The 288,358-nt window shown below is 31.9% G+C and overlaps 4 protein-coding genes and 1 long non-coding RNA gene across 6 annotated transcripts; 2 read left to right on the forward strand and 3 right to left on the reverse strand.

Annotated features, from left to right (window-relative positions):
- Positions 1-19,235: 19,235 nt before the first annotated feature.
- LOC129616651 (CTP synthase-like) lies at positions 19,236-22,717 on the reverse strand. The gene is made up of 2 exons (XM_055532284.1): positions 22,521-22,717; positions 19,236-20,283 (listed from the first exon to the last, which is right to left on the reverse strand). Exons 1-2 carry the CDS (start codon positions 22,715-22,717, stop codon positions 19,236-19,238), a joined length of 1,245 nt encoding a protein of 414 aa, XP_055388259.1.
- A 3,426-nt stretch (positions 22,718-26,143) lies between these two features.
- On the reverse strand, positions 26,144-108,789 carry LOC129616649 (CTP synthase-like). Of its 2 annotated transcripts, XM_055532282.1 has the most exons (4): positions 108,368-108,789; positions 101,093-101,263; positions 62,805-63,306; positions 26,144-27,267 (listed from the first exon to the last, which is right to left on the reverse strand). In XM_055532282.1, exons 1-4 carry the CDS (start codon positions 108,531-108,533, stop codon positions 26,220-26,222), a joined length of 1,887 nt encoding a protein of 628 aa, XP_055388257.1. In that variant the 5' UTR covers positions 108,534-108,789; the 3' UTR covers positions 26,144-26,219. The 2 variants fall into 2 exon arrangements, with proteins under 2 accessions (XP_055388257.1, XP_055388258.1); XM_055532283.1 differs by lacking the exon at positions 101,093-101,263.
- A 319-nt stretch (positions 108,790-109,108) lies between these two features.
- Positions 109,109-110,098, forward strand: LOC129616650 (uncharacterized). The gene is made up of 2 exons (XR_008697576.1): positions 109,109-109,451; positions 109,507-110,098. It is a non-coding gene; the product is annotated as an uncharacterized LOC129616650 (long non-coding RNA).
- A 3,158-nt stretch (positions 110,099-113,256) lies between these two features.
- Positions 113,257-117,443, forward strand: LOC129616652 (uncharacterized). The gene is made up of 2 exons (XM_055532285.1): positions 113,257-114,038; positions 114,224-117,443. The coding sequence occupies exons 1-2, from the start codon at positions 113,257-113,259 to the stop codon at positions 117,441-117,443; spliced, it is 4,002 nt and encodes a 1,333-aa protein (XP_055388260.1).
- Positions 117,444-137,785: 20,342 nt separating this feature from the next.
- Positions 137,786-151,430, reverse strand: LOC129616653 (uncharacterized). Its single transcript, XM_055532287.1, has 8 exons — positions 151,413-151,430; positions 141,630-141,806; positions 141,259-141,551; positions 141,144-141,205; positions 139,633-140,025; positions 139,330-139,575; positions 138,247-139,182; positions 137,786-138,168 (listed from the first exon to the last, which is right to left on the reverse strand). The coding sequence occupies exons 1-8, from the start codon at positions 151,428-151,430 to the stop codon at positions 137,786-137,788; spliced, it is 2,508 nt and encodes an 835-aa protein (XP_055388262.1).
- Between the last annotated feature and the right edge of the window lie 136,928 nt (positions 151,431-288,358).

Below are 288,358 nucleotides of genomic sequence, written 5' to 3' on the forward strand. Positions count from 1 at the left end.
GGATTAGAATTGAAGATTTTAAAATTTTTCGTTCCAACATATGAACGTATGTACATATGAATGTATTAGAATCGAAAATTTTGAAATTTTGTTGTTGGAAAAATTATAAATAAAATTATAAATGCAAATATACATAATTATGTATATTATAATTATGTATATAAGTATATATGAATATATGTGTGTATGGATATATGAATGGATTGGAATTTAGCATTTTTTACAGGTTTTCGCTCGAACAATAAAAATAAAATTTTAGGTAGATACATACGTACATAAATTGTGTATGTATGTATATTTTTTTAAAGCTTGCTGACGAAACATAATATTCAAAACAATAACAAATGAAGCATTAATATTCAGTTGCCACAAAACATCTGATGTCTTTTATAAAATCTGACATTTATTTAAGTTTATTTCGATTTTTCGAAATTAAAATATATGTGAGATCATTGCATTTTCAAATATTATTTATTTCTCGGTTTGTGTTTCTAATAATAAAAATAACGTAAAACGTATCATTTATTTCTTGGTTTGTGTTTCTAATTATAAAAAGTATAAAAGAAAAACGTGCTTTTGTTATACAAAAATTTTTTCAGAAAATCTTAAAATAGAGCTATTTCGGGGCTAAAAAGTTCCAATGTCAGATTTTTCTGGTACCCTAGAGGCAAAATTCTACCTAATGCCTTTTGTCCCATGTCTCTAGCCCTTCTAGAAGTACCCGTACTTTTTACCACCTGAGAAGTAGCTATATATATATAATGTAAAATATGATGGTTTTTGATGAGTTATACGATATATGAATAAAATGTAGAATTATTAAGGGAAATTCAAGGTACTGCGTAGCCTAGTGGTTAGCGTGGTAGTCTCATAGCCAGAAGGTTATTGGATCAATGCTTGCCTGGATTGTTGTATTTTTCTTTTTTTGGATTATTTTAAAAATTTTTTTTTTTATTTTGTTTAAATTTTGTGTTTTATTTTTTTTTAATATATAACTGATAAATGTTATATAAAAGTTTAAAGAAAATTTCCAAAAAAATATTCTTATAATAGTTTGGAAAAATTCGCAAAAATTTTAAGTACATAAATATGTATGTAGTATGTATATTTTTTTTAAAGCTTACTGAGTAATTTTTTTAAGCTTTCTATATGAATTTAATAATATTCAAAACTGTAGAATAAATAGAAATAAATTTTAAACGCATAATTATTATATCATGGGGGTAAACTTACAAAAATTAATTTCTCAAATAAAGAAAAGGTTTAGTCAAAAACAAAATAATAATTTATGTATGTAAAAATATGTGCATGAATGTATATATGAATATATGTGTGTATGTATGTATATATGAATGGATTAGAATTGAAGATTTTAAAATTTTTCGTTCCAACATATGAACGTATGTACATATGAATGTATTAGAATCGAAAATTTTGAAATTTTGCTGTTGGAAAAATTATAAATAAAATTATAAATGCAAATATACATAATTATGAATAGATACCTGTTTTTTTTAAACTGTGGGTAAACATATAGGATTGAATTTTAAACATAAAGAAAAGGTTTAGTCAAAAACAAAATAATAATTTATGTATGTAAAAATATGTGTATGAATGTATATATGAATATATGTGTGTATGTATGTATATATGAATGTATTGGAATTTAGCATTTTTTACAGGTTTTCGCTCGAACAATAAAAATAAAATTTTAGGTAGATACATACGTACATAAATTGTGTATGTATATTTTTTTAAAGCTTGCTGACGAAACATAATATTCAAAACAATAACAAATGAAGCATTAATATTCAGTTGCCACAAAACATCTGATGTCTTTTATAAAATCTCACATTTATTTAAGTTTATTTCGATTTTTCGAAATTAAAATATATGTGAGATCATTGCATTTTCAAATATTATTTATTTCTCGGTTTGTGTTTCTAATAATAAAAATAACGTAAAACGTATCATTTATTTCTTGGTTTGTGTTTCTAATTATAAAAAGTATAAAAGAAAAACGTGCTTTTGTTATACAAAAATTTTTTCAGAAAATCTTAAAATAGAGCTATTTCGGGGCTAAAAAGTTCCAATGTCAGATTTTTCTGGTACCCTAGAGGCAAAATTCTACCTAATGCCTTTTGTCCCATGTCTCTAGCCCTTCTAGAAGTACCCGTACTTTTTACCACCTGAGAAGTAGCTATATATATATAATGTAAAATATGATGGTTTTTGATGAGTTATACGATATATGAATAAAATATAGAATTATTAAGGGAAATTCAAGGTACTGCGTAGCCTAGTGGTTAGCGTGGTAGTCTCATAGCCAGAAGGTTATTGGATCAATGCTTGCCTGGATGTCGTCGTATTTTTATTTTTTTGCATTATTTTAAAATTTTTTTTTTTTATTTTGTTTAAATTTTGTATTTTATTTTTTTTTAATATATAACACATAAATGTTATATAAAAGTTTAAAGAAAATTTCCAAAAAAATATTCTTATAATAGTTTGGAAAAATTCGCAAAAATTTTAAGTACATAAATATGTATGTAGTATGTATATTTTTTTTAAAGCTTACTGAGTAATTTTTTTTAAGCTTTCTATATGAATTTAATAATATTCAAAACTGTAGAATAAATAGAAATAAATTTTAAACGCATAATTATTATATCATGGGGGTAAACGTACAAAAATTAATTTCTCAAATAAAGAAAAGGTTTAATCAAAAACAAAATAATAATTTATGTATGTAAAAATATATGTAAGTATGTATATATGAATACATGTGTGTATGTATGTATATATGAATGGATTAGAATTGAAGATTTTAAAATTTTTCGTTCCAACATATGAACGTATGTACATATGAATGTATTAGAATCGAAAATTTTGAAATTTTGCTGTTGGAAAAATTATAAATAAAATTATAAATGCAAATATACAGTGGACAGCAACTAATTAGCACACATAAAAAATTTTTAAATCATCTGCGTTCTGTTCGTTTCCGTTTTCTCGTGTTATATCTTATGATTAGCATAATGACTCTTTATAATATGTTGCAACAAATTTTGTTACATTTTATAAACTAGTGTCTTCAATTCTTAGAAAAAAATCACATCATTTGTTTACGTTCTTATTTTCGAGCCGCAACTAATTAGCACACTTTCCAATTTTGCAAAATCAACGTGGTTCTTAAAATTTTTAAGTGATAATTTCGACATTTTGGTTTAGTTGGATTACTACAAATCTAATTTGAGTAATAAAAACAAAAATAATTTCAAAACTTCTGTAGTTATTTGGAATGAAATGGGTAAATCGAAAAGTTGTACACTTGAGCAAAGGAAGACTATATGTAAATTAAAAGAAGAACGTTTTAATGTTTCAGAAATATCAAAAATGCTTAAGCTTTCTAGAAAAATTATTTATAATGCGATTAAACATGTTAACATACATAGTTCTTATGAAAATCAGAAGAGAAAACTGTGGCCGAAGAAAACTACTGCACTTGAAGATAGAATAATAGTGAGATATGTAAAAGGAACCCCTTTTCGCTTCGCCTCTTAAATTCAAAGAGTCTTAAAAAAGTTCTTATCGAGTTGAAATTGGGCAAGATACTACTAGATGACGATTTCATGATGGTGGAATAAAATGTTATGTTTCAAAACAAAAGACCTTTGTGTTAGAAAAGAACTGTTTAAAGAGATTAAGTTTTGCGGAGTAGCATATCGATGAAACCCTTTCATTTTGGAAGAAAGTGTTATGCGGTAAGTCGAAAGCAAGTTCAATAGAATGGGTTCAGACCGAAAAGTAGCTGTATGGCGTCCTAAGGCTTGCGAGCTTAACTCAAAATATACAGCAAAAACAATAAAGCATTGGAGTGGAAATGCTAAAGTTTGGGATTGTATGCCACGATGCGGTATAAATCCAAATGTATACATTAAATAAAATTTAACTCAATATTTGTACTTGGAAATTTTGAAAAATACGATGGTGAATCATGTAGATGAAAAAATGTCGATGTCCTGGACATTAATGCATGACAACGACAAAAAACATCCGGCAAGGTCAGTAAAAAGATGGTTAAAAGATGAAAAAATAAATACTTTGAATTAGATCCCCACAAAGTCTCGACCTCAATCTTATTGAGAATTTCTGGAATGATGTTCACAAGATTGTAAAACAGAACGAAGTAAAAAATTTACGAGAATTATTTGAAGAAGTTCAGAAAGGTTTGAAAGCAACTCCTGCTCAAATGTGTCACCGATTGGTGAAGAGCTGGTTCACTCGACTTGCCGAAGTTACAAAGGACAAGGGCTATCCTACCAAATATTTATTTGTTAATATATGAATAGCACCTCACAGTGGTTAAAAATGAGTTTCTTTTTAAGTGTGCTAATTAGCTGCGGGGTGAATATTCTTAATTATTGATATAAATGAGTTGTTATATTGAATTTTTCAAAATTTATGAAAATAATTTTCTTTTTATTAATTTAGCATCTATTGAAGTTTTTAAAAAATAAAAAAAATGGATGAAAATCCCCAATTTTCAAAGTCAAATATACGTTGTTTTACAAATTTTGCATAGTGTGCTAATTAGTTGCTGTTCACTGTACATAATTATGAATGGATACCTGTTTTTTTTAAACTGTGGGTAAACATATAGGATTGAATTTTAAACATAAAGAAAAGGTTTAGTCAAAAACAAAATAATAATTTATGTATGTAAAAATATGTGTATGAATGTATATATGAATATATGTGTGTATGTATGTATATATGAATGTATTGGAATTTAGCATTTTTTACAGGTTTTCGCTCGAACAATAAAAATAAAATTTTAGGTAGATACATACGTACATAAATTGTGTATGTATATTTTTTTAAAGCTTGCTGACGAAACATAATATTCAAAACAATAACAAATGAAGCATTAATATTCAGTTGCCACAAAACATCTGATGTCTTTTATAAAATCTGACATTTATTTAAGTTTATTTCGATTTTTCGAAATTAAAATATATGTGAGATCATTGCATTTTCAAATATTATTTATTTCTCGGTTTGTGTTTCTAATAATAAAAATAACGTAAAACGTATCATTTATTTCTTGGTTTGTGTTTCTAATTATAAAAAGTATAAAAGAAAAACGTGCTTTTGTTATACAAAAATTTTTTCAGAAAATCTTAAAATAGAGCTATTTCGAGGCTGAAAAGTTCCAATGTCAGATTTTTCTGGGACCCTGGAGGCAAAACTCTATCTAATGCCTTTTGTTCCATGTCTCTAGCCCTTCTAGAAGTACCCGTACTTTTTACCACCTGAGAAGTAGCTATATATATATAATGTAAAATATGATGGTTTTTGATGAGTTATACGATATATGAATAAAATATAGAATTATTAAGGGAAATTCAAGGTACTGCGTAGCCTAGTGGTTAGCGTGGTAGTCTCATAGCCAGAAGGTTATTGGATCAATGCTTGCCTGGATGTTGTATTTTTATTTTTTTGCATTATTTTAAAAATTTTTTTTTTTATTTTGTTTAAATTTTGTATTTTATTTTTTTTTAATATATAACACATAAATGTTATATAAAAGTTTAAAGAAAATTTCCAAAAAAATATTCTTATAATAGTTTGGAAAAATTCGCAAAAATTTTAAGTACATAAATATGTATGTAGTATGTATATTTTTTTTAAAGCTTACTGAGTAATTTTTTTTAAGCTTTCTATATGAATTTAATAATATTCAAAACTGTAGAATAAATAGAAATAAATTTTAAACGCATAATTATTATATCATGGGGGTAAACGTACAAAAATTAATTTCTCAAATAAAGAAAAGGTTTAATCAAAAACAAAATAATAATTTATGTATGTAAAAATATATGTAAGTATGTATATATGAATACATGTGTGTATGTATGTATATATGAATGGATTAGAATTGAAGATTTTAAAATTTTTCGTTCCAACATATGAACGTATGTACATATGAATGTATTAGAATCGAAAATTTTGAAATTTTGCTGTTGGAAAAATTATAAATAAAATTATAAATGCAAATATACATAATTATGAATGGATACCTGTTTTTTTTAAACTGTGGGTAAACATATAGGATTGAATTTTAAACATAAAGAAAAGGTTTAGTCAAAAACAAAATAATAATTTATGTATGTAAAAATATGTGTATGAATGTATATATGAATATATGTGTGTATGTATGTATATATGAATGTATTGGAATTTAGCATTTTTTACAGGTTTTCGCTCGAACAATAAAAATAAAATTTTAGGTAGATACATACGTACATAAATTGTGTATGTATATTTTTTTAAAGCTTGCTGACGAAACATAATATTCAAAACAATAACAAATGAAGCATTAATATTCAGTTGCCACAAAACATCTGATGTCTTTTATAAAATCTGACATTTATTTAAGTTTATTTCGATTTTTCGAAATTAAAATATATGTGAGATCATTGCATTTTCAAATATTATTTATTTCTCGGTTTGTGTTTCTAATAATAAAAATAACGTAAAACGTATCATTTATTTCTTGGTTTGTGTTTCTAATTATAAAAAGTATAAAAGAAAAACGTGCTTTTGTTATACAAAAATTTTTTCAGAAAATCTTAAAATAGAGCTATTTCGAGGCTGAAAAGTTCCAATGTCAGATTTTTCTGGGACCCTGGAGGCAAAACTCTATCTAATGCCTTTTGTTCCATGTCTCTAGCCCTTCTAGAAGTACCCGTACTTTTTACCACCTGAGAAGTAGCTATATATATATAATGTAAAATATGATGGTTTTTGATGAGTTATACGATATATGAATAAAATATAGAATTATTAAGGGAAATTCAAGGTACTGCGTAGCCTAGTGGTTAGCGTGGTAGTCTCATAGCCAGAAGGTTATTGGATCAATGCTTGCCTGGATGTCGTCGTATTTTTATTTTTTTGCATTATTTTAAAATTTTTTTTTTTTATTTTGTTTAAATTTTGTATTTTATTTTTTTTTAATATATAACACATAAATGTTATATAAAAGTTTAAAGAAAATTTCCAAAAAAATATTCTTATAATAGTTTGGAAAAATTCGCAAAAATTTTAAGTACATAAATATGTATGTAGTATGTATATTTTTTTTAAAGCTTACTGAGTAATTTTTTTTAAGCTTTCTATATGAATTTAATAATATTCAAAACTGTAGAATAAATAGAAATAAATTTTAAACGCATAATTATTATATCATGGGGGTAAACGTACAAAAATTAATTTCTCAAATAAAGAAAAGGTTTAATCAAAAACAAAATAATAATTTATGTATGTAAAAATATATGTAAGTATGTATATATGAATACATGTGTGTATGTATGTATATATGAATGGATTAGAATTGAAGATTTTAAAATTTTTCGTTCCAACATATGAACGTATGTACATATGAATGTATTAGAATCGAAAATTTTGAAATTTTGCTGTTGGAAAAATTATAAATAAAATTATAAATGCAAATATACATAATTATGAATGGATACCTGTTTTTTTTAAACTGTGGGTAAACATATAGGATTGAATTTTAAACATAAAGAAAAGGTTTAGTCAAAAACAAAATAATAATTTATGTATGTAAAAATATGTGTATGAATGTATATATGAATATATGTGTGTATGTATGTATATATGAATGTATTGGAATTTAGCATTTTTTACAGGTTTTCGCTCGAACAATAAAAATAAAATTTTAGGTAGATACATACGTACATAAATTGTGTATGTATATTTTTTTAAAGCTTGCTGACGAAACATAATATTCAAAACAATAACAAATGAAGCATTAATATTCAGTTGCCACAAAACATCTGATGTCTTTTATAAAATCTGACATTTATTTAAGTTTATTTCGATTTTTCGAAATTAAAATATATGTGAGATCATTGCATTTTCAAATATTATTTATTTCTCGGTTTGTGTTTCTAATAATAAAAATAACGTAAAACGTATCATTTATTTCTTGGTTTGTGTTTCTAATTATAAAAAGTATAAAAGAAAAACGTGCTTTTGTTATACAAAAATTTTTTCAGAAAATCTTAAAATAGAGCTATTTCGAGGCTGAAAAGTTCCAATGTCAGATTTTTCTGGGACCCTGGAGGCAAAACTCTATCTAATGCCTTTTGTTCCATGTCTCTAGCCCTTCTAGAAGTACCCGTACTTTTTACCACCTGAGAAGTAGCTATATATATATAATGTAAAATATGATGGTTTTTGATGAGTTATACGATATATGAATAAAATATAGAATTATTAAGGGAAATTCAAGGTACTGCGTAGCCTAGTGGTTAGCGTGGTAGTCTCATAGCCAGAAGGTTATTGGATCAATGCTTGCCTGGATGTTGTATTTTTATTTTTTTGCATTATTTTAAAAATTTTTTTTTTTATTTTGTTTAAATTTTGTATTTTATTTTTTTTTAATATATAACACATAAATGTTATATAAAAGTTTAAAGAAAATTTCCAAAAAAATATTCTTATAATAGTTTGGAAAAATTCGCAAAAATTTTAAGTACATAAATATGTATGTAGTATGTATATTTTTTTTAAAGCTTACTGAGTAATTTTTTTTAAGCTTTCTATATGAATTTAATAATATTCAAAACTGTAGAATAAATAGAAATAAATTTTAAACGCATAATTATTATATCATGGGGGTAAACGTACAAAAATTAATTTCTCAAATAAAGAAAAGGTTTAATCAAAAACAAAATAATAATTTATGTATGTAAAAATATATGTAAGTATGTATATATGAATACATGTGTGTATGTATGTATATATGAATGGATTAGAATTGAAGATTTTAAAATTTTTCGTTCCAACATATGAACGTATGTACATATGAATGTATTAGAATCGAAAATTTTGAAATTTTGCTGTTGGAAAAATTATAAATAAAATTATAAATGCAAATATACATAATTATGAATGGATACCTGTTTTTTTTAAACTGTGGGTAAACATATAGGATTGAATTTTAAACATAAAGAAAAGGTTTAGTCAAAAACAAAATAATAATTTATGTATGTAAAAATATGTGTATGAATGTATATATGAATATATGTGTGTATGTATGTATATATGAATGTATTGGAATTTAGCATTTTTTACAGGTTTTCGCTCGAACAATAAAAATAAAATTTTAGGTAGATACATACGTACATAAATTGTGTATGTATATTTTTTTAAAGCTTGCTGACGAAACATAATATTCAAAACAATAACAAATGAAGCATTAATATTCAGTTGCCACAAAACATCTGATGTCTTTTATAAAATCTGACATTTATTTAAGTTTATTTCGATTTTTCGAAATTAAAATATATGTGAGATCATTGCATTTTCAAATATTATTTATTTCTCGGTTTGTGTTTCTAATAATAAAAATAACGTAAAACGTATCATTTATTTCTTGGTTTGTGTTTCTAATTATAAAAAGTATAAAAGAAAAACGTGCTTTTGTTATACAAAAATTTTTTCAGAAAATCTTAAAATAGAGCTATTTCGAGGCTGAAAAGTTCCAATGTCAGATTTTTCTGGGACCCTGGAGGCAAAACTCTATCTAATGCCTTTTGTTCCATGTCTCTAGCCCTTCTAGAAGTACCCGTACTTTTTACCACCTGAGAAGTAGCTATATATATATAATGTAAAATATGATGGTTTTTGATGAGTTATACGATATATGAATAAAATATAGAATTATTAAGGGAAATTCAAGGTACTGCGTAGCCTAGTGGTTAGCGTGGTAGTCTCATAGCCAGAAGGTTATTGGATCAATGCTTGCCTGGATGTTGTATTTTTATTTTTTTGCATTATTTTAAAAATTTTTTTTTTTATTTTGTTTAAATTTTGTATTTTATTTTTTTTTAATATATAACACATAAATGTTATATAAAAGTTTAAAGAAAATTTCCAAAAAAATATTCTTATAATAGTTTGGAAAAATTCGCAAAAATTTTAAGTACATAAATATGTATGTAGTATGTATATTTTTTTTAAAGCTTACTGAGTAATTTTTTTTAAGCTTTCTATATGAATTTAATAATATTCAAAACTGTAGAATAAATAGAAATAAATTTTAAACGCATAATTATTATATCATGGGGGTAAACGTACAAAAATTAATTTCTCAAATAAAGAAAAGGTTTAATCAAAAACAAAATAATAATTTATGTATGTAAAAATATATGTAAGTATGTATATATGAATACATGTGTGTATGTATGTATATATGAATGGATTAGAATTGAAGATTTTAAAATTTTTCGTTCCAACATATGAACGTATGTACATATGAATGTATTAGAATCGAAAATTTTGAAATTTTGCTGTTGGAAAAATTATAAATAAAATTATAAATGCAAATATACATAATTATGAATGGATACCTGTTTTTTTTAAACTGTGGGTAAACATATAGGATTGAATTTTAAACATAAAGAAAAGGTTTAGTCAAAAACAAAATAATAATTTATGTATGTAAAAATATGTGTATGAATGTATATATGAATATATGTGTGTATGTATGTATATATGAATGTATTGGAATTTAGCATTTTTTACAGGTTTTCGCTCGAACAATAAAAATAAAATTTTAGGTAGATACATACGTACATAAATTGTGTATGTATATTTTTTTAAAGCTTGCTGACGAAACATAATATTCAAAACAATAACAAATGAAGCATTAATATTCAGTTGCCACAAAACATCTGATGTCTTTTATAAAATCTGACATTTATTTAAGTTTATTTCGATTTTTCGAAATTAAAATATATGTGAGATCATTGCATTTTCAAATATTATTTATTTCTCGGTTTGTGTTTCTAATAATAAAAATAACGTAAAACGTATCATTTATTTCTTGGTTTGTGTTTCTAATTATAAAAAGTATAAAAGAAAAACGTGCTTTTGTTATACAAAAATTTTTTCAGAAAATCTTAAAATAGAGCTATTTCGAGGCTGAAAAGTTCCAATGTCAGATTTTTCTGGGACCCTGGAGGCAAAACTCTATCTAATGCCTTTTGTTCCATGTCTCTAGCCCTTCTAGAAGTACCCGTACTTTTTACCACCTGAGAAGTAGCTATATATATATAATGTAAAATATGATGGTTTTTGATGAGTTATACGATATATGAATAAAATATAGAATTATTAAGGGAAATTCAAGGTACTGCGTAGCCTAGTGGTTAGCGTGGTAGTCTCATAGCCAGAAGGTTATTGGATCAATGCTTGCCTGGATGTCGTCGTATTTTTATTTTTTTGCATTATTTTAAAATTTTTTTTTTTTATTTTGTTTAAATTTTGTATTTTATTTTTTTTTAATATATAACACATAAATGTTATATAAAAGTTTAAAGAAAATTTCCAAAAAAATATTCTTATAATAGTTTGGAAAAATTCGCAAAAATTTTAAGTACATAAATATGTATGTAGTATGTATATTTTTTTTAAAGCTTACTGAGTAATTTTTTTTAAGCTTTCTATATGAATTTAATAATATTCAAAACTGTAGAATAAATAGAAATAAATTTTAAACGCATAATTATTATATCATGGGGGTAAACGTACAAAAATTAATTTCTCAAATAAAGAAAAGGTTTAATCAAAAACAAAATAATAATTTATGTATGTAAAAATATATGTAAGTATGTATATATGAATACATGTGTGTATGTATGTATATATGAATGGATTAGAATTGAAGATTTTAAAATTTTTCGTTCCAACATATGAACGTATGTACATATGAATGTATTAGAATCGAAAATTTTGAAATTTTGCTGTTGGAAAAATTATAAATAAAATTATAAATGCAAATATACATAATTATGAATGGATACCTGTTTTTTTTAAACTGTGGGTAAACATATAGGATTGAATTTTAAACATAAAGAAAAGGTTTAGTCAAAAACAAAATAATAATTTATGTATGTAAAAATATGTGTATGAATGTATATATGAATATATGTGTGTATGTATGTATATATGAATGTATTGGAATTTAGCATTTTTTACAGGTTTTCGCTCGAACAATAAAAATAAAATTTTAGGTAGATACATACGTACATAAATTGTGTATGTATATTTTTTTAAAGCTTGCTGACGAAACATAATATTCAAAACAATAACAAATGAAGCATTAATATTCAGTTGCCACAAAACATCTGATGTCTTTTATAAAATCTGACATTTATTTAAGTTTATTTCGATTTTTCGAAATTAAAATATATGTGAGATCATTGCATTTTCAAATATTATTTATTTCTCGGTTTGTGTTTCTAATAATAAAAATAACGTAAAACGTATCATTTATTTCTTGGTTTGTGTTTCTAATTATAAAAAGTATAAAAGAAAAACGTGCTTTTGTTATACAAAAATTTTTTCAGAAAATCTTAAAATAGAGCTATTTCGAGGCTGAAAAGTTCCAATGTCAGATTTTTCTGGGACCCTGGAGGCAAAACTCTATCTAATGCCTTTTGTTCCATGTCTCTAGCCCTTCTAGAAGTACCCGTACTTTTTACCACCTGAGAAGTAGCTATATATATATAATGTAAAATATGATGGTTTTTGATGAGTTATACGATATATGAATAAAATATAGAATTATTAAGGGAAATTCAAGGTACTGCGTAGCCTAGTGGTTAGCGTGGTAGTCTCATAGCCAGAAGGTTATTGGATCAATGCTTGCCTGGATGTCGTCGTATTTTTATTTTTTTGCATTATTTTAAAATTTTTTTTTTTTATTTTGTTTAAATTTTGTATTTTATTTTTTTTTAATATATAACACATAAATGTTATATAAAAGTTTAAAGAAAATTTCCAAAAAAATATTCTTATAATAGTTTGGAAAAATTCGCAAAAATTTTAAGTACATAAATATGTATGTAGTATGTATATTTTTTTTAAAGCTTACTGAGTAATTTTTTTTAAGCTTTCTATATGAATTTAATAATATTCAAAACTGTAGAATAAATAGAAATAAATTTTAAACGCATAATTATTATATCATGGGGGTAAACGTACAAAAATTAATTTCTCAAATAAAGAAAAGGTTTAATCAAAAACAAAATAATAATTTATGTATGTAAAAATATATGTAAGTATGTATATATGAATACATGTGTGTATGTATGTATATATGAATGGATTAGAATTGAAGATTTTAAAATTTTTCGTTCCAACATATGAACGTATGTACATATGAATGTATTAGAATCGAAAATTTTGAAATTTTGCTGTTGGAAAAATTATAAATAAAATTATAAATGCAAATATACATAATTATGAATGGATACCTGTTTTTTTTAAACTGTGGGTAAACATATAGGATTGAATTTTAAACATAAAGAAAAGGTTTAGTCAAAAACAAAATAATAATTTATGTATGTAAAAATATGTGTATGAATGTATATATGAATATATGTGTGTATGTATGTATATATGAATGTATTGGAATTTAGCATTTTTTACAGGTTTTCGCTCGAACAATAAAAATAAAATTTTAGGTAGATACATACGTACATAAATTGTGTATGTATATTTTTTTAAAGCTTGCTGACGAAACATAATATTCAAAACAATAACAAATGAAGCATTAATATTCAGTTGCCACAAAACATCTGATGTCTTTTATAAAATCTGACATTTATTTAAGTTTATTTCGATTTTTCGAAATTAAAATATATGTGAGATCATTGCATTTTCAAATATTATTTATTTCTCGGTTTGTGTTTCTAATAATAAAAATAACGTAAAACGTATCATTTATTTCTTGGTTTGTGTTTCTAATTATAAAAAGTATAAAAGAAAAACGTGCTTTTGTTATACAAAAATTTTTTCAGAAAATCTTAAAATAGAGCTATTTCGAGGCTGAAAAGTTCCAATGTCAGATTTTTCTGGGACCCTGGAGGCAAAACTCTATCTAATGCCTTTTGTTCCATGTCTCTAGCCCTTCTAGAAGTACCCGTACTTTTTACCACCTGAGAAGTAGCTATATATATATAATGTAAAATATGATGGTTTTTGATGAGTTATACGATATATGAATAAAATATAGAATTATTAAGGGAAATTCAAGGTACTGCGTAGCCTAGTGGTTAGCGTGGTAGTCTCATAGCCAGAAGGTTATTGGATCAATGCTTGCCTGGATGTCGTCGTATTTTTATTTTTTTGCATTATTTTAAAATTTTTTTTTTTTATTTTGTTTAAATTTTGTATTTTATTTTTTTTTAATATATAACACATAAATGTTATATAAAAGTTTAAAGAAAATTTCCAAAAAAATATTCTTATAATAGTTTGGAAAAATTCGCAAAAATTTTAAGTACATAAATATGTATGTAGTATGTATATTTTTTTTAAAGCTTACTGAGTAATTTTTTTTAAGCTTTCTATATGAATTTAATAATATTCAAAACTGTAGAATAAATAGAAATAAATTTTAAACGCATAATTATTATATCATGGGGGTAAACGTACAAAAATTAATTTCTCAAATAAAGAAAAGGTTTAATCAAAAACAAAATAATAATTTATGTATGTAAAAATATATGTAAGTATGTATATATGAATACATGTGTGTATGTATGTATATATGAATGGATTAGAATTGAAGATTTTAAAATTTTTCGTTCCAACATATGAACGTATGTACATATGAATGTATTAGAATCGAAAATTTTGAAATTTTGCTGTTGGAAAAATTATAAATAAAATTATAAATGCAAATATACATAATTATGAATGGATACCTGTTTTTTTTAAACTGTGGGTAAACATATAGGATTGAATTTTAAACATAAAGAAAAGGTTTAGTCAAAAACAAAATAATAATTTATGTATGTAAAAATATGTGTATGAATGTATATATGAATATATGTGTGTATGTATGTATATATGAATGTATTGGAATTTAGCATTTTTTACAGGTTTTCGCTCGAACAATAAAAATAAAATTTTAGGTAGATACATACGTACATAAATTGTGTATGTATATTTTTTTAAAGCTTGCTGACGAAACATAATATTCAAAACAATAACAAATGAAGCATTAATATTCAGTTGCCACAAAACATCTGATGTCTTTTATAAAATCTGACATTTATTTAAGTTTATTTCGATTTTTCGAAATTAAAATATATGTGAGATCATTGCATTTTCAAATATTATTTATTTCTCGGTTTGTGTTTCTAATAATAAAAATAACGTAAAACGTATCATTTATTTCTTGGTTTGTGTTTCTAATTATAAAAAGTATAAAAGAAAAACGTGCTTTTGTTATACAAAAATTTTTTCAGAAAATCTTAAAATAGAGCTATTTCGGGGCTAAAAAGTTCCAATGTCAGATTTTTCTGGGACCCTGGAGGCAAAACTCTATCTAATGCCTTTTGTTCCATGTCTCTAGCCCTTCTAGAAGTACCCGTACTTTTTACCACCTGAGAAGTAGCTATATATATATAATATACCTGCATATGTATGCCATAATATGTACAAATTTTTCTAAACTTATTTTAAAATTGATTGCCACAATCCTGTTTTTACAACAGATAATACTGCTTATAAGCAAACCACAGGGGCCCCTAGTATGAAATAAAATAACACTCAAAAAAGTTTTTTTTATGTTTGGTTCTACTCATTAACGTAAGTTGCCAAAAAGGTTTTTATGCATTTACATTATGTTGCATTAAAATAGAAAAATAATGTATAAATGTAATAAGGGTTTAAACATAAAGTAAATAAAAGAAAAAATACGGGCCAAGTTTACATATTTGCACATATAAAGAGAAAAAATCACCCAATTTCCGTGAAATTTAATGTTTACATTTCAGGGTGCCAACACCATGAATTTATAAATTTTTTGGAAATGTCAGGGCTCGGAAACCGAACAAGGGGATTTGTTATCATATCTATAAACTAATTGATGAAATTTCTTAAAATTAAAAGTTTGAGTTAGCGAACTAACTGACGAATTTTTCAGGGACCAAATGGGTAGCATAGAATGAGCCATGTGTTCGTATCAGATTTTTTTTCATGTAAATCCGCATAACGCTTGCAAAAAATATTATAACTTATTATGTTAGTTAATATGTTAAATTTAGGTAGAGCCTAATACGTATATTACATCTGTATGCTTAGCTTCATTTGAATATAAATTTATTCTTGCAGAGCATTACTAAATTATTCATACTAAAAATGTGACTCATGCACTTTGTACTAGTACTAGAGCCAACCGAGAGATGAACTTTGTATTTTTGTTTTGAAACTTAACTTCATGTTACATGTTCATTAAATTAAACAAAAGTTTAGAAAGATTATGATAGGATTTCAGTTTCTTTCGAGTATTAAAAATAAAGATAATTACAAATATTTTTATTCTATAAATTTCTTGTGAGGAATAATAAATTCAAACTCAAATGGTTTAAAACTTTAATTTTTTCAAATTTAAGAAGTTGCTTATAATTTAAAAGTTTTTTAAGTAAAAGTTTTAAATTTTTCTCTACGTTTTAAACTTGGTGGTTTATATAAGTAGAGACATTTTCTGGTTTAAAACTTATTACTAATTTACAAAACCCATTACATATTCTTCTTTTTAAAATTTACCATAAATACAAATAGCCATTATTATTATAACCAAAAAATATGCAATTATATATACACAAGGGAAGTGAACGAAATGAACGATTGAACGAGATTTTATAATCGGTCAGTGAAAAAAAGTAGTTCGTTGAGAACTAGTTACTGAAATGAACGATATAGCCCATGACTAGAAACTACTTTTATTATTTTTCAAAATATTTAAATTAACTTTCGGAGTTATATCGCAGCAACCTGAACTAGTGCAGTTACTACATTAAAAATTTCAGAATATATATAGAATATAATGTTTTAGTTTTTGAAATATTTAAAAAAAAAATACTTTGAGTTGTATGGCAGCTTCCCGTTGTCCGAATTCGTTCAATTACAAAAAAAGCCGTTGGTACAAAAGAAAAAACTTGTGAAAGTTTGATGCCGATTTCATTATTCGTCTTTGAAATATCGTGCGATCGGACAGACTGGCGGACGGACGGACAGGTATAAGTCAACGCAGAATTTTACGTTGAGCAAGAATATATATATATGTCCACCGAAGACGACTCCTTCAAGTGGTTACAAACTCCATACGAAAGTGAATATACCTTTCACGAAGTGCAGGGTATAAAAAATCGAAAATACTTTATTTTAATTTTTACGGATGTGATCCAATAAAATAGTTCGAAAAAAAATTCTGTGCACATTTATTCTAACAAATTCGTAATTTTTATTATTATTCTTTTTTTGCATTTTTTGAAAGAGGAAAAAAAAGTAGTTTTAAGTGAAATAAGTTAAAGCGAGGTCCGTTTTTAAAATAAAATTACCTCTTCAATTTTTAGTTATTTATAAAAGAAAATGGTTTAGCGAGTGGTTAATGATTTAATGTGAGAAAATGATAAATTTTTACCAAATATATTGAACAATAATTCTATAATATAACAATTTTTTTTTTATATGATTATTTTTCTATAATTTCACTATGTTGTTTTTTCTATGTACTACTCTGCAAAAATAAAAATAATTAACCGCAAAGCAAATATGAAATTTGCTTTGCCTTTTTTACGAAATTTTCTTTACACATTTACTTAAAGGATTTTTGGGATAATGTTTGAAAAGATAATTGAGAATAAAATACCTTTTTTATTTTTTTTGCTAATATATTTCGTGCGCTACATACGCACTTTATCAAAGCTGATTTTCTTCTTTTCTTGAAATTATACCGTGCACCTTTCGTTATTGTACAGCAATTACTCGTGTGAAACCATTATATAGAAACTTCACGGATATGTCTAACCTATAATTGGCCACCCGACTGCCAAGTTTCATGAATCTGACTTTATAATTTTTCCAAATATTTAAAACTAGCTTTTGGAGTTGTATGGCAAGTACTCGAACCTGTCAAACAATTCCACTAAAACTTCACAAATATATCTGATCTATAATTGGACACACAACTGCCAAGTCTCATGAATCTGACTTTACTATTTTTTCAAATATTTAAAATAAGCTTTTAGACTTCTATGGGAGCTACACGAACCTGTCTAGCAATTCTACCAAAACTTCAAAAATATATCTGATCTATAATTGGACACACAACTGCCGAGTTTCACGAATCTGATGTTATTATTTTTCCAAATATTTGGAATAAGCTTTTGGACTTGTATGGGAGCTACTCGAACCTGTCAAGCAATTCCACCAAAACTTCAGAAATATGTCTGACCTATAATTGGACACACGATTGCCAAGTCTCATGAATCTGACTTTACTATTTTTTCAAATATTTAAAATAAGCTTTTAGACTTCTATGGGAGCTACACGAACCTGTCTAGCAATTCAACCAAAACTTCAAAAATATATCTGACCTATAATTGGACACATTACTGCCAAATTTCATGAATCTGACTTTATTATTTTGCCGAATATAAAAAATTTGCTTTTGGAGTTGTATGGCATTACTTATACAAAATTTTATATTTATACCTTTATTAGTTTTTGAAACATTTGTCCGAATTAGTCAAATTACAATAGGGTTTGTCCTTGGTACAAAAGAGAAAACTCGTGAAATTTTGTTGTCGATTGCATTTTTCGTTTTTGAGTTTCGTTTATGTCGTGCGATCGGACGGGCGGACGGGCGGACATGTCTAAACCGACCCAGAATTTTACGCTGACCAAGAATATATATAAATGTCCATACCGCAGATGACTCCTTCAAGTAGTTACAAACTCCATACCAAAGTTCATATACTAAAAATAACATGTTGCTTTCAATCCTTTTACTAGCCCTTTCAGAAACTGTTAATTAAAAGCTCCTGTTTTTTCGGAACGGAAGTTTTAGGCAAAAAAACTTAGGTATGTTAAAATTTCACCAAATTTTCTTAAAATCCCTGTAGCTTGGAAACGGTTCCAATTTGATGGTATGTTCCGAACAAAAATTTTACCCAGTTTAGATGCGTTAACTTTTATACTGAGTTTTTAGATTTTCATAATGACCAATATAACATATTTAGAAACAGAAGGAATAGAGAAAACAAATATTTGAAACGTAAACTCATATTTACTTTATTCTAAGTACTTCTTATTTTTAAAATTTATAAGTAATTTAAGGTATTTCAGCTACTCTCTATTGTATTGTTTGGAGATGGTTCACCTTCTACATAAATTTTTTGACTTCCAAATTCTGATTGGATTTTGTTTACATTTTCACTCAAAAAAATTAGGTTATTAGATGTAACTGCACCATTTTTCTTGATTTTTGATGTTTTCACAAGACATTCGTCCTCATCGCTACTAGCGTCTGACATTTGTTTTGGAGACAGCCTGCAACCACGTTGAATAAAATTATTGAGCTTTCCAACAGATGCCAAAATCAGGCCTAGAAATGGGGGTGACGGTTTTAACGGCCTTGAAAGATATTCCGGATGGTATTGCGTTGCGCCGTAGTAGGGATGGTCTGACAGTTCTATAATTTCCATTCTTGTTTTTTCAGTGTCCATTCCCACAAATTTTAGGCCATTTTCTTGAATCATTGGAACAAATTCGGGATTTACTTCGTAACGATGCCTATGCCTCTCAGCCACTTTATTTCGATTTCCATACAGTTGTCTTATAATACTAGTTTCTGCTGTGAAAACTGTTGTACGATTGCCCAACCGCATAGTGCCACCCATTTGGCCAGGATGATGTTCTGGCATATCAATAACTACTGGATATGAAGTGGAGGAGTCAATTTCTGTTGTATTTGCGTCCTTCATGCCAAGGACATTTCTACAAAACTCTATGATGGCCGCTTGCAGACCTAAACATATACCTAAAAATGGTTTCTTCTTTTCCCGACACCAATTACATGCCGTTATCTTTCCTTCCATACCTCGTTGTCCAAAACCTCCTGGCACAATAACACCGTCCGCATTACAAAGAGTATGCCACGCTTCGTGATAAAGTGAGGGAGATACCTCGCGAGTTTGTTGCTCCAAATGACAAGCTTCTATATATTTTAAATTTAATTTGTACCCGGCAGCTATTGATGCATGCTGCAGAGATTTCGAAACTGAAGCGTATGAGTCCTCAAGTTTTGTATATTTGCCGACTAGTGCTATTGTTACTTGTTTGTGTAAACTGTCCACACGACGGGCTAAATCTTTCCATTGCTGCAAGCATCTAAAAGAAATTTTCCAATAATATTTTAAATAAATTTTATATTATCGTTTTGTTTATTATTTTTTTTAAATAAAACTAATGCATTTATAAAAACCAATAGCTATGGTAACAGGGAAAACGAGAATAAGTCACATTTAGTAAAAATATCGTAAGTCTACAATACATAGAAATCCTTCATATAACGCAATAGTTCGAACAGTGCAAATATATTTTTTTTAGTGTACGCGATAAAAATATTACAGGTATAACTATTATTACGTTTCAGGCAAAATAAATTCAGAAAATGTAATATGTAAGACGAATATTATTATTCATAAACTCAGTTAAGTTTATGTTGTTTGCCTTTTGAATAAATATATCTTAAATGTTACAAAATAAACTTTAAAAAGTTTTCACCTTCTCCTGAAAATGTATGTTTTATACTTATATATTTTTAGACTGCCTTTGAACTTATTTGCAAGATTGCCAAAATAATGTCTTAATATTTAATAAAACAGAATGATTTTCATAAATTTCACATTCAGTGGCAGCACCGCTTAAGCATAAAAAACGTCGGGAAATTTTTCGAGGCGTTCTTTGCTTGTTTCTGCGTATTCAACACGGTTTCCAAACAATTCGGAACTTTTTCTTTTATATAAAGAAAAATTAACGCAAAACAAATTTTTTTTTATGCGCCTTCGTGGCTTCCAAAACGCATTATAAAAAGTATTAATACAGTTTAAAAATCTTTTAAATATACAGATTTACAACAACGAAAAGCTTGTGAAACCGCTGCATTTTATGTAAGCTTACATTTTGTTATATAAATGTGACGATAAAAAACATTACACGACATATATATATACATATTATAGGTTGTTTTTTTTTTAAATCTTTGGTCCAAAAAATATTTTTTTTGTATTTAAAATAATTGTATTTCGTATTGATTAAAAAAATACTACTTTTGAATAAATACTCGTGTAAATAAAAAATTACAATTAAAACAATAAGAATCTTAGTAAGTAATTTGATTTTAATAATTTGTTCTTCTTTCCGTTGTCTCAACAGTCTCAAATTTTCCAACAGTCTCAATTTTTATGTACACTCTTTACGTTTTAAAGCTCTGCTTTTGTTTTACGTTTTCACTGCGTATTCAATACATTTTAGAATAGTATACAATTTCAAGAGCTTTTAATACACATTTTGGAAATACATTATACACTTTACGAAGGAAATCTTAAAGGAATATTAAAGAAAATTAATCTTAAAAAAATGGATTAAGAAACATTTCAAATTATAAATTTTTGTTTTTAATTTGGCGTTTATATTTAAAATAAATTTCTTAGTAATTGTGTTTTCAATATCTAAATCTGTCAGACCGAAACATTCTTAATGAAATAAAATATAAAATTCTGATGAAATTAATAGAGTTTATTAAAAACAAAATTGGGTAAGTCCCTAAGATTGGGTAAAAAGTAACATTTCCCTTTTCCCTTCAACAAAATGCTGCTAAAAACAATTTACATACATATTACATATTTTAAGTTACTTTTATTTATATACCAAAATATTTCCAAATATTGCATACATTTGGGACGAGACATAAAAAAATTTAAAGACGCAATAATATATTGGTCAAATTCAAAGGTTGTTCGTGACTTTAGAACAAACAGTTTGAAAAATTTGAAAAAAAACTGATTTCAGATAGGTTAATTTTAACGACTATTTTGTATTTTTAAAGTTCAAATTTTCAAAGATAACGAACCCACTACAACATTTCTGCGTTTTCAAAAAATTAAAAAATGCTTGTGGCTTCGATACAATAAATAGCAGAAAATGGTATTTTTAAAACTTTGAGGTATCAGTTTTTAAATAAAATAAATTACGTGTTTGGTCTACAACTGATTTGTTAGGAGTTGTTTTAATATTTTATATTAAATACATGCACGTACTCTATACGTAGCACATTTGATATTTAAAAAAACAACAATATTATTCAATACAAGGTGTGCACCACATTACTAAACATTAAAGGCGTTTTACATATAATCATTAACGTAATACATCTCCCCTTTTTTAAATTTATATTTACATTTATTAAATTTAAATTAACATTTAAATATCTGTTTATTTTAAAATAAAGGATGCAGTATCAGGTGTGGAAAGAATTCAGAATAGGGTTTTAAAGCAAGCTTATCGTTTAAATAGGCGTTATCTCACAAATGAATTTTTAGCAGTTGTCGCCAGGCCAATTTTGCCCGTGTGAATAGCAAAGTTCAAATAGTATTAATTTGGTTGTTACTCCGTGTAGGCTAGAAATAAGGAAACAGTGCGTGTCACATTTAGGTTTTTCACTTTTTAATTCTTTACCGAATTTTGTCATGCAGTGTGATACTTTGTCGCTTTTTAAATCCAAAGTATTAGAATGGGTAGTTGATGTTAACAAATCTAACATTTCCAATTGAAAATATATGCAAAATATTAATTAACGAACAGCTAATTTTGAACCATCATTTATAATATTCTTGGTATACCATGAGGCAGCCAAAACATGAATTAAAATTCAAATTGTAAACGTGAATTAATTATCAGACAGCAAATAGAGTATTAGAATTTTTTGAATTTATAATTATACTTTCACAGGTAGAATAATAAGCCTAGTAAGTAATAATAATCTTTTTAATTTTAATTTTGTTTTTTGTGTTAATCGATTTTAAATACATATTTTTTTGATAATAAATATTTGTTTCTTATAGATAATTGTTAATAGATAGATAAACCAACGCTCTATATTCTCTATAACTATAAGACGTTGAAGCGATACTTTTCGTATTTTAAGAATTATGTAATTTTTTAAATAAAAATAAAAATTTTTGTAAATAATAATGATAAAACAAAAAACTCATCCTTCAAAGGTTTTCTTAACATTTGCAGTATAAGTCTACAGGTATAATGCCATTTGTTAAATCAATTGAAGAATTTTTCATAAAACATCCGGTTCCCTCAAAGCTAGCATTACAATTTGCAAGTAAATTATCTATATTTTCTAAATTTAAAAAATCGGTACGCTTTATTATTTTTGATTTAGTTCTATTGATTCTACGTGGTTTGACATTTTTATTGTGTGAAAACGTATTTTAAAAATTAAAATGTAAAAAAAGTAAATATTATTAAGTTACATTATATTAAAAAGTAATACAGTTGGATCAAATCAATGGTTTATATTGTAACACTTTTCTCTTAAACAAGTTAAAATACTGCTTTTAAATACAGTGTATGTATACCTATCACACTATTAAAATTATTTTCATTCATATACGGAACTATTTCTAGAACTGCATATATATAGGATGAACGGTTTATGCAGTCCTTGAAATAAAGCAAAAATTAATTTAAGGGGGTGTTAACATAATGCTCGATTTTAACTTTTACAAGTTCAAATTTTACAAATTTCAAGAGGCGATAACTTGAGGGGGGTGGAGACGAAAAGGAATCTTATTCTTACGAAATGAACTATTTGTTAGTGCCTAAAAGCTGCTAAAATTCAGGCTCCCACAACCTGGGGTCTAGAAAACAAACGACATCAAAAATGTCGAAAAAACAGATTTTAGATAACAGTAAATTTAAACGGCTAATTTGTTCCTTTTGAAGTTTAACTATAGTATGCCGCAATAGGAGAAACAAGCTACTGCCTTTCTTCGTTTGCAAAATTCGGAAAATGTTTATGATTTCACTGCAAAAAATAGTTAAAAATGGCATTTTTAAGGTTTTGAGAGGAGGTATAATTTCTAAAGGGAGGGGGGGGGGGGCAGATAGGTAAAAATTTTGTTCTACGGAAATAAGTTTCTAATAAAGATCTATGTACATGTTAAATTTAGCTTTCTGCCTTTAAGGGTGTAGAAGTTTTGTACACATGTCCACGGACAGAGTGAAACTTTTTTCAAAAATTTTTTGGAAAAGTACTAAAAGGGAAATGTAAATTATTTAAAAAACATTTTAAAACTTTTCTTAAATTCATATGTTTAAATACTATTAAATTTATACTAAAAAGTGAATATGGCCATATTGTTCAAACAATTTTTGTGGTACCATAAATTCAAATTAAATTAAAGGGGAATTTAAAAAATTTACAACGATGGATGAAATCTATATTATATTATACAAGACAAATTCAATGGCGCAACCATAGTGTATTTTCGCTTACATATATTCTTTATTTTCGGAAGAATAGCATAGAAAAAGAAAACGGAAAGGGGAAGAATTATTCAGAATTCTCGCAACATTTTAGGTACGTATGTATATCTATATTATATTACACTTTTTTTTTAAAAAAAGCCAAATCCAATGGCGCAACCATAGAGCATTTTCGCTAAAGAATATTTCTTTATCTTCAGAAAAATAACATAGAAAAATAAAACGAAAAAAAAACAAAAAAAAAATAACTCTGAATTCTACCAACATTTCAGGTCTTTATATCATACTGCACACAGATTTGTTGCAGAAATTTTTTATTTTTGTGTTATGTTGATTTTCTCATAAATTTAATAAGCCTGTATAACACAACGCAGAAGAGATAACATTCATTTCTGTATGTGTTTTAATATTATTGTTTTGTTAATTAGTTTCTGCAAAATGAATAAAATCAGCAAAAATATATAATTCGTGCATGAATCATATTAACGCATCTATATTATATTTTACAAGATTTTTCCAGTTCATGAACAGGTATACATATAATCTAATAAATAACAAAAACAAAGAAATGAAAATAGCAAAAGAGAATACTGGGTACATACACTACTCAATTGATTATACATACTGTAAAACAAAAACAAAAAATGAAAACGAAAAGCGAAAGAGAGTAAAAAAAGAGTAGTAATATTTTTTTTGTTTTTTTGCTTTACTACCATAAACAAAAATAAAAAGCAAAAGGAAGCGAAATATTTTAAATGATTTAAGTAAGAGTAAAATAATTTTTTGTTGTTGTATTTAACATGGAATGGAATTAAAAAAAATAAAACTAAAAATTGTGAGAGATATAAGAACACGAATAACGTTACGTTACGTACTTATCTAGATAACGTTGTTTAGAAGGAAATTTTTCGTTCTTAATTGTTAACTAATTCTTAATTTGAATTTTAATCATATCTATGTAATTAACAGTGACACATATTACATCTTAAAATTTATTAAATTAAAAATATTTCCATTACTTTTATTTATCATTAGTATTCAAACCAATATGATATTTATGCATATACAAGTATATACCTGCATATGTATGCCATAATATGTACAAATTTTTCTAAACTTATTTTAAAATTGATTGCCACAATCCTGTTTTTACAACAGATAATACTGCTTATAAGCAAACCACAGGGGCCCCTAGTATGAAATAAAATAACACTCAAAAAAGTTTTTTTTATGTTTGGTTCTACTCATTAACGTAAGTTGCCAAAAAGGTTTTTATGCATTTACATTATGTTGCATTAAAATAGAAAAATAATGTATAAATGTAATAATATATATAAATGTCCATACCGCAGATGACTCCTTCAAGTAGTTACAAACTCCATACCAAAGTTCATATACTAAAAATAACATGTTGCTTTCAATCCTTTTACTAGCCCTTTCAGAAACTGTTAATTAAAAGCTCCTGTTTTTTCGGAACGGAAGTTTTAGGCAAAAAAACTTAGGTATGTTAAAATTTCACCAAATTTTCTTAAAATCCCTGTAGCTTGGAAACGGTTCCAATTTGATGGTATGTTCCGAACAAAAATTTTACCCAGTTTAGATGCGTTAACTTTTATACTGAGTTTTTAGATTTTCATAATGACCAATATAACATATTTAGAAACAGAAGGAATAGAGAAAACAAATATTTGAAACGTAAACTCATATTTACTTTATTCTAAGTACTTCTTATTTTTAAAATTTATAAGTAAATTTAAGGTATTTCAGCTACTCTCTATTGTATTGTTTGGAGATGGTTCACCTTCTACATAAATTTTTTGACTACCAAATTCTGATTGGATTTTGTTTACATTTTCACTCAAAAAAATTAGGTTATTAGATGTAACTGCACCATTTTTCTTGATTTTTGATGTTTTCACAAGACATTCGTCCTCATCGCTACTAGCGTCTGACATTTGTTTTGGAGACAGCCTGCAACCACGTTGAATAAAATTATTGAGCTTTCCAACAGATGCCAAAATCAGGCCTAGAAATGGGGGTGACGGTTTTAACGGCCTTGAAAGATATTCCGGATGGTATTGCGTTGCGACGTAGTAGGGATGGTCTGACAGTTCTATAATTTCCATTCTTGTTTTTTCAGTGTCCATTCCCACAAATTTTAGGCCATTTTCTTGAATCATTGGAACAAATTCGGGATTTACTTCGTAACGATGCCTATGCCTCTCAGCCACTTTATTTCGATTTCCATACAGTTGTCTTATAATACTAGTTTCTGCTGTGAAAACTGTTGTACGATTGCCCAACCGCATAGTGCCACCCATTTGGCCAGGATGATGTTCCGGCATATCAATAACTACTGGATATGAAGTGGAGGGGTCAATTTCTGTTGTATTTGCGTCCTTCATGCCAAGGACATTTCTACAAAACTCTATAATGGCCGCTTGCAGACCTAAACATATACCTAAAAATGGTTTCTTCTTTTCCCGACACCAATTACATGCCGTTATCTTTCCTTCCATACCTCGTTGTCCAAAACCTCCTGGCACAATAACACCGTCCGCATTACAAAGAGTATGCCACGCTTCGTGATAAAGTGAGGGAGATACCTCGCGAGTTTGTTGCTCCAAATGACAAGCTTCTATATATTTTAAATTTAATTTGTACCCGGCAGCTATTGATGCATGCTGCAGAGATTTCGAAACTGAAGCGTATGAGTCCTCAAGTTTTGTATATTTGCCGACTAGTGCTATTGTTACTTGTTTGTGTAAACTGTCCACACGACGGGCTAAATCTTTCCATTGCTGCAAGCATCTAAAAGAAATTTTCCAATAATATTTTAAATAAATTTTATATTATCGTTTTGTTTATTATTTTTTTTAAATAAAACTAATGCATTTATAAAAACCAATAGCTATGATAACAGGGAAAACGAGAATAAGTCACATTTAGTAAAAATATCGTAAGTCTACAATACATAGAAATCCTTCATATAACGCAATAGTTCGAACAGTGCAAATATATTTTTTTTAGTGTACGCGATAAAAATATTACAGGTATAACTATTATTACGTTTCAGGCAAAATAAATTCAGAAAATGTAATATGTAAGACGAATATTATTATTCATAAACTCAGTTAAGTTTATGTTGTTTGCCTTTTGAATAAATATATCTTAAATGTTACAAAATAAACTTTAAAAAGTTTTCACCTTCTCCTGAAAATGTATGTTTTATACTTATATATTTTTAGACTGCCTTTGAACTTATTTGCAAGATTGCCAAAATAATGTCTTAATATTTAATAAAACAGAATGATTTTCATAAATTTCACATTCAGTGGCAGCACCGCTTAAGCATAAAAAACGTCGGGAAATTTTTCGAGGCGTTCTTTGCTTGTTTCTGCGTATTCAACACGGTTTCCAAACAATTCGGAACTTTTTCTTTTATATAAAGAAAAATTAACGCAAAACAAATTTTTTTTTTATGCGCCTTCGTGGCTTCCAAAACGCATTATAAAAAGTATTAATACAGTTTAAAAATCTTTTAAATATACAGATTTACAACAACGAAAAGCTTGTGAAACCGCTGCATTTTATGTAAGCTTACATTTTGTTGTATAAATGTGACGATAAAAAACATTACACAACATATATATATACATATTATAGGTTGTTTTTTTTTTAAATCTTTGGTCCAAAAAATATTTTTTTTGTATTTAAAATAATTGTATTTCGTATTGATTAAAAAAATACTACTTTTGAATAAATACTCGTGTAAATAAAAAATTACAATTAAAACAATAAGAATCTTAGTAAGTAATTTGATTTTAATAATTTGTTCTTCTTTCCGTTGTCTCAACAGTCTCAAATTTTTCAACAGTCTCAATTTTTATGTACACTCTTTACGTTTTAAAGCTCTGCTTTTGTTTTACGTTTTCACTGCGTATTCAATACATTTTAGAATAGTATACAATTTCAAGAGCTTTTAATACACATTTTGGAAATACATTATACACTTTACGAAGGAAATCTTAAAGGAATATTAAAGAAAATTAATCTTAAAAAAATGGATTAAGAAACATTTCAAATTATAAATTTTTGTTTTTAATTTGGCGTTTATATTTAAAATAAATTTCTTAACATGGAATGCAGAATGAAACAAAGAAGGTTTTCTTAGTAATTGTGTTTTCAATATCTAAATCTGTCAGACCGAAACATTCTTAATGAAATAAAATATAAAATTCTGATGAAATTAATAGAGTTGATTAAAAACAAAATTGGGTAAGTCCCTAAGATTGGGTAAAAAGTAACATTTCCCTTTTCCCTTCAACAAAATGCTGCTAAAAACAATTTACATACATATTACATATTTTAAGTTACTTTTATTTATATAACAAAATATTTCCAAATATTGCATACATTTGGGACGAGACATAAAAAAATTTAAAGACGCAATAATATATTGGTCAAATTCAAAGGTTGTTCGTGACTTTAGAACAAACAGTTTGAAAAATTTGAAAAAAAAAACTGATTTTAGATAGGTTAATTTTAACGACTATTTTGTTTTCTTAAAGTTAAAATTTTCAAAGATACCGAAACCCACTACAACATTTATGCGTTTTCAAAAAATTAAAAAATGCTTGTGGCTTCGATACAATAAATAGCAGAAAATGGTATTTTTAAAACTTTGAGGTATCAGTTTTTAAATAAAATAAATTACGTGTTTGGTCTACAACTGATTTGTTAGGAGTTGTTTTAATATTTTATATTAAATACATGCACGTATTCTATACGTAGCACATTTGATATTTAAAACAAGTAAAAACGTTTCAGTCGGTATGAACCGATTGAATTATACCCTGCACCTTTCATTGTTGTATAGCAATTACTCAAACCTGTGAAACCATTCTATAGAAACTTCACGGATATGTCTGATCTATAACTGAACACACAAATTTCGTGAATCTGACTTTATTATTTTTCCAAATATTTAAAATTAGTTTTTGGAGTTGTATGGCAGGTACCCGAGCCTGCCAAGCAATTCCACTAAAACTTCGCTAATATATCTAATCTATAATTGGACACACAACTGCCAAGTTTCATGAATCTAACTTCATTACTTTTCCAAATATTTAAAATAAGCTTTTGGACTTGTATGGGAGCCACTCGAATCTGCCAAGCAATTCCACCAAAACTTCAGAAATATCTTTGAGCTATAATTGGACACACAACTGCCAAGTTTCATGAATCTGTCTTTATTATTTTTCCAAATATTTAAAATTAGCTTTTGAAGTTGTATGGCAGGTACCCGAACCTGCCAAGGAATTCCACTAAAACTTCGCAAATATATCTGATCTATAATTGGACACACAACTGCCAAGTTTCATGAATTTGACTTTATTATTTTTCCAAATATTTAAAATTAGCTTTTGGAGTTGTATGGCAGGTACTCGAACCTGCCAAGCAATTCCACTAAAACTTCGCTAATATATCTGATCTATAATTGGACACACAACTGCCAAGTCTCAAGAACCTAACTTTATTACTTTTCCAAATATTTAAAATAAGCTTTTGGACTTGTATGGGAGCCACTCGAACCTGTCAAGCAATTCCACCAAAACTTCAGAAATATCTTTGACCTATAATTGGACACACAACTGCCAAGTTTCATGAATCTGACTTTATTATTTTTCCAAATATTTAAAATAAGCTTTTGGACTTGTATGGGAGCTGCTCGAACCTGTCAAGCAATTCCACCAAAACTTCAGAAATATCTTTGACCTATAATTGGACACACGACTGCCAAGTTTCATGAATCTGACTTTATTATTTTGCCGAATATAAAAAATTTGCTTTTGGAGTTGTATGGCAGCCACCCGAACCGGTGCAGCTATCTCATTAAAATTTTTAGAGCATATGTAGAATATAATTGGACACATGTATACAAAATTTTGTATTTGTACCTTTATTAGTTTTTGAAATAATTAAAATAAACTCTTTGAGTTGTATGGCAGCTCCCCGAACCCGTTGTCCGAATTGGTCCAATAACAATAGAGTTCGTCCTTGGCACAAAAGAAAGAACTTGTGAAAGTTGGGTGTCAATTGCATTATTCGTTTGTGAGTTATCGTGCGATCGGACGGACGGACGGACGGACGGACATGTCTAAATCAACGCAGAATTTTACGCTGAGCAAGAATATATATATATGTCCATACCGCAGATGACTCCTTCAAGTAGTTACAAACTCCATACCAAAGTTAATATACCCTTCACGAAGTGCAGGGTATAAAAACAACAATATTATTTAATACAAGGTGTGCACCACATTACTAAACATTAAAGGCGTTTTACATATAATTCATTAACGTAATACATCTCCCCTTTTTTAAATTTATATTTACATTTATTAAATTTAAATTAACATTTAAATATCTGTTTATTTTAAAATAAAGGATGCAGTATCAGGTGTGTAAAGAATTCAGAATACGGTTTTAAAGCAAGCTTATCGTTTAAATAGGCGTTATCTCACAAATGAATTTTTAGCAGTTGTCGCCAGGCCAATTTTGCCCGTGTGAATAGCAAAGTTCAAATAGTATTAATTTGGTTGTTACTCCGTGTAGGCTCGAAATAAGGAAACAGTGCGTGTCACATTTAGGTTTTTCACTTTTTAATTCTTTACCGAATTTTGTCATGCAGTGTGATACTTTGTCGCTTTTTAAATCCAAAGTATTAGAATGGGTAGTTGATGTTAACAAATCTAACATTTCCAATTGAAAATATATGCAAAATATTAATTAACGAACAGCTAATTTTGAACCATCATTTATAATATTCTTGGTATACCATGAGGCAGCCAAAACATGAATTAAAATTCAAATTGTAAACGTGAATTAATTATCAGACAGCAAATAGAGTATTAGAATTTTTTGAATTTATAATTATACTTTCACAGGTAGAATAATAAGCCTAGTAAGTAATAATAATCTTTTTAATTTTAATTTTGTTTTTTGTGTTAATCGATTTTAAATACATATTTTTTTGATAATAAATATTTGTTTCTTATAGATAATTGTTAATAGATAGATAAACCAACGCTCTATATTCTCTATAACTATAAGACGTTGAAGCGATACTTTTCGTATTTTAAGAATTATGTAATTTTTTTAATAAAAATAAAAATTTTTGTAAATAATAATGATAAAACAAAAAACTCATCCTTCAAAGGTTTTCTTAACATTTGCAGTATAAGTCTACAGGTATAATGCCATTTGTTAAATCAATTGAAGAATTTTTCATAAAACATCCGGTTCCCTCAAAGCTAGCATTACAATTTGCAAGTAAATTATCTATATTTTCTAAATTTAAAAAATCGGTACGCTTTATTATTTTTGATTTAGTTCTATTGATTCTACGTGGTTTGACATTTTTATTGTGTGAAAACGTCTTCTTCTTTCTTCTTCTTCTGGCGCTACATCTCGTGGTGAGATTTGGCCTTCTTTACAATTTGCCTCCATTCTGCTCTATTTTCTGCCTCTCTCTTCCAATCGCGAACCCCTAGTGTTCGCAAATCACTTTCTATGCCGTCTATCCACCTAGCTCATGGCCTGCCCCTTCCTCTACTTAACAGTGGCTTATATTCGAAGGTTCGTTTTTGTTTGCGGTCTTCAGGCATCCGTGCTAAGTGGCCAGCCCATCTTAATCTTTGGGACTTGATGTGTTTTACAATATTTTTAGTGTGAAAACGTATTTTAAAAATTAAAATGTAAAAAAAGTAAATATTATTAAGTTACATTATATTAAAAAGTAATACAGTTGGATCAAATCAATGGTTTATATTGTAACACTTTTCTCTTAAACAAGTTAAAATACTGCTTTTAAATACAGTGTATGTATACCTATCACACTATTAAAATTATTTTCATTCATATACGGAACTATTTCTAGAACTGCATATATATAGGATGAACGGTTTATGCAGTCCTTGAAATAAAGCAAAAATTAATTTAAGGAGGTGTTAACATAATGCTCGATTTTAACTTTTACAAGTTCAAATTTTACAAATTTCAAGAGGCGATAATTTGAGGGGGTTGGAGACGAAAAGGAATCTTATTCTTACGAAATGAACTATTTGTTAGTGCCTAAAAGCTGCTAAAATTCAGGCTCCCACAACCTGGGGTCTAGAAAACAAACGACATCAAAAATGTCGGGAAAACAGATTTTAGATAACGGTAAATTTGCTAATTTGTTCCTTTTGAAGTTTAACTATAGTATGCCGCAATAGGAGAAACAAGCTACTGCCTTTCTTCGTTTGCAAAATTCGGAAAATGTTTATGATTTCACTGCAAAAAATAGTTAAAAATGGCATTTTTAAGGTTTTGTGAGGAGGTATAATTTCTAAAGGGAGGGGGGGGGGGCAGATAGGTAAAAATTTTGTTCTACGGAAATAAGTTTCTAATAAAGATCTATGTACATGTTAAATTTAGCTTTCTGCCTTTAAGGGTGTAGAAGTTTTGTACACATGTCCACGGACAGAGTGAAACTTTTTTCAAAAATTTTTTGGAAAAGTACTAAAAGGGAAATGGAAATTATTTAAAAAACATTTTAAAACTTTTCTTAAATTCATATGTTTAAATACTATTAAATTTATACTAAAAAGTGAATATGGTTTGGCCATATTGTTCAAACAATTTTTGTGGTACCATAAATTCAAATTAAATTAAAGGGGAATTTAAAAAATTTACAACGATGGATGAAATCTATATTATATTATACAAGACAAATTCAATGGCGCAACCATAGTGTATTTTCGCTTATATTCTTTATTTTCGGAAGAATAGCATAGAAAAAGAAAACGGAAAGGGGAAGAATTATTCAGAATTCTCGCAACATTTTAGGTACGTATGTATACCTATATTATATTACACTTTTTTTTTTAAAAAAGCCAAATCCAATGGCGCAACCATAGAGCATTTTCGCTAAAGAATATTTCTTTATCTTCAGAAAAATAACATAGAAAAATAAAACGAAAAAAAAACAAAAAAAAAATAACTCTGAATTCTACCAACATTTCAGGTCTTTATATCATACTGCACACAGATTTGTTGCAGAAATTTTTTATTTTTGTGTTATGTTGATTTTCTCATAAATTTAATAAGCCTGTATGTGTTTTAATATTATTGTTTTGTTAATTAGTTTCTGCAAAATGAATAAAATCAGCAAAAATATATAATTCGTGCATGAATCATATTAACGCATATGAAATAAAATAACACTCAAAAAAGTTTTTTTTATGTTTGGTTTTACTCATTAACGTAAGTAGCCAAAAAGGTTTTTATGCATTTACATTATGTTGCATTAAAATAGAAAAATAATGTATAAATGTAATAAGGGTTTAAACATAAAGTAAATAAAAGAAAAAATACGGGCCAAGTTTACATATTTGCACATATAAAGAGAAAAAATCACCCAATTTCCGTGAAATTTAATGTTTACATTTCAGGGTGCCAACACCATGAATTTATAAATTTTTTGGAAATGTCAGGGCTCGGAAACCGAACAAGGGGATTTGTTATCACATCTATAAACTAATTGATGGAATTTCTTAAAATTAAAAGTTTGAGTTAGAGAACTAACTGACGAATTTTTCAGGGACCAAATGGGTAGCATAAAATGAGCCATGTTTTCGTATCAGATTTTTTTTCATGTAAATCCGCATAACGCTTGCAAAAAATATTATAACTTATTATGTTAGTTAATATGTTAAGTTTAGGTAGAGCTTCATTTGAATATAAATTTAATCTTTCAGAGCATTACTAAATTATTCATACTAAAAATGTGACTCATGCACTTTGTACTAGTACTAGAGCCAACCGAGAGATGAACTTTGTATTTTTGTTTTGAAACTTAACTTCATGTAACTTGTTCATTTCAAATCATTACTTACTGATTTACTATTGATAATATATACGTTGAATCATTGTTGAGCATACGAATAACTAACGTAACTATAAGTAATGCAAAGATAAATTTGATTTCTACAGAAAAAAGGCAAAATTTTATATATGTCGCTCTTTTATATTTAGTTTCTCTATAAACTGTAGAATTACACCTTTGATAAGTGGCTCACAGGTGAGTATGGATTGAATGAAGCTTTTCAGATTTCCCATGGCTTACACGATGGAACTCAAAGTAACTATGTTTTATATTTTTTATATTCATGAAGCTCAATGTGTTAATTTTGTTTTACTGTTTTCAAAAAAATTTGAAATTAGTGCGCTTCGCACTAGGGGCTTCTAGTTTATGAAGTGTGATCTTGTAAAAGAAATAGTGAAACATAATATAATGTGCAACTGCATAGATTTCTAAAACCGAAAATAACAAAGAATGAGTAAATGCATGTAAAAATGAAGAATTGAAATTTGCAGACAGAAACTTGTACGCTATATTTTTGTAAAAAAGATTATTCTATAAAAAGTAATCCTTTAAATGTACCTTTGCAGAAAGTGCAATCTTAAAATTACATTTACCAAATCAAGAGAAACCTTCAACAAAGAGAAAAGAGAAAGTCGTATCACATTTATTAAAAGGCCAACAAAGGAGAGAGTAACAGAATTGTTGCAAGCGTATGTTTTTAACACCAATTAAGAAATTACTAATTCTTTAATTGATTCTCAGAATCTTGTACTATTGAAATTCATACAGAGTAAGTTTTTTAAAATTGTAAATACATCCCAAAATTTTAGAGTAAATTTGAAATGTGCACTACAATTGGTGATATTCAATTTGCAAATACAATGCGTTAATAGAAAAAGGCAAGAAACATTTGATTCAAGAAAAAAGGAAATGGCAATAGAAAAATCATTAAAATATATTTTCACTAGAGAAGAAATAGCAAAAAAGAGCTCTTTAACAAAGTTGGATGAAACCAATAGTTTTTATTGTAGCACTTTTCCCTTCAACAAGTGAAAATACTGCTTCTAAAAACAATCTAGATATATCTTCTACATAGCAAAATACTTTTGTTCATACACGAAACTATTTCATTAAGGATTGCAAATATTTAAGATGAAGTAAAAGAAAGCAAAAAAAATTAAAGAGGTGTTAACATATTGATCGATTTTAATGGTAAATTGTGTGTGTTAAGAATAATATTTTTTTTTTTAATTGCATAAGTTTTGTGCATTTATAGAAATTGAAAAAGCTTGCGGTTTCAGAAATATAAGTCGCAAAAAATTTCAAATTTAACAAATTTAAAGAGGCGATAACTTGAGAGGGGGTGTAGATACGAAAAAATTTTATTCTAACGAAATAAACTACTTATTAGTGCCTACAAGTCGTTCAGACTCCTACAACGTACGGTGTAAAAGAAAAACGGTATCAAAAATTTGGAAAAAACGAACTTCAGATAACGGTAAATTTTAGCGGCTATTTTGTTTTTTTAATGGTTTGCCACGGTAGAAAAAGAGCCACCATATATCTGCGTTTGCAAAATTTGAAAAATGTTTATAGTTTTACTGCAATAAATGGCTAAAACATGCCATTTTTAGGGTTTTAGGGGAGTATAACTTTTAGAGAGGTGGAGATATGTAAAAATTTTCTCCTACGGAAATAAGTTTCTAGTAAAGATCTATGTACGTATAAAATTTCAGCTTTCTATCTACAAGGGTGTAGAAGTTTCGTAAACATGTCCACGGACGGACGAACGGACGGACAGAGTAAAAATTCTTCATTCAAAAATTTTTTTTGGAAAAGTGCTAAAAGGCTTATAGTGATATGTAAACCAATAGAAGTGAATGAAAGAGTTAAAGTGTAAACATAGATTTTTTCTTAGTGTATTATTTCTTAGTATATTACACACACAGTTGATATATTTAGAAACAGATGATGATACAAAAAACTTTTTTTTCAATGAGTGTACTTTGTAATGTTTACATCATGTCCAACAAGTCCAAATGCTAAGAATGAAACTTGAAAACACGATCTTATTTTATTAAAGCAGGTAAAATTCAAATATCTACTAAATATAATATATTTTCATTCGTAATTATTTAATAAAAAAAAAGTCTTAAAATACATGCACAAAAAACGTAAAAGCTACATATAAGCAAAACCTCCGCTTTCAGCATTTTATGTCGTACTGAAAATATTTCATTATTTTTAAGTGAAGAACTTTTTTTCTTATAGGATAGTTAATTCAAGATATGGCAAACAATTGTAGTGTCAAATTGAAAATATGATTATTATAATATTGATATAAATAATAAGGAAGAATATGAAGAGGGAATTAAGTTAACATCTAAAATACAATTCAATATTATTTTACCAACAACCCGGCGGATTAGGCCACGAAATATCCGCAGTAAGATATGCTTTTGGTAAGTGTCCACTAAAATCCAATAGAAATCTAGACGCATTGGACTCACAAAGAGTAGCTCTCTGGTCTGCGATTGATCTCTGAGGGACGGCTGAAATCATATCTGCTGCCTTGCACGCGGGAATTATTCTCAAAAGCTAGGAGAAGAAAACTCCGAAATAAAACAAAACACAAGGATTGTATACCCCATGTGATAATCCAATAATGCTGGAAAATCAGAATTCAGAAGGAGATCGGGGGACATGCGATCACCCCCATTGGTAATTTGGTAATATTGGCCCGACGAAAAGTCTAATAACTCTGCAGAAGACAAACAAATGAAAACCCAAGAGGTTAATATGAGAAAGCATATACAAGCAAAGAATGCAAATTTAAAAAATCAAATAAAATCTGCATCAACAGAAAAGAAGAACAGACCTGCGGAAGTTATTGTATATGAAACTGACGAGGAAGAACTGGCTAGAGAAACTGACTGAATCCTAAAACAGAATAACGCAAAGAAGCGAAAAATGAATGAAAAAAAAATAATGAAACAATCCCTAAAATGAAGGCTGAAAATCCAAAAAGACACAAGCCTCCTCCGATTATATTGAGCAACATTAAAAACTACTCCCACTTAGTTAAGATATTAAAAGAAGAAAGAATAAACGTTAGGGTCAAAATGATGAATAATGACCAATTAAAAATAAATGTGGAGAATGAAAATGAATACAAATTGCTAAGAAAAGCTAAAAATATGCTAGACTGAAGTAGCACACGTATGAGAATAAACTGACAAGGCCAGTGAAAGTTATGGCTAGAAATCTTCACCAGTTGTATGAGTCCGAGGATATAAAAATGTGCTCATTAGCAAAGGCTTTACATGTCTAGATGTTGCAAATAAAATCAAAAGGAAAAAAGAAAATTAAAAATATGTTTAAGTAAAACCTTCGCTCTTTATGTTATCTTTTGAACATTCGGAAGAGATAACCAAAATCCATAAGATAGAATTCTTACAGCACATGAGAGTAAAAGTTAAAGCTCTTAAAAGCAGCAAATCCATTCCGCAATGCGAAAGATGCCAGAGATTTCAACACACACAAAAGTTTTGCCAAAGAGAGGCTAAATGTGTAAAATTTGCTGGTAATCATATGACAGTAGAGTGCAACAACAACGATAATTTTCAGCCTCAATGTGTGAACTGCAGTGTGCCACAACCTGGTAGCTATCGAGGTTGTTTGGTAGCAAAAGCATTGCGAAAAAGAAGATTAAAAAAAATAAATCCAAACAAAATCAAATTAAACTTAATGAGCAAAGAGCTTCAAAAATAGTTAGAATAAAAACACATAGCAAAGTGTTAACAGGAAAGAATAATAATGAGGAACCTGAAAACCAAACCCCACAAATGAAAAGAACTGACGAAGACATCATGCAAAGAATGCATAGCATGTTGATTAGAATTGACGAAATGTATACGGGGACACCATAAAAATTAAGAAAAGATGTACGTAGATGAAAAATGTATAATAACTTGGAGTGCTAATGTTGTTCTTGATAAAAAACATGATTTAGAGGTTTTTCCTCAAAACGAGAAATTTAGATATTTGTTTGCTGTCGGAGGCTCATTTCACATATTACACGGGCCTTAAAATGAAAGATTATGATTGCTATAAAGCGGTGCATCCCAGCAATCAGCTAAGAGAAGGTAGTGCAGTACTAATAAAAGAAAGTCTAGAACATAATAAAGAATTCAAGATAGCAAAGGCTGAAATTCAGCTTATTGCGATAAAAATTTAAGTCTACTAAAAAGGACTTCAGTGTTGGTGCCGTATACTATCCACAAAATTTCAGCATTAAGAAAAATACTTTTAAAGATCTCATGTATACAAACATGGACATAGATATCTAATAGGAGGTGATTTTAATGCCAAATATACAGATTGGGGTTCTAGAATCACCTCAACTAGAGGAAGGGAGATATGAAAAGCTATTCAAGAGATACGTGCTTACTATCACTTCACTGGAACTCCTACTTATTGGATAATTGACACAAACAGGATTCCTGTAGTTATTAACTTTTTTATAACTAAAAGAAATATCAGAAAACTTTCTAAGTCTTGACGATAATTATGATTTTAATTTAGATCACTCTGCTGTGATATTTGAACTAAGTGAAGCTAAAGCATTTTAAACCCACTTTGACAAATTGCACTACAGATTTGGCGAGCTATAAATACGAAGTAATAAACAATATTGATCCAAAATATTAATAACGTATACAAGCAAGAGAACAATTTGATCTCGAGTTAGAATAATTTATTCAAATCATACAAAAGCTGCATGGAATAATACAAAAACGGAAAAGTACAAACCAACAGCAACTAACTATCAACTAATTACGGTGCTCAAACCCGGGAAATCCGAGAGGTAAACAAAGTCTTACAGACCTATTTCACTGTTATCAATAATGTCTAAGCTTTTTGAAAAACTGCTATTAAGGAGATTGAAGACAATAACAGAAAATAGGGACCTCATACCAAACCATAAGTTAGGATTTAGAACTCATTCTACAATAGACTAGGTCCATAGAATAACGAATATTATAGCAAAAAGCTAAGAAAATAGGGAGATCTGCTCTTCTATATTTCTAGACGTAGCACAGGCATTCAATAAGGTATGGCGCAAAGGCCTTATATTTAAGTTAGGACAAATGATACCATCGCCATTTGTAGCAATTTTGGAATCATACTTAGCTATTGATATTTAAAATTAAACAAGACGTAGAATATTCTACGCTAAGAGAAATAAGAGCAGGTATGCCTCAAGGAAGTATATTGGGCCCAACGATGTACTTACTTTACATGAGTGATCTACCACAAATAGAAAATGCTACAGTAGCCACTTTTGCTGACTATACTGCAATATTGGTAGTAGGATCGAACATAGACGATTCGACAAAAAAATTACAGGAGTCAAGTAACAAAATAAGCCAGTGGACTAAAGATTGGAAAATGAAGTTGAATGAAGCAAAATCGGTTCACATAAACTTCACCAATCGAAAAATAATGAATCCACCACAAATTAACTTACATGGAACAAAAGTAGCGATTCATAGCTCAGCAAAATACCTAGGAATGCCTTTAGATGTTAGAGCATATAAAGAAGAAACACATAGAATTAGAAAATAAATATAGATAAAACTATTGGCTCCTAGGTCATAAGTCCAATTTCTAAAATAAAACTTGATACAATAATACTAAATATTATATAATACGTTATATTCGAAAATTTTTGAGAAGTTTCAAGTTTTAAAAAAAAAATTTAGATTTTAACAAGTTTTAACACAAAAACTATGGCTTGAAGCAAATTGAGTGTAGACCGAAAATAAAAAGCAATTAATTGCCTAAAAAAAGCAAGATCCCGATGATTATTCTATGTTTAACAGACTGCAGTTTTTTTACTTTTTTGTTGGAACTTGATAAAAGAATCATCCCAAAAATTACTTGCCACCGTGTGTGAACACCCTGTATAAGAATAAATGAATTATCAATAAGAGAACTGAATGTATCATTTGTACAAAATACAAAATACAATTTCTGTTCTATCATATACAATCGCAATTCAATTTCCTTTCGAAAAATCTGCAATTGGAATATTAAAAACAAACTTTTATGTTATTAAAGACAAATTAAAAGTGGCTTCACTGCTTCATCACATGGGCCCTAATTCGTTACACACTTTTAACTTACTACTACACAATTAAGTACAGCGAATTATTAAAAAAATTCGATGTTTATTATCTATCAAAAGTCAATATTAAGATGGAGGGCATTCATTTTTTAGTTGCAAGCAACTTGAAAAGCAAATAGTTGGTAAATATATTGAACTTAGTTACCTAAGTTACAAATCCGAGCCTTTTATGCGATTTTAAAAACTCTGGATGATCTTATTAGAGATATTCTTGTGCGTGGTTTGGCGCAAAATTTATCGTGCGCTAAAGAACGGTTGTTCGGTGAAGGCAACATTACCTTAGAAAAGGCAATTGAAATTTACAGAAATATGAAAATTTTCAAGCAAAGTATTAAGGAACAAAGTATAAAAGCAATAAATTAATGAAAGCACTACAAATCACACTGATTCAATTAACATCGCTGATAAAAAATTTGATGCCAATCCGTTGGTCTCGCGTCAATCACAATTCACTTACAACACAACACATCATCCAGCAATTGGAGTAAAATTTTTATTTGCAACAAAATAAATCACTTCGCCTAAATGTGCTTTTCAAAAAAAAAAAGAAACGGATCAAAAAAGTACATCAAAAATGCAGAAAGAAGAAAGTAATCACTGAGCTATAAATTCGTCACCATCAACGAAATCGTCATTAGAATTATAATTAACAATGTCATCATCATTATCAACATCACCAGTCATCATTATTAAATTCATCATTGTCATTGGCGTTGCGGTATCATCATCTTATTCTATATCATCAATCTAGTCGAAATCAAAATGTAAGTACTTTTAAAAATTTAGAATGGAATAGTGAAATAAAAATAAATTACTTTTCGAATTGATAGCTTTGCACAAACGTATATCAATTGATGTAGCAAATTTATTAAATTTAAGTAAATTAATAAAAGAATCCAAAACAAGTAATTTCACTTTTAGTGGAGAAAAATTTCCATTAGTTGGAATTTTGGATTTGAATTTTTTTTATAGAAAAATAAATTTTTTTATAGAAATGGACGAGTTTCTTTTCACGTTCTAAATGTGAAATGTAAAAACATTATAGGACTTGAAACAATTAGCATTTACAATAATAAAATTTCAGAAGAATACAGTTCCGCGCTTGAATGTTTTGGTTTATTAAAGAAAACATGTTCTCGTAATTTAAAACTAAAGTGAGATGTTACTCCAGTAATAGATCCGCCAAGAAAAATAACGTTTATTTTACATAACGAATTAAAAAAAAAACTTGATCGAATGCAATTACGTGGCACGCGTGCCAAGATTGGCACGCTTCGAAACTTTGCTGGCACGCGTGATGAAAGTATGTGAGGATAAGTATGTGAAAATAATTTTTTTTTTTTTTAAAAAGTTTTTTTTATATAATTTTGTTACTTTCCAAAACACAATTTTCTTATTTTTAATTTTTTTTTCAACAAAAATATAATTGCGCTTAAACTCAGTACAAAAAATATTATTAAAAACATAATTTCTATTTTGGTTTCAAATTTGAATTTGAATTTTGCTAAAATGTTATAATAAATTTATGTTTGAATATAAATAAAAGTAAAATAATAAATGAAATAAATAAAAATTAATATAAAATATAAGGATTCTGATTTTCAATACTACTTAATTTTATGGAATAGATTAGGCACGCCGAAATATTGGTTTGAAAAAACACATCTTTTTTGGCACGACACATAAAATCTTATTGCGACCACTGCGCTATAGTTTTAGTGAAAAAAGTTGATGGTAATCTTGGGCTATGTTTAGATCCACGTAATTTGAATAAGGTAATTTTGCGTCCACAGTTTTTGTTTCCGAATATTGATGATTCTAAACCTAAATTATCTGGTTTTAAATATTTTAGTTCATTGGATGTCAGCAGCGGGTTTTAAATGGTCCTATTTGATGACCCTCATCTAAATTATTCACTTCCAACACGCCTTTCAGTAGATTTCAGCATTTATTTCTGAGATTTTTCATGCATAAATGATTAAATTTTTTATTGATATAGAAGGCTAAAATTTATCAAAAACAAACCAAAAATTTTTCTAGAAGAAAGTAAATTTATTGATCATATATCTAATATAATGTTGTAAAGCCAGATAAAGATGAATTAGAGCGACTTCAGAAATACAATAATCGAAATCGGTTTCTGATTTAGAAAGATTTTTAAGTATGATACTGGGGTCTTTGAAATCTGGGGTCATCAATAAATAAAAATTGAAGAGTTTTATTAAAGAGAAAATGTTCCCTGCCATTAGGATCCAATTCATGAAAAACAATCTTAAAATTTAAAGGATGAATTAACTTAGCCTCCAGTTTTAAACTATTTTGACCATAATAGATGCTTTTAAATTTGTACTCGGTGTAACAATTTTGAATGATAAAAATTCAATAGCATATGCATCTGCTACCCTGATTGATACTCAAGTTAATTATGTCCAAAAAAAGAAGCAATTGTTTGCTATACTTTTTGGTTGTACTCGTTTTCATCATTACATTTACGGGCTGAAAATCATAATAGAAATGGACAAGCCATTAATTTTATTATTAACGATTTATATTTTTATATTGAACGATTTATCTGTTCAATATAAGCCGGAAAGCATCTTTATTAATTATAGTTTAATAATAATTAAACTATAAAAAAATAGTTTATATAAAAATAAATTATATATCTTAATGGAAATTTCTTCATGCAACTGCAGAACAGATGGATGACGTAATCAAAGGAACGAGTTAAAGGCAGAAAAATTCATTAAAAAAATTTTTCTTCTCGAACTGGACTCGAACCAGCGACCTATTGCTTTCTAGGCGGACGCTCTACCAACTGAGCTACAGAGGCATGAAGAAATTGCCGACGAAATGTTCTCTAGATTGCTTATACTGTAATTCACATGATTACTAAGTATTTGTTTTGTTTACATTGTTTGCTACATACAATCTACTATTGAAACACACAATAACAAGAACATATATATTTATAGGATTGTGCCTATTGCACTAATTAAATTATGAATTTTACTAATACAACATCATAGTTGCGGAATTAATAAGAATGTGCTTATTACACTACTAATTTATCTTAATGGAAATTTCTTCATGCAACTGCAGAACAGATGGATGACGTAATCAAAGGAACGAGTTAAAGGCAGAAAAATTCATTAAAATTCATTAAAACCGCCTAGAAAGCGGAAGGTCACTGGTTCGATTCCAGTTCGAGGAGAAAAATTTTTTTAATGAATTTTTCTGCCTTTAACTCGTTCGTTCGATTACGTCATCCATCTGTTCTGCAGTTGCATGAAGAAATTTCCATTAAGATAAATTAGTAGTGTAATAAGCACATTCTTATTAATTCCGCAACTATGATGTTGTATTAGTAAAATTCATAATATAAATTATATAGTTTTAACAGTTTATATAAAAAACGGTTGGCCTAAGTCTAAATAAAGTTGGGTCAAGCCAACGGTTTGTATTGTAGCACTTTTCCCTTTAACAAGGGAAAATTCTGCTTTAAAATACAGTCTACGTATACCTATCACACTATTAAAATTGTTTTAATTTATATACAAAACTATTACTAGGATTGCATATATTTAGGATGAACGATTTATGCAGCATTTCAAATAAAGCAAAAATTAATACAAAATGCGGTTAACATAATGCTCGATTTTAATGTTTAATTATGTGAGTTAAGAAAAATAATTATATTTTTTAATGTCATGGAATTTACCGTTAGCTTTTTGCGTTTATAAAAATTTGCAAGCTTGCGGTTTCGGAAATATAAGGTGTCAAAAATTCAAATTTTACAAATTTCAAGAGGCAATAACTTGAGAGGGGGTGAAGATGGAAAAAAATTTTTTTCTAACGAAATAAATTATTTGTTAGTGTCTAAAAACTACTAAAATTTCAGGCTCCCACAACCTGGGGTCTTGAAGAAAAACAACATTAAAAATTTGAAAAAAACGGATTTTATGTAACGGTAAATTTTAACGGCCATTTTGTTTTTTTAAAGTTCAAGTATAGCATGCCGCGATAGAAGAAGCAAGCCGCTGCCTTTATGCGTTTGCAACATTTCCAAAATGCTTATGGTTTCATTGCAACAAATAGTTAAAAAAGGTCATTTTTAGGTCTTTTTTTTTTTTTTATTGGTGTGAAAAGAAAACTTCCTTTTATTCGGAATAAAATACTTTTTTTTTTATATTTTTCGCTAATATATTTCGCGCGCTACATACGCACTTTATCAAAGCTGATTTTCTTCTAATTAAGACAACAAACAATAAAAATTGAAATCTATTAAAATTAGGAATATTATACCTGACTTAATATAATCTACCTGACTTAATCTAGAATTTGATTATTTATTTTTTTTTTGTTATTATTTACAAACTTAATTTATACCTGTTTTAAACCTTAAAACTGGTCAAATAATTAATTTAAAGAGCCAAGTAGTCGCGTTACCTTCGTCCGTGTTTAGTAGGCAGTCCTTGTTTGATTTGTATATCTGCATGCTTTCATGAACTTCTCTCCTGTGTTTTCCTTTTACTTCTTTTAATACCTTTAAGTTATCTTCCGTGATTGTGTGATCCGTTTCATAAATGTGTTTTGCAACCATAGAATCGAAGATCCGGTTAAATCCTACTCTCCTTGCACGTTTTATTTCACTTAAATGTTCCTTAAGTCTTGTTGTAACGGGTCTCTTCGTTTTTCCTATGTAAAATTTATCGCAATTATTACAATTGATTTTGTACACACCGCATCTTTCATGTATCTTTCATTTGAAGATAAAAGAAATTAAAAAACAATCAAATAATTATTCCAGTTGGTTTTCGTCGTAAAGTGCTTGATGATATTCATTGGGCTCATATGAGAGTTCAAGGTTGTCAGATGCGTATGGTTTCTAGGAATTATTTTAAAGAAACATGATGCTCCTAGATTATTCATGACTTAAGATTCTGAAGATATATTATATTATAGAAATTGTAAAAAAGACGGAAGAAAAATCTGTATTAGAATCTGCCATTAATAAAAACTAGGAAATTGAATCGACATTTTTGGATAAAAATTTAAATAAATTTCAAAATACAAATGAAAAATATTATGTAACACAAAATGGCAGAACTGTAACTCCGCCAAAAAGATTAACATATAAGTCATGTCCTAAAATATTTGTAAATTTTTAAATTTTCATTTATCCTAATTTACTGATATATAAAAAATCAAAATAGTTTTAATTAATATTTTCTATTTAATTATACAATATCTAAAAACAATATCTTATTTAAAAAAAAGGAAGATGTTGTAATAAAATGTAGATCATATATTACTAATGACCTAAACTGTTTTGATCAATTTTGTAAATTGTAGCAGAACATATGTATGTTCTTCTACAATTAAGTACAATTAAACATTTTAATTGTAATTAATTTAATATTAATATTAATAATTGTAATTTAATTTAATTTTTGTTGTCTTACAGTAAGCATAAAATGTGCTAATAAGCAACTTTTAACAGTTATCACCTTATGAAATAGATGATGATATTCAATTCATATTATTGAATTTTATAAACGCTTTGCTTACAAGTTGTGTAATAAATGCACAGTAAATTTAAGAGAGGGTGAAAAAGCTTTTTAACCTCTGACCACTGCATGTGGGGAAGTTCACATTTTTCTTTTATGACTTTTAAGAAAGTGTGTAGGTTATAAGGAAAAAATATTTACCGTCCTTCTTTTTAAGTACAGGTGTTAAAAATCATCCAGAGACAAAAATAGACGGATCCAAAATGCCTAAAAAGCATCTGCATGGTCATAAACATCCAAAACTAGTCAAAAATTAGTTTTTTATCTCTATCATGTTTTTGTGTGTCCACAATTCATGAAGGAAAGTAGTAGTCACGGAAGTGCTGGCACAGCACTTTAAGTTACATCGAGAGGTTTCGTTTCGCTTCAGTCTTTTTGTCTAAAACTTCTCCCCTACAAGTCCAGAGGCCTGGATATTTACATACTGTTCCAAACGCACCCTATTTCACGGCACTGTTCCACATTTTCTCACTTACTTGGGGGACACACAGATCTCTATGAATGTCACTATTGCGCACATACCTGAAATCACCTACCATGTTACAAAGGACCTTGTTTTGGAAAGTTTGTATTTGTTTGATGCGCGTTTTCTTGGCGTAACCCCATAACTGCACGACAAACGTCCATATAGGTTTTAATATTTAGTTATATATCAATATCTTATTTCATGCGCCAATATACGAGCTAGGAGCCAATAGTTTTCCCATATTTGTTTTCTAATTTTAGTCTTATTTTCTTAACATGTTCTTTCCAAAGTCATACCTACGTATGTCGCTGTGCTTTGGATTGATACTTTAGCTCCATTGAAATTCAATTGCGGTGTTTACTAAATTTTTGTTTACAGATTTATTTTCATTTAGCTTTATTTTCTATATGTTTGTCCATTTATTTATAATGTTATTTGCCTCAACTCCTTGATATTGTTGTCAACACTAGATCCCACTGCCAATATTGCTGTATCGTCAGCAAATATAAATACAGTCACACATTTTCTAATTCGGGCAAATTGCTTTTATAAGGCACGTGTGATTTAGGACTCAGAATACTGCTTTGAGGCGCACCAGCCCTAATTCCCCTAAGCGTGGAGTACTTCTCTTCCTGTCAATTCGAAAAAACTTCTCATATGAATATGATTCAAGTAACTCCACGAATTGCAAAGGCATCCATTTTTTAAGTTTAAATAATAAATCACCCTGGAAACGTTCAGAAGTATTGTCGAACATATTTGTCTTTCTTCTATCATATTTTCAACAATATTTGTTATTTTGTGCATATACTAAAGCCGAACTGATGCTTTGAAATCAATTTCTTGTTTTCTGTTATCGGCGTAAGCAATTGGTTTCTCTAGCCAACTTTTTCTTATCTGTTATGTATACGATAACACCTATTTTGTCTATCTCGGTGCCATTTGAAACTGCATTCTGCTGTCACAATAATCTTGGATTTTCTGCCTTGAGCTTGCAGATCACTTCTTTGACCTCCCTTCACAGGTTTTCCAATTTTTGCATTACCTCCAGAGGTTTTACTAAAGAAGATAACATTCAGACTTTCTTTCTTTATAACGTTTTCCTTCTAACTTTGCCGATAGAGGGAGATCTTGAAACCCTTGAGCTGTTACCAAACAGGTTCATAACAGGTTTAGCAGGTCAAGCCCCAGCTAAAAGCAGTAGTCTCTGCCGACACTTTAGTAGATAACCCAATCGCATTTACATTTTTAATATTGGACATTTCATATTTAGTTATAAGGGTATATAAGGTATATTGGCTATTAACCCAGCCATGGTTTTTCTAGTCAATCTATTTGTTTTCCAAACATATTTCCTAAACTTTATAGAAATTTAATCGATATATACCTTTCTCATTGCCATGCAAAAGGGTACTGAGTTAAATTACGAAAAAAAAAATGAAAAATTTTCGTAGGGTAAATTCACCAAACTCTAAGCATATTTTCTTTTTATTCCAAAATTTTACTGAAAACACCTTTATATTGAAGAATATATTGGGTACTTTAAATAAATACCCAATATATTCTCAATATACCCAATGCTAACTTAAAATTAATGCAATATATATTCGACAAATTAAAACTGTGAAATCTGCATAAATAGGATGTTTGATAAGAAATAAACGTTCGAAGGCCGTAGCATGTGTGAAGTTCTAAAGCATTCTTAAAATTTTATTTGTGCGCTTCAAAACCATATGACCGTAGTGTAGGGTAGGTCTACGCTAACTAATTTAATAAAAAATGTTTTCTCAGTGTTGCAGTATAATAAAACGAAATTGAGAAATTGTTTAATAGTAGTAATTCTCAAAGCGAAGAGCTTTTGGGAATTCATGAAGTATACCACTGTGAAGATACTAAAGCGCTTGTCAAAACTTATTTTAAAAAGGACTAATTTTTAAGTCGAAAATTACAAACTGTAATTTTATTTTTTTGTAATTTAAAACTAGTCAAAACGATTTTATTTCTGTGTGGCCTAAGAAAACTGTGAAAATTACATTTACGTTCGTGTTTAATAAATTGAAGCGATTTATGTTTAATTTTATTTTCAATAAAATGAAAAGAAATTAATAAAACATTCTCTATTTGATGATTATTTTTGTGTATTGTTAAGAATTCTTCTTATTAACTCTTAAATAACTTTTGTTATTGTATATTTGGTTAACTTTTGTTATTATATCAGTTGTTAATGGGCATCAATGCAGCAACGATGCAAAAGAAAGTTACTGATGCGTTTAACCTTGTTGATGCAATATTATTTTGACTTTTTAGACACTTTCTAAATCATACGTTTTTTGGTGTTTATTTTGAAAAGGTTTTGTATAAAAGTACTCAAATTATTAACAACCAAAAATCTATTAAATATTTTTTTAATTTCAATTAAGTTTTGGAGGTTTTGATATAATGGAATATTTAAAAATATTATATAAATAATATTAAATAATTAACTTTGTTAGCTATTGAGTTAACATAATAATATATTTACTTCTCAGTTTCCATTTAAAAAACTTTGCATCAATACAGAATCACAAAAAAAAAACTGATGCACAACTTATTTAATATAATGCACATACGAGGCATATTTTTGACATTTTCGGACACCAAACTTTAACGTATTATCGTATTGCTGCATTTTCGTACATGATTTTTACATGATTACACATCGATGCTGCATCGATTACTTTTCGCTGTAACGATAATCTAAGATTATTGTTACAGCAAAATACAGCTTCAGGTGGCACCGAGAAAAACAAAATAAGAGTGATCGTGTACGAAACAAATGAGGAAGAGGTCCCTGGAGAAAATGATTGGATTCTAAAACCAGAAGAAACTTAAAGAAGCGAAAAACCAAGACTTCGTCAGAATTGAAATCGGTACTAGAAATGAATACCACCAAAGTAGAAAAATCTTCAGCAAGGAAAAATGCTCAACTGCAAAAATATAAACTTCCGTTGGCAATAGTGAGTAATATAATTAATTACACAGAGGAGAATATAAACGTGAAAGTAAACATGATGAATAACGATCGACTAAAAATAAATGTTGAAAATTAATATAGACTATTAACGAAATCTATTAATAAGGCCAAGTTGGAATGGCATATTAATGAAAATATATTGAAAATTAAAAGTAATGATCAAAAACCTACACCCATCATGTGAGCTACAGTGTGAACTTACTCAATAGTATTCCCGTTATTTTCTTTATAGAAGACAATGACGTGAATGCTGTTAAAAAGTTGCCCCTTTTCATGTAGTCTTTCGATTTTACCGAAGACATAAATAAAATATATAAAACAGAGTTTCAGCCTCTTGGAAGTAATGGGTCCACCCCGCAACGCAAGAGATGTCATACACAAGGATCGGACATACACAAGTATTGTGCCAAAGAACATCTGAATATGTTAATTGTGACGGTAATCATATGACGGCAGAGTGTTATAAAAGAGATAATTTTTAGATCACGTGTGCAAACTGTAAAAAGCCACACAATGCCAGTTACCGGGGCTGTGTAGTGCATAATTAATTTTAGCATAATTAAAAGGAATCAACCTAAACGGGTCCTGGGATGCAATTACCCCAAGAACGATTAATGCTTTTACATCAAATAAGGTTAAATGATGTTACATACTCACAAGCAGTTTCAAAAATTTCAGAAGATTATATAGATAAAAGATCTAAGAAAGGTATGAAAACTAAAGAAATTGACAATAATATAATGCAAAAACCTAAAGATAGTGAAAATAGCAAAATGCATGATACTAGACATGTTACTAAGAATCGGCGAAATTCCACTAAGACTAACCACTATGGAGCCCCGAAAAGATTTCTGCAAAATGTTAGAAAATAAAATGATTGTTGCCAGAAACACACTTAAGCAAATATTGGATCTGCTAGATTAGAAATGCAGATATATAATAAAATCTATAGGCAACTCACCCTCATAATCATTCAAAAGAATGTAGTGTTATTTTAGTTAGAGCCAACATGAAGCATAAAAAATCGCAAATAGAGACGGAGAGGGTTCAACTTGTCATGCTGAAAATTGAATCTACCAAGCAGAGCTTCAATGGTGGTTGAGTATTTTGTCTACCAAGATGTAACATAAAAACGGACATTTTTAAGGCTGCGCTTTTCGGCACCCTAGAAAAACACATAGATTCACTTTCATATTTAAGTTTCGAGAGTCAAAATTCACTAAAAATACTCTATATATATATGCGCAGTCTGAAAATGCGTAGTCTAATAAAATGAGAATAACGCATATTCTCAATAATAAACAGACAAATTCATATCATTGTCCTAACATAAACATTAATCTAATAATCACAAGGTATAAGTGAAAGTATAATAAGAGCTCTTCAGAAGTATAGGCATATCAACCACTGAAAAAATAATCAAAAAACAAACGAAATATAGTAGACCATAGATTGATAAAGATTGTCAGACTTTAATAAGAACAAAAACTTATTGGCATAAAAAACATATACAGGACTATAACAATGTTTGCTTTAAAGAGAAGTATAAGTATTGGTTAAATAAATTAACCACAGAAAAAAGCAAAATCAGCGGGGAATACGATAAAAAGAAATTATTGGAGGTGTGGAAATATTCCAAAAATTTGATTTTGTTAAAAATATTGTTTCTGACAATGTGGAAAAACAAAATAAAAGCAATTCTTTCCATGACACGAACCAATTGTTAAATGACAAAATAATTCAAATTAATGATTGTAATAAATTTTTTTTTTGCAATATTGGAAGCAAAATAGCGGAGCAGAACTGCAACTCCATCTATTATCAATAAAAAGAATAAACAAAAGACTTGAATTCAAAGAAATTAATAATGAAAAAATTTTTAAGTTATTAAATAAAATTAAAACAAATAAGGCTGTACATGCACATGGAATTTTTTCAGCTATTGTCAAATAATGTAAAACGAGACTAATCGAACCACTAAGCGTATCAATGAATTAGTCGTGTGTGCTTGCATTGCAAGCCTGTAGTTTTGAAATTGTGTTTCATTCTGCGGCTGAGATATTTTAAGTTTACTTTATTTCTTCAAAAACACACTCATAATATGCATATAGATATGTTTTTTCCTAATAAATAATAAGATTCTAATGTTCTGAAAAATAATTGCCTTTGAGATCTAATACCTTTTGAGTAATTTATTTTAAAACCTCGCTTTGAGTTATGTCGCATAAAATCGTAAAATACCTTTTGCAATAAACACTTTAAGCGATAAATTACTGTATACGCATGAAATAATTCGCTACTAAAATGCATGCACGTATGTATTTGGAGTTTATAATACATGCGAATAAAACGCGTGACTGTAGAATAAGTTAACACCAATACTAACGTAAATAGGGTAATGCGTAAAGCATACGATTTCTATGCAAAAAGTCCCAAATTCGAACCCTGAAAAAGGCGATTTGCCAGATGAACTTTTTTTTATTGATAATTTTATTTTTTTTAAAATGAAATTTAAAAAGCTTCACCCTTACAAATCAATATCAGCAAGTTCTCGTTCTAAATGTTTTTTTGAAAATACCTTACTTGTAAAAAGTTAAATGCAATAGAATAACATTTTCTTATAAAATTTTGTCCTAAAAATATATTGTCAAGAAGTTTAATGTAAACTTATGTTTTGCATATTGATGCATTTTGCAACAGACCGCGAAAGGAATACATAACTAAATGCGTGCGTACATACTTATTATAAAACAATGTAGATTTTATTAAAACATTACAATTTTTTTAAGAAAGTGATCACTTTTTGTTATAACTCACACTTCCAAATATAAATTTTCATAAAAAATTTATACCACCAAAAGTAAATAAAAAATTACCCCTACAGGATGTAGTACCATTTAGTAAAAAACAGTTACAAAGCATCATGCCTTTTGTCCCATGTCTCTAATCCTTCTAGAAGTACCCGTACTTTTTGGTTCCTGAGAAGTAGCTATATATACAGCCCCGGATTTATCATACATGCAAAGTATGCATTTGCAATGGGCGATAAAAAATAGGGGCGCCATTGAAAACTTAAAAAACCCCTAAATTTAAAAAAAAAAATCTGATGTGGTCAGCACATAACCGACCGCAATGTGTATTGTTTAGTTAAGTGAAAGTGTTACAGAATATTATAGAAATGTCTGTTAAATACTTCTTTCCAATTTTTAGGACATTAGTAAGCTTATAGTTAACATACTTAAAAAAATATAAATTTGGCTCTTAGTAGAGTTTCGCTTTGTGCTACCCGAACTCCCTGAAAGGCTCACCAGTTAGTTTCGGTAACAACCAGAACTCAAATATCAAATTTCAAGAAACTCGATCAATTCGTTCCGTAGATATTATGAAAAATGTGAAATCGGCCCGCAAATCAGTTTTCGAGCCCTGATCTTTCCAAAAAATTTATATGTTCATAGTTTTCATACGAGGAATTTATATATTAAATTTCAATGAAATCGGTTGATTATTTCTCTTTATATACACAAAAATGTATATTTGGCCCGTAGTAAACGTCCAGTTGCTGACGCCTGATTTCTTCCAAAAGTTAGGAGGTTTCATCGCCGGAAGAGCAAAACTTATATATGAAATTTCAAGTAAATCGGTTGAATATGTTCTTCAATATGCTCAAAAATGTAAAACAGGCCCGCTAAAAAGTGCAGTTCCCGAGGCCTGATATATACCAAAAGTTGATCGATCCGTGCCATGGTGGAAATAAACTTACATATAAAATTTCATCAAAATCGGTTCAGCCGAACTTGAGATACACGTGTGCACACACAGACCGACAGACCGACAGACCGACAGACCGACAGACCGACAGGTTGCTAAAAATAGTTTATTTACACTTCCCTACTATGGAGAAGTACGTTCCCACCGAAAACTCGATATGCAAAATTTGTTGCCATCACATAACCTACCTATTGTTTACACAATACGGTCGGTAAAAATTTTCACCCAAAAAAAGGATTCCAAGTTTTTTTTATACATCAATTTATAGCGAAATTAACTTAATAAAATCTACCTACATGCAAACATAATATTTTGTTCTTACACATATTTTCTATTTGCACCATATAACAAAAAATGTTCATAGAATTAAAATTACTCATACATTTCTTTACTCTACACTACTCTTTCATTCTTATTTTTTATGTATTGTATATGCCTATAAACACAGAATATTATTTCACACAGCTGTATACATTCAATCGCTCATATATATAAATGAAATCGTCTCATATAATATACATATATAGAAGCAATGTACGCAACAAATAAAAATATTCAAAAATACACATGTACACATAATTTATATTGCCTAATATGTATAAGATCAACATTCATGCGTACACATATAATTATCTCATAAAGCAAAATTTTTATTTTGCTGAGATTGCTCCCTATCAACACTCGCTCGTACACATATAATTATATCACAAAGCAATGTTTTTATTATGCTTAGTGATCTCCCTGGCTACACTCGTTCGTACACATTATATTTAAATTGTTTCATACATGCAAAATTTTATTTTTGCTTAGTTGTCGCCCACTCACCAAACAAACAAACACATTATTATAATGTATTACGTTTTCTGTATATTATTGCATTAGTAAACAACAAGAACAAAAAAAAAAACAAAAATTAAGAATGAGAATAGAAAGAAATTAGAAAAAGAGAATGAGAGCAATATTCTTAAATGATGGAAAGCATAGCTTGATATTGAGATTGTGTATACCAATATTTTGTTTTTGTTTAACAACAAAAAATTTTGAATGAATTTTAAAATTACATGATCGTTATGAATTTCTAGTACTATGTTTTGCTTTCGTTTTTGAAAAAACTGTTATCAATCACAGAATTAAATATTAATTGGTAATGTCTACTACTTATATTGAATTGAAAAAATGTTGTTTAATAATCAAGTGAATGTTAAGAATTTTTATGCTGAATTGATGTAGTGTAAGTCATCCAAAAAATAAGAGTAAAATAAAATGGCGCATAATTTGTTTCACACATTTATCTCAAAAATTAAAACAGTTAAGCAGCACGACATTCTGAAATTTCAAAACCACAAGTCTATAAATACCAGTAAATGCATTTATTTTAATAAAATCTAAAAAATATAATGAACAGTATAAAAGCTTGTACCAATGTACATAAAAAGCTTAGTTTTCAAGTCACAAATTTTAGAATGAAACTTTGATTTTCTTTAAATTTTTGAATGCAAGTCGAAACTTTTTTTATACGCTGCTTCATTTCTCAGGTGATTTGTGAAATAAAAAGCCAAATTTTATTCGTAAATTTAAAATTACGAATAAAATTTCGCTATGTACAATCATTTAAATATATAAGTAAATAAATTTTTCAAAAAAAGTTCATTTGATATAATTTTCATAAAACCTTTTACAATAAGTTTCACTTACGTCAAAAAGTAAATTTTTTTGGTTGTTAAAATCAAAAAATCAAGTTTAAATGATTGAAATAAATCTGATCATAACTTCATAAAAATACATACAGTTAAATAAACTACCTTGTTTTGATTTATAAAACAAAAAATTGAAAGTTTAGTTCCAGACTTTCATTCTATAATTAGTTCTGCATTCAGCATAATAAGGTTACAAGGAAGTGCTTTATGATGCACAATGTGCAATGCCTATTAAATTTTGTTCACAGTAATAAAATAGGTGAAACGGTTGAGGTGGGGTGAGGGGGGGGGGGGGCCGCACTTTTTAGGAACCGCTTAGGGCGACGAATACATGAGGACCGCGCCTGTATATATATATATTGTAAAATAGGATGGTTTTTAAAGAGTTATACGAAATATGAATAAAATATAGAATTATAAAAGGAAATTCAAAATAATGCGTAGCCTAGTGGGGAGCGTGGTAGTCTGATAGCCGGAAGGTTATTGGATCAATGCTTGCCTGGATGTTGTCGTATTTTTATTGATTATTTAAAAAAAAAATATTTTTTATTTTGTTTAAATTTTTTGTTTTATTTTTTTTTAATATATAACAGATAAATATTATTATAAAAGTTTAAAGAAAATTTCCAAAAAAAATATTGTTATAATAGTTAAGTACATAAATATGTATATATATTTGTTTTAAAGCTTCCTTACTAATTTTTTTAAGCTTTCTATGTGAATTGAATAATATTCAAAACTGTGGTTTGGCATATAAAAACACAAAATTGTTAAATTATAGGGGTAACATACAGAAATAAATTTTTCAAATAAAGAAAAGGTTTAGGCATAAATAAAATAATATTTTTATTCAAATATGTGTATGTACATGAATGTACTAGAATTGAACATTTTAAAATTTTTTGTTCAAAAATTTAGAAATAAAATTTTAAGCACAAACATACATAATTATGAATGTATACCTATTTTTTTAAAACTGCGGGTGAACATATAGAATTAAATTTTTCAAATAAAGAAAAGGTTTAGGCAAAAATAAAATAATAATTGTATTCAAATATGTGTATGTACATATGAATGTAATTTTTCAAATAAAGAAAAGTTTAGGCAAAAACAAACTTATAATGTTATTCAAATATATGTATGTACATATGGATGTGTTAAAATTTATCATTTTACAGTTTTTCGCTTGGAACAAAAATAAAAATAAAATTTTAAGTACATACGTACACATATTCTGTATGTACATATATTTTTTTAAAGCTTGCTGACGAAACATAATATTCAAAACAATAACAAATGAAGCATTAATATTCAGATGCCACAAAACATCTAATGTCTTTGACAAAAGCTCACATTTATTTACGTTAAGATTAATTCGATTTTCCGAACCAAAAACATGTGAGATCATTATATTTTCAAATATTATTTATTTTTCGGTTTGTGTTTCTAATAATAACGTAAAAATGAATCATTTATTTCTTGGTTTGTGTTTCTAATTATAAAAAGTATAAAAGAAAAACGTGCTTTTGTTATACAAAAATTTTTTCAGAAAATCTTAAAAAAGAGCTATTTCGGAGCTAAAAAGTTCCAATGTCAAATTTTTCTGGGACCCTAGAGGCAAAACCCTATATATATATATAATGAAAACAAAATGCCAGACATATTTAAAATAGCCAGAGTAGTACCATTCTATAAAAATAAAGCTAAAAAAAACGATTTCAATAATTTTAGACCAATATCTATTCCATCCATCTTTAGCAAAATAATTGAAACATATATTAACGAGCAAGTAATAGAGTCCCTCCAAGAAAACGAACTATTGCGCAAATTTCAATATGATATTGCAAAACAATCATATTGAAATTTGATGTGGTAACCCGAGTTAAAAAAAATATCAAAACAAAAAAAGTTGGTCTCATATTTTTAGACCTAGAAAAATATGCAATAGACAGGAAAGTATTATTGGAAATACTATGAGACAACAGAATAAAGGGCAACGAATATCAATGGTTTCAAAGCTATTTATCTAACAGATACCAATTAGGCTCATTAGTCCTGCTATTATTTTCGTGTTACATTAGCGGTCTTACAAAACTCCCATGCGTGGAACGATGTATTTATTTCCAGACGACCTCGAAATAATCTATGCCGAAAATAACCATTCTGACATAGAAAGTTATATGAATCAAGAGATGCCACTAATATCTGATTGGATGTCAAAACACAAGCTCATTGTTAATGCGGATAAAACAAAATTTATGGTAATAAAAGCCTTATTAGCTAATGAATATAAAACTTGATTTAAAGTACAACAACAAAGCAATTGAAAAAGTGTCTAAATATAAATAGGAATTGTTTTAGGCGCAAATATAAAATGGACTCCACAAGTCAACGAAATACTACCGAGAAGTCGAAGAATAGCAGGGTTACTCAAGAAATTAGGAGCAAGACTTCCAACCAACTTAAAAAAAAGTCTTAGTATAGTCTTTTTCACAGCGTATTCGTACAGTATTGGAGTTTTGGGTAATACCTTTAACGGAAATATTAGAATCCTCCAGAGATTGCAAAACACAGCTATTAAGAATTTATTTGCATTAACCATGAGAACCCCAACATGTCTTACATACAAAAAGCATGAAATTCTCCAAATAGAAGACTTTATTCGATATTCTCAAATTCAACATATTCACAACATAAGAAAAAAATGAGATAAAAACAAATATAGACATAACCACCAAAGCGAAGTACGTCATTATGATACCCGAGGCGCGCAGAAATTAGAATATCCCAAGAACCACAATTTACAAGGCCTGGAACCAATACTTTGCAGTGGTACAAAAGAATACAATGCGTTGTCACTTATACACGCAATATAAAAAATTTAAATGAGTACAAATTAAAAAAAAAAAGAAAGATCAATATCTTGTTTAACTACTAAATGAATTTAATATTTTTGTATTTGACTTTTGCTATTATTATATTCTATTATTTCTGTAGTTATCTACTGCACATAGAAATTCTTTTACTTATTTATAGTATTTTTTATTAATTTATAGTAATTTATTTAGAAAATTATTTATAGTAATTTTTATATTTTAGTTATAAGTAAAAAATAAGAATATACGCACTCTGTACCAGCAAGTTAGCTTTTTTTGAGTTTATATAATAAATGAAATGAAATTGCCGAGAAGAGCATTGACATTTTTGAAAAAGGTAATAAATGCAACAGTGAACTTGAGGTACATTTCTAATTACTGGGAAGTAGCAAAAGTTATAAGAGAACCGGGGAAACTCTTAAATGAGACTGATTTGTATATGACCTTGCAAATTGTTGTTAACACGGGTGATGCCGATAATAGAAAGTATAGACAAATATGATCCACAATATTTCATGACATGACCCAGGCGTTTGATATATTTTGGGACAACGGTTTGCTATTTAAACGTAGGAAACTGATACGTTAACAATTCGTAAAGATTCTTGAATCATATTTATCTGAAAGACGTTTTTGAACCAAGCAGACAAGGAGCACTCCACGCTTAAAGAAATTGGAACGGGTTTGTCTCAAAGCTTTATTCTGGGTGCTATACTATACACGCTTCACACAAGTTATTGGAGAATGTAACTGCGACTACATTTTGCCGACAATACAGTAATTGGTAGTAAAATCTGGTGTTGAAGAATCAACAAGAAAATTACAAGAAACAAATAACAATATAAGTAATAAATAAATGGAAAATAAAGTTAAATGAAGGTAAATCTGTACATTTAAATTTCACAAACAAAAATTTAGTAAACCCACAGCAACAAAATTTGAATCAATAAGTACTAGAGTATTAATCTAAGACACAGTGAAATACCTAGATGATTTTGGATGTCAAGCTCAGATAAAAGGAACACATCAAGAAGAAAATAATTTAACAAGAAAACAAATATAAATCAAGGTGTTGGTATATAACCAAGTATTAAAGTCTAGACGGACGTATGATTTACAGCTTTGGGGTTGTGCCAACCAAACACACATCAAACAAATAGAAACTTTCCAAAACAGGATCCTTCGTAATATGGTGGATAATCCCCGTTATGTGCTTAATAGCGACATTCATAGATCCACTGACAATAGGACAAATCCACTGACGATAGGTTTGACCATCCACTATTGATAGGTTTGACGACAGTTAAGGTTCGCCTATATTTTTCTTTTGAGGATTTTTAGCACATGTATTTAAAAGAAAAAAAACAACATTTTGAATTTATAAAAACGAGAAACATAATTTATTCGTTCAAAATATTTTAAATATTGCTTGTATTGACATTATTTATCACTCACTTTTTCTGAGAACGAAGCTGTCTGTCGGTCGATCTGTCGGTCTGTGTGTGCACGCGTGTATCTCAAGTTCGGCTGAACCGATTTTGATGAATTTTTAGGTCTAAGTTTATTTCAGCTGTAGCACGGATTGATCAACTTTTGGTATATATCAGGCCACGGGAACTGCACTTTTTAGCGGGCCTGTTTTACATTTTTGACCATTTTGAAGAAAACATTCAACCGATTTACTTGAATTTTCATATATAAGCCTTGCTCGACCGTCCGCGAAAGCTCCAAACTTTTGGAAGAAATCAGCAACTGGACGTTTACTACGGGCCAAATATATATTTCGTACATAAAGAGAAATAATCAACCGATTTGATTGAAATTTAATATTTAAATTTTTCGTATTAAAACAATGAACGACAAAGAAGTATTTAATAGTCATTTTTATAATATTCCGTAACACTTTCACTTAACTATACAATAAACATTGCGGTCGGTTATGTGCTGATCATATCATATTTTTGTTAATAATATATAATATAAGAGATTGGAAACCGTTCAAAATAATCTTTGTGTCTTTTCAATATCTACATTTTGTTCATCTTCACATTCAATATCCGTTCATTCTTGACTTTGAGATAAATCTATATTAAGTTACATAAAATGCTTAATTAAATTTTGCAGAATTATTTGCATTTGACATGCATTGGTCTACGTCATACTTTTGGAAAGATCTGAATTAGTATATCAAAGTTTTTTTGGAAACTTCCGTTCTAATTTCTATTTTAATGAAATTTTTAACTATTTTGGAATTTTAGAAAAAGCAATTATTGGTATTTGGTACCACAGAAGGCAAATTGAATTTCATTTTAATATTCATGTCTAAGGGCTAACTAAAAACACTGTTTGGAAAAGTTGTTTTTATCGGAAAAGTTTTGGTTTGTTTGAATAAGTTATATAACATGTCTCTGAAAAGTTTAAATTGATTTGAGAAGCCTTAGTTCACAGTTCTTTCGCACTGAATCTCTTGGCGCTTCAAGCAGGATTATGAGATAAACTTCTATTTCGAGTATCTGGGTCAAAAATAACTTCAATGCATAAAAAATACAAACACTTCGCAAAACTCAATCTTCTTCAAAATAGTAGAAGGCTGTTTATAGCAGTGATCTGCCCACGGATGTCAGTTGGATTTCAAAAGCAAAAAAGGATTGTTCAAAACGTGGAAGAAAAATTCCCGAATCAGACCAAACGACATGGACTTGCATATTGCAGTTACAAACCAAAAGCGCCTTATTATATTTAAAGAATTTAATATTGAAAGCAAAATTTTTCCCTCATTGAAGTTAGGGTTAAAAGTTTTTGAAGAAATAAGTAATATCCCAAAATAATTTTTTCATTTTTAGTGTATTTCTTTTTTTTCACTTTCCAGCGCACTAAATCTTACATTTAATTCTATCTATTCAAAGAAGTAAAAAATAAAGATAGTTTAATGTCCACAAAAAAAAAGTTTTAGTTTTTGTAATAGCATGCCAAACTTTGATTGTACAAAAATTATTATATGTACATATCTAAAAACACTAACAAAAATTTTAAACTCTTCGTGAGATATAAACAGTATTGGGATATTATAATTTTTTTCATAATAGCGTTTTTAAAAAACTTGGAAATCTTTGAAAATATCATCATAAATGTCTCAATTTTGTTGAAAAAAAACTTTGACGCGTAAATTGTTAAAATAAACGGAAACATTCTAGTGCCGGTGTGGTGTAATTGTGCTTAACGTGGAAACCTCAAGTATTGGAATGTTCATAATACGTTAATAAAATGAAAAGTTCCGTTAGTTATTCAATTTGAGGAAATACACAACAAGCTTAGAATTGTCCTTGCCGATTGTACAAATGATGGGACAACTGTCGATTCTCCAGGCCAGACACAGGGGAATTCACACAAAGGTTTCGAAGTTGATGGAGCAACGGAAGGACGGAGGAATTAGACAAACTATTTTATAATATAAACGATCTGTTTTCTGAAAAAAGGTAACAAAGTTTAAAAAAAACAACAAACTATAATAACAAAATCAAAAAAATTCAATGTTGTAACAAAATTAAATAAGGTAAAATCTGATAAAGTGGATATTATATTACTTCAATTCGTATTTTTAACTACTGACTAGAATTTTTAAGCAGAAAAAGTTCATTATTGAAGTATGTGCTTTAGTTTTGTGTTATAACTAAATTCGGTAATGATATTTATTCAAAAAATAGTAAAATCTGTCAAAAACAAAAAAAAAATTTTAAATTTTTAATGTGGTGTCAGGAATAATGTCGCTGGCCGAATAAAAATGGTCCAAGTTTATATCATGTCATAACTCGAAATGTCGCATGTCGGGGACGTAGTGTATAAATTTATTTTACTTTCAGAATACATAAAAATTGGGAGTACATTCTCAATCTTCTATACTGGAAGTACAGAAAATAGGAACAAGTGGCCAATCATCATCGGATGTGACGCAAATGCACATCACGAAGCGTAGGGAAATAGCAACATTAACACTAGAGGTGAGTCCTCTGGCTGGAAATTGTCGGAGGAGTCTTCTATGCTGAACCATAGAATCATCCAGTTCGGTCTAAGGGGATTGATGGAGGAGACTGGAAGAAATACAGGAAAGATCTGACACTGTCATATGCCTCGGCCAGAACTGTGGCCAGGCATCCCGTGGTGATTAAAGGGACTGTAAGAAAATGTGGGGAGACAATGGATGAAACTTTTGAATCCAACTGTCCCATTGGTATGCCAAGGGATTCTACGGATGCACCTTGGTGGGCGCGAAGATTGGAGAACACGAGGGGCAGAGTTCATAAGGTTTTGAATAAAGCTAAGCGAGACGGTACTTAGGAAGAAAGTGAACTTAACAGCATATAGAAAACCCGCAAGTGAAGGCGCGATTGAAAGAATGAGATAAACTGTTAGAACTTTCCAGCGCTTGAAAGAGCCGAGAGGAGATAAGATTTCACCAGCACTTAAATCATGAAGCAAATCATGCCTTTTTTAATAAAAAATATTTAGGAACAGCTTAATTCTGGGGTGCATCGCTGAATCCCGGAAAATACGTAAAAAAAGTGAATATTTCCAATATAAAAATGAAGCGCTTTGTTAAAAATTGAAGAGTTTGTAAAAAATTTTCTTTGCGTGAATAAAAAAGATTCGTTTTCACTTTAACTTTCATTAAAAAACAATAATTTTATTTTAATTTCAAATTTCGTTCCTATATTATAATAGATAGAAATTTTAAAAAGGAATTGTAATTGATGAAACTCAATGAAATTAAATCAAAGCAAAATGCTAAAAAATTTTTGATAGGAATTAAAACGTAAAGCAAAAATATTTAAAAGAAATTAAGAAATTAAATAAATATTACCTGTCTCTTTTTGAATTTTCAATGTTCAAATGCAATCTCAAATTTAAATATTCTATTAAACCATGATCTTCCATAAGCAATGGTACATGATATATAGAGGATAAATCATGAATACAAATCACTTGTTCTGGTCCGACGTGACAAAAATTGCTTATTTTGTCCTTAACGTCCTGTCCTATAGGTTTTTCTGATCTACAAACAATCAAATCTGGAGATAAACCCAAGCCTCTAAGTTCTCGAACAGAACTTTGTGTAGGTTTCGTTTTTGGCTCGCCTGTTGATTTAGGCATAGGTATAAGCGAAACATGTGCAACACAGAAGTTTTCACGTTTAACACGAAACTGAAATTGTCGAAATGCCTCCACGAAGGGCATGCCTTCTATGTCCCCTATAGTTCCTCCTAATTCAATGATACATACTTGAGGTGTAGAGCTTCCGCGAACTGGGCGTTCAGCAACATTTTCCACCCAATTCTGTATGGCATCAGTGATGTGCGGCACAACTGAAATATATAAAATCTTTTATTGACATTATAATTGCTATCTGCATTTAAATGTATGCATTTTTCCGTACTGCTACACAAAAAAAATTGTTTTTTCCTTTTCTAATTATATGTATAAAGTGTTTAAGGTTAACTGAAATAAATTTAAATTATAAGCGTAAAATCCTTTTTTGAAAATTGGTGAAAAATTATGTAAAATTGAAGTCCTAAAACTCCTACAAAATAAAGTTAATTATTCTTTGATAATATTAGTAAAATTATATATTTGATATAATTATTTGATAATATTAGTAACTAAAACTAAAAAAGTAACTAAAAAAAAAAAAGAAAACTGAACCGTATTAATATTTTTAAATGTTTCATTATATTAAAACTTTTAAAACTTATCGAAATTAAAAATTTTTTAAAAACTTTTCAATTGTTAATTTATTTATTTATTTATAGTTAGCTCAAACATTTTACAAAAATTAAAATTCAGGAACACACATACATATGTATATACACATTTTTTAGGCTTTAACAAATAATTATTGACTTAAACATTAATTAAAAATAAAAGAGGCTATACTTAACTACATGTAAGTAAATAGAAGTTTTTTCATCGTGTCATTCGTCAGTGAAAAGTCAAGTCTGTGCTTATTGCATTAATGCAGCATTTTGTTAACAGATTCGTGTTTCCCATAATTGTTCCTTTGAAAAGGATCAGAGGAGCCAAAACTAAGATTAGAGTTAGTAACACTTTTATTTAAAATTTAGGGAGAAATTATGTCAATTTTTATAAGCTGAAAAATTTATAACACATCTGCGACATCACGTCTTTTGTCTAGTATAGGTAAATCAATTAATTTGAGACTGTGTTCATAAGGTGGAATAGCGATGAGGTCTTCCCGAGGGAGAAGGCGTAGTGCGGACCTCAAACATTTTTCTTGAATACACTCAATACTGTTAATATATATGTATTATAATAGGGTGATCATACTTGTGAAGCATATTTAAGATGAGGAGGGACAAGACACGAATAGACCGATTTCGAGACATAGGGATCATTAAACTCCTTTGACCAGCGTTTAATGAAACCCAACATTGAGCTTGATTTGCGTATGATATGGTTGTAGTGATTATTGATTGATAACTTGTTATTGAAGCAAACATCTAAATCCTTAATTGAATCGACTCAACTAAGAGCTGGGCCATTTAAAGCATACTCGTAGTTAGTTAATAATGGCCGTCTTTGCCTAGAGTAACACATTAAAATTTCCAAAAAAAATATTGTTATAATAGTTTGGAAAAATTCGCAAATATTTTAAGAACATATGTGCATACATTTACATTAGTAAAATAAAGATATTTTCCAACTTCATATGTCAACAATAAAAGTGTGAAAACAATTCAAGTACAACTTGTGGAAGGAGTAACAACTGTAAAAAAAAATAGCATATGTAATAACAATAGTGTTATCAAACTGGGAATCTAAAAATAAAAAAGAAAAAAGTAGAATACCACACCAAAAATGACATTAAGTTAAATAAACTTATAAGTAAAAAAAAAACATTCCGACAAATTTTTAAGAGTGAATTAGTACTTGTCTTTCTGCATGGAAACACAGAATTCTTTTTTGTTCATTCCCTTGAAAATACTACTTTCATCGTCGCGATCAATAATGTTGTTTTCGTTTTGAAGTGGTAAGGGGTTAATTCATGCTTATGATACGAAAATTTTCAAAAAACTTAGTTCTCTAATTGTTGATGTTAGATAATGATACATTTTCAAGCAGATCTAAATAATATTTAAAGATAGTATAAAAATAACTTGAAAATCAGTGTCAGTAAATGCGAACTGGTGTGTTATTCCAGACAAAGGTAACCTATAATTTCAGATTGCCATCTAAGGCTGGTAGTCGTGTCGTATGCAAATAGCCAATAAAGTGACGTCATATTTAAGTTCTATAATGGGCGATTACCAAGTGCTATCTGCTTTGAAGTGATGACAAATGTCAAAATAATCGCATACACTGGTTCTGTAAAACTTTTCCTACAATGTGGTGGTAATTTTTTATCACTTCAATATTTACATTCGATTGGCCATCACATCGAAGTCTTCTGCTATAAATAGAATGATAGAATAATTTTGATGTAGTTATTGTGCAAGTAATGCCATCAAAAATATATAAAAAGTAAAAGAAAAAAGCATAAACTAGACCAAAACTAGGGCAAGGTAGGGTTGCAAATTGCTAAACAATATTGAATTACCCTTACATACGTAACCATGAGATTTGAAATAATCTTAATTCCGTCAATAATTTATGTAGTTATTGTGCAAGTAATGCCATCAAAAAATATATAAAAAGTAAAAGCAAAAATCATAAATGGGTAATGCATGAAATAATTAAACACATAAATATTCGCGATTGTTATTTACAAATCAAAAAGAAAATATAAAAACGATCAATGATTAAATGACAATGATTGAATTATCTTTGTATAATGAATCTAAAAATGAAGTTTTACGCCTAATCTGTACAACCAAAGCTAAATTATCTACCGAAGAAATAATAAGAGAAAAAAATAGTTATAGGAAATTATGCAATTTCTAACAAATATTAAGGAAAATTGTAATTATAAATAATAAAGATATTTCGGCACGCAAAAATAGTTTTAAGATAGTAAAGTCGTATAATACAAAAATTGAAAGGTTTAACCATTTTTTGGAATACGAATATTCTTTGTCGAAAATCAAATCACATACTAAAGAGAAACGCGAACTGTGATTTCGAACTAACACCAACAAACCAGGTGGAAGTGAAGAATATAATTGAGCAACTAAAACCGACAGTTGCTATGAGATATGATAGCATATCTGAGAAATTCCTCTAAATATTTTTAGAAAAATTAACCTGTGTCTTCTGCGGCTTTTATGCAAAAAGATCATTTAATATGTATATTTATTTAAAACTACACAATTTAATTTAATAATAGTGTTCATTTTCGAAATCAGAGTTATCATAATTAAGCCAAGTTTAAGTACATATATAAAGAGAAAGTGTACGAAAGTGTTTGCAATAATTTAATAAAGTTGGGTCAAACCAGTGGTTTGTATTGCAGCACTTTTCCCTTCAACAAGTGAAAATTCTGCTTTTAAATACAGTCTATGTATACCTATCACACTATTAAAAATATTTTCATTCATATACAAAACTACTTCTAGGATTGCATACATGCAGTCTTTGAAATAAAGCAAAAATTAATATAAAGAAGGGTTAACATAATGCTCGATTTTAAGGTTTAATTGTGTGAGTTAAGAAAAATAATTATATTTTTTAATATCAAGGAATTTACCGTTAACTGTTTGCGTTTATAGATATTTGAAAAAGCTTGCGGTTTCGAAAATATAGGGTGTCAAAAATTCAAATTTTACAAATTTCAAAGGGCAATAACTTGAGAGGGGGTGGAGATGGAAAAAATTTTCTTCTAACAAAATGAATTATTTGTTAATGTCTAAAAGCCCTTAAAATTTCAAGCTTCTACAGGCTGGGGTCTAGAAGAAAAACGACATCAAAAATTTGGAAAATAAAGGACTTTAGATAACGGTAAATTTGAATGGCCATTTTGTTTTTCTAAAGTTTAACTATAGTATTTCTGCGTTTGCAAAATTTCAAAAATGCTTACGGTTTCATTGCAACAAATAGTTAAAAAAGGCCATTTTTAAGGTTTTGGGGGGGGGGGGGTATAACTTCTAGAGGGGGGAGATAGGTAAAAATTTTGTTCTACGGAAGTAAGTTTCTAGTAAAGATCTATGTACATATAAAATTTCAGCTTTCTATCTTCAAGGATGTAGAAGTTTTGTAAACAAAAAAAGTGTCCACGGACGGACGGACAGAGTGAAACTAATAAGCACTTTTTTTCAAAAAATTTTTGAAAAAGTGCTAAAAACTAAGTCAGGAGTGGAGAACCTTTACTACGAAAGATTTCAACATCACAGTCCCCCGAGATTTAACGTAGTAAGAAAGAAATAAAAAAAATTGCATCACAGAATTGAAATAAAAATAATACATCTGGATGGTCATAAATTCCTAAAATTAGTCAATCTGGCAAACCATTAGTTTTGCTCTATCATATTTTTGTGTCTATATTCCGTGAACGAAGGCACGTAAGTGCTGTCATAGCGTTTCAGGCTAATTTCAGAGGCCTCGTTCGCTTCAGTTTTTTTGTCCAACACCAGTTCCTCATAAGTCGAGGGTCTCGAAACTTACATGGTGTTCCAAATGCGTCCTACGTTTCATGGCACAATTCCTTATTTCTCCATCTACTTGGCGGACGCCCAGATCTCTATGAATTTTACTGTTCTGGGATGTTGGTATTTGTTTGATGTACGTTCGCTTGGCACAATCCCATAACTGCAAACCATACATAAATATAGACTATATCATTTGATTATATATCAACAGTTTATTGTATGTTGGCAATCGAAACCTACACCCTAGGAACCAATAGGTTTTTCTATATTTGTTTTCTAATTCTATTCTCCTCTTCTTTAGATGTTCTGTCCAGAATACAACCTTAGGCACACCAGTATAAATTTCCCAAAGCGTAGAGCACTTCTCATTCAATTTCTCATTTAATTTGTCATTTTCTATTATCGGTATTAACCTTGTTAACGACAATTTTTCAAAGAGTTTTGATATTGTTGGTAGCAGCGTGTTGTGGTTACACCACCGATAAAATGTTGAATCACTGGCATAAATTTTACACTCTTTAAAAAATTTCCTAAATGTAGGTCAATCATAAAGTTGATTGACATTTTCAACATATTCACAACACCGGTTGTAATTTTAATTAGAAGAATTTTAAGCCATGCTTCTTCTTCTTTTCCGGAACGTCACCGCGCACATATATGACAATAATTAAATAAGTAAAAAAAAAATAAGAAAAGGAAAAGCTTAAAATTTTCAATCTAAATTAAGCAAATAAATAAAAACTAAAAAAAGATTAAATTAAGTTAATAAGTTAAGTGAAATGTTAAATTTAGAATAAAATCTACAAGAAATCAAATTAAGTATAAAATAAATAATATTTCGAAAAATTTCAATTTATAAAATTCTAAATAGAAATACATAGTTAATAATAAAAATTATATATAAGTCTGTGTAACAAAAATTATAATTATAACTTAAGTTAATCTTACAAACTAATTATTAAAAGTTAAACCTTAATTCTGAAATTAATCAAATAAAGTATAAAGATAAATTATAAACTAATAAAAAAATGTGTTTTTCATTTCGCTTGACTAAAATTGTGCACTTACACTTAAAAACATAAAAACTAAAAATTGGTATCAAGGCATATTGTCAAAATACCAAGATTGGTATTTTGACGCCTACCTCGAAATATAAAAATGCACCTTAAAAAAACTGAGAAGTGCATTTGAATAAAATATTTTTTATGATTAATAAAAAATATAATATAAATTTTAAAAAAGTAGATAAACATACACATACATATATAACATAACAATAAAAAGCACAAATATCACACAAATAAAATAATTAAAACATACAAAATAAGTAAAAAAAAAGCATTATTTTCCTTTTTTAAAAGCATAAGTAAAAGAAGGGCTTTCAAAAAAAGAAAATAATATAAAAAAAAACTTCAATAAAAAAAGCATTCGACCCAAAACATTGCTGAAAACCACGCCAAAACTTTTCAAGGAATTTATACTGCTACAACGTAATTTTCAGTAACCGTTGCTGGAAAATTACGAATAATAGAAAGCGGGAAACATACGATCGGCATAGCAACAATCATCCCAGTAACATCAAGATATCAACGTGATCATAGCTACATTCCTGAGTAACACTATATCAACATTAACATAGCTACTAATCACAGCAACATTCCTGTAGAACATCAACAATACCGCAGAACTCCTCTGTTTTTCTTTTCACCTGAATTATATACAAAATATACAAATCCATATGTATATCCTATCTTTATATAGAAATTTAAAGGTATTTAATTAAGGTTGGTGATTCTTTATAATTAACATAAAAGGGTGAGCAAGTGTAGTGTAATATTACGTGCATTGAAATTTTCATCTATTTAATAATATGTAAAATATAGAATATTATACGCATGCATGTTGGTATCTGTACATGTATTACGCGTACATGTAATATACATATGTATGTATGCATATACATTCTAGACAAAAATTTGAAGATTTTAATTAAAGGTTTTTTTTTAATTTTTTTTTAATAATATTTAAATAATTTTTAATACATTTTTTTTCTTACATTATGTACATAGCTTTACATATTTCAATTGCGCCATAATTATAAATTCTTTTTATTTATATATAAATAACTTCTTAAAAGTAAACATTTGCCCACACACTTGTATAGCTCTTTCAAATTTTTTTCTCCTTGACAAAAGCAGAAACAAAAGTGGCAATAATAATAAAATTTAATTAAACATACGAAAAAGAAATAAATTTAGTATTTTGCGTCATACATGCGTATATATCGATTTACATTATACTCATAATATCATATTTATCAAAAGAATTTAATTATCATAAATTTACTCATATGCTAAATATAATAACAAGAAGCATATGATTACGTTAATTTTACCTGCTCTTGAAAATATTAATAAACATATGTATAAAGTGTATCTAATAATAAGTAATTCGACTCATTCCATTCCGCTAGTTTTCATTTGCATCTTGCTTCCAAATTCTTAAAATATTCCATTTTTTATACCCTGCACTTCGTGAAGGGTATATTAACTTTGGTATGGAGTTTGTAACTACTTGAAGGAGTCATCTGCGGTATGGACATATATATATATTCTTGCTCAGCGTAAAATTCTGCGTCGATTTAGACATGTCCGTCTGTCCGTCCGTCCGTCCGTCCGTCCGTCCGTTCGCACGATAACTCAAAAACGAATAATGCAATCGACACCAAACTTTCACAAGTTTTTTCTTTTGTGCCAAGGACGAGCCCTATTGTTATTGGACTAATTCGGACAACGGGTTCGGGTAGCTGCCATACAACTCAAAGAGTTTATTTTAAATATTTCAAAAACTAATAAAGCTATAAATATAAAATACATGTGTGTATCTTATATTAAAATCTTTGTATACATGTGTCCAATTATATTCTACACATGCTCTAAAAATTATAATGTGATAGCTGCACCGGTTCGGGTGGCTGCCATACAACTTTAACAGCAAATTTTTTATATTCGGCAAAATAATAAAGTCAGATTCATGAAACTTGGCAGTCATGTGTCCAATTATAGGTCAAATATACTTCTGAAATTTTAGAGGAATTGCTTTACAGGTTCGGGTACCTGCCATACAACTCCAGAAGCTAATTTTAAATATTTGGAAAAATAATAAAGTCAGATTCATGAAACTTGGCAGTTGGATGTCCGATTATAGATCAGATATATTTGTGAAGTTTTAGAGGAATTGCTTGACAGGTTCGGGTACTTGCCATACAACTCCAGAAGCTAATTTTAAATATTTGGAAAAATAATAAAGTCAGATTGATGAAACTTGGCAGTTGTGTGTCCAATTATAGATCAGACATATTTCTAAAGTTTTAATTGGATTGCTTGACAGGTTCGAGTAGCTCCCATACAAGTCTTAAAGCTTATTCTTAATATTTGGAAAAATAATAAAGTCAGATCCATGAAACTTGGCAGTTGTGTGTCCGATTATAGATCATATATATTTGTGAAGTTTTAGTGGAATTGCTTGACAGATTCGGGGACTCGCCAAACAACTCCAAAAGCATATTTTAAATATTTGGAAAAATAATAAAGTCAGATTCATGATACTTGGCAGTTGTGTGTCCGATTGTAGATCAGATATATTTGGGAAGTTTTGATGGAATTGTTTGACAGGTTCAGGTACTTGCCATACAACTCCAAAAGCTAATTTTAAATATTTGGAAAAATTATAAAGTCAGATTCATGAAACTTGGCAGTCGGATGTCCAATTATAGGTCAGACATATCCGTGAAGTTTCTACAGAATGACTTCACAGGTTCGAGTAATTGCTACACAATAACGAAAGGTGCAGGGTATTATTCAATCGGTTTATACCGACTGAAACGTTTTTACTTGTTTTAGAAATAGATGGTAATAAGAGTTGTGTAGGCAAGAAAGAAACAAAATATTGTAAACAAACGAGTGTATCAAAAACACTGAACTGAAATAAAATTAAATTAAGTTAGGTAAAAATTTTGTTATTTTTATTCTGAAAATAACAAAATTTATTTTTATTTTATTAAAGTTAGGTAAAAAATTCGAATGTATGAAAGGAAAAGAGTTTGAAATTTCATGTATGAATGTACACATGCATGTACCTGGTACAGTAGATACACAGTATCAGGTAGTAAGATAGAAATAAAGTAATTTATAAAGAAAAAAAGGTGTATGCATACTGATTAATACTTTTTGAAGTATAATTATTACCGATTCATGGGAAATATGTTCTAAATTTATTAAGATTGAAATAAAAATAAAAAATTCAAAGATAATTTATTTATTTTATTTATTAATTACAAATGCCTAAACTAAATATTTAAAATATTTTCAAAAGTACATATTTACCTCTCCACATCTTTTGGCAACAAATGAAATTTTCGTTCCGGCTTTTTTCATCCCAAAAACTTCAAATAATGTTTACCCATTTTTATAAAAAAAAGTTGTTCCACCTTGTACTAGAATAAGTTACAAAAATAAAACTCCCGCCTTTAAAATTCTTAATATTTTTTCCTATACTTTATGTAGGGAAAAATAAATAACTCCCGCTTTTAAAAATACATTATAAAAAACAGGTAGGCATCTATTGCGTACTTTCCCTCTCCCAAAAATTCTTATGTGTATAAAAATGAAAATAAGAAGGTATACTGCTTAACTCTTTTAGCTAAGGGAATTTTTTGGATACAAATATTGGTGAGGTTGCATTAGTGTGATGTAAATGGAGAGCCGAATTACTTATTAGTAGATATACTTTGACATATGTGTACATATTAATTGCTTTACACCATTTTTAGCACTTTTCCAAAAAATTTTTGAAAAAAAAGTGCTTATTAGTTTCACTCTGTCCGTCCGTCCGTCCGTCCGTGGACACTTTTTTTGTTTACAAAACTTTTACACCCTTGAAGATAGAAAGCTGAAGTTTAATACGTACATAGATCTTTACTAAAAACTTATTTCCGTTGAACAAAATTTTTACCTATCTCCTCCCCTCTAGAAGTTATACCCAACCAAAACCCACAAAAAGGCCTTTTTTAACTATTTGTTGCAATGAAACCATAAGCATTTTTGAAATTTTGCAAACACAGAAAGGCAGCGGCTTGCTTCTCCTAGCGCGGTATACTATAGTTAAACTTTAAAAGTGCGAAATGGCCGTTCAAATTTACCGTTATCTAAAGTTCTGTTTTTCAAATTAGGCTGTAGAAGCTTGAAATAGGGGTTTTTAGACATTAACAAAAAGTTAATTTCGTTAGAAGAAAATTTTTTCCCATCTCCGCCCCCTCTCAAGTTATTGCCTCTTGAAATTTGTAAAATGTTAATTTTTGACACCCTATATTTCCGAAACTGCAAGCTTTTTCAAATTTCTATAAACGCAAAAAGTTAATGGTAAATTTCATGACATTAAAAAATATAATTATTTTTCTTAACTCACACAATTAAACCTTAAAATCGAGCATCATGTCAACCCCACTTTATATTAATTTTTGATAAATCGTTCATCCTAAATATATGCAATCCTAGAAATAGTTTTGTATATGAATGAAAATAATTTTAATTGTGTGATAGGTATATATAGACTGTATTTAAAAGCAGAATTTTCACTTGTTAAATGGAAAAGTGCTACAATACAAACGATTGGTTTGACCCAACTTTATTACTTTTACGTTTGCTGGTGACATATTGAAATTGTGAATTATACAATTTTGTTTTGATTTCAAATTTTTTTTTAAATCAATTTTGTTTCAATTTAATTAGCTACTTAATTTTTTTTTTTCAAGAATAAAATAAATTAATTGATTTATTTTTAAACTTTCAAATTTTAAATTTAATATTTTTTTTGCTTTAATGTATATTAACTAATCGCGATAATCGATTTTTTTCTCTTTTCTAAATTAATTTCGTGTTTTTGTTTTTAATTTTTGCAATTTAAATTTTTCCTTTGCCCGACGGATTGGGCCACGAAATATCCGCAGTAAGGTATGCTTGTGGTAAGAGTCCACTAAAATCCAAATGGTAATCCAGACGCGAAGGAGTCACAATGAGCGGCTCCCTGGTCTGCCACTGAACCGTGAAAACAAGCAAATGTAATGAACAAAACACAAGGATTGAATACCCCAGTTGGTAATCCAGTAATGCTGGAAGATCCACTCTTGGGAAGCTGGTCTCATGAATTCTGGGGGAGACCACTTGTTGCATAGTAGATCGGTGCTGATGGACCCATTTAGAAGGAAATCGGGGGTTATGCGATCACCCCCATTGGTGATTGCAAAGAAAAATGACGGTTAATAGTCTAATAAGTTTGCCGAAGACAAAAAAATGAAAACCCAAGAGAGTAGTATGAAAAGGCATCTTATACGGGAGAGTAAATTGGATACTCAGGACTGGAGAATAACCGAGTTAGAGAGTCTTTAAGGTGCTACAAAACGAGATCTGGAAATTACGGCAAGAAAATGTAGATTAAAAAATTCTTAATGCAAAGAAGCAAAAAATGGAAAAGTCTCCTAAAATAAATTAAGAGAAGACAGTTAAAAAAAAATAATGAAACAAGTCCTAAAATGAAGGCTGAAAATCCAAAAAGGCACAAGCCTAATATAACCTTCTGGTTATATTGAGCAACATTAAAAACTACTCCCACATAGTTAAGATTTTAAAAGAAGAAAGAATAAATGTTAGGGTCAACATGATGAATAATGACCAATTAAAAATAAATGTCGAAAATGAATACATATTACTAACAAAAGCTATAAATAAGGCTAGACTGGAGTGGCACACGTATGAGAATAAACTGACAAGGCCAGTTAAAGTTATGGCTAGAAATCTCCACCCATTGTATGAGCCAGAGGATATAAAAATGTGCTCATTAGCAAAGGCTTTAAATGTTTAGATGTTGCAAATAAAATCAAAAGGAAAAAAGAAAATGAAAAGTATGTTTAAGTAAAACCTTCGCTCTTTATGTTATCTTTTGAACATTCGGAAGAGAAAACCAAAATCTATAAAATAGAATACTTACAGTACATGAGAAAAAAAATTGAAGCTTTTAGAAGCAGCAAATCCATTCTGCAACGCAAGAGGTGCCAGAGATTTAGACACACAATAGTTTTGCCAAAGAGAGGGTAGATGTGTAAAATGTGCTGGTAATCATATGACAGCAGAGTGCACCAAGAAGGATAATTTTCAGCCCAAATGTACAACTGCTATGAGTCACACCCTGCTAGCTATCGAGGTTGTTTGGTTGAAAAAGAATAAAACTAAACAAAATCAAATTTATTTTAACGAACAAAGAACTGCAAAAATAGCCAGAATAACGACACCTAGCATGGTGTTAAAGGGAGTATCGTAAAAAGAACTGACGCAGACATTATGCAAATGATGCATAGTATGTTGATTAGAATTGACGAGATCTCTAAAAGATTATTAAAAATAGAAAATACACACACTGAGGTGTATACGGGGACACCAAAGAAATTAAGAAAAGATGTACGTAAATGAGGTACGTATAGTAACTTGGAATGCTAATGGTGTTCTTAATAAGAAACATTTTGGAGGTCTTTCTCAAAACGAGAAATACATATATTTGTTTGCTGTCGGAGACTCATTTGACATATTCTACGAGCCTTAAAATAAAAGGCTATGATTGCTATAAAGCGGTGCATCCCAGCAATCAGCCAAGAGGAGGTAGTGCAATGCTAATAAAAAAAAATATAGAAATAATGAAGAATTCAAGATAGAAACATCTGAAATTCAGCTTATTTCGATAAAAATTAAATCTACTAAACAGGACTTTAGTGTGCTGTATACTATCCACCAAATTGCAGCATTAAGAAAAATACTTTTAAAGATCTCCTGTACAAGCATGGACACAGATATCTAATAGGAGGTGACTATAATGCCAAACATACAGATTGGGGTTCTAGAATCACCTCAACTAGAGGAAGAGAGCTAAGAAAAGCTATTCAAGAACGAGGTTGCCGCTATCATTCCACTGGCACTCCTACTTATTGGCCTACTGACACTAACAAGATTCCTGATGTTATTGACTTTTTTATAACTAAAAAAATATCAGAAAACTTTCTACGCCTTAAAGATAATTATGATTTTAATTCGGACCACTCTGCTGTAATGTTAAAACTAAGTGAAAAAATAACTAAAACATTATTTATGCCCAGTTTGACACATAGCACTACACACTTGGCGAGCTTTAAATACGAAATAATAAACAATATTGACGTGAACTTACAATCAAGAGAACAATTAGATGTGGAGTTAGAAGGATTTATTAAAATCATATAAAAAGCTGCATGGAACAATACAAAAATGTCAAAGTACAAACCGACAGCAAATAGCTATATTGGACAAATAACTGATTTAGTAGGTGAAAAGAGAAGGGCCAGACTTAGATGGCAACGTTCGCGTCACCCTAATGACAAGACTGTTTTAAACAGACTTTCCCAGGTGTTTAAAAGAAAAATCCAAGAATTTAAATCGGCAACATACGAAAATTATATAAAGAACTTGTCAGCTACGAAGGAAACGAATTTTTCCTTATGGAAGGCGGCAAAGAGCAAAAAGAAAGAATAGGCACGCCGATTAGGCACGCTCCGCCACTGATGAAAGCAGATGGCAGTTGGCCGAGGAGCAATATAGAGAAGGCCGAATTGTTTGCTGATCATTTGGAAAGTATATTCATGCCAAACGGAATGACCTCAGATGTAAGTTTGCTAGAATTTATCGCAAATGAAGCAGACAGCATAGCCCCACCTACTCAATTAGAAATTGTGGAAGAGATAAGATCCCAGAAGTTGAAAAAATCGCCAGGTTTTGATCTTATTACTGCGGAAGTACTGAGAGAGCTACCAGAGGAGGCATTGGAACATTTGACGAAAATCATAAATGCAGCTATGGATTTTGGGTATGTTTCTTATGCTTGGAAAGTCGCGGAGGTAATTATGGTGCCCAAACCTGGGAAATCCTTGAGAGAAAAAAAAGTCTTACAGACCCATTCCACTGTTACCAATGATGTCTAAGCTTTTTGAAAAACTACTATTAAAGAGATTGAAGCCAAAAATAGAAAATAGGGGCCTAATACCAAACAATCAATTTGGCACATTCAGAATTTCTCAAAAAATTTTCACGGTAAGCAAATATTTTCTAAAATGGACCTAATTAGAGCATATCATCTAAATCCTCCCAAACCAGAAGAAGTGCATAAAACTGCTGCTACGACGCCTTTCGGTTTGTTCGAATTCGCTCATATGTCCTGCGGACATTGAAACGCGGCGCAAACGTTCCAACGTTTCATGGATCAAGTTGTGTAAGGGCTCGACTTCGTTTTAATGTACATCGACGATATTTTGGTAGCGAGCAATAATGTGGAGAAGCATAGAGAACATTTATCTAATCAGTTTAGAAAATTGTCCGAATATGACATACGAATCAACGCTTCAAAATGTGTTTTCGACGTTTCTCACTAGACTTCCTGTGTCATAATATTTCACCTCAGGGTAATTCGCCATTGCAAGATCGTATTGAGGCTATAGTTAACTTTCCTACATCCACATCAGTACGACAAAACGATTTATAAATATGTTTAACCATTTTCATAGATTCATACCCGGCCTCGCTAGGCTATTGCCTCAATATATGCCCATCTGACGGATCTGCTGAAGAGACCCAAGACTGTTAAAAATTTTGTCTGGTCGGAAAACTTAAACAATTCTTTCTCGAACGTTAAAAACTCCCTCGCAAATGTAATTCTACAGGCTCTCCCTCTATCGAACGGAACGTTTAGTAACGCTACTGATGCTTCCGAAACTGCGGTAGGAGCAGTATTACAACATTTTTGCGATAACAGCTGGGAACCTTTGACATTTTTCTCGAGAAAATTATCAAACGCGGAAAGAAAATGCTCAGCATTCGATCGCGAGCTTTTGGCAATCTATTTGGTTATCAAACTTTGGAATTGCATTGTTTAAACTGGTTTTTGGCCGGGCATGAATTCGGATATCAGAAATTGGGCAAAAGCGTGCTTAGCTTGACAAAAATCTAAGGTTCATCACCACACCAAATCGAAAATCGAAAAATTTGACGTTCCGTCGGCTCGGTATCCGAGCATATCCATAGGAATATCGCAGGACGTTTGCCGATTTCGAGCAATTACTCGTATATTTTGATATGTGTCGATTGTTTATCCCATGAGAGATATCATGGCTGCTACTGTAGCAAAAACGTTCGTGGAAAATTCTCTTCCCAGGTTTGCAACACCATCACGGATTGCAAGGTTCACAATTTGAGACGAAGCTTTTTAGTGAACTAACTGCATTTAGGATTCGTACAACTCAAGTCGGCTTTGCGTGCCAGAGACGCCTCCAATAACTGGAGTTCGGTGTTGCCCATTATTCATCTTTTTACGACACGAAAGACTCAGTTCCGATTACGGATCTCTTATTACACGACTTAAGCACATAACGCACGGCTTAATCCCGACCGCCCCGAGAGAAGTCAAATAGAATATTTACGTGCCAAAGACTTTGGACACCTGTGAACATGTTTTCGTGCGTGTTGATGGAGTTAAAACGGGCTTAACACCGCCCTACAACGGTCCATATAAAGTTGTGCGCAGGTTTAAAAAACACCTGTGAAAGTACCATTCATGTCGACCACGAAACTACTGAAAAATTTCATTTCAATTGGTAGACTTAAGTCTACATTCACCATTTTGTGAAAAGTTTGAGGTCTAAACACTCAATAACTAAATCACGTCGTGTAACATTTAATCAAACTTAATTTCTTTATTTTCTCTTACATTCCGAAAAATATCCGAAATATTTTTTTTAGCATTTAAGTTATAAATACAATTTTGTAAAAAAAAAACCAATAATTCAGCCGATTAAGTTAATATTTACAGTAATACGAGTACTACTCGATATTTCAACTTATATATTTTTTATACATATATGTTGATAACAATTTTTTTTACATTAAATTTAAAACAATTCATTCATAATATTAGATTTTATCTTAATATCAAATTTTGTAAAATCTAAAAAATTGAATCACTGGTATAAATTTTACACTCTTTAAAAATTTCCTAAATGTAGGTCAATCATAAAGTTGATTGACATTTTCAGCATATTCACCATACCGGTTGTAATTAATAATTAAGCCATGCTTCTTCTTCTTTTCCGGAACGTCGCCGCGCTTACACATACATGAGAATAATTAAATAAGCAAAAAAAATAAGAAAAGGAAAAGCTTAAAATTTTCAATCTAAATTAAGCAAATAAATAAAAAAAAATCTGATGTGGTCAGCACATAACCGACCGCATTGTGTATTGTCTAGTTAAATGAAAGTGTTACAGAATATTATAAAAATGTCTGTTAAATACTTCTTTCTAATTTTTAGGACATTAGTAAGCTTATAGTTAGAAAAATGTAAATTTGGTTCTTAGTAAACTTTCGCTTTGTGCTACCCGAATTCCCTGAAATGCTCGCCAGTTAGTTTCGGTAACAACCAGAACTCAAATATCAAATTTCAAGAAATTCCATCAATTTGTTCTGTGGATATGGTGAAAAATGTAAAATCGGCCCGTAAATCAGTTCTCGAGCCCTGATCTTTCCAAAAAAGTTATGTGTTCATTGCTTTAATATGAGGAATTCATATATTAAATTTCAATGAAATCGGTTGATTATTTCTCTTTATATACATAAAAGTGTATGTTTGGCCCGTAGTAAACGTCTTGTTGCCAATGCCTGATCTTTCCAAAAAATGTACATGTTCATTGTTTTAATACGGGGAATTTATATATTAAATTTCAATGAAATCGGTTGATTATTTCTCTTTATATACACAAAAATGTATATTTGGCCCGTAGTAAACGCCCAGTTGCTGATGCCTGATTTCTTCCAAAAGTTAGGAATTTTTGCGTATGATTGAGCAAAGCTTATATATGAAATTTCAAGTAAATCGGTTGAATACTTTCTTCAAAATGGTGAAAAATGTAAAATCGGCCCGCAAATCCGTTTTCGAGCCCTGATCTTTCCAAAAAATTTATATGTTCATTGTTTTAATACGAGGAGTTCATATATTAAATTTCAATGAAATCGGTTGATTATTTCTCTTTATATACACAAAAATGTATATTTGGCCCGTAGTAAACGTCTAGTTGCCGATGCCTGATTTCTTCCAAAACATACGAATTTTTGCGGACGGTCGAGCTGAGCTTATATATAAAATTTCAAGTAAATCGGTTGAATATTTTCTTCAAAATGTTCAAAAATGTAAAACAGGCCCGCTAAAAAGTGCAGTTCCCGAGGCCTGATATATACCAAAAGTTGATCGATCCGTGCCATGGTGAAAACAAACTTACATATAAAATTTCATCAAAATCGGTTCAGCCGAACTTGAGATACACGCGTGCACACACAGACCGACAGACCGACAGACCGACAGACGGACAGACCGACAGACCGATAGGTTGCTAAAAATAGTTTATTTACACTTCCCTACTATGGAGAAGTACGTTCCCACCGAAAACTCGATATGCAAAAATTGTTGCCATCACATAACCTACCTATTGTTTACACAATACGGTCGGTAATAAAAAAACATTAAATTTAAATTAAGTTAAAAACTTAAGTAATATGTTAAATTTAAAATAAAAGCTACAATTGATTTCTTGATTAAGTATATAAAATAAATAATATTAAGAAAATTTTCAATTTATAAAATTCTAAATAAAAATATTTAATAATAAAAATTACATATAAGTTTGTGTAACGAAAATTATAATTATAACTTAAAATTTATCTTACAAACTAATTATTAAAACTTAAACCTGAAATTAATAAAATAAAGTATAAGGATAATTTATAAACTAAGAATAAAGTGTGTTAGATTGTGCTTGATTAAAATTGTGCACTTGCACATTGTCGAAATACCAATAAAGCGCAATCGGTCTATACGACTTTGTCTCATTCAAGGATATTTCCTTTCACAATAATTTCCGCTACTTTTAAAGCATTACCTCAGCTTTTCAATATCATAGCTTTTCTCGGCAATTCTCTTAATATCTCAACAGTGATGATATCAAAACATTATTCGATTTAAGCAACTTTATGAGGCCTTATTCGATTTAAGCAACTTCATCGCTTGGAAAATGTATTTTTTATTAAATGAAACCATAGTGCCTTTATCCATATCAAAATCTTCTATTAAACAAACGCTAGAGCTAAGTCCATTTTGTTGAAAAATTCCTTCTAAATGATTAGTAAATAGCTCAGCTTTATCCTTGTGCTTTTTTAGCACTTTTCCAAAAAATTTTTGAAAAAAAATGTCCGTCTGTCCGTCCGTCTGTCTGTCTCTGTGACTTTTTACAAATCTTCTACGCCCTTGAAGATAAAAAGCTGAGATTTTGTGTGTAAATAGCTCTTTACTAGAAACTAATTTTCGTTTAAAAAAAATTTTATCTATCTCCCTTCTCTAAAAGTTATACCCCACCAAAATCCTAAAAATGCCATTTTCAACTATTTGTTATAGTAGAACCATATCCATATTTCAAATTTTGCAAGCGCAAAAAAAACAGTGAGTTGCTTCTTCTATCGCGGCATACTATATTTGAACTTTAGAAAAACAAAATGGCTGCTCAAATTTACCGTTATCTAAAATCCGTTTTTTCCAAATTTTTGATGTCGCTTTTCTCCTAAACCCTTGGCCGTAAAAATCTGAAATTTTAGCAGCTTTCAGACATTAATAAATAGTTCATTTCGTCAACAGAAAATTTTTTTCGACCTCCACCCCCTCTCAAGTTATCGCCTCCTGAAATTTGTAAAATTTCTATGCTATTAAAAAATATAATTATTTTTCTTAATTCAAACAATTAACCCTTAAAATCGAGCATTATGTTAAACCCTAGAAATAGAAATAGTTTCGTTTATGAATGAAAATAATTTTAATAGTGTGGTAGGTATGCATAGATTATTTTTCAAAGCAGTATTTTCAGTTGTTGAAGGGGAAAGTGTTGGAATACAAGCCATTGGTTTGACCCAACTTTATTAATCATGATCCATCAGCTTTTTTCAATGGAGGGATTCGCTTCATCGGTTTCTGGGTACCTTCATTGCTTTAGTTGTCGCTAAGTCCTCTATAAAATTCTCGTGTGATACTAATTTAAAACTTTATATTTTTCTTTAGAGTGTTTGAAAAAGTCTGCTCACAATCATTTTAACGTCCGAGTCACGCGACTCCTTCCATTTATTAACATCAGCAGGCCAATTCATCGGGCTGCAAGTAAAATGGTAAAAACATCCCAACTCCGTTTTATGTTCCCCCTGCGCACAGGAGATCCACTTCCTTTTATGTTATATCTTAGTGAACAATACACCGACCAACATTAAAGTTCTGATTGGTAGACTCAATTTTAACAATTACGAGTACTAATTGCAGTGGGAAAAAATGTAAATCTTATTTGATATAGAAAAATATGTTAAAATTTTGATGTTATGTAATATTTAGTAGCAACATTTTAAAATGCCAACTTTTTAAACCATCTTCAGATCACGCCCCCGCTATGTGATCGGTTTTTACAAAACTATACTACATCGTATGGACAATTATGATTAGATTCATCTTATGTAATAGTATGAATACTGTATATAAATTAATTTTTAGGAAGGAAAATTTATTTAAGGAAATCGTCCTTAAGAACATTGTTGAAGATAATAAAATCTACGTTGTTTTATGATAAGTATGTATGTGGGCATTTACTTTGCATTCTCTTCGTGATTTTCTGCAAAATGTATTGGTAAGCAAGACATAAGTCTATGAGTGTATTGTATTTGTAAGACAAAGTTTAATAAAAAAATGTTATTTTATTACATTAAACCTTTACAAATAGGGTATTTTCAAAAAAATATTTAGGGGCGGAAACTCTCTGATATTGATTTGTAAGGGTAAAGGTTTTTTATTTTCAATTTAAATAAGAACAAAATTTCATCCGACAATTTGTATATTTCAGGGTTCCAACCTGAGACCTTTTGCATAGAAATCGTAAGCTATACCCATTACCCTAAATAATATTAGTATTACATTCAGGAATTTTATATAAAATCCAAATACATACGTGCATGGATTTTAGTAGAGAATTATTTTGTGCGTATACAGTAATTTCTCGCTTATTTACAACGGTAATTTACTAATTTAAGACACACTCAAAGACTAAACTCAAAGCGATTTTCATACGGAATTTTTGTAACAGAAAAATTAACTCTTCAAGTTAAGGTTATTTCTAAAAAAAATTGCTCAAAAAATATAAGATCCTAAATTAAGCTAATAATTTATTTAATTATGTACTTTTTAGCACTTTTCCAAAAAAATTTTTGAAAAAAGTGCTTATTAGTTTCACTCTGTCCGTCCGTCCGTCCGTCCGTGGACACTTTTTTTGTTTACAAAACTTCTACACCCTTTAAGATAGAAAGCTGAAATTTCATACGTACATAGATCTTTACTAGAAACTTATTTCCGTAGAACAAAATTTTTACCTATCTCCCCCCCTCTAGAAGTTATACCCCCCCCCCCCCCCCCAAAACCTTAAAAATGGCCTTTTTTAACTATTTGTTGCAATGAAACCGTAAGCATTTTTGAAATTTTGCAAACGCAGAAATACTATAGTTAAACTTTAGAAAAACAAAATGGCCGTTCAAATTTACCGTTATCTAAAGTCCTTTTTTTCCAAATTTTTGATATCATTTTTCTTCTAGACCCCAGCCTGTAGAAGCTTGAAATTTTAGGAGCTTTTAGACATTAACAAATAGTTCATTTCGTTAGAAGAAAATTTTTTTCCATCTCCACCCCCTCTCAAGTTATCACCTCTTGAAATTTGTAAAATTTGAATTTTTGACACCTTATATTTCCGAAACCGCAAGCTTTTCCAAATTTTTATAAACGCAAAAAGCTAACGGTAAATTCCATGAAATTAAAAAATATAATTATGTCTCTTAACTCACACAATTAACCCTTAAAATCGAGCATTATGTTAACCCCTTTTTATATTAATTTTTGCTTTATTTCAAACACTGCATATACTCGTATGCGTCATCCTAAATATATGCAATTCTAGAAATAGTTTTGTATATGAATGAAAATAATTTTAATAGTTTGATAGGTGTACATAGACTGTATTTAAAAGCAGAATTTTCACTTGTTGAAGGGAAAAGTGCTACAATACAAACCATTGGTTTGACCCAACTTTATTTGTAATTGTTTTAAGTGCTTTTTATTTTAAGTTTTTCGTTATATACATATTAGGAAAACAAGTAAAAACGTTGCAGTCTTTATACCGACTGAATTATATCTCGCCTTGTGAATCTGATTTTAAAAATTTATTTTTGAAATATCTAGAATTAGTTTTCATTGTTGTTATTACTAAAAATTTTAAATATTCCCTAGCAACCACAATCAGAGCGAAATATTGAAAAATTTGTATGATTTGCGTAAAGGTTTTGTTTTTTCAAATTTTTATTAAATTACTTAATGGACATAGAACATCAGTTCTAATAAAATTTAAATAAGGGGAAAAATATTATTACTTATTACGCTCGTAACAACTCTTTAAGTTGCAACATATAAATCATATTCTATGCTGGGTTCAAAAATTTTCTGCTATTCTCTGTCGATATAGTATATGTCCCCGTTAATATTATATAGTACTTTATGGTAAATGTATGTATTTTGAAATATAAGACTTGTTGCAAGCACATAACCGACGGCAATGTATATTGCCTAGTTTGGTGAAAATGTTACTGAAGATTATGAAAATGCATTTTCAATACCTCGCTTGAATTTTAAGAAAGTTAGCTAGCTTTTAACTATTATACTTAGAAAAGTGTAAATTTGGCTCTTAATAGAATTTCGCTTTGTGCCACCCAAATTCCCCGAAAAGTTTATCAGTTAGATTTGGTAACAAGCAGAATTGAAATACCAAATTTCAAGAAATTCCATCAATCCGTTCCGTAAATATGGTAAAAAATTTAAAATCTAAAATCTTTATATACGCAAAATTGTAAAATTGGCTGGCAAAAATGTCCAGTTCCTTTGAATACGTCATCCATCTGTTCTGCAGTTGCATGAAGAAATTTCCATTAAGTTAAATTATTAGTGTAATAAGCACATTCTTATTAATTCCGCAACTATGATGTTGTATTAGTAAAATTCATAATATAATTAGTGGAATAGGCACAATCCTATAAATATATATGTTCTTGTTATTGTGTGTTTCAATAGTAGATTGTATGTAGCAATCAATGTAAAACAAAAACAAATACTTAATAATCATGTGAATTACATATAAAGCAATGTAGAGAACATTTCGTCGGCAATTTCTTCATGCCTCTGTAGCTCAGTTGGTAGAACGTCCGCCTAGAAAGCGGTAGGTCACTGATTCGAGTCCAGTTCGAGGAGAAAAATTGTTTAATGAATTTTTCTGCCTTTAACTCGTTCCTTTGATTACGTCATCCATCTGTTCTGCAGTTGCATGAAGAAATTTCCATTAACCTAAAAAGCTCTTTATTTGTTTTTGCGTTTTTGGAAGTGCTAAACTTTGCATAATTTTTATTTTATTTAGGTTTGGCTTCAGGCCTTACCTAGTGTAGTACGTATGCAGCCTAAAAATTCTGCGTCCTTTTTAAGAAAGTTACATTTATGTCTACATTTTAGGGTTATTTTATTGTAAAATTCAAAAAATTTTGCTTATTGATTTGACACGTTCTTGTATAGATGTACTAAATATAAGAATGTCGTAGAGATGTTATTTATTAAGCGTTCTACCGTTTCTAAACTGTGTATCTTTTAAACATATAAGGGTTACTTTGCATTTTTTTATACTGATTATCTAAAATAATATTTCCTTTTTCTTAATTTTTTTATTGTTTAAATTTCTTAATATATCTGCTCCTACTATAAACTAATAAATATAATTTGGTAGCTCTTGTACTTTCCATTTCATCAACGCCTTAGGATAAGCATTTAACCATAAGAATGCCAGTGTATATACTTCATGAGTTATAGCATCCTTCCTGCTTATGGTGGAAAAATATATAGGTGAAATTTAATGTTTTAAAAAATCGTCACTTTTTCGGCAATTATACTTAGTGTCGACTCTGTGTCAATTAATACTAAACATTTTTGATTATTTATTATATCTATGATTGGTAGTTATCGCGGCACTAATTTAGAAAAAAATCGACATTATTCGATTGATCTCTACAATAACCATCATTGTCTGATTTTTTTCTAGGGGCCCGCTGGTATCTTTCATAGTAGAATGACCCAACTGACGATACCGTCTTTGGTTATTTTTTTCAATATTGCCTACGTTCATCGGTTCCACCTGATCATTATGTTGGCCTACATTATATCCTAATCTTTCATTATTATTTCTCTAAAAAAGCATAACTAGTAATTGTTAAGATTAGTAGCTTATTCATATTATTATTATATTTGTTAAGATTAGTAGCTTATTCATATTATTATTATATTTGTTAAAATTCCGCCTATGATTGCTTGAATTATTTCTGGAATTAAAATCGTTACTATTAAAATTTCTATTCGGAGAGTAACTTTCATTATCACCTCTCTTAGGCTTAAATGTTTTCTGCGTAAGCAGCTACTCTCTTACCAATGATGTTTGAAAGTACCTTATATGTCACATTAAGCAGAGTAGTTCCCCTGTAATTCGAGTATTCATGGAGGTCACTCTTTTTATGCAAAGGGCTCTTAATACCCTTGTTTGACTCCTCCGGAATATATTTTTGGATCCAAACCATTATAATTAGGTCGTATAAACGAAACTTGAGACTAGGTCGACTCAATTTGAATAGCTCTGGTGGTAAATTGTCAGAATCGGGTGCTTTGTTTTTTAAACTGTTTAGGGTCTTATTGAATTCAGTTCCTGATGGGAGATTATTTAGCTTACTATAAACCTCAATACTTTCGTTGCTTGCTGAAGTTGTACGTTGTATTTGGTTATTTCTTTTTAGAAGATCCGAAAAATGATCGGCCCATTTTTACAATATATTACTATTTTCATTTATTATTTCACCATTTTTCGCCCTCCAACTTGCAATTCGCGCTTTGTAACCCTTTCGTATATCGTTTACTTTTCTGTAGAATTTCCGGAATTCGTTTATATTGTTTAGAAATTCTATATTTTCTAATTTTTTGTTAAGTTGTTCCTTCTTCTTACGTTATGCATTCTTTCTCTTTCTATACGTAATCGCTTATAATTTTCCACAAAAGCCCTGGTTCGATGTTTTTGCACCATTTTACTATTAGCGTCATTTTTCAGCTTTTTTGCCCGTTGGTACAAATAAATTGTTAGAGAATCCCAGGATTTCAGTGCCGTTTTCATGGCGGATAAGCATATTTTTTGTTTTTTTTTTCGATTCTTGACCTACTTTGGCATTTATGTCTCCCAGCACAATTGTCATGTCACTTCATGGGCATGATCTATACATCCTTTCCAGGAGGTCATAAAAACTACTTTTTTCTTCTTCTGCTTTATCTTCAGTTGGGGCATGGAAGTTGATAAACGTAATATTAAAAAATTTACTTTTAATTCTTATTTTGCACATGCGCTCATTTATAGCCTTAAAATCAATTACCAGATGTCTTATTCTTTTGCTTACTACAAATGCCGTATGTAAAATATGGTGCTCAGGGTGACAACTTTAATATATTGTGTATGAGCGCTTTTCTATTACACCTTGTCCAACCCATCTTATTCCTTGCATCGCTGTTAGTGGCCTTGTACTCGTCTAGTATCTTTTATTCCAATAGTTGTTCCAAGGCTGCTACCTGATACATTTTTCGAATATTCCATGTACATAAACGTAAATCTTCGTCCTTTTTTCTTGATTCGGGTCTGTTTCCAATAATCCTACCGTTTTCCGAGGCTTCTTCTACGTGATTTTCAACTAGGGTTAGTTTTCCAGGGTATGATAGTTAGTCATACGCCCAAATGATACAACAATGAACCGTTAAAGATAGTTAATAATTGTGATATCGGTTATTGTGATCGAGCCGACAATGTAAAACAATCTGATTAGTATAATATCTAAGCGAATTGGAAATCAGTTAATTCTTTATTAATAAATAGTCTTTGGTATAGTTTAAATACCAATTTTTAAACGAACTTTTTGCATATTTTCGAATCAATGTAGAAAAATACAAAGAAAAATTCTGCAATCGCTTAAGTATTAAAGAATAAAGTATACTTATTCATTGTTTGTACATACTAATTTTTGTATTTTTGAAAAAAAAATATTAATTCAAGAGATTTATTTAAAAAATTAAGAAAAAACACTATTAAAACCGATTTTTTATATTTAAATAAAACTTAACAGCTAAAGCTATATAAACTAAATATTAAAAACTAAAACTCGTCACACTATTAACGAGGCTACCAAATTATTTAAAATTATGATAGTATACACATAATGTATTAATCTCAATAACTCAAGCCATCTTAATATTTTTGTATTTGCGTGTATAGAAAGTTTTTACAAATAAAATATAAATTTCGCACGGGAAGTATATACTCGTATATCTCTAAGCGGTAAAATAATTTTATTTGTTTTTTAAAATTTAATTTTAATTTAAATTTAGTGAATAATTATATTTAATATTTGTGGTATTAACATAAATGAAGATCTCGTATAATTTATTTTAACTACATTTTTTCTTTTGTTCGTAATATTTCGTATAAATAGAAAATATAATACTAAAGTTTATTTAAAAAGAAAAATTGAATTAATAAATTTGTAAGATTTGGTGTAGTTTTAAAGTTTTTAATGTATTTATATTTAAATGAAATATAATAATAAATTTCATTACGTTTATATAAATTAAACTGTGGTGAAGCGTCGAAGGATGCAGAAGATATAGTCTTCGACAAAAGAAGAACGTAAAAGCTATACCTGCATTTACTTTTCCAAAGAATGAGGTCATCAGGGATAAATAAATACAAGCATTAAGAAAAAGGAATTGAACACCAACGAAAATTTCAGCGATATGCATTCAACATTTCGGCTGGAAGTCATACAACATAAATTAATGGTACAAAATGAAAAAAGTTCGTATGATTTGTCGGAATCAAAATTGTTTGATGGCGCAATACCATCCGTTTTCCTGGACGTCCGCATCGAAAGGAAATGACTTTCAGAAAAACAACAGATTAAGGAAGGAAGGAAATCTGAATTTGTTTTGTTATCAAATGCTATTAGCTTTAGGAAACATGGATTCAAATGACTGTAAGAAAAATGTATTTTACTATATATACAGGGTGATTTAGAAAGGTATACAACAACATATTCCATTGGTTAGAGGGTCGAAAATGGGTAAAACTTTTGTTCCGGAGTAAGTACGAAATCTATCACTAAAAATCAAAAGTAATGATAATTTTTTGGTTTTTTACATTTTATTAGGGCCCTTAAAATCTTGACATAGAAATGGTTTTCGTGCTATATCTTCTGTACCATCAAATATTTTTCAACACTTAGCGACTAATATTAAGGGTAAAGCTTTTTTAATTTCATTTTAAATAAGAACAAAAAAAATAAAATTATCAATAAAAAAAATTCATTTGACAAATTGCATTTTTCAGGGCTTGAACCTGAAGCTTTTTGCATAGAAATCGTATGCTATACGCATTACCCTATATAGTATTATTATTAACTACGTTAGTATTAACATACATGCAAGGATTTTAGTAGCGAATTATTTTATTCGTTTACACTAATTGATCGCTTAAAGTGCTTATTGCCAAAAGTAATTTACGATTTTAAGCGACATAACCCAGAGCGAGGTTCTAAACTAAATTACTCAAAAGATGTTAGATCTCGAAGGAACTAATTGTTTGTTTAATTATGAACTTTTTTGTAAATATTTTTAAGAACTTTTTTTACCGACCGTATTGTGTAAACAATAGGTAGGTCATTTGATGGCAACAAATTTTGCATATCGAGTTTTCGGTGGGAACGTACTTCTCCATAGTAGGGAAGTGTAAATAAACTATTTTTAGCAACCTGTCGGTCTGTCTGTCTGTCGGTCTGTCGGTCTGTCGGTCTGTCGGTCTGTCGGTCTGTCCGTCTGTCGGTCTGTGTGTGCACGCGTGTATCTCAAGTTCGGCTGAATCGATTTTGATGAAATTTTATATGTAAGTTTGTTTCCACCATGGCACGGACCGATCAACTTTTGGTATATATCAGGCCTCGGGAACTGCACTTTTTAGCGGGCCTGTTTTACATTTTTGAACATTTTGAAGAAAATATTCAACCGATTTACTTGAAATTTTATATATAAGCTCAGCTCGACCGTCCGCAAAAATTCGTATGTTTTGGAAGAAATCAGGCATCGGCAACTAGACGTTTACTTCGGGCCAAATATACATTTTTGTATATATAAAGAGAAATAATCAACCGATTTCATTGAAATTTAATATATGAACTCCTCGTATTAAAACAATGAACATATAAATTTTTTGGAAAGATCAGGGCTCGAAAACGGATTTGCGGGCCGATTTTACATTTTTCACCATTTTGAAGAAAGTATTCAACCGATTTACTTGAAATTTCATATATGGGCTTTGCTCGATCATACGCAAAAATCCCTAACTTTTGGAAGAAATCAGGTATCAGCAACTGCGCGTTTACTACGGGCCAAATATACATTTTTGTGTATATAAAGAGAAATAATCAACCGATTTCATTGAAATTTAATATATGAATTCCTCATATTAAAGCAATGAACATATAACTTTTTGGAAAGATCAGGCATCGGCAACTAGACGTTTACTACGGGCCAAATATACATTTTTGTGTATATAAAGAGAAATAATCAACCGATTTCATTGAAATTTAATATATGAACTCCTCGTATTAAAACAATGAACATATAAATTTTTTGGAAAGATCAGGGCTCGAAAACTGATTTGCGCGCCGATTTTACATTTTTCACCAATTTGAAGAAAGTATTCAACCGATTTACTTGAAATTTCATATATAAGCTTTGCTCGATCATACGCAAAAATTCCTAACTTTTGGAAGAAATCAGGCATCAGCAACTGGGCGTTTACTATGGGCCAAATATACATTTTTGTGTATATAAAGAGAAATAATCAACCGATTTCATTGAAATTTAATATATAAATTCCCCGTATTAAAACAATGAACATGTAAATTTTTTGGAAAGATCAGGCATCGGCAACTAGACGTTTACTACGGGCCAAACATACACTTTTGTGTATATAAAGAGAAATAATCAACCGATTTCATTGAAATTTAATATATGAATTCCTCATATTAAAGCAATGAACATATAACTTTTTTGGAAAGATCAGGGCTCGAGAACTGATTTGCGGGCCGATTTTACATTTTTCACCATATCCACAGAACAAATTGATGGAATTTCTTGAAATTTGATATTTGAGTTCTGGTTGTTACCCAAACTAACTGGCGAGCATTTCAAGGAATTCGGGTAGCACAAAGCGAAACTCTACTAAGAGCCAAATTTACATTTTTCTAAGTATGTTAACTATAAGCTTACTAATGTCCTAAAAATTGGAAAGAAGTATTTAACAGACATTTTTATAATATTCTGTAACACTTTCATTTAACTAGACAATATACAATGCGGTCGGTTATGTGCTGACCACATCAGATTTTTTTTATCTTGTTATTCATTAGGAAACAAACATATCTATATGTATATTATGGGTGCGTTTTTGAAGAAAAAAAAGGAAACTCAAAAAATTTAATATAAGTTTAATATAAAATATAACAAACAAATTCAAAAAGTATAATTAATTAAACATCTAAAATAAGATATCTAATACAAAGAATATAATTACATAAAATTTAAGCAATTAAATCAGTTTAAATAAAAATCTAATTAAAAATATGTAATTAGGCAAACTTAGATTAATTAAAAATAAAAGATAAAAAAACTGTAATTAAATAAAATTTAAGCTATTAAATCAATTTAAACAAAAAAATATAATTAAAATATTGTCAACTTAAATAAAATAAGTTGAAATTATTAAAGAGATTGAAAGTAGTAATTCCACGGATACATGTAAAACACAGAAACCCTGTCACAGGAGAAGAGCAACTAATACGTATAATTGAAATCGAGTTAAGTTTCGAAAAAAAGATCTACAAGTTTGGAAATTAAAAATATGAGTGTATAATGGAAATATTAACAACGGCTATTAATAAATTAACTGGTATAGTAAACAGACATATTGAGCAGCTAAAAATCTTCAAACAACGAATCACACAGCTAGAAAAATCCGCAAACAAAAGCAGTAGACGAACTGAAGAAAATAACTAGACTGCCTGACATAGGCAAGGTGCTTCAATACTTCGAAAGTGACCCAGTATTTTGAGCGGCTATGAGATCGCTAAGGACAAACCAATATACCGAACCATTTTGTAAAACATCAGGCAGAAAACCAGAAGAAAGGTTGATCTGGCCTTAACATTATATAGCATTTACGATGAGAATTAACGAACAATTAAGGAATCCGTACTCTCGAGCACAAGCTTTTCATGCTGCAGCCAAACGGTTCCAGTATCGATTCATTTTAGGCAACTGTGAACCATCAATTTTCATTAATCATCAACAAACTGAAAACGCAGGGCTATGGTCCCGAAACGGTTTCAGTGTTTTCAGTCGAAACAAAGCATTGGGTATATTAATCAGAGGATTGAATATGAAATTATCATCTAGAATCTGAACCTCAGAAACGTATAGACTCACTAGAAAAGCAAAAATAGCAGGGTGTCTGTAACCATTAATAACATACACAAACCGAAGAGTAGTCCGTCATACTAATTCACAACAATATCAAGAACAACAAATCCATCAACCAAATCAACAATAACATCAATATGCAGCTAGTCACAATAATCATAGTAAAGTATTTGGCCCAATCAATGATGGCGAAATCATAGGTACACAAGTGAAAGCTGAAATAAAAACCAATACTGACGAGCCAATTTACACTAAATCATACCCATATCCGGTCAATATAAGGAAGCAGGTGGACGAACAAATAAAAAAGTTCCTAGAAAATGGAATTATCCGCCCCTGAAAGTCCCTACAACTCACCTATTTGGATAGTGGCGAAGAAACCCGATTTATCAGGTACTCAGATATAATACGGTAAACGATTTCTTGAGGCTTAACGTTGTAACCTTACCTGACACTTACCCGATTTTTGACATCTCCAACACATTTTTAAGCTTGGAAAAAGCCAAATTTTTAATTACTATTGACCTGACCTACGGATTTCATCAAATCAAAATGGCATAAAAGACGTACCAAAAACACTATTATCAACTATGAACGGGATATACAAGTTTACTAGACTTCCACTTGGGCTACGGAACGCACCTGCTATTTTTCAACGAATGACAGACGACGTGCTGCAAGAATACATAGGCAAGCGCTGCTGCGTCTACATTGATGACGTAATAATTTTCGGAGAAACCGAAAACAACATCGGCAAAACATCAATGAGGTGTTTTTGACCTTGGAAAAGCTAATTTGAAGAGTAAAAGAGCTAGCTTGTTGAAACTTATTTCTTCAAGACGGAAACGGAATTTCTTGGCCATCTGACTACCTGTCAGAGAATAGAACCAGGTCCCAAGAAAATCGAGGCTAATCGACTATTTAAACCATCAATTAATCTGAATATACTAACCACCGACACCTCAAATCAAGTGATTGGCGCTGTCCTATCTAAAGATGAGATAGAGAAAAATAAGCCTTTTCAGTATAACCAACGACCACTCAAAACAGAGAAAGGCTATGCTACCAATGAGAAGGAGATGCTAGCCATCGTATGGGGGCTTGACAACATGCGCAATTATCTTTATGGGGCAAGAAAAGTCAAAATATGGAATGACCATCAGCCTCTTACATTTACTCTGGAACCGGAATCACAATGCGAAAATAAAAGGATGGAAACCCCGTATTGAAGAATATAGTCAAAAGCCAATATATCGGCCTGGAAAGACAAATATAGTTTCCGATGCATTATCGAGATTGCCAACTGAAACATGCCAAAAACTCACAACTGTCCTAAAGAAGAAAGACTCAACCCTACTGCCATAAACGGGATCAAAATTCCAGAAGAATACCTAAGTATGCTTAATAAAGTCTACAGGAAAAGCTGCAACAATATTAAAATTAGAATCACCGAAAAGATGGTAGAAGACGTCGCGAATAAAGAGAGACAACTTAACATTATTGTAAAGGAATATATGAGAGCACACCGAAGTTCAACAGACTCATCAAGGAATATATCAAATTGTGTAAAATTTACAACTGTTATAAATATTATACATATCGTATTCTCTTCGCCCGGAGCCTCAACTCACGCCTGATTTCAAAAATCGGGTAGTACCCTACTCAGATACTTCATTTAGACACAATGCAAATACAGGGTGATAAATACATAGACAAATTCTCCAAATTCATTAAATTTTTTGAATTAAGGATAGGACTCAAGAAATAAAATCGCAATGGTACTACATTAATTCACCATGCCGGAAATGATTGTGACGGATAACGAAGGTGGATTAATTAAGGTGGATAGCTCTATTGTGTAAACTTACATTAAGGCACTAGGAATAAAGATATACAATATCCTATCTATAGAGAGATGCAAACGGAGAAATTGAAAAAGCGCACTCAACAACATTAAAATCAACAAGTGTCTAGGAAAAGAACATTCTCAGCTGTCTCATAAGGAGATAATCATGATTGCAGCAGATCGCTATCAGTATCGCTATTAGTAACGTATCACAAAGAAAAACCCGACGATATATTCTACGCAAAAATTTCTCGAGTAAATTTTTCCAGATCTTATATCACGACTGCCTCACTAAAAATATTTGAGGATAACATAGCAACGCTTATATTAGGGTAAGTTCGCATACTGACTCGAAGTTTTAACCTGATCCACATTATAAACCTAAGAAACTATTTTTTTTTTTTTTTTACTAGGTGAAAAAATTTCGAAAGACGAAATAGGACGGCTCTATCTGCCTTTTTCCTCCGACAGTGGGGGAGCGTAACTCCTACCCTAAAAAATCACCTAAATTCTAAACGAATAAAACTGGTCCTACAGACCAACTATTACCTCCGCGCAGGAATTATATACCTTCCATAAGGAAATTGGTATTTCGTGTTAAATCGAATGGTCTTGTTCGTTTAAGCCTTTCTGTCATAGCGTCATTGTCTAAGCCTTCCATATTCGCATGCTGTTCTAGACGAGCCCTATGCTTTGTAGCACAACTCCTAATTTCATCCACACCCAAAGGAATTCCTAAGTCCCTGTGGATATCACTGTTACGTATATACCATGGCGCATTTACCATGCCCCGTAGAACTTTATTCTGGAAGGTTTGAATTTTGTTAATGTAAGTCTTCTTGGCACAACCCCACAGTTGAACGCCATATCGCCATATTGGTTTAATGATTTGGTTATAAATTAATATCTTATTATCAATTGCCAAATTAGACTTACGACCTAGGAGTCAATAATTTTCTCTATATTTATTTTCTAATTCTATGTGTTTCTTCTTTATATGCTCTTTCCATCCTAGCTTGACATCGAAAGTCATTCTTAGGTATTTTGCTGAGTTATGGATCGCTACTTTCGTTCCATTTACGTTAATTTGTGGTGGATTCACTATTTTCCGATTGGTCAAGTTTATGTGAACCGGTTTTGCTTCATTCAACTTTACCTTCCAATCTCTAGTACTCTGGCTTATTTTGTTAATTGCCGCCTGTAATTTTTTTGTCGAATCGTCAATGTCCACTCCTACTGCCAATATTGCAGTATCATCACCAAAAGGGGCTTACGTAGCATTTTCTATTTGTGGCAAATCACTCGTGTAATGCAGGTACAATGTTGGGCCCAATATACTGCCTTGAGGCACACCTGCCTTTATTTCTTTTAGCGTGGAGTATTCAGCATCTTGTTTAATTCTAAATAATCTATCAGCTAAGTAAGATTTCAAAATTTCTACAAATGACGATGGTAACATTTGCCCTAACTTAAGTATAAGGCCTCTATGCCATACCTTGTCGAATGCCTGTGTTACGTCTAGAACTATAAAAGAGCAGATTTCCCTATTTTCCATGTTTTTTTCTATAATATTATTTATTCTAAGGACCTGACCTATTGTAGAATGGTTTCTTCTAAAACCAAATTGATGGTCCGGTATTAGGCCCCTATTTTCTATTATTGGCTTCAATCTCCTTAATAGCAACTTTTCAAAAAGCTTAGACAATATTCGTAACAGTGAAATGGGCCTGTAAGACTTTGTTTCCCTCAAGGATTTCCCGGGTTTGGGCACCATAATTACCTCCGCGACTTTCCAAGCACAAGGAACATACCCAAAATCCATAGCTGCATTATTGATTTTCATCAGATGTTCCAATGCCTCCTCTGGTAGCTGTCTCAGTACTTCCGCAGTAATGAGATCAGAACCTGGCGATTTTTTCAACTTCAGGGATCTTATCTCTTCCACAATTTCTAATTGAGTAAGTGGAGCTATGCTGTCTGCTTCATTTGCGATAGATTCTACTAAACTAACATCTGATGTTATTGCGTTAGGTGTGAATATGCTTTCCAAGTGATCAGCAAACAATTCGGCCTTCTCTATATTGCTCCTCGCCCAACTGCCATCTGCTTTCATCAGTGGCGGAGCGTGCCTAATCGGTTTCTTTTTGCTCTTTGCCGCCTTCCATAAGGAAAAATTCGTTTCCTTCGTAGCTGACAAGTTCTTTATATAATTTTCGTATGTTGCCGACTTAAATTCTTGGACAATTCTTAAATTCTTTTAAACACCTGGAAAAGTCTGTTTCAAACAGTCTTATGATTAAGGTGACGCGAACGTTGCCATCTACGTCTGGCCCTTCTTTTTTTACCTACTAAATCAGTTATTTGTCCAATATAGCTATTTGCTATCGGCTTGTACTTTGACATTTTTGTATTGTTCCATGCAGCTTTTTGTATGAATTTAATAAATCCTTCTAACATCTAATTGTTCTCTTGATTGTACATTAATATTTACGTCAATATTGTTTATTATTTCATATTTAAAGCTCGCCCAATCTGTAGTGCTATTTGTTAAACTGGGCCTAAATAACGTTTTAGTTATTTTTTCACTTAGTTTTAATACGACAGCAGTGATCCGAATTAAAATCATAGTTATCTTCAAGGCTTAGAAAGTTTTCTGATATTTCTTTGGGTTATAAAAAAAATAACATCAGGAATCTTGTTAGTGTTAGTAGGCCAATAAGTAGGAGTGCCAGTGGAATGATAGCAACAACCTAGCTCTTGAACCTAAGAAACTATGACAAAATTTTGCAAGAGTTGATACCCCTAGTAAACGATATTAACGATTATAAAACTGTCAAACCTCAGCTGCAATGCAAGTCGATTAAATAATAAACTCCATGACCAGAAGTAGAGGAATTCGTAGAATTCAAAATTTTATTAGTTGCATTGGGACATCTTGGGAATGGTTGAATGGGTTCCACGACTGAGATACTCCAAACCAGCAATCAACTGGCAGATAACACTAGTCAACATTACAGGATGAACAGCGACATCATATTAATTACCAACAGACTTATGGAACGATACATTCAGATATCAAAGCAATCTGGCAACATCAGCGAGCACAGATCCGAACAGATGATATTTAACAAGCTTTTAATAATCAAAAAAGCAATAAAGGAGAATTTGCAAAGGATTGTGAATACAAATTTAGTAGTGGCGAAATTTTTAACATACTGAGAGAAGTTAGCATGTTACCATATTCTAACGACATCGAAGCAATCGTATATGCGGAACAAAAAATGTTCTCCACATTCTTTCAAACTACTGTTCTCAACATTCTTACGTAATTCCACTACCAGAGGCAGACGAACACATATGCGATTATATATTGATTAACGAATGAAAGTCAAGTATATCTGGAGTACGAAGAACTGCTCGTTAATGCAGAGATTTATGGCGTAAAAGACAAATGGGAAATTTTGAATCACGTCACCATTTACAAAAAAAATGCATCCACAGTTTTGCAATCCGGACATTGTGTAACACAACTTATTAAAGAGCTCAATGCAAGCTGCGATTTTCAATACAACAGCAAGAAGATAATCGAGCAAATGACCGAGAATACGATCTTCTTTTTAAATTCCCATCGAGATGTCGTAACTAGTTCCACAACAAGGAATCTGTAAGGAAACTACTTCCTACAATATTCTAACGATACAATACACGTTAAGGAACTTACATTCATAAACAGCAGGGTAAGCAAGGGAAGCAGAGGCTACCAGCGTTTACAGCAGAGTAACATAAAAGAGGTAAGACAACTGGCAAAATCGCAACATAAACAAACTCAGTCATCATAATTACAGTAGTTTTATCGCTATTTTAGATCGTCATTTTCAGAAAGAAAAAACACAAGGAAAGAACACGATCAAATATTATGTTAAAACACGTTTAAACATATTTCTGTCGAATATATTTCATCGTGAGAATTTTCAACGCTAAAATATGTTCCTCCAAAAATATGGTGACAACATGTCTGACTACATGACTTAACTAAAAATTCTCACGACAAAAGTGACAATTTTTAGTTAATGAAAATCACAGGTTCAATTTGTTAAGTAAGCAAATATATATATACGAGGGTCACTATATATATTGCGGGTCTAGCAATAAAAAACAAACATTTATCATTGGAAATGGTTTTATTGTTTTTCAAAATTTCCCCATGAAGATCAATACACTTTTGCATGCGCTGAAACCAATTTTCGTAGCACTTTTTCCACTCCGATTGAGACACCTCCAAAACATGGTTTTTGAACGCATCGACTGCTTCTTCAGGTGTTGAAAATCGTTGTCCACGCATTTTTTTTTTGATGTGAGGGAATAAGAAGAAGTCATTGGGTGCTAAATCAGGACTGTACGGCGGATGACCCATCAATTCGACATTTTGAGTGCTCAAATAGTCCATTGTTTCAGCTGATTTGTGAGAGCTTGCATTGTCATGATGAAGAATAATTCGCCGGCGCTTGTTTGTTTTCCTTATTTCTTCGAAAACTTTCGGCAAACAGATGGTGGTGTACCATTCAGAATTGACCGTCCTACGTTCCACTAAAGGTACTGTGGCCACATGACCTGTTATACCAAAAAAAAACGCGATCATTTGCTTCGATGTGCTTCTTCCACGAACAACTTTTGTTGGATTTGGCTCGTCTTGGAACACCCATACGGTCGATTGCTGTTTCGTTTCGGGCTCATATGCATAGATCCATGATTCATCACCTGTGACTATCTTATAAACGTCTTTTGACGCACCGCGATTGAATTTTTTCAACATTTCTTTGCTCCAATCGACACGAGCCTTCTTTTGTGCAATCGTCAAATTTTTTGGGATCCATCGACAGCACACCTTTTTCACGGCAAGATGTTCATGCAATATCTTATGTACGCTGGTGGAACTAATGCCCAAGGATGCCTCAATCTCACAGTATGTCACATGCCGGTCCATCATTATCATTTCGCGCACAGCATCGATGGTTTCCGGCAAAACGACCGAAATTGGCCGATCTTCACGAAATTCATCCTGGAGCGAACGGCGTCCGAAACCAAACTCTTGGTACCAGCGATTTACAGTGGTTTTTGATGGTGCTTCATCACCAAAAGTCGAAACAAGTTGATCGAGACACTCTTGTCTCGATAATCCGCGCCGAAAATCGTAAAAAATCATCGCACGAAAATTTTCACGGGACAATTCCATTTTTTGACCGAGATGAATTTTTCAAGTCACTGTAAACAAAACAATTCGCGCTCGAATGACAAAACGTTCTGAGTGAAGTTGTCCTAAAAAATGTCAAACTTTCCAATGGAAGTGTCAGATTGCACCTGGCAGCACTAGTATTGCCAGGACCCGAAATATAAATAGTGACCTACGTATGTATTATTATAAATTTGATAAAACTTAGATGTGGAATTCAGTCGTAGACTTTTATTGTAATTGATAACTCAGAATTTCAAAGTATATACGAACCAGGGGATGGTGGTAACAAAACGGAGCTAACTGGAACGTACTGGACGCGCCGCATCAATCAACCACCCGTGGCTATGAAAGAAAATTAGGGGAATTATGTTGCATGCTTTTTATTAGATTTTAAAAAAGCGTTTAACTGCATTGAAAATGAAAATCATCTGTATATAGCTGCATGTGGCTATTTAAATCTTAAAATCGAATATTCGTTATTGTGAAGAATATTGTGAAAAGAAAGATAATTTGCTTTAAAAATAAGCGGTTTTCTAATTTTGTTGTAAAAACAAAATTAACGAGCCTGTAAAGCAATTTAGTTATCATAAGTTGGTTTTAAATTGTGGTCTAAAAATGAGAGAAAATAGAAAAAATGTAATTCAAAAAACATCGCCATACATTTTTATTTTCAAAAATGTTTACACTTGCTATCCAACAATGTATCATATTACTACTTGTTTAAAACTAATCACCAAAATAATAATTCCCTTTATAGGTACTTAAAGTTTTTAAGGCTTGCCAGGGGGAAATAAAAACTATTGCTTCTGTACGAAATCTTAAAAAAGAAATAAAAATGTAAATATGTTATTTCAAACAATAATAATGAATAAAAAGTATTTTACAAGATACATGAAAATTTCATGTATCTTGAAAAATATTTTATGTAAAATAAATATGTCGTGCAAGATAATATTTCATGTAAGATTTCATATTTTGGATAGTATTTTGAATTTTTATAAAAACTAATGAAATTTAAATAATTTAGAAGCCTGAATATAAGAATTCTAAAGTAAAACATAAGAGTCACAAATATAGAAAGTGAGGGGAATATTTTACTACTAGCTCTTTATAAGATCTATCCAAACAGTAATATAAATTTTAGTAGTGGTGCCTTACAGAAATTTTACTTCTTGTACGTTATTTTGTAATATTTATAAGACTTAAAACGTTATATTGTCCTCGGTTTTACTTGGAAAAAATTTATCAAAGTTGCTTATTGATGTTCGTTACTTGTAATCGATTAAAATATTATGTTAATTTTTAATATTATTTTACGAAATTTAAATGAACAAGATCAAAATAAATTTTGCAATACATTGCGACGTAATTTTCCCATTTATATCAAAGACATAACGGCAATGTTGGTAAGAAAATTCTTACACAAAGGAATTTTATCTAGTATAAATCTGATGACTTAAACTAAAAGCTGCTAACATCGAAAATTAAAAGCTGCTAGCACCGAAAAAATCGCCTGGAATTCCAAAATGTGTTTTAAGGATTTCACAAAAAATTTTCATACCGTTATTTATATCGTACTTGCTCTTAAACCACAAACCATCAAAATAATATTTATCTACATACATCTTATACAATACCTTGAACAGTTTTTCCAAGATACTTTCCATCTCGCTCCCACTCTATTACTTGTTTATAAATTTTTCCTGTTGTAATGTTATTGTCTCGATGCAAAGTAATGTCTAAAAAACGTTCATAATTTCCCAAATCCAAATCAACCTCTCCACCGTCGTCCAAAACATACACTTCACCTATTTAAGTAAAAATAAAATTAGTTGAAAATCTATGTTCTTTTAAAATAATCCGAGTTGAAAAAAAAGCAAAATAAACTTTTTAAAAGCTAGTTTAATGTAAAACAGTTCGACTAAAGCACCCACCTTAGTTTGTATAGAACGTAGTGTAAAATAAGTTTTGCTTAAATCAAAATTGGAACAATTTGAATAATTTTGATCAATATTTTTTAGGTTCTTTTCTTAATTGAAAATTTTCTTATTCTTGATATTGAATTCATTTATCACATACTTATATTATAATTTCGTTTGCTTAGCTAAATTTGCTATTAGATTTTAATTTTTTATTATTAAATAAAATTTGTGTTAATTAGTGTTAATTAACACTAAGTTGTAATGATTACATTACAACTTAGTGTTAATTAACATTAAAAATTAAAATTGAACTCATGTTTAATGAGTCGGCACAAAATGAGTAAATTTTTAAATTAATTTCGGTTATACATTATGTATTTGGAATTTACAACTTAGTTTGTTTTTTACTTGAATAAGTAATAAGCGTTTTCATAAACGCAGTAGGTATATCGCGATAAACAGTTACTGCTCTACATTCACGTTCATTATTGTTGCTTCCGTAGTTTGCTTATAAACATTGTTAAATTTCCGCAATATTGCGAAATTATTATGAGTAGCACAGTTAAATCATGTGAACTATTTAGATTTTATTAGCTAAAACGAGAAAAAATAGCGTTGACCATGTCAACTCTGTGAGGCCCGTACGAATTCGTTATCCCACGTGCGAAAAAATATGTCATAGCTGACTATGGGCCATGACTTTAAGTTGCCGTATTACCATATTAATTTATGCAAAATTTCAGTACTGTGTTTTCAATATGTTCTATGATATGGTCAAACTACGATTGAAGTTCTATGGCAGTTACCAGAAAGAGCCAAAAAAATTTAACAAATTTTATCAAACACATCAGCCCTACTAATACTATCGCTTGTGTGAAATTTCAATATCACAGCTTTTATTGTTCCTGAGATAATGCAAATTAACTTTAGAAGTTGTATGGCAGCTACCAGAAGGAACCAAGCAATTGCAACGACTTTAATCAAACACATTGGCCATACTAATATATTCACTTGTGTGAAAATTCAACATTACAGTTTTTATAGTTTCTGAGATATGCTCAAATAAATTTTGAAGTTGCATGGCAACTACCCGAACCAATACTCCAATCATATCCAATTTAAATAGGGTTCTGGCATTTACTATAATAAATCATTTGTGCAAATTTGGTGATTTTAGCTTAACTAGTTTTTGAGTTATCGTTGGGACGAACGGACGGACGGACAGACAAAGCTGAATCAACTCAGAATTCGACGCTGATCAAAAACATACACTTGAGTATATATCTCAGGACGTTATTTCTCAGTGTTACAAACGGTAAATTTAGTATAACCTTCGAACATACGTTTTTTTAAGTTGTATAAAAACATTTGCCATTATAGTGTTCATGAACAAAAAATATCGTTAACAAAACAAATTTATTTATTTTGGGGCAAATAGTTGAAAATTCTATTTCAGGAAAAATAAAAATTAGGAAAAACAAAAAAAGAAAACTGAGACAAAAAGAAATTTTGTTATTTTTAAGTACAACAATTCACAGACGAATTCTAAAAAAAACTGCAAAAATTAGTAAATAAGAAACGTACAGCTGATAATTTAAATCTAATAATTTTAGCCATGATAATTTAAATATTTTTGTGATAAGTTAGCAATGTTTATGAACAAACTTGATTGGCAACATTTGTTTATAAACGCAAATATAACGCAACTCTCGCTATATGTCGCAATATACTGACTGCGTTTATGAAAAGGCCTATTGCATTATGTTTTTGCAGCATAACACTTCGCAGTTAAATTAATAAAAAATATTGCTAAAAAGAATATAAAAAGGATCATTTTTGTCGTTTTCCCTATCGGAGATTCAAAGGAATATGATCTGAAGGAAAGACCTGAAAAATATATTTAAAAGACATCCAATCTAGCGTACAATTTTTAAATATAAAAAATTTTACGATTTTCAGATTTTTGGCAGACCCATCAATTGAGATTTTTTTTAAATTCTGCTATACATCGAAATATTAAAACAAAAAAATAGAAAAAAACGAGAAAAAATAGAAATAGAGTTGAGTTATGTGCGAATAAAGATGCCATGACTGACAATGGGACAGACTATGACTTTAAGTTACCGTATTACCATATTACTCGTAATTTATGCAAAATTTCAGTACAATATGTTTTTCAAAAAACTGTGTGTGCCAAACTACTATTGAAGTTGTATGGCAACTACCAGAAAGAGCCAAGAAATTTTAACGAATTTTATCAAGCACATCGGCCCTACTAATATATTTGCTTGTGTGATATTTCAATACTACAGCTTTTATAGTTTCTGAGATATAGCCAAATAACTTTTGAAGTTGTATGGCAGGTACCAGAAGGAGCCAAGTAATTTCAACAACTTTTATGAGACACGTTGGCCCTACTGTCTATTGCATTTGTTCACGTTTTTTTCAATAGGCTGTAAAACGTCCGACTCCAACCAGTGACCTACCGCTTTCTAGGCGGACGTTCTACCAACTCAGCTACAGAGGCATGAAGAAATTGCCGACGAAATGTTCTCTACATTGCTTATACTGTAATTCCCATGATTACTAAGTATTTGTTTTGTTTACATTGATTGTTACATACAATCTACTATTGAAACACACAATAACAAGAACATATATATTTATAGGATTGTGCCTATTGCACTAATTAAATTATGAATTTTACTAATACAACATCATAGTTGCGAATTAATAAGAATATGCTTATTACACTAATAATTTAACTTAATGGAAATTTCTTCATGCAACTGTAGAACAGATGGATGACGTAATCAAAGGAACGAGTTAAAGGCAGAAAAATTAATAAAAAAATTTTTCTCCTCGAACTGGACTCGAACCAGTGACCTACCGCTTTCTAGGCGGACGCTCTACCAACTGAGCTACAGAGGCATGAAGAAATTGCCGACGAATCATGTGAATTACAGTATAAGCAATGTAGAGAACATTTAATAAGAATTAATTCGCAACTATGATGTTGTATTAGTAAAATTCATAAATGAATTCATTTTATCCATATATGTATATAGAAATACGACTTTTTTTTGCTAGTTTTATGATCGAACTATTTGCTGATACATTATACAAATTCTGCTTATCTATAAATTTGTTATGAATTAAGGTATAATGTCTTTTGACATTTCTAGCTAGCTTTCCTTTTAACGCCTTGTTGCATTCTAAACATTTCGAAATATTACTACATTTATCGTAACTTACTAGAAATATTAGAAATATCGAAGCTCTTACGACGCCCTTTTGCAAATTAATATTTTTAAAACATTATTTTGCAAATTGTGAAAATTTTAAAACATTTACTTTACAAATTCTTCAAAATAGCTTTACAATTGAAAATTAATTTTAAACTGAACATTAATTTTTAAAGCATTTACACTTATGTTTTACATTATGATTTATAACAAATTAAACCAGTTTGACTGCTTTTATTTTTGAAGTAAAGTTGGACCAAACCAATGGTTTGTAAAGTAGAATTTTTATCTTCAGCAAGTGAAAATAGCTTTTAGAAACAATTTTCTACATTTTAAAATACGTTCAACCCTTGTACCTTTGAATTACGTGTAACCCTTGAATTAAAAATAAAAAAAATCTGATGTGGTCAGCACATAACCGACCGCATTGTGTATTGTCTAGTTAAATGAAAGTGTTACAGAATATTATAAAAATGTCTGTTAAATACTTCTTTCCAATTTTTAGAACATTAGTAAGCTTATAGTTAACATACTTAGAAAAATGTAAATTTGGCTCTTAGTAGAGTTTCGCTTTGTGCTACCCGAATTCCCTGAAATGCTCGCCAGTTAGTTTCGGTAACCAGAACTCAAATATCAAATTTCAAGAAATTCCATCAATTTGTTCTGTGGATATGGTGAAAAATTTAAAATCGGCCCGCAAATCAGTTCTCGAGCCCTGATCTTTCCAAAAAATTTACATGTTCATTGTTTTAATACGAGGAGTTCATATATTAAATTTCAATGAAATCGGTTGATTATTTCTCTTTATATACACAAAAATGTATATTTGGCCCGTAGTAAACGTCTAGTTGCCGATGCCTGATTTCTTCCAAAACATACGAATTTTTGCGGACGGTCGAGCTAAGCTTATATATAAAATTTCAAGTAAATCAGTTGAATATTTTCTTCAAAATGTTCAAAAATGTAAAACAGGCCCGCTAAAAAGTGCAGTTCCCGAGGCCTGATATATACCAAAAGTTGATCGATCCGTGCCATGGTGGAAACAAACTTACATATAAAATTTCATCAAAATCGGTTCAGCCGAACTTGAGATACACGCGTGCACACACAGACCGACAGACGGACAGACCGACAGACCGACAGACCGACAGACCGACAGGTTGCTAAAAATAGTTTATTTACACTTCCCTACTATGGAGAAGTACGTTCCCACCGAAAACTCGATATGCAAAATTTGTTGCCATCACATAACCTACCTATTGTTTACACAATACGGTCGGTAAAAACATAGAAAGGCGATAACATAAAGATCGAATTTAAGGTTTAATTGCATAAGTTAAGAAAAATAATTATATTTTTACCTGTCCGTTGACAGAGTGAAACTAAACATTTTATTTTAAATTTTTTTGGAAGAAAATAGTTATGATATTAATAATAATAATTTCATAATTAGACACTTATTTATTCACTTCAAGTAAATCGCAACTTTACACTTTATCAGGTCAGTAGAAAAATTATAAGAGTAACAGTTTTATCATTCGTGAATTTTATTTTTAATGAAAAATTTATTTATCTTATCATGAATGATATTTTGGATACATTTTTATCACTCAAGAATGAAAAAATTATAGGAATAAAAATTTCTTCATTCATGAATGTTATTTTTAATAAAAAATTTATTTTTCTTATCATGACATTTTGGTTAAATTTTTTTCACTCAAGAATGGAAAAAAGATATGAAAAATTTTATCATTCATGAATGTTATTTTAACGAACTCTGTATTAAATTTTTATACTTAAGTAAATGAAAGTAAGTAAATAAGTCTGGCAAAGTGAAATTTCATATTTCATATTCGATTTATTAGTTTAATTATTTGTAGAAAAGTATAAAAAAATAAACCTACAGAAAAAACAAAATATAATCATATAGAAAAAAAATCTGATGTGGTCAGCATTGTGTATTGTCTAGTTAAATGAAAGTGTTAGAGAATATCATAAAAATGTCTGCTAAATACTTTCAATTTTACAATTCGTTCCACAGATATGGGGAAAAATGTAAAATCGGCCCGCAAATCAGTTTTCGAGCCCTGATCTTTCCAAAAAAGTTATATGTTCGTTGTTTTAATAAGAGGAATTCATATATTAAATTTCAATGAAATCGGTTGATTATTTCTCTTTATATACACAAAAATGTATATTTGGCCCGTAGTAAACGTCTAGTTGCCGATGCCTGATCTTTCCAAAAAATTTATATGTTCATTGTTTTAATACGAGGAATTCAAATATTAAATTTCAATGAAATCGGTTGATTATTTCTCTTTATATACACAAAAATATATATTTGGCCCGCAGTAAACGTCCAGTTGCTGATGCCTGATTTGTTCCAAAAGCTAGAAATTTTCACGGACGGTCGAGCAAAGCTCATATATGAAATTTCAATTAAATCGGTTGAATATTTTCTTCAAAATGATGAAAAATGTAAAATCGGCCCGCAAATCAGTTTTCGAGCCCTGATCTTTCCAAAAAATTTATTAAATTGAAATCAATTTTTCAAAGGTTTATTAACACTACCTTTTATAAATGTAAACAATAGTAAAGTAGAAAAAAATTGAATTTTAATTTTTCTAATTAACCTTCCATAAGAATACGTGTAAATTCGTCAGCTGTGAACTGTCACTTTCCCTGAGGTTTCAGGCCTATATTTTTGTCAGCCGTGGTTAAAAACAAATGATAAAACGAAAAAAATTATGCTTATGTATGTATGTACATATGTATGTATGTATGTATGTATGGACAATAGGATACTTATTTGCAATATGAATATTTTTGAAAACTAATATGATACTTAATGTTTATTAAATTGTCAAGAATTTTTAAGTGCCGATCTAATGCAATATTCATATGAAAAAAGAGATATTGAAAGTCAGGAAGCAAAAATTAAAGAAAATTGTTTCAATTTACTGTAATAAGTACAATTATAGGTATGATTCAATAAGTAAACAAAAAAGTACCTACATAAAATGTATGTATGTATATAGATTCCCCATACCAATTCTGATTTTATATATGTACGAAGAATAAACCTACAAGATTTAATTAGAAGTAAATCAGAAATGACGTACTCGCATTTCTATATTATGTTATATTGCAGACGTATATTACTCTTAAAAAAGATCTTTAAACATTCCTTTGAACTTTAATGTTAATAATTTTCTTAAAGTAGAAAATTTTATGTATTAAAATAATTCGCACACCGTGTGCATAGGGCGGAAATTTTCATTATCGAGTAGGTAGGTACATTAATATACGGATATATTTTAATAGACGTTAGAACAATTTCACATAATTTCGAGAGCACCAAAGCTGCTAGCAATAAACATTTTACAACTACACTAATAACGCCTTCTACAACTAAGATGCACATGTATTTCATAATTTTCTGTACTATTTGATTTCGGATGGTGGACATGGTTTATATTGTATGTTATAGACGTTTCTCTGCTCATTCGTAATTCGTATAAACAAAATACATTCATTATGAACTTTTTGGTTTCCTTCACGGAACTCATTTAAGTTTTAATAAATAATGAGCCTAAACTTAGAAGGCTTAGTACCGAGCAAGTCAGAAATGTTATGCACTAGCATTTTTATGTGTATTATGTAGATTTCAGAATACCTACGTATAAACACGTGGAAAAATTTTATTATGTACATACATATTGAAATACAAAATTGTTTCACATACCGTGTTCATAGGGGGAAAAAGTTCCGGCATCTATATTAATATACGGATCTATTTTAATTGATGTCACGTCAATTCCACAAGATTTCAAAAGAGTACCAAAGCTGCTAGCAATAACGCCTTTACCGACACCACTTATAACACCTCCAGTAACTAAGATGTATTTCATAATTTTTCTTATTTTATTCCAAACTATAGTTTATATTGAATGGTATCGTGACGTTTATCTGCACAATATTGTAATTCGTATAAACAAAATACGCTCATTAATTTTTTATTCCCCCTTGCCAGACACAATTTAGCATACAAGTCAATTAAGTTTTACAAGCAAAAAGTCTTAAGTTAGTTTTAAAAACTCGATTAGAAAATATATGAATTACTTTTTGACAAAATTGAAGTACGCATGTGTATTACGTATTGGGCTATTGGTGTTATACGCAAAAATTGGTACGACTTGTCAAAAAAATTAATAATAATTTTTCGTGAAAAAAACGCTCTCACGAGCAGTGTTGTCATTCTTACTACAATTGTACTTTCTTACTACATTTTGACTTTCTATACTACAATATTGCAAAGCCATTTTTACTATCTTATTGCTTTTATACTAGAAAATTGCATTAATGTTTTGTATTTATGTATATATGAAAATGTCAAATTTAATGTTATAAAAATGGAATTCGCACTAAAAAAACTAAACTTGGGGCCCAATTATTATAAATCTTACCGCCAAAGAAACGTCAAATGTTAAGATTTCATATCAGTCCGCGTCGAAATATATTACATACTATTTATTATATATATTCTTATTATATATTATATTTTTCTTCCTTTAATACATTATAAAAATTTAATTCAGTTGTTGTTCTCATTTAAAATAAAAAAAATTATCAAATAATTGTTTTCATGACCGAAATTTGATTTGAAATTAATTTTAAACAAATAACTGATTTCAAAAAGCGTGTGTAAATTTCGGAAAACCACGGTTTCCACGCGTTTTACTAGGCTCTTAATCTTTTATCCTTAAATTTCGAGTTTTCTATAAAAGTAGTATACTATAAGAAAGCACAGTATCAACAAATGATCCAAAGTATAAAATTCTTCATCAATTATTTAAAATTATAAAAAAACTTTTTTATTTATAGTAAAAACCTAATAACCACATAAAGTTACATATGTATAACAAATTTTTGACAATAAATGTCAGACTATGCCATTGAAACTGACTGACTGATTACTGAGTTAAAATTCAATATGGATTCGTGAACAAGGCTGCCCCTCAGGAAAAACCTTCAAATCCAATGCGAAGAATATAGGAGATTACTAAAAGAAAATGGAAGCAATTGTATTATGGAAGGAGACTTTAACTCAAAAAGTACCTTTTGGGGTTCAAGACTCACGACTCCTAACGGTGAAGCTTTTTATAAAGCTGCCATTGGATTAAAGTGCTCGTGTCATTCAACGGGAAAACCAATCTACTGGAATTTTGATCCTAACAGCATTCCTGATTTATTGGATCTTTTCATAACAAAAGGAGTATCTGATAATATTTTGTTTCTTTCTTGCCTACACAACTCTTATTACCATCTATTTCTAAATAAAAATGGAATATTTTAAGAATTTGGGAGCAAAATGCAAACGAAAACTAACGGAATGGAACGAGTCGAACTATTTATTATAGATATACTTTGTCAAAAACATGGAACTGAAATAAAATTAAATTAAAATAGTAAAAAATTTTGTTATTTTTATTTTGATAACAAAAATTTTTTTTCATATTTTATTTTTCATTTCACAAATGTTAGGTAAAAACATTCGAATGTATGAAAGTAATAGTTATAAATTTAAAATTTCATACTTTGTTATACGGTACATACCTATTCAAGGTAGATACACAATATAAAAAAAGCCTGTATTCATACGTAGACTTGGGGAGGGAAGAATTCCATCAGTAAAACAAAATGATGGACTAGAGCTTATAAAACTTCCAAATATTCCATTTGAAACATCCGTTGAGAAATTAATAAGCTTTGTATTTCCTAGAAATATAATTGAAAACTGTGAATTAGTGCAGTAAACGAGCGATATTGTCTGGTACTAATGTCTGTGTAGGGGAAATAAATAAGAAAGTATTAGAAGTATTGCCAGGAAATCTGTATCATCTATACAGTGTTGACTCTTCACTCCTTCCCCATAGTACCGACCCAGCGCATCATTTAGGCCCGGAAATCTTAAATTCTGTTACACAACCAGGAGTGCCCGACCATGACTTAGTTTTAAAGAAAGGGGCGTTAATTATTCTTATAAGAACTTTAAACTTCTCTGAGGGATTAGTAAATGGAACCAAATTGATTGTAACTAAAGTTACTGTTCCGTCATGACGTCACAGTTAATTTTTCTCCTTTCCTAAAAAGAAAACAACAAAAAAAAAAACACAAAGAAACACTACTTGATATAAAGGAAAATTTGTGATACTTATCTAAATTTGCTATAATCCAGTGTAATCCACTCAGCGGGTTTTTGTTCTTCACCTAAAATTGAATATATTGGATTAAACATGTAATCTTATTTGCAATAAAATACTTACATGAATTTGCAATGTCTTCCAGCTATGCATCTACCAGTCCAGATAGGATTTTCAAGTGCCGGTCCAGCACTTTTTGGTTGCTCTTCACTCCTCCATCGTTTTCTCCTTCCATTTCTGCATTTCCTTTTGGGCTCCGGCTCCTTTAAATCTCCATTTTTTTTGTATATAAAATTTTTGATTTTGCTTTCTTTAAAAAACTTGTACTTCACTTCACAATATAAATAAAACTGGTGGGTGACAGTTTGCAGCGATCATTTCTGCACAAACATTATATTTCAATGCTGCCAACTGTCACCTATGATCATAGACGAGTTTGTTTAGAGTTATAGTCAGCTATTGATGGAAGTGTAATGGAGTAAAAAAAAATAGAAGGTTAATGAAATGGAGAATGGAAGGGGAAAATAGCATAAAATAGAAAAGAAGAAACGTAGAATTTTACAACAACAATTTGTATTGCGATGTATATAAGAATGATACATTGCATTACAGGTTCGTTGAACTATACCATATGATCTATGTAAAAGAAAAGAAGAAAACGTTAACAACCGAAAAGTGGGACTGGCTAGGAACACCTTCACCGTTTGCTCAACCGCTGGTTCCAGAAATTATAAAAGGGACAAAATCATCAAGAAGAAGTACTACTAATAGAAGATCGCTAACCGCAACATATCGACTTTCGAGTTATACATTTTTTGTCAAAATTAATATAATTTTTTTGAATTATATAATTGAAACCGAAAGAAAGTATTGTTAAACAAAGATCATTTTTTTGAATTATATAATTTCAACTTTTGTATACATAACTTTTGTATTGTGAAATAATTTGAAGAAAAAAAATTTGTATTAATTTGTATTGTGAAATAATTTGAAGAAAGAAAAAAAAAAAATTGAAGAGAAAGAAGATATAACATATATATATAAACATATTTATTTAGTAAATTTTTTTTTAAGAAAAAGAGAACATAATTTTTTTTGGATTAGGTGCTTTCTATAATAAACTGAGAATAATAAAGAAAAAAACTTATCTTTTATTTAAATATTTTAAAAGTGTTAGCAATTATTCGCGAACATTTTTTGGTCCTTCGAGCCGGATATTTTTTAAAGGCAAATTTGAATTTAGAAAACTTGGTTTTTTTATTGTAAAATTAAACTTATATACTTTAAATGAAGAACGGTGTTGTGTAATAAATTGGTGTTAAAATAGACCATAGACAAAGGTGGTAGTGCGATATATATATAAAAAACAAAAAGGGAAACAATTAATAGTGGTATAAGTTTGAAAAAAAAGGTGGTGCTTAAAACATTCAAAAAAAAAATATTAATGAACCATTATATATTTAAATTTTGTTGCAAAGGAACAGTGTAAAATATTAAGATTTACAAACATTAAAAAAAAAAAATATATAAGAAGGGAACATTGTGTTTTTTTTTGTGTGAATTTTTTGAAGCTGATAGTGCAAAACGGTTTCGGTATCGGTTCGCGTTTCGCGCCAATGGAATAGGCGGAGTAAGTGGTTCTGGAGTAAGTGGCTGGCTAACAGAAAATTAAGTAAGTCCGTTCCAATTTTTTAAAAAAAAAAACATATTTTCTTCTTTTTGTTGAGGTTTTGGTTGAAGATTTTATTATATATTTGTTCAACCATTTTTAATGAAGTTGGATTGCTTGTGTGGTGTCTAATTGATTTGTGGACATTGTTTTTTTTGGATGGATGGAATATAGTTATTTATATTTTTGAGGCAACAGATTATTTGAAAAAAAAAATAAGAAAGAAGATTTTAAGGTTGAAGGTATCTTGTGCGATTTGATTGGAACGCGGTAATAATTATAATTGCAATTACAAAAAAAATTAATTAAAGGAACATAACTTTATCATTAATGGTTGCACATATTACTAATCTAACATTCAACAATATTTTAAGATTATTAATTCGAACAATAGAAGCGTTGTTTTTCGCGCGGGGATTCCGTTTTTAAAAAGTGAATTTATGAGTTAACAACTTTTAATGCAAGAATTGTGCAATAAATTGATTGAAAGTGTTGTATGAAATAAGTGAATTGTAATAAATTAAAATTAATTTAATACTGTACGGTATCGATTATTTTTCGGTAAAGTTGTAAAAAAAAAAAATATATAACTTTGTACAAAGCAAAAATTGACTGAATTCTTGAATAAAATTGTTCGTTTGATTAATAATAAGCGTTTCTTTTTTTATTGCCCGTATTCGTTTACTTTTGTATTTTGTTCCTTTTACATTAACGTAAAAGGATATTTTCGTGACACACCTGTTTTTTTTGAAAGTATATACAATGGACAAATTAATTAAGCTTCAATTAGCGGACAAGTTTTTGATCGAGGAAATAGTCTCACATTTTCTTGATGACACACGTGAAAACAAGCCAAAGGCGTTTTACAAAGAGGCTCTAGATGACATAGGGGGCCTGTATGCGGAGCTGAAGAAGAGGCATAGACAAATATTGGTTGCATCATACACTGAAAAAAATGCGGACAATGTAAAGTACGCTTACTTGGAAAATAGCGTTTTCAACGAAATAAAAACATTTTATCAACATAAACATCAAATGATAGAAGCTGAAATGAAAACCAAATTCCCAGAGAGACCACCGGAGCTAAAGATGGACCCAAATCAAAGTGTAAGCCAAAGGGTGGATGTTCCCAATATTTCAATAAATTTGCCAAAAATCACCTTGGCAAAATTTGACGGCGATTATCAAAAGTGGCCTTCGTTCTATGATCTTTTTAAATCTTTGGTCCATAATAATGAGATGATTCCAGCGGTCCAGAAATTACAGTACCTCAAATTGCACCTTCCCGGTGAACCAGAGCATTTGTTGAAAGCCTTTCAAGTAACAGAGGGTAATTATGCTGCCGCATTCAACATGTTGAAAGAAAGATATGACAACAAGCGAGTATTAGTTAATACTCAACTTAAATTGCTACTCAATCAAAGCTTTGTAAATCAGGAGACGGCTACGGCAGTTAAAAAATTACTGGACACTACTAATGAATGCTTACAGGCATTAAAGAATCTACAAATAGATGTGGAGGGCTGGGACATCAGCTATGGCGGGTGAAATTTCGTCATCGGCGCCAGCATTCGTACCCGGCAGCAACAGCCATGTTCACACTTGCGGCACATCGGATGCACACACACGACAGGTTCTACTGGCCACTGCGTGCATTAAAATAGTATGTCCAGCAGAGTTCCTTCATCACCGAATCAGCGGTTCAGACTTTGAAATTACGAAAAAACAGAACAATAACAAATATACACGGTGTATCAGAAAGCAACATCGGCCAATCACTAGCAAAAGTGGATGTCATCATACGAGATCTAGGGGATTCCAGGCAGGTGCGAACTTCGGCATTGGTTCTCAAGAAACTGACCAACTTGCTACCAGAGCGTAATATTCAAACCAAGGAGTGGTCACACATAGACGGATTGATCCTAGCTGATCCAAGTTATTTTGCGATGGGAAAAATAGATGTACTCATCGGAGCAGACATTTTTGGCCAAATTATTTTGGAGGGACTAAGAAAGGGTCTCCCTGGTGCACCAATTGCTCAAAAAACTATTTTTGGATGGATCATAACGGGCAATGTCGATCAACAAAGTGTCAACACGACATCAATAGAGACGTTCCACATCCAATCCGATTTAGATGATAGTATCAGAAGGTTCTGGGAGTTAGAAGAAGTACCGGAACAAACAATATTTACAGAAGAGGAATTATTGTGTGAAAAGCATTTTTCTGAAACATTTCGTAGACTTGAGGATGGACGCTATCAGGTTGAGTTACCTTTTATACCAGATGAGCGTCCCATATCACTTGGAAGTTCGAGACACATTGCGATTGCCAGGCTTTTCGGCATGGAGGAGCAATTTTCAAAAAATGAGGTATTGAAAGACAACTACAACAAGTGTATAGCTGAATATTTGGAGATGAACCATATGGAGCAAGTGAATTCAATGGAATTAAAAAATCAACGACAACAAATCATCTCGAATTATTTGCCACATCACGGCGTCATAAAGGAAAGTAGCTCAACTACAAAACTACGAGTGGTTTTTGATGCATCACGGCCTACTTCAAATGGTTCATCATTAAATGACAAAACATTAAAGGGCCCGGTCATACAAGATGATTTATCTACTCTTCTATTACGTTTTCGAAAATATAAAATTGCATTTACAGCAGATTTGGAGAAGATGTATAGGCAAATCCGAATCGCACCGCAACATGCCGATTATCAAAGGGTAGTCTGGAGAGATTCTCCAAGTCAATCGATTCGGGACTACAAATTAACTACAGTAACATTTGGTACAAAATCAGCACCGTTTCTAGCAACACGAGTATTAAAACAGTTGGCGATAGATGAAAAGGTAAACTATCCTATTGCATCAAGAATAACGTTGGATTCATTTTATGTGGATGATCTGCTGTCGGGTGCGGATTCTATCGAAAAGGCATTGGAAATGCAAAAACAATTATTGAACATGATGACTTCTGGTGGATTCTCATTGCGCAAGTGGTCATCAAACGCAGCTGAGCTACTAGAAGCCCTTTCACAAGAACATCGAGAAATCAATTGGCCTTTAAAAATTGAGGAAGCTGAAACCGTCAAAACATTGGGCATGCAAAGGGATCCAGCAAACGACCAATTTTCGTATAAAATTTTCCTACTGAAAAATTATCCACAGAAATGGACAAAGCGAACAATATTGTCGGAGGTTTCAAAACTATTCGATCCTCTCGGCTGGTTGGCACCTTGTATCATTATAGCCAAGATAATGATACAAAAATTATGGCTTTTGGGTTCACTACGTATAAACAGGTGGTTCTACTATTCAACATCGGCAAATAAAATAGAATTACATGAATTTTGTGATGCCTCGATAAAGGCGTATGCTGCGGTGGTCTACCTGGTTGTCATAGACGAAGAGGGAGGCCGAAAAACTAGCATGTTAACTGCAAAATCAAAGGTAGCTCCGATAAAGACAATATCTTTGCCGCGACTAGAGTTGAGCGGCGCAGCATTATTGGCGAAACTTATGAAATATGTCCAGCGAGTATTGAAAATTCAAAATATATCGAAGGTGCAAGCTTGGACGGATTCAGAGATCGTGTTGGCTTGGTTGCGGGCTCACCCGAGCAAATGGACCACGTTTGTAGCAAATCGGACCGCTGAGATACATCACACATTAGGCAAAAACATATGGCGTCACGTGCCCTCAAAGGAAAACCCAGCAGATTGTGCTTCACGGGGAATGCATCCACCAGATCTTATAAACTTTAAAATGTGGTGGAACGGCCCAGAATGGTTACAGAAATCGGAGTCACACTGGCCAATTAAAACACTACTCCAAGATACGGATAGCGAGATACGAAAATCGACTCTGTGTCACAACACGATCATAAATGATAAAGAATGCAACGAGATTCACGAATTGGAAACACGATATTCATCATTTACGAAACTCATCAATGTAACGAGTTACATCAAAAGATTCATCGCCAAAGTAACCGAGAGAAATCTAAATTGCAATACATTCATATCGGTGTCAGAATTTAACGCTAGCGTGGAGATGTGGATACAAATAGTGCAACATAAACATTTTTTACAAGAAGTGACACAATTGCGGAAAAAGAAACTTATTCATACAAACAGTCGTTTAACGAGGCTTAATCCTTTTCTGGATCAAAATGGAATATTGAGAATGGGTAGCAGATTGCGACACGCAGATTTGAATTACAATGAAAAATTTCCGATTATATTGCCCGATAGAAGTCATTTTATGCGACTACTTTTAGAAAAAATTCATCGCGAAACTTTGCATGGTGGTGCTCAACTTCTGCTCAACGTAATAAATAGAAAGTTTTGGATAATTGGTGCACGGAATCAAATTCGACAACAAATACATAAATGCGTCACGTGCTATCGACAGCGGGCTGCAGTTCAAAAACAGCTTATGGGGGATTTGCCTGCTTTTCGAGTTAGGGCTAGTCGGCCATTTACACATACTGGCGTTGATTATTGCGGGCCATTTGAACTGAGAACTCATAAAGGCAAAAATACAAGGACATATAAGGCGTACATATCTATTTTTATATGTCTTGCAGTTAAGGCCATACACATCGAGCTGGTCACGGACCTTAGCAGCGAGGGATTCATCGCAGCATACAGAAGATTCAGTAGCCGACGCGGCAGGTGCGAGTTACTCTATTGCGATAATGGTACTAATTTTGTCGGCGCTAGCAAAGAGTTTGCAAAGCAACATAAACAGATGTTACAACAATTAAAATCAGAATTAGCACAAGTACACGAACGTGAGGGGGTGGTTTTCAAATTCATACCACCTGGTTCACCTCACTTTGGCGGATTATGGGAGGCTGGTGTCCGCTCTACAAAGCAGCATCTTAAAAAGATACATATGAGGAGGACATATGAGGAATTTTCAACGGTCCTAACTTAGATTGAGGCTTGCCTAAACTCTAGACCTCTCTGTGAAATTAGCAGAAATCCAGACGATTGCACGGCCCTAACACCTGTTCATTTCCTGACTGGTGATGTATTTATTACACCACCTGAACCTTCTTTGCTGGATTTAAATGAAAATAGATTAAACAGATGGCAACTATTGCAAAAATTGCATCAAACCTTTTGGACACTTTGGAGTAAAGAATACCTATACCGATTGCAGCAGCGTCCAAAATGGACTAAAAGGACTGACAACATGAAAATTGGTGCTTTGGTTTTACTTAGGGACGAGAAGTTGCCACCAAGCAGATGGTTGATGGGTCGAATAACAGAAATTCATCCTGGTTCCGATGGACTTGTTCGAGTTGTTACACTAAAAACAAAGGATAATATGTTGAAGCGTTCGATCGCAAAGATATGCTTACTACCAGTAGATACGATGGAAAATTATGATGAAACCGAAACGCAATCAATCGAGACCGATTAATCGCATTTTTTTGAGAAACAAAAAAAAAATGTATCGTTATCTAATCGTACGCAACTGGCACTACACTTAATACGCAATAAAACGAAAAAAAAAAAACTAGAAGAAATCGCGCAACCTAACGTTACCGAGTTGCACCTTACATCGCACTACCTAATAACACCTAACTTGCGCTACTTAACGATAAAAAAAAAATTAGAGGCACCTATTACAAACATTTCTAACCTACGCTTAAATTTAACTTAAAATTTAAAATTAGTAACACTTAAATTAATTTGTTAGTTAACTTATTACTTATAGATTTTTTTTCTTTATCCTAATTCTTCCCACTTCCTGAATTTCCGGAAAGCGAGATAAAGCGCTATAACTTCTTCCTTCTATCCCTCTGCTCTTCTCGTTTCAGGTGAAGACCTAAAAGGAACATAACTTTAGTGATGGGTACAACTTGCATTTGGAACGTTTAATTGAAACTTGAAAACTTACCAATTATCATCACAATATGGCTAATTCGGTATCAATATCACTGTTCACCAGCAACACACCTTTTATGCTCCAGCAACCCGTCAGCACGTCACTGTTTTGCCATCTTTCAACATTGATGCCAAGGCCGGGAGAATGTTCCGTCATGACGTCACAGTTAATTTTTCTCCTTTCCTAAAAAGAAAACAACAAAAAAAAAAACACAAAGAAACACTACTTGATATAAAGGAAAATTTTTGATACTTATCTAAATTTGCTATAATCCAGTGTAATCCACTCAGCGGGATTTTGTTCTTCACCTAAAATTGAATATATTGGATTTAACATGTAATCTTATTTGCAATAAAATACTTACATGAATTTGCAATGTCTTCCAGCTATGCATCTACCAGTCCAGATAGGATTTTCAAGTGCCGGTCCAGCACTTTTTGGTTGCTCTTCACTCCTCCATCGTTTTCTCCTTCCATTTCTGCATTTCCTTTTGGGCTCCGGCTCCTTTAAATCTCCATTTTTTTTGTATATAAAATTTTTGATTTTGCTTTCTTTAAAAAACTTGTACTTCACTTCACAATATAAATAAAACTGGTGGGTGACAGTTTGCAGCGATCATTTCTGCACAAACATTATATTTCAAAGCTGCCAACTGTCACCTATGATCATAGACGAGTTTGTTTAGAGTTATAGTCAGCTATTGATGGAAGTGTAATGGAGTAAGAAAAGAAATAGAAGGTTAATGAAATGGAGAATGCAAGGGGAAAATAGCATAAAATAGAAAAGAAGAAACGTAGAATTTTACAACAACAATTTGTATTGCGATGTATATAAGAATGATACATTGCATTACAGGTTCGTTGAACTATACCATTATGATCTACGTAAAAGAAAAGAAGAACACGTTAACAACCGAAAAGTGGGACTGGCTAGGAACACCTTCACCGTTTGCTCAACCGCTGGTTCCAGAAATTATAAAAGGGACAAAATCATCAAGAAGAAGTACTACTAATAGAAGATCGCTAACCGCAACATATCGACTTTCGAGTTATACATTTTTTGTCAAAATTAATATAATTTTTTTGAATTATATAATTGAAACCGAAAGAAAGTATTGTTAAACAAAGATCATTTTTTTGAATTATATAATTTCAACTTTTGTATACATAACTTTTGTATTGTGAAATAATTTGAAGAAAAAAAATTTGTATTAATTTGTATTGTGAAATAATTTGAAGAAAGAAAAAAAAAAAAAAAATTGAAGAAAAAGCAAATATAACATATATATATATAAACATATTTATTTAGTAAATTTTTTTTTAAGAAAAAGAGAACATAATTTTTTTTGGATTAGGTGCTTTCTATAATAAACTGAGAATAATAAAGAAAAAAACTTATCTTTTATTTAAATATTTTAAAAGTGTTAGCAATTAATTATTCGCGAACAGTTACCAAAATTTTATTGGAAGCCCAAAAACCTTATAGTAACATTAAACATTTAATACCCCGAATCAATTTCAAATTCTCCATAGGGTGCCAAGGTATGGAAATGATACGACGTCAATTTCCGATTAAATTAGCTTATGCAATGACTATTAATAAATCACAAGGTCAAACACTTTCTCGCGTAGGAATTGATTTGAGAAATGATGTTTTTTCTCATGGGCAACTATACGTAGCATTGGGGCGAGCCAGAACTAGAGCTGAATTAATGGTTTTGATTCCCCCTGAGCGAATTATAAATGGTACAGCACATACTGTAAATATTGTGTATCAAACATTGGTACTGTAATCCCGTTATTTCACTGGTGCCCACTTTCAAAATGTAAGTTACGCATTTCCAATAGCTTTGTATGGGATTCAGTTTTTATGCTGTAGCTTAGGTTTAGACTTTCATCTCTTAATTATGCAGCTTTTATTTTGATAAACTCATGTCTTAAACTATATTCTTTTGTCATAAGCTCATTAATTTTGATATTATTAAAATTCGTTTAATGTAAGTAACGTGATGTGAATAAATATAAAATATAAAAAAAGTGAATATTTAAAAAAAAGTGAATAAACAAATAGACTAACTTTCTGTGGAGGAAAAATGTTTAATTAATGAGTAAGAAATGTATTATTAATTTAAGAACTTTAAATAAGATATATAATATATTACGAAATTTAAGCCACGTACTTTTAATTGTAACATACGTTCTTAGTGAAATACGTGGTGTCTTAGTATTAGATCTATAACTTTTCAGTTTTCGTTTACCTACCCCTTCTTAACGATTTGTAAACATTAACGGTAAAACCTGTCGAATTTGATGAAAGTTTTTTACGTTTCGAAAAGTTTAGTCAAATGAAGTTAAATGAAGTAAGTTAAATAATTTAAAAAACTATAATTGAATATTTAAAGTTAATAATAAATTGAATACTTCTAAGTTAATTTTAGTTTCTTTTATAAGATTAGTTTGTAGACAAGGAAATGTATTATAGGTTTAAGATTCTTTATATTTATGAGAAACAAACAATAAAATTGGTTATTTGATTTATATTCTGTGTTCTTATTCGTGGGGATTTATGGCATATAGGCCTACTGAGGAAACTGACCATATAAAAAAATCAGTTAACGCGCCAAAAGCGATACCTCTATAGTGGTGTAGAAATTCGCAGGTTTTTCAATAATATGAAAACGAAAAAAAAAACATATCTACATATATGTTCATATATTATTGGTTTATTTTGAACAAAAAAAGGAAGACGCATAACTATTTTCTAAAATCTCACATTTTCAAAAATTTTAAAGCAATAAAATATGTTTTTATAAGATTAAACTTTTGCGAACTCTGCAGAATAGAACATAATTTGAAAACTACATACATAAAACTTGCAATGCTTGCAATGCAAGCACACACGACTAGTTATATATATGTATATACATAGCTACTTCTCAGGTGTCAAAAAGTACGAGTACTTCTAGAAGGACTAGAGACATGGGACAAAAGGCATTAGATAGGGTTCTGCCTCTAGGGTCCCAGAAAAATCTGACACTCGAACTTTTTAGCCCTGAAATAGCTCTATTTTAAGATTTTCTGAAAAAATTTTTGTATAAAAAAAGCACGTTTTTCTTTTATACTTTTTATAATTAGAAACACAAACCAAAAATTAAATAATACGTTTTACGTTATTATTAGAAACACAAACCAAGATATGAATAATATTTGAAAATATAATGATGTCACATATTTTTGGTTCGAAAAATCGAAATAATTTTAACGTAAATAAATGTCAGCTTTTGTCAAAGACATCAGATGTTTTGTGGCATCTGAATATTAATGCTTCATTTGTTATTGTTTTGAATATTATGTTTCGTCAGCAAGCTTTAAAAAAATATACATACAGAATATGTGTACGTATGTACTTAAAATTTTATTTTTATTATTTCAAGCGAAAAACTGTAAAATGATAAATTTTAATACATCCATATGTACATACATATATTTGAATAACATTATAAGTTTGTTTTTGCCTAAACCTTTTCTTTATTTGAAAAATTACATTCATATGTACATACACATATTTGAATACAATTATTATTTTATTTTTGCCTAAACCTTTTCTTTATTTGAAAAATTTAATTCTATATGCTCACCCGCAGTTTTAAAAAAATAGGTATACATTCATAATTATGTAAGTTTGTGCTTAAAATTTTTGGCTAATTTTTTGAATAAAAAATTTTAAAATGTTCAATTCTAATACATTTATGTACATACATACATATATTTTAATAAAAATATTATTTTATTTATGCCTAAACTATAAAGAAAAGCTTTATTTGAAAAATTTATTTCCGTGTGTTACCCCTATAATTTAACAATTTTGTGTTTTTATATGCCCAAAAACAGTTTTGAATATTATTTAATTCATATAGAAAGTTTTTTTATTGGTGTGAAAAGAAAACTTCCTTTTATTCAGAATAAAATACTTTTTTTTTTTTTTTTATTTTTCGCTAATATATTTCGTGCGCTACATACGCACTTTATCAAAGCTGATTTTCTTCTTGGATAAAGTGCGTATGTAGCGCACGAAATATATTAGCGAAAAATAAAAAACAAAAAAAAAAAAGTATTTTATTCCGAATAAAAGGAAGTTTTCTTTTCACACCAATAAAAAAATTATATTTCGGAAAAATGATCAGCCATTAAAAAAAAAATTTTTTGTCATATAGAAAGCTTGAAAAAATTAGTAAGGAAGCTTTAAAAAAATATACGCACATATTTATGTACTTAAAATTCTTGCGAATTTTTCCAAACTATTATAACAATATTTTTTTTGGAAATTTTCTTTAAACTTTTATAATGACAATTATCTATTATATATTAAAATAAAATAAAACAAAAAATTTAAACAAAATAAAAAAAGAATATTTTTAAAATAATCGAAAAAAAGAAAAATACGTCAACATGGCAAGCATCGATCCAATAACCTTTTGGTTATGAGATTACCACGCTACCCACCTGGCTACGCAATTCCTTGAATTTCCCTTTATAATTCTAAATTTTATTCATATTTCGTATAATTATTCAAAAACCATCCTATTTTACATTACATATAAGTTAATAGTTCCTGTAAGTTCTTATTCAAAATTGCACTGTGTCTAAGGCAGCCTTACTTTAGAAATAATAATGGCTTGGTTCACAGTGTTTGAATAAAAAAGAACGTTTAAGGTTGAATGCTATCTTTATTCTGACTTTTATTTAATAATTACAAGCTTTTTATAATAAAAATATTGCATATTAAGTAATTTGAAATATTGTGTGCGTTTAACATAAAAAATCAATTTTAATAACAAATTTATAGTATGCTAAATTGAATAACAAAAATATTGCAACCTAATCAAATTTGGAAAATAAAATATTATTGAATACTATAGGTGCATGTGTTAACTTCTCCCCTTGTTAAGTTTGAAACGTCCTCGTTTGGTTGTTTGATGTTTTCGATAATTTCGTTAACTTGTTTGTGTGAAATTTGAACCTTTTTCGTGTTGATTTTGTTGATAAATTTGATTAAGCAAACAAGAAGTATAAGTGCAGTGGATAATGTAATGATTGAATATTTGAAAATGTTTTGATTTGCTAATCCCTCATATAATATGCTGATGTGATTGATATTGTCAACGTTGAGTTTATTTAGGTAAGGTAGCGAAAGTTTAATTTCGTGATTAAGCTGCGTTACAGTAAGTAATTTTGGTGGATATACTTCGGTGTAAATACTTGGTGCTTTTGTGTGGTTATTTCTGTACATCGTATCGTTTATTCGGATTACATCTTTAAATTCAATCAAAAAAGTATCGTTGATTGTTATTTGTTGTTGGTCGAATATTTTGGTAGGCGGTACATCATTAAGAAGTAGTATTCCATCTGCAACAACTTGAACGAGTTGCATTTGCTGTGGAGCTTTATTATTATTTAGTAATTGTGTGAGACATTTAGAATGCGATGGCCGAACTATGGTTGTAGTTCTATTTTAGCATTCAGCTTGCTGCTTTATTAGTCCCAAATTTGATTACAGTGGCGTTTTGAATCACCGGAAAGATAGTTAAAAAATTACAAAAATTTAATTTGTGGTATTTTTAAGATATAATAAATTAAATTGTTGTCTTGTTAAATTTTAATTTTTGATACAGTAAACAAACTACTAATGCTAACGGGAAAATTGTCAAGATTGATTCTGTTTTTTATTTCAATATCGTCCAAAATAAGTGGGTTTATAATATTATTGCTTGCCAGTGCTATTAACAACGAAATGCTCTTTAAATGGTTAATAATAAAATGGGAGGTTGACATAGTTTTTATTATGTTCAGTTAGGATATTAATCTGTTTCGTAAGATCGTTTATACTGTCTGGTAAAATTGAATTTATATTTGGTTGTCGATTGTTGTTTTTTTCAATCAATATATTATTTTTTGTTGATAAAAGTTCGTAATCGTCATGATCAGGTGTTCCTGCTATAAATTTTAATGCACTGCCAAGGAAGTTGATTGATCTAGTCATATGCTTTGGAATTTCTAGGGTATGCATTGCATGTGAGATTTCTTCTATTTGTTGATTTAAAATGCTACGATGCCATGTTGCGTTTTGTAATTGTTCAAGGTATTTCCAATTTTCTGCAATAATTTTTTGATAGTCCGTAAGATTCGTTGTGTGGGAAAGTATTCTTCGTAAATTGCTACTTTTCCTTACGTTATGGCAATAAAGTGTGCTGAAGAGTAGTCTATTATTTTAGCTAAGGTCAGCCGAAGGATGACGACGAAAAATAATCTGAAATTAACGGAGGTTACTTTTATGGATTTTTCTACCATTTATTAATACTGTTGTCCCTAAATCTTTTCTACAGTTTTTTCAACAAAAAATTTTGAAAAAATATTGCCTAAGCTTTTGTTGATGCGCAAAAAAACTTTGTCACCCGGTTTGTATGTTTTTGTATTAGAGTTCGAATTTAATCTGCTGAGAGTTTTTCCTTGGGAATGTCTAAGTTTTGCTTTTAAATTTTTGATTTGTTTCGTGGAGTGTTGATAAAGTATATTGATTGGTTTCTCATTTATAACAGAATGAATGGAATTATTGTATTTGTATGTGGCTAATAGTATTAAATCAGTAGTTTCAATGATATTTTGTTGCTCTTTGGTACAGCGAGCGATTTCAAGTAGTGTCGCGTGAAATTTCTCAACTTGACCGTTGCTTTCGCTGTGAAGTGTTGGAATAAAAAATTGGTCTATTTCAAAGTGGTCTCTTAGGAATGTTTTAATAGAATTAGCATTAAATGCCCTTTCGTTATCTGAAGCTATGGTTTTAGTATTTTTAAATATGGATAAAATTTGGATAAGTGCTTCTTTAATATCTAGTGTGGACCTTGATGCTATAGGTTTAACAATAGCAAATTTCGAAAGTTTATCAATACATGTTAGAAAATGTTGTTTGTTTGTAATTAAAATATCTATATGCAGGATTTCTCCTGGAAAGTTCGGAATGGGTGTTTTTCCAATTTCCGGTTTCGGGGGTTTGCGTTGGTATTTATTTTCCATACAGAATTGCAATTGTCAATTAAAGATTTTAACAATTTCCTCATATTAGGAAAGTAATATTCACTTTCGATCTGCTTGAGGTTTTCCTGCATAGACCTATGCACTCTATTGTGCTCTGTAGTCATCACCTCTATCTGATCGTCTTTATTTATTAAATTTGTTACAAATTTGTCGGTGTGGATAAATTTAACACCAGGAAAATTAATCGAAATTACATTTTGAATTTGGGCTAAGGTTGTCAAGTCGCAGTGTATCGCATTTGTGACATCGGGGTTTATACAAAATTTGAGACATTTTAAGAGATCTTTCAAGGTTTTAAAATAAATAGTGTGTCTACTGTTTTTTTGTGGAGATTGAGAGAGAATTAGTTGAGGCTTGAATTGGTTTACTGGGTATATAATTGTTTTTATTATGTTTGTGCTCGATAATTCACTATGCATTGTTCCGCTATCGTTATTATTTGTTAGATTATTAATGAACTGTCTAGAGAGAGCATCAGCTACTTTGTTTTCTTTACCAGGTTTGCAATGAAATGTGGTCAAAAATTCTTCAATGAATATGTAAATTTGAATGTCATTAATTCCATATAAGTAATGCCGCAAGAATTTTAATGCCCACACAATGGCAAGAAGTTCTCGCTCATTTGTGGCGTAATTCTCTTCAGATTCCGTGAGAGCTCGTGATATCATGGTAACGCGTTTTCCACATTGTGACAAGACTGCACCGATGGCTACTGAGGACGCGTCTGTGGTAAGTTCGAATGGTTTTTTATAATCGGGATAGGGTAGAAGTACGTCTTCTGAAGCAAACATTTTTTTAATACGATTAAAGGCGGTTAGGAAATCCGTGTCTAATTTAATTTTAACTTTTTTTTACTGGTTTGTCCCTACAAGTCTATTTTTTCCTCTAAGATACTTAGTTAAAGGCTTTAAAATGTGGGCATAATCTTTAATGAATCTTCGATAATAGCCGGATAATCCTAGGAAGGATTGTAAGCATCTCAAAGTTTTTGAAGTTTCGTAATTAATAATGTCTTTCACTTTATCCGGGCAGGTTTTTATTCCATTTTGTGAAAAAATTTAGATTTTTCTGTTGAAACACGCATACCTGCATCATATAACGTTTTTAAAATTTTTTCAACATCTTCTGAATGGGTTTTTTGTCTGGTGAAAAGATTATAATATAATCGATATAAACATGACAGGGTTTGCCGATATAATTGCTCAAAACGTCATCTATGGCTCTTTGGAATATGCTAGGAGCATTTTTCAAGCCAAATGGCAATCTGCAGAACTCATATTTGCCGTTATTTATATTAAATGCTGCTCTTTGTTTGTCTTTTTCGGATAAAATAATCTGGTGGAAACCAGGTTTTAAATCTAAGGTAGTAAAGAATTTAGATTTTCCTAAATTAGCTAAAATGACCGAAGTGTCCGGTATAGGGTACCGGTCAGGTATGGTTTTTGCGTTAATTTTTCTGAAGTCAATTATCATACGTGATTTGGGTTTTCCGTTTTCATCAACGCCTTTTTTATTAACAATATGAATGGGTGAATTATAGGGAGAGTTAGATTCTCTAATGATATTGTTTTTCAGTAGTGTTGCTATTTCTTTGTTGACGAAGTTGGTTGCAGAGATTGGATAAGGGTATTCTTTGGTGTAAATTGCTTCATTAGTTGAAGTTCTGATTGTTGCCTTTACTTGAGTAACCTTAATTTACTTGAGTAATACGGTAAGCTTTCATTGGCTTCCGCGAAAACATTTATATTTCTTTTTATGAGATTGTCAAATTCATTTTTCATAATTGCTGGGACTGTCTCATTATCTATTGTTACTAAGTTAGCTTGTTCAGATGAAACGTGTTGTAGTTTTTCTTGGCCTGTATTATCGAATAATATATCTTTTTGAAAGTCAATTAAAGCGTTAATTTTTTTAAGAAGACCATATCCGATTACGTCTTAGTTCACTTTCCAAAACATGTAATGGGCGTTTATCTGAGTACGTTTGGTCTAGTCTATTGAGAATTGCGTTAAAGTTTAGTACTGTATTAAAGGCTGCAAGGGTTGCATTAGCAGAATCTGTTATTTTATTACGCAGAATTCCTGTCGCATGTAATTTCTGAGCTCAATTTGCTATGCAATATCACACCCAGGTTTCTCAGCCTGGGGTGTGATATTGCATAGCAAATTGAGCAGCTGCTCTCCATGCTGGATACGCTGTTCTGTCGCCTTGAAATTCTGGGAGGGATTCAACAAGATCTAAACTGGTGTGTGTTTCTTTAACTCCAGGTTGAATAGAGACTGGTTGAAATGTTTCCACAGGAGTAGGCTGCAGATTATGAAACATTGAAGTCAAATTGTCAATTTGGACTGAGAATTCATTTTTAGTCCGTTCTATAACGGCAGTAATTAGTTCTTGAACTTGGTCTTTTGTTATATTCGTTTTGGTAATGATAATGGCAAGATTAGGAAAATTGTGTTAGTATTTAGTATTTATTTTATGTTAGTTTTTTTTTTCAATATAATAATTTTTAATTTAATATTGGGGTTAATATTTTAATATTTGTTCAGTTTTATAAACTTTTAATATTTATTTTAAAAAATTTTAACTTTGAATTTTTTACTAATTTATTAAGAAATTTCAATAACTTGATAAATACCCCAATTTTTTAAGGGTTTTAATTTAAATAAACTTTAAGTTAATTTTACAATTTACTGTAACCCACTATTTTAGAGGGTTTTGTATTCAAAAGTAAAATTAAATATTTTATTTTCGAGAAAAAGATAACGATAATTTCACAAATTACTCTAACTCACTATTTTCACTATTTTGGAGGGTTTTAGAAACAAAAAAATATATTTTACTATAACTGTATCTTTTTAAGACGATTTTAAAATTCAAATGTGAAATTAATAACCGAAACCGAAATTTGAAAATATATTAAACTATCTTGACTTACAACAGTTTCATGTGGGATCTTTCGGGCCACAGCGTTGAAACAATACAAAGCATATGTTGTTATTGGCCAACCAAATAAAGCAGCGATATGTTCTTATTGTATCCTTTGGGCCTTCACGTTGGGCGCGAGTTAATAGTTCCTGTAAGTTCTTATTCAAAATTGCACTGTGTCTAAGGCAGCCTTACTTTAGAAATAATAATGGCTTGGTTCACAGTGTTTGAATAAAAAAGAACGTTTAAGGTTTAATGTTATCTTTATTCTGACTTTTCTTTAATAACAACAAGCTTTTTATCATAAAAATATTGCATATTAAGTAATTTGAAATATTGTGTGCGTTTAACATAAAAAATCAATTTTAATAACAAATTTATAGTATGCTAAATTGAATAGCAAAAATATTGCAACCTAATCAAATTTGGAAAATAAAATATTATTGAATACTATAGGTGCATGTGTTAACTTATATATAGCTATTTCTCAGGTGTCAAAAATTTCGGGTACTTCTAGAAGGGCTAGAGGCATTAGACAAAAGGCATTAGATAGGGTTTTGCCTCTAGGGTCCCAGAAAAATCTGACATTTGAACTTTTTAGCTCTATTTTAAAATTTTCTGAAAAAATTTTTTGTATAACAAAAGCACGTTTTTCTTTTATACTTCTTATAATTAGAAACACAATTAGATTATTATTAGAAACACAAACCGAGAAATAAATAATATTTGAAAATATAATGATCTCACATATTTTTGGTTCGGAAAATCGAAATAATTTTAACGTAAATGTCAGCTTTTGTCAAAGACATCAGTAGTATAATAGTACTTCTCCTATTGATTTCTTATATAAAAATAACGTGAGTGAATGAAAGGCTATTTCCCGGTAGCACTTCTACGAACAATCCAATATACAAAAAAAAAAGCTCGAGCTATTAAAAACAAAAACGATAAAATAAAAAGTAAAAATTATCAGCAATGCATTTAGTGAGAATTAAAAAAAAGAGAGAAACTGCGAAAAAAACAACAAAATAAATTACAATGCAAGTTTGCATGCATTGAAATGTCGATCAGAAAGCATAATAAGAGAGATATCGCGAAAATAAAAACATCAATACAAATTCAAATAAAATAGCAATATGAATAGCAATGGAATGTCAGCAAAGTTTCGATGCTGATAATGTATAATTTTTAAAAAAACAAAAATATGCATCGCAATGTAATATGCACAAAACCACGTTGTTGTTGATGAACAAGCTGAAACAAGAAAGCTTTTGTAACAAAAATCAAATTGTAAAAAAAGAATCACAAAATGAACAGAAAAAAAACCTGAATAAAAAATGTAGTATTTAAAAGTAAGTTAGATTAGTTATGATTTTTTTAAATTAAACTGAAAGTGTACCTATATTAAGAAAACGTAAATTATGAAAATATTTAAAGCAAAAACTTCTTTTCAATGTAATTCTTGCATTAAGATATAAGAGATATTTTTTTTTTATTTTGCAGGCGGTAAGAGGTAGTCGATAACGTTAGCCTTTAACGTTTATAAAAAAAAGATGATAATATCTGCATGCATTATGTTTGTTTTAAAATTTAATACAAGATTATGAAAATCAAAAACTTTGAAAATTGTTTGAACTAAAATACCGTACCTATATAAGAAGTTAATTTTATGACACAAGTTCTTTTTTATATAAAGCATTGAAACCTAAAAGTTGATTTTTTAATATGAGTAATATTAATTTCAAAATACATAATATATATTATGATAAAAATAAAGAAAATCTTTATGGTTCAATTAATAAACTTCACAAAGCTTTAAAAAATGAAAAAATATCTCAGAAAAAAATTCAAGCTTGGTTAAGAAGTCAGCCAACATATACCTTGCATTATCCAGTAAAAACAAAGTTTCCTAGAAATCATTACCTAGTGCAAAAAATTGATCAGTTGTGGGAAATAGATTTATGTGATTTAAAAATGTTTAAAAAGTATAATGATGGTTACACGTTTTTGTTAACAGTAATTGATGTGTTTTCCAAGTTTGCTTGGGTAGTGCCTTTAAAACGGAAAACAGGAACTGAAGTTACAAAAGCTTTTAGTAAAATTATATCAGGAAGTCAAAGAAAACCAGAAACGGTTCAATCAGATGAGGGTAGAGAATTTAAAAATATAAACTTTAAAAGTTTTTTAAAACATAATAATATTAATCAAAGATTTCCAACAATTGCATCAACAAATAAAGCTGCAGTAATTGAAAGATTCAATCGAACGCTAAAAGAAAAGATGTTCAAGTTCTTCACGGAAAGTTCAAGTAAAAGATACATTGATATTTTACCACAACTGGTTAAAAGTTACAATGTTTCTGTACACAGTACTACAAAATTTCGTCCTGCAGAAGTTCAACCAAAACACACTACAGAAATTTATAACAATTTTAAAAAACGTTTTAAAAAAGACCCTAAACTATTCGTTGATATTTTCGTTGGAGATTTGGTGCGCGTACGTAGAAAAAAAGCAACTTTTGAGCACGGATATACAGAAAAATGGACAAAGGAAATTTTTATAGTAGATAAAGTTATAAATAGAGAGCCTTATCCATTATTTGTATTGCACGATTTGAAGGGTAAAGAAATAAACGGAAGATTTTATTATCAAGAGTTGCAAAAAGTTTATGTTTAAATGATGATTCAGTTCCATCATCCGTTTACAATGATAATTGCTGGGCCATCTGGCTCAGGAAAAACAACATTTATTTGCAATTTAATCAATCAAATGAAGAGTTTAATTCAGCCTGAAATAGAACATATTATGTGGTGTAATCCAAAAAATAACGCATTGCCAAAAAACTTAAATTTCACGCAAATTGAGTATTTTAATGAAATTCCTGAAAATTTAAATAACGATAACAATATCCCAACATTACTTATTTTGGATGATTTAATGATTGATGCCTACACTATGAAAGTTTGTGAACTTTTTACTAAAGGTTCTCATCATCGCAACTTATCAATTATGCTGGTATCGCAAAATGTTTTTCATCAGGGAAAATTCTGTAGAGATATATCGTTAAATGCAAAATACTTGGTGTTATTTAAAAATCCACGAGATAAATCGCAAATTTTACCTTTGGCACGGCAAATAGTACCAGAAAACATCAAAGAATTTCAAAAAGTATATAATGAGACAACATCAGAGCCACATAGCTATATTATCTTAGACCTGACGCAAGGTATAAACGATTTATTTCGATTCAGAACTGATATTTTTGATAATAAAACAAAAAGTTGTGTGTGTTTTTGCGCACTAGATCAGTTAAAAAATAAAACGTTATGTGAGAAATATGAAACGTTTGATAGCAAACCAGCATATACTGCATACACTAAAAAAGTCTAAAACAAAACTTCGAAATATTTTAATAAGAAATTGTGAATCTGAGGTGATTAAAACTTTGTGTGAAATTTCATTGAACATTCTTAATGGAAATACTAAACTTTCCAAAAATAAATTATCACGAATAAGAAAATATGAAAATCAACTTCGATATTTAGCTTGCCCAAAAAAATCTATAAACGCTAAGCGTAAACTTATCATACAAAAAGGGGGTTTCTTACCAATGTTAATCGGTACAGTTTTGTCGGGCTTACTGGGAAAACTTGTTTCGAAATATACAAAATGAACAACACATTACAACGCATGATTGTTATTCAACCAGACTTATACAATAAGCTAAAAGAAAATATCATAAACCATAATGAGCTCTCGGATATTGATAGAAATACAAAAGCAATTTTATTTAACAAAAAATTAAATGATAATCAAAAATGGTATTTATATCGTCAAAACTTGATGAAATTTAGTATGAAAAAACGAAAAGGTATGCAAAGAAAACCTGCTGAATCGATTAACAAGCAATATAGTATGTTAGAATCTAAAAGTACACAAACACGTCCAAAGCCCGAGCGAAAAAGCACAAGTGTTCAAACAGATCTAGTTGAAAAGAAAAATGTTGATGTACAGGCTAATTTATCTCCTCAAGAGGAATTTTTCGAATATGATCCTATTGAATATTGGAGTATAGTACCTTCAGATGAGGAAAAGGATGATGTTTTTGACGATGATATAAAAGACGAATCGCTATTACGAGACAGAGCACTATCAGTAGCTTCAGAGGGAGCACGACTAAAACCAAGGAAATCTATAAATGTAGCAAACGTGCGAATGTTTGAAACAGATTCAGGCGACATTATAAGTGTTCCTATTGATAGTCCAAAAAAACCTTTAAAACGAGTACTTCGATCATCCACAAGAGAAGGTGATAAACAATTACAACTAAATTTTCCTGTTCGAAAAAGAACAAAAGCAAAGTCTGCCTCTAGTGTATCTACGCAACAATGGACACGCTTCAAATAGAACCTAATGGGGAAGATTTTTATATAACGTTGTTGAGTGACGCATCAATTAAATATTATCCCGAAAATACTTTATCAAAATTTACAAATAAATTACCAAAACATTTGAATTTAGAGAAAAATAAGTGGAAAGTAGGAATTTGTGAACTTTTTATGAACAATTTTATTCCAAACATATTTGGAGAAGTTTACGCAAAGGCTGCTGTGATATTTATTGGAACAACGGAAAAAAACTCCATCGGTATTGGAAAAACCTATATTCCTTATAATGAAAACGAATTGCGATGCGATTGGAAAACGCTTTTATTACCCACACTGTTTCAAAATATTTCACCAAATCCGGGATACACAAGAAAAGAAGTGGAACAACAATTAATATGGGAAATCTATAATTTCATTTCAAATGATGCTAATTATGTTTTGGATAACAAATTTAAGATAGATACTACACATACAGAATACATAAAATTATGCATTGAAAGGCCTTCGGCTGAAATACGAATACTTGTTGGCACTGGGTATACAGTAAAATTTTTATTGAAAACATGTCTTCAACAACTTGCTGTACAAAAAGAACTTAAAAAATATAAATCAAAATTTATTGAAGCATATCAAAATATAACAAATATGTTAGTAACCTCTCCAGAAACTAAAACTGATATGGTGTTTGTTTATACGGATATAATAGAACCGCAATATATTGGTGATACAATGGCAAGATGTATGAGAACTATTAATACAACAAATCCATTTATAGATTTCGTAACACAATTTGACCAAGTTCAGTATTGTAATATTCAAAAAGACAGTTTTGAAAGCATTTCAATTTTGCTATGTGACAAATACGGATATAATTTAAATTTTTCTAGAAGCAACATGCCCACCAAAATTGTATTACACTTCAAAAGATATAAATAAGTCAACAAGCTCATGTTATTTATTCTTATATGATGAACCGTTCATATTACAAGTATTATTTAGTACAAAGTGGTAGGGGTACTGACGACATTGGACCTTTAGTTCACTCAAGTGTGCAATATCAAAGAGGACGAGGACTTGGAAGTTTCTTTGGAGGATTGTTTAAATATTTAAAACCAGTTATATCATCCGGTTTGAATTTAGTGAAAAAAGAATCTTTAGACACCGGCATTAATGCATTATCTGATATTATTTCCGGAGCAAATCCAAAAGAAGTATTGCAAGATAGAGGGAAAGAAGCATTAAAAAATATAAGACGTCGAGCTGTAAACAAACTAAATGAAATGTATGGCAGCAGTATAAGAAGAAGAAGAGCTATAAAAAGAACTCACTCAACTACATTAACTCATTCAAATCAAAAGAAACGCAAAGCTAAGAGTAAACAAAGGAAAAAAATTCAAAAACGAGAAAAACGAGATATATTTAATTAAAATATAAAATGAACGAATGTATGAAATCAGAACTAGATTTATTTACAAGTCCACCAATACAAGCAAGCATTCTAAAATCTGAAGAGGTTTCATACAATCCTATTGCTTCTCTGGATAGTCCCTCAACAATAGAATTCGTTTCATTAGGTCATGGTGATACATACAGGGATTTGTCTTCAACATATCTAAAACTGAAAGTTCAAATTTTAAAAAAAGATGGAACACCGTGGCATGATGATAAGGTTGCAGATGGAAAAATCCTTCAACAACCCAGTGTAGTGAATAATCTATTACATTCTATAATTAAGCAGTGCAATGTACAACTCAATCGTAAAAATATCACTCCGTCAGATGGAAATTACCATTATAGAGCTTATATTGAATCATTGTTAAATTATGGAACTGATGCTGCAACAACTCATTTGGAATGCGCTGGATGGATTTTAGATAAACCGAATATAGCTAGATCTGACAATAATGGTTCAAAGGAACGTCAAAAACTATATCATAACAGTAATATTGTTGAACTCATGGGAAAACTCCATGTCGATATGTTTAATCAACCTACGCTTCTAATAAACCATGTTGATATTCGAATTCTATTCACATTAGAAAAACCAGATTTTTTCTTATTTGCATACGACTCGGATGAATCGCAACTAAAAATTGTAGAAGCCAATTTATTTATGAGACATGTAACTATAAATCCTAGCGTATTATTAGCCCATAATGCAGTTTTGGAAAAAGCAAATGCTAAATATCATTATAAAAGAGTAGAAGTCAAAAATTTCACAATTCCAAGCAACAGCTCATCGATTTCACTAGACAATGTTTTCATTGGTCAATTACCAAACACAATTATCTTTTGCATGACCGAAAATTCGGGGTATTCCGGGAAACGATCAAAAAATCCATACAATTTTAAGCATTTTGATATTTCACAATTCATGCTTTATGTTAATGGTGTTCAAGTACCAAATGCAGCAATAGAAACAAGTTTTTCTGACGATAATAACTGCAGCACAAGAGCTTACCATACATTATTCTCTGGAACAGGAATTTATCATAACGACAGAGGTCATCAAATAACGAAATCTATGTTTACAAATGGTTTCTTTTTATTGGCTTTTGATTTAACCCCAGATGCATCAGGTAATGAAGTATGTCAAGGTTTACTTAATCAAGGAACTGTACGAATTGAGGCAAGTTTATCGAAATCAACTTCATCAACACTTACAGCTCTAGTTTATGGGGAATTTGATGCGAACGTACAAATAGATAAAAATCGGAACGTGTATGCAAATCTATAAAAAGCTCAACATTTACTTATTATGAAACAATCAAGTATTATACTCTCCATAGCAAACATGTCTAAACAAGCTTATGCACTCATTGATTTAACATTTTGTTCCGATGATAAAGATTTTGTCTTTGTTAAAAATGTTACGCTACTAGGAATAAAAGAAAATTGTAAAGTATTCGCTAAAGAAATACAATACAAATTTCCCACAAAAGCCCTTAAACCAAGTGCTACTGAAGGCTATAAATTTGGAAACATATATAATAACCAAGCAGATAAGGAACTTGCCGCATTAATGGAAAAATTTGATATTATTTTAACGAATGGCCGTATTAACAAGGATTTTCTAAAACACTATTTAAAAGGAAACACAAAAATTTATGATTTTACTTCTTTTGGAGAAGACAACTAAATAACTCTTATGGATTCTCTTCAAATTAAAAATGTATTGTCATGCAATCAGCAAACAAAAAAGTTTTTTAAAGGAGTTTTTCCTCTTGATAAGCTTCCTAAACATGTTCAAAAACCCGCAATTATAGTAGTAAATACAGATGTTCATACTAAGCCAGGTAAACATTGGGTATGTATCTTTATACCCACAAATGGTTTTGTCGAGTATTTTGATTCGTATGGTCAAGCACCTTCCTATAAAGAACTACAACATTTTCTAAGAAGAATTTCAAAGAATTCATATACTGTCTGAAATTACAAAAGATTACAAGGCGACTTTTCAGAAGTTTGTGGACAATATTGCTGCGTATATTTGTGGTACAGATGTAAAGGTCATAGCATGTCAACGTTTTTAGATATATTCAATAGCAACAATCTCAACTTTAATGACAAAACGGTTGTGAAATTGTTTTCAAAAATTTTCGGACGTCAAAGGCAAACAAAGAACTATTTACAAATATGCCAGAAACCGATTTCACAACAGCACTAAAGTTTTACGTCAAGAGTATAAATACAAAGCTCTGTGCTTGGAAATAATTATTCAGTTTTAGCGCTTCTGATTCTACAATGCCGTTAAAAAAAAAAACATCTCCATCAAAAATGTCAACAAAAAAAGAAAAGAAAATATTACCGGAAAAAGAAAATTTGTTACTTTCTTACATATATTTTCTAAACACGAAACAAACATGTAAGATAGTTATTGGATTCGACTGCGACACTTTCCAGTCAAAAATAATATTTCATCGAAATGGCAAAAGATCTGTCCATGTCCTCTATGATGATTGGCACTCATTTTACAAAAAAGCCAAAATGTTGGAATCTGCTCGGATCACTAACGAAAATCAGCAACAAAGTGAACCTTTTTGCAACATTTTGGAATTCAATCAACAAGATAAAATTACTTTTGATATTCGACAAGAAGAGTATTGGAAATTGAACGAAATGTTGGATTTCATACAAGCTGTAATGTCATACAATAACAATGCTAGTGATACTATTGCAGAATACATTCATAAATACTTTACAAAATGTAAAGAAAAAGGAGTTATTAAACTATCACATTAAGATTTTTACATACCAATGCAGTTTTCATCTTATCAATGTAGATATAGCAGACTATTCTATGAGGTGCCAATCTTTATGGCAGAACAAATATTTTGTTACTTATATAATTTGGATTTATGTAATGATTCCATAACATGTAATATTAATATAATACCAAAATAAAAAAACATTTTTTTTAAATCAAATTACATTTGTTTTTATTAAATACACAACGCTTTTTATGAGTGTCAGATTTCAAATGAATTACACAGAATGATTCATAATTTTTTAATTTATCTAAAGGTGGTACTTAATCATCCAAATTAATAACCTGGGGTAGCAAATATTTTTCCAAAAACGTTTTCTTTTGAACTCCTTTTACATAAACTTTATCGTAAGACGAAAAACTTCCCATGATTGTAGAAATTTCACTGTAATTAATATTACCATCAATCCAATTCAAACCGTTGACATGTCTTAGGTTGTATGCGTTTTGCCCCATTGCTGCTGAATCTAGTTTTTCCTGACGATACGGAGGTTTAAAGTGGTATAATTTTGAGATAATTGAGTTGGTATCAATCGTTGCCATTTCTTTTAGGTAAAGTTCATTATTACTTCCGACTATAAATTGTAGATCTGCTATTATTACATTTTGTGCCATGTTTCTTCGGTACATGTAAAAATAAAAGTGAAGTTTTATTATTTTAAACTCACGAATTTATATACAAAATTTTTATGTGTACCTACCTTTTTTTTAACTGTTTAAGAAACCATAAGGAATTGTTTCAAAATTATCACGGCAAGCACGTTTCGTAAATGTAAAGCCAAATGTTTTCTTTTCATCTTCTGAAGTAACGTGAAAATGTTTCTTACGCTTAATTTTGTTTGGTGTTACGAAATACAAATTATTGCTTCCAAAAGGATCGGTAACTATTTGTTTCATGTGCTCAAAATTTAGTGATGTTCCATTTTTATTACTTGTTATTCCTTTACATTTAACAACTTCTCCGTATTTGTCAGTATCCGGGTTATAATAACGATATGAATAACTTTTGGGTCCTGTTGATACAAATTCTGTGCCGTAAACATTCTTTCCATATGATGTAAATTCATTAGTTAAATCTCCAATTAAAGTACCTGTAACAATAAAAAAATTGTTAGTAATCGCGCAAAAATGTATTTGTAGACATTTGACAACCTGTCTTTAAGTCATACTCATTATCATATGCTGAACAAAAATCATAGAATCCGTATCGCAATACAAAAGATTTTTTCCAATTTTGGTTATTTCATTATGCAATAAGCATCGAGCATGCGCTGTCGTAAAAGCTCCAACTATTAAACATTGATTTTTGAGAACGGGATTCAATTCAGGATAATTGTATTTCCAGTTGATCCACACCTGGTGCTCGCTGGCAGTAAATATGTCCGATACTGATATACCGCTTGAATGTATTAAATTATGAAATTGTGTGATGGTTTGTACAACAGTTGTTGAATGACGGTCATTTCGTTGTATTAGTTTTCCCCAAAATGAATTTAATTTTAGTTTCGCCAGATTTCGTAGTGAAGGATTGAGAGCAATTTTTGATTTATCTAACATCACACCTTCATTTTCAAAAAAATTCTTTATGTATGCGTCTTGTTCAGATTTAGTTTGTATACCAGTTGGATAACCAGAACCCTCAGTCTTGTATTTTATAAAATAATTCATGTAGTCAGTAAAAAGTCCACCTGTTTTAGATATTGAATCATAAGTTTCGCAATCATAATGCCAAATTTCATGTATTTCTATTATTGTGTACCCGTATTTCACACTTAATTTTAATTCCATATCCGTCCATGTGCCAAAAAACATTCTTTCTTTATCGTTGTGAGTACATTTATACAACACATTTTCCATTTCCGCGCAAGAGCGACATAAAACCATCAACATTTTGTTGTTAGCGCGGATTGGTAAGATTGGCAGCCATAAGTTTTGCGGTGGTAGAACCGCACATTTAATTAAACCGTCTATTTTACTGATATCATTTTCAAATTGTAAACATTCTTGAGAATTATAAATTTTAGGATGTCCTATTGGATATTTACTATTTTTGTTTACATATGGGTAGAGGGAAGTGAAGTCATAGTAGCAAATTTTTTCATTTGCTTGGATTTTATAGTATAATTTAAATACTTCGGTGCGAACTCCAAAAATAGCACCTCGAGCATCAATTGAGTTGAGTAAAATCAAAGAAGTATTTTTTAAATCAATTTTTATTTTTGGATTGATTTCTAAAAATTGTTTAAATTTACATTCCCATTCACAGCACACATTATATCCACTTTGTTTTAAAACTGCTATTTTGCACATAGCATTTTCAAACCTAGCCTGCATTTTATATCCATGGACAACTAAATTTCTATCGAAGAAACAGTCTTCGCATCCATGGTAAAAACATCCTAAAAATTCATAAACCGTATTTGTGTTTGGATTAAAGCCGTCTACTGTAAAGTTGCAATCTGGTAAATCATATTCATATTTAATTTTACCACAGCTAGCTTAATTTTTGAATTCAAGCCACATTAGGCCAATTAAAGATTGATTTTTTTTTTTACTATAATTGTTAATGGGAGTTACACCTAAGGTGTTTTCTTTTAGAAAATGTTTTTGGTATGCAGTCAAACAAGCTTGTGCTAAAGTAAAGGTTTCAAAGAAAGGGTTAATATTCAATAATTGAAGGGAATCATTCATAAATTTTAAGCATCCCTGACGTAATACATTTACATCTTGGATGCAATATTTTATTAACTCTTCTCTGTTATTGTAAACATAATTTGATTTCTTCAAGTTGTTGTACCATAAATAAAATTTTTCTAGCTCATGTGAGTTAAAATTATTCAAAGCAAACATTTCAGTGCTTGGAATTTCTCCAACATAATTATAGTTTGCTTTCGTGTTAAATAAATAAGGATAATAACCTTTAACCTCATTTTTATCAAGACCAAAAGCTGAAGTAAATTTGGACAAAGGTATTGGTAAAAAATTAAGGGAATCTATAAAAATAATATTGTGATTAAAAGTTACTTTCAAAATTTTATTTCCTCCCATAATTAGTACCACTGTCTTATTTCTTTGTAAAAGTTCACTTACAATAAATTGCCCATCATAACTTTTGAAATTATGTGCTATACAACAAATTTTTCTTGATTGATCTGTAGTAATTTTTAAGAGAAAATTTACAAATTTTGTTATGCATGTTTCTTTAGCACAATTTTCAAAAATGTATGTCCGTTTTTTACATTTCATACATTCAAAATTACTTTCATTTTCCTTCCAACATAAATTGCAAACTAAGTGTGCAGCACATAAATTAGGTTCATGTAAAAATGCGGTTTTTTTTTTGTTTCTTGTGTACATTCTAAATCGAAAAAAACTATAAAGAAATGTTTAGGAGGATTTTTTTTATATTTTTGTATGTAACACAAGTGATCTTTTTCAACAAATTTTCCACATGTTGAACAATATTTTTCATCGCAGATATTTTTTCGTTTTTGCAAATCAAAATATTTAAAACATTTCTGACAAATTTGTATTTGCGAACATACAGAAAAGTTTTTATAGGAATTTAATTTTTTGTAGTTTGCAAAACATATTTGACCTCTAAAACGACGGTTGCAATCCATACACTTTATAAAATTGTCATTTACAAAATCGCAAGGAGGATTTCTTAAGCAATATTTACATTCTAGTGGACAAATGTGGCTGTTGTCATACAATGTGAAACAAAATTTACATTCGTATTGTTTGCTAAAAAATTTACAAACATTTTTTATAGTTATAAAATGCTTCATATTTTCTAAATAAAACAAATTTATTCTTTTGAGGTTAGTATTGCGAAAAATAATTTTTTCGTTGAAATCTTTTTTATTTTTGTATAAAAATATATTATAATTTTTTAAATATTTCTGAAATTTAAAAATATCCCCAATGTCGCACTCATTTTTTTCATTAATATCTACTTTGGCTTTATTACATAACATTTTTACTTTACAGTTTAGTATTTTCGAATTTTTTCTTAAATATTTTTTTTTGATTGTATCACTAACTTGATCAGCGAGAATCTTACCAACCCATATAGATCGCGGTAAACATGTATTATCATTAGTTTTCCCTTTATCAACAATACTTCTTCCTTTTTTTTCTAAATTTCAGTATCTGATAAAAATGATATTTTAACACGCCCCTTTCCTGATGGTACTTGCACAATTGTAGCGAATATTTCTAATAAATCAGTAATCATGTAATTGGTATTTGATTGGGAAACCGATGAAAACAAATCTAAAATGGAATTGGAATCTAAAGTTTCAATTTTTCTAAAACTCAAACCGATGGGTTTTGTATTTTCCATGCTTGGAATAGCTATTTTGAGTCCAATTAAATCCTGTTTGTCACGACCTTGTGTTACAATCATAATTAATTTTTTGAAACACTTATTCAAGTGGTCAAACAAAGATTCCTTTTCATCGTCAAAGTCCTTAAATTTAAAAGTTATTTCCTTAGTTATTACACCAAATTTTTTATTGAACTTTTCTATGTGGTGTATAACGTTTACCAAATTTGAACTTTCTCCTTTTTTTATATTTTCGTTTTCCAAATTATTTTGAGGAATGTTTTCCGCTTCCGAAATTGAATCAATGTTTTCCCCGACCTCTTCTTCCAAATGGTTGGACGCAGGCTGCTCAGCATTTCTTTTCCTTAGAATAAAATTGTTTGTGAAATCGGTCACAAACTCGGAAAATTTAATAAAAAATGTTTCTATTAAATTTATCTAAAATAAAAAAATTTAATTAATACAGAAAATGTAAGTTTTTTAAAATTAATTTATTTACCGGATCCATTTTTTTAATTTGTCTGTTTTGTAATTTATTTTTTTCTAAAAAAAAGTAAAATTTTAAACTAAGATATTTCAAAATTTGGTTTTTACTATTATATTTAAGAATTTGGTAATTTCAGGGAAAAGTGGAAAAAAAAAATTTCACATCAATCTTATGTGCACTAAACATTATTTTATTTTTTGAAGTACTAGGTATATTGTAACAAAATACTATTATACTTTATTTTTAATAAAGATTTTTAATATTAATAAACAATTCAATATATTTTTACAAAAATCACCTTTTGTGTACTGGAAATCCTTTTTTTCTGCGTGAAAATTAAATATAAATTTTTATTTTTATTTTCTTTTTTTATTCCTTCTTTTTTTAACTTTATTTTTTTTATTTTTCTTATTTTTTTCTGTTTTTGTACTTTTTTTATATTTTGTTTTCTTTTTTTACTTCGGTTTATTCATTTTTATCACTTATTTTTAGTTCGGAAAAAGCTTTCCATTCTTCTTCCGTAAAATCTTTAAAGTAATTTTTTCTTTCCTCATCCGTGTGAGGAAGCTGTTTTATATCATGATTGTTTCTTTTAAAACATTCATCTAACTCTTTCCAGGCTTGCAAAAGTATTTTTTTTGCTCTGGAGTTAGTTCATCAAACATTTTTTTTAAAAAAAAAGCACAAATAATTTGTCTCACAAATTTTATTTCTTTAAAACTTCAGTAATAATTTGAAATAAAATAATAATTTAAAAATTACTGAACACTTTTTTAACAAGACCGTTCAAGCAACTTTTTTAAAAAGAAAAAGTAACGTTTAATCAACTTTTTAAATTAGAATACCGTTCAGCCAGACTCAGCTGAACTTTAAACTTAGGTTGTCTTTTGTAGTATTCTACCAAAATTAGTTGACTTCGTAAAATCAAAATAATACTGATATTTAAAAGACAAAAATCCTACTGCTTTTATACCAAACATTTTTCTTAACTTAATTGGGGTATATTAATTCCATTTAAGAAAAAATTATTTTTTTAAGGAGGGAAATCACAAATGTAAATTAAACAAATCGATTAGAATACACATAATTTATAACATTTAAAATTTTTTATTCGTATTACAAAAACACACCATAAATTTTAATGTTGCATAAAATAATTAACCATTTCCAGTTTTTTTGCATCTTGAAGCACCTTTGTAGTATAAAAAGACATCTGTTCTAAGGAATAAGCATAAAACACTTTTAACACTTAAGAGCGTTCGATAAAAAAAAAATTTAATTCCGATTTTTCTGAAATGGTAAGTTATTCTAATCCAAAAAATTTTATTTGTATTTTTAATACATTATAGAAAAATCTAACTTTTATTTTCTTTTCAAAACTAGAATTTCAACGAATTGTTAAAAGAAGCGTCAAATGTGTCATCATACAAGCCTTTGATGAAAAGCGAGGACTTGGAACTTCACAAGGTTTACAGTATAACAAAAGCCGTTGTTATTAAAACTAAATATGGGAAGAAAGTTCTACTCGAAACAGACACCCACCAACATTTTTTACCGAGCAGATACTCTGCATTTATTACTGTCAAGAAAATAACGGATTACACCATATCTCCTAAGTTAAAAATGGTCATGACGGGGCGAGACGATACGGAATTTCAAACACCAATTTTGAAATTCTTTGAAGAGGAATAGAAAGCTGATTTTAATTTTGTAATATTTTAAGGTAAAATCTAAAAAAGAATAAAATACATTTTTTTTAACCTTAAAATTAAATAATAATCACTAATTCATATTTTAATGCAATAAAAAACTTAAAAAATGAAAAATTTGTCTTTTTTTTATAAAATTTACAGCAATATTTTCAGGTTCATTATTTTTGTATTAAAAAAACAAACATAATGCATTCAGATATTATCATCTTTTTTTTGTAAACGTTAAAGGCTAACGTTATCGACTACCTCTTACTGCCTGCAAAATAAAAAAAAAATATCTCTTATATCTTAATGCAAGAATTACATTGAAAAGAAGTTTTTGCTTTAAATATTTTCATAATTTACGTTTTCTTAATATAGGTACACTTTCAGTTTAATTTAAAAAAATCATAACTAATCTAACTTACTTTTAAATACTACATTTTTTATTCAGGTTTTTTTTCTGTTCATTTTGTGATTCTTTTTTTACAATTTGATTTTTGTTACAAAAGCTTTCTTGTTTCAGCTTGTTCATCAACAACAACGTGGCTTTGTGCATATTACATTGCGATGCATATTTTTGTTTTTTTTAAAATTATACATTATCAGCATCGAAACTTTGCTGACATTCCATTGCTATTCATATTGCTATTTTATTTGAATTTGTATTGATATTTTTATTTTCGCGATATCTCTGTTATTATGCTTTCTGATCGACATTTCAATGCATGCAAACTTGCATTGTAACTTATTTTGTTGTTTTTTTCGCAGTTTCTCTCTTTTTTTTAATTCTCACTAAATGCATTGCTGATAATTTTTATTTTTTATTTTATCGTTTTTGTTTTTAATAGCTCGAGCTTTTTTTTTTGTATATTGGATTGTTCGTAGAAGTGCTACCGGGAAATAGCCTTTCATTCACTCACGTTATTTTTATATATGAAATCAATAGGAGAAGTACTATTATACTACTGACATCATATGTTTTGTGGCATCTGAATTATAATGCTGCATTTGTTGTTGTTTTCAATATTATGTTTCGTCACCAAGCTTTAAAAAAGTGTACATACAGAATATAATATATGTATGTACGTATGTGGTTAGAATTTTATTTTTAGCACTTCTCCAAAAAATTTTTGAAAAAAAGTGCTTATTAGTTTCACTCTGTCCGTCCGTCCGTCCGTCCGTCCGTCCGTCTGTCCGTCCGTCCGTCCGTCCGTCGGTCCGTCCGTCCGTCCGTCTGTCCGTCCGTCCGTCGGTCCGTCCGTCCGTCCGTCCGTCTGTCCGTGTGTCTGTTTACAAAACTTCTACATTCTTAAAGATAGAAAGCCGAAATTTAATACGTATATAGATCTTTACTAGAAACTTATTTCCGTGGAACAAAATTTTTACCTATCTCCCCCCCTTTAGAAGTTATACCCCCCCAAAACACTAAAAATGGCCTATTTTAACTATTTGTTGCAATGAAACCATAAGCATTTTTGAAATTTTGCAAACGCAGAAAGACAGTGGCTTGCTTCCCCTAGCGCGGTATACTACAGTTAAACTTTAGAAAAACAAAATGGCCGTTCAAATTTACCGTTATCTTAAGTCGTTTTTTTCCAAATTTTTGATGTCATTTTTCTTCAAGACCCCAGCCTGAAGAACTTTGAAATTTTAGGAGCTTTTAGACATTAACAAAGAATTCATTTCGTTAGAAGAAAATTTTTTTCCATCTCCACCCCCTCTCAAGTTATCGCCTCTTGAAATTCGTAAAATTTGAATTTTTGACACCTTATATTTCCGAAACCGCAAGCTTTTCCAAATTTTTATAAACGCAAAAAGCTAACGGTAAATTCCATGAAATTAAAAAATATAATTATTTTTCTTAACTCACACAATTAACCCTTAAAATCGAGCATTATGTTAACCCCTTTTTATATTAATTTTTGCTTTATTTCAAAGACTGCATAAATCGTTCATCCTAAATATATGCAATCCTAGAAATAGTATCGTTTATGAATGAAAATAATTTTAATAGTGTGGTAGATATACATAGAGTGTTTTTAAAAGCAGGATTTTAACTTGTTGAAGGGAAAAGTGCTACAATACAAACCATTGGTTTGACCCAACTTTATTATTGGTCCAAGCGAAAAATTGTAAAGTGCTAACTTTTAATACATTCATATGAACATACATGTGGGATCACTGTACAAGTTAATTCAGAAAGTGCAGTTACTATTTCGTATATTATGTTCTCTTTCTATTTAATCTAATAATTTTCATACTTTTCTAAATTTGCCTTTGATTAAATTGTGTTAGTTACGAATTCAGCGTGGTCAAGTAAAGTAAAGTAAACTAACTTTTTTTTAGAATTTCGAAACTTAATGCACTTTATTTAATTAATTACTGAGTAGTCATTTTGAAAGTCAATAATTCTTTTTAAATAATAATTTGGCTTATTATCTTATATCTCTTGATAATCAGAATACTTTGTAAATAAAATGTTATAAAAACACATTTAATTATGTATATTTTATTTAAACATTTACAAAATGGTGTCAGAAGTAATACAAAGCTAGAAAAACAGTTAAGAACGTTTTTATAATAATTTTACATGTGCTTAGTTATGAACGATTAGAATATATTTTTTTATAAGATAAAACTGTTTATCTATAATGTGAATTTCTAAAGAGTCAAAAAAAAAAATAAATTTCGCTACTTTAAATTTTATGTACATGTAAATTGGTTTTTATAATTCTATACATATTTTATGGAACCTTTGTAGAGGTTAACAATTAACCAGTTACAACATATTTTACAGGATAGAAATATGTCAACAAAATATAACTTGAAAACAGATTTGATTTCCCGGCTTTATCAAGAGGGTTTGAATCCACACGAAATTAGCAGCATAATTAATTCGTTTTAGTCAAAAAATGTAAGCGACGTCACCGTTTCAGAAAAGACAAAAGAGGATAAGGAAGGTAGATTGTAGATTGTAGATTCCAAGGGAACTGAGTGGGACGGGAGTAACCCCCCAAGCCACCGCAGCCATATTGACTTATTGTGGCCCCCCACGCTCCCGCCTATATTATCCCCGTCCAGTTGCCCCAGATCGCCTCCGCGCCAGCCCATCGGTAATTTCGTTGCCCGCATGGCCACTATGGCCCGGCACCCAAATGAGCGTGACTCTGTTCTCCGATGTCAATTCCATAAGTGCAACAAGGCAGTCCCAGACCAGCTTGGATGTAACCTGAGCTGAACGAAGCGCCAGCAGTGCAGCCCTGCTGTCCGAGAACACATAGATGGTAAGGTTTCTATACCCCCTTTCTAAATTGATTCTCAGACAGATCTCCATTGCATGTATTTCGGCCTGGAACACTGTGCAATACGGGTCAAGGGTTGCATATACAAACGTGTCCGGGCGGACACCGTATACACCCGAACCCACACCCGACTCCGTTTTGGACCCGTCCGCATACTACACGCTCAAACCCGACTCAAGTGCCGGGCCACCCCGATCCCACGTCCATCGATCGGGAAACAGAACCCTGTACCTGTGGTCGAAGTTGTACCGCGGCAGACAGGTATCCGACATGGTTATTCTTAGAATCGGATCGCTCTCAATGAAGCCTCTGTGAGTTCTATGGGCCAACTTTAGCCCTGCCCTGTCCTCGCCAGAGAGAAGTCGGTAACCCGATCATCACCTCCAATGCAGCGCTAGGAGCCGTCCGCATTGCCCCGGTAACTCCCAAGGCAGGCCAGCCTCTGTAGCTTTTCCAGCTTGGCCCGCACACCCGTCTGCTGAGCCTTACGGCACCATACAATCGACGCATAGGTGTCGATGGGCCTAGCAAGGGCCGTATATAGCCACAGTGCTATTCTGGGACTAATTCCCCAGATTCCCCCGGTGAAGCTCCTACACGTCCACAAGGCCGCCATAGCCCTCTCGATAACTCTATCTATATGGGTATTCCAGGAGAGACGATCATCCAAAGTTACCCCCAGATATTTCACCTCCCTCGAGTAACTAATACGTTCACCAAACAGAATTGGGCTCGTTAATCTGTCCCTGCTTCTGCGTCTGGTGAAGGCGACCAAAGTGCTCTTGCTTGGATTTATATTTAACTCAACGCCTTTGCACCACCTTTCCACAACACGTAAATTTTGCTGTATAAGGTCAGATATAGTGCTCTCACATTTTCCCCGTATGAGGAAGGCCACATCGTCGGCGTATCCCCAGACACGTGCTCTGGAGCCCCTGAGAGCAGCGATTAGATCATCCACTACAATGGACCACAGAAGGGGCGAAAGAACCCCGCCCTGCGGACACCCTTTTGCAGCGGAGATGAAAAGTATATTGTCAGCTATGGTGGATTTAATAATCCTATCCTCTAGCATCCGATTAACCCATCTGCTAGTCGTCGCATCAGTCCCTCGTTTGTGCAACGACTCACTGATGACATGATATGGGGTGTTGTCAAAAGCTCCCTCTATATCAAGGAAGCAGACAACTGCCACCTCCCGCACTTCCAGTGAGTTTTCAAGGACCCCCACCAGAATCTGCAGAGCGAGTACAGTAGACCCTCCCGACTGATAGGCGTACTGATATTCATGCAGGGGATCGCTTCCCAGTGCATCGTCCCGTATAAATCTATAAATCACTTTTTCCATTGCTTTCAATAGAAAAGAAGTAATGCTAATTGGATAGAAAGACCTTGGCTGGTTGCTTGGTCGCTTACCCGCCTTCGGAATACAGTTCACTTTAGCCACCCTCCATGCCTGAGGGATGTAACCCCACACTGGCACGAAACCCCTCTGCAAAAATGCAGGATATATCCCATCATCACCTGGAAATTTGAAGGGCCTGAAAGAGAAAACAGCCCATCTAATCCTGCCCATCGTGAAAACCAGACGGGATCGTTGCCAGTCATCCCTCCTGGGCCAGGATGTTCTCGGTTCAATGACCGCATTTGAGTGATTCCGAAAAATCTCCGAGTCAGGAAAGTGCGTTGACGCCATAAGCTCCAATGTCTGCTCTCCGTTCTCAGTCCTGGAGCCATCAGGTCGTTCCATTAGGCCCAACACGCTTGCATACTTTTTGGAAAGCACCCTGTGAAGACGCGCATTTCTGGAGAGTTCATCAATGCCCTTGCAGAACGCCCTCCACGAAATTCTCTTCGCTTTCCTAATTTCTTTATTGTATTTCGTGAGTGAGTCTTTATACTTTTCCCACGAACCCGCCGTCTTGGCCTTAATGAATAGCTTTCTGGTCTTTAGTCTAAGCCTTGAACGCTCTTCAATTCACCACGGGCACTTCCTATTGCTCCGCCTCGGCTTAGCGCGGCAGCTCCCATGTTAGGCACTAGTAATAGCCGTCGTCAGAGCCTCGCTGGCCAGTTCGATATCCATCAATGTTCTGAAAGAAGCAGGAACGGATCCCATCCCATCCATGAGGAGTGTTTCGAATTGACTCCAATATGTGGATTGGGGTACCCGATACATTTCTTTTGCCAGGCCCCCGGAGACCATGATATCAAACCTAATCTGCCTATGATCGGACATGGATGTCTCATTTGAGACATGCCATCCACCAACCCTACTGTCGATAAACTCAGTGCAAAGGGTGATGTCAACGATCTCTTCCTTAATTGTATTTATAAATGTCGGCCTATTGCCCTCATTCGTAACCATAAATTTATTGCTATATATAAATTCAAGTAGGAACTCACCTCTTTTGTTTATATTACTGCTTCCCCAGACGGTGTGGTGGGCATTGGCATCAGTTAATATTATAAGTTGGAAGCTCCTCCTTCCACAAAAGTCCACTAGATCCTTCAGTTGCTCGTCCGAGTGGGCTCCCGTCTCCCGGGAGGTAGGATGAGCAAACAATGAACTCTGTCCAGGCCCCGGACGACTTCACTTTCACCAACGCAGCCACCTGATCCTTAGAACAGTAATCTGGAATGGGAAAATACGTTAGCCTTTTACTAAACAAAATGCAAGCCGCAGGCCTGCCCCCAATTGTATTATCATACAATAGCTCACCTGTTAGATCCTTAACCTGATCCATCACTATGTAACCTGATCCATCACTGTAGATTTATTTGGATGCACCTCACAGCCACATCATTTCCTCCGGCTCTTGTCTATGGGCTTTGGCCCTTTAGACAAAGGCTTTACATGAGCCTTGCTTCCCATTGCCGCCTTTTTATGCATCTTGATGGGCGCCTGCCCTGCCACAGCCTCTTTTGCCGTCCTAGGTGCCACAATAGCCCCTCCAACAGCAAATACCGGAGCAGTATCGGTGTTCCCAATGGGCTGGGGCCCTTTTAGTTCCCCCGGGAAGCTTGTATCGGGCGCGTGCCCGATGGTCCTTCCGTTTCCGCCGTTTTCGGAGTGACTTCAGACTTTCCAATGAGTTATGGCTCTTTTGGTTGGCCTGAAGTGCTCGTCGTTGTCGCGGTGGGCGTTGGTTTTTTATTTTGTCCTGCCCTGCCGCCAGCAATTTGAGAGCATTTTCTTTCTACTCCGCTTTCCGTAGATCTTCCAATCTGGAATCATCCACGGAAAAGGTGATGGAGCAGCCCCCGTCCTTTTCCTTATCGATCCTCAGCACCCTCCAGGAACTCATCTTGAGGCTGGGATTTTGCTTCCGTATCCTACTTAGAAATTTGTCCCTGGAGAGACTGACGGTTGTCTCGTCCTTTGACACGTTGGTGACGCAGACATATTGTTTGGGCATGTCGTCGCCATCCAGTACCACGACGTTGCAACCGTCATAAGGCTTTATCTTCCTGCAGACACTGGTTATCCAAAGTAGTCATGATGGCTACTTTGATTTTCCCCATCTGAACTTCGGATAGCCTTTCCTCTGGATGCAGTTTGTGAGTGATGGTCACCTTGACCTGTGCTACTGCATCCCGATAAGTATTTCGGAAGTCATTTTCGGGTTTTGTTGAGGAATGTTGCCAGGGACCTTTCCCTCAACTTTGCCCTTCATAGACCTCCTTTTAGAGGGCCCTGCATCAGGGGTGTTGCTTTCTGACCTTTCCCCCTTCTGGGGATGGGCCGCCACAAGGCCCGATCCACAGGCCCTCAGCTTTTCTAGCCTTTCCTTCTCATATCTACGAGCTTCCTCTGGGGACATGCCATCCCTGATATAAGCCGCGGTACGCCGCTTGGATGCACCAGAGAAATATTGTTTTTTCCCCTGATGTCCAATCTTTTCAGGTCCTCCTCAGTTTGTTGGATAATAGGTCCTAGAGGATCCTGATTATCAGTCTCCATCGGAGGCGCCGCTTTTTCCTCTACTGGCGTGAGAAGGAGTTCCTCCTCTGCGTCAGTCGAGAGAAGCTCTAGTTCCGCAGACCTTTGAGCACTAACTGTGTTTGTATTAATGTTGTCCTTAATATTGTTGTTGTTGTTGTAGTTGTGACTGTTGTTATTGTTGTTGTTATTGTTGTTGTTGTTGCTGTTGTTGTTGTTGTTGTTGCAGTTGTTGTATTTGTCACAGTTGTTGTTCTTGTGATTGCTGTTATTGTTGTTATTGTTTATGTTCTCCATTTTTGTTCCCACGAATAGCGCGGGAAAGTATAGTCACCCAAGGCAGAGCCCGACATACCATGGGAAGGCTCGTTTAAACTGGAGGGCGCCTGGTATCCAGAGCCCGCATACTAACGACTAAGCTCCCCCTTAGCCACGCAGTCATCGCCATATGCTGTTCCACATTGACTTGGGACGCCTGTCGTCAGCTGACGTATAGACATAGGGCTGAAACTCACAAAGCAAGAAGCTCGCCGCGAGACATGACCACGACACGAACGTAACTTTGATCGCTTCAATCACCTCTTTATCCTCCGCCATTATCGGGGCCCACCACTAGGAGGTGACAGTGCGGTTTTGGGTCCCGATAAGGAAGTTACCAAAGCAAGTAAAGTTTTTCACAATAAAGAAGAAAGTAAGGAAAGTGATAACGAAAGTAAAGCAACGAAAAGCATAAGAATAGTGAAATCGAGAAAAGTACACATAAAATAGGTATGGCCGAACAGAATCAATTTACCTTCAGAGACGTTGAAGATGCCCTTAAAAAATTTTCGGGAGAGTCAGGAAAGAGTTTTGCTAAATGGATTCAAAAATTTGAAGATATTTTGCAAATGTGTAAATGGAATGATATCTAAAAATATCTTTATATCCGTAAATTATTGCAAGGTGCTGCAAAATTAGCTATTGAAGCAAATTCTAACACTTTTTCTTATAAAACAGTAAAAGATATATTAGCAAATGAATTCGCAAAACCTGCTTCTTGCATAGAAATTCACAGAACACTCGAGAAAAGGAAAAAGCAAGCTTCTGAAACTTTTCTCGAATATTTGTAGGAAATGAAATATATAGCAAATAAGGCAACAATAGACGAAGAATCTTTAGTTATTTACATTATAAATGGTTGGTATACCAACATCAACAAAACTGTATTGTTTGAAGCCACTTAGACGAATTAAAAATAAATTTTAAGTTCACTCTAACATCAAAAATGCTCAGCAAAATTATGTTTCGAAAACGAGAACAGATCCAGTTGCAAATACTAATTGGTTTTTCAATAATGCTAATCAAGCAAAGCCAAACCAATCGAACATGAGGTGTAAAAATTGTGGGGCGCTTTCGCACAGTTCTCAAAACTGTCCTAATAAAGAAAAAGGTACACGCTGCTTCAATTGTAACAATTTCGGGCACATATCTTTAAACTGTCCTAAAAAATTCGTATCTAATAACACCACAGGAAATGTTAATCGTATTAAAAACAATAGCAACCATCATAATAAAAGTCTTTGAAAGACTTATTAGGAATATCATCTTTCGAAGAACCTAGAATTATTCTTAGAGGTTTTGGTAATAACATATTGCAAACATTGGGATCATTTTTTGTTATTACTGACGTCAAATCTGTAAAGCATAAATTAAATTTCATGTGGTACCAAATGACTGGATTACAGACAATATAATTTTGGGGAAAAACTTTTTAGAAAATGTTACTTTGGTGTTGCGAAAAGGAAATCTAAAAATTATACAAACCGATCCAGTACAAGATAATTATAATTTCGATTTTGAAAACGTTTCAGTCGGTATAAACCGATTGAATTATACCCTGTACCTTTCGTTATTGTATAGTAATTACTCGAACCTGTGAAATCAGTCTATAGAAACTTCACGGATATGTCTGACCTATAATTGGACATCCGACTGCCAAGTTTTATGAATCTGACTTTATAATTTTTCCAAATATTTAAAATTAGCTTTTGGAGTTGTATTGCAAGTACCCGAACCTGTCAAGCAATTCCACTAAAACTTCAGAATTATATCTGGCCTATAACTCGATACACAACTGCCAAGTTTCATGAATCTGACTTTATTATTTTTCCAAATATTTAAAATTAGCTTCTGGAGTTGTATGGCAGGTACCCGAACCTGTCAAGCAATTCCTATAAAACTTCAGCAATATATTTGACCTATAATCGGACACACAACTGCCGAGTTTCAAGAATCTGACTTTATTATTTTTTTAAATATTAAGAAGAAGCTTTTGGACTTGTATGGGAGCTGCTCGAACCTGTCAAGCAATTCCACTAAAACTTCTGAAATATATCTGGCTTATAACTCGACACACAACTGCCAGGTTTCATGAATCTGACTTTATTATTTTTCCAAATATTTAAAATTAGCTTCTGGAGTTGTATGGCAGGTACCCGAACCTGTCAAGCAATTCCTCTAAAACTTCAGCAATATATTTGACCTATAATTGGACACATGACTGCCAAGTTTCATGAATCTGACTTTATTATTTTTCCGAATATGAAAAGTTTGCTGTTGGAGTTATATGGCAGCCACCCGACCCGGTGCAGCTATCCCATTATAATTTTAAGAGCATATATAGAATATAATTGGACACATGTATACAAAATTTTATATTTATAGCTTTATTAGTTTTTGAAATATTTAAAATAAACTCTTTGAGTTGTATGGCAGCTACCCGAACCCGTTGTCCGAATTAGTCCAATAACAATAGAATTAGTGTCGATTGCATTATTAGTTTTTGAGTTATCGTGCGATCGGACGGACTTGTCTAAATCGACGCAGAATTTTACGCTGAGCAAGAATATATATATATGTCCATACCGCAGATGACTCCTTCAAGTAGTTACAAACTCCACAACAAAGTTAATATACCGAAGTGCAGGGTATAAAAAAGATGGCAGTAGCAGACTTTGTGTGGATTATCGCAAATTAAATGAAAAAATTATTAAAGATAGATATCCTTTGAGTCTAATAGAAGAACTTTTAGAAAAACTGTACAATGCTTCTATATTCACAACTCTCGACCTAAAAAATGGATTTTTTCATGTCGATATTCACGAAAAAAGCCGAAAATACACTTCATTCATTACTAAAAATTTGAATTTGTGAAAGTTCCTTTCGGACTTTGCAATTCACCTCCAATTTTTCAGCGATTTATCAACCCTGTTTTTAAAACTTTAATTCAAGCAAATTTAGTAATCGTATATATAGATGACCTCATAATTCCAACCAGAAACGAAGAAGAAAACATAGATATACTTCAAAGCGTACTAAACATAGCAAAATCAAATGGCTTAATACTTCAATGGGAAAAATATGTATTTTTAAGTAAGCAAATAAAATTTCTTGGGCATGTAATCGAAAACGGCTTTATCAAACCTTTGGAAGAAAAAATTAACGCAGTCAAATCATATCCTGTTCCAAAATCTATTAACAATGCTCAGAGTTTTCTTGGATTAACGAGTTATTTCCAGAAATTCATTAAAAGTTTTGCAATTATTGCTAAACCGTTATCCGACCTTTTGAAGAAAAACTCAGTTTTCGAATTTAAGGAAGTACAACTGACATCTTTTCACACATTAAAAGAATTACTTTGTAAAGAACCGGTTTTGAAATGATTTAATCCCGATTTGGACACTGAGCTTCACACGGATGCCAGCTTTGATGTTTACGGTTATTTTATTACAAAAGCATAACGCTGATTTTCATCCTGTATTTTATTTAAGTTTTAAAACTTCTCCGGCACAAAAGAACTATACTTGCTATGAACACGAAGTTAAGACCGTACTTACTAGGTCTAAAATTTACAATATACACCGATTGCAAGGCTTTTCAAGCCACTATGAATAAAAAGAATATTTGCACCAGGATTGCCAGATGGGCTATAATGATGCAGGAATTTGATTGTACTGTTCTTCATAAATCACGAACCTCAATGCGACATGTTGAACGCGCTAAGCAGATGCTCCGCTGTAATGAAAATTGAATCAGGTATTCTTCAAAGATTAGAAATAGCTCAAAAGAGTGATAAATTTTGCAAATTGATATCAACCATTCTTGAAAAGCAACAATATGGCGACTTTTTTATAAAAAATAATATTTTATACAAGTTTTCAAATGGCTTAAATCTACTGGTAGTTCCTAAATGCTTAGAGCGTGAGTTAATATGTTACATGATGTGCATAATAGAGGACATATTAATAGCAAAAAAGTATCAGCAATTCTAAGTCAGGATTATTATATACAAAAATTAAACTCAAAGATAAAATCTTTTATTGGCAATTGTATTGCTTGTATTTTAGCGTCAAGAAAAAGTGGAAAACAAGAAGTTTATCCAAACGTAATAGATAAAGGAGAAACACCACTAAATACATATCATACTGATCATGTTGGCCTGTTAGCAGCAACAGCTAAGAACTATAAATATCTTTTTGTTGTAACAGATGCTTTTACCAAATTTTGTTAGATTAATGCTATCAAGTCTATAACAACAGATGAAGTTTTACAAAAATTGCATCTACAAGCAATTGTCTTCGGAAATCCTAACAGAATAATCACTGATAAAGGCACCGCATTCACCTCGAGTGATTTCAACGATTATTGCGACAAAAACAACATTACACACATAAGTATTACCGCCGGAGTTCGGAAATGGCCAAGTCGAACGGCAAAACGCAACCATAATAGAAATTTTACGCAAGATGTCAATAGAAAATCCTTTAAAATGGTATGTTCACGTTCCTCAAGTTCTAAAATTCATAAACTCTAACATAAATTGCAGTACAAATAAAAGCCCTTTCGAACTTATGTTTGGGGTAAAAATGAAAAATGCGGAAGATCTTAAGTTGGCTAAACAAATTGAAGAAGTAATGGTACAGCAGTTTGAAGAAAAAAGAAATGCACTAAGACAAGAAGCAAAAGCAAATATACTAAAGACACAACAGCAAAATATTAAAACATACAATAAAAGAAGAAAACCTTGTAAAAAATATAAAATTAAAGCTTTAGTAGCTATTAGAAGAACTCAGTTCGGCGCAAATTTAAAATTGTTTACAAAATTTCTTGGACCATATGAAGCAACAAGAGCCAAGAAAAAAGATAGACACGATTTGCGAAAACCAGGTTTACATGAAGGTCCGAATCTAACGACATCATCTGCAGATATGATGAAACCGTGGGTCCAGAATGATGAAGTTGATTCAACAAATTTGGAAAGCGAACACTTCTCGTCTGGGACAGACGATGAGTAGGATGGCCGAGATGTGGGATCACTGTACAAGTTAATTCAGAAAGTGCAGTTACTGTTTCGTATATTATGTTCTCTTTCTATTTAATCTAATAATTTTCATACTTTTCTAAATTTGCCTTTGATTAAATTTTGTTAGTTACGAATTCGGCGTGGTCAAGTAAAGTAAAGTAAACTAAATTTTTTTTTTTGAATTTCGAAACTTAATGCACTTTAATTAATTACTGAGTAGTCATTTTGAAAGTCAATAATTCTTTTTAGATAATAATTTCGCTTATTATCTTATATCTCTTAATAATCAGAATATTTTATCAATAAAATATTATAAAAACACATTTACGTAATTATGTATATTTTATTTGAACATTTATGAAATACCCACATACATACATATATTTGAATAAAATTATTATTTTATTTTTACCTAAACCTTTTCTTTATTTGAAAATTTTAATTCTATATGTTCACCTGCAGTTTTCAAAAAATAGGTATACATTCATAATTATGTATGTTTGTGCTTAAAATTTTATTTCTAATTTTTTGAACAAAAAATTTTAAAATGTTCAATTCTACTACATTCATGTACATACATATATTTGAATAAAAATATTATTTTATTTATGCCTAAACCTTTTCTTTATTTGAAAAATTTATTTCTTATGTTTCCCCAATGGTTTAATAATTATGTGTTTCTATATGCCAAACCACAGTTTTGAATATTATTCAATTCATATAGAAAGCTTAAAAAAATTAGTTAGGAAGCTTAAAAAAAAAATATACATACATATTTATGTACTTATCAATTATAACAATATTTTTTTGGAAATTTACTTTAAACTTTTATAATAATATTTATCTGTTATATATTAAAAAAAAAAATAAAACAAAAAATTTAAACAAAATAAAAAAAAATTTTTTAAATAATCCAAAAAAAGCAAAATACGACAACATCCCAGGCAAGCATCGATCTAATAACCTTCTGGTTATGAGACTACCACGCTACCCACCAGGCTACGCAGTACTTTGAATTTTCCTTTATAATTCTATATTTTATTCATATTTCGTATAACTCATCAAAAACCATCCTATTTTACATTATATATATATAGCTACTTCTCAGGTACCAAAAAGTACGGGTACTTTGTTATGAAACCATTGTAGTTGATGTTGAGGGGACGACCTGGCAAAGCATGTCATCCGCCACTGGTTGGGGCATCGGCCACCAGCTACTCCAGTGTGCATCTGGCTGTGTCCCGGAGCTTCAGCCTGGGGTGGGTTAAATAGAAGTAGCCGGTTACCACCAATGGCTACGTAGCATAAACAGAAAAAAAAATTATGCACACGTAAAAAAAAATACAAAAAAAATTAATGCGATTGCGAAAAAATAGTGGGGTTGGATTAAACTGGCACACCTTGTAGTGAACCAGAACGTGAAGCGTTGTGATAGGGTGCACCACACTGTACACCACTGTGCTGACAGGGTGACGAATCACCACTGTCCCGAGCCCTACCCTTCCATGAGTCTCAGATGTTATTGAGACTCCCAAACTTTGCTCGAAAAACCCTCAAATTATGAACACCCCAAATGAGAAAGGAATTACTACTCCATCATCATCGTGCTAAAAATTATATACAATTTCCAAATTCCATAGTGATTTATATGATCAAGAAAAGAAAACACTTTTGAATACCCATACACATTTATTGAAGTTCAATTCAATTTAAATTCAATTTATGGAAAGAAAAAAAAAACTAAGTAATATAAATTCAAATTCTTATCCTATCTTCTGTTTCTCTTGTATTTTTTTTCTTTTCCTTTTTTTTTTGTTTTTCATACAAATTTAAATTTATTTAATTTAATTTACATATTTCTACATATTTTTTTTTTGTGTGTGGTACCGCTTTTGGTTTTTAATAAAAAAAAGTAGATATAATAATTAAGAATATAGAAATACTTATTTCTGAACCTTTTTACATAGAACTCATGTCAAAAATTGCATCGTAATTTTTGAAAAAAAAAAAACTATCGTTAATAAAAAAAATTTTGCGCTGCTATTTTACAAATTTTTCTTAGCATTTGTTAATTTTTACATTTTTTTTTTTTTTTTTTTTTTTTTTTTTTTTGTTACAGGAAAAATCTTAATATTGAAATTTATTTCGTTTTAAACTTTTTTTTGTATCTGAATAATTTAAAATTTAAAACATTGTTGTGACATTGTAAAATATAAAATTAAATTACAATTAAAATTTTTTTTATTTTTTCTTATTATGTATATTTCTAATTATTAAAATATGTCTTCAAGTTTTATAAGATTTTTCATGCATAATTCAAGTTTTTCTTATATAGTTGAAATATTTCTTTATAAAGCTATATGTTATTCAAATAACATGTTAAACCTTCCAAATTATGTATTCTATATTTTTTTTTTTCTCTAGGTTACAAAAAAAATCAACTTAATCTAAATAAAAAAAAACGAAGGACTGGGCCCAGTACTTACAGTTGTCGCGACTCGTTCCTCGGGACTCCATGCTCAGGGGGTTCCTTCCATATTATTTTCTTCTTTTCAAGTTATTTACTTATTATTCAAAATTTAAATTCAATACAATATCAATTAATTCTTTTCTTTTTCAATTATATTTACTTTTAAGTAGTTTTTTTTTTTTTTTCTTTTATTTCTTTTTCTTTTTGATTTCATTTTCAAATAAACTCATGGTTTATATTCTTGTAAATATTTGCAAATTACTGAATGCTAAGGTTTACAAGAATTTAATTTAACAAAATTTATATTTTAAATAAAAAAAATTTTTAACTTAAAAAACATTAATTATATAATATATAAAAAAAATTTATAGTAAATTAATAGTTCTGAAATAGTTAGTTTAAATAAAAGGAAATTTTTATATAATTTAATATTTATAATTTTTTTATAATTTGATATTTATATTTTTTTTTTTTTTTTAAATTTTTAAATTTTAAAGTTGTTATGATAAAAATAGGTAATTTATATTTTTAATATTTTGGTTCTGCTCATTTAATATTAAAGCCACTTTATTTATTTAATTATTTATGTGTTTTTCTTTCAAGTTTACATCATTACACGTAAATTTTAATTTAGAAATATTTTTTTCTTTAATTTTATCCTGTATCGAAACATATTTTTGCTCTTTTTTTTTTTTTCAATGCATTTTACTACTATTCCTTAATTTGATTTCATCTTTCTTTTGGTTTTTAAAAAAAAATTTAAATTGATTTAGTCAATTTTTGTTCGCTAATTTTCTTACTTTCTCGAGCTCTATCTTTTCACACTACCAAAAATTTACTGCCTTATTTTTTCAAACTAAACTCAACATCAAGAAAAGAAGAAAAAAATTCCACTACTCATACATACATAAAAACTCCAAAATTCCTAACGGTAAGATCGTATGATATTTTACTGGAAATTTCGATTCCGAAGAAAAAAAAATTCCTAATAGAAATAAACCAACAACAATAAATCAGACCATAACACAAAAAAAATTTGCATGATATGACATTTAACCCTAAACAGGATTCTACCTAATATTTAATACAATTTGTTCCTATATAACACCAACATGGTCATGCACACACCTATAATTCGCATTAGAATAGTGTATACCATATAAGGGTTAGCAAACAATTAGAATATTTCAAATTGAAATGAAAAAAACTACAACAACAATTTGCATTATGCGTATGAGAAGAGAATAGAACGAAAAAGAACAAGAAAAAAAATTACAAATACCAATAAGGTACAAGTATATTTATGCGTAAACATGCAAATCATGCGATGTACGACTGTACTTATTTTTTTCTGCTATGAATAGGTATGTTTGTGAATAACAATGTGTATACATATACATAGGTTATATGCACGCATACAAAATTATTATGTTAAAGCAAAAAAAGTAATTCTTATAGAAAAAGAGGTATAAAATCTGACCACTGTTTTAAGTTGTATTATTGAAATATTTATTAGGGATGGGAATTTTAAAATGAGTTATTGCTACCTAGAATAGAGCAATTTATGTAAAGTTAAAACTTATATGCATGTAGTGAAAAATTTCTTTGATCTTGAAGTTAAATTTTTTTTTTCCAATAAAGGTAATTTAGTTTTTCGAATGAAAAAAAAATGTGACGTGTTTATACCTAGCCCATAACAACTTCTAGAAAGGCTAGAGACATGGGACAAAAGGCATTAGATAGGGTATTGCTCTATGGTCCCAGAAAAAGCATTAATTTCACACACACTCTGCCTTCACCCTTTCCAAAGCTTTGTTACCGCTTTTTACAAAATGGTACTAGGTACATCCTTTTATGGTAATTTTTCTATTTACTTTTGTTGGTATGAATATTGTATGTAAATTCATATTTGGAAGTGTGAGTTATAACAAAAAGTGATCACTTTCTTAAGAAATTTGTAAAGTTTTAATAAAATCTACATTGTTTTATAATAGGTATGTACGTACGCATTTAGTTATGTATTCTTTTCGCAATCTGTTGCAAAATGTGTTAGAAAGCAAAACATAAGTTTATATTAAACTTCTTGACAATATATTTTTAGGGCAAAACTTTATAAGAAAATGTTGTTCTATTGCATTAAACTTTTTACAAGTAGGGTATTTTCAAAAAAACATTTAGAACGGGAACTCGCTGATATTGATTTGTAAGAGTGAACCTTTTTTAATTTCATTTAAAAAAAAAAAAATTATTAATAAAAAAAAGTTCATCTGAGCAATCGCAATGGTCAAGGTTCGAACTTGAGAATTTTTGCACAGAAATCGTCTGCTGTACGTATTACCCTATATACGTTAGTATTAGTGTTAACTCATTCTACAGTCACGCGTTTTATTCGCATGTATTATAAACTCCAAATACATACGTGCATGAATTTTAGTAGTGAATTAATTCATGCGTATACAGTAATTGATCGCTTAAACTGCTTATTGCCAAAAGTAATTTACGATTTTATGCGGCATAACTCAAAGCCAGGTTCTAAAATAAATCACTCAAAAGATATTAGATTTCAAAGAAAATAATTATTTCTTTAATTATGTGCTTTTTTATACGAGTACTAACTTTGGTATGAAGTTTGTAACTACTTGAAGGAGTCATCTACGGTATGGACATGTATATATATTCTTGCTCAGCATAAAATTTTGCGTCGATTTAGACATGTCCGTCTGTCCGTCCGTCCGTAATCGCACGATAACTCAAAAACGAATAATGCAATCGACACCAAATTTTCACAAGTTTTTTCTTTTGTGCCAAGGATGAACCTTATTGTTATTGGACTAATTCGGACAACGAGTTCGGGTGGCTGCCATATAACTCCAACAGCAAACTTTTTATATTCGGAAAAATAATAAAGTCAGATTCATGAAACTTGGCAGTCATGTGTCCAATTATAGGCCAGATATACTTCTGAAGTTTTGGTTGAATTGCTTGACAGGTTCGAGTAGCTCCCATACAAGTCTAAAAGCTTATTTTAAATATTTGGAAAAATAATAAAGTCAGATTCATGAGCTTTGGCAGTCGTGTGTCCAATTATAGGTCAGATATATTTCTGAAGTTTTGGTGGAATTGCTTGACAGGTTCGAGTAGCTCCCATACAAGTCTTAAAGCTTATTCTTAAAATTTGTAAAAATAATAAAGTCAGATTTATGAAACTTGGCAGTTGTGTGTCCAATTATAGATCAGATGTATTTGTGAAGTTTTAGTGGGATTGCTTGCGAGGTTCGGGTACCTGCCATACAGCTCCAGAAGCTAATTTTAATATTTGTAAAAATAATAAAGTCAGATTCATGAAACTTGGCAGTTGTATGTCGAGTTATAGGTCACATATATTTCTGAAGTTTTGGTGGAATTGCTTAACAGGTTCGAGTAGATCCCATACAAGTCTAAAAGCTTATTCTTAATATTTGGAAAAATAATAAAGTCAGATTCATGAAACTTGGCAGTTGTGTGTCGAGTTATAGGTCAGATATATTTCTGAAGTTTTGGTGCAATTGCTTGACAGGTTCGAGTAGCTCCCATACAAGTCTAAAAGCTTATTCTTAATATTTGTAAAAATAATAAAGTCAGATTTATGAAACTTGGCAGTTGTGTGTCCGATTATAGATGAGATATATTTCTGAAGTTTTGAATGAATTGCTTGAATGGTTCAGGTACGTGCCATACAACTCCAAAAGCTAATTTTAAATATTTGGAAAAATTATAAAGTCAGATTCATGAAACTTGGCAGTCGGATGTCCAATTATAGGTCAGACATATCCGTGAAGTTTCTATAGACTGATTTCACAGGTTCGAGTAATTACTATACAATAACAAAAGGTGCAGGGTATAATTCAATCGGTTTATACCGACTGAAACGTTTTTACTTGTTATAATTATTTTTAAGCGCTTTTCTTATTTTAAGTTTTATCTTATTATTTATTAGGTATGTTTTTTGGAAGAAATAAAGTAAACTTAAAATATCTCAGCCACAGAATGGAACACTATTTTAAAACTACAGGCATAATACGCAACCGCACACGACTAGTATAATATGTCTATTATAATTTTTTTTTATTTTAATAGTCAAATTTACATACACCATTTCTGCCACCTTGTACTGGAATAAGTTACAGAGAAAAAATCCCGCTTTTAAAATTCTTAATATTTTTTCCTATACTTTATATACGAAAAAAATAAATAACTCCCGCTTTTAAAAATACATTATAAAAAAACAGGTAGACATCTATTGCGTACTTTTTCCCTTTCCCAAAAATTCTTATGTGTATAAAAATGAAAATAAGAAGGTATAATGCTTAACTCTTTTAGCTAAGGGAATTTTTTGTATACAAATATTGGTTAGTGATTGCATTAGTGTGATCTAAACGCAGAGTTGAACACCTTGTTTATAGATAAACTTTTTTTCAAACCTATATTACGAATATGCAAGAGGTTGCCTGGGCCATTTCAAAAGAGAAAACAACAAATAAGCAAGATAAGTACTCCATTTATCCAATGGAAATCAGAAACCTGGTAAAGAAAAAGTTTGCACCTAATGGGAGCACCTCAGGCCAAATTAAAACTAAATCAATTTGCAATTAACAACAAACTCCAAAATGCAACGGCTGAAAAGATAACTGGTTATTCGCTGTTGAAATTGACAAAAGGTGTAAAAACACCTTCCGTTCATATTCCGTCGATTCGAAATAATAATAATTCGAAACGCCCGAGAAAAAGCCAATTGTTTTGCAGACTATGTAGATTCTAGAAGAAATTTTTCAATCTCTTCCTCGCCAGCAAAATCGAGTAACCGACTTAAATACTTCTCTACTAGTAAGCTGGGACCTAGATCAAATTAGGAAAATTAAAATGTCTGAGTTACAAATTAAATCTTTAAAAATTAAAAACCGTGACAATAATGGTTTAAAAAAGATTTCAGTACGGTATCAAAACGGTTGTAGTACCGTCCTAAAGCTTTCAATACTTTTACATTTTAAAAAAACTACTAAAGCTTTTCGTACATTTTGGAATACAATTTTTACCATATCAATACAACTTTGACATTTATTTGAAAATTTCAATTTAAAGTTCTATTCAAATGTCAATTTTTATAAAACGTTACCACATCATTAAAACATAGCATTTTTATGCTGCATTTTAGGAAAAAACGAGAAAGAATAGAGTTGGACCTTGTCAACTCTGTGATACCCGTACAAATTTGTTATCCTATGTGCGAATAAATATGCCATAACTGACTATGTGACAGACTGTGACTTTAAGTTGCCGTATTGCCATATTAATTTATGCAAAATTTCAGTAGTGTGTTTTTCAGAACACTGTGTGTGCCAAACTACTATTGAAGTTATATAGCAGCTACCAGAAAGAGCCAAGAAATTTTAACGAATTTTATCAAGCATATAGTTTCTGAGATATAGTCAAATAACTTTTAAGTTGTATGGCAGGTACCAGAAGGAGCCAAGTAATTTCAACGACTTTCATCAAACACATTGGCCCTACTAATATATTCGTTTGTGTGAAATTTCAATACCACAGCTTTCATAGTCTCTGAGATATAGCCAAATAAATTTTGAAGTTGTATGGCAGCTACTCCAACCGGTACCCCGATCATGCCCAATTTAAATAAGGTTCTGGCACTTACAAAGTAATTTATTAAATTATTAAGTAACTTATTAAGTAACTTATTAAATTTGGTGAACTTAGCTCAATTAGTTTTTGAATTATCGCTGGGAGGGACGGACGGACGGACGGACAGACGGACAGACAAAGCTAAATCAACTCAGAATTCGACGCTGATCAAAAGCATACACTTGAGTCTATATCAAAGACTGTTATTCCTTAGCGTTACAAACAATAAGGCAAATTTAGTATACCCTTCGAACATACGTTCGTATGGGTATAAAAATTGATAACTAGAACTTTATTGCTGAAGATATATGCTAGTTTATAAGCGTGCTCGATTTTTTCGATACTCGATTTACTTTTATTTTACGTCTCCACTACGTATAAAACGCATTTAGGAAAAGTGTACAATGTCAAGAGCTTTTACTAAACTCTTTGGAACTTGATACTTTGTAAAATTTACGTCGTGAGCGCATTATTGAAGTCACGGAAAGGCATCGGGCTATGATCTTATCATGGTTCGAATACTTAAAAGATTCTTTACCTAATGAACGCTAGCTCCAGAATAAACCACAATGGAAAATAGCTAGATGCTCATGATATTAAAACCAGGCAAGCCAATGAAGTGAAATCATATCGGCCCATTTCTTCTGCTAATAATCACAAAAGTTTATGAAAGATTGCTGTTACGTAGATTTAAATAAATAATTTCAAAGTTAGTTTTCAGATGCAAACATTCTACTATAGATCAAGTCCATAGAGTAACCAACGTTATCAAGGAATCTCTGGAGGAAAAGCAAATATGTTCATCGGTGTTTTTAAATGTTTCGTAAGCGTTCGATAAACTGCTAAGCTGCTACCTGACTGGCAGATTTTTTCGAGTCAAAATTGAAAGTGGATACTCAGACCTGAAGGAAATTGGAGCTGGCTAAGGCAATGTCCTAGGACCAGTTCTTTATTTACTATATACAAGTGACGTACCCGTAAATGATGAAACAACCGTGGCAACCTTTGCAATTGATACTACCATTTTATCTGTAGGACATAACTGAAATAACTTAAGGACAAACTGAAATAAAATTAAATTAAGTTAGGTAAAAATTTTGTTATTTTATTTTGATATCAACAAAACTTATTTTTCATGTTTTATTATTCATTTCATAAAAGCAATAGTTATAAATTCAAAATTTCATACTTTGTTATGCAGTATATACCTATTCAAGGTAGATACACAATATGATGTATTAATATGTATGTACCCCGTTTATATAGCTACTTCATGCTTACTTGACTTGAAGTAGGCTTCACTCAAGTCGCTTACTTGACTTGAAGTGTTAATAATGATTTGAAATTTATTAGTTGAATGTCGTTATCAGGCTTTTAAGCTAACACAGTAAAAACGCAGCTTGAGCTTCGAGATGATTTCACGTCAAATACTCTTTCACGTCAAGCCGCAATGTAGACGAGGTATAAATATTAAGCAATTTATAAAAAAATGCGTATTACAGTCTGTATGTAGGTATATTCACAAGAAATATTTGGTTTAAATTTTTAAAGACTTATTTTTCTGGAAGGAAATGCAGGGTTCTTTTTCGTTCATCTGTGTCTTCCCCGCTCGTGGCTAGTTCTGGAGTTCCCCAGGGCTGCCACCTGGGTCCATTGCTTTTCATCATCGTTGTTAATGCCGTAGCGTCCGTTTTAAATTGCAATGGAGTGTTAATTTATGCTAATGATATGAAAACTTTCAAAAGAATTCGTTTTGTAAATGACGTAGTTTCTTTACAGAGTGATCTAGATATCTTTTGCAGGTGGTGCACTAGTAGCAACTTGAAAATCAACGTTAGCAAGTACGCACTAATGTATTATTCCAAACAGAGACAGCCAATAATATCAAATTATACTTTAAATGGTCAAGTTATTAGTACGGTTGATTCAATTATGGACTTTGGGGTTTGCTTTGATAATAAGCTATCATTCGCCAATCACTACAGCTATGTGGTTTGCAAGGCAAGCTCTATGTTGGGATCTATTAAACGCTGGTCAAGGGAGTTTAGTAACTCCTATATTTTGAAGTCCCTATATTGGTCTGTGGTTCGTCCTCATCTTGAATATGCCTCACAAGTTTGGTCGTCTTTTTACAATATTCATATAGGATTGAGTCGGTTCAGAAGATTTTTTTGCTATTTGCGCTTCGTCACCTTCCTCGGGGGGATCCTATTTTTCTTTCTCCTTAAGAGGGCAGGCTCAAATTGACTTACTTACCCACGTTAAGTAAAAGACGTGATGTCGTGGACGTGATATTCATTTTTCAACTTATAGAATCTGATTTGATCTCTCCCGATAGTTTTAATAAGATCGTCATCAATTCTAATGTTAGGTCACATTCTCCTGATTTTTTTATAGTTCCGTTTCATAGAGCTAATTATTGGAAAAACGAACTCTTCAGTAGAATGTTGAACCTATGTAACAAGCTCAAGAACATATTTGATTCCGATTTCACAAAGAACACTATAAAAAAACACTTATTTTCTTATAGATAAGTCACACTTTTTCTAGACGATTCTAGCTTAATGTATAATAATACATGTATAGTAATTTTAGAATATCTGTAATCTTTTGTATTGTTTTTATTTTCTATTTTAGATTTAATATAGATTTTAGTTTTCTGTAAGTCTAAATATGTAAATTGATATGTATATTATATTGTTATATGTTTGAGCTAAGCATGTAAAATAAAAAATAAAAAATAAAAAAAAAAAAATAAAGTTTTAATTTTTTTTTATTTTAATAGTGAAATTTTGTTTTTAAATCGCTCCGCTTTTATGATATGGATACGCGATTTTTGCAACCCTGTAGTGGAATAAATATCAGAAATGAAACTCCCGCTTTTAAAATTCTTAATGTTTTTTCTATAGTTTATATAAACTAAATAAAAAATAAATAACTCCCGCTTTTAAAAATACATTATAAAAATATAAATGGACATCTATTGCGTACTCTTTCCCTCTCCCAAAAATTCTTATGTTTATAAAAATTAAAATAAAAAAGTATTCTGCTTAACTCTTTTAGCTAAGGGATTTTTTGTATACAAATATTGGTGAGTGATTGCATTAGAGTGATGTAAACGGAGAGTTGAACTTTTTGGGTAGATATACTTTGTTTCTAACTAAAATCTTAAAAATAAGTTTTTGCTCTTTAATAAATAAAAATTTTATGTTTGCAGATTGCAGATGACCGATAATAACTATATAACCAACATTACAATTCTTTTCAAACTTGCAATCATTTTGCAGCATTTAAACAAAATTTTAACAATCTTTTAGAAATTTAGATATAATACGCGGTGGCCTTCTTCAAGATATATTCTTGACTTTCGAAGTATAAATTTTGTTAAATATAAAATTTTTGCTCGTTGAATTTTAAAATTTATCGTTTATAATAATTGTCAAACTTTGAAAAAAAAAAAATGTTTTCTTATTGTATAAATCAGGGAAAATATACAAAGAAGGAAAATATGTGAAATTTGTAAATTTTTGAAATACATTATTTTATTGCAATTAATACTTACTATAATAAACTGTGATACGATTAAGAAAAAAAAGACTTATCTTTCATTTATATTACAGAAAATTTTTTTTAAAGTATTAGCAAATATTCACAAACACTTGGAAATCTGCACTTATATAATAAAGAATCTTTTTTAAATATCTTATTTATGGTACATTTTGTTAAACAAACACTAATTTTGCTTGGAAAAAAACCGCTAATGATAAAATTATAACATCCGAAGTAATTTTAGTTTAAAACAATACAAAAACAAATATTTTCTTTCCAAAATACAAACTTATGTATTAATGAATAAAACTTAACACATATTGAATAAATATTTCTCTCAATTATTAACATAAATAATATTCAGATGCATATGGTGGAAAACATCCATTTGTTTTTTCAATTGAGGGTAACAATTTGGAACTATGCATGTATGTACATGTGTATGCGCTTTTTCTTTGCCCAAAAATTCAGTTGTATTTATTTATTGTATTTAGTACTTTATAGTAATAATAGTCTGTTTTCGTCATTTCTATTATATATTTTATGATTGTTTATTCATGAACTACACTAGTTCTTTTAAAAAGAAACACATGTTTTTTTTTGTTTACTTTTTGTACCAGTGTTCCTTACTGTTAGATAGTTTAAATGAAAAACTTCTTGTAACTTGCGTAACTTCAAGTTAATTAATTTATTTATAAAAACCTATTTATACCTATTTAACCTATTTTACCTATTTAACCTATTTATATAAAGATTATACTACTTAAAAATAATTATTTTTCCCAGAAAAAATATCATACACAATACAAAATACAAAAATAGTTTGACTCCTATGCTAAAATAGTGGGAGAAAGTTATGTATCGGAAAATATTTACATTAACTACCTATAATGTTTACAAATACGTTAATATTTATAATGTGCGTTAATATTAAATTAGGGCAAATTAGAATTTTACCAATTTTGGCAATTTAAATAAATGGGAAGATAATAATAAAAAATAATATAGAATTCCGAATAATTGTTGAACACAAGATTCTGCCTTTCAAATGCAAGCGAAAAGTCTTGAACCCTCATTGATGAACGATTATGAGCTCGGGGTTGAGGTTGTGGAATTTCTTGTTGAGCTCTCTATTTGATATTAATGAACTATAATACAAGTGCTGGTATGATTATAAAAATTATGATGCTATTTTTATAGTATACAACATTGTGAACATCAACTAGTTGTTCGTTTGTGTTCAATTGATGTAGTCGTTCTTCCAACTTACTGACATTTTCTGAATACGTAGTATTTATTTTGTCTAATTGGTGTTGTGGTAAAGTGCTGATGGAGCTTGGCGATATTCGAAGCAGGAAGATGCGATAATTTTACTTGACTGGTAATAGCACCGTGCGAAGAAATCGTCATTGTTGGTTGTTTCAATTAGCAGTTGTGAAGTTGTATTGTTGTTCCAAATTAAGTTGAGTGTTTTTTTTTTGTCTACAACGTAAATCCAGTTATTGGGGGTTTTCATTTCACTGAGCAACTTTGGATTTTTCGTTGTATATAGGAAATTCCGCCAAGAAAATCTGTTTACGTTAAAGGCAGTTTTTAAACTCAGTTTCCTTAATTGGATAATATGAGTGACGAGCTAAATTAACTATGATGTATTCTAATGATGAGCTGACAACTATAAAATCATTTTTCTGAAGCGGTGCTATGGAGATTACGTCGAAGATCTGAAACAAATCTGCTTAAAGTTGCGGAATTTTACGTTCAAATATGATTCAAAATCGTCATTAATTTGCATAGTTGCAGAAGTCGTTGTCTAGTTTTGATTTTGGAATGTAGCTACCAGATCGAATATGACCTCCTACGATGAATAATTATTTCCCTAAAACTTTTGGAGGAATTATAATGTGGCAGTGGCAAGAGTGTTCAGATTCTGTAGCATTCTAGATACTAACACTTAACTCTCTAAATCTCTAATGAGATAGTTTCAGTAAATTGAATATGGTTTCTAGTATACAATTATAATTTTTTAGTGACCCCTGCGTGGTATGGCCACTTAATTTGTTATCATTAATTTTGTTTTCTAATTATTTAGCTGTATCTTGGTCTAGGATACCAAAAATATTATTTGACAGTTTTCCAACAAAATCTAATGGTGATCGACGAACTCGATTCTGATGTCTTATAGGATTCGAAGTTGGGTTAACAGTAAACTTGCCTCAGTTACTTGCTTGTGATAATTTATGTAAGGCCGAGCATTTTCTATATGTTTGTCATTGTTAGCTTTGCTATTCTAGACAGATGTTACAGCGATATTACTTGAGAATGTAAGTTCGTAGTTGAGAGTAAATTCATGTTCAAGTGTGTAGATGTGCGATTTGGGTTCTCTGGGTTGTTAAAATATAACAGCCTAAAGTTCGGCTCTGATAACGGCTTTGGCATCATGATTTGATACTACTTTAAATGATTCATTGTTAGAAGTTTTCACAAGTAGAAATATAAGCAATGTAATTGGGTGTTAAATTTCTCTGTTTTTTGTTTTAAGTGCGACTTGTAAGGTCATTGTGATTCTTATGCTCTTCTAAAATTCTCCCCATTGTCCATCTTGAAGGAGGTAGATTAGGTTCGCGAGTTAGAACTAATTAGCGCTTTGTTAAATTATATATCAGTCACTTTTACGTGCTTTTATTTGGTATTCATTTGACCGTTTTTTATAAAATTGCTGATTTATTTGTTCTACTAGTTGCCATCGCCGAAGCCGATTTTCTTATATATTCATCATGCTTTTGGTAGGTACATTGAATAGCTTTCAGGCAAAAAGTAACCTGGTGTTAACGCTTCTATTAAATCTATATCTTCTGTAAATGGTGTAAGTGGACTAGAGTTTAATTTAATGCCGATTTTTGCTAGAAGGGTATCCAACCCTTTTAATGTGAATTTAGTATCGCTAATAGTTTTTGAGAGATGACGTTTTACCGATTTTACTCAAGCTGCCAATACCCCATCAAAATGGAGACTGCCTGGATGAATAATATGCCATTGAATTGACTGCTCGGATATAAAATGCCTAATTTTTCATCATTAGTTTCTTATACTCCTACAAACCTGGTACCATTGTCGCTGTTAATATGTGTCATAGCTCCCCGTCTTGCAATAAATCGCTCTAACGCGGCAATAAAGGCTTCACTGAACAGGGCTGACATAGTTTCAAAATGAAACGCTTTTATGGAGAAAACCAACACACAAATGTAACTTTCATTATCTTGGCGTCTTGGCGCAACGTGCTTGATTTAGGTTGTAGTGGACCACAGATATATCTTATATATAAAAAATTAAAATTAAACAATTAAAACAAAAATTCTTAACCAAATTCATAGGGTTCAACGTAATATTTTTTTCTATTTATATAAGATTACTTTATTTATAATTTCCCTACTTTTTGTTTTCTGTATAATTATGTTTTTATACTTTTTTACCAAAAAATTAAATAATATATTTATAATTAAACTAATAAATCGAATATCAAATACGAATTTTCTTTTCTGAGACTTACTTATTTATTTGTATTTACTTAAATATTAATTTTTTTAAAATAAGTCTTCAGCTAATTTTAGGTGCATATGTAAATAATGTAATAATTTTAATTGAATTTTCAATTAGAACACCAAAATTCAATAGAAATCCAGACTCGACGGACTCACAAATAGCGGCTCTCTGGTCTGTGACTAATTCCTGAGGGACGGCAGAAGTTTTATGTTCTGTCCTGCACGAAGGAATTTTTCTCAAAGGCTAAGAGAAGAAAACGCCGAAATAAAACAAAGCAGATGCAATGAGCAAAACATAAGGATTGTATACCCCAGGTGGTAATCCAGAAATGCTGGAAAGTCCACACTCTTCGAATGCTGGTCTCATGGATTCTTGGGGAGACCACTTATTGCATAGTAGATCAGCTTTGATGGACCCATTTAGAAGGAGATCGGGGGTCATATGATCACCTCCATTGGTGATTGCCGTCAAAAACGACAGATTTAAGGATGATAACTATGAGAAAAACTCCAATAAGTCTGCAGAAGACAAACAAATGAAAACCCAAGAGGGTAATATGAGAAAGCATCTTATACAGGAGAGTAAATTGGATACTCAGGACTCGAGAATAGCTGAGTTATAGAATTTTTGTAAGGTGTTACAAAATGAGATCTGCAAAATAAAAGTAGAGAATGTAAATTTAAAAAATCAAATAGAATCTGCATCAACAGAAAAGAAGAACAAAAATGTGGAAGTTATTTTATATGAAACCGACGAGGAAGAACTGGATAGAGAAAGTGACTGAGTCCTGAAACAGAATAATGCAAAGAAGTGAAAAATGGAAAAATCTCTTGAAAAAGATTCAGAGAAGACAGTTAAAGAAGATAATGAAAGCAGCTCTAAAATGAAGGCTGAAAATCCAAAGAAGCACAAGCCTCCTTCGGTTATATTGAGCAACATTAAAAACTACTCTCACATAGTTGAGATATTAAAAGAAGCAAAAAAAACGTTAGGGTTAACATGATGAGTAATGGCCAATTAAAACAACAAGACATATAAATAACAAAAAATATAAATAAGGCTAGACTTGAGTGGCTCACGTATGAGAATAAACTGACAAGGCCAGTGAAAGTTATGCTAGAAATCCCGAATCGTGTGTGCCCGAGGAGATAAAAAATGAGCTCATTAGCAAAGGCTGTAAATGCCTAGATGTTGTAAATATATTTCAGTAAAGCTCCGCTCTTTATGTTATCTTTTAACAATTCGGAAGAGATAACCAAAATCTATAACTTACAGCACATGAGAGTAAAAATTGAAGCTCTTAGAAGCAGCAAGTCGCAATGCAAAAAATGCCAGAGATTTGTACACCCACAAAGGTTTTCCAAAGAGAGGTTAGATGTGTAAAATGAGCTGGTAATCATATGACTTCAGAGTGCAACAAAAAGGATAATTTTCAGCCCCAAAGTGCGAACTGAAGTCAGGCACACCCTGCTAGCTATCGACATTGTTTGTTTGCAAAAGAATTGCAAAAAAAGAAGTTTATAAAAGAATAAAACAAAATCAAGTTAAATTTAATGGGCAAAGAGCTCCAAAGTAGTCAGAATAACAACACCTAGCAAATTGTTCAAGGAAGTACAATTATCATATTCACAGGTGCTTCAAAGCAAATCCGGATATAAGAATAATAATAAGGAACCTGAGACAAATGAAAAAAAACCCACAAATGAACAGAACTGACCATTAGAATTGAAGAGATCTCTAAAAGATTATTAAAAATGGAAAATAGATACACTGGGATGCATACGGGGACACCAAAAAAATTAAGAAAAGATGTACGTAAATGAAATACATATAGTAACTTAGAATGCTAATGGGGTTCTTAATAAGAACAAAAAATTGAGATTTTTCTCAAAACGAGAAATATAGACATTTCTTTGCTATCGGAGGATCATTTGACATATAATACAAGCCTTAACAATACGGTACATCCTAGCAGTCAGCCAAAACGAGATAGTGCGATGCTAATAAAAAAAAGTATAGAAATAATAAAGAATTCAAGATAGAAACAGCTGAAATTCACCTTATTTCGATAACAATTAAATCTACTAAACAGGATTTTAGTGTTGGTGCTGTATACTCTCCACCAAATTGCAGTAAGAAAAATACTTTTAAAGATCTCCTGTACAAGCATACGTTCATGATATCTAATAGGAGATGACAATAATGCCAAACATGCAAATTGGGGTTCTAGAATCACTTCTACTAGAGGAAGAAAGCTAAGAAAAGCTATACAAAACAAGGTTCTTGCTATAACTCCACTGGCACTCCTCTTATTGGCTAACTGACACTAACAAGATTCCCGATGTTATTGACTTTTTTATAACTAAAAAAATATCAGTAAATTTGCTAAGCCAAGAAAATAATATTGTGATTTTAATTCAAAACACTCTTCACTCATATTTAAACTAAGTGCAAAAATAACTAGAACATTATATGAACCCACTTTAAAAAATAGCACTACAGATTGGGCGAGCTTCAAATACGACATAATAAACACTATTGACGTGAATATTAATATACAATCAAGAGAACAATTAGATCTTGAATTAGAAGAATTTATCGAAATCATACAAGAAGCTGCATAGAACAATACAAAAATGTCATTTGACAGCAAATAGGATACCCTAAAGAAATAACTGATTTAGTAGGTAAAAAGAGAAGGACAAACATAAATGGCAACGTTCGCGTCACCCTGATGATAAAACTGCTTTAAACAGACTTTCCCAGGTGCTTAAAAGAAAAATTCAGTTACGAAGGAAACGAATTATTCCTTACGGAAGGCGGCAAAGAGCTAAAAACTAAATGATTAATCACGCTCCGCCAGTGATAAAAGCAAATGTAATTGAAATTTTGTGGTGAACTGAGATAATAAAGTTTAGTAGTGTAAAGGCGGAGAACTTTTTTCAAAAAGTTAATATCGGTAAATAAAAAAAATTATAAATAAAAACACGGATAAAAGATCCTCAAATAAAATTTCTTTCAAATATCCAATTTCAAGAAATTCCATCAATCCGTTCGGTAGATATGCTAAAAAATGTAAAATCGGCCCGCAGATCAGTTTTCGAGCCCTCATCTTTCCAAAAAATTTATATGTTCATTGCTTTAATACGAAAAATTTAAATGTTAAATTTCAATGAAATCGGTTGATTATTTCTCTTTATATACGCAAAAATGTATATTTGGCCCGTAGTAAACGTCCAGTTACTGAATGCTAATTGTGCTGAATGCAGAACTAATTATGCAGAACTAATTAGAGCCTGGAACTAAACTTTCGGTTTTTTGTTTTATAAATTCAACAACAAAGTAGTTTATTTAACTGTATTTTATGAAGTTATGATCAGATTTACTTCAATTATTTAAACTTGATTGTTTGATTTTAGCAACCAAAAACTTACTTTTTGGCGTAAGTGAAACTTATTGTTTGGATGATTTACATAGTAGTAGAAATTCATAACGATTATGTAATTTTGAAATTCATACAAAATTTTTTGTTAAAAAAAAGATATTAGTATTCACAATCTCAATATCAAACTATCCATTATTTAAGAATACTGTTCTCATTCTTTTTCTCTATTTTCTTTCTATTCTCATTCTTAGTTTTTGTTTTTTTTTTGTTCTTGTTTTTTACTAATGCAATAGTATACAGAAAAAGTAATACATTTTAATAATGTGTTTGTTTGTTTGGTGAGTGAGCGAAGAAGTGTTGACAGGGCGATCACTATCAATTGTTTAAAATAAAAACCTTGTTTTGTGAGATAATTATATCTGTACACATGAGTGTTGATCTTATCCATATTAGACATTATAAATTATGTGTACATGTGTATTTTTGAATATTTTTTATTTTTTGCGTTTCTTGTTTCTATGTATATTATATGAGACGATTAACTTATCTATATGTAGTATTGAATGTATACAGCTGTATGAAATAATATTTTCTGCGTATAGGCATAATATACGATGCAATTATGATTTTTCCAGTTACATACATATGCATGTAAAAGGAAAATTCACAATTGCAATTCTGATGATTCATATCATTGAAAAAAATATTTTGTGTATTCTTACAATAAATAAAAATAAAAGAGTAGTGTGGAGTTAATTTCTATATCTAACAAGTCGCAATGCTAAGAAAGAAACTTGAAAGCACGACCTTATTTTATATGGGTTTTTTTAAATCGAAGTGGCTATTTTTATTATAAGGCAGATAAACTTTCGAAAATATATTTGAAAAATCAAGAAAATATATTAATTAATCATTCATAATTATTTTAAAATTCTTGAAACAGCGGAAAAACAACAAGCACAACCTTCGCCTTCAACGTTTTATATGTTACTAAAAGCATTTCATTATTTTTATTAAGTGATCATTTTTTTTTGGGGGACAAAAGTTGGCATGGGTCCTAGTCAGTCTCACATTTTCCTAACATGTGAAACTGAAAATGCTAGGAAATGCCCTCTGAAAACATCAGCTCTGCCAACATATCCGACTCTCACCTCCCAGAAGGTAGGTAACATAGTTATCTGCCGGGTGTCTCCTGGGCAACTTACTTAGTAAGGCTGACGAGAACGGGTGAAAACGAGTACTCGGCGCTTAATCCGGGTATCGTTGGTTAGGAAGCGCGCGGGCGGTAAATCCAGAAGCGTCTGACCTAGAATAGGCGGGTCCCTTGTCTGCGTCTGATACCTGAGGAACGGCAGTTTTTAAATCCTGGCAGTAGGTATAAAATACAGAATTTAATCATTTGTGCAATGGACAAAACAAAAGGATTTAGTACCCCAGGTGGTAATTCAACTACGTTGGAGAATCCACCCTCTTCGGAGGTCGGCTCTACGGATTCTGGGGAGAGCCATTTATTGCATTTGATTGATCCGTACAGGAGAAACGCGAAAACCCGGCGTTCACCACCTACATCTGATGTGCGGATTTTAGAAAAGAATAGAAATATAGAAGGTTTACTACCGAACATTCAAGCTAAACAGACCAATATGGATATAAACATGAGTTAAGCTCAAGACAAAGAAAGTGATGATCAGAATGCTGACATACACAAAAAGATTAGCCAACTGGAACAGCTCTGTGTGGCTTTGAAAAGCGAGGTTCTTCAACTGAAGGCTGAAAATGAGAAGCTAAAGAAAGAGAAACATACACCAATTACAAAGAATAAGTCCAATGTGAACATTCATAAAGAAAAACACGCTGCACCACGAGCAAAGCAGGTGAGGTCAGTCTTGGACGTCTACATAACAGATGAGGAGGAACTCGCCAGAGAAACGGATTGGATTCTAAAGCAAAAGAGGTCCAGTAAAAAAAGAAAAGCGGAATCATCTCCGGAAGTGGTTCAGGTGACGACCAACGCTGAGAAAATGGATGTTCCTGATTCTAAAAGTCAAGGCAATGTCACGAAAAACTCAAGGCCGCCTTCAGTAGTCATAAGTAATGTGGTTGACTATAATAAAATAGAGTAAACATTAAAAAATAAGGACATCAATTATAAGGTTAAAATGATGCACAACAATCAATTTAAGCTTATTGTAACTTCCGAAATGGACTACAGGAATCTTACCAGGGCCATGAATGGATCTGGACTAGAATGGCATACCTATGAGAACAAGCAGGCCCTACCAATAAAAGTCATGGTAAGGAATCTTCACCCCAGTTGTAAACCGGAAGACATAAAAGAAGACCTAAGCTCTAGGGGTTACAAGATCTTAGATATAGCCAATAAAATTAAAAAAATAAAAGAAAATGGGAAATATATTATGGTGCCTCTACCGCTGTTTATGTTAATATTCTCAAATGAAGAGGAGATGAAAAAAATTTATGAAATCGATCACATAAACAGGATGAAAGTTAGGATAGAGGCACTTCGGAAGGATAGGACCATTCCGCAGTGTACAAGGTGTCAAAGGTATGGCCATACACAAAAATTTTGCCAGAGAGAACCGAATTGTGTTAAATGTGCAGGCAGGCACTTAACATCAGATTGTAGTAAGCCAAAGAGTACTGCAGCAAAGTGTTCAAATTGCTTGGTGGCCCACCCAGCAAACTATAGGGGATGCCTTGTAGTTAAGGAACTACAAAAATGTAGGAATAAGAACAACAACAACAACTTGAAGAATTCTGAACGGCCACCGAGGCAATTCACCTCGAGAATAGTTTCAAAAGATGTAACATATAAGGACGTTCTCCAAACGAAAACTAATGACGGTGGCACGAGCAATAAAGCAAGGGCCAGTGACGTGAATGCAGAACATGCTAGATATGATGGACAAAATCTATGGACAGATATTGAGCATTTTAGAGAGCGAAGGGAAAAATCGAGTACCAAAAGGCTTGGTAAATGATGGCACGACGTAATTTTAAAATAGCAACATGGAATTGCAATGGTACTGCAAATAAAAGGGACATGCTTGAAGTTTTTCTTCATACACAGAATATAGACGTTGCCTCGTAACTGAAACACATATGACCTTAAGAAGCAGGATTCGGTTTCCAGGTTATAGAATTTACAACTCGAACCATCCTGGAAATATAGCGAAGGGCGGAACGGCGATAATAATAAAAGAAAATGTGGTGCATTGCGATCTGCACCAGATGCAAACCGAGGGAATGCAAATGACAGCGGTTCAGATCACTTCGACTAAGCAGAAATTTAGAGTGGCTGCATTATATTGTCACCCTAGATTTAAAATTACGGCAGAAATGTTTCAATGCGTTCTGACAGACCTGGGCGATAGATTTATATTGTGGGGTGACTTTAACGCCAAGCACACTGATTGGGGTTCAAGGAATACTTCAACTAGAGGAAGAGAACTTAGGACAGCAAATACTGCGAAGCCAACGTATTGGCCAGCCGACGTTAATAAGTGTCCAGATTTAATACATTTCTTCATAACAAAACGGATTGCGAAAAATTTCATCGAGGTACATGATAACTACGATCTTGACTCCGATCATTCGGTGGTTATTTTTGTACTTAAGGAAAATATAGTTATGAAAAGAGCGAAACCTGCGCTGACAAATGGAACTACAGATTGGTCAAGATTTCGCTTAGAGATTGAGCGACAAATAGATCTAAGGAAAAGAATAAGAACGACCCAGCACATAGATGAGGAGGCCGAAAACTTTATTAAAGTTATTCAAAATGCGGCTAGGAGTAGTTCCAAAATTAGTCCTATTAAAAGGGGGGGCATTAACTATCCCTCACATATACTAGCAAAAGTAAGACAAAGCAGACGGGCGAGAAAGAGGTAGCAGCAAACGCGTGATCCTACTGATAAAACCAGATATAATCGTGAATCGCAGCAACTAAGACGCTGTATTAGAAAACACAAAGAGGATTCGGTTGCTAATTATGTTCAAAATTTGACGGCGTGTGAGAAAACCAATTACTCACTGTGGAAGGCAACAAAGAAAATAAGGCAACCTATCAAACATCTCGCTCCTATTAAAAACAAAGATGGAACGTGGGCAAAAACTGAGAAGAACTGGGCAATGCGTTTGCGGATCATTTGGCCGATATATTCTGCCCGCATGACAGCCAGGGCGTGGATGATAATGAGGAATATACTTTTGTTGGGGATAACGCGACTATTCCAATTGTCAAGGAAAGAGAGGTCATAGAAGAAATCAGGACTCTTAAACCTAAAAAGGCCCCAGGATTTGACCTAATAACGGCCGATATTGTGAAAGAATTACCCAAAAGGGGTATAACGATGCTTACGCGCCTAATAAATGCGTTTATAAGGTTCAATTACGTGCCTGAAATTTGGAAAGTTGCAGAGATAATCATGCTGCACAAACCTGGGAAACCTATAGACAGGCCGACTTCCTATAGACCAATCTCATTGTTGCCTATGATTTCAAAACTGCTAGAGAAACTTTTATTGAGAAGACTTCAGCCTATAATTGAAAGTTAAAGGTTAATCCCAAATCATCAATTTGGTTTTCGTCGGAACCACTCAACCACTGGAAGAAAAAACAATATGTTCTATCATATTTTTGGACGTAGCCTTCGATAAGGTTTGGCATTGCGGGTTAATAAAAAAGTTTAAGCGATTACTACCAAGGCAGTATGTTGACCTGCTCGAATCTTACCTGACTAATAGGGTATTTCGAGTTAAACAGGAAGAGGAGTACTCTTCGCTTAGGGATATCAGGTCGGGGGTACCACTGGGGAGTATATTTGGCCCGATACTATAGATTGTAGATTGTAGATTCTAAGGGAACTGAGTGGGGACAGGAGCATCCCCCCAAGCCACCGCAGCCATTTTTGACTTATTGTAGCCACCCCACCCTTCCGTCTATAATATCCCCGTCCCAATCACAAAGCCGGAGATATCCCTAAGGGAGTTGGACAATAGTTCCCGAACACTTAGGGACCCATGTCCAAGACAATTGCGGCGCCGAACAGCCAGTGCCGGACAGTCGCAGAGAATGTGCACGGCGGTCTCATCGCCACCCCCACAAAATCTGCACAGGGGGGAGCCCGACTTCCCCAGCCTGTGCAGGTGGTATTTCACCGGGCAGTGCCCCGTGAAGAAATTCGCACTAGTGCGAACCCGGCTCCTGCTCATCCCCAGCAACTCCGCAGCGAATCCGCCGGAGCACGCCGGAACAAACACCTTCGCATGACGGCACCCTTTCGTGTCCCGCCAGTGACGACTGCATTCCGCCGCGAGTAGGCAGGCAAGCCTGGCCCCCACGGCGGAAGAAGGCAGACCACAGAAAGGCAGCGGCTGCACAAAGGCAGCCCCAGATCCCCTCCGCGCCAACTCATCGGCAACTTCGTTGCCCGCATGGCCACTATGGCCCGGCACCCAAATGAGCATCACTCTGTTTTCCGATGCCAATTCCATAAGTGCAGCAAGGCAGCTCCAGACCAGCTTGGATGTAACCTGAGCTGAACAGAGCGCCAGCAGTGCAGCCCTGCTGTCTGAGAACACATAGATGGTGCGGTTTCTATACCCCCTTTCCAAATTGATTCTCAGACAGATCTCTATTGCATGTATTTCGGCCTGGAACACTGTGCAATACGGGTCAAGGGTTGCATATACACGCGTGTCCGGGCGGACACCGTATACGCCCGAGCCCACACCCGACTCCGTTTTGGATCCGTCCGCATACCACACGCTCGAACCCGACCTAAGTACCGGACCACCCCGATCCCACGTCCATCGATCAGGAAACAGAACCCTGTACCTGTGGTCGAAGTTGTACCGCGGCAGACAGGTATCTGACATGGTTATCCTTAGAATCGGATCGCCCTCAATGAAGTCTCTGTGAGTTCTGTGGGCCAACTTTAGCCCTGCCCCGTCCTCGCCAGAGAGAAGTCGGTAAGTCACCAGCCGAGCTTCCTTCAATATATGGAGGTGCAGTAGCGGCAATCCGATCATCACCTCCAATGCAGCGGTGGGAGCCGTCCGCATCGCCCCGGTCACTCCCAGGCAGGCCAGCCTCTGTAGCTTTTCCAGCTTGGCCCGCACACCCGCCTGCTGAGCTTTACGGCACCATACAATCGACGCATAGGTGACGATGGGCCTAGCAAGGGCCGTATATAGCCACAGTGCTATTCTGGGACCAATTCCCCAGGTCCCCCCGATGAAGCTCCTACACGTCCACAAGGCCGCCGTAGCTCTCCCGATAACTCTATCGATATGGGTATTCCAAGAGAGACGATCATCCAGGGTTACCCCCAGATACTTCACCTTCCTCGAGTAACTGATACGTTCACCAAACAGAATTGGGCTCGTTAATCTGTCCCTGCTTCTGCGTCTGGTGAAGGCGACCAAAGTGCTCTTGCTTGGATTTATATTTAACTCAACGCCTTTGCACCACCTTTCCACAACACGTAAATTTTGCTGTAGAAGATCAGAAATAGTGCTCTCAAATTTTCCCCGCACGACGAAGGCCACATCGTCAGCGTATCCCCAGACACGCGCCCCGGAGCCCCTGAGAGCAGCTATTAGATCATCCACTACAATGGACCACAGGAGGGGCGAAAGAACCCCGCCCTGCGGACATCCTTTTGCAGCGGAGATGAAGAGTATATCGTCAGCTATGGTGGACTTAATAATCCTATCCTGTAGCATCCGATTGACCCATCTGCTAGTCGTCGCATCAATCCCTCGTTTGTGCAACGACTCACAGATGACATGATATGGGGTGTTGTCAAAAGCTCCCTCTATATCAAGGAAGCAGCCAACTGCTACCTCCCGCACTTCCAGTGAGTTTTCAAGGACCCCCACCAGACTCTGCAGAGCGAGTACAGTAGACCTTCCCGACTGATAGGCGTATTGAGATTCATGCAAGGGATTGCTTCCCAGTGCACCGTCCCGTATAAATCTATCAATCACTTTTTCCATTGCTTTCAATAGAAAAGAAGTAAGGCTGATTGGACGGAAAGACCTTGGGTGGTTGCTTGGTCGCTTACCCACCTTCGGAATATACGTCACTTTAGCCACCCTCCATGCCTGAGGGATGTAACCCCACGCATAGCTGGCGCGAAAAATTCCCAACAGTGCTCTAGCGATATGTTGGAAACCCCTCTGCAAAAATGCAGGATATATCCCGTCATCACCTGGAGATTTGAAGGGCCTGAAAGAGAAAACAGCCCATCTAATCCTGCCCATCGTGAAGACTAGACGGGATCGTTGCCAGTCATCCCTCCTGGGCCAGGGTGCCCCCGGTTCGATGACTGCATTTGAGTGATTCCGAAGAATCTCCGAGTCAGGAAAGTGCGTTGACGCCATAAGCTCCAACGTCTGCCTTCCGTTCTCAGTCATGGAGCCATCAGGACGTTCCATTAGGCCCAACCTACTAGCATACTTTTTGGAAAGCACCCTGTGAAGACGCGCACTGCTGGGGAGTTCATCAATGCCCTTGCAGAACGCCCTCCACGAGATTCTCTTCGCTTTCCTAATTTCTTTATTGTATTTTGTGAGTGAGTCCTTATACTCTTCCCACGAACCTGACGCCTTGGCCTTATTGAATAGCTTTCTGGTCTTTAGTCTAAGCCTTGAAAGCTCTTCATTCCACCACGGGCACTTCCTATTGCTCCGCCTCGGCTTAGCACGGCAGCTCCCGTGATAGGCATTAGTAATAGCCGCCGTCAGGGCCTCGCTGGCCAGTTCGATATCCATCACCGTTCTGACAGAAGCAGGAACGGATCTAATCCCATCCATGAGGAGCGTTTCGAATTGACTCCAATCTGTGGATTGGGGCACCCGATATATTTCTTCTGCCAGGCCCCCGGAGACCATGATATCAAACCTAATCTGCCTATGATCGGACATGGATGTCTCATTTGAGACATGCCATCCACCAATCCTACTGCCGATAAATTCAGTGCAAAGGGTGATGTCAAGGACCTCTTCCCTAATTGCATTTATGAATGTCGGCCTATTGCCTTCATTCATAATCATTAATTTATTGCTATATATAAATTCAAGTAGGCACTCACCTCTTTTGTTTATATTGCTGCTTCCCCAGACGGTGTGGTGGGCATTGGCATCACTTCCTATTATAAGTTGGAAGTTCCTCCTTCCACAAAAGTCCACTAGATCCTTCAGTTGCTCGTCCGGGTGGGCACAGTCCCCCGGGAGGTAGGATGAGCACACAATGAACTCTGTCCAGCCCCCGCAGGACTTCACCTTCACCAACGCAGCTACCTGATCCTTAGAACAGTAATCTGGAATGGGAAAATACGTTAGCTTTTTACTAAACAAGATGCAAGCCCTAGGCCTGCCCCCAGTTGTATTATCATACAATAGCTCACCTGTTAGGCCCTTAACCTGATCCTTCACTATGTAAGGCTCTTGGATAAGGGCGATATCGAGGTGATCCTTCATAAATCTATGAGCCAGAACATCAGTAGATGCCCTAGCATGCTGTAGATTTATTTGGATGCACCTCACAGCCATATTATTTCCTCCGGCTCTTGTCTATGGGCTTTGGCCCTTTAGACAAAGGCTTTACATGAGCCTTACCTCCCATTTTCGCCTTTTTACACATCTTGGTGGGCGCCTGCCCTGCCACAGCCTCTTTTGCCGCCCCAGGTGCCACGCTGGCCCCTCCAACAGCAAATACCGAAGCATTTCCGGGCTTCCCAATGGGCTTGAGCCCTTTTGGTTCCCCCGGGACGCTTGTATTTGGCGTGCTGGTCGATGGTCCTTCCGTTTCCCTTGCCGCCATTTTCGAAACGACTTCAGACTTTCCAATGAGTTTTGGCTCTTTTGGTTGGCCTGAAGTGCTCGTCGTTGTCGTTGTCGCGGTGGGCACTGGTTTTTTATTTTGTCCTGCCCTGCCGCCAGCACCTTGAGAGGATTTTCTTCCTTTAACCCGAACGGTAACACGGAAGAAATTCAGGAAAAGTCGGAACTCCGCTTTCCGTAGATCTTCCAATCCGGAATCATCCACGGAAAAGGTGATGGAGCAGCCCCCGTCCTTTTCCTTATCCATCCTCAGCACCCTCCAGGAACTTATCTTGAGGCTGGGATTTTGCTTCCCTATCCTACTTAGAAATTTGTCCCTGGAGAGACTGACGGTTGTCTCGTCCTTTGGTACGTAGGTGACGCAGACATGCTGTTTGGGCATGCTGCCGCCATCCAGTACCACGACATCGCAACCGTCCCAAGGCTTTATCTTCCTGCAGACACTGGTTATCCACTCCCTGGTGTCTTGATTGTTGCATGTTACGGATATCCATCCGTCCCTTTGCAACGCTGCAGTGAATTGTGGATGAGAGTCCACAACCCTATCCATTTCATCCATGATGGCTACTTTGATTTTCCCCATCTGGACTTCGGATAGCCTTTCCTCTGGATGCAGTCTATGAGTGATGGCCACCTTGACCTGTGCTACTGCATCCCGATAAGAAGTCATTTTCGGGTTTTGTTGAGGAATGTTCCCAGGGACCTTTTCCTCAACATTGCCCTTCATCGACCTCTTCTTTGAGGGCCCTGCATCAGGGGTGTTGCTTTCCGACCTTTCCCTCTTTTGGGGATGGTCGGCCACAACAACCGATCCGCAGGCCTTCAGCTTTTCCAGCCTTTCCTTCTCGTATCTGCGAGCTTCCTCTGGGGACATGCCATCCCTGATATAAGCCGCGATACGCCGCTTGGATGCACCAGAGAAATATTGTTTTTTTCCCCTGATGTCCAACCTTTTCAGGTCCTCCTCAGTTTTTTGGATAATAGGTCCAAGAGGATCCTGATTATCCGTCTCCATCGGAGGCGACGCCTTTTCCTCCACTGGCGTGAGAAGGAGTTCCTCCTCTGCGTCAGTTGAGAGAAGCTCTGGTTCCGAAGACCCTTGAGCACTAAGTGGTTGTATGTTGTCCTTAGTGTCGTTGTTGTTGTTGTCACTGTTGTTATTTGTCTTGTTGTTGTTGTTGTTGTTTTCCATTTCGGTCCCACGAGTAGCGCGGGAAAGTAAAGTCACCCATGGCAGAGCCCGGCATACCATGGGAAGGCTCATTTAAACTGGAGGGCGCCTGGTATCCAGAGTCCGCATACTAACGACTAAGCTCCCCCTTAGCCACGCAGTCATCGGCATATGCTGTTCCACCTTGACTTGGGACGCCTGTCGTCAGCTGACGTATAGATATAGGGCTGAAACTCACAAAGCAAGAGGCTCGCCGCGAGACATGACCACGACACGAACGTTACTTTGATCGTTTCAATCACCCCTTTATCCTCCGCCATTACCGGGGCCCACCACTAGGAGGTGACAGTGCGGTTTTGGGCCCCGGCCCGATACTATACTTGTTATACACGTGTGATATTCCTCAATCGGAAGGAGTGACAACAGCTACATTTCCTGACGATACAGCAATTATCCCAATAGGACGAAATGAAAATGAATCTACACAAAAATTACAAAGGACCAGTGATGAGGTCACAAAATGGACTAGAAAGTGAAATATAAAACTTAACGAGGTGAAATCAGTACAAGTAAATTTCACTAATAGGAAAATTGACAATTCATTTTCGGTTCGAATAAATGGCGTCTTGATTCCGTCCGCAAACACAGCGAAGTATTTGGGAATGACGTTAGACGCGAAGCTCAAATGGAAGGAGCACTTAAAGAAAAAGAGATCTCAACTAGAGGAGGAATACAGAAAGCTTGAATGCCTTTTCACGATCCTAAGTGTCACAGACGAAATTAAAAAGCAAGCAGCCAATCATAAAATGCGTTTATCCAATCATGTCAATATCGAGGTGGCTCGATTGGTTGACAATCAAAACTTTGTTAGGAGACTTAAACGTACGAGACCTCTCGAGTTAGTTTAGAGTTTTTTATCTGGAACAATGAGTACTTAGTACACTATTGTGCCAGATCAAAAGCTTGTAAATAATCAAAAAGGTTAGAGCAAAATTAATAGTTAGTCGTTTCCGACTACTTTTATAGTTTATTTTGAGGAGGGTGTTTTTTAGTGGATTAAAGTTTCACACTACTGCTTTTCGTCTGGCAGTGTCTTTCGAGATTTTTCACCCTTCCTCTCGGTAAAAAAAAAAAATTTTTTTTTCTCATAGGGTAAGTTAATTCAAGATATGGAAAGTAACTGTGGTGTCAAGTTGAAAATAAAACTAATGAAAGATAGTTATTAAATGTTGATATGAATACATAGTAAAGAAAAAATTTGAAGAGGGTATTAGAAAATAATATCTAAAATACAATCAAATATTATTTTTAAATATAAATTTTATATACTTACACTTCTAAATTTTACCTCTATTTTTGAGAAAAATTTTTAAAACTTAATATATTACCTAGGTAAAAAAATATTTAAAACGTTTTGGAAAAGACAATAATATATTTTTATGACCGGATTCGAATATCTTTTTAGCACTTTTCCAAAAAATTTTTGAAAAAAAGTGCTTATTAGTTTCACTCTGTCCGTCCGTCCGTCCGTCTGTCCGTCCGTTCGTCCGTCTGTCCGTCCGTCCGTCCGTCCATCCGTCCGTCCGTCCGTCCGTCCGTCCGTCCGTCCGTCCGTCCGTCTGTCCGTGTGTCTGTTTACAAAACTTCTACATTCTTAAAGATAGAAAGCCGAAATTTAATACGTATATAGATCTTTACTAGAAACTTATTTCCGTGGAACAAAATTTTTACCTATCTCCCCCCCTTTAGAAGTTATACCCCCCCAAAACACTAAAAATGGCCTATTTTAACTATTTGTTGCAATGAAACCATAAGCATTTTTGAAATTCAAACGCAGAAAGACAGTGGCTTGCTTCCCCTAGCGCGGTATACTACAGTTAAACTTTAGAAAAACAAAATGGCCGTTCAAATTTACCGTTATCTTAAGTCGTTTTTTTTCCAAATTTTTGATGTCATTTTTCTTCAAGACCCCAGCCTGAAGAACTTTGAAATTTTAGGAGCTTTTAGACATTAACAAAGAATTCATTTCGTTAGAAGAAAATTTTTTTCCATCTCCACCCCCTCTCAAGTTATCGCCTCTTGAAATTCGTAAAATTTGAATTTTTGACACCTTATATTTCCGAAACCGCAAGCTTTTCCAAATTTTTCTAAACGCAGAAAGCTACTGGTAAATTCCATGAAATTAAAAAATATAATAATTTTTCTTAACTCACACAATTAACCCTTAAAATCGTGCATTATGTTAACCCCTTTTTATATTAATTTTTGCTTTATTTCAAAGACTGCATAAATCGTTCATCCTAAATATATGCAATCCTAGAAATAGTATCGTTTATGAATGAAAATAATTTTAATAGTGTGGTAGATATACATAGAGTGTTTTTAAAAGCAGGATTTTAACTTGTTGAAGGGAAAAGTGCTACAATACAAACCATTGGTTTGACCCAACTTTATTTATTTTTGAAATAAATAGTATCTTAGCAAATGACTCAAAAATTCCGATTGTAAAATGACAAGTTTGCGTTTACTATTAAGATACATACACAGGCAGGGCCATTTTATAAATAGATTGCTCTTGTTTACCTGCTAATAATATATGAAAGAAGAGCACAACAAAATTTTTGAAGCACTCAAATAACATGTTTGAAATAGTTTTAAAATAATTATTTAAAAAAAATTTATTGAAAGTAGGTACATACATATTTATTTTTAATAACTCAAAAACTAACTGAAATTATTTGAAACAATTTTATAGTAACGTATAAATAACCGAAATGAGATAATTCAAATTGTTGAAATGTGTCAACCTATATTACTTTTACTAACATTTTTGTTAGCCGACACTACTCAATTTACCTTATTGGGAAATACAAAATGTGCCTGAAAAATCATACATCCTAACTCATTAACATTTGAAACCATACTGAAATATGAATTTGAAATTTTTATCATTTTTTCTTTCCTCCTACCTTTCTTTCTTTTTCGTGCAATAGAATTTAAATGGGAAGCTTTTAAAAAATATGTATAATATCCTGAGATAACTTTTTTTAACGTAAAAATTTAAACGTAATTTCGCTGTAAATTGATATAAAAAAAAATTTTTGTATTAAAAATTTTTTATTTTTATTTATGGTTTTTTAAAGTTTTTAATGGCGCCCCTGCTTTTCGTCGCCCACTGCAAATGCATACGCCCGCCCCTGCTGCTAGCAAAGCAGATTGAATGATCTTCTTGTAAGAGAATCGCTCCAATCGTATAAATGGAAGCGTCTGTTGTTAATACAAATTTCTTTCTAAAGTCAGGGTAACGAAGTATAGGATAACTTGTTATTAAATCATTTAATTTTTGAAAGGAATCCTTATATAATATGTAATTTTCGTTGATTTTATTGCTCTTTTTTAAATACTTAGCCATAGGCTGGGCTACTTTTGCGTAGTCTTTAATAAGCTTACGATAATAGATATTTTGTTAATGACTGACAGGTGTTTTTGTAATGATGTTGAGAAAATAAGAATGTCGTCTAAGTAGACAACACATATTCGCCGGATAAAGTCCTTTAGAACATAGTTGATCATCCTTTGAAAAGTTGCCGGAGCATTCTTTAGTCCGAATGGCATTCGTACAAACCCAAAGTGACGGTGTAGAAAACACGGTCTTTAGGCGATCTTTTCATCCAATACTATTTGGTGAAACCTCTTGGCGAAGTTCAAAGTAGTGAAATATTGAGCGCGACCCAATTTATCAATTATAGAATCTGTATTTGGAATAAGGCATTTATCATCAACCGTTATTTCGTTCAATTTACGGTAGTCGATTACAATGCGCCACTTTTATTTACAAGGGTAGTTCAATTTTATGGGTACTACCCATACAAGGCTTTAATAATTTATTTCCTCTTCGGGTAGTTCTAATAATTTGTTGTTTTATATGCTCTTAACACGTTTCGCTCTCCTTCTTTATAAAAGAGATCCTTGTTAGACTTTAAAATATATTTTAATGATTTTATTTCATCAACATTCATATTTTCATTAATTAGTTTTTCAAATAATTCGTTATGATTTATCTGTAAAGGTTCAATTTGATATATTTCTTTAAGAGGATAAGCGTTAAATTTAATATTACGGTTTTTAATTTCTAACTGCTCCTCCAAAAGATTAATTTTTGCTCCTACTGTTATATTCCTAAAATTAGGATTGTTATTATTCCTAAAATTATTGTTGTTATTATTTCTAAAATTAATATTGCTATTTCTATATAAAGGGTTATTGTTTTGAACCCTACTTTCAATTTAATTGGTTTCTAGTAAACTTCTATAAGCTTCCTCTAATGTTTTAAGGTTTTTCGCTCTGAGATATATGGAATCTTCTCTATTTATTTTATTTAAAAATTTTTCCAATATTGAATTTTCATTATTGATAAAATTCAGAAGATTTATTTTTTTATTTAATATATTTTAAATTTAATAAATTTAATATTGAATTTAGTTTACTATAAAAATCTTTTACTTTTCTATAGACCATGAAATCTGCTTCTTCTTTTAATTTTAAGTAGTTATTCGCACTCCGAATGTTGATTTTAATTGTTGCTTTACTTTGTCCCACGTTTTTTCTTCAATCCTTCGTATTGCGGCTGCCGTGGGACCCTGGATCTTGCTGTACAAGATTTTGTATAAGTAATTTTTTGCTTCAGCATCCGTTGTTAACCTAACAAGACTTTCGCCTTCTTCAATAAATGATTTCAAACTATAGGCGTCTTGTCCAGTGAAAATCGGCACTGAACGAGCTTCGCCTATTAAGTCTTTTAACGTACTCGTAATTGTTGCCAGTGACATGTTAAACTTATTCTGTATTTCTTTCAAGCTATTTAAATATTGTTCTTTTTCACTTTTTTACCGACCGTATTGTGTATACAATAGGTAGCTTATGTGATGGCAACAAGTTTTGCATATCGAATTTTCGGTGGGAATGCACTTCTCCATAGCAGGGAAGTGTAAGTAAGCTATTTTTAGCAACCTGTCGGTCTGTGTGTGCACGCGTGTATCTCAAGTTCGGCTAAACCGATTTTAATGAATTTTTTATGTAAGTTTATTTCGACCATGGCACTGATTGATCAACTTTTGGGACATATCAGGCCTCGGGAACTGCAGTTTTTAGCGGAACTGCTTTACATTTTTGACCATTTTAAAGAAAATATTCAACCGATTTGCTTGCCCTCCTAACTTTTGGAAGAAATCAGGCGTCAGCGTTAGATTCTAGACGTTTACTATGGGCCAAATATACATTTTTGCGTATATAAAAAGAAATAATCAACCAATTTCATTCAAATTTAACATTTAAATTCTTCGTACTAAAGCAATTAACATATAAATTTTTTGGAAAGATCAGGACTCGAAAACTAATCTGCGGGCCGATTTTACATTTTTTACCATATCTACAGAGCGAAGTGATGGAATTTTTTGAAATTTGATATTTGAGTTCTGGTTGTTACCGAAACTAACTGGCGAGCATTTTAGGGAATTTGGGTAGTACAAAGTGAAATTCTACTAAGAGCCAAATTAAATTTTTCTAGGTATGTTAACTACAAGCTTACTAATGTCCTAAAAATTGGAAAGAAGTATTTAACAAAAATTTTTATAATATTCTGTAATATTTTCACTTAACTAGACAATACAGATTGCGGTCGGTGCTGATGCATGTGCTGACCACATCACATTTTTTCCATATAATGTTATTTTACACTTTTTAATTTAAATCTCTTTTTTGTTTTTTTTAGTATATTAGTTAATTTATTATAAGTTGTTGTTTCCTTTTATTTGTTTTAATTATTTATTTGTTTAGGGAAAGAACTTTTATTTGAGGATCTTTTATCCATGTTTTTATTTATAATTAAAATTTTTTATTTACCGATATTAACTTTTTGAAAAAAGTTCTCCGCCTTTACACTATTAAACTTTATTATCTCAGTTCACCACAAAATTTCAATTACATTATTTTAATTTTGTTTAAAGGTTTGAGTTACACAAAAAAAATTTTTCTAGTTTTTAGCTCATTTGATTTAGTTAAGAAAAAAACTTATTAGTTAAGAAAAAAATATTTAAGTGTTTTTGTTTAGTTTTCTTTATTTTGCACAGACTAAGTCGGTATCCTACCGGCGTAAAAATTGACGCATCGGATTTTTCGATGGGTGCCGCCTTGCATCAGTAGCTTAATCACTTGCTTTCTTCTCGCTTAAGTTAACGGATGCACAACCAAAATATAGTACATATAATCGCAAACTTACTGCAATTTTTGAGGCAGTTGAGTATTTCAGGTATCATTTGGAAGGGCGATGTTACCATCTTCACGGACAACAAACCTATAACTTTTGTGTTCAGGTAAAAATGCAATGGGGCTTCGCCGCGTCAGTGTAGGCAATTAGCTTTTATAGCACAATTTTGGACTGATATTAGATTTGTTAAAGGTTCTGTTAACATCGTGCCGGATTGCTTATCTCGGGTTGAGGCAATCACCTCTAATTTCGTGAATTACGATTTGCTAGCGGAGGATCAGAAATCTGACCATGAACTGGCAGAGTTTTCGAAAAACAGTAATTTCTCCCCGCAACTTAAACTTTTCGAACCAGATTTTTCGGAAACTGAACTTTATTGTGACATTTCCACAAGATTTGTACGTTCTTTTGTGACTAAAAAGTTTCGAATCCCGGTTATTCGCAAATTTCACGAGCTGTCTCACCCGGGAATCGAGGCTACCCAGAGATTACTACGAGAACGGTTCGTTTAGCCGAATTATCAGCGGGATTGTGCTCAATATGTTAGGATCGTATCCTGTCAGCGTGTCAAAATTACTAGACAAGTTAGATCGCCTATTTCACCATGTCGTGTTCCCTCAAGCCGATTCGAACACTTGAATATGGATTTTGTTGGACCATTACCACCGTCAAAACGGATTTCAATATCTTTTAACCGTGATTGATCAGTTTTCGCGATGGCCCGATGACCTGTCCCCAACATTTCGGAAGAAACCATTGCGAGATATTTTAACATGGTTGTTACTTCTTATCACCCGCAGAGCAATAGGATTATCGAACATAAATCATTCGGACAGACTTCCCATGTCTTTGTTAGGAACGATAGGGTTAAAAAGCCATTACAGCTTATCTATAATGGGCCATACGAAGGCGTGACTTGTGAGGAATAGTACTTTGTCGTTAAGATTAGAGACAAAATCTACAAGATATCTATCGACCGTCTTAAGCCAGCCTTTATGGACTAACAGGACACAAACGAAAACCCTGACACGAACCAATCTAAGTAACGATTTTTATCTAATAAGACTCTTGTAGAGCTATATTAAGAATTCTTAAAGAATATTACTCTTATAATTTCAGTCTTGTAGAGCACTAAATGACCCTAGGGAGATCTTTATAAAAACAACAGAGCGCAACTACTACAGTTATTAATTCTTGTAATGAGAGTTAAGCACCCATTAAAAGAGTTTTTGAAGCATATAACTCTCATATCAAAACTAATATGAGAGTTACGAAAACTCTTACAAGCCATTTATAATAGTGTTACTAGAAAGAGAAAGTAAAACATTGTAGAATAAATATATCGGTCTTACTCCGAACTTTATAAAAAATATATCTATTCCACTTTTAATAATTATTTTTGAAGGGAGGGGGGGGGAATGTGGCGTGTCGCCAATTTCGGATAATTTCAGAGTATTTAAGTTTTATTAATTGGTATCAATTAATTTCGTTTTTATCTTTAAATTCTGTTAAAATTACAAATCGGTAATTAAAACAGTCCGTTATTCGATTATGGAGTAATGGTCCATTAAAACAAAAAGTGCGACAACGGACCACTTGGCCCGTAGTAAATGTCCAGTTGCTGAAACCAAACGTTAGGAACTTTCGCGGACGGTCGAGCAAGGCATATGAAATTTCAGATACATCAGTTGAATGTTTTCTTCAAAATGATCAAATATGTAAAACACCTGCTAAAAAGTGCAATACCCGAGGTTTTATATACACCGAAAGTTGATCAATCCGTGCCACTGTCGAAGTAAACTTACACATAAAATTTTATCAAAATCGGTTCAGCCAAACTTGAAATACTCGAGTGCAGACACAGGCCGACAGACTGACAGACCGACAGGTTGCTGAAAATGGTTTATTTACACTTCCCTACTATGGGGGAGTGTATTCCCACCGAAAACTCCATATGCAAAATTTGTTGCCATCACATAACCTACCTATTGTATACACAATGCGGTCGGTAAAAACAAGTTTAATAGAGATTCAAAAATAAAGCCAACTAGATGCTAAATATGTTGGCTTATTTTTAAAAGCGACACATGGTCAACCACAACTTATACGCAGATTCGAGAAGGAAAGGCTAGGAAAGTTGAGGGCCTGTGGATCAGGCGTTGTGGCCGACACCCCTGATGCAGGGCCCTAAAAAAAGAGGTCTATTAAGGGAATGTTAAGGGAAAGGTCCCTGGGAACATTCCTCAACAAAATCCCGAAAATGACTTCTTATCGGGATGCAGTAGCACAGGTCAAGGTGGTGATCACTCATAAACTGCATCCAGAGGAAAGGCTATCCGAAGTTCAGATGGGGAAAATCAAAGTAGCCATCATGGATGAAATGGATAAAGTTGTGGATTCTCATCCACAATTCACTGCAGCGTTGCAAAGGGATGGATGGATATCCGTAACATACAACAATCAAAACACCAGGGAGTGGATAACCAGTCGTGGTACTGGATGACGACGACTCAAGATGAGTTCCTGGAGGGTGCTGAGGATCGATAAGGAAAAGGACGGGGCTGCTCCATCACCTTTTCCATGGATGATTCCAGATTGGAAGATCTACGGAAAGCGGAGTTCCTACTTTTCTTGAATTTCTTCCGTGTTACCGTTCGGGTTAAAGGAAGAAAATGCTCTCAAGGTGCAAGAACAAAATAAAAAACCAACGCCCACCGCGACAACGACGAGTACTTCAGGCCATCCAAAAGAGCCAAAACTCATTGGAAAGTTTGAAGTCACTCTGAAAACGGCGGAAACGGAAGGACCATCAATCAGCGCGCCGGATACTAGCGTCCCGGGTGAACCAAAAGGGCCCAAGCCCATTGGGAAGCCCGGTACTGCTTCGGTATCTTCTATTGGAGGGGCTAGCATGACCCCTAGGACGGTAAAGGAGGCTGTGGTAGGGCCACTGAAGGATCTAGTAGACTTTTGTGGAAGGAGGAACTTCCACCTTATAATAGGAAGTGATGCCAATGCCCACCACACCGTCTGGGGAAGCAGTAATATAAACAAAAGAGATGAGTGCTACTTGAATATGGTCCTACTTGAATTTATATATAGCAATAAATTTATGGATATGAATGAGGGCAATAGGCCGACATTCATAAATACAATTATTGTTTATCGACAGTAGGGTTGGTGGATGGCATGTGAGACATCCATGTCCGATCATAGGCAGATTAGGTTTAATATCATGGTCTCTGGGGGCCTGGCAGAAGAAATGTATCGGGTACCCCAATCCGCAGATTGGAGTCAATTCGAAACACTCCTCATGGATGGGATTGGATCCGTTCCTGCTTCTGTCAGAACGGTGATGGATATCGAACTGGTCAGCGAGGCTCTGACGACGGCTATTACTAGTGCCTACCATGGGAGCTGCCGCGCTAAGCCGAGGCGGAGCAATAGGAAGTGCCCGTGGTGAAATGAAGAGCTTTCAAGGCTTAGACTAAAGACCACTTACGAAATACAACAAAGAAATTAGTAAAGCGAAGAGAATTTCGTGGAGATTCTTCGGAATCACTCAAATGCTGTCATTGAACCGAGGGCATCCTGGCCCAGGAGGGATGACTGGCATCGATCCCGTCTGGTTTTCACGATGGGCAGGATTAGATGGGCTGTTTTCTCTTTCAGGCCCTTCAAATTTCCAGGTGATGACGGGATATATCCTGCTTGTTTGCAGAGGGGTTTCGAACATATCGCCAGAGCACTGTTGGAAATTTTTCGTGCCAGCTATGCGTGTGGTTACATCCCTCAGGCATGGAGAGTGGCTAGAGTGACGTATATTCCGAAGGCGGGTAAGCGACCAAGCAACCAGCCAAGGTCTTTCCATCCAATCAGCCTTACTTCTTTTCTATTGAAAGCAATGGAAAAAGTGATTGATAGATTTATTCGGGCGATGCACTGGGAAGCAATCCCTTGCATGAATCTCAGTACACCTATCAGTCAGGAAGGTCTAACTCGCTCTGCAGAGTCTGGTGGGGGTCCTTGAAAACTCACTGGAGGTGCGGGAGCTGGCAGTTGGCTGCTTCCTTGATATAGAGAGCTTTTGACAACACCCCACACCATGTCATCTGTGAGTCGTTGCATAAACGAGGGATTGATGCGACGACTAGCAGATGAATCAATCGGATGCTACAGGATAGGATTATTAAGTCCACCATAGCTGGCGATATACTCTTCATCTCCGTTGCAAAAGGGTGTCCGCAGGGTGGGGTTTTTTCGCCTCTCCTGTGGTCCATTGTAGCGGATGATCTAATCGCTGCTCTCAGGGGTTCCGGTGCACGTGCCTGGGGATACGCCGACGATGTGGCCTTCGTCGTACGGGGAAAATTTTAGAGCTACATTTTGTGGTTTAAAAATTACTATATCTAATTTTTGTGTTGTGCTTTAAATTTTTGTTTACTAACATAGTAGGTGGTTAATGTAGAAAAGTTTGAAAAGAAAAAGGATTCTATACAAAGAAAATGTGATCATTTTAACTTAACAATCCTATTAGCTTAATAGCTAATGGGATCTTAAAGTTAAACCATATAACATTTTGCTCGCTCTCATAGTTTTTCCAACAAGACGTGTTAAATGTGTTCAAAAAACATGGAAAAAATCTAAATAAATTTACGGGTCTAAAAAGAAAAATGGTTAAACGTCAAATTTTACAAAATCTGAGTTGTCTAAGTTTACGAATACTCTACTGCGTTTTTACTTTCAGTCAAAGTTTAAATTCTTAAACGTTTAAAAAAAGTCAATTAAGCGTGTAGATTTTTTTTTACATGCAGACAGTCTGACGTAGTAATTCAGTAAATAAATTTGATGTATTGAGTGACTAACATTACGTTAAAAATATTATAAAAACTTTTTTTTTTGTTAATTTTAATATGTAAGTATAAAATTATTTTAAATCTAAAAAAATTTTTTTTTGTTTTGACGTTTACGGATGCTCAAAATTCATAGTCAATTACGGGTAAAAAATTTACTACATTTCTGTCCGTAAAAGTTTTATACGTCAGACAGTTTGCAGACTGAAAACAAAATTTTGACGTTAAAGAATTTGCGGAAAACAAATTCAAATACATACACAGATAGAAAAAAATTCGAAACTACTGCAAATAACTCCAACAAAACGTGGAGTAAAAAAATGAAAAACATATAATTTAAAGAAATCCAACGAATGTTCTGCCGGTCTTAACGAATATAAAATGAGACAAAAATTAAATACTTATGACAATTGGCAATAAAATGACAAGGAACTTCAAAACTATATAATTTCCGAAAAAGAAAACAAAACTTTCATTCAAATTTAAAAGCATAAATATTACGTTAGAAGGTACAAAAAACTAATTGAATCTTTATCGTGGACTAAATCTACTGGCTACGTTAGCATTAGCGCTTAATTAGTAAAATATTGCAAAAATGTATTAACTCAAACATTAACCGAAGTAACAAATGCTTCTTTAAGTGAAGGTGAGATGGCAAAATCATATAAAATCACTAATGTGATACCAATATATGTATGAATGGAGATACAAACGGTTGTCAACAACTATAGACCAGTTTTAAGTTGTACTGTATTTAGCAAAATCATTGAAACTTATGTCAGCAATTTATTGACAGATCACCTGAAAAATATTAGTAATACCAAATATGGTTTTAAACGTAATTCAAATGCGAGCGCAACAATATTTGATGTAATAGCTAGTATTCAAAATTATATATATATGTAGATAACAAAACAAAAGTGGTGCTTTATTTATAGACCTAACGAAAGTGTTTGACACTGTTGATCGGAAGATTCCACTGCGTGTATTATATGAATTTGGTATTTGTGGAATGGAACGCAGATGGTTTCAAAGGTATTTGTCTAATAGAGAACAATTTGCATGTGTAGATGTTTACACCAGTAAAGTAAGAAATATTGACTGTGGAATTATACAAGGCAGCTCCTTTGGTCCAACACTTTTCAATTGCTTTGTAAATAGCTTCACAGGCCTAAAATTACGAGGTAAAGGTTTTCGTTAATAAAAATTCATGAATGGTTATGCTTACACAAATTAACAATAAGCATGCAAAAAAAAAAACAAAATACATTTGGTTTAAATCACAGGAACACGATACATTGCAGTTAAGGTATAACAAAGAAACAATCAACAAAGTCCAGAGCTATATATATTTAAGGAACATTATGATTCTAATCTCAACTGAAAAGAATATAGGTATGTATTAACACGCAAATGAAAAAAGGTTGTATAATAGCAGGTTGACAGAAATACAGGCCTGGACCCTAAGAGAGAGTGACACTTCACAGCTGACGAATTTACACGTGTTCTTATGGGATCTAAAGATCGCCCTTTTCAACATCATAAATCTCCCACAAAATCAACTTTTTTCAAATTTTTAATTAGAAAAGGTTAAAATTCAATTTTTTTCTACTTTACTAACGCTTAAATTCTATAGGTTCTGTGTTATTAAAACATTAAAAAATGGATTCAAAAAAACCTTCCGGTTCTCTTCATTTTTTTAAGATTTCAATAAATCCTACACTAAAAAAAAAAAATAGTGCAATTTTTTTTTCGAAGTATTTACATAGTTGATTTTTTCCTTTTTTTTCAAACTTTAGAAAATTAAATTTTATATTAACAAGTTTGCTGATTTTGTATGAAATTTCTCCCACAATGCATACTTCTTATACAATCACATATATATATATATATATATATATATATATATATATATATATTTCATGGGTATATTATATTAATTAAATTAATATGTTTCATAACACTTTTTATATTAAAATTCCATGTAATGATTTTTAGGTATGTATATGTGTGATTTTAGCAGGCCCAGACGCATTTATTCGTCGCCACAAGCGGTTTCTAAAGAGTTACGAGACCGCAATCAAATACCTGTCTAGATCATGCCTTGATGAACGATCCTAATGCAAAGGCAAATCTGAATTTATTCTATCATGATATTTCTGATCACTTGGTATTACTCATAGAAATAAAAATATATAAAAATTAATAACAAAAAACAAACCGAAAGTTTAAGTAAACAAATAAAAACATTGAATTTATATACTGTCAAAGAGAGATTAAAGCATTACTGTAATGTCAAACATGACGTAAGCGATATACGATTGATCTGACAACAAACGTCAAAAATATTATAAATGGTGCTACGTCATTAAAAAGAGGAAAAATAAATGTAGTAGATTTAGTGCACCATGCATCCACAAAAAATGTATGGACTTGATAGAAAAAAAGAACGACTAGTATAAAAAATTTGTTCAAAATAAAGAATCAGACTATTTTAAAACTAAGGTACCGATTCCCATAGTCACGTCACTTTCGTGACGATTGTCACCTTGTTGTCACGTCACGGAGAATGCTTTATTCCCATAGTCACGGAGAGTGACGTGACAAAATTTTGCTATACGATGGTAACACATATTTGTTTGACATTTCCAATAATAATAAATATTGAAAATCAAAAGCGTTTTTTTTTTAAGTTTATAAATTCAAAATTTAAAATGAGTTGTATATATTTGTGGTGGTCATAACATTTCTAGCCAAGTAAACGTTTTCTGCCATACATGCAACCAAACATTCAAATTGTTTTCTGTTTGTAATTTTTATACTGTAAAAATAATTTTTTTTTTGTCAATATTGAATAATAATCGTTTCATTTATATTAATAATTTTGTTTAATTTTACTTACTTCTTATTTTTACACATTTTCTTTTCTAAAAAAAATACAAAATTTCCTTAATTAAAAAAAAAACACAACTCTCACGAATAAAAACTGCCTGACGACTGTCACTCGATTTTCGTGAGGGTTGTCACGAGCGTGACTACAAGAATAGCAAATTTTAACTGTCACGGTGACAGCCCCGTGACGTGACTATGGGAATTGGCACCTAAGTATTTGTACTGGTCTAAAAGGAAAAAAGAGAGCATAATATGATTCGAAACAATTTGAAAAAGTTAATGGAAATTCTAAAAAGGATTGGGAATATATAAAAAAAATTATAAGTGGACCTAATGTTAGAACTAATGAATTTTCTTCTGGATTGGACTTGCGTGTAAATGAAAAAGTAGTAAAAGTTAATAAGCTTAATCAGTTCTATTATACAGTAAGATATGGAATTATGAAACATTTCTAAAAGTTATATATTCCAAAAATAAGAACGCTAAGTACATTCAAATTTAAACTTATTGATTACAATGAACTATTAATGACAATAATAGTTAACACTAATTCTGCAGGAATTGATGATATTCCTGCTTCACTAACAAAAATATATAAAAGCGAATTAGCTGATTCCCTAAAGAAATTATTTAATGCGTCTCCTGAACAAGCAACTGTACCAACTATAATGAAAATTAATAAAGTAATCCCCGTACATAAAAAATCTGGCGACAAAGATGACATTAACAACTTTCGTCCAGTTTCTATATCAGTAGCCTTCAGTAAAGTACTTGAAACATACATATGTAAATAATCAATTCGTTACATATTTAGAGAACAAAAATTTTACTAATAATAACCAATAGGGATTTAAGAGAAAATCTAATCCAACTGCAGCGTTATTTGATTTTGTGTCTGAAATTCAAGCTGGTATTGGAAACAAGAAAATTTTGCTTGAGCTTAATGTAATAGGCAAGGAACATTCATGGTTCAGCAGTTACTTGTCAAATAGAACGCAGAATACAGAGTGTGATGGGGTTCGAAGTAAAGTAAATAATACTGATTCTGGTGTAATACAGGGAAGTTGCCTAGGACCAGTCATCTTTTAAACCTGGAGCTGCATGGTAAACCATTCATGTTTGCAGATGATCTTGCAATTGTTTATTGTCGCCCTCAGTGGAGGGAGACATAAATGAGGATCTATGAAAATTAATTAATTGGATGGAATTACACAAATTAACAGTTAATACCAGGAAAATCAATTTAATTTTTTTCAAAAAGAAGCTGACGGATGTTTTTGCCGTAACTTACAAAGATACAAAATTGCAAATGGTCAATAAATATAAGTATCTTGGTGTGATAATTGAAAGTGAATTAAAGTGGAGAGACCAGATAAATACGCAGCTAAAAAAAGCAAGAAAAATTGCTGGAATATTCAAATTAATTAATAAGAGAGTACCGTTTCATAAAAACAGAGGACTTTTTTTCATTATTTCAAAATACCATTACGTACTCTGTTCAAATATGGAACAATGCCCATAAAAAAGATATTTCCGCGCTGCAAAGATTGCAAAATAAAGCGATAAAAAATTTATATCGATATAGGGTAAGAACCCCAACTGCAAGGATTCAAGTGTAGCACAACATCCTGACGTTGGAGCTTGTCGTAAAAAGTAGGCTAGCAATGCGTGCAAGTTATATATTCGCTTACGCCCGGAACACCAAAAAATAAAATTTAACTATAACTAAAATTAAATCGAACGTTGCGATCAAATTTCCGTACTTTATTACTTAAACCTATTCTAAATCATTTAATCGCAACGTGATTTGACAAAAACAAAATATTTATTTTAAATTAAAATTAAAATTCAACGTTGCAATTAAACTCCTATATGAAATCATTTAATTGCAACGTGATTGAACTTTTACAGACAAAACTAAAGCAAAGTTCCAAATATTCAAATTACAATATTAAAACTTTCCCATGAGAATTATTCTAAACAATTTTTTGCTTACTAAACAGTTATTTCTTATAAATAGAGTAAATTCAATAGCAGCTTTGCTTGGTTGGTAATTCAGTAGCTCGTTAGTTATTAAATCGTTTTGCCGTTTAGAAAATAAAGATTTAAAAATAAAGTTAATAAGTTTGGAATTAGAAATTAAAGTGTAATTAATTAATAAATGAAATAAAAAGAACTTTTATAAATCTTAAAATATTTTTTGTGTAAAGTAAAAACTTATAGTTTAATTTAATAAGTTTGGAATTGGAAATTAAAGTGTAATTAATTAATAAATGAAATAAAAAGAACTTTTATAAATCTTAAAATATTTTTTTGTGTAAAGTAAAAACTTATAATTTAATTGGCGCAGTCGGTAGGATACCGACTCCGTCTATAAAAATAAAAAAAAAAAACTAAACAAAAAAAAGAAAACACTAACATTTTTCTTAAGTCAATTTAAATGAACAAAAAACTAGAAAATAAAATAGTGTAATGCTCAAACCATTAAGCAAAATTAAATAATAATAATAAAAAAAAAAATTTGTGGTGAACTGAGTGATAAAAGTTTAGTTGTGTAAAGGCGGAGAACTTTTTTCAAAAAGTTAATTCGGTAAATAAACGAACAAAAAATTATAAGTAAAACACAAATAAAATATCTATTAAAAGATCTTTAATCAAATCAAATTTTACAACTAATTAAATTGATAAAACAAAAATTATAAAAAAAAAAAAAAAAAAAAAAAAAAAAAAAAAAAAAAAAAAAAAAACCAAAATATTTTTTTTTTAACATTTATGAAGAAAAGTGAAAAAGAAAAATACTTTGATAATCTAAAAAATATACAAAAAAATTTTAACATGTCACTTGCTGCAATTACATTAAAAGACTTGATAGGCGAAGCTCGTTCAGTACCAATTTTTACTGGACAAGACGCCTACAGTCTAAAATCCTTCATCGAAGAAGTCGAAAGTTTAATTGCCTTAGCAGCGGATGCCGATGCAAAAAACTATCTATACAGAATTTTGTACAGCAAGATCCAGGGTCCTGCAGCGGCAGCAATCCGGAGAATTCAGGAAAAAACTTGGGACGAAGTAAAACAACAACTGAAAGCTACCTTCGGAGTACAGAAATCTTATTTGAAATTAAAAGAAGAAGCAGACTGTATAATTTTTAGAAATGTAAGTGATCTTTATGTTAAATTAAATTCCATATTAAATTTGTTAAATTTAAAATATGATTTGGATGACAATAAATCTTCAGAATTTAATCCAATTAATAATGAAAATTCAATATTAGAAAAATTTTTGAATAAATTAAATAGAGTAGACTCAATGTACCTTAGAACTAAAAATGTAACAACATTAGAAGACGCTTATAGAAGCTTATTAGAAACCAATATATCCGACAGCAAGGTTCCAAACACCAACTCTCAGTATAGGAACAATAATCATACAAATTACAGAAATAACCATAACATAAATTCTAGACATAGTAGTAATAATACAAATTCCAGAAATAACTATAGAAACGCAAATAGAACTTTCAACAATAACAATTACAATAACAACATAAGAAACACTTACACAAATAGACCAATGGACAGAAACTACACTACTAACGAAAAGTTTAGGAATTTTAGGCCCAACCAACAGTTTGGTGGTACAGGTAATAATCTACCAGGACCATCTTATAACGAAAATCGGTCAAGTCCAGTTCCAATGGATGTGGATTCGGGTTCCACAGAAAATTTTCACTGTGGTCCCCCTATCCGACATTACCCTTAGTAGACTTAACAATAGAAGGCAAAAGGCTGACCTGTCTGATCGACACAGGATCAGTTACTTCAATTATAAACGGCAATATTTTTGATCGATCTAAACAAAACAAATTAGAAAATCCAATTCAATTAAAAACACTCGCAGGAAACCAAGCCATTAAATACGATATAACTACAAAAGTACCTGACGAGTTCAATGAAAATTCAACTATGTCCTGGAAAGTAATGGATCTTAGCAATAAAAACTTTGACGCTCTCTTAGGCCAAAATATTTTAAAACCAATAGGAGCAAATATTAATCTTTCAAAGGGGCGGTTAGAAATTAACAACCGTAATATTAAATTTAATTCAGCTTGTCCTTTTGAAAACACTTGTCAAATAGAACCTTTACAAATCAACCATAATGAATTATTTGAAAAATTATTAAATAAAAATATGAATAGAGAAGAAACTAAATCATTAAAATATATTTTAAACTCTAATAAGGATCTTTTCTATAAAGAAGGAGATCGATTAACATGTGTCAGAAGTGTAAAACATCAAATAATTACAACTACTTCCCAACCGATTTATAGTAAAATATATCGGTTTCCAAAAATACATGAAGGGGAAGTAAATAAGCAAGTTCAGGAAATGTTAGAGCAAAATATTATTCAACCATCCAGTAGCCCTTATAATAGCCCTATATGGGTAGTACCCAAAAAATTGGACTACTCAGGGAAACAAAAATGGCGCATTGTCATCGACTACCGTAAATTAAATGAAATTACGGTTGATGACAAATTCCCGATACCGAATATAGATTCTATATTTGATAGATTGGGTCGCGCTCAATATTTCACCACTCTGGACCTCGCAAAGGGGTTTCACCAGATATTGGTGGATGAAAAAGATCGTCTAAAGACCGCGTTTTCTACACCGCAAGGTCACTTTGAGTTTGTACGGATGCCATTCGGACTAAAGAATGCTCCGGCAACTTTTCAAAGGATGATCAATTACGTTTTAAAGGACTTTATCGGGCGAATTTGCGTTGTCTATCTAGATGACATCCTTATTTTCTCTACATCACTACAAGAACACCTCTCAGCTATTAATAAAATATTTTCAAAATTAAGAGAGTTCAATCTAAAAATCCAAGTGGATAAGTGCAAATTTTTCTCTAAAGAGACAGAGTATTTAGGACACATATTAACACCAGAGGGAATAAAGCCAAACGAAGATAAAATTAATGTAATTAAACAAATCAAACTGCCTAAGACTCCCAAGCAGATAAAAAGTTTCCTAGGCATTACGGGGTACTATCGCAAGTTCATCAAGGACTATGCGAAAGTAGCTCAGCCTATGACTAAATATTTGAAAAAGGGAAATAAAATCAATGAAAATGATATACAATATAAAGACTCCTTTCAAAAATTAAAAGAATTGATTACAACTTATCCTATACTTCGTTACCCTGATTTTAAAAAGAAATTTGTATTAACAACGGACGCGTCCAACTTTGCAATTGGAGCGGTCCTATCACAAGAAAACCACCCAATCTGCTTCGCTAGCAGAACCCTTAATAATCATGAATGCAATTACTCTACTATAGAGAAGGAACTTCTTGCCATAGTATGGGCCACTAAATATTTTCGGCCATACTTATATGGTACAAAATTTTTAATAAGAACAGACCACCAACCCTTAAAATGGTTGCATTCACTAAAAGAACCGAACGCCAAACTACAAAGATGGCGAATCAGATTAAACGAATACGACTTCGAAATAGACTATGTAAAAGGAAAAGAAAATCGTGTTGCTGATTTTTTAAGTAGAATGGATTCTACAAATAATGAAATTAATCATATAGATGACCCTAACGAAACACCTTCTAATAATTCAGTTATAACAACAAACCATAGTCGCCATGAAAATCAATTCCCAACATCCGATATAATAATTAATAAATATTTGACGCAGCTTTATTTGACAAAAGAAAAAGAAAGGGAAATAATTATAAAATATAAAAAATTTAGACAAATCTTTATTAGTGAAAATGAAATCAATAATGGCCATTATTTAAATGACATACTTAGACGATTCATTAGAAATGGAATAACTGCTATCTATTCCGAATTAAATGATGAAAAATTTGATATAGTAAAACAGAAACTCACGGAACTCTTTTCTAATAATAATAAAATGAAATTCATAAAATGTACTAAAAAAGCAATAGACATAGAAAATGAAGAAGAGGCTTTAAAATTAATAGAAAAAATTCATAAAGAATCAAACCATCGAGGTATCGTTGAAAATTATACAGAAGTGAAAGATGAGTTTTTCTTCCCTAAACTTAAGGAACTATTTCATAAGTATATAAACAGTTGCGACATATGTAATCAATCAAAATATGATCGCAAACCAAATAAATATAGATTCGAAATTTCCGAAACCCCGAGCTCTCCTAATAAAATAATACACGTCGATTTATTTTTCTGTTATAAGGAAATATTTCTTACAATAATTGACAAATTCTCAAGGCATTTAATGGTCCAACGTCTTAATGACCGAAATGCAACTACTATTATACAAGCACTTCGCAACAGGTTTGCACTATTCGGTAGGCCAGATAAAATCGTTGTCGACAATGAGTTCGATAGTCTTAATATCAAAAACTTCTTTAGAACAGAAAATATAAACGCTCACTTTACGTCACCCAGAAGCCATACCGGAAATTCTACAATCGAACGAGCTCACGGAACTTTAAGCGAACACCTTCGTATCTTAGATACACAAAAATCACATTTAACACCGTATGAAAAAATATTATTCGCAGTCGAAAAATATAATAATTCCATTCACTCTGTAACTAAAGTTAAGCCTATAAACTTTGTAAATAACGAAATAACCGATATTGAAAAAATTAGAAAATTAATTGATGAAAATAAACTTAAAACGATTGAAAAACTAAACAAAGATAGGATAGACCCTGACTATAAAGAAGGAGACAAAGTTCTTGTAAAAAATCCCGAAGCTCTAAGATATAAACATAAAAAGAAATATACGTATATTAAATCTAAATTAATTAACGGTAAATTAAAAGATAACCAGAATAGAAATATTCACCCAAGTAGATTAAGAAGAAATTTTAAATTTTCCTCAGGTAACCCAGAAACGGACTCCACTCAACCACTACCACAACAAACTTAAATTAGCACTACTAATTTTACTCCTCACTTCAAATACTTGTTCTGCAAATATTGACGTTCGGGTATTGGAAAATCGGGGTGGATTCCAACTAATCAGACGGGAAGAAATTCCTATAATTCAAAACTATTCTAAAATTCTTCACTTTATAAATATTAGCGAACTAGAAAATACTTTAGCACAAATTGAAAATAATATTTACAACACTTTTAACCAAGACAATACCACATTAAAACAATTACAAATTCAAATCGAAAAAACTCGACATAACATTAAAACATTACTACCACACAGACAAAAACGAGGACTCATTAATTTAGGTGGCAAAATTTTAAAATGGTTATTTGGAAACTTAGACGATGATGACAAAACTGAAATTGTAGAAAACATAAAACTTATTGAACAGGGAAATTACAACTCCATTCAGACCATAAATAAACAGATTAAAATAAACGACCAATTTCAGAAAAACCTAAATATTCTACAGAAACGAATTAACGAAAACCAAGAAATTTTAAATATTACACTGAGAGAACAAAACAACACCTTTAGCAAAAGCATAAAAAGTTTACAGTTTCTTTCTAGTTACACAAATATTAACTTACTAAATTCAGAAATAGACAAAGTCCAACAAAACATTCTTTTCGCTAAACATGGTATCATGACTCACTCCATTTTATCCAATGAAGAAATTGATGAATTTGAAATCGATGTTTTTAAATATAAAGAAATAAAAAGTTCACTTATTAGTCTAGATAATAATATTATTTTTGCCATTTTGATTCCTAACGTTGCAAAGGAACTTGCAGTTGGATATAAAATTATTCCAGTACCTAACAAAAATTTCGAGGAAATAAACATTGAATCTACTAATATATTGAAATTTAAAAATGAAATTTACTTTAATAATAAACAGAATTGTGAAAATAAACTAAAAGTAATAAATGGTTGTATAAAAAATTTAATGAATAATAATTTTAAGAATTGTACAAAAAGGAAAAATATTAATTTTGAGATTGTGGAAGTTTCATCTAATATTATCTTAGTAAAAAATGCAAATAATGTAATGTTAGAAAATACTTGTAATAACATACAATACAAACTAATTAAAACTAACTTAATTACATATTATAATTGCACTATAAAAATAGATGACGTAATATTCAAAAACATAGAGAGAAAAATTAACAACCACATAATAATACCAAACTATTTAGAACCTTATAATGTTAGTTATATACCAAATTTAGAAAATATTAATTTGAAGCAAATTGAAAATTACAATGAAATAGAATTTGTAAAATTTGAAATTAAAAACCATTATATTTTAATACTGTCAAATATCTCTATTGTATTGCTTTTAATAATTTTTATTACAAAATACTATATGAAAAAATTTTATAAATGTAAAAAACGGCCAAACGATACAAATGAAAATAATAGTAAAGGAAATATAATCTCTGGAGCTCAGGAGAGCTTCCAGCTTAACGAGGGGGGAGTTATATATTCGCTTACGCCCGGAACACCAAAAAATAAAATTTAACTATAACTAAAATTAAATCGAACGTTGCGATCAAATTTCCATACTTTATTACTTAAACCTATTCTAAATCATTTAATCGCAACGTGATTTGACAAAAACAAAATATTTATTTTAAATTAAAATTAAAATTCAACGTTGCAGTTAAACTCCTATATGAAATCATTTAATTGCAACGTGATTGAACTTTTACAGACAAAACTAAAGCAAAGTTCCAAATATTCAAATTACAATATTAAAACTTTCCCATGAGAATTATTCTAAACAATTTTTTGCTTACTAAACAGTTATTTCTTATAAATAGAGTAAATTCAATAGCAGCTTTGCTTGGTTGGTAATTCAGTAGCTCGTTAGTTATTAAATCGTTTTGCCGTTTAGAAAATAAAGATTTAAAAATAAAGTTAATAAGTTTGGAATTAGAAATTAAAGTGTAATTAATTAATAAATGAAATAAAAAGAACTTTTATAAATCTTAAAATATTTTTTGTGTAAAGTAAAAACTTATAGTTTAATTTAATAAGTTTGGAATTGGAAATTAAAGTGTAATTAATTAATAAATGAAATAAAAAGAACTTTTATAAATCTTAAAATATTTTTTTGTGTAAAGTAAAAACTTATAATTTAATTTGCACATTATATAGCCACAAATAATATAAACAGCAATATTAATATGACTAGAAACAATGAAGTGCATCGCTATTTTACCAGAGGAGTTACAGATATCAGGTTTGAGTCTTCAAAACTAAAATTTAATGGGTATGATGCTGTATACAATCTGGCATATAGATAGTATAATGAAGTACCACTAATGTAAAAAATCTAAATAACTTATTTAAAAAACAAATAAATAAATTTTATCTATCTAGTCTATTGTAAATTGCTATAATCAAAAGGACTTTAACAACATCTTCTCTAATCTTGCGTAATGTACATTGTATCTAATTGTTGAATTTGAAGTTATTTGTTTCTTAAATTTTTTTTTTAATTTTTGCACTGTTTTAGGAGTTATATTGTTTAGATATTACATTGTTTATGCTTAGATAATTATATTGAATTATATACTCTGTACGAGCCATTGGGCTCTTTTGAGATAAAACTGAAATAAATAAATAAACAAAAAAAAGAATAATGCTAACGTCTTTAACGCTTCTCGCTAAGATACTGCACGTTGACTATATGTTAACCGCTTGTTAAATCTTGACAGATACAAACCAAATTTTAAAATAGTTGAATTTAATGTACATGAAGTTAATTCTAATAGGCTCGAAAATTTCGTAATATCCGAAAATATAACAACAATTGTTAAAGTAGAAGAAAACATTAGCTTATTCGAAAAGAAACCGCAAGTTGACAAAAGACAACAATCTTGCTCTTACAGCGATATTTTTGTATTTTGAGAGACCCTTCCAGTATTGATATGAAATTTTTAATTGTGAAATTAAAAACGTTATGGCATTCTGAATATAGAACTTCAATGGTTTCAAAGTTCTCTACAAGAAAAAGTAATGAAAATGTTTGTGGTACCTTTTCCATATCTGAATTTATAAATGGTGGTGTACCTCAGAGAACAATACTAGGAGTAGTATTACTGCATACAAATGACATTGTATTTTGTCATGTACATACATAAATAGTTTTGTTTGTTGATGATGCTTTATATATGTACATTAGGTTCAGAAATACTCGAGATTGTTGTAACAAAAATAATTAAAACCTCAAAAACTTTTTTCACTATGTTATGGGCTATGTCGCGTGCATTTTTATTATCGAGAGAAAAACTAAATTTTCTTTCATAGGAAAAGCGAATTTATTAAGGATAAATTACTTAATAAGGATAAAATTTAGAATTCCCATCCCTAACAATTATTTCAATAACATAACTTAACTTTGTGGTCGAATTTTATTTACGTTTTCATAGAAAACAAAAAAAAACATGTGTAGTCGCATATCGTATGATTTCCGTATTTACCTTGACATTACAAAAAATCAAGGCCTGGACCTTGCTTTTTTGTGAATATACATTATTTGTAAAATTGCATACATATGTACTTTTGGCGAAATGGCATTTCCGAAGAATAATTTATTTTTTTGTTGTTTTTTTTTGGAAAAATCACGATTTTTTCCTATTTCCATTTCGAGTTTTCTCCACGAAAAGTTTCCTAAAACCTAAAAATTTTTATATTAGAATGAAATTCGGAGTTTTCTGAACAACCTATTAAAAATTCAAATTTCAGCTAAAAATTGTAACTAAAATTTTGGTGAAATATATTTTCGAGTATTTTTCCGCATTTTTTTGCACAACCATGTCAGACAACATATCTGAGTGAATTGAGAGTGAAGAATGATAATACACTGAATAAAAAAAAAATTGGTGCTATATTGTTTAGTCTAAAATACACGACCTAAAATAAAGTTAATAAAAGTTTTATTAGATTTTAATTTAAGTTTGTAATTATTTGATTTTAAGCTTTATAATTATGGAAGTGCTTTTAAAATTTTATAATCATTATAAAAAATGCGTTCTTTCAAGTTGTACCTATGTATATAAAAAAATGATTTGATCAGCATATAACCGGCAACAACATGTATTGTCTAGTTAAATGAAAATGTTACAGAATATAAAAATGCTTGCTAAATACTTCTTTCCAATTTTTAGAGCATTAGTAAGCTTATAGTTAACATATGTACCTACAAAAATGTAATTTTGCTTCTTAGTAAAGTTTCGCTTTGTGCTACCCGAATTACCCGAAATGCATGTCAATTAGTTTCGGTAACAACCAGAAATCAAATATCAAATTTCAAAAAATTCCATCAATTTGTTCCGTAGATATGGTAAAAAATGTAAAATCGGCCCTCAGATCAATTTCCGAGCCCTGAACACTTGCATCTGTGTGGATTTTTGTTATCGCTTTCAGGTTTTACAATTTCAACACCAGAGTACTAATGAGTGCAGATTTAAATTGATGGAATGTAAAAACCTGCTCGTTACACATATTAAAGGAACTATCTTTTTTCAAAAGGTCGGGCAAAGGTCTAGCTATCGTGGCATAATCCCTAATAAACCGCCGAATATACGATGTCAATTCAAAAAATCTTGCAGTTCTTTTTGATTTCTTGACATTGGAAAATCGTTAACAGACTTCGTTTTTTGTTCTGATGGCCTGATGGATCTATCCTCTATTATGTAACTAAAAAATCAACCTTTCGTTGTAGAAACTGGCACATGGACTATTTAATTCGGAGACCATATTTAGCAGCCAATCGTTTGTTGAAACGATATACAAAAATTTGAAATTTTTGTATCGTCCATATAGACGACCACTAAACCAAAATCAATAAGTTCCCTAAAGATAGCAAAAATGAATATGCAAAACACAGTAGGTGAATTAGAAATGCCGAATGGTACAAAGCAAATTTCATATTGACCACTATGAGTAACAAAAGGAATAAATTTCCTTGACTTTGGTTCAATAGGGATGTGGAAAAAACCGTTCCTCAAATCAACCATAGTGAAAACCTTGAAGCCTTGCAATTTTTCCACAACGCCATTGATTAACATCATTGGAAAATTATCTCTTACTATGTTCTCGTTTAATTTTCTATAACCACAGCAAAGTCTCTTGCTGCCATCTTTCTTACCAACTAATACAATAGGTGAGACATACTCTGACGAGCTTGGCCTATTATTCCATCATCGAACCACTCCGAAACTTGCTTGTTTATTTCTTTTTGCTCAGCATATGGTGTTCTTCTCGGTCTTTGGAAAACAGGTATATCATCAGTTAGTATAATCTTCATTTTCACAAGTAACTGAAAGTTTTTCGATGGAATGTAGTCTTCAACCACTTTCCTAATAATTTGAGCTCTTTCACTATCCAAATGCTCTACACTCAATTCTATATTTTCACTTACTTTTATTTCCTCACCCTTCATGCACAACTGTGTAAATTCTTTCAAAAAACCTTTTTCCTTTCTTAGGCTACTAGCATTAACGACTTCTCCAACCTTCTCGTTTTTATTGTATTTTTCAGCACTTTACTCACATTCATAAACTGGCTTTATTAGTTTTCTTGCAAACTTCACAGCGCCTTTGCTCAACATTATATCCACATGTTTCAAAATATCATTTCCAATAATTACTTCATAGCCTAAATCTTTTCCTTCTACCACATGAAACTTTACATCCAGTTCGATTCCATCAACCATAATTAAAATTACCACGGTACCAACTGTACTTATTTTGCCGTTTCCTATTTCGTTTAGATTTTTCTTTTCACAGTTTAACTTTAGGTTTTTACTTCTTGATAACAAATCATGCCTTAACAGTTCACAGCCTGTATCTATGAAAATTTCACATCTTTCCATGTTACGACTTTAAATAATAAATTTGTTTGAAAGAAACTATTTCTTATCTCCACTGCACTATTCATCTTGCTTTCCCTTTTTACGCTTCTATCGCCACTTCGCATCTTAACCTATTGATCTAAAACATCTTAACCTGTTCATATTACAATACTTAGCCAAATGATTTGCTTTGCCACATCGGAAACAATTCCTTTTTCAAGTAGGCTATTCATTTCTACCTGCAAATCGGCTTTTTGATGGTTGTGTGTTCTGAGGTAATGCTGATGTCTTAAGTGTTGGTGGAGGACGTTGTACTTTTTCGTAAACTTTTATTTGGTTCTTTAATTGCATAATATTTTGCGATTGATATAAAATTGTTTTGTTGTATCTTGAGTCTGGAACACCTTCTACAAAATATTCTATCAAACTTTGTTCATCTAAATTTATTGATTTTCCTATATCCATCAAGTTATATAGATAGTCAAGGAAAGTTTCGTGTGGTTGCTTTTTACGGGACATCAAGATTTTATGTACTTTAGAAGAACAAAGAACAACACCAAATTCATACATCAATGATTCCTTCATAGCTTGCCAGCTAAGAATGTTATTTTGGCTTCTGATGAACAACCTAGCAGCCCTTCTTAATAATTTCTTGACACAAACGAATTTTTGAAGCTCACTCCATCCAGCGATCAAAGCATTTTCCTCTATCTTAGCTGTCCAATGTCTTGCGTTTGGTGAATCAGTACCGTTGAATTGTCATAAGCTGTCTTCAAAATCCCTGAGAGTAAAGTTTGACTGTCTATTCGTTCTATAGATCATTCTTGAAGTTAAACTTTCATCATTATTTTCGCTATCGATTTTATTAGCTTCATCGACGTTCTCCTGTGTGATACCAAAATATTGGAAAAGTCTTTCTTTCAAGTCAACTTTCCTTCCACCTGTATTTAAACCCAATTCCTTCAATCTTTCTTTCAAACTTTTCACATCCATAGTGAGAAGAATATGCTTTATAAATACTTTAAATAACGGGTCACCGTTGAATAAAACCAAAGGAGTGCCGAAATAGCGCAACCAATTTCAAATCGGAAAGTTCTATGAAAATAATAGGAATACGATGCTACTTCAAACAAGTTTCCACTTTACTTCAATTTCCAACAGCCCAATAAACCTCAAATTCCCTGAAACAAAAACGAAAGACTGTGCGATCTCAAGAGTATAAATTCGACCGAAATTTTAATTTCAATTCTCACGAGAAACCAATAGAAATCGAACCCTAATAAAAATTTCAAGTTCCCGAAATTCAGGCAACTGGGACAGATGTAGCAAAAAAAATGTGATACTCTACATATCAAATCTATTAGGACATTTATAACAAAATAAAATAATATATAATACCAAACTTGACCGAAATAAAAATTTTAGGATTATATCAAAAATTATTCAATAATATTAAAATAAAAACTGTTGAGAAAAGAAAAATTATAGTGTAGTTTCCAAATAAGACAATTTAATCTATATAATGGAACGAATTGTAAATACCCGTAATAAAAAACAAAAAAAAAATAAAATAAAAAAAATGTTCAATCTAGATGTATTTTATTTTAAATTAATAGAAGAACAAAGTGAACTTATATCCAAATATTTAAAAATATAAATTGAATTGCAAATTTATCATTTTATCTTCATTGAATTGTAAATTTATATTTTTTTACTTCTTATTAATTTTATTTTAAGAAATATATAATTCAATAAATAAATTCAAATTGAAACAACTGAAAGGTTGTTTCAATTTGACGACCTCACTGTATTTCCGTTATATCATGACCTTACTGTATCCAATTACGGCACAAAGCACTGTCAAATAATTTGATGATGTAAAAAATTCATTACTCCCAAATGTCATAACCAAATTCAACACTCAATGATGACATAATTGCATGCTACACAATTGGATAAAAGTAGCAACCAGGAGCGCCATAAAATATATCACACGAGATACTAGAATCGATATGATGTAACTAAATTTATATCGCTGGTAATTTATCCATTTATCTAATTTAAATTTATATACATAGGTAAATGGAACATTTATTTGTAGTTGACTTAAATATATCTTTATAATATCATCAATATGATGACATTTCATTTTGATTTTATCAATATGAGATACTAAATTCCCAATAAGATGACCATTTATTTTAAACTGTTTAACTAAATCAACAAAAAAATCAAAACCAAGTTACTCAAAGTCATTGGATTCCATAAAACCTACAATAAATCGATCCCCTAATTATTTAGTTGAGCGAAAATTTTTTCTCCTCCTTTTTTCAATTAAATAAAATTTGTCTGTGTGGAGATTGTCGAAAGAGATGCTTGTTATTGTGCGGAAGAAAGTACAGTAAAACTAATTTTGTTTTTTTTATATTTGAAAACTACTCGAGAGGAAAAAGAAATAAAACTCTGTTTTATTCTTTATTTCCGCATAAAATTTTCTCACCCACATTAATAAATGTGTAATCCTAATATCAACTCGGTCTACGAAAATAGGTGCAAATATTGCGGTAAATAATAAATTTCTCTCAAAACTTCGAATATACCATGCTATATTAGGTAATAATTATTATCTAATTATCTATTACCATTCTATTAGATAAATTATTCTCCTTTTTTTTGTTAATGCAAAAAAAATTGAGAAATATGAAATTAAGTTAAATTAAAATTACTTTTCTATTAACTTTAAATTGTAAATTAAAAAAAAAATTTTTTTTTCATGAATTGACAAAATGATATAAAACTAACAAAAAGTTCTAAATTTTTCTTCTGATTTTCTTTTATTAATGTAAAAGAAAAACGAGAAATATTAAGTTGAATTAAAATTTACAATATTCCTTTAAAATGAGATTTCCAAAAAAATGTGAATTTAACTTTACTTGGTTACAGTTAACAAGTCCTTTTGGTTTTACGTAAGACACTAGTAAACACAAATTCACACCGCAAATTAAGAATTAAATGATCTTTTATATAAAAACTATTTTCAATAACGTTATGAAAGTTCAATGGCGGTTAATTTTATAAATTAACACATGTAACAAAAAAAAAAGTTTTGTTTTTTTTTAGTTTTAATTTAACTTAATGAAAAAGAGTGATCTGCAACAATAAAATGATTTCTGCTTTCTCATTCCTTCAAGTAACAGGACTACACGTGTTCAAAACCGCTAATTTCTGGACTTTCTGATTGCTTAATTGGGTCCTGATGCATTAAGATCCATCAGGATAATAAGTTAGACATTGATGGATCTTGTTTGATCTTGATGGACCTTATTAGATCTCGATGAGTTTTATTAGATCTTGGCGGATCTTATTTTAGAACAAATAATTTTTTTTTTTTTTATAGAAGACACCAGTGAATCTTTTTGGGATCGCTTAATTGATCCCGGTTGAGCCCCCAATTTGTAGGATTTCAATTTGGTTTAGAATTTTTATTTAAATCATTAGATTTTATAATTATTAGAATATTTTATTTTACATTTAATTTACATATTTTATTTAACTACTTTATTTTAAAGATTTTAACTTTGTTTAATTTTGTTTGAACATGTGTTTTTACATGATTTATTTTAAACATGTGTTTTTTTATACCCTGCACTTCGTGAATTGTATATTAACTGTGGTATGGAGTTTGTAACTACTTGAAGGAGTCGTCTCCGGTATGGACATGTGTATATATTCTTGCTCAGCGTAAAATTCTGCGTCGATTTAGACATGTCCCTCCGATCGCACGATAAGTCAAAAACGAATAATGCAATCGGCATTAAAATTTCGCAAGTAGTTTCTTTTGTGCCAAGGACGAACCCTATAGTAATTGGACTAATTCTAGTTGACTTAAATATATCTTTATAATATCATCAATATGATGACATTTCATTTTGATTTTATCAATATGAGATACTAAATTCCCAATAAGATGACCATTTATTTTAAACTGTTTAACTAAATCAACAAAAAAATCAAAACCAAGTTACTCAAAGTCATTGGATTCCATAAAACCTACAATAAATCGATCCCCTAATTATTTAGTTGAGCGAAAATTTTTTCTCCTCCTTTTTTCAATTAAATAAAATTTGTCTGTGTGGAGATTGTCGAAAGAGATGCTTGTTATTGTGCGGAAGAAAGTACAGTAAAACTAATTTTGTTTTTTTTATATTTGAAAACTACTCGAGAGGAAAAAGAAATAAAACTCTGTTTTATTCTTTATTTCCGCATAAAATTTTCTCACCCACATTAATAAATGTGTAATCCTAATATCAACTCGGTCTACGAAAATAGGTGCAAATATTGCGGTAAATAATAAATTTCTCTCAAAACTTCGAATATACCATGCTATATTAGGTAATAATTATTATCTAATTATCTATTACCATTCTATTAGATAAATTATTCTCCTTTTTTTTGTTAATGCAAAAAAAATTGAGAAATATGAAATTAAGTTAAATTAAAATTACTTTTCTATTAACTTTAAATTGTAAATTAAAAAAAAAATTTTTTTTTCATGAATTGACAAAATGATATAAAACTAACAAAAAGTTCTAAATTTTTCTTCTGATTTTCTTTTATTAATGTAAAAGAAAAACGAGAAATATTAAGTTGAATTAAAATTTACAATATTCCTTTAAAATGAGATTTCCAAAAAAATGTGAATTTAACTTTACTTGGTTACAGTTAACAAGTCCTTTTGGTTTTACGTAAGACACTAGTAAACACAAATTCACACCGCAAATTAAGAATTAAATGATCTTTTATATAAAAACTATTTTCAATAACGTTATGAAAGTTCAATGGCGGTTAATTTTATAAATTAACACATGTAACAAAAAAAAAAGTTTTGTTTTTTTTTAGTTTTAATTTAACTTAATGAAAAAGAGTGATCTGCAACAATAAAATGATTTCTGCTTTCTCATTCCTTCAAGTAACAGGACTACACGTGTTCAAAACCGCTAATTTCTGGACTTTCTGATTGCTTAATTGGGTCCTGATGCATTAAGATCCATCAGGATAATAAGTTAGACATTGATGGATCTTGTTTGATCTTGATGGACCTTATTAGATCTCGATGAGTTTTATTAGATCTTGGCGGATCTTATTTTAGAACAAATAATTTTTTTTTTTTTTATAGAAGACACCAGTGAATCTTTTTGGGATCGCTTAATTGATCCCGGTTGAGCCCCCAATTTGTAGGATTTCAATTTGGTTTAGAATTTTTATTTAAATCATTAGATTTTATAATTATTAGAATATTTTATTTTACATTTAATTTACATATTTTATTTAACTACTTTATTTTAAAGATTTTAACTTTGTTTAATTTTGTTTGAACATGTGTTTTTACATGATTTATTTTAAACATGTGTTTTTTTATACCCTGCACTTCGTGAATTGTATATTAACTGTGGTATGGAGTTTGTAACTACTTGAAGGAGTCGTCTCCGGTATGGACATGTGTATATATTCTTGCTCAGCGTAAAATTCTGCGTCGATTTAGACATGTCCCTCCGATCGCACGATAAGTCAAAAACGAATAATGCAATCGGCATTAAAATTTCGCAAGTAGTTTCTTTTGTGCCAAGGACGAACCCTATAGTAATTGGACTAATTCGGAAAACGGGTTTGGGTAACTGCTACATAACTCAAAGAGTTGATTTTAAATATTTCAAAAACTAATAAAGGTATAAATATAAAATTTTGTACACATATGTCCAATTATATTCTACACATACTCTAAAAATTTTAATGGGATAGTTGCACCGGTTCAGGTGGCTGCCATACAACTCCAAAACCAAATTTTTTATAATCGGCAAAATAATAAAGTCAGATTCATGAAACTAGATAGTCATGTGTCCAATTATAGGTCAGATATATTTCTGAAGTTTTAGTGGAATTGCTTGGCAGGTTCGAGTAACTCCCATACAAGTCTAAAAGCTTGTTTTTAATATTTGGAAAAATAATAAAGTCACATTCAAGAAACTTGGCAGTCGTGTGTCCAATTATAGGTCAGATATATTTCTGAAGTTTTGGTGGAATTGCTTGACAGGTTCGAGTAGTTCCCATACAAGTCTAAAAGCTAATTTCAAATATTTGGAAAAATAATAAAGTCAGATTCATCAAACTTGGCAGTTGTGTGTCCAGTCATAGGACAGACATATCCGTGAAGTTTCTATATAAAGGTTTCACAGGTTTGAATAATTGCTGTACAACAACGAAAGGTGCAGCGTATAATTCAATTGGTTTATACCGACTGAAACGTTTTTACTTGTTTTAATTTTAATTAAACTTATAATTTGGTGTCTTCTTCGATGGTCGCTAACGAGAAGATTGATCATTTCCATTACTTATTACATCAACGAAGATAAAAACTACTCAAAATTCTTTCCGAAAATCGTAAGTGGAGATTTGCGAAAGTGAGAACAATTTCGAAAACAAAGTACATACCATCATATTAATTAAGAAACATTTCCAATAGTTAATTATTAAGAAATATTCACAATAGTTAATAATCAATATGTCAATTAAGAAACCTAAGCATGATGCGGCAGAATAGTAAACCTATTCTACATAAATATGTACGTATATATATTTTTTTCAAGCTTCCTACCTATTTTTTTTAAGCTTTCTGTATGAATTGAATAATATTCAAAACTATTGTTTGGCATATAGCAATAACTTTTAAACACATAATTATAAAATCATGGGGGTAGCATACAGAAATAAATTTTTCAAATAAAAAAAAGGTTTAGGCATAAATAAAATAATATTTTTATTCAAATATAGGTATGTACTTATTGTACATATTAGAATTTAGGATTTTAGAGTTTTTCGCTGGAACATATGAACGTACATATGTATGTACATGTGAATGTATTAGAATTGAACATTTTGAAAATTTTTGTTGGAATAATTAGAAATTAAATTTTAAGTACAAACATACATAATTGTGAATGTATACCTATTTTTTTAAAACTGTTAGTCAAAATATAGAATTAAATTTTTCAAATAAAGGAAAGGTTTAAACAAAGAGAAAATAATAATTGTATTCAAATATATGTATGTACACATGAATGTAATTTTTCAAATAAGGAAAAAGTTAAGGCAGAAAGAAAATAATAATATTATTCAAATATATGTACATATGTACATATGAAAGTATTAAAATTTAGCATTTTACAGTTTTTCCCTTGAGCAATAAAAATAAAATTTTAAGTACATACGTACATAAATTGTGTATGCATATTTTTTTAAAGCTTGCTGACAAAACATAATATTCAAAACAATAACTAATGAAGCAATAATATTCAGATGCCACAAAACATCTGATGTCTGATAAAAGCTGACATTTATTTACGTTAAGCTTATTTCGATTTTTCGAACCAAAAATATGTGAGATCACTATATTTTCATTATTATTTATTTCTCGGTTTGTATTTCTAATTATTTAAAGTACAAAAGTCGTTTTACTTTTTTACTCATCCTTTTCAGATGGATCACCGAATGGAAGTGTTCAGTGAGGATATAAACCAATAGCTTCAAATCTGGACGACCAAATATGGCCAGCTCCCGCCCTCCCAGTTTCAAGGGAGACATAAATTTCTTAAGGTAAAACCGGTCTGGACAACCGTCCCATTGTCCGACTGAATGCCTGCTCCTCTCAATCATTCAGCGCAGACATGGCCTCGATCCACTTTAAGATGAGCACCCTTGCTTGCAGCCGCTCTAATTCTCGGTCCAAAAGAGATATTGATGAAAGTCCTCTCCAATTCTATGAAGGCTCAAAGGCTATATGTTAGGCCTCCAACGTCCCACCTATCTCCTTAGTCAGGCGATGCAGAGCAATCTCGGTAGATATTTTCGCCCCCGAGTGTGGCTCTCACGTGCACATCCAGCATTTGATCCATCGACTTTCGTTTACATCCAGCTATGAATAACACCCTTACTTTCCACCAGCTTTGTGGCGCGGATGGTTACTCTACGTCGTATGGTTCCAAAGTTATAAGTATTTATTTGTATGTACAAAAAATCTCGCACATCTTTTTACAATAAGGTGTAGCTTGAAAACGAATACATCTAAACTCCACCTCTCATACGATTTGTTGCTGGAACCACCTATAACTACTATGCAAATTGATTGGTGCTATGTCATCATTTTTCTGAATACAGAAATCGTATTACACAATAAGCCCCCACCTCTAATTTGTATAAGCGCGGACTGCTCCTTGTTTTATTCAGTTAAAAAAGTTTTCAATTAAACATGATCCAAGTAACTTCACGAAGTGCAAAGGTATCACACTCCACATTTAAATAACAAGCCTTTTTGCTAAACTTTAACAAGTGCCTGGGTCGAGTCCAGAAATATTGTTGAGTGTATTCGACTTTCTGCTATCGCTTTTTTTATATTAATTCTTATTTTGTGAATTTGGTCAGTTGTTGCATCCTTCGCTCCAAACCCAACTAATGGAATAAATTTTGTTTTCCTTTTATTGGCATCAGCTTATCAACATGATTAACAAAAATTTTCAAAAAGTTTGGATACCATTGCCAGATCAAAGAAATATCAGCCTATAGAACTTTGCCTCATCAAAGGGTTTACCTGGTTTTTCTATCACAATTACTTGCGCTACTTTCCAAGCAATAGGAATCATCAATTTTTTCGAAAACTTCAATGCCTCTCTCGGAAATTCTTTTATTATCCCAGTAGTAATTATACTAAACCTGAGGTATGATTTGATTAACACTATTTTAATACTTGGTCAATTTCTTTTATACGTTTCATTGATTACAAAACCGTGCTTCCATCCATTACAAAACCGTCTACTAAACAAGTATAAATGAGCTCTAAGCTCATTTTATTTGGTTGAAAAATTTCTCCAAAGTGGTCAGCAAATAATCCAGCTTTATCTTTATCGTCTTTCTTTTTTCAATAGCGGAGTTTGCTTTATCAACTTCTTAGTGTTCTTCGTTGCTTTCGACAACGAATTATTTGTTTCTTTAGTTGCCGATAATTTTTTGAAATAACTTTCATATGAAATTAATTTTAAATATCCTATTTGTCTTTTAAGTGTATTTGCAATCGCCTGATTCAATGTTTGATACGGATTTGAATTTAGAGATTCTAGTATTTTTCCAGGCATCTCTTAGTCATAAGTTAATGAAGCTCTGCAATCTATTTGATCTTTAACCTGAAGCTCGGCATTTAAATTTTTATTTTTAACAATACCAAGCTTTAAACTTTCCCAATTCATAGCTCTGTTAACCAAAGTAGGCTTGTTCTGTTTTCTAACCACTCCCTCGCCAAGGTTCAAAAGGATAGAAGGGTGATTCGAATTTTGGACAAAGTTATCTTCCAAATGAATAAAATTGCTAACATGTTGTTCACAAATTGTTGCTTGTTGACATCTGTACACCGGTCACTGGTCTACCCATAGAATTATGGCTACATCCCCATTCGTGAATAGCTTTACTGAGTTCTCTACCTCTGGGTGAAGTCATTCTAGAATGCCATTCCACATGTTTAGTATTATAGTCTAGTTCCACTAGTGTATAGCAGATCTATAAACTATAATTACATTATATTTCGGTGGTTAATACTGAATACTGAACAAACATCGAAGTTCTGCTAAAAAGATTTAATTGTGACCATAAAAAGTTGAACTTCCTCTGTCTTCATTTTAGATTCGTCAGTATTGTGACATTAACTAAAATAGCCTTACCTCATTTTTAATGACTACTAGCATGAGTTATCCTATGGCATTTGCTGCCAGTATGTTTCCCACAACATATGTGTATACGTCGATATTTTTAGTTTAAAGAAAAGCCTCCAATACATACTTCTTATCTTCAAGGCCAAAGCGCTTCACTTAGCAACTCGTATTTTATATAGTGACATATTTTAAAAATCACCTTGGGATTGCTTGATGTACGTTAGTATATCTGCTCTCAATAGTAGTTGATTTCGTCGATATTCAGTTTATTGTTAATACGAGTAGCCTTTCTTGCATCATTTGCATTGTGTTATTGTCAATTTCATTAGTTTTTTTAATTATGTTATTTTCAATTTCTTTAGTTTTTATACTTTCTTAAGTTCTTTCCTTTATACTCGTATTATTTTCTGTAATTCTGGAAGATACTTGTAGATATGTAATTCAATTTTTTACCTTATTTGATATGAAGGTACCAGTCTTTTTGGACTCTTTCCGGAGTTATCTAGGACCTGTTTAGGCCAGATCCCCTTCATCCTTCTCTTTTGTAACTCCTAAGTCATGAATTTGAATCCCCTTTAGATCACCTAACATTTAATATCTTTCAGCCTAAATGGTGAATGTAGGTTTTTAATTATTATTTTAATTGGCCTAGTCAATTAATCTCCATAAGCATGCTACTCTTGGTTTCCCACATTAAAAGCTTTAGTTAATTGCTTATGTTTTGGCTCATTTTCAACATTTATTTTTAATTGATTTCAATTAAATATACGTCAATATTTTCTTCTTTGGGGATTTTTATTAATTGCGTGTAACTGGCTATATTACCCACTATTACTGGACAAAGCTTATGTTTTTTAAGTTCGATATTTTTCTTTGGTCGATATCTCACTACTTTAGTGCTATTCCGTTCTAGGAGCAGTCGTTCTGTTCTTTGAGTTTCATTTGGTTTTAAGAATCCAATCGGCTTCCCTCACCAATTCTTCTTCATCTGTCTTGCACATCATTTTGTTATTCTCAGTGCCATATGAAACTCTATTGATTTAATAATCTTAAGTTTTGTGCTGTGAGATTGCGTATTTCATTCTTCAGCTCTTTGCATAAGTTTTCTTACTGGCGAATCGATTTCTGCTAAACGGGTTATTCAATTTTGCTGAAAAATCTTTTTCTGGTTTAACCCTCGTCTACAGCCGTGATCTATGTCGACATTTTGGTAGATATTCCTACTGCATTTATGTTCGTATTATTAGACGTTTTGTATTGTTTTATTGCATTTGTTTAGAAACCGAACTAGGTTTTGGTATCACCAATATCACGCGTAGCTGTCCATTGTGCATAAAATACGACTGGATTTTGTACGCATTTTTAGTACATTCGAAGATTGTAGATTTCGAAGAAGGGGTAGCAGTCACCTGATTCCTGCCGAGCTCTGTTATTTTCCTAAAGCGCCCCTGGTCATAATTTCCCAGAAGCTCCATAGCCTGTCGAAGCCCTTGAAGACACCCACTGCGGTCCGAACGCCGCCTCTCTCTTTCTTTCCTAATTCTCCTCGAATCGTATATGGTCCGATTCTGCAGAAGGACTCTGACCCAAAAAGAAGTGTGCTTGCCTTCCGTCTCGCGTCGGCCGCTTTTTTTTCCTTCTACGACCACATGTCCAGGCATCCAGCAGAGTGTGATCCGATTGCATCTGCCCAATTTGTTGAGCTTTTCAAGACAGCCCCATACTACCTCCGTGGATACTGGGAAAGAGTTCAGCGCTCTGACAGCAGCCTGACTATCCGACATGAGTAGCCTTAGCCCTTACCACTAATTCGTGTCTTCGCCAAAGAAACCCGTAGTTAAATAACACACCAAGGTATTTTACTTCAGCTTTCCTTTCTACTGTCCTTCCGCGCACCTATATAGTACACAGACGCTCTAGCACTCTTCTCCTAGTGAAAGGAACCTGGGCCGTCTGGCTAGGATTGAGTTTAAGACTCACAATGCCACACCGGGCCTGTGTCATCCGCAGGCCTCTTTGCACCATGTCGCAAAGAGCCTCCTCAAACTATACCCTAAGGATGATAACAATATCGTCAGCGTATGCTTGAACGTCTATATCCCGGCGTCCAAGATATGCTGAATGGCCTCGGGTGGCTATTTTAATTTGTTGTAAGCTCTTTAGCCACAGCACCAAAAAAATATAAATAAACATTTGGAATTTTTTTATAGTGATTTTTAAACTCTGAAAAATTTTGCTACCATTGCTGATTCATAATATTTATGAAAGGAAGTCGTGATTAATCAAAAGTCTTCGTCGTATCAAAGTTAGTAATTCGTAAGAGTGAAATTCGTTTGTTTTCGGGGCACTTTTGTTGGTATTTTTTGTTGTTATTAAAGTGCTAAATAAAATTAGAAGTTAGAAATATAAAAGAGTGTTATTACATATTGTGATTATGTTTATTAATTCTTTTTCTTTTTTATAGCTTTCATAACATTTTCAATTTAATTTTTTTTCTTTATAAAAAAGAGCTTTATTAAAAAAAAACACGCAATGTAAATAAATTGCGCAAAAAATTTGAGTTACTATATTTACTGTTAGGAATGTCATCTTGATTTAAAATAGAACTCTCGCGCTGTCATTGAATTTTCAACAACACAATGCTGCCCTAGTGGTTTAACATAAATTCTTATTTTATTAGTTAACTATGCCTAACTATTACATTCAGAATAATTAAGCTATTTCTTTCTTAAGCATTGTTAATGTAACTGAAAACATAAGAATTTTGGAGTTTTAAAAAAAAATTATAATTAAAGTACATTTTTAAATTCAAACCTTAACTTAAAATAAGATTATAGAAATTTTGTGTGTTCCATAGCGAAGACATGATTGTAGTAATTTTTTAAATTAGACGTGGAAAGCTATCGATGCCATTGGTAGTTTTCAACTATCGAAACTCTTGATGTTCTTAAGTTCTATATAATACTATCGTCAAATAAACAATAATTCTTGTCAAGTACTAATAAATTTTGTGTTTTATGAGTTCCATAACATTATTTTCGTATGCATACATTCTTTTAAAAATCAGTGAAATTTGAAAATTTTTTTCTTTTTATTTTTATGTTATTAAAATATTTTGTCAAGTCGTGAAGTGAAGCTGGCATTGAGTTTCATTATATTCTGAATATTCCTTCTTTGGAATGAACACGCAAAAGTTGAAGTAAAACACAGGTTATTGAAAAAACAGTGTCAAAGTTGAAGTTACACAACATATCGCGCAAATGACGAATTTAACCAAACGTTTACATAACAGACTTACTGACATAAATGATTCAATGTATTCAATAATTTTACTAATATTCGGAAATATATCAACTTACCAGTTTTTTACTCGACAAAAATTTTTTTTTCGTTTAAGCGTATGACAAAAATTCAAAAAGTTCAAAACAACAAATGATTTTTTGTCAATAAAATAAAGAATAAAACGTTAACAAAATAAAAATACTCATTAAATGATCAAAATATTTAAATTTGATATTAAACACTTTACAATACCTGTGTGAGTCACCGATAAGTCTATTTACAGTTGAAAATTTTTAAATAATATTATTTATATATTGTTTTATTCATTCGATGTTTGGTTATAATAACACTGCCATGTATGTAACAATATAACATGTTTCTTTACAAATTAAATAATGGCGGTATATTATACTATACAGCAAGTTGCGTTACAAATATCGATGGTGTGATATGTATATCGATAGTTTGCCAACTCATTTCTCACATTTTTCGAGTTTTGCAAAAAAAATTGAAGAAAAAACCAACATTCTGATTTTAACGAGCCGTATCTCGAAAACTATGGCATAAATCAAATTGATTTTTGAACCAAAAATAAAGAACAATCAATCACCTGTAAGACAAGCTTCTTATGATAACTCTATGGTGTATGGTTCCGAACTTATGAGCACTTATTTATATGCAAAAAAAGTCTGATACATTTTTTTCAACAGGCTGTAGCTCGAAAACGAGTATATCTGAACTCCGCTTCCACCCATGCAATTTTTTGCTGGAAATTGATCAAACAATCAGCCCTGAAATTATTTGCCGCCTTATGCGAAACATTCTGTATACGTATAACAATTTTTAAAAGCCGAATATTTTGTCAGCGTATTCTCGTTTATTGCTCAACCAAAAGTTTGGCATCTCTTGCATTAAAATTTCAAAATTACCAATGGTTTACTATTACATAATCTATTACATGTTATATTTATATAAATTTTTAGAGCCAAATAACAATCGGTCTTTCCCAAAAACTTAAACCACTATTTTAATTTATATTGCAGATTCGATTCGATAAGATAAATCGAAATTTTATTTTAAATTTGTAATTGAAAATCTAAGCATCAACAAAAAATAAATTAACTACTCCTAAGAATATATTTGCCAAATTTCATCATACTTTATTTGTAAAAGATACCTTATTGCACTATTGAAAATTTTAAAATTAATCAAAATAAAAAAAAACCTAGCAACTAAAACACATAACAAAAATTCCTTTCAACAAGTGGAAATACTGCTTTTAAAAGCAATCTGGTTATGTACTACATTATTTTTTTAGACTTATTCAACCTAATATCCAATTCCATTTTTACTTTTAAGTGGCGTTGTAGGTCCATACTATCCAGTAATGGTTGTCCACTTTAAGTTGTTTTCTTTCAGTCTCATATTACAATTGATCAAGAGGTCTCTTTTGCAGGTGGCGGGCTATGTTGTTTGTAAGTAGCTTATTTATCTCGTTATTAGTGCATTGTTGTACTTTAGATTTATATTTAGTTGATTGCCTTTTGATTTCTTATACAGCAGTAATTTTTATGGTTTGTTTTTTGTGACACATCCTCAAAGCTGAATTCCATACGTCCTTAATTATTAATTTGTTACTTCGTCTGACTGAGATAAATCTCTTGTATATAAAAGATAGTACTGGAATCAATACACTTCTGCGTAGTACTCTGGCGTTTATGTTTTTTAAACCAGAATGTCAACCAGAACCAGCTTGGGTGTCATTATTATTTCTGTAACCTTCCAAGTTGACATATCATTATTTGTTAGATGATAAGCAACTTCTTTCAATGTTTGACGAGGTAGCGATTTGGAAATGTCTTCTAAGTAATCTGCAAAAAGTTTTGCTTTATCTGATCCACTGCCCAGGACCCATTTAGTTTTTTCAGAGGGCAAGCTTGTTGAGTTGGATTCTTTAGTCCGTGTTTTTTTTGCTGTTAAGTTTGCTAATTCATTTTTAATAGTTTCATTTTTGACTTCTATTTTCAGTTTTTTTTACCTTGTTGCTTAACTGATTTAATTTTAGTTCATCAGGAGGAGCACTGGTTACTGGGCATCGTTTACAGGCCTTTCTTTTTTCTTCTGTAAGATTTTTTATTTCCAGAGGATATAAAATATTTTTATCGTTATAATTTTGGAAATTTTTATTATCCCAAGCTGGTCTTTGCGTTGGTGTAATGTAACTATTCGCTCCATCATTGAGTTGTTGTGTTAAGTTCTGCACGATTACTTAAGTCTACACGAAATTTGCAGCAGTTCGTTGTTTAGTTGCAAAGTTTTACAAATTCACTTACTGTTAATATAACAGAGGTATGACAGAATATAAGTCAAACCTTTCATCAACATGAGTGTACCTATTTGACATACCCTTTAATGTCTCTTCAATTAATTTCATATTTGAGTCAGTGTTTGCATAACTAAATTTAACTTGATTGTTGCTTGCAGCTTGAGCATAAGTCATATTATCTAAATTGTAGTTAATATAAGATTTGATCTAATGTGTCTGTGAACGAGGCACATTCCTAATAATTGCCCTTTTTTGTGTTTTTATCATTTCATTTCTTTTTCTTTGCAATTCCTTCGCTATTAAATATCTTCTACAATTGGCTTGGTGATTTCCTTGACAGTTTCCATTTGTTGGAGAGGAACCTTTCGCTAATTTGCAATTTATTGTAAGATGTTTTTCACCATACTTAGCACATTTTGGTTTTTTATTGCGAAAGCTTTTGGTGTGATTATAGTCTCGACATCTTTTGCATTGAGGGATCGTATTATTCGACTTACGTATAGGTTCAATTTTAATCATCAGGTTTAATATAAATCTTATTTTATATATTTTGTGAAGTGGGAATTTTCGTTTCTGCATTATATGTTCACTTTTTTCGGTAAAATATTAACAGCATCAAGAATATTAAAGCCTTTTAACGTAAACCGTTCAATTTTTTCACTGTTTAATTTCTTCGCTGTGGCTCTATAGCCGTCAGAGTTTTCTATGTTGATTTCCCCCCCGCCGGGTGGGGGTGCAGGACGGTTGTCTGGTTTGCGGCTGATTCCTGGGGGACGGGAGAAATTGGGCATGCTACCTTGCAAGAGGTATTTATTGCCAAAGGATAGGAGAAGTAAACTCCGAAATTACAAAATCAATGCAACGAACAAAGCAAAAGGATCTTATACCCCAGGTGGTAATCCAGTAAATCTGGAAAATGCATACTTTTTTGAGGCTGGTTTTACGGATTCTGGGGGAGACCACTTACTGTATCAAACACCTACTACCGACCCTTTTAAAAGGACTACTCGGGTCATGCGAACACCACCAAGTGGTAAAAGCAAAGAAAATATATCCAAAGGCGATAAACAGAAAAATACGAATATGGGTGCAGTTAATGAAATAAAATATCAAAAAACAGATAACTGCCACCTAAATGTAAGAATAAGTGAGTTAGAAGCGCTTTGTAAAGAATTAAAAAATGAAATCCAGTATCTCAGAGAGGAAAATTATAAGCTAAAATAAGAAACAAGCAATGTAAATGCAATAATATTCGATATTAAAAAAAACTAAGAAAAATAAATAGTAAATATTAATAACCTCAAATAATTAATATATAAATAAAAACTACGGCAGGCTAGTCACCTACCTAGTTAAACCCTATGACGCTATGAAACTAGTGCATGAGAAATCATGCAAAAAGCGAAGAGCAGATATGTCACATGAAGTAAGCCCTGAGGACAAGGTGAGCTAAATAGAAAAATCGGTGCAGATAAATGCACTACAAGAAAGATCAAACATCTTTTGCAGGCTTTTGGGTTCAGAAATTTCAGATTTCTGTCTTCAAGGGTGTAGAACTTTTATAAACATGTCCACGGAGGAACAGACGGAAGAGTGAGACTAATAAGCACTTTTTTCAAGAATTTTTTTGAAAAGTGATAAAAAATGACAGAACTAATAAGAAGTAAGAAATAACTATATCTGAAAGAAATATGAACTCAAACAAGACCTTATTTATATTATAAATTGATTGCTTATTATTAATATAGTCTTTTTATACGAGTATAAAAACAGTAAATAAACTGGAATATTAATATTTTATTACTTATAATTCGTCGCAATTAGAGTGTCGAACATTCAAAAAAATAGAATTTTGGGAAATCGAAATTGAAATTTGAATTATGATATTTCAAAATTGGGGCGAAAAACCTATTATTTTTATATTCCTGGTTAATAAACGATTTTATTAGTTTTTTTATGCCAATTTTATTAGACTCGGCTGCAGGGCTTTAACATTCCTTGAGATTTTGTCCAGAATCATTGCCGTATATGCCATTTTTGTACAGAATTTTATAAACTTATATATCTAGACCTTTCTGTCAGAGCATGATATCTGCATTTTTGTCATTTCGAGTAAAACACCATGGAATTTTTTTTTGTGTTATTTTTGTTTTACTAAAATATGAACTAGTGCAAGTTTGGCGAAGATGGTTAAAAAGTTAGCATTTTAAAATGTTGCTACTAAATATTACATAATATTAAAATTTTATATTATTTTTCTATATTAAATAAGAACAACACTTTTTTAAATCGCAATTAGTATCAATCAGAACTGAATAAATTCACTTATCTAGTTTTGAATCTGAACATTTAAATATGAAATGTAGAAATGAGTATGTGTAGACATTTCTTTTTCAACTTGAAACGAAACGGTAAAAAAACTAAAATACATATTAATTTCAAAAGTATATAACATGACATATCTATATTTCATTGCTTTCTTAGAAAATTTTATGATCTCGAGTGAATCACTGTTGATATCTAATTTTGTCAGAAAAATTTTGGAACACAAATTGGTTAGTTATAATGTTCTTCCCGGATTTTTATACCCGTACGAACGCATGTTCGTCCGTCCCAACGATAACTCAAAAACTAATTGAGCTAAGTTCACCAAATTTTCACAAATGATTTATTGTAGTAAATGCCACAACCCTATTTATATTGGACATGATCGGGGTACCGATTCGGGTAGCTGCCATACAACTTCAAAATTTATTTGGTTATATCTCAGAAACTATTAAAGCTGTAGGGTCAAAGTATCTCATAGAAGTCGTTTAAATTACTTGGCTCCTTATGGTACCTGCCATGCAACTTCAAAAGTTATTTGGTTATATCTCAGAAATTATAAAAGCTATGGTATTGAAATTTCACATAAACGAATACATTCGTAGGGCTAATGTGTCTGATAAAAGTCATTGAAATTGCTTGGATCCTTCTGGTTCCTGCCATACAACTTCAAAAGTTATTTGGCTTTATCTCAGAACTATAAGAGCTATAGTAAAGAAATTTGGCACAAGCAAGGCCGATGTGATTGATAATATTCGTTAAAATTTCTTAGTTCTTTCTGGTAGCTGGCATACAACTTCAATAGTAGTTTGGCTCACACAATATTTTGAAAAACACAGTACTATTTATAGTATTGTGTTTTTCAAAAAATTTATTACAATTAATATGGTAATACGACAACTTAAAGTCATAGTCTGTACCATAGTCAGTTATGGCATATTTATTTGCACATAGGACAACAAATTTGTACGGGTATCACAGAGTTGACAAGGTCAACTCTATTTTTTTTCGTTTTTAATTAAACTATTGCAAAAGTTAAATTTTTTTTCTTGCGTTAGAGAGCGCTTAAAATTTTAAGTAACACTGCATTTATAACTTTTTTTTTTGTCAAAAATGTAGATATCACGTTCTTACAGAAAATCCTAGATATGTACGTACGTCAAATGAAATGTATATACGCCACAAGAATTTTGAAGTTTTAAATCGATATTTCATGCAAAATGTAGGGTTTTATAGAATGAAAAATTTTACTTCAAAAGAAAATATAAAATAAAAAACCAATTTTTTAATTTTTGAAAAAGGTTTAACTAGTGTTATGTGACAAAAAAAAAAGAGAGAGATTTTGTGGGCAAAAATTTGAGACAGCTTAATTCTCTTTAAAACAATATGCCAGTTTTTGCTCTATAATTTAAAATTTATAATAGATAAATTTAATTTTGCTCTATTATTTGAAATTTAATTTATCTATAATTTAAAATTTTGAAGCTGTAGTTGATTAAATAGTTATCAATAATACTCAACGGCATTTTTGCAGTCCTATGCAATTTCATGTAATACAAAGATAAAATTTAATTTCCATATTAGAATAATTCCATCATCCTGAATTTTAATTTAAGTTTATTTAAAGAGCTCTACCTCCTAAGCTATAGGTAGCATTAGACAACTAAATAGCATTATTAGTTTCTGTGATTTATGATCTGTAACACAATAATATACAAGATATAAGTAACTAAACAGCTTTGTCTGAAAAACACCTAAATATTGCGTTTTGGGGTAAAAAAATGTTTATAATCACAAATTATGATTTTCTCTACAGAAAGGAGAACCAAATAATCAAAAAATAAAGTTGGGTCAAACCAATGGTTTGACTTTTGCACTTTTCCCTTCAAACCAATGGTTTGACATGTAGCACTCTTCCCTTCAACAAGTCCTATCACACTATTAAAATTATTTTCATTCATATGCAAAACTATTTCTAGGATTGCATATATTTAGGATGATGCATATATGCGGTCTTTGAAATAAAGCAAAAATTAATATAAATAACATAATGCTCGATTTTAAGGGTTAATTGTGTGAGTTAAGAAAAATAATCATATTTTATAATGTCATGGAATTTACCGTTAGCTTTTTGCGTTCATAAAAATTTGAAAAAGCTTGCGGTTTTGGAAATATAAGGTGTCAAAAATTCAAATTTTACGAATTTCAAGAGACGATAACTTGAGAGGGGGTGGAGATGAAAAAAAACTTTCTTCTAACGAAATGAACTATTTGTTAATGTCTAAAAGCCCCTAATTTCAAGCTTCTGCAGAAAGCGCCAACTTTCTAACAAAATTAAAAAAATGTACTTGGATTTGTGGAAAAAGTGCATTATTGGAAAAGTTCTAAGATATACAGGGTGATTCAGAAAGGTATACAACATCATATACTATTGGTTAGAGGGCCGAAAATGGGTAAAACTTTTGTCCCGGACTAGGTAGGAAATCTCAAGGGTTTCCGAGATACAGGATTTTAACGAATTCTACTAATACAAATTTTTTTGATTATAACTTCCGTTCGGGAAAACATAGCGGCTGTACGAGTATTTCAATAAAAACCTTAAAATTTTATTTTTTTTACTAAAATAATGGTTCTTAAAAATGTCAACTGTTTTTGAAAGTGAGACTGCAATAAAATTATATTACTTGATAAATATAGCTTTTAAAATCAATAAAAATTAAAAATAACGACAATTTTTTGATTTTTTAGATATTATTAGTACCTTTAATAGACATACGAGTAGAAAAGGTTTTCGTGCTTTATCTTATGTACCATAATAGATTTTTAAACATAGTGACTTAAATTAAAGCTGGGGAAAGTGTTCAAAATGCTATAAAAAAATTTCGGACTTTTTAAAAGATTCCGCAAGAAATTATTGGGTTGAAAAAAAATAAAAAATTAAAAAAAGGAAAAAATTAGATTTTTTCCAAAGTTCGAATGCTGGGTATTGTGGAAGTACATAAAATACATAAACAAGTCACATGTTTATTTTAAGGCCTTTACTAGGCCTTTCAGAAACTGTTTGTTTGAAGCCGCTATCTTTTCCGGAACGGAAGGTATAATCAAAAAAACTTGGATTAGTAGAAATTTCGTGAAAATTTGCTAAAATCCCGTATCCCGGAAACCCTTGAGATTTCGTACCTAGTTCGGAACAAAAGTTTTACCCATTTTCGACCCTCTCACCAATATTTTTGTATACCTTTCTGAATCACTCTGTAGAAAAATTTCTGTAAACTTTATTTCTAGTTTTTAAATATTTTAAATTTTATATTAAAAAAAGAAATAAGTAAAATGCAAGAATTCTACTGCATTCTAGTAACCCGTACAAATAAAACACAAATTGAACTTTTTGTTTAATAAAATTAAAGTCAACATTTAATTTTAAAATAATTGTAGGAATTTAAAACTGGCTCTCGGTTAAAACTTGTTTATAGTTTGGTCTGCATAGTTTACGATGTCCAATCTCCCCGAAAATTTTGCTGTTTCCTACTTATCTTAACAAACGAAGTTAAAATATGTGTAAGATATAAATAAAATTGGTTAAATTAATCTTAGGTATGAGCAAAAAACGTAATTGACTTTTATTGAAGCTCCCATATTCAGTGTCTGTCTGCGCATAGTTAACCATTACAATGAAACTCTAAGTCAGTTTGTGATGAAAATCCTTTCAGTTAAAGCTGAGATATTTTTTTCTCTCTTTTAAATGGATATTCTATGTTTTCTCTGCATTTTTTAATGCTTTTCATACACGTGCGAAAAAATGGTTTTTACAATTTTTTTTAACGATTTTACCTTAACTTTTTGTCGTACGCGAACAACATTTTCTTATAAAATTTCGTTCTAAAAATATATTATCAACAAATTTAATGTACATTTATGTTTTGCTTACTAATATATTTTCCAGCAGAACGCGAAAAGAATACATAACTAAATGCGTACGTACATACTTATTATAAAACAATGTAGATTTTATTAAATCATTACAATTTTCTTAAGAAAGTGTTCACCTTTGTTATAACCCACACTTCCAAATATGAATTTACATACAATTTTTATACCTCCAAAAGTAAATAAAAATGACCCCTACAAGATGTAGTACAAATTTGTAAAAAGCGGTCACAAAGCATCTTGGGAATGGGTAAAGGGGGAGGGTGGGTGGAATTCTTGCTTTTTCTGGGACTGCAGTGGCAAAACCCTATCTAATGCCTTTTGTCCTATGTTTCTGGCCCTTCTAGAAGTATCTGTACTTTTTGGCAACTGAGAAGTAGCTATATATATATAATGTAAAATAGGATGGCTTTTGAAGAGTTATACGAAATATGAATAAAATATAGAATTATAAAGGGAAATTCAAGGTATTGCATAGCCTAGTGGGTAGCGTGGTAGTCTGATAGCCAGAAGTTTATTGGATCAATGCTTGCCTGGGGTGTTGTCATGTTTTTCTTTTTTTGGATTATTTAAAGAATTTTTTTTTGTTTTGTTTAAATTTTTTGTTGTACTTTTTTTTAAATATATAACAGGTTAATATTATTATAAAAGTTTAAAGGAAATTTCCAAAAAAATATTGTTATAATTGTTTGCAAAAATTCGCAAAAATTTTAAGTACATAAATATGTAAGTTAAGACACTATGATACACGCGCATAACATCAGACGCTGAGTTCTGCATAGTTTTCATGAGAATATTGTTTAGTAATTTACCTATGAAAACTTTATTTTTATAATTCCCACAATAAATGCCTAACAAGCATTTTTTTACTTTATAATTTAGCCTTAACTTTATAATAGTAATATTTGGTTAATAATCAATTATTTGCTATAAATATGTTCAAAAAGAGTAATTAAGTTCAGTTAAATTTTGTTATAAAAATTAAATACATTAACTCAATAAAACGGACATTAGTCCAGAAAAATATTTTTTTTATAAGAAATTGAACTATAATTTCTTAACTGGCGCCCGAAAGCAGGAACCTGGAACTACAGATCGTTACCACCATGGGAACATAACGAGTGAGTTACAGATCACATAAAGAAAGTGATACCAATCGTACAGCAGTAGACCTACCACAATTATCAACGCTCTAAGCTAAAAAGGATCACTACGACGTATCAAACGAAAACGAATGCGAAGCACGTACAACTAAAAACTAACGTGAGTACAACTAAAACCAAGAATAAAAATTCTTCACTAAAATTATACGGGTGACTAAAAACATTTTTCGAGCTAAGAAATAGCCAATCATTATTTACAAAAAATAAATATGGAGAAAAAAATCGAAGAAATACGAAATGCAAGGAGAGAGATGACTGGGGCTCTGAGGGCCAACTCAACATGATCAATGTATTGCAAATTAAAATGGAATCATTAGAAAATACAAGAAGTCCAACGAAACAACCCTCCTCGTCAGGACCAGTAAACCGAAAGACAGAGCAGGACCTAAAAGATATTTGCAAATTGCCAGATGCGGCAAAGGAGCTGCAAGTGTTCGATGGAAACCCGACGCAGTACGTATCATGGGCTCATAACGTCGAAAGCATACTGGAAGATTACGCAATCGTAACACAAACCAATATATAGAGCGATACTACAGAACATCCGCCAGAAAATCCGAGGAAATGCGAATGGTACTTTAATATCCCACAATATTTTTGAAAACAGCTGATAAACCAAATGTCAGGACACTGGTATACCAACTATCTAGTTTAACTCAGAAGAACCTCACAATTGACGAACTCTACGCCAACGTCAATCATCAGCTGTCCCTGATAATCAACAAAATAAAAACGAAAATTACAATATCGACAGATTACAAAGCACTAAGCAAAATATATCGGAACACTGCACTAGATGTGTTCATAAGAGGACTAAACGGGGATTTATCAAGAATTCTCATAATTCAGCGACCTCAATCTTTACCAGAACCGTATTCTTCATCCAGAATGCCAGCGTACGTAGTATACCAATACACAGTAAGGGCTCAAGCAATAGAGTGGTAGCTCCAATCAATGCACTTTCGAAGAAAAAACCGTCGTTCAATCAACTACACCCAATAAGCTCTTATTACCAACAGCCACACAATTACAATGGATACGCATTCAGCGGAACGAACGAAGAAACACCAGCCAGACCAAGCCAACCGAAACCGCCTGTCCCAATAGAAGTTGATCACTCGATACAAACAAAACAGGTGGACTATTCAAACCGGCCCAGTCAAAATTTCAGACGACCAAGCGACACAAGTTACATAAATCGTAAGCAGCAGATTTTATAACTTAGAAACTTCTGAAGATGCAGCACAATATGAAGAACAACTAAGAGCCAATTACGAGCACGAATCAGAGGAATCGGAATGCAAAGAAAAAGACGAATTAAATTTTATACTCCCAGCCTCTCGAGCATTTCATACACAGACGATAACAAAGTATAGCATTTCATAGTATACAACACAGACGATAACAAAATGCTCATGTTTCTTGTAGACACTGGGGTAAACAAAAACTTTATAAAACCAGAACACGCCAAGAAACCAATGCTCACAGTACGACCATTTACTACGATGAGCTGGAGGTGATATTACTATCACACAAAAAGTCAGCGCAAGACTCTCCAAGCCATACGGCAGCAACACGAAATTTGAGAAGAAAGTCGGCTTTGATAAAATGCGTATGTAGCGCACGAAATATATTAGCAAAAATAAAAAATTATTTTATTCCGAATAAAAAGGAGTTTTCTTTTCATGCCAATAAAAACAAAAAAACGAAATTAGACTTTTTCCTGCTACTAAGACTGAAATCATTTGATGGGATCATCGGCGACGATACCCTGAAACAACTGGAGGCAATCATCGATCGCAAAGAAAACACGTTGAAAATATCGCCGAACATCACGATACCGCTAAAAGGCAAGAAATCGATTCAAGTGGACAATATCGAAACAAGAATGAATCATCTAAATAAAGAAACAAAGTCATCAACCTTCTTAGCAAGTACCAGAAACTCTTCGGTTCTCTCAACTATTAAGAAACTATCGAAACTCCAGTTGTGTTACCATATCCGACGTATATCCAATACCGAATATTATTTAAACGACAGCGAGTTTAGGGAGCTCTAAATACTACACCATGATAGACCTAACTTCCGGCTTCGACCAGATCAAGATGAAGGACTGAGATATAATGAGAAACGCGTTCTCCACATCGAATGGTAAATTTGAATTCTTGTGTCTACCCTTTGGGCTCAAAAATGTACCCTCGGTCTTTTAGAGAATGATCGACGACGTATTGAAAGAATATATTGGGAAAATATGCTATGTGTACATCGATGATGTGATAATATTCGGAGGAAAAATTGAGGGCGAACATATGAGAAACGTTGAGAAAATTTTCGATACATTAGAGAAGACCATTTTGAAAGTGAATTTAGATAAAACCGAATTTATGAAGGCAGAAACAAAATTTTTAGGCTTCGTCATCACGAATGAAGGCATAAAAACAGATCCCACAAAATAACAGCAATACAAAAAATGAAGATACCAGAAAATTTGAAAGAACTAAAAGGTTTTCTAGGGTAAGCATCATATTACAGAAGGTTTATCAGGGATTTCTCACAATTAGCTAAACCACTTACCAACCTTACCCGAGGTAAAAGTGCCCAAGTAAAGACCAATCAATCAAGGAAAATAGCAATCACATTCAATGAAGGGGAACTCGGAGCATTCAAAGAGCCGAAACAGGTCTTATTATCAACAGAGTTATTAGTATTCCCCGATTTGAACAACCTTTTATCCTTACGACCTACGCTTTGAACATAACACTCGGTGCAGAGTTGTCGCAGGGCGAAATAGCCAAAGATAGTCCAATATCGTATGGGTCACGAGCACTCAACAAAACAGAAGAAGCATACGCGAACAACGAACGAGAACTATTAGCAATAGTTTTGGCTGGACAAGTTCAGGTGTTACCTTTATGGAGCAAAGAAAGTAAAGATTTTAACGGACCACCAACCTCTAACGTTCAGTCTAGGCGAAATAACAACGCCAAGCTTAAGAGATGGAAATCACGAATAGAGGAATACAACTACGAGTTAATATATAAACCAGGGGTTACTAACAAGGTTGCCGATGAACTTTCAAGACTTAAACAAGAACTCAACAACACAGAACAGTGCACAGCGCAGAAGAGGACAACAGCGACTTAATACCACATGGCGAAGCTCCGCTTCACAAAATTAGATCATCGCTTCTGCCTACAAAAATCCTCATGTAAATTACCACCGCCATTATATTGGTTTTCAGGATATCACCAATACAAATCTATTAGGAGCATTAAGGAGAACACTATCATCATCAGTTGTCAATGATATTAAAATACCCGAAAATCGAATTCAGTTACTGCAGGACTTATATAAAAACCATCTCCATGTATACAAAATTCGCATAATACAACGAATCGTGCAAAATGTCAATAATGAGGAAAATAAGTACCAAATCATCAGCTATTTACATAAACAAGCACACAAGAACTGGAAGGAAATTAAGGAACAAATAATGGAGAAATACTACTTTCCGCAAATGGCTAGCCCTATTAAGAAGGACACATCCGAATGTGAAATATGTAGTACCCACCTATCCATCTGAAATCCTACACATAGATCTGATACAAATAAATAAGGAAAAATTCACCACTTGTATCGATAAATTCAGCAATTTTGCAAAATTCTTCAAAGTAAGAAACAGATCGGATGGAGAACCTAGGTTTTCAAGCCTTATAATAGTCGATTATTTGAGAACATTGGGAAGCGAAGCAAATGGTGCTGTAGAACGACTCCACTCAAACAATAGAAGAAATATCCAGATGTCTAACAGGAACATCGAAATTTACCATTTAAAAAAATAATAAACATTGCCGTCGATCGCTACAGCAAGAGCATTCACTCCGTTACCGAAAAAAAATCATCAGACATTTTTTATGGAAGAACACAACGAATCAATTACCAAAACCTAACAAACTTTCAAGACAAGGTTCATCAAGATCTTGTTGAAAGAATTCGTGAAAGCGAAAAAGGCAAAATAAATAGAGAAAAGAATAAAAGGAAACAATCTAAATCATATGAGCCTGGAAAAGCTATTTTCGTTGTCGATAAACAAATAAAGAGCAAGAACAAACCCTTTTATGACAAAGAAATAAAGCTAGGAATCACAATGTTACAGTCACAACCGAAAACGGAAGAAGAATTCACAAGGCGCACATAAAGAATTCTCTCAACTAACAAAACATTTTTCTCTTTTCAGCCTACTATTTAAGGTACCAACAGCTTTTGAAATATATGAGTTCAAGTCAGCCATCATGACTATAAAGGCGTGGGACGAATATTAAATGGAAATATAAAATTAGCTCACAGGATCGACTTTACCAATTACGGAGACATACTACAAAGATCAAAAGTGGAAGCAAATCAGTTAAATTCCAGCAAGTTCACCAAAACGTAACTCATCTTCCAAATTCAATAAGCCGAAGATTTGATTAAAGAACTGGCGGAACACTCCGCTATAAGGAAACGATCGATAAATTGGATTGGCAGCGCCTGGGAATGGTTAGCAGGTAACCAGGATGTAACCGATTGGGATAAAATACTTAGTACCATAACGATTTGATCCGGAACGATAATGAGCAATATCATATCAATCAAGTTCTAACAAATACAACAAAGCATATTCTAACGCAATATAATAGAATAATTCAAAGGTTTGATGAAAATTCAAGGGAAGCTAATTACCAAACTCTTTTCAACCAAATCAATACGATAAAGGAAGAAATAAAAGAAATCGTAAGAGTAGTCCAATTAGCTAAAGAAAAAATAGTGAACACGAATATATTATATAAAGAGGAAATCAACCAATTAATTTCTGAAATGTAAACATTACCGTATTTCAATGGTATTGATGCAATCGAGTACGCTACACCAACAGTAGTAGTCAATAAAGTTGGGTCAAACCAATGGTTTGTATTGTAGCACTTTTCCCTTCAACAAATGAAAATTCTGCTTTTACATACAGTCTATTTGTACCTACCACACTATTAAAATTATTTTCATTCATATATAAAACTATTTCTAGGATTGCCTATATTTAGGATGACGCATATATGCAGTCTTTGAAATAAAGCAAAAATTAATATAAAAAGGGGTTAACATAATGCTCGATTTTAAGGGTTAATTGTGTGAGTTAAGAAAAATAATTATATTTTTTAATTTCACGGAATTTACCGTTAGCTTTTTGCGTTTATAAAAATTTGAAAAAACTTGCGGTTTCGGAAATGTAAGGTGTCAAAAATTCAAATTTTACAAATTTCAAGAGGCGATAACTAGAGAGGGGGTGGAGATGGAAAAATCTTTTCTTCTAACGAAATGAACTATTTGTTAATGTCTAAAAGCCCCTAAAATTTCAAAGTTCTACATTATGGGGTCTAGAAGAAAAACGAGATCAAAAATTTGGAAAAAAAAGAACTTTAGATAACGGTAAATTTGAACGGCCATTTTGTTTTTCTAAAGTTAACTATAGTATACCGCGCTAGGGGAAGCAAGTCGCTGCCTTTCTGCGTTTGAAAAATTTCAAAAATGCTTATGGTTTCATTTCATGGGTGTAACTTATAGAGGGGGGGAGATAGGTAAAAATTTTGTTCTACGGAAATAAGTTTCTAGTGAAGATCTATGTACGTATGAAATTTCAGCTTTCTATCTTCAAGGGTGTAGAAGTTTTGTAAACAACAAAAGTGTCCACGGACGGACGGACAGAGTGAAACTAATAAGCACTTTTTTCAAAAATTTTTTTTGGAAAAGTGCTAAAAACATGACTCTACCCAAAACCAGTGGTGTCGAATATAATTATATTAAAATCAGAGCCACCACTAGAAATAATAAGCAGTTGCATCTAACATACTAAAAGTCTACTAACGAACCTCAAACAAATTTTAGGCATTAGAAACGAATGTAACAAGTATAAAAACACCTTTATCTGCAAAATGGTTCAAATAGAAGAATTACATGATGACCACTGCATCACACAAATTCTGAGAACAAGCAACAATACTTGTGAATACGAGTTCAACAGAAGGGAATCAGTCGATGTAATAAATGAAAATACGATATTCCTTAATAATTTCAATAGAACAGTTAAAGCTAGCGATACAACAAAAAACCTTAACGGTAACTTCGCCATAGAGTTTTACAATGAAACAATTCAAATTAAAAACGGGACCTATACCAACAAAGAATTTCAATCGTCTCAAATCATTTTGCCACCAATAATGAAGAACAACCATTCCACAGGAAAAATGAAACTCAACCTAGATTATCTGCATAATTTGCACTTAGGTAATGTCAAACAACTGAATGAGCTCACTACAACTTCAGCGGTTAGCATAATATTCACTTTAATTGTCATTGTCATATTACTAGCAGCAGCTATCCAAAAATACCTCTCTTTAAAACATCTCTTTAAAAACGTCAGAACTAGGAGGACTGGAATCAAAACTCCAACCATTAAAATTAAGCTGCAACACGTGGACGTGGATCTTAATGGAGGGAAGAGTAAAGACTAGTGATACACGCGCATAATATCAGACGCTGAGTTCAGCATAATTTTCATGAGAATATTGTTTAGTAATTTACCTGTGAAAACTTTATTTTTATATTTCCTACAATAAATGTCTAACAAGCATTTTTTTACTTTATAATTTAGCCTTAACCTTATAATTGTAATAATTAATAATCAATTATTTACTATCAATATGTTCAAAAATAGTAATTAAGTTCAGTTAAGTTTTGTTATTATAATTAAATACATTAACTCAATAAAACGGACATCAATCCAGAAAAATATTGTTTTTTAAGGAATTGAACATTAATTTCTTAACTTGTATGCATATTTTTTTTAAAGCTTCCTAACTAAGTTTTTTTAAGATTTCTATATGAATTGAGGACTTGAAACGTCAGAACTAGGAGGACTGGAATCAAAACTCCAACCAGTAAAATTAAGCTGCACCACGTGGACGTGGATCTTAATGGAGGGAAGAGTAAAGACTAGTGATACACGCGCATAATATCAGACGCTGAGTTCAGCATAATTTTCATGAGAATATTGTTTAGTAATTTACCTGTGAAAACTTTATTTTTATATTTCCTACAATAAATGTCTAACAAGCATTTTTTTACTTTATAATTTAGCCTTAACCTTATAATTGTAATAATTAATAATCAATGATTTACTATAAATATGTTCAAAAATAGTAATTAAGTTCAGTTAAGTTTTGTTATTATAATTAAATACATTAACTCAATAAAACGGACATCAATCCAGAAAAATATTGTTTTTTAAGAAATTAAACATTAATTTCTTAACTTGTATGCATATTTTTTTTAAAGCTTCCTAACTAAGTTTTTTTAAGATTTCTATATGAATTGAGTAATATTCAAAATTGTTAGCTGTTTGGCATATAGAAATAAATTTTAAACACATAATTATTAAATCATGGGGGTAAACATACAGAAATTTTTCAAATAAAGAAAAGGTTAAGGCATAAATAAAATAATATTTTTATTCAAATACGAGTATATGTATGTACATATGAATGTATTAGAATTGAACATTTTGATATTTTTCGTTTCAACAATTAGAAATAAAATTGTAAGTACAAACATACATAATTATGAATGGATACCTATTTTTTTAAAACTGTGAGTGAACACAGAATGAAATTTTTCAAATAAAGAAAAGGCTTAGGCAAAAACAAAATAATAATTTTATTTAAATATATGTATGTTTATATGAATGCATTAGAATTTAGGTTTTTAGAGTTTTTCGCTCGAACACATGAACGTATGTACATATTAACAATAAAAATGAAATTTTAAGTACATAAACGTACATAAATTGTGTATCTATATTTTTTTAAAGCTTGCTGACCAAACATAATATTCAAAACAATAACAAATGAAGCATTAGTATTCAGTTGCCACAAAACATCTGATGTCTTTGATAAAACCTGACATTTATTTAAGTTTATTACGATTTTTCGAACTTAAACTATGTGAGGTCATTATATTTTCGAATATTATTTATTTCTCGTTCTCGGTTTGTGTTTCTAATAATAAAAAGTATTATTTATTTGTTGGTTTGCGTTTTTAGTAATATAAGGTATAAAAGAAAAAGCTGCTTTTATTATACAAAAATTTTTTCAGAAAATCTTAAAATAGAGCTATTTCGGGACTAAAAAGTTCTGATGTCAGATTTTTCTGGGACCCTGGCGGCAAACCCCTATCTAATGCCATGTCTCTAGCCCTTCTAGAAGTACCCGTACTTTTTGACACCTTAGAAGTAGCTATATATATACAATCATTTATAAATAATAATTTTACTTATATTACTATGGTTTTATATTTTACTATGCTTACACAGTAATTGAATTTTTAAAAGGCTGCGAGTAATTTTTACTCGTGGTTGGCAATGTAAGAAAATTTTTAATTTTTTTATGAGTAAATTGATGTTTTTTTTTTAGAGTTAGCAATGCCTTAAACAACTTTGATTATAAATTGAAATTTTTGTAGACAATATGGTGGCGGTATAAAAAAAAAATGGATTAAAAATTTTTATTTTGTGTTCAATATTTTTTTTCTTTGCCAAAATCGAAATTTTGACAGCTTTGAGTAAATTTTAGTCACTACTGGTGTTATTGTATCGTTTGTATCGTTTGTTTTACTGGGGTGTTATCGTTTGTAGCAAAAAAACCCAAACAAGTTCGATCCATGTGTGAGTACCATTGAGTGAGTAAAATTTACTTATAGTTGGTATTTACGTAAACAAAACAACCAAACAAATTTAGGGTATGGGGGATGAAAAAGCCGATATTGGACTAAAATTTTACTTGAATGATTTAAGCTTTAGTAATTAGCATTTTCTCGATAGTTTTATGATGTGTGAGTAAAATTTACCCGTGGTCGGCAAAATAAAATTACTGAACCCATTTCAGTAATTTTATTTTGCCGAAATGGATTGACAATTCAGAGTCAATCGAAGGGTCTCAGAATCAATATGCGGTTGGGTCAACATAAAAATTATAAAAAAATAAATTCCACATTTCCATAATATGCAATATTAAATACCAGTAAAATAAAATCATAATTATTTTAAAATTGACTTATACATATAAACATATTTAATTTAGTGCTTCATTAGATTTGTAAGAAGTTTTTTTTGGTACAGAAAAATCAGACTCAAGCTTTACTGTATTTTTCTTTGGAACAGTAAAGAAAAATGCTAGTAAAGCCATTAGTTGTTTCACAGGAATCCAAAAAGTACTTAGCTTAAAAGCAGTTCTTGAACTTGTGCGTCATGACAGCTACTTAACATTTTTCCGCATGGCGTATCGACGCGCAACGATAATTTTCTGCTGCTAATTTTCCTATGCTTGTGCTACCTGTCTCCCGAAGTCTTATATCAATAGGACAAAAAGTGATGCATTTCTGTGTTTCTGTGTACCCTACGTTTGAACAAAGTATTTAAAAAAAAATTAAATCGTATTACACCTTCAGTTTTTCATATTTATTTTCGTAAACAGTAACCAAAAACTAATAAAATAATGTATGCATATATTATATTCTCAAGAAATTATGCATTTTTCTTTATTATGAAACTTTCTTTTGCAGGTATCAATAAAATTGCTTACATAAATTATCACCTTACCTGGCAAATATCGCAGATGACATAAAAATTATGTGCGAAAAAGAGGGTGATCTAGCATATTCTAAAAAAACAAAGCAAAATATTTTTGGAATAATTAACGTTTTTTGAAAAATTTTCAAATTCTTAAACAAAAATTATTTGTTTGAATGACTATAATTTAAAAATAGTAAATCTAACAAAAATTCTGCTTATATCGCAATGTAGGTCTATCAATTAAAAAAAAGTTTCTCAACAACTCAAGCTTCAATTCTTTAATAGTTTTGAAGCTTCAATGGATATTCTTTGGACAGATTTTTTTCAATCTGATTTTTGTAGCCCTCCAAAACTACAATTTTTTGTATCATTACAATATAATAATTATCTCGCCTTTACAATATTTGTCGCGTTTTTAAAATATTTATTATATTCTAACCGATGAATTAATATCTTTTAGTTTTATTATTATCTTGTAAAGACATATTGTTGCACATTAAAATTTATTTTTACCTATAGTAAGTGTAATGGTTGTTAAAACATGTCATTTCATGTTACTATGTTCGTTATCAGTTTTTTTCTACTTATTTCCAAAAGAATTTATTATCTCTTTTATTTCATGATTGGTTAAGGATGTAACTCCTCCCATATTAGTTTGAAAACTCTCTTGTGTTTTCAAAATATTTTTATTTCATTAATTGAGAATACGAGTATGAAGCAGCTAAACAAATTATTAAAATAATGAACAAATTATGAAATGAAATATTATTATGTTTATAATGAACAAATTGTTAATAAATGTTATTTATTAAATTTATTTATAAATGTAAACTAACTTATTAATTATTTATTTATAAATGTAAACAACCTATATTTGTATCCTATAGACAACAAAAGACCTCTGAAGGTAATGTAAGAAGCACGTTACATCAAGAAATGAAGTTCAGAATGGCCACCATCGTCTTGAACAAAAGATAAGAGTTGTTTAGATATTCTTGTTTTTATTTATTAAAATGCAGATCTACGTACCCTTCGTTTGAGTAAGACACTTTTACTCAATATTATTCTAATTGAGTTCTTATGAAAAATGTCCCTGCTATTGGCCTACAGTTGCCAACAAAGCCCCGGGTCTTATCAACTTTTTCATGTCAAAGAAGATTTCATAAAATTTTTTGAATTTGTTACACCGAATTTAATTTGAATCATCCGATCACTCTGCTGTCATCTTAGCCCTTAAGGAGAAAGTGGCTAACAAACGGAGCGGACCCACTTTAGTTAGGGTATATTTCAAACGTAATATTATTAGAAATATAAATTTTAACTGCAGACTAGGGATCAACTAGATTCTGAAGTTTTTATAAATTCACTTAGAAAAATATTTTCTATGAACTCAGATTAGTTAGTATCAAATAATTATCCTAAAGCCATAACTGATTTTAGATAATAAACGAGAAAAAAAATAGAGTTGACCTTGTCAACTCTGTGATACCCGTACGAATTTGTTATCCTATGTGCGAATAACTAATGTGCCATAACTAACTATGGGGCAGACTATGACCTTAAGTTGCCGTATTACCATATTAATTTATGCAAAATTTCAGTACTATGTGTTATTCAAAATACTGGTTGTGCCAAACTACTATTGATGTTGTATGGGAGCTACCAGAAAGAGCCAAGAAATTTTAGCGAATTTTATCAAGCACATCGGCCCTACTAATATAATCACTTGTGTGAAATCTCAATATCACAGCTTTTATAGTTTCTGAGATATAGTCAAATAACTTTTGAAGTTGTATGGCAGGTACCAGAAGGAGCCAAGTAATTTCAACGACTTTTATGAGACACATTGGCCCTACTAATATATTCACTTGTGTGAAATCTCAATATCACAGCTTTTATAGTTTCTGAGATATAGCTAAATAACTATTGAAGTTGTATGGCAGGTACCAGAAGGAGCCAAGTAATTTCAACGACTTTTATGGGGCATATTGGCCCTACTAATATATTCGTTTGTGTGAAATTTCAATACCATAACTTTTATAGTTTCTGAGATATAGCCAAATAAATTTTGAAGTTGTATGGCAGCTACCCGAACCGGTACCCCGATCATGTCCAATTTAAATAGGGTTCTGGCACTTACTACAATAAATCATTTGTGAAAATTTGGTGAACTTAGCTCAATTAGTTTTTGAGTTATCGTTCGGACGGACGGACGGACGGACGGACAGACAAAGCTAAATCAACTCAGAATTTGACGCTGATCAAAAACATACACTTGAGTCTATATCTAACACCGTTATTTCTTAGCGTTACAAACGGTAAGGCAAATTTAGTATACCCTTCGAACATGCGTTCGTACGGGTATAAAAAGAAGGGCTAAATGTAAATGGCAAAAGTCGCGGCAATCAGGCAATACAACGAGTGTGAATAGACTTTCCCAAACATTAAAAAAAATTAGAAAATTTTAAATCGGTATCATGCGAGAATTATATATGGGACTGATCGGCAACTAAAGAAACAAATTATTCATTCTGGAGAGCAACGGAGAGTACCAAGAAACCCATAAACCGAATCCTCTGTTGCAAAAAGCAAAGTGATAAAACTGAACTATTTGCAGATCACTTATAAGAAATTTTTTTATGGATAAAAGCACTATGGTTTCATTTAATAAAAAAGAAATTTTTCAAGCGATAAAGTTGCTTAAATCGAATAAGGCCTCTGGTTTTGATATCATTACTGCTGAGATATTAAAAGAATTGCTGAAAAAAGCTATGACTTTTTTGAAAAAATTTATAAAATGTGGCAGTTAATCTGAGGTAGTGCTTGGAAAGTAGCGGAAGTTATTCTGATAGGAAATACCCTTGAATGAGGCAAAGTTACATAGACCCATTGCGTTGCTATCAAAGATATCAAAACTCTTTGGGAAATCTAATTCAATTCATCAGTTTGGTTTTGGAACACAGCATGCAATAATTGACCAAGTACACAAAACAACAAACATCATGGAAAAGGCATTAGAATAAAGGCAAATTAGTTCTACAATCTTTCTGGACGTGGCTCATGTGTTTGATAAGATTCGGCACAAAGGTCTTTATTATTTAAATTTAGGAAATTTATACTTTTGCATTTCGTGGAGCTACTTGAGACGAATTTGTCTGACAAATAGGATGAGAAGTACTCTACGTTTAGAGAAATTAAGACTCGTGTGCCTAAGATAGTATTCTGGGTCCTTTGTTATACATGCTTTATGCAAGCGATTTTCCAAATTTAGAGAATGTAAATTTAAGTATACGAGTATTAACCGATGATACAGCAATATTTTCAGTAGGATCTAATGTTGTAAATTTGTACTTTGTAGTGTGGCTTTGGTTGTCAAATTGAGATGGAAAAAACCTTTACAGAAGAAAATAAAATTTGAAAACAAATATAAACAAAACTATTGGCTTCTAGGTCGTGGGTCTGGATTGTCAACATACCTCAAGCTGTATATATAAAATCAAATGATAAAGCCTAAATGAACGTATGGCTTGCAGCTATGTGGTTGTGCCAAGCAAACACACATCAAACAAATACAAACTTTCCAGAAGGGATCTGGGTTTTCTCCAAGTAAATGATGAGATAAGGAACTGTGCCATGAAACATAGGGCGCATTTGGAATAGCATGTAAATGTCGAGGCCTACCGATTTATAGTGAATTGGGTTTGGACAAAAAGACTGAAGCGAACGAAGCCTCTCAAATTAGCCTGAAGTACCGTGACAGAACTTCCGTGCCTTCCTTCACAGAATATAGACGCAAAAACGCCATAGAGCTAAATTAATGGTTAGTTAGTTTGACTAGTTTTAGGTGTTTATGACTATCTAGGGGCGTTTTAGGTTGAGTCTGATGACAGTTCAAGTCCGCCTGTCTCTGACTTTTGATGATGTTTAATACTTGTATTAAAAAAACAAATTTAGTATTTTGGCTTCTGAGTTAGATGGTCGCGAAAACTAACGTCACTAGCGTCACTAGTTTTTAAATTTAAGTGGTAGTTAAAGGTGATTAATTTTCTCTTACCTTTTCATTTTTATTACTTTCAATTTTCTTACTGAAATTATTGTTTTTATTTCATCTCTATGATGCAATTTTTTTACTGAAATCTGAACAGTTGATGTTTCTCGTTACTATGTAATTCGATTTTCGGTAAAGGATTTTAAAATTCCGAAAAATGGTAAATTTGCATCAATTAATTTGTATGACCTTTCCATTTTTGCATTATACGACTTAACTCTCTTAATTTTATTTTTGCATGTCGAAATATCTGGATTTTTTACAATTCTAATTTGCCATAATATTCGCTAGAAATTGCATATTCCTGCCACTATTTTTCTCTCTTATCTGAAGAAATCTTCGGATATTTTTTTGTTTAGTATGTTTAATTTGAAATTTGTGTGAAATGTATAAAATATGAATTTTTCGCATATTTTTAAATACATTTAACACGTTTTACTGGCAAAATCACGAGAAATAGAGGAAAATGTTATATGGGTTAACTTTTAGAAAAACAAAAAAAGAAAAGCAAAAATAATAACAAAAATTTTTGAGAAATTTCGAATTTTGTAAAAAAGCCTTAAAACAAAAAAACACAAAAGTTCTGATTTTGACGAGTTGTATCTCAAACAAAACAAAAATTTGTAACAAAAAATTTTAAAATTCTCAATTCTAATACACTAGGGGCCCCTGTGGTTTGCTTATAAGCAGTATTATCTGTTGTAAAAACAGGATTGTGGCAATCAATTTTAAAATAAGTTTAGAAAAATTTGTACATATTATGGCATACATATGCAGGTATATACTTGTATATGCATAAATATCATATTGGTTTGAATACTAATGATAAATAAAAGTAATGGAAATATTTTTAATTTAATAAATTTTAAGATGTAATATGTGTCACTGTTAATTACATAGATATGATTAAAATTCAAATTAAGAATTAGTTAACAATTAAGAACGAAAAATTTCCTTCTAAACAACGTTATCTAGATAAGTACGTAACGTAACGTTATTCGTGTTCTTATATCTCTCACAATTTTTAGTTTTATTTTTTTTAATTCCATTCCATGTTAAATACAACAACAAAAAATTATTTTACTCTTACTTAACTCATTTAAAATATTTCGCTTCCTTTTGCTTTTTATTTTTGTTTATGGTAGTAAAGCAAAAAAACAAAAAAAATATTACTACTCTTTTTTTACTCTCTTTCGCTTTTCGCTTTTCATTTTTTGTTTTTGTTTTACAGTATGTATAATCAATTGAGTAATGTATGTACCCAGTATTCTCTTTTGCTATTTTCATTTCTTTGTTTTTGTTATTTATTAGATTATATGTATACCTGTTCATGAACTGGAAAAATCTTGTAAAATATAATATAGATACGTTCATACATATGTATATACATATATCTCAATAAAATTAATATTTTGTTTATGCCTGAAATTTTTCTTTATTTGAAAAATCTAATCCTATATGTTCACCCACAGTTTTAAAAAAATATGTATACATTCATAATTATGTATGTTTGTACTTAAAATTTAATTTCTAATTTGTTGGAGAAAATATGTATTTTTACCTTCAGTATTCTATAATTATGTGTTTAAAATTTATTTCTATATATTTAATCACAGTTTTGAATACTATTCAATTCATATAGGAAGTTTTAAAAAAAATATTAAATTTGTACATGCTTATGTGCGTACATATGTACGCGAATTTTTCCAAATTACAACAATATTTTTTTGGAAATTTTTCCTAAGTTTTTGTAACAATATTGATCCGTTATATGTTAAACAAAAAAAACAAAATAAAATGAGAAAAAATAGAGTTGACCTTGTCAATTCTGTGATACCCGTACGAATTTTCCTGTGTGAGAATAAATATTCCATAACATGACTTTATATTGCCATATTACCATATTAATTTATGCACGATTTTAGTAGTGTTTTACAAAATACTGTGTGTGCCAAACTACTATGAAGTTGTATGGCAGCTACCAGAAAAAGCCAAGAAATTTTAACGAACTTTATCAAACAAATCGCCCCTACTAATATATTCGCTTGTGTGAAATTTCAATACCATAGCTTTTATAGTTCCTGAAATATAGTCAACTAACTTTTGAAGTTGTAGGGCAGGTACCAGAAGGAGCCAAGCAATTACAACGAGTTTTATGGGACACATTGATCCTACTAATATATTCGTTTGTGTGAAAGTTCAATACCACAACTTCTATAGTTTCTGAGATATAGCCAAATAAATTTTGAAGTTGTATGGCAGCTACTCGAACCGGTAACCCGATCATGTCCATTTTAAATAGGGTTCTGGCACTTACTGCAATAAATCTTTGTGAAAATTTGGTGAACTTAGCTCATTTCGTTTTTGAGTTATCGTTGGGACGGCGGACGGACGGACGGGCAGAAAAAGCTAAATCAACTCAGAATTTGACGCTGATCAAAAACATACACTTTAGTCTATATCTAGCACCGTTATTTCTTAGCGTTACAAACGGTAAGGCAAATTTAGTATACCCTTCGAACATACGTTCGTGCGGGTATAAAAATGATACATTTAGCATTATTTTTCATGGAACAAGAGCGCCATGTAAATTCAAAAACCAAATTCTTGGTTTTTGAAAATGGTAGGTTTGGCAGCGCTGAATGGGGATGGATGTGAACTATTTGCTGTTCATTTGGAAAGAATTTTTCAACTAAATGAAATGGGTGCTAATGTTTGTTTATAAGACGACTTTGTAATGGATCAAAGCACTATGGCTGCATTTAAGAAAAAAAAAATTGCCAAGCGATTAAAATTCCTCAAATCAAATAAAGTTCAGGTTTTCATCTCATTACTTCTGAGATAAAAAGATAATTACCGATAAAAGCATAGGCATTTTTTTAAAAAAGCAACCTGAGTGAGCCTGTAGTATGTCAGTTTGGTTTTAGAACAAAGAAGAGGGCGGGTCCTAATGGGTATTTAACTCCCAAAATCGCAGTTGAAAGTTTTGTTTTGGAGACTTTTTTGGAGAATCCCGGATAACAAAGAGCCGAAAGGCCTCTACATTGGCATGTTGCTCCAAAAGAGCTCTATGTCTCACCGCTCTTTCGTTAATTTCGTCACCTACACATGGAATCTTTAGATCTCTGAGTAAATGTCCATTCGCGCATACCAAGGGGCATCCACCATATTCCGCAAAACACTATTCTGGAACGTTTGTATTCGCTGGACATGTATTTTTTTGGCACATCCCCACAGGATCTTATTCTCTATCGGCAATCTTTACTTGCGACCTAGGAGCCAATACATTTCCTTATATTTTAATTCTAATTCTTTTTTCTTCCTAACATGTTCTTTCCATTTTAGCTTGGCATCCAGTGTCATTCCTATATATTTTACCACATTTTCCTGCGCATTATTTACCCCATTTAAATTAATACGTGGGGGGTTTTACAAAAACTTTATTTGTAAAATTTACTTGTGCAGACTTAGTTTCATTTATTTTTGACAAACAATTCAAAACTATTGCTTGCCTGCTGCATAATTGCAGTATCGTCAGCATATGTAGCCACAATTGTGTTTTCTATTTGAGGCACATTTTTCTTGTAAAGAGTAGATATAGTATTGGACCCGAACTGCTCTTATTTCTCTAAGTGTGAAATAGTGCCCCTCCTGTTTGACTCTAAATAATCTGTCGGTTAAATAAGAAAAGAGAATATTGCCATACTGCTTTGGTAATATTTTGTTTAACTTGTATATTAAATCTTTGTGTAAACCCTGCCAAACGCCACGTCTACAAAAATTGTTGCGCAAATTTGCTTTCCTCTAGGGCTTTCTCAATAAAACTTGTAATTCTATGAATTTGATCAGATCGATATTAATGACCTGTCTTCAATTATAAGTCCCATTCTTTTAAGTAATAACTCTTCAAAAAGTTTCGATAAAATTGGTAGCAGAGAAATAGATCTATAAGACTTGGTCTTATTTAAAGCTTTACCAGGTTTTGGTATCATTATAACTTCTTGACTTTAACTTTTTATTTCTTCCACTATTTCTCTTTGTGTTAATGGAACGATAACGTTTTCTTCCCTCACATTTCCCATTGCAATATTTATGTTTAACTGTATGTCATTCGGCTTAAAAATTTGTTCAAGATGATAGATCTTGATAGAGATAGAGGGGACGTGTAAAATTGGCTTTTTAATATTTTTTGCAGCCCTCCATAAGGAATAATTACTTTCTTGTTGTCTAACAAATTTTCAACGTAATTATCAAATGAATCTTCTTTGATCTTTCTTATTTTTCTTTTTATATTCTGAGTAAGTCGATTGAGTACAGTCTTATCTGTCGGATCTCTTGACTTTTGCTATCTGCGTCTAGCTCATCTCTGTTCATTTATCATATTCAGTATTTCTCTTAGATAAGTCATACCCACGGATTTATACTCAAATTGTTTTGTAGTATTCCAGGCAGCGCTTTGTATGATTTTGTTAAAATTCTCTACCTCAGAATCCAAATCGTCTTGGGTTCGTAATTTAATTCTTAAGCCAATATGTTGGTCTTCCATTGGATTGGTGGTGACAATCAATCTCTTTAATAGCTTTTCTTAGCTCTCTACCTCTTGTTGAGGTCAATCTAGAACCCCAATCAATATGTTTGGCATTATAGTCACCTCCCAGAATAAACCTTTCTTTAAGGAGATTCAGGAGATCTTTGAATGAACCACTCTTTATAGCACGTCCCGGGGGCAGTAAAGTACACCAACCTCGACATTTTGTTTATAGGACTCAATTCATACAGCAACAAATTGGAAATCGTCTCTTTCTACTTTACTTATTTAATTATGTTTTTTATTATTGCTTATCAAAATTGCACAAGCATCTCTTGATTCATTATTAGGATGAGCCGTTTTATATTCTACGTAACCGTTTTATATTCTCATTGGAAAGTCTGAAGTCGCTCCGAAAACGCTGGCAAGGGAAACGGAAGGACCATCGACTAGCGCGCCAAATACAAGCGTCCCGGGGGAACCAAAAGGGCTTTGCTGTTGGAGGGGACAGTTTGACACCTAGGACGGCAAAAGAGGCTGTGGCAGGGCAGGCGCCCACCAAGATGCGTAAAAAGGCGGCAATGAGAAGCAAGGCTCATGTAAAGCCTTTGTCTAAAGGGCCAAAGCCCATAGACAAAAGCCGGAGGAAATGATATGGCTGTGAGGTGCATCCAAATAAATCTACAGCATGCTAGGGCATCTATTGATGTTGTAGCTCGTAGATTTATGAAGGATCACCTCGATATCGCCCTTATCCAAGAGCCTTACATAGTGAAGGATCAGGTTAAGGGCCTAACAGGTGAGCTATTGTATGATAATACAATTGGAGGCAGGCCTAGGGCTTGCATTTTGTTTAGTAAAAGGCTAACGTATTTTCCCATTCCAGATTAGTGTTCTAAGGATCAGATAGCGGCGGTGGTGAGGGTGAAGTCTTCCGGGGGTTGGACAGAGTTTATTGTGTGGTCATCCTACCTCCCGGGAGACTGTGCCCACCCAGACGAACAACTGAAAGATGTAGTAGACTTTTGTGGAAGGAGGAATTTCCAACTGATAATGGGGAGTGATGCCAATGCCCACCACATCGTCTGGGGAAGCAGTTATATAAACAAAAGAGGTGTGTGCCTACTTGAATTTATATATAGAAATAAATTAATGGTTATGAACGAGGGCAATAGGCCGACATTCATAAATGCAATTAGGGAAGAGATCCTTAACATCACCCTTTGCACTGAGTTTATCGGGAGGGTTAGTGGATGGCATGTCTCAAACGAGACGTACATGTTAGATCATAGGCAGATTAGGTTTGATATCATGGTCTCCGGGAGCCTGGCAGATTTCGAATTGACTCCAGAAATTGGAGTCAATTCGAAACGCTCCTCATGGTTGGAATTGGATCCATTCCTGCTTCTGTGAGAACGGTGATGGATATCGAAATGGCCAGCGAGGCTCTGACGGCGGCTATTACCAGTACCTACCATGGGAGTTGACGCGCTAAGCCGAGGCGGAGCAATAGGAAGTGCCCTTGGTGAAATGAAGAGCCTTCAAGGCTTAGACTAAAGACCAGAAAGCTATTCATTAAGGCCAAGGCGTCGGGTTCGTTGGAAGAGTATAAAAACTCACTCACGAAATACAATAAAGAAAATAGGAAAGCGAAGAGAATTTCGTGGAGGGCATTCTGCAAGGGCATTGATGAACTCTCCAGCAATGCGCGTCTTCACAGGGTGCTTTCCAAAAAGTATGCAAGCGTGTTGGGCTCCATGACTGAAAACGGAAAGTAGACGTTGGAGCTTATGGCGTCAACGCACTTTCCTGACTCGGAGATTCTTCGGAATCACTAAAATGCGGTCGTTGAACCGAGGGCATCCTGGCCTCGAGGGATGACTGGCAACGATCCCGTCTGGTCTTCACGATGGGCAGGATTAGATGGATTGTTTTCTCTTTCAGGCCTTTACAGTCTCCAGGTGATGGCGGGATATATACTGCATTTTTACAGAAGGGTTTCCAACATATCGCTAGAGCACTGTTGGAAATCTTTCGTGCCAGCTATACTTAGGGTTACATCCGTCAGGCATGCAGGGTGGCTAAAATAACGTATATTTCGAAGGTGGGTAAGCGACCAAGCAACCACCCAAGGTCTTTCCGTCCAATCAGCCTTACTTCTTTTCTATTAAAAGCAATGGAGAAAGTGATTGATAGATTTATACGGGACGGTGCACTGGGAAGCAATCCCTTGCATGAATCTCAGTACGCCTATCAGTCGGGAAGGACTACTGTACTCGCTCTGCAGAGTCTGGTGTAGGTCCTTGAAAACTCACTGGAAGTGCGGGAGGTGGCAGTTGGCTGCTTCCTTGATATAGAGGGACCTTTTGACAACACCCCATATCATGCCATCTGTGAGTCGTTGCACAAATGAGGAATTGATGCGACGACAAGCATATGGGTTAATCGGATGCTGCAGGATAGGATTATTAAGTCCACCATAGCTGACGATACACCCTTCATCTCCGCTGCAAAAGGGTGTCCGCAGGGCGGGGTTCTTTCGATCCTCCTGTGGTCCATTGTAGTGGATGATCTAATCGCTGCTCTCAGGGGCTTCGGGGCACTTGTCTGGGGATATGCCGACGATGTGGCCTTCGTCGCACGAGGAAAATTTGAGAGCACTATTTCTGATCTTCTACAGCAAAATTTAGGTGTTGTGGAGAGGTGGTGCAAAGGCGTTGGGTTAAATATGAATACAAGCAAGAGCACTTTGGTCGCCTTCACCAGACGCAGAAGCAGGGATAGATTGACGAGCCCAATTCTGTTTGGCACAACTTAGACCACAGGTACAGGGTTCTGTTTCCCGATCCATGGACATGGGATCGGGGTGGCCCGGTACTTGAGTCGGGTTCGAGCGTGTGGTATGCGGACGGGCCCAAAACGGTGTCGGGTGTGGGTTCGGGTGTATACGGTGTCCGCCCGGACACGCGTGTATACGCAACCCTTGACCCGTATTGCACGGTGTTCCAGGCCGAAATACATGCTGGTCTGAGGCTGCCTTGCTGCACTTATGGAATTGGCATCGGAGAACAGAGTCACGCTCATTTGGGGTTCTGGGGCTGACTTTGTGCAGCCGCTGCCTTTTTGCGGTCTGCCTTTTTCCGCCGTGGGGGCCAGGCTTGCATGCCTGCTCGCGGCGGAATGCGGCCGTCACTGACGGGACACGAAAGGGTGTAGTCATGCGAAAGTGTTTCGTTTTTTCGTACGCCAGCGGATTCACGGCAGAGTTGCTGTGGATGAGCAGGGTCCGGGTACGCACTATTGCGAATTTCCCTCTGTGCAGATTTTGTGGGGGTGCCAATGAGACAGCCGTGCACATTCTCTGCGACTGTACGGCACTGGCTGTTCGGCGCCGCAATTGTCTTGGATATGGGTCCCTAAGTGTTCGGGAACTGTTGTCCAACTCCCTTAGGGATATCTCGGGCTTTGTGGTTGGGTTACAATAAGTCAAGAATGGCTTGCGTGGCTTGGGGGGTCACTCCTGCCCCACTCGGTTTCCTTGAATTCTACAATCTACTATTTATTTTTATATATGTTTGCTGTTTTAAATGCGTCTCCGTTACTAAACATATATTCAATATTTCAATACGCTTTTTATTAAGAATGCCATTTGCGTTCCACGTCGCAATTTTAATTTTATCTTTGTCCATTATTTTTTATTCTTTTTGGCATACATACATAAACATTATCATGTTTGTCTTCTAATCTGTTTAATATCAATGAGATTTCGTTCATAGTCTTTATTACATTTTGCATCATTTGCATTATATATATTTTGCTTTCAGCAGCTTTTTGAGGTAGTAAATCTCTTCGTTCTTTCGTATGGTTATTTGTTTCACACCTCAGTACTTGGGCATGTTGTATTCCCTGCACTCTTTTACTCAATGTAGTTGTTTTTGGGGTTTTTGGGGTTTTAGGAGTATTTTTTGTATTATTTTTATTTGTTTCTGTTTTGTAAGGTTATTTTTTTTTGTAATTCCTTTGCAACTATACAACTCCTGTAATTCAAAGGATGTGCTTCAGAGCAACTTGTACACTTTGGAGCTTCGATTTTTTGCTTATTATAATTTATCCTTAAATGATTCCTTCCTAGTAACTCAATTTTAATCTTCATGTGCTGAAGTACATTTATTTTGTAAATTTTATTTATGGCTTCTGAATTTTCAAAGATTAACATTCTGCTTTCTAATTTTATTAACGACTTCAAGAACTTTAAATCTCCTCTGTTTTAGCTCATTTTTAATATCTTCAGATTGGCACGAAGGATGCAAGCCTCTAGCCTTGATCTTGATGGATCTTGTGATTTTATTTTCGTAGGTATGAAACTCTACTTCAGATTCATTTTTTTTTATTAATTCTCTGTAATCTTATTCTTGATCAACATTGAGTTTAAGCTGATCATTATTCTTCATGTTCAACCTAAAATTTATCTTTATTTTTGGAAATTCCTCAATTTGAGCATATTAATATACAACGGAAAACTAAAAAGTAACCCTTTATTTAAAATAAAAGCAATGTGCTTTTGAAGCATTGCTTAAAAAGTTATTGAGGAAGTAAATCAAAACAGAAAAATGCCAAATTTTTCAAAAAGTGCCCAATTACTAAAAAAATTTACCCTATTAATTTTTTTTCATAATTTAAAAGATTTTGTGTTGGTCACTAAATTACCGCTTAATAACTTTTGCTTTTCTACGATGCCTTGTTTTAGAAATAATTCGGTTGTAAATGGGGCGGTTTCCACAAAAAATCTTTGTTTCACTTTAGATGAACATTACATAAGCTAAATAAACTTAATCAAAAATAAAGTGTAACCTGTTTGTACCTGCTATAAGTTAATTGATAATTTCCAAGTTTTAAAAGAAATTAAAACAATTTGAATTAAAATAACATTTCTTTTTCTCTTTATTATACTAGCAAAATAATTACCAAAATTACAAATTTTAAAAAATTACAATGTTATAAAAAACAAAAATATTATAAAAGTTACAAAAATGTATAATATATATCATAAGAACTTTCAAAAAGATTCTCATCATGTAAAAAACATAGTTGAAGTCTTCGTCGTATGGTACACATGTTGGACATATGCTGAATCTTACCAAATTTTCACGAGTCGCTGCACCATAAGCGCCGCACTTTCATAAAATCCCACAGATTCAAATCTAATAGAGGTAAATCTGGAGATCGAGCTTACCATGATATTGGCCCATTTCGTCCAACTTACATTTCAAGATAACGTTCATTTAACAAATTTTGTACATTTCTTATGCAAGGAATTGATAGATCATTGCACTACGTGTAGTCAATGTTGTTTCGTCGAGTATAATTAAAAACATTTTATTTGAAAATTACTGACAGTTTTTGTCATTAACTGTATCTGGTCCAATAAATTCATTGGCAATTATTCCAGTTTTGCTTTGTGTTAATGACGTTGTGTTTGAGATATTAACATATTTTTTCAATTTGTTTCGCTAGTTCTAAAAAATTGTGCTTCAACACTTCAAGATTTTGAATCTTTGTAGTTGGGTATAGTTTCATCGTTTAGAAGGATACGATGAAAAAATTCAGCTCTTTGAGGGAAATCTGTTGACAGTAATTCTTTAACAGGAGTGCGATGCAATAGATACAAATGGTATAGATTTAGTACTAACCAAACTTTATGATAAAAAAATCACCTTTTCACAAGTCTTCGGTTCAAAACTTGAAATTGTCTTGTCTTGAAATGTCTCATTTGAATGTCTTGAAATGTCTTGTCTCATTTGAATATCTTTTTGAATTTTTCGTATAGCTAAATTCGGCTTACCATTGCAGAATGAATAATTGAAGTACATAGCTGGTAGCTCCTGATATGTATAGGTATTCATAAATTAAAAATTGTTTTTAACGTTTTGAAATGGAAATAGTTACTATTTATTTGGAAAATTTTTTCGGTAATAATTATATTCTTATTTGAAAATATATTGTTACTAATATTAATATTACAGTTAGAATTTATTAAATGTAAAATGGCTTTTGTCATAAGTGTTATTCATTCTGAAATTGAATGAGTTTTTTATGATTATTGAGTTTTTGATTCTTTCAATGTTTTATCTGAAAGAAAAATAATAATGTTAGGGATTATTCAATTCGAGTGCATATGCTAAATCTTGTTCTGTTATTGTGTTATTTTAATAATTTTGTGTTACATAATAATTATTTTAAATTCAATGTTACATAGTCGATTGAAATTTTAATTGCAAAAATAATTATTTTATTTTTTTTGTTTAGCTAATCCTAATCGTCTCAAACTTAATTCTTTAAAGTCTATATTGTAAAGTCTTCTTCTTTAAAAATATATTTGCCTTGAATGCGCTGCACTTTTTCCATAATGGGATTCAATTTAAACAATTAATCGTTAATCAGATTAAATGAAAAAGTTCTTGCTTCTGATTTGTACAAAAGATTTATTTGTTTTCAATCATTTCTAATTGCCTTTTGATTTTGTTAATAATTCGTTAAAATTACTATTATTCATTAAAATTACAATTTTTTTGGTTTTTTTTATATTTTTTTATTAATTTATGATTACATACTATTGTTTTCTAAAATTAATATATGGTTTTCAATATCTTGTCGATCTTCATTGTCCATAGTGCCAAAAACCTACCTCATAATTGTGTCTTCTGAATTTATTGTTCCCGACCGCATTGTGTATACAATAAGGTAAATTATGTGATGGCAACAAATTTTGCATATCGAATTTTCGATGGGAACGCACTTCTCCATGGTAGGAAAGTGTGAATAAATTATTTTTAGCAACCTGTCGGTCTGTGTGTACGCGTGTATCTCAAGTTTGGCTGAACCGATTTTGATAAAATTTTATATGTAAGTTTATTTCGACTATGGCATGGATTGATCAACTTTTGTGATAAATCAGGCCTCGGGATAAGAGGCGGATACTCCAACGCTGCCGCCCAGCACTAGGTCAGCAGAAGGTCCGTCGGCTCGACAGTACATCCATCCTCCTCACCGAGTTCGTTCTTGTACGATTGGCGATGACCCGGAAGCTAAGACTCCTGCGAGACACTCCAGTACCTAATAGTTATGAACCTAGAGCATTGGGCCAACGTAAGGTCCAAAACCTTTCTACTCATTTTGACTATGAAAGTTGGATCCGAACCCTTGCTTTAAATATTAATTTTAGTACCAGCTAAATAATATAAAAGAGACTGCCTCGTTCGTTCACATCCGTACTGTTTCAAACGACATGATATGCGTTGCGGTCACACCACACCAACACGTCTCCGCTACAGACCCCAATGTCTTCCCTTAATTTTTCCGGCGGTGGCAGATCCACGGTGTCATGAGGCATGTAGGAGGAAACCAGAAGTAGGGGCCTATCCTACTTCCAGCTTTCCCACCTCAGCTGGCGTATCACCATTACTGAAATTTTTTTAAAAGAAATAGTTTAAGATGTTCTTAGGCTTGTACCCCACCTTTTCTATCTAACCATAGAACACACTGTTTGCGCTTATGAGCCCTATAATGTTGTCAGTGGCGGCCCTACTGTGGTAGGGGTTCACTTGGATAACCTCCATTATCATTGCCTCTACCACTTCCCACCAACCTCACCATTACCTTGGAGAAACTGAACATGTCCATTCTCGCATTCTGCTCAATGTGCAGGCGTGAGCTTCAGTTAATGCTCAACGAAAAGTGTTGACCCCGCTCTTTCCTCAGCATCTTCTTCAACACGGTCCAATCCTCCACACCTAGGCCACGGTTTTGTGCAACCAGAAGCTTCAAAATTTTCTCAGCATGCATGAAGGCCTTGGGATCCAGATCAGTGCCTTCCGCCTTTCGTATTAAGCGATATCAGCCCTTGGAATGACCCGTAGCCAAGCTCCCTCCCAGATTACATTAAAATCTGGCAATGTATACTTCAAGAACTGGACGCAGAACTCGCACAAGCAACTATCTTGTTCTCGCGGCTCTAACCCGCTTCATTAAAATGATTTCCCCCGCTGAGCCGCTGAGGGCTCGCTAAGTCGATGATCGCCTTAGCTTCTACTATCTGCTCCTTTTCCCAGGAACTAGGCTCCTCTTCGTCTGTTAGTGACAGTCACTGAAGTCCCCTTCTTTCACTGCTTAGCTTGTTGTTCGTATCTCGTGACCAGTTCTTCGATTCCTTACTTTTTAAAGGTTGATTTTGCCGAAGCAAGTTTCATCAACAATTTTGAAGGCTGATCCTTCCAGTCCTGTTAAAGAAACTGATGCCGCTTTAAAGTGGTAGAAATTTATCTGAAATATTTGAAGCATTACTGCTTTCGTCAACCTCCACCAATATTGTCTTTACATTATCATCTAAGTCCAGGTCCAGTAGGGCCCCTCCAGATCTAAATGCATGACACCGTCAGATTAGCACCAGCCAGTATTTCTGCTTCTGATGAAAGTGGTGGCTGATCACACGACTGTACAGCCTCCTTCTTATTCCGGACGACCGCGGTTACCGTTCTGCGGCTGAACCCTTGTCTTACTTAGACTTCCGGACCCCTCCATCTTTGTATCAGTTTTGTACACTTTTAGTGTTATGGAGCAGAACCCATAATTGACCACGAAGTTCTACTTTCTAAAGATTCAGCGATTTCTTGTTCAAGATAACCACGGTCTGTCTATAGTCACCCTTTTTCTCTTCAAGGTAGACCATTCTTTAGTTGGCGGTTGGCAAGGAATATGGGCCGGGATTTTCCTTTATAATTTGAGGAATCATGTAGAAGGTAGTACCAGTTAGATAACCTGCTTATCTAAGACAATCAAATACTTTCTTTGATTTTGCTAGGTGCTCTTCCAGAGAAGTGTAAAAAATAAGAGCGACAAAAATTTAATTAATATAATCTCTCAATATGGAATTCATTAATTTTTCGGATATCGCCTGTGCAGTTTTAATACGAGCGACGTTCTTAGATAATTTGGTGAAACCTTTTGTTAATTAGATATGAGACTTAGTAAGGGCTAACTTTTTGCTCTTATTGCAGTGCATCGAAAAAAAAAACACAAACTTGCGAGATATTTCGAGTTTGCCTTGACGACCTTGATCTCAATAATTATGGCTCAGATCCCATTCATTGTGAAACTGAAAACAAAGATCAAAACATTCTTAAAACATCCTTTTATAGTTCCTTTTCCCCGTCATTAAAAGTTATTTAAAATTTCTTCTTCAATGGGTTTTACGGTGCAAATTTGATCAAATTTTCTAATTCTATAAATGGTATCTGAATTTTATTAAGTATTTTAACATTTCGATTTTTTAAAACAAATTTTGTCCAAGGAGGTATAAGAAAGTTTCGCCCTGTAATATCGTTATATTTTCTACCTCTAAAGAGGTAGATTAAAGACTTTCAATGATATTGTTTCGCTGGATTAAAATTCGATATGAAAAGGAGTAACTTATTCATTTTTAATTTTATTAACACTATTAATAAAATTAGAAAGTTAGTTAGAATTAGTAGTGAAAACATAGGCTTTTCTGATTTTTGTTCAAGAAAATCCTTGATATTATCGGAACCGGTATCAATCAAGCACTTCAATTTTTTTATTTATATAATTGATTTTTTTTCCTATGGACATCTCAGAAACTGGATTAATAAATCTACCTGAATTTTTTATGTTGGGTCAGAAATTGATTTCTATTTTGATCAAAATTAAAATTATTTTTTATATTCATTCGAGTTATCTCGATATGGCTGCGAATTATTAAAAATATTTATAGTTTTTCCTAAAGTATTTTCGTTAACTTAACTAACTTTTATTAAAGTTAAAACTTTTGTTAATTTAACTTTTTATATGATCTTGATATTACCCTTTAATCATCTAAGAGTTTTTACTCCGTGAGTTTATTATAAATATCAATTAACGTTTTATTTAAATTTTTTCTCTGACTAATAACTATTAGTTGCTAGTGTTCTTTAATGTTTTCATTAGCTCCGAACCGATTTTTGTTATGTGCTTAATTTCTTACATTAAAACATAAATAATTATAAATTGAAAAAACTATCTACTAAAATTGGAGTTGAATATAAAAAAATCAATAGTGGAAATGATACCTAATATATTAATAGTGTCTTTTCATAGACTTAAAAGAACAATTATTGAAAAATTTGATAAAATAATGACTAAAAAAAATGTGGTAAAGGCATCTGGTGCTGAAATTGGTAAAAATCCAAACATCTCAGAGAAGATTGTGGTTTTCTCTTTAAAAGCAGGGATAAGATACAAGATAAATTAAAACTATTAGAAAAAAAATTTGAAGTTCCATATAAACAAGTACTAAAGAGAGTAACAATAAAAATAACAATAACAATGAAAAAAATAATAACAATAACAAAAAAATTAAGGTAATAAACACACTTAAAAACTAATAATACAATAATAAAGAACAGCCCATGTAACAATGTAAGCAATAATAATAACTTCAATGATCTAATTGATGCTACTCATAATTAACACCCACGTGCTTATGATAAGTCATTGTCATCATCAATGAGAGAAAGCAATCGCTATTCTATACTTTCCATGGATTGCGGGAAGAGCGACGAGAGTGAAGAAGAAAATGCAAACACATTAAATATTCAACATGAGTGTGGAGATTCCATAGAATCATTAAATGTGTGAAGATTAAACAGAATGCACATTTTATAGCTCAATTATCACATGAAAGAGATATAAAAGAGGTAAAGAAAATTAACCTGCTCAATCGCCAATCAATTTCTTGGCATTATTTAAGAAAGCCATTAATAAGGCAATATAGGCGTTGTAAGAAAATACTAATAACACACAAAAACTTTTCGAAATAGTATGTAGAATTTAATATACAAATATGAGTTCACGCACAAATAAAGGTGTATTAGAGTCATAGTATCTTACAATAGACGACTATTTCTAACAGATTTCCTCGATATATACCAACCAGATATAATATTAACGAAACATGATTACAAAAAAAGCATCATATCACTATAAAGGATTACATTTTAGTAAGAACCGGCAGAGATTCTGAAAATGTAATATGCATGGGCGGTAATATGCGTGGGTGCGGCAATATGCATTAAAAATAATATAAAATTGAAGGTAATCGATATGCGCACTTTCAAAATTTTAAATATTTAAAAACAACTGTAATAGCCTAAGAATGAGAAATAATGAAAAATGTTTTATAATCGCTGTTTACGCATCGACAAAAGGTAAAGAAAAATTCATTGAGGAGTTTCAAAAAATCGTCACAGAGCTTGATTTTAAGGCTTGACGATTTAAACGTATTGGCTGGTTATTTAAATGCAAAGCATAAGAGCTGGCTTAATGAACATAACAACGGAAAAGGTAAAATTCTTCATATCTCATTAATCTTGGCTTAATCAAAGTGCAATTACGTTCAAATGCCAAATTCACTTATCTGATACATCTCCGTATCCTAAAATAAACTAGTACGTGGATCTATTTTTTACAGACGCTAGATTAAAGGCAGTAGATACCAACCAATTTAACCAGATAAAAACTTTATCTTACGATGCTGACCATAAGGCCATATACTCGTACATAAAAAATGAGATCCCAAGTGTACATAATTTGAATAATAATAATTATGATGATTATAAGGCCTATGCGTATTATAAGGCAAATTGGAAATCTTTTAAAAAAAATTAGACAACAACTTCAAGGCAGAATACTCCAATGAACTAGTAACAAACATAGAGAAAATTATCCAAAAGAGTATGAACGAGGATATACCAAAAAAAGAATGTAAGGACATTTTAGCTAAAACTACAATGAAAAAACTTAAAAAAGTGCAACAAGAAAAGTGTAAATTAGTGCACGACATTCATATATTATACAAAAGAAACTTAAATTTCTCGGCAATTGAACTTAGCACCCTTAAGAGTTTATTAAAAAATGTAAAAACGCTAATAAAACAATAAATTAATGTTGAAATGAATAATTACTGGGGAAAGAGAATAAAAAACATAAAACCATCCAACTGAAACATGTTCGCTGAAATAAATAAATTGTTCAGGCCGAAACAGCAAAGTAGTGTCAAAAACATTATAATACATAATAATGATAATATCATATTAAACAGGACAGGAATTGACAGTAATGCTTTAGAAAAAAAATCAACTTCTTATTATTCAGAATCCTTCAAATATTTATAATTTTCTTGGAGCAAAATTAGAAGAAACGCACAACACAATGGATAGCTACAATCAAATTCAAAAGACAATAGAGCGTTAAGTTGAAATTTTGAAAGAAACCGCAGCCCGAAAATAAAGCAAAACATCAATAATCTATTGAAAACAAAGCCTCAAATCCATCTCAAGGGGGCTTTTTTACAACATTCAGTGTAGTACGAGACAAATTTAAGAAATTATGAAAGAAAACGTTGTCAGGAATCGATAAAATACCACACATTGTTTTAAAAAATCGCTAGAACAACATAATAAAACGATTTGTGATACTTTTTAATAATTCGCTGAACTATTCATATTTGCCAAAATTGTGGAAAGTATCAAAAGTTATAATTTTTAAGAAACCCAGTAAAGATCCTACAGACCCAAGCAGTTACATGCCTATATGCTTAACACCAAATATTAGCAAGGTACAATTAACGATAAAATAAATAAAGCCATAATTGAAAAGAAATTAATACCTGATAACCAATTTGGGTTGAGATCCAGGTATAGCGCAGTTCATGCAATAACTAAGTTAGTTTCAGATACATGCTGGCAAATAAACAAAAAGGATGCAGTCGAATGCTTTATAGATTTAGAAAAAGCCTGCAATAAAGTATGGATCAATGATATCATACATAAACTGAAAACAATAGGTTTTCCCATAGAATTCTTAGAACTCATTGCTGGCATGATATCTGAAGGTAAATTTATACTAAGCTATAGTAAAAACCTACAGAGTAAAACATTAGAACTGTGAAAAATGTGAAATTGTACTTTTTTAAACACAATTAAAAATTGTAACCATGGCATAGGAAAAAATTGGGAGAATTTAATCTAAAGGGTCCAGGTAACACAAATCTAAAAAATGTAGAAACAGTAAAGTACCTCAGATATAAATTGGCTAAGCACCCTTCGCGTACATAAATTATTTAACAAAAAAAGGGCAACAGTCTTTTATGGCATGAAAAAAATTATTTAACAATAAAAATTCAAGTCATCGAGTAAGGTATAAGTACAAGTAGTACAATGTATTACGCTGCACTAGTGTGGTACAACATTGCCGCAAGCTTGATGAAGAAAATGCGAAGTAATGAAAGTGTATTAGAATTTCAGGGAAAATTAGAAAGCCAGAAATGAATTATTTGCATTATATCTCGTTAATATGTACAGCCTCCTTCAAATATTAACAGAATATATGTTCGAATATTAACAGAACTATATGCAATGCATCAAACATAGGACGGTTTGACAGCTTTTGTATAAAAGTGATAAGGAATCATTATGATAGAGCGCTAAAAATGCAAGAAAATGGATTGATACAAGAAAATGGATTTACTACGATTATATTACGATTATATTAAATATTCAATGCAAACGGGATTTGCCCCAGAGTTTTCCATCTATCTAGATGCGAATAAATACATTCAAAGTCAAAGTCATATCCCCCTACTATTTAGATTTTAAGCCAAATAACATCCAGGAAGAGGGCTTTATTGTTCGATACTTACATATGTGACACAAAAAGATAGGGAAATTAGAAGAGCATATTGGTGGCTTGAAGCCACATATTTTTTAAGCTTAGTGCTTAGTTTAGGTTTTAGTTTATTTTAACTAAACGAAGAAATAGTTAAAATAATTAGTGTAATAGGCACAATCCTATAAATATATATGTTCTTGTTATTGTGTGTTTTAATAGTAGATTGTATGTAGCAATCAATGTAAACAAAACAAATACTTAGTAATCATGTGAATTACAGTATAAGCAATGTAGAGAACATTTCGTCGGCAATTTCTTCATGCCTCTGTAGCTCAGTTGGTAGATCCTCCGCCTAGAAAGCGGTAGGTCACTGGTTCGAGTCCAGTTCGAGGAGAAAAATTTTTTAATTAATTTTTCTGCCTTTAACTCGTTCCTTTGATTACGTCATCCATCTGTTCTACATTTGCATGAAGAAATTTCCATTAAGTTAAATTATTAGTGTAATAAGCACATTCTTATTAATTCGCAACTATGATGTTGTATTAGTAAAATTCATAATATAAATAGTTTCGGGTTTTTCTCGATTTTTCACCAAAAAATATAATATTAAATTTAAGATCAAAAATATAATGAGATACACATATACAATGTAAAATTGCTACAATATTAACAAAGTAAGATAAGAAGTCTTAAAGTTAATTTTATTGTAAAAATATATAAGTTGTAAAACAAAAGAAATAATTAATAAAAAAGTATTTACAAAAAAAGAAAAAAAAATTTAGCTCGAAACTTACAACTGATTTTTTGTTGGGTTTTAAGGTTTTCTTATTAATTTAAACACTTATTTTAGATTTGTACGACTGATAAAAACCGCATCAAATGGGTATACTACAGATTGCGTCTATTATGTTCTTTATTTTATAAAAAGTTAAAAACATTTTGTTTTTAACAAAAATTATTTATTTAATTTGTTATTCAATGGGAAATCTGAAATATTACGAATTTCTTTTGCAGTTAAATTTACATTTATTAAATTATACTAACTATACTTTAAAATATTTTTAAACTATATTTTATTTTCTTATTAGTATATTGTCAGTACACAGAAAGTAATTTCTTCATCTCGTCTTTAAAATTAAAAGGAATTATTATAAAAAGATTAGTTTTAATATTTTCTTGTCAAAACGTGTTTTGGTCTTTGAATCAAATTTATTACATTAAGATTTATTTTTTACAATTTGTGTTTTTGAATTTTCAATTTTTCAATTCAAAATTTTGTGTTTGAGCTGTTACTCGTACTTGAAAAGTTAAGTTACAGCAAGTTTGATATCAATTACCAGCATAATGCTATGTAGCCCTATCAGTTGATAAAAACATTTTAAATACAATTTTGTTCTAGTTTCAAAAGGTTCAAAGCTTAAATGGATATTTCCCGGACAGAGTTTTTTTCAAACCGTTTTTTGTAACCTTAACTACTCCTAGAGGTGGGTTCGCCTCCCCTATATACAATGCATCAAACATAGAATGGTTCGACAGCTTTTGTATAAAATTGAGAAGGAATCATTATGATAGAGCGTAAAAAATGCATGAAAATGAATTGATATCATAGATTTACTATCATAATGACTTCTAGACGTGCGTTCGCCTCCCCTACCCATACGATTTTTTGTCTAAGAAATGCCAACGAATCACCCCCCGAGAGTTTCAATACTTGAACTGGATAATTCTGATGGATAACTGAACTGGATAACTGGATAACTGAATAATTCTTTGTCTCGTAATTATCAAATTGGTAAATTTGATAATTACTGATTTAATTGGTAAATATGATAATAACATATTTGAAAGAATATGTTACGAAACCAAGAGTATGTTTCATACTTCTTCAATATCAGATTAATTTCAAAAAATTATTGAAAATATTTTGAATAATTTTTTAAAATTTTCATTTTATTAAATTTTATTGCCTTTTTGTATAAAAATAAAAATATATATCAATCATTGCACCAAGCTAAAATTACAAAAACAATTCTTAATTTTTATGTTTTCGAAGTATGCTGATTGAAATAAATTTTTGGTTTTTTTTTTTGTGAAATTTTTGCGCATTCTTTGTGACTTTCACTTTATTTAGTATGATTTTAAAAGCCATCTATATTCTGATAATTATTTTTTTTGCTTATTTTTTTCAATTTGTTTTTAAAATTAATTTCTTATTTAAAAATTTTACTTTGTAATTCAGCAATGCCATATTTACCTATCAGATCATCAAGCTCAGAGAATAAATCAAAAATAAATTCCAAATTTATATATATATATATATTTTTTTTTTACCGAGAGGAAGGGTGAAAAATCTCGTTAGACACTGCCACACGAAAAGCAGTAGTGTGGAACTTTAATCCACTTCTCAAAAACACTCTCCTCAAAATAAATTATAAAACTAGTCGGAAACGACTAACTATAAATTTTGCTCCAACCTTTTTGATTATTCGCAAGCTTTTGATCTGGCACGATAGCGTACTAAGTACTCATTGTTCCAGATAAAAAACATTAAAATAACTCGAGAGGTCTGCGCAGCGCAGCCCCATAACTGAATACCGTAAGCCCAGACAGGCTTAAATATTTGATTATATATCAAAACTTTGTTGTATATTGTCAATTTAGAACGCCTCCCCAAAAGCCTTTCAAACTTTCTGTATTCCTCCTCTAGTTGAGATCTCTTTTTCTTTATGTACTCCTTTCATCTGAGCCTTGCATCCAACGTCATTCCCAAATACTTCACCGTGTTTGCGAACGGAATCAACACGCCATTTATCAGAACCGAAAATGAATTGTCAATTTTCCTATTAGTGAAATTCACGTGTACTAATTTCACCCAGTTAAGTTTTGTACTCCACTCTTCATTCCATTTTGGGATCTCATCACAGCCTTTTTGTAATTTTTGTGTAGATCCATTTTTATTTCGTCCTATTGCGATAACTACTGTATTATCAGCAAATGTAGCTGTTGTTACTCCTTCCGATTCAGGGATATCACACGTGTATAACAAGTATAATATCGAGCCCAATATACTACCTTGTGGTACCCCGACCTGTTTAACTCGAAATACCCTATTAGTCAGGTAAGATTCGAGCAGGTCAACATAGTGACTTGGTAGTAATTGCCTAAGTTTTTTTATTAATCCACAATGCCAAACCTTATCGAAGGCCTGGGTTACGTCCAAAAATATGATAGAACATATTGTTTTTTCTTCTCTATGGTTCTTCTCTAAGGTCTTCAATCCGATCTATGGTTGAATGGTTCCAGCGAAAACCAAATTGATGATTCGGGATTAACCTTCTACTTTCAATTATAGGCTGAAGTCTTCTCAATAAAAGTTTCTCTAACAGTTTTGAAATCATCGGCAGCAATGAGATTGGTCTATAAGAAGTCGGCTTGTCCGTAGGTGTGCCAGGTTCGTGCAGCATAATTATCTGTGCAACTTTCCAAATGTCAGGCACGTAATAGAACCTTATACACGCATTTATTAGGTGCGTAAGTTAGTTATGCATAGTTATGCCCCTTTTGGGTAATTTTTTCAAAATATCGGCCGTTATAAGGTCAAGTCGCGGGGCCTTATTAGGTTTAAGAGTCCTGATTTGCTCTAAAACATCTCTTTTTTGGACAATTGGAATAGTCACGCTATCCTGAACAAAAGCGAATTCCTCATTTTCATACACGCCCTGACTGTCATGCGGACAGAATATATCGGCCAAATGATCCGCAAACGCATTGCCCAGTTCTTCTCAGTTTTTGCCCACGTTCCATCTTTGTTTTTAATAGGAGCGAAATGTTTGATAGGTTGCCTCATTTTCTTTCTTGCCTCCACAGTGAGTAATTGGTTTTCTCACACGCCGTCAAATTTTGAGCATAATTGGCAACCGAATCCTCTTTGCATTTTCTAATACAGCGTCTTAGTCGCTGTGATTCACAATTATAGAACGTTTTGAAACATTTCTGCCGTCATTTTAAATCTGGGGTGACAATATAATACAGCCTCTCTAAATTTTTGCTTAGCCGAAGTGATCTGAACCGCCGTCATTTGCATTTCCTGGGTTTGCCTCTGGTGCAGATCGCAATGCACTATATTTTCTTTTATTATTATCGCTGTTTCGCCTTTCGCTATATTTCCAGCGTGGTTCGAGTTGTAAATTCTATAACCTGGAAACTGAATCCTGCTTCTTAAGGCCATATGTGTTTCAGTTACAAGGGACACGTCTATATTCTGTGTATGTAGAAAAACTTCAACTATGTTGCCATTTTAAAATTACCTCGTGCCATCCTTTACCAGGTCTTTTGGTATTCGATTTTTTCCCTTCGATCTCTAAAATGCTCAATCTCTGAGAGATTTTGTCCGTCATATCTAGCATGTTGTGCATTATATTTTGCATTTTATAAAAAACATTCACGTTACTGGCCCTTGCTCTATTACTCGTGCCACCGTCGTCAAGTTTCGTTTAGAGGACGTTCTTGTATGTTATTTCTTTTGAGACTATTCTCGAGGTGAATTGCCTCTGTGGCCATTAAAAATTTTTCTTCAAGTTGTCGTGCTGTTGTTATTTCTACGTTTTAGCAGCTCCTTAGCTGCAAGGAATCCCCTATAGTTTGCTGGGTAGGCTTCCAAGCAATTTGAACACTTTGCTGCAGTACTCTTTGGCTTACTACAATCTGATGTTAAGTGCCTGCCTGCACATTTAACACAATTTGGTTCTCTTTGGCAAAATTTTTGTGATTGGACATACCTTTGACACCTTTTACACTTTGGAATGGTCCTATCCTTTCCAAGTGCCTTTATCATAACTTTCATCCTGTTTATGTGATCGATTTCATAAATTTTTTTCATCTCCTCGCCATTTGAGAATGTTAATATAAACAGCGGTAAAGGCACCATAATGTTTTTCCCATTTCCTTTTTTTTTTTTTTAATTTTATTGTTTACATCTAAGATATTGTAACCCCTAGAGCTTAAGTTTTTTTTATATCTTCCGGTTTACAACCGGGGTGAAGATTTCCTACCATGACTTTTATTGGTCTGGCCTGCTTGTTTTCATAGGTGTGCCATTCTAGTTCAGATCGATTCATGGACCTGGTAAGATTCCTGTAATCTATTTCGTAATTTACAATAAGCTTAAAATGATTGTTATTCATCATTTTAACCTCATTATGATGTCCTTATTTTTTAATGTTGACTCTATTTGATTATAGTCAACCTTATTACTTATGACTGCTGGAGGCGGCCTAGATTTTTTCGTGACATCGCCTCGACTTTTAGAATCAGGAACATCCACTTTTTTAGCGTTGATCGTCACCTGGACTACTTCCGGAGATGATTCCGCTTTTCTTTTTTTACTGGAGCTCTTTTGCTTTAGGATCTAATCTGTTTCTCTGACGAGTTCGTCCTCATCTGTAGAATAGGCGGCTAAGATTGACCTCGCCTGCTTTGCTTGTGGTGTAACGTCTTTTTCTTTATGACTACTATCTTTAGCTTCTCATTCTCAAGCCTCAGTTGAAAAACCTCGTTTTATAAAGCTACACAGAACTGTTCTAGTTAGCTAATCCTTTTATGTATGATCATCACTTTTTTTCACTTTGGTTTGAGCTTTACTCATGTTTATTTCCTTTTTGGTTTGTTTATTTCCTTTTTGTTTCTAAAATCTGTGCACCAGGTGCACGTGGCGAACGCCGGGTTTTCGCGTTTCTCCTGTCAATCAATCAAATGCAATAAATGGCTCTCCCCAGAATCCGTTGAGCCGACCTCCAAAGAGGGTGAATTCTCCAACGTACTTGGATTACCACCTAGGGTACTAAATTCTTTTGTTTTCTTCATTGCACAAATGATTAATGTCCGAATTTTATACCTACTACCACAATTCAAAAACTGCCGCCTTCAGGGATCAGATGCAGACCAGAGAGTCACCTATTCTAGGTCACACGCTTCTTGATTTACCGCCCGCGCGCTTCCTAACCAACGAAATCCCGGATTGAGCGCCAAATACTCGCTTTCACCCGCTCTCGTCAGCCTTACTAAGTAAGTTGATTAGTACCATTTTCGGTAGGTTATTTTTCTCGTAGAACCCTAAAAACGATTAATTCGTAAAAAAAAACTTAAAAAAAAGAAGTTTTTCAAAATAAATAATTTTTCAAATTAAAAAAAAAATTAACTTTTCTCTAAAATGTATTGGCAGTAGGATTGGTGGATGGCATGTCTCAAATGAGACATCCATGTCCGATCATAGCCAGATTAAGTGATGGATATCGAACTGGCCAGCGAGGCCCTGACGGTGGCTATTACTAGTGCCTTCCATGGAAGCAACCGCGCTAAGCCGAAGCGGAGCAATAGGAGGTGCCTGTGGTGGAATGATTAAGGATCGGAAAGCTATTCAATATGGCCAAGACGTCGGGCTCGTGGGGGGAGTATCAAGACTCACTCATGAAATACAATAAAGAAATTAGGAAAGCGAAGAGAAGTTCGTGGAGGGTGTTCTACAAGGGCATTGATGAAGTCCCCAGCAGTGCGCGTCTTCACAGGGTGCTTTCCAAAAAGTATGATAACTGGTTGGGCCTAATGGAACGGCTTGATAGTTTCATGACTGAGAACAGAAGACAGACCTTGGAGCTAATGGCCCCAACACACTTTCCTGACTCGGAGATTCTTGGGAATTACTCAAATGCGGTCAATGAACCTAGGGTTTTCGCGATGGTAAGGATTAGATGGGCTGTTTTCTCTTTCAGGCCCTTCAAATCTCCGGGTGACGATTGGATATATCCTTCGTTTTCGCAGAGAGATTTCCAACATATCACCAAGGCGTTGTTGGAAATTTTTCGTGCCAGCTATGCGTGGGGTTACATCCTCCAGGCATGAAGGGTGGCTAAAGTGACGTGTATTTCGAAGGCAGGTAAGCGACCAAGTAATCACCCAAGCTCTTTCCGTCCCATCAGTCTTACTTCTTGTCTATTGAAAGCGATGGAAAAAGTGATTGATAGATTCCTAAGGAAAGACGCACTTGAAAGCAATCTCTTGCATGAGTCTCAATACGCCTATCAATCGGGAAGGTCTACTGAACTCGCTATGCAGAGACTGGTGGGGGTCCTTGAAAACTCACTGAAAGTGCGGGGTGGCAGTTGGCTGCTTCCTTGATATTGAGGGCGGTTTTCGCATCACTTTATATCACGTCATCTGCGAGTTGTTGCGCAAACGAGGGATTGATGCGACGACGAGATGGGTTAAGCGGATGCTACAGGATAGGATTATTAAGGTCACCATAGCTCACGATACACTCTCCATCTCCACTTCAAAATGGTGTCCGCAGGGTGGTGTTTTTTCGCCACTTCTGTGGTCCATTTTGTGGATGATCTAATCGCTGCTCTCGAGGGTTTCGGGGTGCGTGTTTGCGGTTACGCTGACGATGTGGCCTTCGTCATACGGCGCAAGTTTGAGAGCACAATTTGTGATCTTCTCCAATAAAATTTGTGTCGTGGATAGGTGGTGCGAATGCGTTGGGTTAAATATAAACCCCAGCAAGAGCACTTTGGTTGCCTTCACCCGATGCAGAAGCAGGGATAAATTAACGATCCTGATTCTGTTTGGTGAACCTATTAGTTACCGGGGGTATTAGTTATTCCTTTTTTTGTTTCTGTCCTTCCCGGAGACCAAGGCCCTTAAGCCCTTCTCACGTCCACCCATGGAAAATTTAGTGATTCCCATCCCCATCTAAATCAGCCCTATAGCTAGGCTCCTGACAAACCGCGGTATGATAGCCACATGAAGCTGCGAGATTCTTCTCGAGGCACAAAGCCGCCCCCCGCCCCCCCCGCCTAGTTAGGACGCCAAGAATGTCAATGAATTTCTTGGGCAGCCTGGATCCTACTACATCAAACGAGAGGACGCCAAGAACCATGAGTAATGTTAGTGGCCCTCACACCAGTCGTAATGTTTCGGGAGCCCAGCATGGCCCCGAACCATCTCAGGGTGGGTGCCTCAAATCCACTGCTTGCAGCCGCCTTCATTGTTGATTCAAAAGAAGTATTGTCGAATGCCCCCTTTACATCTAGGAGGGCCCTAAGAGCAAGCTGCTTGGCCTCTATCCCCTGAGTGAGGCGGTGAAGAGCAATACGCACATACAACATCTTCTCCATCGACTTCAAAAGAAAAGATGTCAGAAATATTGGCCGGCATGACTTTGGGTGAGTATCAGGACGATTGTCCTTCGGTATGAATACCATCCTCACCTTCTTCCAGCTTTTTGGAACATGATCATAGCAATAGGTGGCCATGAATATTTGTGTTAGGAGCGGAACCAAGTCCTCCATGCTGTCCTGTAACATAACGGAATAGATTCCCTTTCCATCAGGAGACTTGGAGGGCTTGAAGGACCTCACAGCCAACGTGATTCTCTGCCTGTCAGAAATTCTTTCAGATAGTCCCTTCGATAGTTGAGCTCGTATTTCCCATGGGATTCTGTTTGTGTCAACTCGTAGTATGGAAAGTGTGCCCTAAGGAGAAGCATTGCGGTCTCCTCGGCATTTTCAGTGAAAGAACCATTGTCCTTCCTAACCATTCCAACGCCATTCTCATGACCTTTAGAGAGCGCTTTAAGCAGAGGAAAGGCTATAGGGACCTTTTGAATGTTCCTACAGAAGGTTCGCCTGTCTTTCTCTTATATTTGCAAATTTCTTTATTATATTCTGTGAGAGTCCTTTGACAGCTCTCCCAGTCAGAAGTTTTTTTGGCCTCTCTGGCAAATTATCTAACACTCCTTTTCAACCCATCCAGTCTTCCATTCCACCGGGTCACCTCCCTTTTAGACCTTTGTTGTCTGGCCGGGCAGTTTTCCTCAAAGGATTTATTAAGCAGGAGGCAGAGATTATTGCAGACCTCGTCCAACCTTTGGATCGATTTTATATCACCGCCAATTTCCGCAAGCCCCCCCTCACCCTATCCCTGTATTCTGACTAGTTAGTTCTGTAGGTACCCTTACAAGCTCCCCAGATCCTCCCCCCTCCAAGATCTTAAACTGAAGACAATATCCATATTTTCTGAGAGGGAGACACACTCAGACACATGCCAGTTCCTCACTAAAAAGACCACATGGCGGCTTACTTAGAACTTACATATTGTAAGTCCTAAGATTGCCGTGTGATGAGCATTGGCATCACAGCAATGATGGACCTCCTGTTCTTCCTCTTGGAGCACTCAACAAGTTCCTCTACGTCCTTCGGGATGCATAGCTCTGCTCTTTAAGAAAATACGCTGAGCCACAGGTTAGCCCTTCATTTCCACCGGTTTGCCGTGTCCCGACCTCCACTGCCATTAGGCCCCTTGTGATGAACTCTGGAATTGGAAAAAATTTAATAGATTTATTAAACCACAATGTAGCTTTTGGTATTACAGATAGATGTGAGAAAACCAACTTATATATGTAAACCTGAAGGCCCTGGATTTGTCCGACATTGGTCCATGGTTTCTGAAGGAAGATTATTTGGAAGTCTTTTTTGGTAAAGCTCCTGCTCAGACGGCTTGATGGTACTTTAGTGTGACGGAGGTTTACCTTAATGAACATCAGCCTGCCTTTAGTTTTGCTCCTCCCCAGGAAGTTGTGTTGCCGATCACTGCCTTGAGTGAATCTGCAATACCTTGGTCCTTGTAGACAAGCAGAAGCTACCCTATCCGGGACGAATTTTGCGGAAACTGTGGCTTCACGATCCCTTTGGTTGAAAATGCACTCCATTATTTCCTCTTGACTCACGAGCATCTAGCTGTTTTACAATAGGATATCTGTGAAGCCTTCGTCAAGGACTCCAATCCTAACAATTCTTACAATTTGATTATAGTTCGGCTGTCCCTTCTTGGCCCTTACTGTGGTACTGGCAGCCACAGTGGCCCGCCGGCTGGTCGTAGTTGCTATGTCCCGTGCTATTAACTTGCTCTGGCCAGTTGCCAACTTGGGTGACCTATTGTCCCCCAATCGTGTTTGACTCCTTTTCTGGATTTATCTTTTGGACAGTCCCTCCGTTGTGTGGATGATTTCGGCCTGTTCTGGGAATTTTTATTCCTCGGTTTTACCTCCGGCTTGTATTTTTTCAGATCTGCCTGCTGCCTTTCCAGCGATCCATCAGATCTCTATCTCTTCTTTGAACCATTGGGATTCATTCATTTTCACCCTCTTTGAGGTACCTGCGTCCCTCTCCAGCATTGGTGGCTGTGCAGCACTACTCTCTTGTGTTTCGTCAGAGAATAACGATATCTGGGAGCATCTATCGCTTTCCAACTCCACGGACAATAGATCCTCTGCACTGATTGGGCCCGTCGCTGCCGGTGTGCTGGCCCCATAGTTGACCAAAGATTCAAACGGTACTGAAACCATCGGCGCCGAAGTCACCTGCCCGCTAGTGTCCAAAATTTTATATTATACATATGCAATAATTTTTAAGCTAATATACAATACGTAAACATATACATATGTACGAAAATACGAAAATGTAAACTGAACACAATTAAAATTTTCATAAACGCAACACTATTAAATAACAATTTTTAATTATTTTATAAAATCAATATGACTACACTGCGCTACTCATAATAGTTTTGATTTATTGCGAAAATTAAGTAATGTTTGTGAACAAAATATAATAGCAACATTGAGGACATAAATATAGCACAGTTTTCATGTATATTGCAATAAACTGCGTTTATGAAAAGGCATCATTTGTAAGAAATAGAACTTACTTTCCGTTGTAACTATTGAGAATATAATCTTGACCTAAAATAAAACTTTTGCATTTTTGTTAATTAGTTTCTTATGCTTGTATCAATATCACGAATTCAGAAGAGTATGGCCTCAAATAGAGTATAGGGTGTAGCAGCATTTAACGCCAAACTTATTCGCGACGTAAAGGCGGAAAGAATTCTACCAGATTATACATTAAATAAAGTTGGGTCAAGCCAATGGTTTGTATTGTAGCACTTTTCCCTTCAACAAGTTGAAATACTGCTTTGAAAAACAATTATATACGAAACTATTTCTAGGATTGCATATATTTAGGATGAGCGGTACATAATGCTAGATTTTAAGGGTTAATTTAGTTTTTTAATAGCATAGAATTTACCGTTATCTTTCTGAGTTTATAGAAATTTGAACTTGAGTTTATAGAATTATGCGGTTTTGCTAATATAAAATGCCAAATATTCAAATTCTTGAACGTGTGGAAGAAAAACGACATCAAAAATTTGGAAAAAAAATGGATTTTAAAAAACGGTAAATTTTGGCGGCCATTCTGTTTTTTTAAAGATTAATTGTAGTACACCATGATAGAAGAAGCAACCCACTGCTTTTCAGCGTTTGCAAAATTTGAAAAATGAGTATGGTTCTACTGCAATAAAAAGTTGAAAAATGGCATTTTAAGGTTTTGGGAAGTATAACTTTTAGACGGGGGGAGAAAAATTATGTTCTACGAAAATTAGTTTCTAGTAAAGATCTATCCACATATAAAATTTCAGTTTTTTATCATCAAGGATGTAGAAGTTTTGTAAGCAGACACACGGACAGAGTGAAACTAATAAGCACATTTTTTGAAAAATTTTTTGAAAGAGTTCTAAAAATAATATTATTTTAAAATTCAACGGATTAACATTTCACCTTACAGTTAGTGATGCAAACATATAATAGAATAATTTAATTCAAATATTTTATTTATTATCTCAAAAAGACCAAAATCGCTCCTACACAGTGTATACATTTTCATACCCACCAGATTCTAAGCGAAAGATATTCTGCAACATATTCTTTGCTCCTATCGATACTAAGTTAAATGTTGATATGATGATAATTAAGATGAATTTCTTATGCAGTTTGAGCCTCAGGGTTTAATATAAATGATTTACCATTAAATAAAGTTATGGCCCATGTAAAATGTAGAGGTCGGCTCATGTAATGTATAATTAAAAAAACCAATATTTATTACAGTCTATTGATAATTCTGGTGTTTATAGTTGTCGTTTAACTATTATTGCTTAAGGTAATCATTCCAGGAATACAATTCTTTACAATGCATATAAAGATCATAAATTTCCATTAATTAGTTTTTTAGATTTTTTCAAATTTAAGAAGTGTAAGAATAAATGTTTAAATCTTGTCAATATTTAACTGTACCAGAACTATTTTCAAGGTTCAATAACCAAGAATATGGACTGCATCAACAATAACGCAGTTAGCTTCAACGAGATGGAGAGTAATTTTGAATTAATGAATAAATCGGTGTCATCGTTCATGGAAGAAATTAAAATGATTGTTAGGAGTCAAGTGAAAAAGCCAAGCCCGGATCTCAATCATCAATCCTTGAGAACAAGATCGACGGTGTAGGGCCAATTTTGTCTGAAAATATGGAAAAAGTCCTCTCGGCTTTGGATACTTGTGTCAGCCGTAATAATTATACTTCTTATATCTTACTTGTTTCTACCCAGGATGACATCACTTTGATCAACAACAAACTCGACAGCCTCTTCAATCTTGGGAGTGTGCTAAAGGAACTTAGTTCTCAATTTGACGAGTTGATGAAATTGAACGAAGAACAACTTACCAAAACACTTGGTATGAACAAGTCTCTGCATGCCGAATTATTCGAGGTGTCGAAGTTAACAAAAAAAGTTAATACTTTATCTGATAATCAATCTAATTGTACCATAACGAATGCACTTAATACCCTGCCTTTAACCTTCTGCTACGGTTGTCCAGGCCATTTTTAACTGTTGGATCTCTAGATTACCTTTAGACGCCAGAGACAGTAGTCTGGAGGATTTCTTATGGAAAAAATGTAAAAGTTCAGTGCTCGTAGGCAAGAAAATTACACCGGCGTTTCTGAAGGTCGAACTGAAAAAAATCCTAAATCGTAGGCACTGACAAGCAGGTACTCTTCTACATAAATTTATTTATAAAACTAATATTAACGTTAAGAATAAAGTGCGTAACCATGACACAAATTCTACTAACTTTGAGAATAGTAAAACTGATAATAAAAACAATAGGAACACAATACTAATTTTAACAATAACAATACTAACAAGATTAATACAAAACGTTGTAACATAAAAAATAACCAAAACAGTAATATAAATATGAACCGTAATGACAAAACCTATAAAAATAAAAATAACAATAGCAGAAATAAGAAAGGCAGCAATAATAAAAATAAGAATAATAATTACGATAATAATGGTAGTAATAATATTGATAATAACAACAATAATATTAATAATAATAATAATAATAATAATAATAATAATAATAATAAAAATAATAATAGTAATAGTAATAATAATAATTATTATTATTATAATGTTAACAACAATCAAAGCAATAATAATAATTACAATACCAATAAAAAAAAAGAAATAATAACAATAATAATAAAAATAATAATAATAATAATAATAGTAACAATTATATTGATAACAATAACACTAATCATAATAATAATATTAATAATAATAACAATAATAATAATAATAATAATAACAGTAATAATAACAATATCAGAAAAAATAGTAATAACAATTATAGCAACAATAACATTAGTAATAATAACAGTGACAATAATAATGATAATATCAATAAAATACTAATAATATTGACAATAATGATAATATTGTTAGCAAAACTAGAGAAAATAATAATAATATAAATTCCAATAACAATAATACTAATGGTAATATTAATAATAATAGTAAGTATTCGAATTTTATTTAGATTGAAACTTTTAGGGGACCACAAAAGCTCCAATTTCTAAACCCTGAAGAAACCTCAGTAGTGACTACTCAACTTCCGATCTCACCTTCGCAACAAACATTTATAAGTCCTCTTGTACCACCAGTTGTTCGTATGACAAAAAAGGCAGTTGAGGTTAGTGGCATCACGTACATCTTGTCTCGTTTCAGAGACCAGGTTGTTTTTGAGAATATTAAACTATTACTGTGACCGCCACATCACTTACATGATGTGTCGGTCACAGTGCATTATGACTCAGCTCAGTATAAAAGTTTTCATAGAAAATGAAGGTCTCCCCACTGATTACACCCATCTCTTGAAATTGTACAAAAAATTTCATGAGACTCTAAATTTGCAATTTGTAAGTGTCTATAAAGACCTACATATTTATCTTTGTCTCATGAAGAGTAAATGGGTAGATTACTTTCAAAGAATGACGGAATCAAATGACAACTTTTTTCCCTAAGGGGCCCCCAAATCGCCATAGAAATGGTTTAAATATTGCCGGACCCGTTCCTAGGCCCCATTAATAATTTAGTGACTATACGCGGCACAAAACCATCTGCTATATTTAGCATATTTTATCTTAATTTCAGCGGATTAAAAGAAAAGCTTAAAAATCTTTTTATTGACGCTAAATCGTGCAACTTCAATATTTTGGCTCTTATGGAAACTTGGTTGAACGATTGTAATTTACAGGAAGTAGTGCGTTATCCAAACGACATGGGGGTACGTATAACAACATGCCTATAACAACATGGGGGTACGACTTGCTACAGACGATGAGAACTTATTCAAAAATTCTATTTTTCATAATGCAATTGTTCTCGAATTTTCTATTAGCAAGCATATGTTCTCTAAATCCTGTAAAGTAATAAAGAATATGTTCTCTAAATCCTGTAAACAATAAAGAATTTGTATATGATTTTCTTAACACCGATTACAACGGCATCAAGAACGTCCTTAGTTTAATAAAGTGGCACGATTTGATCATAACGCGTTGACCATGTTACTGATCTTGGCATCATTATGGATAGTAAACTAAATTTCATTTTTCATTATGATTCTATTATTTCTAAAAAAAGAGAGCAAGAAAATTCGCTAATGTGAAAGTAAAAAAAACGCTCTATTGTTCCTTTGTTGCATTTTCTGTACACAGAAATAAAATTCAGTCGGTTCAAAAACAATTTTTGATATTTGCTTTCTATGGGTTTGATTTTAAGAGAGCTAATTTTACAGGGTTGAATGATTTCTTTTTTGCTTAGGATTTTTTTTTCAGTATTTAATATAACTGACATCCAGACAATGAAGGGTAAGTTTTATGAAATCATATTTGTTGCGTTTCAATTGTTTATTCCAACTATAAAGAAAAACGAATCCGATTCCGGCTCTCCAGGATTTTCTAAGGAATTGAGAGGACTGCGTAATATACAACATTATGAAATGTATATTTTAAGAATTTCTGATGGAATACACATAACTTTTTTGTAGTTTAATGGTTCTTGATTAATAAGTCTGATATTATTTCTGAATTTATTTTGTCGCTGAAATAATTTTGAGTAGGGGCTGATCTTGTTCAGCAGTTCTGCTATCTTTTATTTTCAGTCTTAGTTCTCATTCTTGAACATTTCGCTTCTCAAATATACGATGATACAGTTTTAAAATTAATTTACCATTGTTTACATTATTGTTATGAAATTGACGCACAAATTTACCCATACTTATATTTTTACGTCTATACCAAGCAAATACGCAATAATATTCACCGCATACCTCAGGAAAATTGCCTTGCAATTGCTTTTTATTAAAAATCACGCCTTGGTGTTTCACAGTATTTAAGATTCTTAGTTTATCGGGGTTTTACCAAACAGATCAAAATATTTCACTCAACCAAACTTCAGAATGAATAAATAAAATTGCGAACCAATGAAAACCGTTTCACCGGCTTTATCAGTATTTACAATTATCAAAGCCGGCTTTTTATATATCCTTGGTATCCTATCTAAAGCAAGAACACCTTGAAAGCCGCTATTTGTGTGTTACTTGACAATCTGGTAGATTGTCACTAAAAAATTTGCTTCGTCATCTAGTTATAGGATCCCGGCGGATTGGGCTACGAAATATTTGCACTAAGGTATGCTTGTGGTAAGAGTCCATTAAAATCCAAATGGTAATCCAGACGCGACGGACTCACAATGAGTGGCTCAAATGCAATGAACAAAACACAAGGATTGAATACCCCAGGTAATTCAGTAATACTGGAAAATTCACACTCTTCGGAGGCTGGTCTCATGGATTCTGGGGGAGACCACTTATTGCATAGTAGATCGGCGTTGATGGACCCATTTAGAAGGAGATCGGGGGTCATGTGATCACACCCATTGGTGATTGCAGAGAAAAAGGACAGAGTTAAGGATGATAACTCTGAGAAAAAGTTTAATAAGTTTGCGGAAGACAAAAAAATGAAAACCCAAGAGGGTAATATGAAAAGGCATCTTATGCAGGAGAATAAATTGGATACTCAGGACTCGGGAATAACCTGAAAAATGGAAAAGTCTCCTGAAATAAATTCAGAGACGACAGTTAAAAAAAATAATGAAACCAGCCCTAAACAGAGGGCTGAAAATCCAAAAAAGCACAAGCCTGCTCCAGTTATATTGAGCAACAACTACTCCCACATAGTTAAGATATTAAAAGAAGAAAGAATAAACGTTAGGGTCAATATGGTGAATAATGACCAATTAAAAATAAACGTGGAAAATGAAAATGAATACAGATTACTAACAAAAGCTATAAATAAGGCTAAACTGGAGTGGCACACGTATGAGAATAAACTGACGAGGCCAGTTAAAGTTATGGCTAGAAATCTGCATCCATCGTGTGAGCCAGAGAAACTTCTGCTCTTTATGTTATTTTTTGACCATTCGGAAGAGATAACCAAGATCTATAAAATAGAATACTTACAGCACATGAGAGCAAAAATTGAAGCTCTTAGAAGTAGCAAATCCATTCTTCAATGCAAGAGATTCCAGAGATTTGGACACACACAAAAGTTTTGCCAAAGAGAGGCTAGATGTGTAAAATGTGCTGGTAATCATATGACAGCGGAATGCAAGAAGGATAATTTTCAGGCCAAATGTGCGAACTGTGGAGGCACACCCTGCTAGCTATCGAGCCAAAAAAGAATTGCAAAAAAGAAGATTGAAAAAGAATAAGACCAAACAAAACCAAGTTAAATTTAATGAACAAAAAACTCCAAAAATAGACAGAATGGCGGCACCTAGTAAAATGTTAAAGGGAGTATCTTATTCGCAAGCGCTTCAAAGCAAACCCTCACAAAAAAAGAAAATGAAGGAACCTGAGAACAAAACCCCACAAATAAAAGGAACTGACGCAGACATTATGCAAATGATGCATAGTATGTTCATTAGAATTGACGAGATCTCTAAAAGATTATTAAAAACAAAAAATGCATACACTGAGATGTATACGGGGACACCAAAGAAGTTAAGAAAAGATGTACGTAAATGAGGTGTGTATAGTAATTTGGAAAGCTAATGGTGTTCTTAATAAGAAACAAGAATTGGAGGTCTTTCTCAAAACGAGAAATATAGATATTTGTTTGCTGTCGGAGGCTCATTTGACATATTATGCGAGCCTTAAAATAAAAGGCTATGATTGCTATAAAGCGGTGCATCCCAGCAATCAGCCAAGAGGAGGTAGTGCAATATTAATAAAGAAAGTATAGAGCATAATGAAGAATTAAGAATAAAAACGGCTGAAATTAAGCTTATTTCGATAAAAATTAAATCGACTAAACAGGACTTTAGTGTTGGTGCTGTATACTGTCCACCAAATTGCAGCATTAAGAAAAATACTTTTAAAGATCTCCTGTACAAGCATGGACAAAGATATCTAATAGGAGGTGACTATAATGCCAAAATGTAATATAATGCTATAATTCCATTGGGGTTCTAGAATCACCTCAACTAGAGGAAGAGAGCTAAGAAAAGCTATTCAAGAACTAGGTTGTTGCTATCACTCCACTGGCACTCCTATTTATTGGCCTACTGACATTAACAAGATTCCTGATGTTATTGACTTTTTTATAACCAAAAAATATCAGAAAACTTTCTAAGCCTTGAAGATATCTATGATTTTAATTCGGATCACTCTGCTGTCATATTAAAACTAAGTGAAAAAATATCTTAAGCATTCTTTTGGCCCAGTTTAACAAATAGCACTACAGATTAGGTGAGCTTTAGATACAAAATAATAAACAATATTGACGTAAATATTAATATACAATCAAGAGAGCAATTAGATGTGGAGTTAGAAGGATTTATTAAAATCATACAAAGAACTGCATGGAACAATACAAAAATGTCAAAGTACAAACCAACAGCAAACAGCTATCCTCGAGAAATAACTGATTTAATAGGTGAAAAGAGAAGGGCCAGACGTAGATGGCAACGTTCGCGTCACCCTGATGATAAAACTGTTTTAAACAGACTTTCCCAGGTGCTTAAAAGAAAAATCCAAGAATTTAAATCGGCAACGTACGAAAATTATATAAAGAACTTGTCAGCTACGAGGGAAACGAATTATTCCTTATGGAAGGCGGCAAAGAGTAAAAAGAGACCGAGTAAACACGCTTCGCCGCTGATGAAAGCAAATGGTAGTTGGGCGAGGAGCAATATAGAGAAGGCCAAATTGTTTGCTGATCACTTGGAAAGCATATTCGCGCCAAACGGAATAACCTCAGATGTGGGTTTGGTAGAATCTATCGCAAATGAAGCAGACAGCATAGCTCCAGTTACTCAATTAGAAATTGCGGAAGAGATAAGATCCCTGAAGTTGAAAAAATCGTCAGGTTTTGATCTTATTACTGCGGAAATACTGAGAGAGCTACCAGACGAGGCATTGGAACATCTGACGAAAATCATGAATGCAGGATTTAAGGTGTGTTCCTTGTGCTTGAAAAGGCGCGGAGGTAATTATGGTGCCCAAACCGTGGAAATCCTTGAAGGAAAAAAAGTCTTACAGGCCCATTTCACTGTTACCAATGATGTCTAAGCTTTTTGAAAAGCTGCTATTAAGGAGATTGAAGTCAATAATAGAAAATAGGGGCCTAATACCGAACCATCAATTTGGTTTTAGAAGAAACCATTCTACAATAGACCAGGTCCATACAATAACTAATATTATGGAAAAAAGCTTGGAAAATAAGGAAATCTGCGCTTCTATGTTTCTAAACGTAGCACAGGCATTCGACAAGGTGTGGCACACGGGCCTTATACTTAAGTTAGGGCAAATGTTACCATCGTCATTTGTAGAAATTTTGGAATCTTTCTTAGCTGATAGATTATTTAGAATTATTAAAGAAGATGCTGAATACTCCATGCTAAAAGAAATAAAGGCAGGTGTGCCTCAAGGCAGTATATTGGGCCCAACGTTGTACCGGCATTACACGAGTGATTTGCCACAAATAGAAAATGCTACGATAGCCACTTTTGCTAACGATACTGCAATATTGGCAGTAGGAGCGAACGTTGACGATTCGACAAAAAAATTACAGGAGGCAATTAACAAAATAAGCCAGTGGACTAGAGATTAGAGGGTGAAGATGAATGAAGCAAAATCGGTTCACATAAACTTCACCAATCGGAAAATAGTGAATCCACCACAAATTAACGTAAATGGAACGAATGTAGCGATCCCTAACTCAGCAAAATACCTAGGAATGACTTTAGATGTCAAGCTAAGGTGGAAAGAGCATATAAAGAAGAAGCATATAGAATTAGAAAATAAATATAGAAAAAATTATTGGCTCCTAGGTCGTAAGTCCAATTTGGCAATAAGATATAAAGATAATAAGATATTAATTTATAACCAAATCAATATGGCGATATGGCATTCAACTGTGGGGTTGAGCCAAGAAGACTCACATTAACAAAATTCAAACCTTCTAGAATAAAGTTCTACGGGGCATGGTAAGTGCGCCATGGTATATACGTAACAGTGATATCCACAGGGACTTAGGAATTCCTTTGGTTGTGGATGAAATTAGGAGTTGTGCTACAAAACATAGGGCTCGTCTAGAACAGCATGTAAATATGGAAGCAGCTCGGCTGCTAGACAATGGCGTTATGACAGAAAGACTAAAACGAAGAAGACCATTCGATTTAACACGAAATAGCAATTTCCTTATGGAAGGTACCAACCAAGTTGGCGCGGAGGTAATAGTTGGTCTGTAGGACCAGTTTTATCCATTCAGAATCTAGGTGATTTTTTAGAGTAGGAGTCACGCTTCTCCACTGTCGGAGGAAAAAGGTAGATAGAGCGGTCCTTCTTCGTCTTTCGAGTTTTTTTCCACCTAATAGAAAAACAAAAAAAAAAAAAAAATTTACTGGCATCGAGTTCTTCCTAGACTATTGCGGTCATGGTGTACGGAAGTGGTTTGCTAAGCCTTGCATCAATTCGAACAATACCTTGATTCAGTACGCTATGTTCAGTAAGTCAAATCCAAAGCTAAAATAAACAAGTAAAAACGTTTCAGTCGGTATAAACCGATTGAATTATACCCTGCACCTTTCGTTATTATGTAGCAATTACTCGAACCTCTGAAACCATTCTATAGAAACTTCACGAACATGTCTGACCTATAATTGGACATCCGACTGCCAAGTTTCATGAATCTGACTTTATTATTTTTCCAAATATTAAGAATAAGCTTTTAGACTTGTATGGGATCTACTTGAACCTGTTAAGCAATTCCACCAAAACTTCAGAAATATATGTGACCTATAACTCGACATACAACTGACAAGTTTCATGAATCTGACTTTATTATATTTCCAAATATTTAAAATTAGCTTTTGGAGTTGTATGGTAAGTACCTGAACCTGCCAAGCAATTCCACCAAAACTTCACAAATATATCTGATCTATAATCGGACACACAACTGCCAAGTTTCATGAATCTGACTTTATTATTTTTACAAATATTTAAAATAAGCTTTTAGACTTGTATAGAAGCTACTTGAACCTGTCGAGCAATTCCACCAAAACTTCAGAAATATATTTGAGCCATAATTGGACAGATAACTGCCAAGTTTCATGAATCTGACTTTATTATTTTTCCAAATATTTAAGATTAGCTTCTGGAGTTGTATGGCAGGTACCCGAACCTGTCAAGCGATTCCTCTAAAACTTCAGAAATATATTTGACCTATAATTGGACACATGACTGCCAAGTTTCATGAATCTGACTTTATTATTTTGCCGAATATAAAAAATTTACTGTTGGAGTTGTATGGCAGCCACCCGAACTGGTGCAGCTATCCCATTATAATTTTTAGAGCATGTTTAGAATATAATTGGACACATGTATACAAAATTTTATATTTATAGCTTTATTAGTTTTTGAAATATTTAAAATAAACTCTTGGAGTTGTATGGCAGCTACCCGAACCCGTTGTCCGAATTAGTCCAATAACAATAGGGCTCGTCCTTGGCACAAAAGAAAAAACTTGTGAAAGTTTGGTGTCGATTGCATTATTCGTTTTTGAGTTATCGTGCGAACGGACGGACGGACGGACGGACGGACGGACAGACGGACATGTCTAAATCGACGCAGAATTTTACGCTGAGCAAGAATATATACATATGTCTATACCGCAGATGACTCATTCAAGTAGTTACAAACTCTATACCAAAGTTAATATACCCTTCACGAAGTGCAGGGTATAAAAAGCCATTACTAGATATACTTTTCGTTATTTGATGACCATTGTCGTTATGATATAGCTGTACCAGAAAAGAGTGAATGATGTATTATAGTTGTTTTTATCCGAGAAACTTATTTAAACCGCAGTAGTAGGAACCTGTACTTTATTAACATACAACATAAGATCTTTAGATCTTTTCCACGAATAACCACGAAAATATGTAGCTTTCCCATAATCTCAATTATGTTACTATTGTGAAAAAGTTAATGTCGATCTTTAGAGCCTCTGTTGTCATGCTTTTCTATGCTGGGTTTGTGTATTATCCAGCCAGCATATTCTAAGGGTGTTGTAGAAGCATCATAACTTAATATTGGTTCAATAAGCTCTGTAATGGTAATTTCCATCTGATGACGTTATTGTTTTACCTTTCAATTGA

Source organism: Condylostylus longicornis, unplaced genomic scaffold (genome assembly GCF_029603195.1).
Source record: "Condylostylus longicornis isolate FDR11 unplaced genomic scaffold, ASM2960319v2 ptg000265l, whole genome shotgun sequence".
Classification (NCBI taxonomy): Eukaryota; Metazoa; Arthropoda; class Insecta; order Diptera; family Dolichopodidae; genus Condylostylus; species Condylostylus longicornis.

Coding starts and splice junctions, on each gene's coding strand:
- LOC129616651 (XM_055532284.1), bottom strand. CDS start 22,717: ATGTTAGATTTGTTAACATCAACTACCCATTCTAATACTTTGGATTTA. Junction 20,284..22,520: donor GAACTTTGCTATTCACACGG/GCAAAATTGGCC, acceptor AATTTCTTTTAG/ATGCTTGCAGCAATGGAAAG.
- LOC129616649 (XM_055532282.1), bottom strand. CDS start 108,533: ATGAAATACATCTTAGTTACTGGAGGTGTTATAAGTGGTGTCGGTAAA. Junction 101,264..108,367: donor TTTTTCCCCCTATGAACACG/GTATGTGAAACA, acceptor TTACTTAAATAG/GTGAAGTGTATGTTTTGGAC. Junction 63,307..101,092: donor TCTTGGAAAAACTGTTCAAG/GTATTGTATAAG, acceptor TATATATTTCAG/TTGTGCCGCACATCACTGAT.
- LOC129616652 (XM_055532285.1), top strand. CDS start 113,257: ATGGACAAATTAATTAAGCTTCAATTAGCGGACAAGTTTTTGATCGAG. Junction 114,039..114,223: donor TGGGACATCAGCTATGGCGG/GTGAAATTTCGT, acceptor ACGAAAAAACAG/AACAATAACAAATATACACG.
- LOC129616653 (XM_055532287.1), bottom strand. Junction 141,552..141,629: donor AAGGAGAAAGTTCAAATTTG/GTAAACGTTATA, acceptor TTTAAATTTAAG/GACTTTGACGATGAAAAGGA. Junction 138,169..138,246: donor TGTTCAGCATATGATAATGA/GTATGACTTAAA, acceptor TTATTGTTACAG/GTACTTTAATTGGAGATTTA.